The sequence below is a fragment of the Aulostomus chinensis genome, chromosome 19, assembly GCF_037954235.1.
Source record: "Aulostomus chinensis isolate RoL2024-O1b breed Wild chromosome 19, RoL_Achi_v1.0, whole genome shotgun sequence".
NCBI lineage: Eukaryota > Metazoa > Chordata > Actinopteri > Syngnathiformes > Aulostomidae > Aulostomus > Aulostomus chinensis.
Window position 1 is genome coordinate 23352719 of NC_141338.1, and position 270923 is coordinate 23623641.

Consider the following 270923-nt stretch of genomic DNA (forward strand, 5'->3'; position numbering starts at 1 on the left):
TGGAAATCTCATCTTCACATCAGTAAAATATCATCTCTGATTAACTTCAAATTCAGATTAAGATTCGGTCTGATAGATCAAGCCTCTTAATAACCTCCAAAAATGATGTCTGTGTAGGTTCTCATTCATCCAGGTCATCGTAGATCGAAGCGAAGTAAAATCTGGTCAACTGGACGTAAGTTTATCTTGAAGACGTTTCACCTCTCATCCAAGAGGCTTCTTCAGTTCTGAGGGATGTTGTCAGAACTGAAGAAGCCTCTCGGATGAGAGGTGAAACGTCTTCAAGATAAATTTACGTCCAGTTGACCAGATTTTACTTCGCTTCGATCTCCAAAAATGGTGTTGTTGTCTAATATTCTTTTTTACAATGAGACATTCTATACCGGAGAGAACCCATGCAGGCACAGGGAGAACATGCAGACTTCACATAGAAAGATCCCGTGCTCGAGCTGTGACTCGAACCCGGAGCCTTCTTGCGGTGAGATGACAGTCTGACTAATATCACCTCAAAATCATCTTAGTCAAGTAGTTCACATTTTAAGTTTGAAAATTGTGGTTTTCACATTGGTTTCAAAAATGTTTTCTCAAAGTTTGAATGCTTTACACAGCTTCTGGTGTTGTTTACAAGTCATTAGATGAAGGACATGCAGGCCATAGAAGTACACATCTTTTTAAATAAAAACAATAGACTGCAGTGTTAAGCTCAAGATGTGAAATCATACTGCTTTAAATTAGTTACCAGAAACTATTTTAGCAATATGTGCTTTATTTCGTAAAATCCTGATGTATTTTGTTTTTTAAAGGTTTTAAATTGATTAGAGGTTAGCTTAATTAACATACTTTACAAAAATCCCAGATACATGCTGGGGGGGGGGGGGGGGGGCCTCGTAGCCATACCTAATATGAGGGTTGGGGGTGCCCTTTCTTCGGGTTGAAAAGACAGCCCCCTCAAAATGTCTTTGCACGCACCTGTTCACCTTTTGTTAAACCTACGTTGTGGCTCTGTGACTATGTTACAGAAGCTGAAAAAAAAGACGTGTAGTATGTTTATAAACCTGAATTCACTCATGAGTTGTTTGAAGACTCAATTGTTCAGAGAGCACCTAGGCACTTAACCTGACTCTTCTCCTCTTTGGGGTAGAATAAGTCAGAGGGTCCAAGACCCAGCACTTAGTGATTATGTAGCACTAACTGTGTTGTGTGGTGTTGTATGTCTGTTATACATATTAAAAAAAAGGGAGGGAGGCGACACTTCTTCTGCCACTAGATGGCAGTACCTGTGACCAAATCACAACTGAAGCACTTTTGCGCTTCTTATGTACTTTTCCTTAATTAGGTCTAAATTCTTGCTTGTGTTGTACGTCGCTTTGGACAAAAGCGTCTGCTAAATGAAATTGTAGAATTGTAGAATGAGTTACTGATAAAGGAAGTTCGAATCTGTGAATTTCTGTCCAACTATACCTAACTACGAGACATCCGGTAAGCGCATGTAGCTTTCAAAATAAATGCAACGATCATTCAGTTTTTAAAGTTGGTTTGATTTAAATGGTCATCGCTACTTTAATTTGGTAGTTTTTATACACCAGATCCTTTCGAAAAGAGGCCATACAGGAAAGGATGAAATGAATACTATAAATAGTCTGACCCCCATCCCCATCTTATATATGCAGTCAATATTATTATGTTACATGACATGATGCATGTTGTCTAGTATTTAGTTGTCATATCTTTTTTATTTCACTGTTCGTAATTTTTTTTTTGGTGTTTATCCTTTTATGAAAAAAAAAACCCTACTACTATACCGGAAGTATTATTATTGTTGACGATTCAGTCTCACACTTTTCAATTGACAGTTACGTACTAGTGGTATAGCCACGTGTTCAGCTACACTGCAAGGATTTTGAACAATTTTAACAAAATTTTGTCCTGAATCGGATTAGTATATTGTCTTCTAATTATACGATTTGGCGTCTGATAGACTAACAATATGTCATGGGGATTAGAGAGACGTATGTGATTGTGCTAACGAAAAGCGGAGAGACTGTGGTGCTAAAGCGTTAGCTGGGTTTGAGAACAACATGTTCAGACCTGTTCCTAGATACACAGAGACAGCGAGAAAACTACGGCACATAACATTAGGAAACGAAATCTTCGTATTATTTTACTGTCTTTAAAAATGGATTACCAGTTCCCACGACAGCTGTTCCCTTCGTTTTACAACAGGGGACCACCTGGCCCGGTTCTGAACAACTGTGCTGCAAACTGGGGCAGCTACGACGGAGTCATACCACAGGTGCGTCAACTTCTGACTTTGGTAAATGACAAGTAAGTAACCTGGGTTATTAAAGTTGCTCTAAACTCGTCGGTAACCTTAACATACACTAGCTAAGACTGCACGTGCATAAACAGAATAAGTGTCGTTTAATTGTAACATCTGAAAACGGTTACACCGTATTTATTTCGAAAATGCATTTAAGTAGTTAACCTGTATCTTGTTGATAAACTTTCGCATCATTTCTTTTGTAGTCTAACTAGACGGAAACGCCCTCTGTGCTTTTCTTTAATTGCATCACCATCACGAATTATTTTGTTTTTAAATAATCATCGATAATTATAATTGCAGCCTTTTTGGTAAATAAAGACCCTGAAATTTGCTAAAGCAATTCATCACATCTGCTGAAAAGCTTCATTTAGGTCTTCTGAATGGAAAAAAAGCCTTTTTAACGTTTCGAATTTTAATTGCTAACAATAACACGAGAGTAAATGAATGTTGCGCATGAAAAATACCAACCCTGTCACATTCTCCAAATTAGACCAAAACTGTGCAGCTAAATAGAGGGTTTGAACTAGGCGTTCTAAAGAGAAAGTTCACCTGAAAATAAAAATAAGAATCATTCGCCTCTGACCCACATGCAAGGAAGGTGGGGCGAGCGCCCCCCTAATATAACAGTAGGGGAAACGCTCCATGTACTAAATAGTACTTGTTTTAATCAGCCATTATTCAGTTGACAGACAGCTATTTACAGAAATTCTTTTTTCGGACAAATATCACACTTTTGCTGGGTCAAAAGTAGAGGGATTTGCGTTTTGTTTTGTTTTTCATTTATGACTGAAAATGAAGAGTCTAAGTTTTAGAGTGTTTGGATGGAAAAAGAAATAATTCAAACAAGTGATTTTTTTTTTTTGGTAGGGCTGTAATTTCCCAGTCGACTGGTCGATTTATGCAATTTAGTCAATAAGTTCTGGCTCGACCAAAATTCTGATTGGTCGATTTTTGCCACGTTAATTTCATCAGGAGGAAAGTACCAAGTGCTAATGGGGGTGTTTTCAAAGCACCCCCGTTTCACAGATAACTATCTGCCTTTGAACACCCCCTTGTTTTGCTATTCTGGACTAGCCCGACCCACTAGAGACAGACAGACAGACTGAAGAGTACCAGAAGGCCAACGTCTGGTGGTTTGATGAATGTATATTTAATTTTGACGGTTTTATTTAAAGTCAGTCCTCTTCCACCACGTCAAAGACACCTGCAGTGTGGCAGCATTTCATGAAAATAGATAATGGAAAAAAGTCGAATGCAAAGTTGGCCAACAGTTTGCATATCACAGCTCCACTACCAACACGGCCTATCACCTTAACATCACCTTAAAACGATAAGCTAACTTGTCCACCGTAGGTTGCCCCGTCAGTTTAGCGTATATGAACATATCAGAATTGACATTTCAATGTTTTAGTCTAATAATTGTTTTTGTTTTAATTATAAAAATTCTTACAGTGGACTTGCCTTTTTTGTTTAAGAGTAAAGTTTTAAGTTAAAAGTCTATTTGTGTCTCAGCCGCGATGCTGAGCTCCTCTGTTCAGTCTCGCTCTGTGCGCAGGACACGTACAGAGCGAAATGATAGGGTCTGTCAATTATTATAACGTGACAAAAACAACTGTCTAAATATTCCTCAACAGGTATTGTGCTGATAGTTGACACAGTATATTTTTCTTACATAAAATTAGTCGATTTTTAGTCGAAATTTTAGGGCTTCAGTTGACCAAGAATTTCTTTGGTTGATTACAGCCCTAATTTTTGGCACTGGGAATTTTTAAAAAATGTCCTCATTTCAAGTTAGACAATTTTATTTATTGCTGGGGCAATTCATTACTGTTCACCAGTCATTTTTTTCAACTAAATGATTAATCATGAAAATTACTTAACCATAATCAAGGCTGAATGCAGTGCCATTTCAGTTACTTCACTGTGAGAAGTTCCTGTTTTCTTGGTCATATTTGTATGCTGTAGCTATGTGGTGATCTGTTTTGCTCAGTATAGCTGTGTTGTGGTCACAGGGTGACTCTGGTGCTCTCTCCAGTTGGACATTCACATCCAGACATCAGGTCAGAGCGGAGCCGTGGCATCACACAGAGCCAGTCCCAATTCCTCTCTTCTCTCCGAAAAAATGTGAGTCACTGATGACCTATTTTACCTCATTGAAGGTTACAAAGTTATGCATAGAATGGTTTAATGGTTTAATCCTTTTTACATGATAGAATACAATGTAGTTTTCTCCTATATATATATATATATATATATATAAATATATATATATATATATATATATATATATATATACATATATATATATATATATATATACATATATATATATACATATATATATACATATATATACATATATATACACATATATATATACACACATATATATATATACATATATATATATATATATATATATATATATATATATATATATATATATATATATATATATATATATATATATATATAAAATGTGTGTGTGTGTATGTATGTATGTATATATATATATATATTTGTGTGTTTGTGTGTGTTTTCATCCAACTAAGATTTGTTAGATTTGTTCTACAGGGCTCAATGTTGGGTCCTTTTTTTTTTCATGATCTCCTGCTAATGTGTTCAAATTTTCCTGTCCATTGATATGCTGATGATACAGTCATTCACACCTCAAAACTTAATCTACAGTAAAATTAGGATTGGGCCATTAATATGGTGATAAGGTATGTCATGGGTTTAAAAAATACCAATGTTGTCAGTTTCATTACCATAACCATGACATCTCACGCTCTGACAAGATGTGTGGTCAGGATTGTAAATGAGGATTACCGTCCCTCTCAGCCACCCATGCTCTCCACTTCTCTCCAAAGCTCAATCAGTTTCAGTTTAACCTCATGTTGAGAGAGAGGAGGGCGAAGACATTTCTGCGTGGGAAAAAGCTAATATAAATGCAGCATTGATTCAGTTGCTTGGAACAGATCAAATTGCTGTATAAGATGGCTGCACCACAGAAAAAAAACCTGATCGATAAGTTCACCTGAAGTTGGGTCCTTGATGGCTCTGGTCACGTATTTAATGCTTTTAAAATGTGTCTTCTGTGACCACTTACGATTGTATCTGAGGTTCCTGATGCCCATGCAAATGAACACCCACATTACTTGAATATTGACAAATAGTTGTCAATTAGCCTGCAACAGTTTGTATTTATTGAGAATGAAAAGACGGAGAAATTAGAACACAGACTGTCTGTCCCCTTGTGTGCTTGGAACAAACCAACTGCCCAAAATTCACTTGTAATATCAGAGTGCCTCCTCAGCTGATGTTGGCACTCCCAATTTAATGTTATCACATATTTTTCTTCATGTTTGAAGTGCAGTGCAGCCACTTTGTGGCAGGACACAGTATAGCAGCAGCTCCATGGAAACCTTCCCATGTCCTTTTTTAATCAGATTGTAATATGGTACACCATGATAAAATTTGGGAACATTCAAATGTATCCAAAATTTGATATGGCTCATCCCTATTCAGTCCCTCCAGGATTTCACGGCACTTTTTATGATTGTTGCAGCCTAAAATGCCTGATTTTGTGGCAGCTTCTGTGAAAAGTTGCAACAATCTATCTTTCTCTCTCTCTCTCTCTCTTTCGCTAAGCCTTTCAGCTTGCTAACTGACCGATCCACGCTTTATATCTCCACGTTGCTAACCAGCAGCTAGCCAGCCTCAGCTGTTGCTGATTGATTGATGCATTGTGTTTAATAAACACTTTTATTTATAAGAGAGAAGTCGTAGTATCTTTTGTGTACAAAAATTTGGTCACGTATCTAAGTGATAGCCAGCGCTCGGATCTCGCCCTTCTAAGATCAGAGTTATACCTATTAAGTTGATATTACCAAATGTTGACTGTTTAGTGGATAAACTCTGTTTGAGACTGATAACTTTTCCAAGTTTGGTCAACATTTTAGTTTCCCTGAACTAATCAGGGTGGTGCCCCGAATAATTAATATTTAATATAATTAGTAATTTTATTTAATAGCCAATAATTATATTCATAATTATGATTATTATCATTTTGTCCAAATCACTCCTCAACGCACAAAATCAGTACTGTATGTGACAACTCAGTAATTACTGAATAAAATAATTTCTCAGTGCTTTTAAACTTGGCAACTTTAAACTTTTAAAACTGAATAGTGTTTTATAACTTGAGCAGACAGACAACCATAAAAGCTCTGTTTCAACAGATCTTTAATACAAATACAAAATAAATGAAATTCTGTAATAATAATAGTGCACAAATGCTTAAAATTAAGTAATTGCTTAAGTTGACGGGTGGAGATAAAAGGAAAGCTGGGTTTTATGTTACGTATCTGTACAGTTCTTAAATTATGAAAAATAAATAAATAATAATGATTTGATGATGGACCAATCACCGTGACAAAATCTTTAAGTTAAACCTTCTGTCACAGTGATTTTGTTTTTTGTTTTTCATTTGATGACTTGCGTTTGTGTTCAACCACAATATTGCATGGAGAACAAAACAATTTACCACGACTTTCATGTCGAGAATGGGGAAACTGAAGAGCACGGTCCTTAGTGGTGATTTTCGTAGGCAAATGCGACATATTTCCTTATCACAAAAGTTAGCATGTTCACCTGTAGAAAGAGGAAGTGTAAATAACGACGTAAGGGGCGACATGAAAAGGAGTGTTGCGATTGGTCAAAGTTGTATTAAAGTTGCGGTGATTGGATAATATTGCTGGGCGTGCAAAATTCACGGGTATTGCCTGAATTTGCTTTAATAGTTGCAATCGCAATTCCAGGAGGGACTGCCTATTGTACAGTAGCATCTAATGTCAGTTTACTGGCTTGCTGCTGTGCCACATCCAGATGTTAGGTTAAGTCTGAATAATATGAACTATATGAACTATGGCTGTCACAAAAACATTCCATGTCCCAAAAGCCAGCTTCCATGCCTGGTGATCAGACAGCCAAGGCCTCCGCCTTGGACTGCCACCCAAGCCACACTGCACCGGACCCTTAAGGTTCCTCATGGGTGGTGGGTCCATGGGAGGACGAGTTCATGTCTCCTTTTCGTGCTTGGCCCGGCTGGCCCCATGAACCAAGGCCCAGTCACTAGGCGCTCGCCATCAAGCCCTTACGGGCCTGGCTCCAGGGCGGGGCCCCAGTGCCCCTCCGGGCTGGGTACACAAACTCTATGGTGTTACTTCCATGAGGGGTCTGTTGAACCGTTCTTTGTCTGGCCCTTCGCCTTGGACCAGTCTGCCTTGGGTTATCCGACCAGGGGCAAAAATGTCCCCACCAGCATAGCTCCTAGGGTCACTAGGGCACTCAAACCCCTCCACCACGATAAGGTGACGGTTCCAGGAGGAGGAGAAATGGAGGCTCTTGATTTACCGGTCAATCTCTGTTCCAACCTTCACCTATGGTCATGAGCTTTGGGTCATGACCGAAAGAACTAGATCGCGAATACAAGTGGCTGAAATGAGTTTCCTCCTCAGGGAGGCTGGGCTCTCCCTTAGAGACAGGGTGAGAAGCTCAGTCATTCAGGAGGGACTTGGAGTAGAGGCACTGCACCTCCATGTCGAGAAAAACACACATTGGCATTAAGTTGATGCCAAACTTCTGTCAACATGACAGTGCATGTTTTTCTATAGTGCTGTAAGAGACACTTTTACAAAGGATCCTCAGCACTGTTTAAGGAAGTAGGCCCCTGGTAGGGTCATCAGATCTTGATAATGATTACAATTACGACTTCACACTTGTGAAAAATACATTTAGTTGCAGCTATTTTTGACGGATATTGCAACTTTTGATAATACAGGAAATGTATTTTTGTAGCATTCTCGTCATTGGAAAAGAAATGCGGGGTAAAGTAATTTTGAGTAAATTGTATTAAAGGCAGGCGGCACAGTGGAGCAATGGTCAGCACTGTCGCCTCACAGCAAAAAGGTTCCATGTCTGACCCCCGGCTTGCGCACGGGACCTTTCTGTGTGGAGTTTACATGTTCTCCCTGCGCCTGCATGGGTTCTCTTCAGGTACTCCGGATGGGACTAGGCTAATTGGATACTCTAAACTGACCGTAGGTATGACTGTGAGTGTGAATGGTTGTCTGTCTATATGTGTTGGCCCTGCGATGGACTGGTGACCTGTCCAGGGTGAACCCCCCCCCTCTTGCCCGTAGCCACTGGGATAGGCTCCAGCCCCCCTCCCAACCCTTAACAGGAATAAGCAGAAAAAAATGGATGAATAGATGTATTAAAGGCAACCCTAATCAGAATACAAAGTTGAAAAATGATCTGTTTATCGCTTTTGTCAATTAAGTTGTTCCCCAGATAACCCTGCTAACAAAGAGTTAAATTTATCCCTCCTGGTCAAACATGTGCTGGCGTGGTTGTGGTGTGGTGGGGACACTCATGCACATGCCTAACCCCCCCCCCCCCCCCCTTATCTTGTCTTATATTGTTTTTATATGATTGTGAAAAAGCAATGAATTTTTTTTTTTTAAGTAAGCAATTGCTTTTGTTTTATTAATTTCCAATTAAAAACTATCAGTATTTTTTTCAACATTTATTAAATCACGGACAGGCACAGTAAAATGTCAGCCATAGTAAGTTTTTACAAATGTCTTTTTTTCTATTTTTTTTATTCTCCAGCTTTCTTTTTGTCTTCAACTCCTCCAGATCCCCTTGAGTTCACAGAACATGTGAGTACAGCAGTTGAACACACAAAAAAAAACCTTAGTTCCAGCTCATGTGTTTTCTGCATGGGTTTATATTTATGATTTATATATTGATTTTAATTAACTGTATATAAAATGGAGCCAAAGAAGTGCATGGATCTGAGATTAATATACTTTACAAAGTGCCAGTGGTTTAAAACCTCTCCAAACCCAGGCCTATTTTCCTCCTGTATGAAATTGTCAGATCATCACAGATGTCATTTATAACAAGCTGCTCATGCTTTCTGTGTTTGCAGGTCATTTCTCAGGCCTCCAAAGACAAATGGTGTGTCCCAAATTGCATACTTCTATACTACATACTTAAATTTAAAGTATACTCAACTTAAAATGGAAAAGATATGGATCTTATGCGAAAATCGAGTATGCAAAAGTACCTGGATGAATCACCTAAATTGGTCAAGATTTTGAGTTTGCAACTTTGGACACTTGACGCACTCATTTCATGGATAAAAATGGTGTCAGACAGCTGTGGTGAGAGTCAGTCGACACTGACTTGTATGGAGTTATCTTTACATTAAATAATGGGGACAAGTTTGAAATTCTGTGTAGACACGTTTGAAAAAATAAAATGACTTGTCACCGAAATGTTTTGCTAAATAGATCACACAAATAAACTATACATACCATTGCATCTTCAGCCAATAGGAGGAGGAAATCGCGTTGTCAGCACCTATTGGGGTGTAACAATGCGCGATGACCATTCATTTTGCTGTTTTACTGCTTCAAAAATTCACAAACAAGCGCAGGCAAAAGGTGGAGGTAATAAGCTGATGCTGATGCAGTGTTAGCCAGTCACAAATTGGCGTAGAAGAAGACATCGTGTCGTCATTTCCAGTGAGTGAGCCGTGCGGCAGAATGTGATTTGGGACTGCACTGCACCCTTTTAACTCGCGCACTGTGCGATTGAGTACTTAATATGCTTAGTATACACAATATGAAAATTTGGGACACACCAAAAGACCCAAAATTAACATTAGCATACTAATGCTAGCACTAGCTAGTGTGAGGTTATGCTTCAGACTTAAAATGCATATAAACCCCAAATAAGTTTAATCATGCTACGAATGGAGCTACTCTCCAACTGCAACTAACCTTATATGGTGTTGATTATGCTGATTTGCTCTTCTCTTGAACTCATATTCAAGTAGAACTGTGTTCCATACATAATGGAAGCCCTTTGTGCCCCTGTGAAGACATAAAACAGCAATTCACTAATGTCCTTCTCAAAACAAATGATGTGTCCAAAGTTACTTATCTTGTTAATTTTATACATGCTTTTTATTGCTGTAAACTCATGGCATTCTGTCATTTCTGTCAATGGCAGCATGCCAGAGTTCCTCCGGTATTTAGTTAGAGCCGATGGCTGCCTAATAACTGCTACCGTTAGTAGCAGATTGGTGGCTGGGACTTGACATGTATGTTCCGTTTTTAAATAAAGTAAGTGAATCACTTTTCATTCATTAGAGCAACATGTACACACCAGATTACGATATAAGACATACTGTATATTTACACACACCCTAGAATGAGATGACAAAAGTGTGTCTTTTCAATCAGAAAGTTTGTGGTTGATCGGTTTTATTATACACTGATTGTTTTATGTCATAATTTCATCAGTAGATAAATATTTTGGTTCTGATCATTCTATAAAAATGTTTCCTGTGGACTCTCCACAAATGCAAACATAAGAAGAAACAGGGTAGGTGGTAAAATGGCAATCCAACAGCACCATAAATAATGAAACCATAAAAACATCAACAACAAACTATTTTGGCTCTTATAGTTTGTACCTTACCACCACAGATTTAATAATGACCTGTTCTGGGTGGGAAATAGAAAACTTCTTGTGGATTCATCTGTACCTATGCTTCTTTTATTGGAATGAATTTTGGAACTTCATTTGAGGCCAATTATGGCATCCTCGACCCTCTGAGATCCTTTTTTGCAGTGTGAAGGTTATACAGACTGTGTCCATGTTTTGTTCAGATGCAGAACTTCTTCATGGATAACTGTCAGGATTCCTTTGGGTGCATGAGTGAAATTCTTGGTGAAAACTTCAATTTCAAACAAGGATTGAGAGAAGTGAGTTTTCCCTCAACATTTTTTGTTAATTTTATTCAATTTTTTTTGTGAATGCTGGTTCGATCAAATGAACCGTCTTCACTTAAACCTGAAAATTAAACTTGCCTGGCACATTTGACCCTTAAGAGGTAACTGTCTAGTTTTGCTGAGCTGCTCTGCTGTATACAGGGGCAGGGTGGAGTTTTAAGGCTTTTTGCTTGTAACCACTGGTTATTGTTCAATCGCAACCTAGTTAGTTCAGTTATTAGTTACATTTTTATGATTGAGAGAAAAGGTAAAGGAGCCCTTTTCTATCACCGCAAACATACAATTTCCACCTGAAATAAAGCTTTATTTACAGGACTGTATTTTGGTATTTCTCAAAGTAAAATGAACTCTGTCACTTTTGTGATAAAGGGCAGACTCCTGGTTCATACCTCAGCAAATCTTATGAAGGGAAGAGTGAGAATTCAAAAGGATTTTTTTGGCTCTTTTTTTTTTGTAGAGATAGGGGTAGTTATAATGACCCCAAAAACAAATTTGTCCCAAAATAAAATTTGAAAACCAGCCATTTCATTAACAGGAGACCCCGAAGATTTGAAAAAGGGTTGTGTTTTGTGTTTTATTCAAAGTCAGATAAGTGTATCTCAGAAAATAAAGACTTTATTGAGGACTTGCTGCTAGACGAATTCGAAATGTGAAACGTCCAGAAAATTTACTTCAGGGAAGTCCAGTTACCTCCAACACAGCACTTAAGAATTATATTTGTGTGTTGCAGCATTATCGGCTGGATCCAATTCACACACGGAAGATAAAAATGTTCATGGAACTGCTGAAGCTTAAAATGTGAGAGGACCTGGCTTGTGTTTGTGAAAAAAGAGAGACTTTCATTCCAATCAGTGAATGCCTGCGGTTTTCTTGCAGCCATTTTATTACATGTTTTTTGTCCCAGATGTCAGCAGACGTATTACTCCAGATCAATGGAGGCGTGCAGCGCTCTGCTGTCAGATGTCAGGCATGACATCCCACCGGAGCTGCTAGGTACACTGTTGTTTGAGGAGCTGACAGAGCAGAGAAACAGACAGCTGTTCTTTGAAGGAGCCACGGGGGGTGCTCTGTCCTTTGTTCCCTTCTCACAGAGTGGCAGAGGTTCTCAGCATGGCTGCCTCCTCTACCCTGGAAACCAAGGAATGGACCACCTCTGTATCCTGCAGCCATTTTAATACAGGTTTTAATAAGGTTTTAATACACAGCAGGTAATTTAACAAGTACAAGTCTCTTATATTATAGGAAAAAGTAAATAAAATCAAATCATCAAATAAATGAGATTGTTTTAATAGTTAACAACAGATAAGTATGAATGGGTACCATATTTTCTCAATTTGTTGGCACCAACTGAAATGGCTGATGGGACTCATTGTGTAAAATTGTTTCTAATACACCAAACTAATATGTGAGGTGTAGAACAGAGTGGTGTCCCTCCTGTTTTATTTCCCTGCTGGTTCTGGATCTTAATGCAGTACAACAGACTTCCACAGAGTGGCCCTGCAGCCTCACAAAGGACCTTCTTTGTGTGTGGACTCAAGCAGTAACAACCCTTTGAGCTTTCAGCTGAAAGGCCCCATCAGACAGATAAGCTCAGCTTCCCTGTTAAATTACTGTAAGAATGAGAATATATTTGAACATACCAGAGGTTGAATGGGTATTTTTTAATAATTTTCCAATTTTGTTCCTGTTTGTAGGTTGTGCTGCTGTGCGCTTGGATTATCTGTGTGGGGTTTGGAGCTTTAATTCAGTTTGGAATGAAAGCAACACACCTCATTTGTTGCAGGTTATCACTACCAGAGAGGTCACCACCTGTGTGAATGTCAGGTTTGTGGTAATATGGGAGTTGGTGTGGGGCAGTTGTTTAGTTGTTGTTTTATATTAAAATTAAACTGAGTTTTAATGTACTATCTTGACATCATCTTCAACCCCCCTTTAACTATAGGAAATTACACAAATTAGAATAAAATTCTCCCTCACTGCCTTGTGAGGGTTTGGGGATGGCAGTTTAAAGAATGTCTGATCTCGCAATGCTTTCAGAGGAGGCTCCCCTAAATTATTTGTGAGCGGAGAGAGATTTTTTTTTATTTGTGCTTGTTGATTTGGTGGGTTTGACATTTTATCTCTATGCTTGATTCATGTGAAACACTTGGTGCTACAGCATAAGTATATGAAATGTTCAATATAAATTAAATTGATTAATAGACTATAATCAGACAATTATACATATCAATTAATATAGAGCAAAAATTTGACTCAGAATATTGGGAATGTCAGTATTGCCTACCTTTAGCTGATGCAATATAGTTTTGGTTAATTTGTGCTCAGGTTTCAATTGTTTTGGAACATAGTTGCATGTTTGTGGTTAAAAAAAGTTACAAGCCTGTATTTAGAGTTAATCACCATTACAGAGATGGCTATGAGAATTAATTAAACCTGTCAGCAGCCTTGTTCCAATGCTAGTGGTCATACATAGGGAATCACATCATACTTGCAGATTATTTTGTTAGCTGGAATAGTATGATTTTTCTGGATGCTATGAAAAAATGGGGGTTTAATTATATGCCTATTAGACAGTAAAATTGGATCCAGGAGATCCCCTAGTACAGGATGGGGGTAAAAAAAAATTTCTGCAACCTCCAGGAATGTCAGGAAAGCCTTGCAGTTGTGTTTAACAAACACTGCTGTACGTTTTCAGTCCTCACATTTTAGGTGAAGTTCTCGTGGCGAGTGAGAGCGGGGCTATAAACTTATGGACTGTTGGCAAAGGGTGAGGCCATTATTGTTGTAATGATAATCAAACCTTCCTGCGTACAGTGTCTCTGTATATATCTGTCAAGTTTGTCATCATAACTTAAGTTGAAACTATTTTGACTCTTCTCCACCAGGATGCAGAAGGTTCGGGAAGAGGACAATAATCTGTACTTTAATGCTAAATCAGCATGGCGATGGTGCGAGTTCTCTGCCCATCCAAGGATTATGCTGTATGCAGATAGGACCGGAGCAGAGCTCTCTGACATCAGGGTGAGACGAGACATAATTGAAGATGTGCACATTTTTTTGGTTCAATGCAGAAAAGATGATGCAATCCTGTTTGCCAAAAGATGAATCTCTCTCTTCCTTACAGAATATGCCTTTTTGTTTTCAGAGACATATGATACCAATGTGTGAATTTTGTGTGAGGATTGTAAGGATTTAGATTGCATAGTGTTGGATTTGAATTTGTACATGCGAGATCTGAACTCATTGATTGTATTACTCAAAAGTTAACCCACATTGGTAGTAGATGTTGTTGCAACTATAAAAAAACATAACAATTAGCTGCTTAGAAGGTCTGGGATATTTGGCTGGGTGTAATTGATACACTGATAAAATCTACTTGACATTTGACAATACTCAATGACCAGCAGGTACAGATATTTATTACACACACACACACACACACACACACACACACACAATTATGAGATGTCACAGTCACTGACTGATAGGTAAGGTAACCAACCATATCCCTTGCTCCCATCGTTTGGCCCCTAATTATTATAATAGATCAATTACTGTACTGAATAATGAACATAATAGACGTGTACATTTTCAATGGGATCATTTCAGTTTAATTAAACAGCTCTCAATGGCTAAACTTCCAAGTTCACTGTTTAGTGTTCTTCATGCCAAGATCTTCAAGTGTTTCTAGATGAGAGTGAGCTTCACCACGAGTCATAAAGATAACTTTAAAAGTCAAGTCATATCAATAATACCCCTTTCACACTGAAATACGCGGGTCAAAGCGGGTTTTTGTGCCCGCATTCACTCGACATTAGGGCACATTCAAGCTTCCAGCAGACACGGGTCTGAGCTCCTGCTGTGAGGGCTGCGTGCCTGTGTTGTTCTCTGTCGTACATCATCGCACTGGCATCATCATTACACATAAGTGTGCCTTAACACTGAGGTAAACAGATGACAGCATGGATGTTGTCAAGATGAACGCTCCCTCCAAATGCCGATGATGTTCCCATAAATCACCATGTCCCCTACGGTTCCAGAAATCTGCCGCTGGATCTCCTCTTCACCACAGATGATGAGCAGCTCGCGAACTTCCCGATCTTGCCAGTGCGCTGCCATGATCGATTAAAAAAAAAAAAGGTGCAAGATTGCCACACAAGTTGTTCATGGACATGGTCATTCTTGCGCAGTTCATGTTAGGGTTCCCCGATTGATGGGAGTTCCCTAGCATATATGAATTCACGTAAGATTGTACACATGTAAACTGTTTGGAAAAAAAAGGAGAGAAATTGAGTCTCGGGGACATCAATAGGAAGATTGATCTTATGGCAGAGGTCAAAACTTTGAGAGATGAGTGAGCAGCTGTCACAATGCAGCTAAATTTTTTAAATTTCTTTTTCTTTTTCCGGAGCTTCCACAATGACAGCCAGACAGGCGACACAGTGACAAAATTAGAATGCGACAGGAAGGTCACAGGAAACCTGAGACAACTCGGGTTGCCTTTTTCACACTGCAGGAGAGCCAAGCAGAGCCGAGGCGAGCCGGTAAACAGCCAAGTCGCTTGGAAGGGTGGTGGACCTGGGTCGAAATGCCGAGTCGACCCTTTCAGAGTGCCCAAACACCTGTGTTCGCCCGCGTTTTTGGTGCAGTGTGAAAGGGGCTTAAGTGATCCATCGGGAGACTGATCTTTGTGATGGGCCTGTCTACACACTTTGTCTTTATTTTCCCTTATCACAAAAATCCAAGAGCCACAGTTGAAGACTGAAGACAAAATTCTGGGACATAAATTTTAGAAAAACATGTATACTCATTTTGTATGATATATTTGTGAAATCTCAATCAAAATAGATCAGTCTTGATGCTGTGTTCTAGTTTTTATTATTGGTCTGCTACTAAGTAGTTTCAACTTAACTGAGGAGCGTGTAGAGACCTTCCTCATGGAGTTTGTACTTTTGAAGAAGACGTGATGAGCTGATTCTCATCCCAGCCGCTCCACATTCGGCTGCAAACTGTCATCCGCAAACAGCAGAGACAACACCCTCTCGCCCCAAACTCTGTCTCCTCCATGGAGTACGTGTTGGTGGGATTGAGGAGTTCCTCAAAGTATTCCTTCCACCGCCCAATTATCTCCCCAGTTGATGTCAGCAGCCTCCCGCCCCCACTGTAAACAGTTGGGTTAAGTTGCTGCCTTCCCCCCCTGAGGTGACGGACGGTTTGCCAGAAACTTTTCGGAGCCGACCGATAGTCGTTCTCTATGGCCTCACTGAACTCCTCCCACGCCCGAGTTTTTGCCTTGGCGACTGTCACAGCTGCACACCGTTTGGCCTGCCAGTACCGGTCGGCTGCCTCTGGAGACCCACAGGCCAGCCATGCCCTGTAAGCCTCCTTCTTCAGCCTGACAGATTACCGCCACGACTGGCCCCAGCAGCCTTGCGGCCACAGCTCACAGCAGCCACCTCCACAATGGCAGAGCGGAACATGGCCTATTTGGACTCAATGTCCCCCACCACCCCCGGGATGTGGTCAAAGCTCTGCCGGAGGTGGGAGTTAAAGATTGTTCAGACTGGTTCTTCCGCCAGGCATTCCCAATAAATCCTCACTACTTGTTTGGGCCTTCTGGGTCTGCACGGCGTCTTCCTATGCCATCTGATCTGACTCACCATCAGATGGTGATCAGCTGACAGCTTAGCTCCTCTCTTCACCCAAGTGTCCAGAACATGCAGTCGCAGGTCAAATGATATGACTGTAAAAGCGATCATAGACCTGCGACCTAGGATATCCTGGTGCCATGTGCACCGGTGGGCATCCTTATGTTCGAACATGGTGTTCGTTATGGACAAACTGCAACTTGCACAGAAGTCCAATAACTGAACACCACTCGAGTTCAAGTCGGGCCTGCTGTTCCTCCCAATCACGCCCTTCCAGGTCACGCTGTCATTGCCCACGTGAGCGTTGAAGTCTCCCAGTAGGACAATGGAGTCCCCAGCCGGAGCACCATCCAGTACCCTTCCCAAGGATGCCAAAAAGGGTGGGTACTCTGAACTGGTGTTCGGCGCATATGCAGCAACCAGGACCTGTTCCCCAACCCGAAGGCGCAGGGAAGCAACCCTTTCGTCCACCGGGGTAAACCCCAATGTACAGGCAGAGAGCCTAGGGGCAACCAAAAAGCCCACCCACGCCCTCACCTGGAACATCTCCAGTAAAAGAGAAAGTCCAAGCCCTCCCAAGGGCTCAGGTTCCGGACCCAGAGCTATGTGTCGAGGTGAGGCCGACTATATCTAGCCGGTAACGCTCAACCTCTTCCACCAGCTCCAGCTCCTTCCCCGCCAGAGAAGTAACGTTTCATGTCCCAAAAGCCAGCTTCCATTTCTGGGGTTCAGACAGTCGAGGCCCCCGCCTTGAACTGCCACCCAAACCACATTGCACCGGACCCCTCCGGTTCCTCCTATGGGCGGTGAGTCCAAGGGAGGATATTTTTGAAGAATCTAAAAATGTAAAACATGTTTTGGGTTATTTCACATTTTTTGTTGACTAAATAATGACATATGTCTTCATTCATAATTTTGAATCCTTCAGTGAGAATCTACAATGTAAATGGTTATGAAAAACCATTAGAAGAGAAGGTGTGTCCAAACTTTGACTGATAGTGTATATGCTTTTATTGGATGCCACATAATTCAACAACAGTAGTCTTTTCTTGAACAAGCATTTATTTTTTTAATCCCATTTCAGGTTGATGACAGAATGTATCAGTCTGCAACACAGATTAAAAAAATACCCAGGGGACTTTGTCAAGTTCCTTTTGGCAGAAGCAAGAATGTTTGAAAGGCTGATGCCAATTTCATTCACTTAGGTCATTAGCCCAAGTCATGTGTACATGTGCTTTTCTGTCTGTCATACAAACCATTTGCCTCAAGAAAGTATATGCTGTTTGTTTCATTTCACACAAATGTCTGATGGCATGGAAGTGATGACATTTTATATTAAAGATACAAGGTCAACTTCAATTTGTTAATCATTACATTCTGCAGAAACCCTCTTCTGTATTCAGTGCTGTCTCAGAGGCACCCTGAAAGAATACAGGATGTTTCACCTTGTCAAAAGAAACTGGAACCTTCTTCTGATTTCTCACTAGTTTTTACTTCTTACATTCATCATGAGTTTGGAAAAACATGGATTGATGCTCCTGAGTGGGCAGGTTAGCAGAAGCGTGTACAGTAACTTAAAAGTGGCAATTCTTGGCCATCATCATTTTTCTCCCTTATTGTCACTTCAGGTGAGTCCTGCCTCCAGTCACACTCTGTTTCGTATCAGCAACACTGTAAAGTGCCGAAGTGGAGAGAGACTCATCCTGTCCAAATATCTGGGGGATATCCATTCCTTTCACCACCTCATTACCACTCAGGTAAAATGTACTCCTAATCACAGTTTCCACATTTTATTTCAGTTCCCGATGTTTAGAAATAAAATGTCATTTTAAATTTAGTTAAGTTTTGTGTAAATTTAATTTCCAAAATGATGTGATGGTTATTTTAAAGATAGAAGAGTGCAACCATAAAAAAAAGTTTTTTAGTTACATTTCATCGACCCACCCAAAAGCAATTTTTTTGCAACTGATGTGGTGAATTTTTGTGTTGGACTGAAAATAGACTCTTGTTATGTTCCATGTGCACCAGAAGGTTAATTTCTTCAAAAAAATACCTATTTTAGGCGGCACGGTGGTGCTGTGGTTAGCACTCAAGTTTCGAGTCCCAGCTCAGGCACGGGATCTTTCTGTGTGGAGTTTGCATGTTCTCCCTGTGCTTGTGTGGGTTCTCTTTGGGTACTCCGGCTTCCTCCCACCATCCAAAGACATGCAATTTGGGACTAGGCTAATTGGATACTTTAAATAGACCATAGGTATTAATGAAAGTGTGAATGGTTGTTGGCCCTGTGATGGACTGGCGACCTCTCCAGGCTGTACCCCGCCTCTTGCCCGTAGCCGCTGGGATAGGCTCCAGCCCCCCCATGACCAACATCAACAAGAATAAGCGGAACATAATGGATGGATGGATGATATTTTTATTATTTTATTAAAGAATATTTTATATTATTATACATGACCATTTAAATACGTGCCAATATAAAATAGTAAAATACAAAAGTCGGAGGCATTGGAGTGCTCTCTTCAGGGCAAACTAAATCACACCATATTTTAATAACCGTAAGTATTGTTTTCTGCCTTTTATGTTTTGTTTAAAAAAAGAGTTTTGTTTTTTTTTTAATTCGTGCGTTTTGGAAAATATATATGTCAATATGATATATCTGTGATAGGCAATAACCACTGATATATTGGTCAGGTCCTACCTGTGACCCTGATTACATAGATTTTAAGGCAGCAAGTAATTAACTGATGAACATTCCCGCATAAAGAACAGGGACAAACTGACTTAATGAAGGAATTTGTAAAGACTTGATAGTTTGACATAAGGGATGTATGTGGGGCCTCACCCTGTATTTCCAATGGCTTTTCCTTCACTTTCCTTCACGTTACTTTGAGCAGTGCCATGGCAGCTTGAGCTTTGGTTTCTACCACAAGCACCATGCAGTGTTTCAGGCATGTTCCTTAGGCCTCTTAGTGCATCGCTTCACAAGGTATACACAGCAAGTCCATTTTTGGCAAAAGGTGCTCCAAGCATTACAAAGCAGATGGAGCCAGAAAATCCCCACTGATTCTCAAACTGTGGTGAGCTCTATCAAGTAGTACGCAGAGGAATCCCAAATATTTTTGTATTTATTTATTTAATTGTTTTAAAAAAATGAAACAGGTAAAAATAATGTAAAATCAAAGAATACCATCAAATAAGAAAATGTGATGACATTGTAATATTAACTGTATTTAGCCTAAAAATGTTCATATAAATGTATGTGTGTATATTTGTTTTCACTGGTTGTATGTGACCCTGAGTGAGAGGGAGAGCTACCCATCATTGTGATAGTTTTGTGGCAGATCGGCCAGTTTGTCTTGCACCTTTGCATAGTGTGGCTGACCATCCATCCATTGTCTTCCGCTTATTCCTACATTAAGGATAGCGGGGGGGCTGGAGCCTATCCCAGCGTCAACGGCGAGAGGCAGGGTACACCCCGGACAGGTTGCCAGTCCTTGCAGGGCCAACATAGAGAGACAAACAACCATTCACACTCACATTCATACCTATGGTCAATATAGAGTATCCAATTAGCCTAGTCTCCAATTGCATGTCTTAAGATGGTGGGAAGAAGCCGGAGTACCCGGAGAGAACCCACGCAGGCACGGGGAGAACATGCAAACTCGACACAGAAAGATCCCGTGCCCGAGCCAGGACTCGAACCCGGAACCTTCTTGCTGTGAGGCGACAGTGCTAACCACTGCACCACCGTGCAGCCCGTGGCTGACAATGGTAATTGGTAAATGGCGCCTATTGGCCAACATGAGACTTAATTTGGGTAAATGATTAATTTGATGTTACATGTGGGTCAGTACACCCAATCACTTAAAATGATAAGCTTCACTATCAATACATCACCAGTACCACTACTTGGTAAAATGTCTGAAAGAACATATAGCAGCAGAGTGCAAAAATCAACAGCAGAGTAAAGAGCAGCATGAACAATCGATCGATGTAAGATGGTGGCGCACACAGTCGCAGCGGCTCAGTGCTCGTTCATTTGGTGTATGGCATGGTTCTCGGGTGGCATGTTGCTTTGTATCCTGAGTTATTCTTGTCAGACAAATAACATCTATGGCCAGCACGATCTCCTCAAACTTGGGAGTTTGCCACCAGCAGTGGACTGTTACAGCCGAGTTCATCTGCCTAAATAAAATACCGGAGGACATTGCACGGTGCCTGGGCTCCCCATGGATTACTATCCCCACTGGGTGGAGACTGAGGCGGCGTAGGGAGAGGATGCAAAAGCTGGGCTGCAGGGCCGGTGCACTGATGAGGCTACAGAGGCAGCCATTATAACCTCCGCTTCCCAGCCTGTTGCTCACAAACGCCAGATTCCTCGTTAACAAGATGGATGAGTTGAGGTTACTGATTGCGGCGAACAACACCATGAAGAACAGCTGCATTCTCTTGATCACGGAAACCTGGCTTCACCCATGGTTACTTGACACCGCCATTGAGCTAAGTGGCTACACCGCACAGCGACACAACAGGACGGAGAACTCCGGTAAGAGCAGAGGAGGGGGGCTGTGTGTGTATGTGAATAACAGCGAGTGCACTAACACAGTGACTGTAGATAGCCACTGCTCCTCGAACCTGGAGTTTGTGACGTTAAATGCCAGCCACACTACCTTCCTTGAGAGTTCACTGTTGTCATGGTAACGGCTGTTTACATACCGCCTGACGCAGATGCTAAAGCAGCTAACAGCAAACTGCACAGCAGCATTAGCAATAAACACAGCAGATATTCTGGGTAACATTAAGCTGGGTTACAGGGCTAAACAGTCACCCCACCTGGCCCAGTCTGACCACATGTCCCTGCTATTGATTCCTGCATTTGCCCCCCTCCAGAAAACTGCTCCCACAACCATAAAAACTTGACAGACTTGGCCTGACGGAGCCTCTCAGCAGGTTCAGGACTGCTTCAACAAAACCAACTGGGATCTTTTTTCACATCAAGACATTGAAGTGTTCACTGACAGTGTACTGTGTTACATCAAACACTGCACAGACACTTTGGCTGTGGACAAACAGTTCCGTGTCCACCCAAACAGGAAGCCCTGGATTACGGGTGAGGTCCGACGACTGTTAAAAGAGAGGAACTCCACATTCAAGTCTGGGAACCAGGCCCTGTACTGCGTGTTGCAGGCCAACCTCAGGAGAGGCATCTGGGAGGCCAAGACAGCATACAGGAAGAGGATTGAGTAACATCTGGAGAGTCAACAATAGCAGGCAGATGTGACATGGAGTTAAACAATTTATACACTACAGGGCCAACTTGGGAGTTGCTGAGGGTGATGCCTCGCTTGCAGAGGAGCTCAACATTTTCTTTGCCCGCTTCAAGGTGGAACCACCTGAGGTGACCACACCACAACCCACGGTCCATGGCAGCTTCTCCCTCACAGGGCATGAGGTGAGACTGCTGCACTTTCCCACCTGTAGCAGCAGGAAGCCATGCGCGCATGCTCTTTGTTGACTATAGCTCTGTCTTTTACACCATCCTCCCCCTCAAACTGCTGGTCCTGGGCATTCCACACCCCATCTGCATGTGGATTAACAGCTTCCTGACTAGTGTTGTCATGATACTGGATTTCACACTTCAGTACGATATTTTGAAAAATATTGATTTTGGATTCAATTTTCAATACTAAGCAACCACTCAGAATATAGTGCAAAAATGTTTTTTATTTAAAGAAAAGTAAAGAACTTTATTCTTGAGGTAGAGAACTTTTAAAAGTTATTCTTTACACATTAACAGTATGCAAATAAGTTTTAATATATGTAACCTACCATCAATTAGCTTTAGCTACTGGTCACTAACAAGACAACACGCCAAAGTAAACACGGATAGATGTGATAACTCTTGGCAACACATACTTCAAGATCTACTGTTGCCAACCTCTATACCTCTAAATCTATACAGTGTCTGTCTTGGAGGTGCTTTGCTATATTTGTCGTGTTCCCTCCTTTTGTCAGCACAGTTCTGTTGCATCTCTTGTATATGGGCTTGCTGCTGTCCTTTGGCTTTCCTTGTTCAGCCGACTCAAGGGGCTGCTGCACAAAGGCTCACTCCCCAGGGCAGCGCTCTGTCTGTTTGTGTGTGTGTGTTGGTGGTGGCAGCGCATGTGTAAACCAAGGAGGTAGGTAGAGTATCGATACTATTGAAAAGTCATTTAGTACCGTTTTTACTTTTCAAAATCGATATTTAATCAATAAATCAATATTTTTGACAACACTATTTCTGACTGGTCGCTCACAGAGGGTGAGAGTGGGCCATCATACATCTACAGCCATCAGCATCAACACCAGCTCAGCTGTGCTGAGTCCCCTGCTCTACACCCTCTATACACACAAGTGTACCCCTATTCACCACAGCAACATCAACGGTGCTGTGCTTGCAGTCGACACCACGGTAGTGGGGCTTATTTCCGATGATTCAGCCTACAGAGAAGAGGTGGAACATCTAGCAGTGCAGTTAGAAAAACCTGCTCCTCAACACGTCCAAGGCTAAAGAACGAGTGGTTGACAACAGGAGAAAGAAAACTGACATTCCTCCACTCATCATCAACGGGGACAGAGTGGAGCGGGTGTCACACTTCCGTTTCCTGGGGGTCCACATTGAGGAGGGGCTAACCTGGACTGTGAACAGCAAAGAGGTGTTAAAAAAGGAGCAGCAAAGACTTCACTTCCGGAGGGTACCCAGGAAGAATAACACCGGACAGAAACTGCTTGTGTCCTTTCACAGGTGCTGCATTGAATCAGTACTGACATACTGCTTGTGTGTGTGTGGTTCACCAGCTGCATAGCAGCCCAGAGAACTGCGCTCCAGAGGGTGATTGACACAGCCCGGAAAATCCTGGCTGCCCCCTCTCCTCACTGGACGAACTGCACAGTGCTCACTGTTTTAATAGAGCTCAGAAAATTGTCAAGGACACTTTTCACCCGGGCCACTCCATGTTTGAACTGCTGCCATCAGGCAGATGGTACAGGACAATCAAAACAAGAACAAACAGATTAAAAAACAGTTTTTATCCAACAGCAATAACCACCCTCAATGCCGCAAAAAACAATCATTAACAGCACTTTACACAATCACGGGATCATGCAATAGCAGAATGAATGACTTTTGTATTTTTGTTTTATATTTATTACCGCAGGGTTGCGTTGCTCTTGTTTTACTGTTGTGCTTGTGTTTTATGTTGTAGTTTTAATGTTGCACCAACTGTATGGCACTTTCTAATTTCATTGTGCATTTTGCGTGTCACAATGACAATAAATTCTATCTATCTATTTGAAGGCTTTATTAGGCCTCTCAACTTATCTCAGAAGAGTCAGAAGGAATATTGGGGTCCAATACTTTAACCACTCTACACACCACCTGTAAGCACCATAAGCAGCTGCCTCACCTTTTGTAGTGGACATTACAAAGGGATTTACAACCTACTGCAGCATGGTTCCTGTATATAGCGATGAAATTGAGGAAGACTAACTGGATTGAAATGGGAAGCATGTCAAATCAAAGAAGCTGATTTGGTCTGCATCAGCGAGACAGGATAAACACTCTTGGTATTTCTCTAAAAATGTATTTTTAAAGCAAACTGGCAAACGGAGAAACTATTTAGGAGAGGCAGTGCATGTGTGGAAAGCGATGAATCACAGACTTAAGTGTCTTAAGCCCCTTTCACACTGCTCCAAAAACGCAGGTCAATGCAGGTTTTTGAGCACTCTGAAAGGATTGACTCGGTATTTCGACCCGCGTCGACCGACTCACCAAGCAACCTGGGTGTTTAGCAGCTCGGCTCACCTGCAGTGTGAAAAAGGCAACCTGTGTTGTCTCAGGTTTCATGCGACCTTCCTGTTGCATTCTGATTTTGTCACTGTGCCGCCTGTCAGGCTGTCATTTTGGGAAAAAAAATAACAAAGAAATATAAAAAATTGCACTGTTCTGCTGGAGCTCAATAAAGTTTTGGCCTCTCTAGGCCGTAAGCACTCAGCACTGGCAAACCCGCTGAGCGTCTTCAGCTCACTGGCTGCGCCAGTGTTGCCATTAACGTCGTCCACTCTGTTGCCAAGCATCGCAGACAATGCAGAACACGAGCCAGAGAGGGAGGACCAGCCGGAGCGCACCTGCCGTTTGTTTACCTCTCAGTGTTCTGGTGCACGTTTATGTGTAATGATTACATTGTCAGCGCGATGATGTACGAGAGAGTAAAACATAGGCACACAGCCTTCACAGTGGGAGTTCAGACTTGGGTTGTCTGGAAGCTTGAATGTGCCCTAATGCTGAGCAAACGCGGGTCCAAAAACCCGTGTTGACACGTTTTTTCAGTGTGAAAAGTATATTACCAGGGTCCTCAATTAGCAGACCGCAGTCCGTACACCTCTTTGCGGACCCAGGGCAAATATCAGTTTTAAAAAGAAAAAAAAACTTTTTTTAGCATATATTATTTGTATTAATCGCCGATCTATCGCTATGTGCTACTATTCTATCGCTAAATTCTGTTTCATTTTTAGTCAAATATCTCCCATGTTCCCACTTCTGTTGTATTCAATCACTGCATTCACTCTGCGTGCTGTGTGTGTTTGCGTGAGAAAGTGTGGGCTTCGGGAGACAGTGCTGATTGGCTGAGAGAGCGTGCATGCTGCTAGCTAGACTGGACGGAACGCAGCAGTGTGAAACACCAGTCGTGTTCACATTCTCACAATGTTTGGCTCAACTTACTGCTGTGAGTCTGCCTTCTCCACAATGAACATTGTGAAGAACAAGTACCGCAGTAGACTTACCAATGAACACTTGCATCAGTGTCTCCGCATGGCCATCACACCATTTGTGCTAAAGTTCAAAGCCATGGCTTCAAACCCCAAATGCCATTTCTCTCATTGAGCAGTGTTTTACAGTGAAAGTTACTGTCAATAATTATTATGTTTGCACCTTAATGACAGAGCTTGTCATTTATGTTCTGTACATGTGAACATGTACTGTACTACTTGCACCTGTTTTCTTTTTTGTCCAGCAGTGTTTTACAGTTACAAAATGTACTGTCAATAGTTATTGTTTGCACCTTAATGACAGATCTTGTTAATTATTTAGTGTACATGTGTAAACATTGTACTTGCACGTTTTTTTTTGTACTTTTATTTTAAGTCAAGACAATGTTTTGTTAATTTATTTTTATTTAATCAGAATGTGCATTGTATTTTTGTTTGGACAAAAGAAAACGACCTTTACCACCTTTGACCTGCCTTGTACTTGACCGACATTAATAAATGGACCGATGCTTGTATGAAAAAAACAATTGTGGACCTTCAGGATTTGTATTTGAGGACCCCTGGTGTATTAGAATGTCTAGAATGGCTTCAGTTTGTTTTGGCATAGAATTTATAGGTTTCTGGAGCTCAGCTTTCAAAAGGTACTCATAAAATTATTCCTTTCTGTGTCTTTGTCAGTACTCGGCTTATATCATGGATGAGCGATTTCCCTGCATGCCCATGCTCAAATGGGATCACATGATGCAGTCCCCACCCATGTTTTGTCATGTCCCCCCTGGCCCTGCCTCCTCTGGGCAGTCAGGGGGCGTGGCTAAACCCATAAAGGTCCTGCTGGGCTCTCAGGGCCATCAGGAAATTACACTGTTGCAGTACTCAGGTCAGTCAGGAGGGGAATGACATATGGATGTGGTTTGTTTTATTTTGATTGAGGTTCAAAATTTATTTTTTTACGAGGTAAATGTAAATGTCTCAATGTGTTCATTTGTATGAAAGTATTTATTATCAGGATCAATGATCCATATGAAACTCCCACTCAGTGTGTGTCTGTTTTTAGGAGGTAGGGTAGAGACCTGTTCCAGTCATGGTCCTCCTCAGGCTCTGCTCAGACCCAGAGATAGTCTGAAATTCCTTCCTGTCCAGCTTCCTCATCGCCTGGACACTGCAACCAACAGGCTATCCTCACCTGCCTCAGGTATAGATGGGCAAAAGAGTGTGTGCATGCGTGTAACTCAGGATAAGTGTATAATGTCGCTGCATGTGAGATTATCAATTGCCAGATTTTTTTTGATGTGATTTGATTTTATTCAAACTAAATGAAGCAAATGAAAAGTGGACACCTTGTGTCAAACTATCATAAATGTAAAGTTGGAATGAGTTTCTGACTTGAGCAGTAGTTATGGTTGGATGTGGATTGAGCAATTACACAGCATTTTTTTGTGTTTGCAGTACTATAGAATTCAGTGAGACAAGTTTGTAATTATTCAAAATCAAAAATTCTTTTAAATCGATAGCTTTTATTTTTAGCAGCTTTTATTTTGTTTTTATTGAGAAAGTATTTCAGTCTGGCACCTAAAAACAATCCATAAGTATATGACCTGACAGATGTGGCTTTATGTTGTCAGGTCTGACATGTATCCAGAACACTGCAGGAAGAACAGGCAGCGATGACTGTATGTGCATTCTACAGCTGACAGAGGCAGGAGATATTTTCTACCAGATCCTCAAGCATGAGCAGCAGGACATTTCTCAACCTCCAGCAGCAGAGGATGAACCCCTGCTTCAAAACACAGAAATAACTCTGCCACAATCAACACTTAAAAAAGCCACAAAATCTGGGAGAAAAACAGCAAAACCTCACCAAGTGACACAACCTGTTCCTCAGCTTGTCCCTGTGTTATCCAGCAGTGAAAGTGTGATCGGTTCAGCTCAGCATGCAGCTGTGCAAAGATTTGTTGCTGAAACCCCAAAGAAGAGCCAACAAGACATGTACTCTGATGAATCCTCTGAAAATTCAGGGTCAGGAAGGAAACAATGCAACTTAAAGCAGTTGTGCCTGAAGTTTACCATCAACAGTGATCCAGAGCTGAATGTGGGAAGTGGAGTGGATTCAGGTGTAAAGGACATAAAGATAGGTAACAATAATGGTGTTGATCTTGAGAACCTTGGCCCAGTTAATGAAACAGTCAGTAGCTTGAATTGCATTGTTCCACCTGGTCAGCAGACTCCAATAAAGCTCACTAAAGATGCTGTTGTTAGATGGAAAGTCTGGCTCCAGAAAGTGACCCACAGGAGACCCAAAACAATGCCACACCCTCACTGCCTGGAGACTTTCAAAATCACAACTAGCGGGCTCCTCAATGTCTTGAATGACAAAGCAAGACATAATTCTGAAGAGGATCATTTGCAGAGTCTGAAGCAGGAACTGAGAGCATGCATGTCTAGCCACTTGTTTCTGGTAAGCAGTGCCATCTCCCCTAGATCATCAGATATTGTACCATTGCCAAACTTGGTGGACACAGGGGTGTGGTCAGACCAGCTCAGTCAGCGCCTGACCCTCTCATGGCAGGGGGGAGAGTCATGGCGGGCATGGTGGGATGATCAGCTGGGGTTGAACAGGGAAGAGAAGGTAAAAGCTCTGAGGAGGAGGAGAAGGAGGGAGAAGGAGGCAAAGAGAGCCACTGGTCAGTCCCTGGAGCTCTGCAGAAGCTTCACTTCATCTGTCAGCTACCAGTCAGCTCTGGATTGTGGGAGCTGGTCTTCTGTGACGAGTCAGGGTGCGTGGTCAGACACAGAATGGCTGGGGTTGCCCCAGCTTGGGAGTCCGGGAGAGTGTTGGACATCAAGTGACACGATACCCTCCACCATGCAAAGTCAAACTGCCCCTCCAAAGACAACTGTTACTCATCAACATGTTGAAGATAATCAAAATGAGCAGCTGACACCCAGCAGCTCCCATGACCGCTCCCTGACACTGAAGACCCTGAACTCTTCAGCCAGTCAGAGGAGGGGCACATGTCCTGCAGATGACTATCCAAGGTCTCACTTTACACCGCAGGTAAGAGATTAATGAAATATATGTGTGAGTATATATATACACACACACACACACACACATATATATATACGTTTGTGTATATTTACGTTTGTATATGTGTTCTACGTATGTACATGCGTACACATGTTTATATACATACCTATATACACGTGTATTGGTATATATGTATGTATATATACATGTGTATATAGGTATGTATATAAGTATGTATGTGAGTATATATGTATATTTATGTATGTATTTGTGTATATATGTGTGTTTATGTATACATACATGTTTATATATACTGTATAAACATACGCAAACACATTTATATACATATAAACAGACACGTATATAAGTGTATGTACATATATACACACAGAAACAAATACATATATATACACACATTGTACATATATGTGTACAGTATATGTATGTCTGTGTGCATATATTTATATATATATATATATATATATATATATATATATATATATATGTATAATATGCGCTTCAGGGCTGTAGCACTTATCTCGCGATACAATACGATACACGATGATTGGTTCACGATACGGTATATATCATGATATTCATCTCGGGAAACAATTTGATGCACTTAAATAATTTTCTGAAAGATGTTAAAGGAACAAAGGGATTTTATTGTTGTTACTATTAAATTAGTTTCATTTTTTAAACTGAGTGCAAATTGTAGCTTACAAACTTTTGAAAAGTAAGGGATCAAGATTGAGAGTTAAAGTGCAGCCAGTGGCCTTCTTTGGCAACTTTTTTAGCTTGATACTGAACATATAAGGTAGCTAGTCAGTCTAACCAGGTTCACTAAAAATAAACATTGGCAGCCAACAATTCAATTAGCAGGTGACAATAGCATAGCAGGGCTCTATAGCGTTCACCATGCGCCTAAAGCCGGTGTTTTCCACCACTGTATAAGGCAAATAAAGTAGGCATGGACTCCCGGATTTTCTGCGACGTCAGTGAAAAAGATGGGAACTTGTGGCAACAACCGCTGTCACTGTCCAGCGTGGTTGGTTTCAGGTCGCGCCGCAGCTTCATGGGCTCGGTCTCAGTTAGCATTACCTTCTCTGGGTGGTGACGTTTTAGGTGGGCTCACAGGTTGGTGATATTTCCAGAGTACTTAACATTTGTGTGACACAGCTTGCAAACAGCCATATTTTTGTCTAAATCGTCACTTTCCTTTTTGTTTTTGAACCCAAAATGCTCCCACACGTCTGCTTTTAAGCATTCAGCCACTGGATTTATACTCGCCACCATTCTCCTGAATCTCTCAGCTCTAACCAGATGAGAAAGGTGTCGGTTTCTGGGTAACTAGAAATACTCTACAGCGACACTAGCGGCTGGCAGACCTACCGTAAATTCCGGGCGATAGAGCGCACCGTTATATAAGCCGCAGATGCTTATTTTAGGGAAAAAATCAACTTTGTACACGTATAAGCCGCACCGGTAAATAAGCCACGGTGCACGGCGGAAACACCTCAGCCGCCCGTTCTCGCGTGTTGACCCAGTCTTCCAGAGCGTTTTCAAGTCCGGGCCATCTGCTATTATGACCTCTGAAAGCTTTTGTCGTCTTTTTGCATTGGGTCAGTTCGTCATGTTGCCGCCTCCAGCGTCTCACCATCGATTCGTTTATGCCAAACTTACGTGCTGCAGCTCTATTTCCATCTGCCACCGCCAGATTGATTCCCTTTAACTTGAAAGCTGCATCATAAGCATTCCTTCTTCTGCTCTCCGTCTTGAGGGTGAGTACAAATGACTGAAAATATAGTGTGATGCTCTTTTTACACTGCACTGCAGCATGGACTGGACGCTCCAAGTACAGTACTTAGAGAAATTACCATAACATTTGGCTAGGAATTTCCCTAAGTATGGTACTTGGAGCTACCATCAGGAACAATAGGGAATTACTGCCTGCTGCCGCTGCCCGCCACACCCCAGGGTGAAGGTAAAATCCTCGTATAAGATGCACCGGAGCATAAGCCGCAGGGCATGAAGCGTCGAAAAAAAGTCGCGACTTATAGTCCAGAATTTACGGTAATTGTTCTTCCTGCAAAGTGCGGGACACAGGGATTTGAATGGGGCTTAATCGATACTCGCACCTAAAAAAATAGATAATCTCTGGGGAAACAAACTGTTGATATATATATCGCAGAAGTGATAAAATTGCTCAGCACTAATATGGATATATGTATGTGTATATGTGTATATATAGATATGGATATAGCTATGTGTGTGTGTATATGTGTATATGTATATGGCACCAACAAATTTGCCATGTTTAAAGTCACTAATCCTATTTTTTTGCATGATGACCATGGTTACTTGTTAAAACGATTTGAGCAGTACCACATAATTGACTGATTAGATATTTGCATAAATGTGAGGTTGAACGATAAAGTGGCCAGTTTTCCAAATGTTGTCACACAATATTTGGTCACAACCTTATCATGCTAGATCATACTGTATTTAGAAACATTTTTTGAAATCAGATTATGTAGAGCTGTTTTGTTCTGTGTAGGATGAGTCTTCTGAGCGTGATGGTTACTTCCTGGAAAAGGTGGGTACCATGGATACCATGCCTCAGCCTGTGGTTTCCTCCCAGCTCCATAATTTGCTGTCTGTCCCAAATAGGAGCCCCAGAGCGGATCCCTCCCTTGTCTCAACAAGGTCAGGTTTCTCTCAGTCGCTGCCCCCCTCACAAAGTTCACAGGGTCGAGCAGGATTGTCACAGGGGTCGCAACCAAAGAAAAAGAAGTCTCGCATGGGATTCTAGTTTGTTCATTGATGAGTTTTGAGAGCTCAAGAAATGTATCATCTGTATTCCTGAATTTCAAAACATGGGATTGAACATTTTTACTGTGAAATTTTTGGACTGTATTGCATTTTTCCAGGTTTGGAAATGTTTTTTTTGTTTTTTTACATTTCCACATTGGAGGATTTATACCGTTCTGATCGATTCTGTTCTACCACCAAAATACAACCATTTCTACAACTGTGTTAACATGAGGACAACGTTTCTCTCTCGTTCACCTCCCTTTGCTTCTTAAAAAGTGGACGTGGACCCACCAGCACCCAGCTGCCCGAGAATCTGGAAAATGCCTTAATGGTTTCTTGGGTTTTATTTGGGAAATAAAAACACAAACTGGATCTAATATGGAGGATTTTGGAAAGGATCCATCACACAATGTTGGTGATCAATGAAGTAATCTGTGAGCTGAAGAAGACCGAATGCTGACTGGTTTGGTAGGACTCAGTGGAATCCATTACTTTTACTATTGTCTTGTTTGTGTTTTGTTTGCTGCATGTGAGTGTGATATAATTTGTGGAACTTTAAAATGATCACATCAGGCACTGATAGTTCTGGCCTTTTTGTCTTGCTTTTTATATGGTGTTCACACAACAAAGAAACTTTACAGTATCATTGTTTTGAGCAATTTCTGTTACACCTATTTGATACTTCATAACACATTGTCAGGTGTTTTTTTTTAGTTCACTTTGAAAAATTTAAATTTAAAAAAGAACCAGTAAACTAAATAGTTTTTCATGTACTCAAAAAGAGTTCTTTTGAGATTCATTCCTGAAAAGTTAGAGGCTGTACACCAAACTAATGTTGAGATAAATTTTAACCTGTAGTTACCACTGTCAACACACAGTGACAATGTAACAGTAGGAGAATCTAACCATTATTAATGTCCCAGAGCTGTAAGGCTGCTCTATTATGGCAAATTACAGCACAGTAGCACCAACCGCCCAAATGATGGATGGAAAATGCTCAACATCACATGGGAATGCATGCCTTTCAAAATAAATGAAGAAAGTTATGATTGAGGCATTTCAATGTGTGGATTGGAATCTTTATTTCTAAAAGCAGTCTGCCCTCATAATGCAAAACTCTGTTTCCATGTGATAATAGCTTTTGCACTTGACCACAAAGTACATAACTATTAATCTAAACATTTGCATGCACAATGACTATATAAACAGTGGACTTCTTGAGAGCAATATATGTAATACATACTGTATTTCATTTGTACTTCCTAAATGGTCAGGAATAGTATCGGGATATTTACAAAGAACTCATTGACTGATCCAAGCTATTAACTGGCTACTACTTACTTACTGGCTGTAACTGGCACAGATTGGTCCTTCCTGTCGCAGATCTCGCTTGCTGTTTCATGCAGGCAGGTCGCAAAGTAGCTTAGAATCCATAGATCTACTCCATATAGTTAGCTTCTACCTGGACAGTCATCGTTTTTACTTTGATTTTAATAGTATAGTGACATGTTACCACCATGCCTCTGATATTGTAAAATATGGAAATGGTAGAGGAATGTAACAATGAACCACCAGAAGGCAACTCCAGGGAAGTTAAGCCAAAGACATAAAAGCAAGCCGATTTCTTCCTCTAGAAGACCATGTATCTAACTTAATTTGATCAGGAAACATAGAGGGGCAGATTCATTCAGAGATAAATTAAGAGCTTGCATTTCATAGGTTATATTTATAACTCTAACTTTTGTTATGTAATTGACACAAATACAATGTAGTCTTGTGAGGCTGTCTCAGATCTTTTGCCTCCTGAAGGTGCAGGCCCCCTCTAGTATTTGTAGACAAGAAATTCATCTAATATTGCATTCAATTTGTCAAGCCAAAAATGACTGAAATAGTGAGTTATATAGTAAATTCTTTCTGTCACAAAGTATAAGAATATATTTCACTGCCTAAACTGGGTAAAAATATTTGCTGATTTAAGATGTTAAATTAGTTTGAAAAATTAAATGTGAGATTTTTGTCACGAATGGTGGAGATTTGGACAGTATTTTCACATTTGAACAGCCTCACATTGGTAAGACATGCAAGAAATAAAAAAAACTGAAGCTCCAAAACATAATACAGTTCATCATCAACTGAAATATAAAGAAATGTATAACTGTTTGCTGTTGACATGACATACAGTCAGCAGTGTGGATTGTCAACTCTGCATTGATGTACGGCTGCATGTCGTCTAGCGGCTTCCAATCTTCTCGTCTTTCATCTTGAGCATCTAACTGAACCAAGTCTGGAGTAAAATACAATACGCTTCTACACTAAGCACCACACGTTACACTTCACAAGTTATTGTTTGCTGTGCACTCCCTGTCCCCCTGTCCTTTTTCTCACTTGTCTTTCTCCTTCCAGCCTAGTCACATCCCTGTCTATCACTCTCTCCTTCCTTTCTCTCTCTTCATCTCTGTCCCTCTCTTTCCTTCTCTATATTGGTCTTTTCCCATTATCTGTCTTGTTCTCTGCCCCAGCTTCCCTGCTCTTTCCCACCAGTATGTATACTAGTGGGTGCCTGTTCAAGGCAGAAGGCCTGTTTTAAATTGACCAAACAAAGGGGGGCTGGAGTTAAGGGACATCAAATATGAGACATGAGGCACCAAAAGGAAGGGCAGTGAGACCGCAAATCAGTTTGCGGGTTTTATTCTGCCAGATTTCCCCTTAGTTCGCCATATGGTTTTTCTGCAATTTTATACCAACAAAATATATAATCAACAATTTGTTTCAAACAAGGTTCATTTTTAACATAAATACTCATTACTATAATTAAACCATACTCTGCAAGATTCATATTTCATGTTTAACAAATATGATCAAAATGGTGAAGCAAACAATAATCAAATCTATCAAATTATCTTTCAGCACAAAGGAACACTTACATTCGCCGCACTGGTAAACAAAGGTACACAGTTCTTGGCAGTTGGAGGCAAACAGAGCATGTAGCTACCAGGCTCTTTCTAGAAGGCTTGATGACAGTAATATACCCCCACCTGTTGATGATTGCATCAAGCCTGAGCGGGTGTGCGTGCTGCTGCTCTCAGAGATCAGGGGGTGTCAGGGCTGATACAGAGAATTTCAACATTGCCGCCCCCCAAAACTGGTTGCAGTTTTGGTTCCTCATGGCCATCACTGCGAGGTAATGGCTCATCAATCATTGCTAGGTCTTTGCCAAGGTCATCCATTCATCATCATCAGTAGGTCCTCATTAATCTCTAGGAACCTATCTAACTTCAGGTCATCACCATCATTGGCAACAGTGTTACCATGCTGATATTTACGCCCACATACTCTGGCTCTCTGCAGATGGAGTTTTGATTAACTCACTATAATCCCTGCTCTGCTGACTATTTTCTCATATATCAGGTCAAATAGATCTCCATTAGACAAATCCTTCACCTAAGAATTGTCTCCAATAGTTGCATTTAGCCATCTCTCTGCCCTTGACAATGGTTTGTGCCCTGGACACGAGAATAGAAAAGTTTTAAAAGTCGGCAAATTTGTACAATTCAATTGAAGTCCCCATGAGTATTAAGTACTGTAGCTTATTACTATTCATAGAAAGAATTTTGTTACTTTGAGAATTGGATGGCAGAGGTAGTGCTCCTGAATGAGGACAACAGCTCAAAATTGAGTGGAATTACTGTTGTGAAAAAATTAGGACACGCAAATTCAGTTCCTTTTTAAGAAATCATCACATATTGATGTCTAATCTGGTTTTTATCTCTGGAAAAGAAAGCGACAAAAAGAAAACCTCCTCCTGGAACTGTCACCTTATCGTGGTGGAGGAGTTTGAGTGCCCTTGACCCGAGGAGCTATGCTGTCTGGGTCATTTTGCCCCTGTTAGGGTCACACAAGGCAGACCAGACAACTGTTCAACAGACCCCTCATAGAAGTAAAATCAAAGAATTTGTGTACAGGCCCGGGGTAGGGGCCGGCCGGCCTCAGACATAGCAGCATCTGAAAAACTGAATCAATTATTCATGTTAAAAGTGATCAGGATATGATCGCTTCACAAAGGTGTAAAATTCCTGTATTGAGCCTATGGCTCAATACATAAGGAAAAGAATACAACAAGAGGTCTCAGCATGTCCTTTACATCTGCATCTGTTAAGATAAAATGACTTGAATTTAGATTTACAGATTCACATCATGACAAAAGGAAGGAAAAGAGCAAGCAGTTAATTATTAAATTCAAGGTTTTCTTGACCTTGACTATCTGACTAATATTAAAAGATAAAATTGGGTGTAGCGTCAGTTGGTAGAAATATATACTGTTGTATAGCTGACATTTGTAGCAGACCAATATTTTGTCTCTCAAGTAATTTAAGGGCTATAAGGAAATTGAATGCAAAGCCTTGTTGAATGGTCTGCTTCTGATAAGGATGAAACTTTGCATGTATAGACATCCATCCAGCCATCCATTTTCTACCGCTTATCCTGTTAAGGGTCACAGGGGCTGGAGCATATCCCAGCAGCCTTTGGGCGAGAGGCGGGGTTCACCCTGGACAAGTCGCCAGTCCATCGCAGGGCCAACACATATAGACAATCATTCATGCTAACAGCCACGTCTACGGTCAATTTAGAGTATTTAATCAACCTAGTTCTCATTTGCATGTCTTTGGAGGAAGCTGGAGTATCTGAGAGAACCCATGCAGGCACAGGGAGAACATAAAGACTCCCCACAGAAAGACCCCGTGCCCAACCGGGGCTTGAACCTGGAACCTTCTTGCTGTGAGGTGACAGTGCTAATCACTGCACCACTGTGCCGCCACATAAGGACACAGACAATCATAACAAAAAGATATCAAAAGAATTTTGATATCATCAAAATTCCAAAACTTATAACCAAACTACTTGCATCACATACATTGGGCTCAAGGCCAAACTTGCATCACATTCACTGGGCAAGTTTGGAACCTGGTCATGCATGCTTGCAACTCTTGTATCACTGTGTTTACATAGAATATTTATCTCATCTGTCTTAGTGCTGAAAACTGATCAAAGAAGGTTATTTGTTTTCAGAGGAGAAAAAAATGACAACAACAAAACAGAGCATTAAAAAATAACATTTTATGAGACATTTTCAGTGCAGCTGACAAAAAAAAGAATAAATAACTATAAACAGATTTTTCCCACATTTACAGTTTTATATTTTTGTATTAACAGTTTTTCTTACATTTTTATAATTTTTTTTGTGAGAGTCTGTGTTTCTGTTCCATAGAACTATTCGAAAACCCAAATAATGTTTTGAGCTACATCCTAACATTGGCAACTTTAAACTGAAACCAAGGTCATACATACACAATGGCATAAATACATTCAACCAATACAACACATCCATCAAATGTTGAATGGTGTGAACCACAAGATCTGCATGCTCAGCAATGCCCAACTAAAAGTAATTCGGACACATTCCCACTTCAGTCTGACAACATAACACTTGAAATACAGAAACATACTGTGCAAATTAAACTTAACGAAGCTGAGAGCAGCTGTAGAGCTCAGTTTTCAGTGAGATCTGGAGTTCACTGCAATCAATGCTCATTTCATCTCCTAGCTTGGTATCATAATGTATCTTAAATCTTTTCTTGTCAAAGTTGTTTAGCTCTCTTGCCATTTTTAACTAAAGTTAGTGACAATCACACCAAATAAGCAACAATGAATTTGTGATTAGTTGCTTCCTTTGGTATATTTGGTGTGTTTGATCAAACACTTTTTTGATGTGGTTTTGCCTCAATAATAAAATACAAGCACCATTACATTGTCATTATGTGTCAGTCAATAAGATTTTCAGGACAAATAAAAACAATTACATGCCTAAAAAAAAAAAAATCATGTCCATAACTGAGCTGCTCTCAGCTTCTGTACATCAGACTTAAACCCAATAAAAAAGGTCTACAATGAATAACAGTCACCACATCCATACATAAATGCTACATACTGGCAGTCTATCTTCTGGACAACACCTCAATTCTTTTTGCCTCAGCGGTGTGCTAAATAATGCTGTACTGAACCACTCAACTTTTATCTGCAAACGTGTATTTTGTGTGTATCTAAAACATGAATGAATACTTCTGCAAACTAAATCTACCAAGGAGTGTCTTATCAGCTGCCAGTTGTGCAATTACTCACCAGCATCTGAGCTTATTTAAAAAAATAAAGTTCCTTTCCGTTAGAAAGGGAAGGTTTGAAGATGAGGCACAGGATGGCAGAGGTGTCAGGCGCTAAGGTTTTGGCTATGCTTTTGGTGGCAGAAGTGCACATGGAAGAAATGCCCTTCAGCATAACTTCCCAGAGAGCGACTGAGTAACTCCTCACCTGAACTCATTGTGTCCTCACATGAATCCTCACTGTAGAAACACATAAGGAAAACAGTCATTATATAGCCAGGACTATGATTTCAACTTCTTATTTTGTTAAGATCAGGTAACAAATGAATGTCTAGGTTACTAGCCTTTTCTTCAGGTCAAAAGAAACATATCCATTTCCACCATTTTAATTTTTTTTTTTTTATCTTTTAGTGACACAACATTATGTCTGCTTTGTTTGACTTTAATCTTTGGCATAATAAAATAAACTTTTTTAGTTGCTGATCCTACTACGGAAGAACTCTAAAGATTTAAACTGTGACAGATTTGAGGACTAAATATGAATAAAATAATGGAGCGGCATGGCTTGGAGGTAGCGTGGCCGTCTAGTAACAGAAGGGTTGCTGATTTGGTCCTCACTTTCCCAAGTGACCATGTTGAAGTATCCTTGAGTAAGATACTCAACCCCTAATTGCTCCTGATCCCCCCCCCCCCCCGCGACCTTTAACGGATAAGCGAGTCACCTGACTGTTCATGTGGAATTAAACATCAATAAGTTTTACTGGACTGACAGTTATTCATCTGTTTACTGGAGTCAGCTTGGATCAAGCCTGTCAGGTTGGTTTCGTCTGGTTATTCTTATTCTTAACCACCATGGACTTTTACCTGAAACAAATGTTCTGAGCTGACTTAGTTTCCTGTTTGCTCATCAGTTTCAACATATTTTACTTTATGGTAATTCAACATTGCATATAAAAAGCAAGGCCTTCTTCCCTCATGTGACGTCAAAGAAAATGTCTCAATGGGATGTGACAGGTGACTTGTACACACTCCATCATGCTGTGCTTGGATATGAGAGGCACAGACTGGCCCAGTTACTAATTTGAAGGGCACGGTGAATCCTGTATGACATGTTACAACAGATGCGTGACATTGTAGATGTAGTACAGTAACACTGAGGTAAATGCATTAACATAGTACACTGTAAAAAGCAAGTTGTGGCTTAAATATGTTTGTGGCAGTATCTAACACTTGATTACTTACACTAAGCAGTGACTTTCCTTAAATATCAATTTAATTTTTACATCTGATATTTTTAATTAAACCTATGATTATTGCTTGAATTTTTTTTTCCTTTTGAGTGCATACCTCACAGTAATGAAATGCCAAAGCTAAATATCAAGGGATGTAAATACCAACCAGTTATTCACTTTATAAGATAATGTGACACAGGGTAAGCTTGTGTAACAACCCTTCAAAAAACAGATAAAAGAACCAGTCTGATGAAATTATGAGAAGGATGCATGTCACCTCTCTCAGTAATCACAGCTCTGTACAGATAGCCAGTCATTTCAGGAAAAGCATTTTTTTAACACTTAAATGCACTAAATAGGTTTTGATTATACTTCAGTATCAACAAATACAATGAAAATGTTTTCCCTATTGATTTTGTCTATAAGGAATCCAACAGCAGAGCACCCACCAGGACTTGAACCAGACAACCCAAGTAGTGCATGCATGTCAATCTTACTCACCTCTCACTCTCATTCCAACAGCACTCTGGGATGGTGGGCAGCTCAGGGACATTGCAGTAGTTTCTATGAAGGGTCTGAGCAGTCCGCCGTGACACAATCCACTGCAGCTTCTTATGGTTGGGTTTACTGCATTCCGGGGAGGCATAGTCCAACAAACACTGAGAAACATGCTGGCCCCATTGCAGCAGCTCAGCATCTGCAATCTGAAACCAAACAACAGTGAAGTCAAGCTGTTCAGCTCCTGTCGGCCAATGTCAGGCATATACAGGCACTAGCTAGCCCTTGTGGTGTGTCTCACAGATCAGAAAGAGTCCTTCAGCTGGCTCTTAAATGGAGGGTCAAATATCAATCCATACGTCTAGATAGATAGAGCTATAGATTACAGATATAGGCAGCAATTCATGGTGAGCTCCAAATCACTGGCCCACATTCAATAAGCATTTGGGGTTTCACTAACCTCTAAAGGTAACTCCTCATCTGCTAACAATGAGAATGTGATAATGCTGCAAGCTATTTGTTTCGTCTTATACGATGTAAATGTATCCCCAATGGCTGATTTATTAGGAACTTGCATCTTTGAGAATGTAATGTATGTCTTTTTCTTGCAACTTATTTAATTTGTGGAAATGTGTTTAAAACTTCTACTAACCTTTTTTTTTAAAGCGATCCAAGAAATTGTAAAATTATACTATTTTGTTTTATGAAATCACCAGAATGTTGTGGACTTTAATCCCCCCCCCCCCCAAAAAAATGTTGCTCTCTGTACTCTTGAAGGACAGCAAACCTTTTCATCACATTTTATGTTTCTCAGCTGGTGATAATCTGTTATACAGGAAAGACCAATTGTGTGTTGTTTACCTTAAGGTGTCTCTGGATGTGATAGGCTATTTCCAACATGTCCTCTGAGTGAACTGCTTTGATCTCCAGCCTCAAGAGAGACAAAGCTAGAACAGACGGCTGGACAAATAGAAAGACAGGAAGATGATGTACAGGAAAATATAAAAAGAACAGAAATGGCAGAAGACAAATGATAAAGACAGATCCATGTTACACTATGGTAAGGTTTTAATATTTGTTGTCAAGTGACAGCAAAATGACATTACTCACTTTTGAACACTTCATCAGACTGCTGAGCTGACGTAATCCAATCTGAATTTTGACTCCTGCAGTAAATTCCTACCTTAGCTTTTGAGAAGGCTATCCGACACAGACAGGCTTTTAGCTGAGCCTCCAGCTTCTCAAGACTCAGACTTTCCTTTCTGTTGATGAACCACAAGCCATAAATGACATTATTCAGAATAGTTATGGTCAAGAAATCATCTAAAGTTTCAGCAACTATGACACAGCAAAAAATTTAAACACCAGAATTTCTATGTGAGCAGACTAAAAACAATATGCACTTAGGTGTTATGGTTATGCAAGTGCTAAGTGCCTGTGCCAGTCAACAAAAAAAAAATTATCAGTGTATTTCAGAGATAGCTCACTACTGTCCCACATGCAGTAGAGCTGCTCGGATAAGCAAGCAGTGGTGTAAAAAAGGCCAACCAAATATTTATTTTTCCACCATGTTCAGAACTCTGGTATTTTATTTTGACATTCAGATGTGTGAAATCTGGTATGCACAAAGCATGTTTGTGGTCAATGTTAATGACTGATGTAATGTTGACATTGGTTGTTACATGTCAGCAAAAGAAAGAAAATAAAAGAGTTCATTTGAACCAACTGAATCCAGAAAAATGGTCATCCAGAATGTGACACTCAGTGGCTATTAATCCAATATCTTCGAAATGAAAATGCCTGTACATGTTACATGCACATGTTAATCTCACCTCTCTGTGGAGTGAGAAAGTGTGATCTGGTGGTACAGGTGCAGGAAGGTTAAGGCAGTGACGGCTTTGGACTTGAAGTTGAGCTTATCAGAGATGATTTTCTCCATGCGGCTAAGGTCGGATACAGTGAACCTGCATTGCCCTATACGGATGAGCTCGTCAGTGGGTGTGAGGTTGCATTCCTCTTCTGTTACTTTGGCTGCCATGTGGAGGCAGCTGAGGCTGATGCAGGAGAGGTGCTTTTGCTGAATCTGGAAGGGGGTATCACAGAAGTTACCATTTGAATCAATTGAAAAATAGCTTGCGCTCTAATTTAATTTTTAATATATCGAAAAAGGTGGTGTTTTCTTGATGGCCACAGCCACAGGTAACACCAGACCCTGTTAAAGATTAAAAGCAAATGGTACCCTCATCATGGCCAGGAATCTGTCCAGCAGGTTAACAGCTAGGACAAAGGTCTGCGTGGTGTAACCAAAGAAACTGGTCAGACTCCACAGGTCCTCCACTTTAGCATCTCTGCACTTGGCTGATATCCTCCTTTCATCCTGGAAAACAAAGCCCATCAATAATTAACCCATGTTATCTGCCCCAACACTGACCATCAGAAAGCCTGAAAGCCTAAAATGTAATTATATCAGCTGGTCATAACACTAAACATTTTCAGACTTGGAGTATGACTGGCATACATAGGTAAACTTGACAACTGATCACAAAGTTATATAAAGTTTGGTGGTGACTGTGAACTTTTACAAAATGTACTCTGCATTTTAAGCACATTCTGAATTGCACTGACCTGACTTGTGGATTCAATGAGGCTCAGCCCTGTCTCTTTTGGGAGATAATAAACCTCCTGCTCATAATTGACCCTCAGCTCCTTCATCAGTTTAAAGGCTTCCATGTCTGGGCCGACTTCTTCTTTTCAACACAATATATTAACTGAAAAATCAAGAAAACAACAGACGACTTAAGTTTCTTGTTTTGACATAGAGTTTCTTTGTTTTTATACATTAATGGGCACTCCCCCCCCCCCCCCCCCCCCCGTGTCACAGCTGAGCCAATCACACTTCCCTCAGCTGCACGTCGGTGTCAGATGTCCTCTGGGCCGAATATGTTCAGTGACCGAAAACAAAACAACACCTTTCAAAGGTTCGACTGGTTAGTAATCAAGCTAAAGTACATGAACACATAACTCACACGGCTAATTTTCATCGATTGACGCTGAATGAATAAGCTAACGTACACTCCAGCTAGCTAACAGCTTTTTAAATCCTCTCCAGTGAGAGCGGGGGAGGGGCTGTTTTTCTTCATACTTCAAAGCGTTAAGGGTTATCAGTCCTGATCACACAAAATCTTATTCATCTTACAAGGTATAAAGGCATTAATCGATGAAAATGTGTTCCCTTACATATCAGTGTTTGATTTCTGACAGAGACGAGACTGATAAAAGGGATCCCATATCCATAACACTCAAGATGAAAGACACGTAACGTTACAGCGGAAGATTCATGCTATTTAAAACTTATATCAACTCCCATTATTAAAACCACATGTAATATGTCTCATGCAGAGAGTGAAACCCCCGCGGAAAACGATTCGATGTCATTTCAAACATTCATGTAGGAGTTCCGTCGTATTTGTGATGGTAAAATATCGTAACCAGGAAGAATTGTTATTCACTTCGACAATTACATTTGTTATTCAAGACTGTGATATTAATAACTCGCCGTTTTCAAACGTATATATTCCCCTGCCTTTCCTTGACCCATCCCGAATTATAAACATAAAGAACAATATATAATAACACATAAAGAAACACCAGATAGATTCATAAATACGCTTATTATGGGTAATAAAATACATGTATTGTAAAGATAAAACATACCTATTAGTGTTAGTTACATCTGCACTACTGCTGTATTCGGCTGTAAAATTTCTTTCTAGTTTTCTCGTATTTCTCCTTTCTCCTTTGTTGATGTTGATAAGTTCACACCCACAGGTGACGACACACGACAGCATCCAATCAATGCTTTCGGGTCCAGGAGATAATCGCCTCGCCGGTCGAACTGGTATAAATGATGATGTCCAGCTTATGTTTCAGTATCATATTAATTTTATTGTTAACATTACTGCCACGATGTTTGTACCGGAGATCGATAATTCCAACAGATAAATGCCATAAAATTGTTAAACAAACTAGTATTGTACAAGAGACGCCCTCAGATTGATGTGCTCCTTAGCCAATTAGCGTGCCTCATATTTTCACTTTCAAATAGTCCGCTCAAAATGGGATTCTTTGATTGGTTCGTGGCTTGACACAAATTTTTTGACCGTCTCTACTTGAGGTTGTCCTATTTCTCCATAAAGGAGAATTCTTGGTTACGCTCAAACGTAGGAAATTCTGGTACTTGACTGGAATGTAGTGTGTGAACATGTATGAAGTGGCCACTTTGTGCAAGGATTTTTAAAATCAATTGAAACACACTGTTGACTACATTGTCTTGCCCATCAGCACCAGTGTGTGTGTGGCTATGAAAAATATTCCAATTAATAACATTTTTGTACACACACGCGTATATATATTTATAATATTTATGTTTTATATGTGTGTATGTGTACAAAGTGTATAAATATATAAATATATATATATATATACTTTGAACATACTTTATATATTTTAGAATATAATATAATATAATTAAACTTTAACAGGATAAGCGGCAGGAAAAAAAATAATATATGTATGTGTGTATATATATATGTATATATATATATATTTATTTATATATATACACACACACACACACATATACATTTTTTTTTCCTACTGCTTATCCTGTTAAGGTTGAATTCTATTCTATTCTATTCTATTCCATCCTGTTAAGGGTTGTAGGGGGTGGAGCCTATCCCAGCAGCCTTCAGGTGAGAGGCGGGGTTCACTCTAGGCTGGTCACCAGTCCATGGCATGGCCAACACATATAGACAGACAACAACTGCCTCTCACAGTCTTACCTACTTTCAGTTTATAGAATCTAATTAACCTCGTCCCCTCTTGATGACTTTGGACTGTTGGACGAAGAGCCCACGCAGGCACAGGGAGAACATGCAGACTCTCACAGAAAGACCCCATGCTCCAGCCGGGGCTTGAACTCTAAACCTTTTTGCGGTGACGCGACAGTGCTGACCCCTGCAACACCGTGCTGCCCCCACCTCCCGTGTGTGTCATATTGAGGACAAGAATACGTATTTAACCAACAGAGTGAGAACATTTTTGGAAAGTGAGGACATTTTTGCCGGTCCTCACATCTTCAAAGGGCCGTTTGGAGGTCAAGACTTGATTTTAGGGTTGAGGTTAGAATCAGGTTCTGGTGAGGTTTAGGGTTAAGGTTAGGGTCAGGCAGTCAGTTGAGATTGTTAGGTTTAGGGTGAGGGGCTAGGGAATGTATTACATCAATAAAAGTCCTCACAAAGTTCTAAATACAAGGATGTGTCTGTATGTGTGTGTCTATGGGTATTTTTTTTATCAGGCTGTTTGCGAATTAAACTCGTGTTAGATGGTAAACGCCATATATGGGCATTTAATTGTGACTATACTTATAAATGGCACACAATTAACTTACGCTCACATTGTGTTTGCATTAACGCTCATCAGTAATTTCTGAGCGAGAAATATTTTAGGCATACAAATTATGATTATTTTGTGTTTCTTCACGTGGGCGGGACTTATCACTCTCTCTTCCCCTAAGTCCGCACCGCGGAAGTAGACGTATACGTCTATATTTCCTGTTTTTATTTTTAGATAATGCCACTACCCCTTTCTCCGGTAACACCCATATGAAAGCAAAGATGGATGACTGAAGTTAAGAAGGGATCCCAGATTCTACCCATTATTTATCACTGAACTGAGCAGACCGGATGAAATCCAATTGCAGTTTTCTCCGCTTCGTTGTGGAGGTAAGGCTCGTAGGGCTTCGTCTACTTGCTGGACATGGCAGCCATTTAAATGTCCCTACTGTTTTTTTGTTTCATCGTCATTGTTAACACACTTGAATTCATTTTTTTATGTGACACCAGAAGATGGTGAGCGACATTTGGCATATTAATTAACCTTTTATAAAAACGTTCTCGTTTATACGTGATGTAAAACTAATGAATTGCATACAACGCGTTATCAAAACAGTTTTCCAAAATAGATCAATTCCAGGGAATACTCTTCGTCTTGATGATAATGAAGTGAAATGCTTAATAGTACACTTGCTAGCATGGAGCCGGGGGTTTCAACCGGAGCGTGCGGGGGTTAAAGGTGGTTTCCGAGAAAACTAGAAATTATCTGCAATTCTTACTCTGCCAATGTTATTACGATTACCTGATGAGGTTGAATTAAAAGCCACCCTTAACTGTACGTTAAATAAGAACTAATGCCATACACAGGTGCTTATTACATAATGAAGTGTTTGGGAACCTTTGGTATCGCTAATATTCAATTCAGTTACCATTTACAACAGAGGGTCTATATTCCGTTTTGCAGTCGAATGTTTTATTCCGACATAATTGGACTACAGAATTTGTCATTTTAGGTCTCAGTATCAGACGTGTTTTGTCACGATTTTCACAGTTGAACTTGACAGATTTTTTTTTCTACTTCCACCCATTTTGCACCCAACAGTTGTTGTGAGAAGCATTTACTTTTTTCCCCCTCAAAGGTAAGGAAGCAGGCAGGCAGAAATTAATATGTGCTTAACTGGCAATAAACATTTGCAGTCAATATAGAGATGTCAAATTAAAAGGCTTGGGACATGGTATTTGTTTTGCTACCTCCAATAAGAAAAAAACTGCCAATGAATACATTAACCACAAATGTGAAGTTACAGTACATAAGTATTCAGACCTTCTTTCAGTAAACTTCAGAACCGACATATGTCCACAGTCTCAAATATGCTCTTCTCTAGAATGGTCTTAGTCTTATTTAATGTTACAAGGGTTTTGCACGACTCACCATTATGAAATAACAATTTGAAATTATGAGAAATTTTAATTTTGAAATCAAAAACAGCTTATTTCCTGAAAGGTGTGGTGATTAGATACAGCATCCTCAAACTTTGGCCAACTATGTTTTATGACTGTTGGGGCAATGACCACTTCTAATCACGGTCAACAAGATCTGAACCAGTATACACAGAGGGGAAACTTTAGTTTTTGGAAGCTGAGTGGGTAAGATAGAGGTATGCTGACTGGCCAGTCCCCGACTATTCATTCATTGCACTTAACTTACCAGCACTGCACTCAGCTGGTTTTTGTTGGTCTCTAGCTCACTACTTAAATGTTATCTAATGTCTTCTCTGGCTCTGGGGAGGATAAAGAAGACATTGTGTTCCTTTAAAGTTAAATTACCTCCTTTTTCTGAATATTTTGTCTGTAAATGTAACTGGCAGTATTACTTGGCATTACTGTACTTGCCTGAGGTGTAACAAGAATTCAAATGCTTTTTTTTTTTTTTTTTTTTGATTGAGTCACGTGAGTGTTTGCTGTTCTGATGTGCTGTGTCACTGTTCAGGTAGCTGTATCCAGTGGGGAGGTAGGCTTAACCAGGGTGGAAAAGCATGAAGTTCACCGAACCCTGGGGCCACCAGAGGCTGTCATTTTTTCTGGAAATGACATTCTCTAGAGAAGCCAAGATGTGGAGGATCTACATTCCAAAGAAGCCCTCCTCATTGGTGAGGATTCACTTAAAAGAACGACTTAAATTCACTTAGCAGGACAGTTAATGAACATTTAAACTGCTGGACTTGTACTGTTTGACTCAGACGGCTCTGGAGCCTATCCCAGCTGACATTGGGCTAGAGGCTGGGGGTACACCCTGGACAGGTCACCAGTCAATCAATAAAATCAATCAAAAGCCTTTTTTGTCATTGTATACCATACAACAAAGTTGAAGTGCAACTCCCTTGGTGCAATTTTTCAAACGACAGTGCAGCAGTTGTTAAATATATGTACAAGTTTTTTTCTTTTAATTAAGAAGAAAGAAAACTATACATAAATGTATGTGTGTGTATATGTGTATGTATGTATATATATATATATGTTTATATGTGTGTGTGTATATATGTGTGTGTATATATATATGTATATGTATGTATGTGTATGTATATATATATATATACATACATACATACATACATACATACATACATACATATATATATACACACACATATATACACACACACAATTGCAGCAAAATATCAAAGGTGAAACAGTGGTTTGAATTTAAAATTGCACATGAAGGAGTGAAACAGTTATTGCACTTGAATTTAAGCAACAATTAATGCACATTATTTTCTTTTGATTATCAGTGATCAGTATGATCTATACCTGTGTGTGTGTGTGTGTGTGTGTATATATATATATATAGAGAGAGAGAGAGAGAGAGATGTATGTATGTATTTTTGTGAGGTAGGTCATTTTGTTTTGTGGTTGTTGACTGCAGTGATAGCTCTAGGAAAGAAGCTATCTCTGAGTGTTTGTCCTGGCTTTGTGTGACCTCTAGCACTGGCCCAAGTGTAGCAGGTCAAACAGGTGGTTGCTGGGATGAACGGAGCTTATGATGATGTTGACAGTTCTACTGAGGTAGCGAGAGCTGGCAATGTCCTCCAGGTTGGGCAGAGAGCAATCAGTGATTTCTCTGGGCTGTGCTAATGACCCTCTGCTCCTGAAGTCCAGGAAGAGCATCCTCATGTAGTTCCCAAGGTGCACCAGGTGACCCAGCACGGTGTGAAGCGCTATGGTGATAGCGTCCTCGGTGGATTTGTTTTCCCCTTAGATAAACTGATTGGGGTCCAGGTTGGGAGGCAGACAGGCCCTGATGTGCTGAGTGACCAGTATCTCAAAGCACTTCATGACTATAGGCTTGAAGCCTGGATTATGCTTTTGCGTTGCTTTGGCGCCGTACCTACACCGTACCTACGCTGTACCTACGCCGTCAACACAGACCCCTATACGGACCCTACGCCGTAGCCTGACATGCATCTCCAAAAAATCCTGACTACGCGTCGCGTGGATGCGTCGTGACTTGAACATCAAGGACTGTGATTAGTCCGCTCAGAACGTCATTTCCAGCACAACAACACCGCCGTTTTTAAAGTTTCTGTGGTGAGAGCTACACGCAAAAAAGGACCAAGCCAAAGAAAGGGTTATTGAGGAGGTCCGCAAGTGCGACCACCAAGGAATCCGACAAGAACTCCCAAAACCAAACAAAGACACAGCCACAACCCCTAGCGGCTTGGTGGTGAATTGCAGAGCAACGCTTTCTCTCGACACAGAACTTCGAATGCTCAATGACGGTGTATGGTGACTATCAAACTTTAATTAGTCACTGAGAGGGAGAAGGCAGGGATCTGTCTGACACGCTGAGTCCAAGGAAAACATGAAGCCGTTACTGCAATTTTAGGATGTTTATTTATCCTTTCAGTAAGAATAAATCTTTACATGATGTGCAGATTGATTACTGGATGTGTAGATGTAAAGTAACTTTGTGGTCAACAGAAATATGGACACCCTGCCTCACCCTCACTCTAACAAACAAAAACTGATTCCCAGGCAAGTGCAGGTTATTTCAATCAAGCTATCACTCCAGTGACACCCACTACACAGACACACCTCCATACAGACACACCCTCAGCCCAGTGACAGGTGAGAAAACACGTCCCTGCTCCTACAGATGGCGTAGGGTCTACGCCGTCGCCATGACGCAGAAGCATAAACCAGCCTTAAGTGCAACAGGCCTGTAGTCGAGGCTGTCCGTTGCTGTCTTCTTGGGGATAGGGATGATTGTGGAGGTTTTGAGGCAGGGTGGAATGATGGCCTGTGATAGGGATAGGTTAAAGATCCTGGTGAAGACTCCAGTCAGTTAAGTACGCACTCTGAGTACCTTACCAGGTACTTCGTCGGGGCCAGCTGCCTTCCTGGGGTTCACTGTCCTCAGCACGTCTCACTTCATGCTCCAGTAGCGTCAGTGTAGGGATGAAACAATTATTTGATTTCACGATTATCGGTGATTTTAAACACCACGGTTAATTATTCGTGAAGATTCCTAAACACTGTCATTTTTCAAAGATTATGCCAGACACTGAACCATAGGCAGCACAACTCGCACCGAACCAAAACAAAGTTACACAAGCAAAAGCGATGCATGGTACAGCTGAAGTGAGGAAAGTGAAAATGGATGAAGAGTTATTTCCCCCCCTCCAAGAAACAAATAAAGTCTAGTGTGTGGGCTCACTTCGGTTTTAGTAAAAATGACCAAGGGGTAATTGTTGATGTAAGCTTCCTGTTTGCATAACGTGCTGCAAACAAGTCGCAGCCAAAGGCTCAAACATGAGCAACATGACCCAACATTTGCGAGACAACCACCTAGCTTTGTATGCGCAAGTGAAGGTAAATGCACAATAACAGTTTAAATATGTCAATGTCAATTTATCAAATGTAACATTGAATTAAAAACTATATGTTTGCATGTCATTTTAATACAATTAATACAATTAATGGTGTAGTTGTATGATACGACTTTGGCTTTCTGTGAGTGCAACGTGACAAGCTCGGTCACAAAAACTTTTTTGATGTCTAGTTTTGCAGTTCGTGTGTACACAGCGTGAGGTCAAATTATTTTTTTAGTCGTCAGATTGTTTCAGTGTCAGTGTGCAAAGTGGAAGATGTAATGTATGACGGTTGCAGAATCCTTCGGAAAGTGTGTCACTTATGGTCCTAAATCAAAACAAGCCCAGGATTTGAATACAGCTGTGGCCTATTTAATGTCAAAAGACATGATGCCATTTCAGATGGTGGAAAAACCTGGATTTCTATATCTCATGAAGAAGGCAGTGCCACAATACAAAGTACCTACAAGAAACTACTTCACAGAAAACAAAATCCCAGCCAAGTACAAGGACTTGAGAGGGAATGTGGAGGAACAGCTGACAGAGGGTGTGTGGTTTGGTGCAACAGTAGACCTTTGGACCAGCACTGGTGGTGGTGGAGAACCCTTTATGAGCTTTACAGTCCACTACATCTCTGCTGACTGGAAGCTTACATCTCACTGTCTTGAGTCTCTTTATTTTCCTGAAGACCACACTGCAGAGCACATAGCAGAAATGATGGAGAACATGCTCTTGGATTTGAAAATAAAGAAATAGAGTCTGTCTGGAATCACAACAGACAATGGCAGTGACATGAAGAAGGCCTTTGAAACATTTCCCTGTGTTTGGTTTTCTTGTTTTGGTCATAATTTGAATTTGGCCATTTCCAAAGTCCTCAAGATACCAAGGGTGGAATCTGCTACCAGAGCATGCAGGCATGTGGTGCAAGGGTTTTCTTGAAGCTGGAAACGGAAATGTGAGCTTCAATAAAAGCAGGCAGAATTAAACATCCCTGAGCACTCACTGATACATGATGTGGTCACCAGTTGGGGATCTATATTGGAAATGATTTCAAGATTCTTGGAGCAACAGAAGGCCATCTGTGGAGTGCTAGCAGGAGACAGATCCACATGGCATCTTATGCCTAAAGATAATGACATCACTGTCCTTGAGGAAGTGGGACAGCTCCTTTTTCCTCTCCATGACTTCACTGACACTCTGGCTGCAGAGAAACAAGTCACACTCTCCTCCCTGAAGCCAGTCTTGGAACACATCAACCATGAGATACTTCAAGAACAAGTGGAAGACAGTCATCTCACTGAACAAACGTGAGAAGACCTGCTACAGCACCTCAGATATACAGAGGAAATGAAGAATGTGCTGAACATATGCAGTTTTGTGCACCCCAGGTTCAAAGGAAACTTTATTGAGAATCTGGATGGCACAGTTAAGGTATGCATTGATGAAGCATTGGCACTTGCGTCACAGCCACACACAGAAGAGCCTCCAGCAACAAGTGAAGAGAGCACCTCCTCTGCCACCACCATCACCACCACAGCCAAAAGGAAAGAGAGCCTGCCTGGGGTACTAAAGCACATAACCACTGCAAAGAAGAACAGGTCGGGGACAGCCACTTCAGGAAGTGAAATGCCCCCCCTTGTCCCTCACTGCTGTCAAAGCAGATGATGACCCACTTGCTTGGTGGAAGGCACATGTGCAAGAAATGCCAGTACCTCTGTATCCCTGCCACAAGTGTGCTTTCGGAAAGAGTGTGTGTCCTACTTTTCCCCTCCTAACATTAGAAATTTTGGACATACTGGCCAAAGGTGTGCTCACCTTTGCTCACCACGTGAGATGCCAGAGTAGAGGGAAATAGGCCAATGCGCTTGTGCGTCTTCACCAGCGCAGATTGCGCACACCACACACCATAATATTGCTCTCTAACGTGCATCCACTGCCCTCCTCCCCTCAAGCTGGCTCACTCTCCCTGCTCCCCACCAGAAGTCCACATTTTTTATTAGGGCCTGAGTCTGAAGATAAACTGTTTTCTTGTCCGTAACAACATCTATTGCACGTCTGTCTGTCCTGGGTGAGGGATCCCTCCTCTGTTGCTCACCCTGAGGTTTCTCAGATTTTTCCCTGTTAAAAGGGTTTTCTATGGAGTTTTTCCTCAATTGATGTGAGGGTCTAAGGGCAAAGGATGTTGTTATGATACCATTTAAAGCCCTTTGAGACAAACTGTTTGCGAAAACGGGCTATACAAAAAAAAAATTGCCTTGCCTTGACTTGACTTGCCCAACAAACTTGAGTAACTACAACTGCTGTTGGAGAAAAACAAGGACTTTTTTTTCATCTGCTGTTTTGTGCTTCACTGAGACATGGCTGTGTGGATTAATACCAGACTCTGCGCTGTAGCTGGCAGGCTTCTAACTCTACAGAGTCGACAGAGACACTGAACTTTCTGGCAAAGCAAAGGGTAGAGGAATCTGCTTCTACATGAACAGTGGTTGGTGCAACAATTTAACAGGGATCCAGCAGCACTTTTCTCCTGATCTGGAATCTTTCATCAAAAACTGCAAGACTTTTTTTTTCATCCTGGGAGTTTACCTCAGTCATTCTGGTCGGTGTTCCCATCCTGCCGCAGTCCAATGTGCAGGACACACAGTGCATGCTCGCCAACCTGATACTGGAGTGGAGCAGACCAACACGGACTCCTTTGTTATTCTCCTTGGTGACTTAAACAAAGGTAATCTCACTCACTAACTGCACAAATACATACAGTTTATTAAATGCCCGACCAGAGAGAATATTCTAGATCACTGTTAAACCACAGTCAAAGATGTTTATCACTCCATGCTGCACTGGCCCACTCTGACCATGTCGTGATCCACCTGATTCCTGCATACAGGCAGAAACTAAAGCTCCTGTAGTGAGGATTTCAAGGAAGTGGACCAAGTATGCTGTAGAGGATCTCCAGGTGTCTTTGTACTCCACCAACTGGGATGTGTTCAGGACTGCTATTCACTATCATCCCAGTTCCCAAGAAGCCAAGGACCACAGGACTTAACGACGTCAGACCTGTCACACTGACCTCTGTGGTCATGCAGTCCTTTGAGCACCTTGTTCTTTCACACCTCAAAACCATCACTGACTTGCTCCTAGACCCTCTGCAGTTAGCCTACAGAGCCAACAGGTCTGTTGACGATGCACTCAACTTGGCCCTCTACTACATCCTTCAGTACCTGGACTTTGCAGGAACTGACACCAGGATCCTGTTTGTGGATTTCAACTCTGCTTTTAATACCATCATTTCGATTCTGCCTCAGGAGAAGCACTTTCAACAGGTGGCCTGACTCCACCTGCAGGTGAATCACAGACTTTCTGTCTGACAGGAAGTAGTGTGCGAAGCTGGGGAAACACGTCTCTGACTCAAAGCACTGGATCCCCCCAGAGCTGCATTCTCTCTCCTCTGCTCTTCTCCCTATACACGAAAAGCTGCACCTTCAGTCACCAGTCCGTCAAGCTCCTTAAGTTTGCGGACAACACCACCCTCATCGGACTCATCTCTGATAGTGACAAGTCGGCCTGTAGGTGGGAAGTTGACCACCTGGTGACCCGGTGCAACCAAAACAACCTAGAGCTCAACACTCTAAAGACTGGAAATGGCCGTGGACTTCAGGATGACCTTAGCCTCACCTTCCCCCGTCACCTTCTCTGATTCCACAATTGACACTGTGGAGTCTTTCCACTTCCTGAGTACTATCATCACACAGGACCTCAAGAAAGCACAGCAGAAGATGTACTTCCTGCAGCGGCTGAAGAAATTCAATCTGCCAAAGACAATAATGGTGCAGTCATGTCAACACAAACTCAAGAAACTCACTGCTTCTGGCGTTGACCTTTGCCAGGAATAGCTAACCCAACACCAAAAGAAGTATAAACAATAGCCATCTGCTAAGGCCTTGTCCATTTTGGCGAATGCTTGAGTCATACAAGTTTTTGTGCATACATTGCATTTATTTATTAGGCCTATGGATTTCACTCACTGGACGAGTCAACTTCCGCTTTTTGTGTGTGTAGAAGAAAACACAGTGTAGCCTGGCCTAAGACAATGTATTGACCCTCTCACCCATAGATGCAAAACTGGGTAGTCAACAAAGCCCTCCCCGTTTCAAGAAGAATAAGGGTAACAAGGATCTTGCTTCTTTTAAAGACGACCACCTAATCCCAGCTGCTAACCAACGCCCCTTTGTGCGTGAAGGACACAGAGGGTAGATTTAATTCATCGCTTCATCTGCAAAAGAATGAGGGGGCAGGTTTTTGTGATTAGAGTGTGTTTTGAACTGTTTGCTTTGTTATTACATGGACCATGACATCCACTGGTGCTGTTAACAATTCTGTGAAGTTATTATTAGGGCTTGAGCCTGAAGGCACTTAAGGCGAAGACCCTATTATGTTTGCTCGGCAGAGCAACACATTAGCAGCACGAAAAACACTACAAACACACACTAAACAGTGTCCCAGCCCCCCCCAACACCCATGAGGCAGCTCGGCCAGACGGCCCGTAGCCGGTTTTCACATACATACCCATTCAAAACCTGGTACTAGACTGTTCTTGCTGTCAATGAGCACGCGCAATATGCGCATTATGCGCATAACGTGCATAATCTAATTTCACCCCCTGAACATGCATGAAATTCGCTGAAATTCGGCACACTTGTCCAGTCTGGCGACACATTCATTAATCTAAAAACAAACAAACCAAAAACTCAATAGCACCACCTAGAGAGCCACACAACTAAAAGATAATTTCAGATAATTTGGAGCGCTATAACTCCTCCCACAAATGTCCCACAAACATGGGACCAACATCGTTGAACTCCTCTCATGAAGACGCAACATTCATATGCTGTGACCCCTCACCTGCTGTATCTACAACAGAATGTCCACAATTTGGACAAAACTGTTAAAATGTTGCCTTTTTTTACACCCAGAACAAAATCTATCTCCTCCTAGGCCATTAATGCTATCGCTTCCAAACTTTCACACATTACTCTCCCAACTGTGCTGATTAAAATTTATTAAAAGTTTGTATATGAATTACTCAGTTTGGATTTTGTAAGCCCTCAAAGTGGGGAGACACGTTTCACGCTTACAATGGACGCCAATGTCCTCTCAAGGTACATACTGTCAAACAAACGCTTCTCACATCTACACCATACATCCCACAGCTTTTACAAACACACCACTGCATTCCTGACAAAAATCCCTACAAAAATATGATATTATGTGTCACTTTTGACCAATGTATGCTGAGTTATTTCACTTTTACACACTAAAATTCTGTTAATCCTCCTCTGCTCTCCACTCTAGCACCGATCAGAGACAGTGCAGCGGCGGAGGGGTTTTTAAAGGGCGAGCTCTCAGCTCTGCTCTCACTCTCTGATCAGACTCAGGCTTCTAACTCCTAAACTACAAGGCCTAGGGATTTGGCAAATACACTGTTGGATTCGGGCTGGTGTTAGTGACGCGGCCACAGGCCGCGCTGGGGCTCAGGCCCTAACAATGCTGCTTGCAGATTTAACTAGGGCCTGAGCCTGAAGGTACTTCAGGCGAAGACCCTTTTATGTTTGTTTGTTCTGCTGTTGCCACTGTTTGCACGCGTTACCATACTTGAGTGAACTGAGACATAAACCTTCTGCAAGGATCAATTTTGTGTTGCTCTGCACTCACAGATGCAGTGTGCAATCACTGTCGAGATCAGTACTTGCTATGCTAGTTAATGGTCCAGACTCATGCCGCTCATCAACTGAGCCGAGCAAGTCTCTGTTTAACAGATACTGCTCCTCGACCACAATCACCAGAACACTCCCGCTAAACATTTCTGCGTCTTTCTTTTCCACTTACGTACACTTACACTAGCATTCTCACATACTCATGTACACATCTGAGCACCAGAGAGTTTAACCCTCCTGCTCAACTGTTCTTCTTCGTGAGAGTTACTGGGGATCCGCCATTACACTCTGTAGCCCTCCTTTCGGCAGACCCAATGTGCCAAGACTCTAACAAGTCATGCCTGCCATCTTGTTCCGCCTCCCCTCAGGCATCGATACACACAAACTTGCTGCTTGTTAACTAATAATTTTAATTAATATTGTTAAGAAATTTTGTTGTATATTAGAGAGAGGTTGTCTTTGTGTTTTTGCTTGTATATTGTGATAAAAGCTGGTGGAGGGAGTCAGTGCTGACCACCAAATAGTTACGTTTCTGGATGAACACCTTTTGAGACTGCATTCACTCTGGTTATTGGTCCAGATTTTCCAGCGATGCCCAATTTACTATTAATTTCCATAAATAAGCTTTATTTATTCTTTAACAGTTTGCTCAAGGGAGTGTAGTTTTCTCCAAGAGTTGTTGTTTCTCAGCTATGACTGCCAAGAAAAAAAAAAACTCAATGGCATTAATTCTCTTTACATATTTGTTTATAAAATGGATAGAGATCTTACCTTTAAATAAAAGGTTATTAGTAGTTCTTTAAGATTATGTTAAAATATGTAAATATTTTTGATACACTGGTATCAGACCTTGGCTGCACGGTAGTGCAGTGGTAAGCACTGTGGCCTCACAGCAAGAAGGTTCCAGGTTCGAGTCCTGGCTCGGGCGCGGGATCTTTCTGTGTGGAGTCTCCATGTTTTCCCTGTGCCTGCGTGGGTTCTCTCCAGGTACTCCGGCTTCCTCCCACCGTCCAAAGACATGCAATTGGGGACGAGGCTGATTGGATTCCTTAATTGACCATAGGTATGAATGTGAGTATGAATGGTTGTTCGTCTCTATATGTTGGCCCTGCGATGGACTGGCGACCTGTCCAGGGTGTGCCCCGCCTCTCGCCCGTTGATGCTGGATAGTCTCCAACCCCCCGCGACCCTTACTAGTATGGAATAAGCGGAAGACGACGATGGATGGATGGATGGTATCAGATCTGTACTTTATCAGCAGATACTGAAGTTCAGGTATCAATATCTAGAAGGAAAAATTACATTTTTTAAGTTTAAGTGTTTCATGTTCAGTCAACCAGGGACTTTCTATTTTTTTGACAAAATAGCAAAGCAGCTTGAAATTTTGTTTAAATGTTCAATGTCAGTTATATTTAATAACCAGACTGATCATACACTAGAACCTTTATTCTTTGTTCTGACACCACATCAACAACTGTGGGTTTCCTATAGCTCTGCAAAAGTGTTGCAACTAGCTGTGCAGTATATGGCATGTAAGCAATATTTTCCCCTCCTAGTACCTCAGCAGGGAGCTCACTCTTCTACCATCCAGTCAGTGTCCCATATATTTATCTGCCATAGTGGGCACTGCACCATCAGCAACAATCTTGCATGCCATCAAGATTCATTAGCTAGACAAATGTTGTGTTTTTTTGTAGGATACAGACATCTCCCCAGCCCAGCGGGATGAAGCTGTACACTGGTTGATGGTCCTCCATAGCAGACTACAGCTGTACCCGGAGACTCTGGTGTTAGCTGTTAGCATCCTGGACCGCTTCCTTGCTTCCATCAAGGTAAGTAGTAGTGTGAAGCCCTTCCCCACTGGCTAATGTACCTGCTAACATTTTATCTGTAAATAGGGACAGGTTCAATCAGGATTCACTCCTTATAATGATCACAGAAACTCTGTCACCTTGCTGCCCTCCATGCTGCTTTTACCACTGCTACCTGAGTCAATAAAATATGTACGGAGATGAATATCTGCTGCTACCTTCATCTCTGGCCCGTGTGCTCCTGCTCATATTGGTTGCATGAGACAGTGGAAGCAAAAGCTTTGGTTGTAGAGAGGTTAGAGTTTTTCCAACCAGGAAATGAGAGGGTTTAAGTGGCTGAGGCTTTGATACATCACTGTCCAAATACAAGAGGGTCCTGGAAATCAACAAAGCCTCTACTTCAGCAAGCATTGTCATCACTCCTCAAAGGATACGTTTCCACTGGCTCACTTTCGGCTCAGGTTAGGTGGGGTCGGGTTGGTACAGCTTTGTACAGGTGCATTTCCACTAGCACTGAGTACCACGTCAGTGTGGGTGGACTCAGGCTGAGAGTTCCCCGGCGCAATTGGTGTGCAACAAAACAACAACAATGGATGACATGCAGGCAACGTTATGCCTGTTGCTTGGTCAATAGTTTTTGCTTAAAATAAAAGTAAGGGACAACAGACAGGCACGAAAAGTATTAGACTTTACCAAGCGATCGACCAGTACTCCAGCAAGGCCAAGATGATACAAAGTAGACAATGTAAGCAGGTAAGTTACCCAAACAGCGCCCCGCTATGTGTTTATATCACATTTTAGTCCCTGTTCGGCTCGCTTCGAACCCCAGTGGAGCAGGGACCAAAATGGTAACGGTGAGTACCGTGTTGGGGCCAGTGGAAACGGGGCCAAACCAACCCAACCCGACCCAAGCAAAGTGAGCCAGTGCCCTCTTTAAACAGTCCTTTACAGATTTCACAAGCCTTTCCAAGAAGCCACCCCACCATGGTGCTTGCTCTGCAATAAACTTCCATGTGATTCCTTTGTCAGTGAAGGATTCTGCTCGCTTTGACCCTCTGATAGACTTCCAGAGTTCTTTTAGATCTTTGTCTGCTCTTCTGAATGTGCTAGCATTAGCAGTGTCTGAGTAACTTAGTAATAGTCTTCTCCTTGCAATAAATCCCTAAGAAGAATGTTTTCAGTTTGATATTTAGTTGAAATTTATATTATATATATTTTCTGACTTGACCACCAACTTCAAAGGAATTGTGACTTGCTGTTTTAATTTCACCTCAAGTCTCTTTCAGATGTGGCAATGGGAAACAGTTTTCTTCACCAGCTATCATTTCCCTACAACATAGTACGTCTGTCTCATCAGCACAACAGTATCTCTGACCCCGAAATGCATCACTCTGTTACCTCAGCTCCAGCACACTGAGAAGATGTTTAAGTAATATTCTTCCAACAAATAACAGCCAGCAGGTTATCTGTGGACACCATTAGCAGTAGCGAACTCCTTGAACTTGAGGTTATGTTGGTCAGATGTTTTTCCAAATTGCTTGTGTTAAAGACCTAATTTCTGCCCCTCATATTGAAAATATAGCAGAGCATATTTGGTAGACTACTTTTTATCTTCATTTGCCTTAAAAAGATCTACAAACTGCAGACATTGTACCTTCTCAGCTGCTTCCCTGCTTAAATGAGAGGTTAAGCCTCTGCCATAAAGTGTTATCAGTTGTAGTGGTATTGGATTCATGTTGTGATCATGAGTATGAGTATGTGCATGCAGTAGACCCAATGCCAGTATCAGTGCATCCCTAATTGTGTCAGATGCTGCACTGAGGTTGATGCCAGTGTGCTTTCTTAACAGTATGATCATCTTATAAAAAAAGGACCAGGACGGTCCTTTCAGAATAAATCATAATATCAAAAGTAATATCAAAAAAGTATTAATGTAACATTGCAACAAAACCATTTCACTCTTATAACACAAATGGTGGGGGCAACACAAGTTTGCAATGAGCCCATTTTTGGAGATGCTGCCAACTGGTACCTTCAAATAAATGCAAACGTGAAGTCCATTGAATTCAAAATTTTAAAAGTTTAATCAGGTAGTCGTTTGATTACTTTAAACTTTTTTCAAATTTTAAAATAAAGAGTAGGGTGATGACTTACTAAAATAAAGAGAGTGAGACACTGCCTATTTTTATTTTGAAATATTTTTTCTGAGTTCAAGTGAACAATCAAGTTAAAGTGTTAAATAAATTTCACTAATGCAGCCAGCTACAGTTGTGTTCAACATTGACATTGTCCATCTATTTATGTGTATGTTTTTGATATGAAGAGATGCTGATTAACTGTTGATAGTAGATAATGGCCGAATTTTCTTATTTGGGTCAACTATTCCTTTCAGACGGTATGATCAAAGAGTCAGTCAACAAAGCAACAAACTGTTTGGACTTTCCATCTGTAAGACATACTAATACTTCTGTACAAAGTAATATCACAGCGGTACCATTTCTTTCGACAAACTGTCAGTTGATAAGTTTCCAGTATACTGATGTTAGCAATTTATTGATTCATGAATTGGATTGTTGGTCTTCAGGCCCGTCCAAAGTACCTGCGCTGCATTGCTATTGCCTGCTTCTTCCTGGCTGCCAAGACCTGTGAGGAGGATGAGGTATATTTAACATGGCATGGACACACACCCACACTCACACTCACACACACATACACATGATCAGACAATAGAAAACTTTGTATCCATAGAAAACTTTGAATGAAGAAAGTGGATGTTTCTCACAAGTTTTAATATTCAATGTGTATCCATGTCTCTCGAAGTGTGTGCCCTCCCTGAAGGAGCTGGCTGCCTGCAGCAGCTGTGGCTGTTCTCCATCAGAGATCCTGAGGATGGAGAGGATCATCCTAGACAAACTGAACTGGGATCTGCACACAGCCACGCCGCTGGACTTCCTGCACATTGTGCGTCTGTTTTACTCTTACTCACTCACTCACTCCATTCACCTAGTGACTCCCTATAGCAGAACAAAGTTAATGTCTGATTACAGATAGGTTACCTTTTTGCAGTTGGCAACATTAAGGTATCATTCTTCAGAAGTGCGATGCAACTGGCAGTCAGTGATACCAGATCTACCCTCCAATTAAGGGACTGAGGTCTGCTTTATGGGAGATTCTTGGTTATCCAAAAGATCGAAATTGCTTGAAGATATCAAATATGGCAAGTTAACTGAAACCAAGGTGAGGTTAAAGCACATCCATGAACATGAGTGGATTTAATGACTTGAGAACCCAAGGCAAACTCCGACTTTAGTTTACTCACATTCTCTGACTGATGTTGGTTGTTATAACTTTTTTCTGAAGTAAAACTGTTTATAGTAAAAGCATTAATACCACAAGAAAAGATCCTGCATTATCCATAAGTTTGCTTGAGCCCGCTCAATCTCTTGTGATAGGCTGCACACCCGTACTTTGGATTCGTAGACCCCATTCCCCACTGAGGTTTTTTGCCAAACTTGGCAACAGGTGACCAATTGAGGATGCCAGTTGGCATCCAATCAATACCAGATTTGGTACAGAAATTCACCAACCCACACTGAGTGTAGAAAATAAAAGTTACATGTCCCATCCACCAGCTGGTGCTAGCAATTTTTTTTTTAAATTTCCAAAACAAAGTGCATCAAAGGCAATGAAATTTGCAGGAGGTTGTAGAATGGCTCATCTATACCAGAAATCAAAATAAAGAGTGGCCATCTTACAACAGAAGGGTGGCTGTTTCCATCTTCACTTCCCCTGACCGTGTTGAAGTGTCCTTGAGCAAGATACTGCATCGTGCATGGCAGCTTCCACCATCACTGTGTGAGTTATTTTGTGAATGGTTGAATGAGATAACATTGTAAATAGGGGTTCAAACCTAGGTGAGCCTGGTGCCAAGTAGAGTTTGCATGTTCTCCCTGTGCCTGCATGGGTTCTCTCCGGGTACTTCGACTTCCTCCTACAGTCCAAACTCTTGCATTTGGGGACTAGGCTGATTGAATACTCTAAATTGACCATAAGAATGACTGTGAGTGTGAATGTTTTTTTGCCTATATATGTTGGCCCTGCGATGGACTGGCGACCTGTCCAGGGTGTACCCCGCCTCTCGCCCGTTGACGCTGGGATAGGCTCCAGCCCCCCCCGCAACCCTTAATGTGTAGGAATAAGCGGAAGATGACGATGGACGATGGGATGTTGGCCCTGGGCTGCACGGTGGTGCAGTGGTTAGCACTGTGGCCTCATAGCAGGAAGGTTCCGTGTTTGAGTCCCGGCTCGGGCATGAGATCTTTCTGTGTGGAGTTTGCATGTTCTCCCTGTGTGGGTTCTCTCCGGGTACTCCGGCTTCCTCCCATCGTCCAAAGACATGCAACTGGGGACTAGGGTAATTGGATTCCCTAAATTGACCGTAGGTATGAATGTGAATGTGAATGGTTGTTCGTCTCTGTATGTTGGCCGTGGGATGGACTGGCAACCTGTCCAGGGTGTACCCCACCTCTCGCCCATTGATGCTGGGATAGGCTCCAACCTCCCCACGACCCTTACTAGTAAGGAATAAGTGGAAGACGACGATGGATGGACAATGTTGGCCCTGCGATGGACTTGCAACCTGTCCAGGGTGTAACCCCCCTCTCGCCCATCGCCGCTAGGATAGGGTAGCCGGAAGGGTGCTGAGATAGGTTCAAGCCCCCCCCCCGACCCTTAACAGGATACGCGTTAGAAAATGGATGGATGGATTTTCTTTTTCAGATTTTACAACAAACTTATAAAGTCTGCAACACAAGGATACAGTGAAAACATGGAATTTTTTTCCCAAGGTTTTCATACCATCAAAGAGTCCCATAGGCACATCCTTTTTCATACAGGATGACACATGACACATGCTTTATCATATCACACATATCGCTACATATTAGTTATCTTGCCTCAAGAAATTAAAAAAAGGTAAAGGAATAATGTCCAACTACTAAACCTATTTGATTGTGTAATGCAGTTTTTCTGTCAGTTGAATTAAATGTTCAGTTTTGGTCATCTTCATTTTGACAGCCTGGATCAGCTGTTTTTAGTCTCAAATACTTAAGTGAGAATTTGGGTAGGGAGTTAGGGACACTTTGTGAGCATTTGAAAGGCAAACTACTCTTTTCAGGTGAAGGAAAACTTGAATGATTTTGTTCTCCCTTTAGTTCCATGCAATGGTGTTGTCGTGTCATTCTGGGTTTTTGGACTCCTTGATGAGTCTTAACCGCTCCCAGCATCTTGCCCTGCTCATGCAACAACTCTACCACTGTTTGGCGGACCACACACTCATACAGGTACACACAGTTACTCACTGTTAATCTGAGGGATATCTTTCACACCAAAGATTTGAGTTTTGAGGCTGAGTAATTTTGAATTTTATTGTTAATATTATTTGTAAACACTACCATTCAAAATTTTGGACACACCTTCTCATTCAATGATTTTTCTTTACTTTTACTACTTTCTACATTGTAGATACATACTGAAGACATTAAATATATAATGTAAGATATATGGAATTATGCAGCAAAGAAAAAAAATGTTAAAAAAAACTTTAAATATATTTTATATTTTAGATTCCTTAAAGTTGCCACCCTTAACTTTGTTGACAGCACTGCAAACCCTTGGCCTTCTCTCAATGAGCTTTGTGATGTAGTCACCTGAAATGGTCTTCACTTAACAGGTTTGCCTTGTCAGGGTTCATTTGTGGAGTTTCTAGCCTTCTTCATGGGGTTGGGACCATCAGTTGTGTTGTGGAGAAACCAGGTTGGTACACAGCTGACAGCCCTATTTGACAACTGTTAGAATTCATATTATGCCAAGAACTAATCAGCCAAGTAAAGAGAAACAACAGGCCATCAGTCTTATTACTAAGAACTGAAGGTCAGGAAAATTGCAAAAAACTGTGAGTGCATCCCCAAGTGCAGTTGCAAAAACCATCAACACAACAATGAAACTGGATCACATGAAGACCACCCCAGGAAAGGAGGACCAAGAGTCTCCTCTGCTGCCGAGGATGAGTTCATCTGAGTCACCAGCCTCAGAAATAGCAAGTTAAGAGCACCACAGATAAGATCCCAGATAAATGCCTCACAGAATTTGAGTAGCAGACAAATCTCTTCATCAACTGTTAAGGGGAGACTGCGCCAATCAGGCCTTTATGGTCGAACAGCTGCTTAGAAACCTCTACTAAGGAAAAGCAACCAACAGAAGAGATTTGTTTGGGCCAAGAAATACAAGCAATGGACATTAGAACGGTGGAAATACGTGCTTTTGCCTGATGAGTCCAAATTTTTGTTCTTTGGTTCCACTTGCCATGTCTTTGTGTGATGCAGAAAAGTTGAACAGATGGTCTCTACATGCATGGCACTGCAGCAACATGCTATCCCATTCGGTTTGCATTTAGTTGGACCATCATTTATTTTTCAACAGGATAATGAACTCGAACACACCTCCAGGTTGTGTAGGCGCTATTTCACCAAGGAGAGTGATGGAGAGCTGCGCCAGATGACCTGGCTTCCACAATCACCTGACCTAAACCCAATCCAGTTGGTTTGGGATGAGATGGACTGCAGAGTGAAGGCAAAAGGGCCAACAAGGGCTCACTATCTCTGGGAACTCCTTCAAGACTGATGGAAAACCATTTCAGGTGACTACCTCATGAAGCTCATCAAGAGACTGCAAGTGTGCAAAGCAGTAATCAAAGCGAAGGGTGGCTGTTTTGACGAAGAATATGTAACATGCATTAAGTAACATGCATTGAGTAATTTCAGACTTTTTGTTGACTACATAATTCCATATGTCTTCATTTACAATTTTGATGCCTTCAATTAGAATCTACAATGTAAATAGTCATGAAAATAAAGAAAAAACATTTAGTGAGAAGGTGTTTCCATACTTTGACTGATAGTGTGTTTATTCATTTAGATGAATTTATGCATGGGTACTGAGCAGTTTGTCCCTTTTGTGTTGCTGCAGCTGAGAGGATCCATGCTGGCTTTAGCCCTTATCACGCTGGAATTGGAGAACTGCTGTCCTGACTGGCTGGCTCTCTCTATTGAGCTGCTAAGAAAGGCCCAGGTACTCATTTCTACAGTAGGTCTCCAATTTATAATTAGGTAAAATGTGTCATCAGAGCTGTAGTTGCTCATACTGGATCATGTAACCAACAAAAAAAGCCAGCACTGTAAATGGAGATACAGAAGAAAGCTCAGTGGACCATTAATTGTCCAAGACTGATGTCTGTCCCCTGAAGACAATTTGTAAACTTAAAATTTTTCAGGAGACAGAAATGAGATTGCTTCTTAGGCTGTTGACTTTTCAGGTAGATTTGTCAGAAGGTACAAAAACACTGACCATAAGGTCTGACTGCAGCAGACTAAAGAAATGAAGGGCAGAAGTTGGATGGAAACAAAAGCAGAACAACTATTTATTATTCATATCAGAGTGCAATACATACTGAAACTTTCTATGTATATTTTTTAAGTTGATTAATTCTGATTGATTCACTACAGTTCTCTAATTTGTAATTTAATTACCAAACTTAGTAATTATGTTTAAAAAGGCTTTCTTAGATAGTAAGATTCCTTGCTGTATAGATAGGGCAGAGTAATGGACATTGATAGAAATCATTTTCTCTTCCTCTTTTCTTCCTTGTTACTCTCTGTTTAATGCTTGTGTCTTCCCATTTCTCAGGTAGACAGTGCTGAGTTGATCCGCAGTCGTGAGCTTGTGACTCGTTGTCTATCCACATTGAGAGCTTCTTTGCCTCCGAACACTGTCTACATCTACCAACCCCTTCAGAGCCAAACCATCCTGCAGCTTCCAGCGCAAGAACCCATACACCTGGGCTGCAAACTGGGTATTTCAACCCTTAATTATGATACCCTTTCCTCTAGAGCACCAACCCCCCGACATTGGTCTCAGAGGTCTCACTTTGATCAGCCTTTTTTTCCCTGAAATATCACAGATTGAACTTGAATGGGTTTTCTTTGTATTTGGAAAGAAAAAAAACACGGCAAGTAACTTGCATTCCTCATAAGTTTGAGCACAGTGAGTATTTGTGCTCCACATGCCTGTGCTAAAAGGAGGAAAGTAGGACAGGCCAGAACAAAAGGGAAAAGCACTGACAGATTAATTAAAATATAGATATATTGCTAACACAGTTTTGTTTTTTCCATACCCAGCAAGTGTGACCACATTGAAACAGACATGTTATATTTCTGCAAGTTCTTTTCAGTTCAGTTAAAGGTTGTACATGTATTTATTCCTTTGCTAATGAAAACCACAAACCATTATATGTATTTCAATAAAATATTGAAACAAGTAATTAAAAAAATACATCCACAGAACTAAGTTTTTTATTATTTATATTAAAATGTAAAAACGGGTGAGAATAACATGACATTAGTGACTATTTGGATATATCTTCCTCAAGCCTTTTCTCTTTTTGGGTCTCTGCCGGCTATTAAAGTAATGATTTTATTGAAAAAAAAAAGAGAGAGAGATATTAGCATATGTGGTGGCACAGTGGTGCAGTGGTTAGCACTGTTGCCTTACAGCAAGACGGTTCCGGGTTTGAGCCCTGGCATGGGATCTTTCTGTGTGGAGTCTCCATGTTCTCCCTGTGCCTGTGTGGGTTCTCTCTGGGTACTCTGACTTCCTCCCAAAGTCCAAAGACATGCAATCGGGGACTAGGCTGATTGATACTCTAAATTGACTGTAGGTATTAATGTGAGTGTGAATGGTTGTCTGTCTCTATATGTTGGCCCTGCAATGGACTGGCGACCTGTCCAAGGTGAACCCTGCCTCTCACTCGAAAGCTAGATGGATGGACATTAGCATATCTCTTTACTGTGTTTTATTTCCAGGGACCATCACCTCTACTATTGAGTCTTCCAGGGATCATACTGTTGTCACTGATGCCCTTGCCCAGCCACAGACATCTGCTGGTTGGGAGGAGGGGAGCCAGGACCTCTGGAGCTCCACAGACAGCAGCATCCCAGCTCTATCCTCTTCACCCAAACACCTCTGCCATCTTAACCACCTGCAGAAGGTCATAATTTGCTGCAAAGCCTCCATCAAGCGCAAGGTAGCACCCTCTCTCTTAAGATTATCAAATGGTTTAATAGAGGGTAGAGCTGAAATATTAAATATATTAATAATAATAATATATTACTACAATTTTTATGGACATCTATTATTTTTAAAGGGAAAAAAAACAACAGAAATGTTTTGATTTCAAACCTTTCAGTGGGAATATATTGTATTTGTATTTGTCACATAGGTATTATTTTCTACTTTCTAACATTCCATAAACCAGACAGCAACCACTATGCCATGGTATGGGCTTGATAGTCACATAAATGACTCTGGATCACAAAAATAAGCATTTGATGCAGCACTAGGCCAGTCACAATGTAAGTTGGTCTTTGTGCTCAGGTGGAGGAGATGGAGGTGGACGACTTTTACGATGGCATCAAACGCCTCTACAGTGAAGACATCTCCACTGCCAATGCTGTCCAGGAAGGAGCAATAACATCAACAGAAAGCAAAGGCGGTCTGGGTGTCTGCAGTGTCCTGTTGTCAAGACAAGAAGGCAGTTCCTCCCCCTGCCCACCTCTGCAGCCAGTCGGTGCCTCTTAAGACCAAACAGGAACCTACTCACTAAATCATCTAAGAACCAATATCATCACTTTCAGATAAAACAAAATCAGCAGTTAAAACCAAAATACAGTTTTGTCAAGATGGTGATGTATAGACTTTTTTTCCTGTATCTTTAATGGGCAACTTCATCAGTAATTAGCAACAGAATACGAGAGAGATTTAATTTTGTAATCATTGGCACAAAAAGCAATATTGGGATTGCTCCTTTAGAAATGTTGTCTATTACTATTGTCAGAGAAAACTGTTCTTTACATCACTGCTTATTATGAAACTTACCAAAAAAGATTCATAAAGAATACAGTGATACAAATGATTTCAGTGAGTAAGATGGTTTTCAGTGCAACCCCAGTGCAAAGCCTGATCTGTTCAGCAGCCCAGAGCTCATCTCTCATCATTCCCTGCAACTGGAAAACAGAGCCCAAATAATTTAAAGCCTATTATTAATTATACTTGTCAGTAGAAAAAAGTTAAAAAATATTAAATGTTATCTTAAAAAAAAGAATTGACTTCTCCATCCCTGTCCGTCAACTTATATTTGATGTTCACATTATTTTCTTTGTTGTCATATTTTTTATTTTTTCAGTCCTCCCTGCATGCTTTCATCTCGTATTCTTACAACATTCATGAGTCTTAACAGGTTTATTTGTATTGAAAATTAATTAACTCAGATAAAGATTTTAAGTGAAGTGCAATTTTTGATTGCTAATAAGATGCCTCCTATCAGTCCTTGTTTCCCATCAGCTTATTGTGATTGACTAAATAAAAGTTCAAGTTGCTTTATTCACCGTTACAAATTGAATAAAAAGTCTGAAGTTGCTTCTGTAAGTAAATCTCATGCAGACATCTTGGCTGTGAGAGGATTTTTAGCTGTTTGTGTTTTCATGTTTTACCTGATTTCACAAGCAGCCATTGGCTTTTATTTATGTCTAAACATTATGAATGTAAAAGTTGAGGCTTGGAATTTGCCTGAAACCACACAATTTGTCTTGCAAGTGTCATAGTAGTGCTTGATTTTATATTGTAAAAAAACTTGTGAAAACCAGTTGATACTGGAAAAGGATGCAATTGTTAAAAAAGGTGTATTTGAAAACACAAATAGTGGGTAGCGATGCACCATTTGTATTCAAGTACAGTAGTAGGATAGTCATCCACCATTTGTTGTGGATGTAACCACGATACCATGGTATGGGCTTGATAGTCACATAAATGACTCTGGATAACAGGGTGCCATAGTTTATCCCATTGCATTTAAATTTAAGTGATGATTTAAGGGTAAATACTACATTTGAGGACCCAAAAAAACAGCTTGTTACCACAAGACATTGAATAGAATAGAAACTGCCAAAGCTCTCAATGGGCATCCGAAAAACAGTTTTGCCTTAAGACAGGGACTCTACTACTTGTCTAATCACATTTTTATACTTGGTGTAAATAATCCAAGCTAATGTGTGTATTTTTTTTTAATTGCAAAGCATCCTACACTTCCAAATCTAAATATATATATATATAAACTTAATTTTGGGAACCACAGTCTCATCAAACTTACCTCTGAAGGAAGAAATGGGCTGTGACAAAAACTCTGATTGCAATGATTTTTGTGTTGAAGGAGCCAGAGGGAATTGAAATGTAAACAACCTTGTGTTATCATAGCAAGCAAGCATGTGTGAGAATCAAACTTGGACAAGATGGTTGACTGAGAATCTTCAGTAAATGCTGTTTTTAATCTGTTGAAGCTCTAAAATATTTTATTCTTGCAAAATGCTCTGTTATTCTTGTTGCTGGGGTTGCTGGTGGCTGTCCCTGAACACACCATGGCCCAAAATAAAGAGACTGAAACCTGATGTGAGCTTTTTGTCTTCTTTAAAGAGAAAACACATTCTTGAAACATGTTGTCCTGCAAATTACAATGACTATTCTTAGCAAGATAATATAGGGTTACTTGTGGTTCATAGAGTCACCAAAAGTAGAATCAGAACCAGAACCTCCAGTTATAAAGGTCCTCTCTTGTGGAAACTTCTCCCATTCTCGGTCCAGGATGCTGGGATGCTTTACATGAGCTCTAATGTCCTAATTTGTTGTGCATTGTAGATGGATTTAAAAGCTATTGTTCAATGAAATGAAAACTGGTTAAACTGAGTCAAACAAATGATGCTGCCTCATGCTCTGACAGAGTCTGGGAAACAAGGGGAGAGGAAACTCACTCAAAAGGGAAGGACGAATAAAATTGAAAACCTACAGAAAGGAACGTAAAGATGGTGTTTATAATGTGGCGAGGGTATGGTGAGTAACCACAGTAACATAAGTCTAATATGTTGTTGCACAACACCACCACTCTGGGAATTTCACCCAGAGAATTTGGTTTGTTCCTTGTATTGATACGAGGCACACAGGTTTGTTCCATTCATTTGGCCAGACACATGGTTCCAGGGATAAAAATATTCATTTTATTACAATCATTTAAAACCAGAAGGTCATCCAAACCATTCCTACAAAAAAAAAGAAAAGAAGGGAAACTAGTCAGGGGCAGCAGCTTACCCGGAAGACAAGTGGTTGTGAAGGGGGGTGAGTTGTCACCCAAAATAAAGAAATTAATTAAATAAGAAAAAAAAAAGAACATTGAAACAGCAAAGATGTAAAACGATTCAAGGATAAGTTAAACTTAGAAACAGAAACAAAATGTACAAAATAATGCGTAAGGATCAAACAAATTTACCAAAGACCTGTTTAGCCAATATCTCATTCAAAAGGAATACATATCAATGGAACCCAAAAGAAATATTAATAAACCCATATGCAAATAATCCAAAATAAATATGTACAACCAACACCTCGCACACTCCTAATTAAAACCTTAAAGAAAGAACAGAAAATCGTGCTCCAGCTTCATAACGATGCCATGCACCGATGCTGTGGAGACAGGGCTGCTTCAGGACCGATGTAGGTAACAGCTTTATCTTAAACTCTAGTGCAGGCATGTCAAACAAACGCCCCGCGGGCCGGACCCGGCCCGTTGGATGATTTAATCCGGCCTGGCATAAATTTCTGAGTATGTCAAAAAAAGAAACGAGTCTCTAGCTCATTTCTATCAAAAGTTGTGATTTTTTTTAAATAAATACAAACCAAATGCTCCCTCCAGCCGCTAGAGGGCAGTAAATGTGTAAAAGCGCTCACGTCCAGCATGCGGCACTGACACGAGTTAGTCACAAGATGTATATTCGCAACGTGATGTGTCCAAGTAAAAATAAACCGGCAATCTTGCTTCACCATTCACCACTACTAAACAAGTTATCCGTCAACACACCCTTCCCAAAATGGCACTGTCAAAAAAAAGAAAAGTGGACACGGAATGCAGAGTTTCCCAGGAAAAGTGGACTGAGAAGTATTTATTCACAGAAGTGAATGCAAAACCAGTGTGCCTGGTATGTAATCAGCAAGTTGCAGTGTTCAAAGAGTTTAATATTCGGCGCCACTATGAGACTCATCATAAAGAAAAGTATGATCACTTGAAAGGACAAATAAGGAAAGACGAGATAAACAAATTGGTCGCTGGTCTGAAGAAACAGCAGTCTACTTTTACACGCAGCCGCAATATTGCTGATGGGGCTGTAAGAGCCAGCTACATTATTGCCAACAAGCTGGTGCAGGCATCCAAGCCATTTTCTGATGGGGAGTTTGTAAAAACATGCATGCTGAAGGCTGCAGAAGTTGTGTGCCCTGAAAAGCGACCTGCTTTTGCCAATATTAGTCTAACAAGGAACACTGTCGCAGATCGGGTGACAGAACTCTCAAGTGACTTGAGCAGCCAACTGAAAGAGAAAATCAAGTCATTTATCGCATTTTCAATTGCAATAGATGAGAGCACCGATGTCACAGATATTGCTCAACTGGCCATATTCATTAGAGGTGTTGATGAAACTTTGACCATCACCGAGGAGCTGCTTGAATTGGTGCCCATGAATGACACCACAACAGCAGATGACATTTTCAGTGCTCTTGTTGGAGCGCTGGACAAGGTGGGAGCAGACTGGTCCCGTGCCGTGAGCCTGGCTACCGACGGTGCGCCATCAATGGTCGGGAGAAAGGCAGGCGTTGCCACAAAATTCCGTGACAAAGTACAGACTGCAAATGGAGGACAAGAGTTTTGGGTATTTCACTGTATTTTGCATCAGGAGGCGTTATGTTGCAAAACACTGCAAATGGACCATGTTATGAGTGTGGTTGTGAAAACTGTCAATTTCATCAGAGCGCGCAGGCTAAGTCACCGTCAGTTTGACACATTTCTCAGTGATAATGACATTCATGCTGGCCTACCATACCACACTGATGTGTGGTGGTTAAGCAGAGGTGCAGTACTCAAGCGCTTCTTTGAGCTATGAGGGGAAATTGGACAGTTCATGAAGAAGAAGGGATGCCCAGTAAAGGAACTTAAATGCAAGGAATGGGTGCAGGATCTTGCGTTTATGGTTGATATTACACAACACTTGAATACACTTAACACTACATTGCAGGGCCGTAACAGAGTTGTCACTCAATATTACGACAGCATAAGTGCGTTCAAGATGAAACTGTCACTGTGGGAGACGCAGCTATCCAACGGTGACACCGCGCATTTCTCTTGTCTCACAGCTGTGCGTCCGAAGGCATCGGAACGTCCCGATTATGATTTGGATAAACATAAAGACAACATAACAGATTTGCTGCGGGAGTTTGAGCAGAGGTTTCAGGTATTCAGTGAACTTCAGAATCAATTTGGCTTTTTTCGCTCGCCATTTACAGTGAAGCCTTCTGATATGCCAGCTGACATTCAACCGGAGCTTATTGACGTGCAGTGCGATTCCGCTATGAAGGATAAATTTGGGTCCGTGGGATTGGATACAATATCTCGTGCCAGGTTACCCCAAATTAACAGCCATGGCTGCAAAGGTTCTATCCATGTTTGGGACTACTTATCTTTGTGAACAGGTGTTCTCCGTAATGAACAATAATAAAACAAAGCAGCGCTCAAGGTTAACAAATGAACACTTGAATGACATTGTTAAATGTGCTGCTACTCAGGATTTGACACCTAATATCGATGCACTTTTGAAGGCAAAAAGATGCCAAGTTTCAGGAGCCAGCAGCAGCAAGTAGACTGCAGGAATTCAGTGAGAGAGAGAGAAAAAAGTGTGATGACACGAAATTTGTTTGCACTCATGAATACAGATCATTAAAAATAAGATTCATCTGGTTTCATATTAAAGACAATTAATATTGTGCAGTATGTTCTCAGCTTCAGTAGGCCCAGCCTAGTAGTTTGATCTGATGTAGTCTAATCTTATTGCCCATGCACTGCTATAACTTTTATGTTGTATTTTTATTTATTTATTTCAAAGCAGTATGGCAATTAAGGCGAAAATATTTTTTTCATAGCTCCCACTTGAGTTTGTTAATGTGGTGATTTGGTTCAGGTGTAAAACTGCATTCACTCAACTGTTAAAATAAACCAGTTGTTAACACATTCACCGCCAAACATAAAAATCACTTTTTTTCCATTGTTTGTAAATAAATGTGTTGTGCTTAGAAAAGATCCCTTGTCATCCATGATTATAATATGTAGGGTAGGCTACAAATATAGGCTGAATGATAAAGCATAGTACTGAAAAACAAAGCTAAATATTTGGAGTTGACATTCTTTTACTGATCCGGCCCACCTGAGAACAGAAGGGCTGGATCCGGCCCCAGAGCCAAACTGAGTTTGACATGCCTGCTCTAGTGGCTTCGAATTATCTGTTGGCAGATAGGGCCAGTCAAAATGCCACCAAAACAGGCGAAGCAGTGAATGGCAGTCAAGCAGGTGAAGTGAAAGAAGCGGGAACAGAGCCGAGACAAAGGAGCAGTACTCCGATCTGTGGTTTCACCTAACCAAAACATAATGTTCACATGGTTCAATGAAATTGAGAATGATACAGCTGCGAAAGAGAGAGAGGACACTTACCACAGCTAAACACAGGAGCACGTGGGAGCAACACGGAAAACACATACAGCAGCACACACCGTGGCTGCGTCCGAATTGCCAAGTAAGTTGGATCATAGGTCGCAGAGTAGGTCGTAGACTGTCGGAAACCACAACTGGCGCGAGTAGCAACCTACTTCGCAATCTAAATTCCAGCCTAAACACGCCCACATTGTAGGTCGGTTCAGGTGTATCCCTACGGAGCTATCTATGGCCCACAATGCACTGTAGACTTCTTTTTCGTCCCCTAAAAACTTGTGGACCCGCAAGCCAAGTTTGCGCCACTAAGTCTCCCATTCTTTTAACATTTATAGTCATTGTTGATGAATAAAGGTGTGTTCACATCAAACGCGATACGTGTGAACACATCTTTACAGGTGCTTAATAATAGAGAATGAGTGAAAGGTGCGTTCAGAGTGGAGTGCAGTACGACAGTCAGGCCAGCAGGTAGGGCTTTCATTGGTGCTGTCTACCTATTTGCGGTATCTGTGCTCTGCCAGCAGAGGTCGTGCTTCACCACCAATTTTCTAGGGTGTCCTCATGATGCCGTCGTGTTTAGGTTAGAAGTAGGCTGTAGCGGTAGGTCGTAGCAGTAGGACGTAGGTTGCCACTTGGCAATTCGGACGCAGCCGTAGTCGGCCCCTGATCCTAAGTGATGAGTAAAAGGAAGCGCAAGGGAAAGGTCGGTTTTTAATCACAGACCCTGTTGCCTGATATGCTATTGGTACATTCAAGGTGCATTGTGTACAGTGCATACAGGACCTCAAGTCTGTGCTGCTACAATAAAATAAAAGGTTTGATACCAAAAATGAAAGAGCTCATGAAACAAAAGGAAAATGTGTTTGAGGTGAAACAATGTATGGAGAATTTAAACACACTGTGTGAAAATGACACGACTGCACACAATGATCTATTGCCTCTATTCCCTGAGGATGAACTCATTAATCCTAAAGAATGGTTTTCAAGTACCATGAATTTCAGCAATACATTTCAAAAGGACACTCACAACAGGATTCATCAGAAATGCCATTACAACCTGTAGAAATAAATGAAGCAAATTCAAATTGAGGACAACATTAAACCAAGTGACAGCATTTCAAATGTTGGAAGCCACAAAACACCTCAGTCACAATGATCTACAATTTCTTCAGCATGCTTAATGCCAGAAGGTGAGCTGGCAGCCTTAAGCATGAGGAACAAATAATCAAAGGAAAAAGCTTTGGAAGAAGAGGAGCAACGCCTGTACGAAAAGAGAGAAGAGCTCAAACTGAATATTAAAATTGCAGAAAAAATGACAAATCTTGAAATTCTCAAGATACGAAGCACAACAAGTGGAAAAGGGGCATCAAAGGTTTCGAATGGAATGAAATCATATATGGAAAAGGCACAGTCTAAGCAGTTACTCAACATTGATGTAGATGAATTCATACCAAAGCAAACTGAAGTTAAAGCTGCAAGTAGCATTTAATGGGCCTTCCCACCCTCGCGTGCAATGGGGTGCAGTTGAAGGGCTTCTGTCACAGGCATGTAGATGTTTTAGACCTGGGAGGACAGCTCTGACTTAACCCTCCATCCCTGCTTTCCCTCTTTTGCCCTGTGATGATGAGGATTTTATAGTACTCTTCTTGTGAAATATCCTCATAAATCCCATGACTTTGGTCAAATCTTCCATCAGAATTCACATCTTAGTAGGGGAAAAAACAGAACCAAATTTGGTGAATTTTTAAGCATGTTTAGGGGGTCAAATTGAGATTCTAAGTGGCAGAATAATAAAGAAAGAAAGAAAGAAAGAAAGAAAGAAAGAAAGAAAGAAAGAAAGAAAGAAATGGAACAGATACAGTAGGGTCCCGCCCCCTTTGGGGCTCAGGCCCTAATAAACACATGACAATAACAAAAACCATCCATTGAAAGATCACATGTTCATCAAAGCTTTTGAGAATGAAGATGAGAGGAACACAACTTAACAGCTGTGATTGTTTATACTTTTTGGAGCAACAGCGAAAAGATCATGCTAAAGAGCTTTTGAGAAGCCGTCAGCACATAAATCCAGAACAAAGTTATGCAAAACATGGGTGCCGGAGTTTCCCAAGCACCCATGGGGATTGCCGAGCACCCACGTGTGCCAGGCAGCCTACACTTGTCATTGACTTGCTAATGACCACTCCCCCACGACCTATCGACACATTGCGTTGTGATGTCAGATAAATCGCCAAAAAGGCTGGACGGCAACTTGCTGATAAACTAGTATAGTGGTTGATTTAGCCAACAAAACGGACAAATTTGTGATAAAAATACAAAGTTAAAGAGTACGGTTCTATTTGTGTAGAGTGTTTTGGGATGGCTTTTGTTGTGATTTGGTGCTATACAAATAAAGAGTGATTGATTGATTATTGAACTATCACAAGACATTGTCAAGGAATAGGAACCTGGAAAAAATATTGGACCAGTTCATAAAACACACCACTAGCCAGGGCAACACATCCCTCATCAGGAATTAACAAGAATGATGAGTGACAAACCAACAAATTAAATATTTGTTATGATAAAGCCTACTGTGGTACTATATTTTAAAAGATGTGTCGGAATGGTTTTGAATTGTGGATTTGGTCCATGATTTGCGACCTGTCCAGGGTAAACCCCACCTCTCGCTCGTAGACGCTGGGATAGCCTCCGGCCCCCCCACGACCCTTAATATGAATAAGCGGAAGAAAATGGATGGATGGTCCATGATTTGTTTTAAAAAAAAATATTTTTATTCAATTTTCATTAAATTTTCAGAACACAGAAACATTGAAAAAAAGAACACATACAAGACAGCTAAAATATAATGAGCTCAACACAGACTAATTAAGGTAGCAGCAATAGAAAAACAGCCGCCCAGTATACAGACATACATGATGTATCACATGGGTTGTAAAGTGTCATTTACAATTAATCTCAGTTTAGTGACGTGGATGAGGGAATGCATAGCCAGGGCAGTGTCAGAATGCCCAAGGGAGGGAGCTAGGTATTCACAGGAGACCAGGAAGGACACCAGTCCACCTCACATTGCCCCCTGGAAATCAGGTCCACTGTGCCGTCTGGGAGGTGGTTTAGAAAAGGTGCCCACAACTTAATCAAAATTAAATTAATTAAATTAATCACAACATCAGGTTGTGATTAATGAATGAGTGAAGAAGCCTAGTTGATGATGAGTTGGTCGGCTATGTGGAGGCTGTGTGATTGTTTACCTACACTGACTTTCAGCACAGTGGACAGTTCCATCCATCCATTTTCTTCCACTTATCCTGTTAAGGGTCACGGGGAGGAGGGGCTGGAGCCTATCCCAGCAGCTTTCGGGCAAGAGGGGGGATACACCCTGGACAGGTTGCCAGTCCATCGCAGGGCCAACACATATAGACAGACAACCATTCACACTCAAAGCCACGCCTACGGTCAATTTAGAGTATTCAATCAGCCTAGTCCCCATTTGCATGTCTTTGGTCTGTGGGAGGAAGCCTGAGTACACGGAGAGAACCCACACAGGCACAGGGAGAACATGCAAACTCCACACAGAAAGATCCCATGCCCAAGCCGGGACTTGAACCCAGAACCTTCTTGCTGTGAGGCGTCAGTGCTAAACACTGCACCACCGTGCCGCCGCAGAAAGTTCCAGTCACACTAATTGGCCCATACGATTATGGTACGCTATTCAATCCAGTGTGTGGTGTTGGATTGTGGATTTTGTTTTTCCTTTATCTTCATTGGAGCCTTTTGCATTAGGTAACATTGACATTAACTCCTTTTATGCATCACCAGTGTGTAGACTGTGTGTTTGTGAAGGAGAATGAGTGCATGTGTGCGGGCACACATATAGGAAAGAGTGAATGTGTTCATTGCAGCTGCTGCTGTTAATTGATCTTGTGTGTGTTTTGCTGTGAGACGAATGTGCGTGCATGTCAAAATAGCAAAAAGTCATGCAAGCACAGTGAGGGCCCACCAGCAGAAACATGAGGGACAAAGCCTTCTTGTTGCCTCCAATTATGGCAGAGGATGTGAAGGCTCTAAAGGACGACGGTCTCTTCCTGAGGGACTGTTGTAATGCCATGGAGGATGTGCAGTATCTTTCAGACATGGATATGTCCTGTGACATGTTGTCTATCTTTAAAAAAAAACTGCCTTACAAACTGAGAGACAGATGGAGGAACTATACCTGTGAGCTACAGGAACAAAATCACCCCACAGCTAAGTTCACAGATATTGCTAACTTCATTGAGAGGCAAGTGAAAAATCTGACAACATACAAGACTCTCAATCAATAACCATAAATAGCGGAACAAACAAACCTAAGCCACAACTTCATCCTGGAAACAAGGGGAGTAGCTCGCTACCACCATAGGCCCTGTGGAGAATAAATATCAGTCTGCAAGGAAAGAAAACAAAATTGAACAAACGGGAAGGAAGGAATGCATCTGCTGTGGAGGAGGACATGCATTAGATGTATTCATATAGATGGGGAAAATGCTGCATCATTGGAAGATAGGCTTCTTAAAGTAAAATTGCATCTGTTTGAATGCTTGTCCGTAGGGCCCATCTGTAAAAATTGCCAGAAAAGGATTTCCTGCTCAACGCCTTAAATATCCCATTATATTTCACAAGGAACCTGTTAATGATCCAGAGCATAAGGAGAGGAGCCCAGAGCTGCACGTTGACAATACACTGGTGTCAAGTGGTCTTATAGGGGCTGAAGACCAAGACTGCAAACTGCCCACTGTGCCGTCCCGGTTTAATCTAACAAAGGAACCAAAATTGTCATCACTTACGCTTTTCTGGACTAGGGGAGTACAGCAATGTTTTACACTGTGAGCTTAATGCATGAACTCCACCTCACAGGGAGGAAGGACCAGATTCTTCTTTTTACCGTGGGCCAGGAGAAATTTGCAAGCAGCAACAATGTGTCAGGACTGGAAGGTTGCAGCACTGGAGGGGGACAATTTTATCAAGCTTCCACACAGGAGTCCATGCCTGTGCACGGAGAAATATTCCAACTGAAAGGGATATTGAACAATGGTCACATCTGAAATGAATTTGCTTACCTCAGATTGATGCAGGAATAGAGCTACTCACATGGAACCAATATTCCTAAAGCGCTGGAACACCTGGGGGTGGTGTGTAGCTTGAATGATGGACCACATGCCATCTGAACCTGGCTGGGCCAGACTGTTAATGGTCCACTTACAGGAAATGGCAGATAGACTGCTAACTGGGAGCATCCACAAGTAATTGTCAACAGAGTCACAGTTATGAATCTTGATGACCGCTGGCAGCAACAGGTGCCAGAGGAAGAATGACTTTCCTGAAAGCAGCATTGATGAGCAACCAGGAATGTCAAAAGAAGACAAGAGGTTCCTGAAGTATGTCACCAACTCAGCAAAATAGGTGGAGGGACATCACCAGATTGCATTATCTTTAAGGAACATTAACATCAGCTTGCCAAATAATGAGAGAGTTGTAGAGCAGCTCTTGTGTTATTTGAAAAGAAGGTTCCAGAAGGACTTAACTTTTCACCACAAATATAACCCCTTTATAAATGATGTTCTGGTAAAGGCTATGCTGAGAATGTGCCTGAAGAGGAGGTGGACCATGGCGGTGGAAAAATATATTACGTACCACACCACGGAGTTTACCATCCTACCAAAATAAAGATCAGAGTTATTTCTGAATGTGGAGCAAGATGTCGAGAAACATCTTTGAATGCTCAACAGGGCCCTGATCTTACCAGCTCTCTGATTGATGTGGTGACTACATTTAGGAAGGAACCAATTGGGATCCTGGCTGACTTTAGCTGTTTTCAGACTCAAAGACCTATGAATTACTGTAGTGGATAGATAATGTGAACACGAGCTTTAGTTTAATCCCCAGGAGGCCAGAGGTTGAGTCTAGTGGCACATCCTGATAACTGTCACAGTCACAGCGGTGAGGTTGTCTTGTCTGGGTTTATTGTCTTGTGTTTATTTCTTTGTGTTATTTTTGAAGAATTAATTTCCCTCTCATTTCAGTGCACCAGCCTCTCCTCCTGTTGTCATCCTGCATTCCCCGGTCCTGTCAGTCAGCGTCTGTCCCGCCCCCTCTTGTGTCTCAGGCAGCTGATTACGCGCTCCCTATTGCACCCCGCACACCTGTCCCCCATCAGTGTGATTAGCCCCTCGTGTGTATATGTCTCTGTCTTCCCCTGTCTCGTTGCACAAGTGTTGTTCATTGTCGACCACGGAAGCCTTACAGTCACAGAGAAATCCCGAATCCTTGTCAAGAGCTTGTTTATTTTTTGGGGGGTAAATTTTCATAGTCAGGTAAAACTTAGTTATTGTTAAGATCAGTCTTGAGTTAAGAAGTTTGCTTGTTTATTTCTAGACATAGAGTGGTCACGTTGTGATTTTTTGTTGTTGTTATAGGTTTTCAGCCCTCCTCTGTTCTGTTGAGTGAGCGAGCTTTTTGCTTTTGTATATAGTAGTAGAGTAGCCAGCGAGGCATAGCCAGAGTTTTATTTTAGCTGGACAGATTAGTCATTTGCGCTTTATCTTTTGTAAAGTAGATTTTCGTTAGATTCCCTTTGTAAATGTTCTTTCCCCTTGTAGACCCATAGTCTTAAGCCCGATAGTCAGAGTGCGTGTGTGTGAGTGCTGGTGAGCGTGAGACGTGAAGATAATTTTCATAGCCCGCTCCTCTGACTTTGGATCATCACTAAAGCTCGTTCCATTACTGCTATTCTGTACCTGGGTCCTTCTTTGAGTCCTGTCTTGACAATAACGCGTCAAACGTTATGCCAGCCGTGTCCAAAATATTTAGTTTGTAAATAACCTGCACCCTATTGCGAGGGAAGTCGCGTTTTGTCATCCTCCAAGCCAGACTTTCCCCTTTTCTGAAATGTTCCAGTGAATGACATCATCTGCACGGACGCTGAGGAGCTCACAGGTCTCAGTATCTACCCAGTTAGCCATCATCTTAAATGTTCTATGCATTTTGAACATCTCTCCCTTGTGCGCTAGTGTTGTCAGTATTTTTTTTTAAAGTCCCGCTAGATAGGGTACGTCATCACCACGTCCTGAATCTCTGTGTAGGAGTAGGCGGACTGTTCAGATCAAACTCGCTCGGGCAAAACGACTAGGATTGGAGGAGGGTAAATTGGCGTGCCCATCTCTACTCACCTGTCTAAATTGTGTTTTTATGATACATTTTCGGTCGATACCATGAGGCAGCAAACGTCTCTCATGTTGATTGTCTCTCCTTAGCTGCTGCAGCTGTGTTGCTTTTCTTTCTAACGATGTGGTCATACTCGCCATCTGCACACACTTGTACTTACAATTCCAGTGGGTTGAAGTATGTTGAGTGTTTTTTTTCCCCCTTGGTTGCCATAGTAACTCATTGTATCAGTGCTCCATTGACGATAGCTTTTTACTGTCATCATGCATGTGCATAATTCCAGGTCAGTTGCTTGAACTATCACAGATCAGCTGTTCTTGAAACAAAAACTCAGATTTTCCTATCTCGGGGTAAACCAATTTAGAGCTCAGGGTAAAACTTGGTGCTTTTTTTAATCTACTTTCTGGAATACATCCCTGGTTTGCACTTTTGTGCTGTTTATATTGTCCGTCCATTTTCTTCTGCTTATTCCTGTTAGGGGCTGTTTATATTGTTTTAGATGTTAAAATCATTTACTATCTATTGTTTGATTTTTGAGTTAAAACTTCTGGTGATTTCTTTTTGACGCTCTAAACTTGGAAAACATCAATTGCAAGCTCTGTCAGAAGGGTGGGACAGTGGTGCAGTGGTCAGCACTGTTGCCTCACAGCAAGAAGTTTTCAGGTTTGAACCCCGACTGGAGCACAAGATCTTTCTGTGTGGAGTCTGCATGTTCTCCCTGTGCCTGCGTGGGTTCTCTCCAGGTACTCTGGCTTCCTCCCACAGTCCAAAGACATGCAAATGGGAACGAGGCGACTTGGATACTCTAAACTGACTGTACGCATGACAGTGAGAGTGAAAGGTTGTCTGAGCCTTCGGGCTCCCTCATTCCAGATGCTGCTGGAGGCCTCCTCCAGCAGCACGGGTGGCAGCTTGAGCCTCTTCAGGTCTGCAGCCTCTGCAGACCTGAAGAGGCTCAAGCTGCCACCCGTAGCTCCACCTGCTCACCTCCCTGTCTGTCCATCAGTCTCTTCCCTTTCTCTCTCTCTTTATCTCTGTCTCAGTCTTTCCTTCTGCATATGTCTTCCTCCATTATCTGTCTTTGTCTCTGCCCCGCTCTCCTGCTCTGTTTCTCCCCAACCGGTCAAAGCAGAAGGCCGTCCCCATTGAGCCTGGATTTGCTTGACATTCCTGCCTGTTAAAAGGAAGGTTTTCGTCGCCGCTGTTGCAGGATGTGCTTGCTCATGGAGAATTGTTGGGTGTAAATTCTTTGAAGGAGTGTGGTACTAGACCTGCTCTACCTGTAAAGTGCCATGAGATAACTTTTGTTGTGATTTGGCGCTATATAAATAAAATTGACTTGACTTGTCTATGCATTGGCTCTGTGATGGACTGGTGACCTGTCCAGGGTGAACCCCGCCTCTCACCCGAAGGCTGCTGGGATAGGCTCCAGCCCCCCGTGACTCTTAACAGGATAAGCAGAAGAAAATGGAGAAAAAAAATGGATGGAAATCATCTTTCTGCCTCTGTTTAGTGCCATTAAGAATGACTAATAAACCACACAAAACTAGTGCCATTTGCTAATTATTTATTATGTTGTGGGTATTACGTTCATTTATTCAATACCAATCCAATTATGATTCTTTGCAAGCTGATACGTAAGGACAAAAAAAATATCAAAAATTGGATAAGCTGGCAAAAAAGTGAGGTATTTATTTTGAAAAAAAGATCTAAATCTGCATTGTCAGCCACAGTCTCCAGTGTGTGAATCACACCAGACTGAAGCTGGAGCTTACAATGCCATGTGGGTCATCAACTCCCACTTCCTGCTGTTATTTTCAAATGACTTTGGACTAATCAGCTGAACAAACCTATAAGTGCCTCTAATCTTAGCCATCATACAACTGAAATCCTGTAATCTTAGTCAAATAACCTATTTTGAACTGTACCTTGTCATCTTCTAAAACTCAAACCCAAATTCCATTCACAAACTTGCATTCTTTTGAACTGATGAAATACAACCCTGATAGTTTTGTATGTTTCACAATTCCTTTGAAGTTCACAAAACTTTTTTTTTTGCATCCACAATGAAATAAATGTAGCTTTCAGATACGAGATTAGACATGTCTTGTTAATTAATCCTGTTCCTGTGTTACTTCTCGGTGAAAGTGATACTGACTGAAATGATTCATGATCACATGCATGCATTCTTAATGCTGTACTGCTGTATCCAGTATGCTGCTTGACAGTCTGATGGGTTCCCCATTTGAAGAGGTTTATTTGATGAGCCACCATAGCTGATGTGAACCACCAAAATTATAGGGTCCACTGTCTTTGTGACTTGGCCTGGGGGTAGAGGGAAGTGTCATTAAAAGAGAAAGGCAAAACTCGGGACCTTTGTGTGGATTTTGAGCAATTTTATCATTTATTCATCAACAAACAGCATAAACTGTACCCTGGGGTGTTGCTCTAGCAAATATATTTCAGATTGTAACAGCAATGTACACTGCAGTCAAGTTTTAGAAATTTTTGTGTCAATGAAGAGAGATTTGCACAATTAATCAGAATGTATAAATACTGCTGCCAGTCAGCACTACATGCTGTTATGCTCCATCCATACACATCTTGGCTGTAAATATGCTAATTACACACAGAGATATTCCTGAAAATGAGTTTTTTTAATTGTATAACATATTCTAAAAAAATCCTAAAATACAATTTTTAGATATCCCGGCTGATAAGGTCTGTTGCTGGGCTGAGTGTAGAACAAGGATGTACGCAAAGGACATGATTATAGCACATGATTATTTTGAGTTATCTGCTGCGTCTAATATACCATGAAGAGACACTGACATAAAAGCACATTTCTGAAAAGCTTAGAAATATTCAACTGAAAGTACTTAGATGGGCTGAAATAAAGGCTGAGGGCTCCAAAAAGACACTGGCTACAGTATCAGTGTGCTATAGAGAAAGACATGTGTCAATGTGTTACCATTCTTTTTTATCTCAACCATGCTGGAGTTGACCAAACTTTAATTTAAACCTTGTTTATCTTTACCTTGTTTAAAAATCTGATCACCAGCAAACAACTATTGTTCAGTCAAGCAATTGGTACACAATCAAGTGACAGGACAAAAAACATCCTATGTAGTCAGCTAGTAACATAATACAAGGAGTTAAACAGATGAGTCAGACTGATGTCCGTGAATCCGACCCCGCGATTTGTGCTTAAGAAACGCAGCGATTGATGATGACCTTCTGACTTTTTTCAAGCTTGAAATGGTCAACTGCCCCTCTCCTGAGGATGCAGAGGACAGGTGATAATGTAGATGGCGGTGGTGATGCTTCTTCTTGTCAAACATTGGGTCTGCTCTTTTGGCCCCTTCCTCTCCTCTCTTGACAATCTGCAATGGCGCTCCAAGCATCTGGAAAATGTCCTGTGGTGCGGTTTTACTTAGGTACTGCCAGGGCTTCTTCCCTGCAGTGTCCCTAAGCTTCACGTCAGCATTGAACTTCTTCACAAGTAAACACATGATGTTTTTGTTGTTGTGAATGGCTGCAACATGAAGAGGTGTGTGGCCACATGTTGACCTGGCGTTTATGTCGAAGGTCAAACCAGCCTTTTGAACACCATACCTGAAACCATAGCCAGAGGTAGAAGATCACTGTTTGATCTAAACTCACTCATACCCTTTCCCCACCGCAGACAACCATGAACATACAGCTTTGCGTGCCACAACTTACCATGTTCATGTTGGTTTTGTACCTCCTCTATGATAATCAAGAGATGGAGTCAATAGATTTTTACTGTAGGGTCATTTGATCAAAGTGAACGCCAATTTAACCTGCACCTGTTGGAGGCAAATTCCAGATGTAGGTTTTTTTGGCCAGAGTTAGCTCTGATGAGTGTTAAGTGAGAGGGTAATTAACTTTATTTTTGGACTTTTTTTCGTCAGGCAAAACTCCCTGAAAATGAAACTCTCAAGATGGCATCACCCTGACCCCGAGTACAACTACAAGGAACCTTGGAGTCATTTTTGACCAGGACCTTTCCTTCAGCTCCCACATAAAACATGTGACTAGGACCGCCTTCTTCCACCAGAGTGATGCTGAGAAACTGGTGCATGCGTCTATCACTTTTGGACTACTGCAACTCTCTCCTGTCAGCATGTCCCAAAAACTCTCTAAAGATTCTCCAGCTAGTCCAGAATGCTGAAGTGAGGGGTTTGACAGGAGTTGAGAAGAGAAAACACATCTCTCCCACTTTAGCTTCTCTCCTGTAGGATTTAGAATAGACTTCAAAATCCTTCTGCTGACTTATAAGGCTCTTAATGATAAAGCTCCATCCTATCTGAAATAACTCATTATTCCTTACTGTCCTACCAGAGCACTCCGCTCCCAGAATGCAGGTCTGTTAGTGACTCTCAGCATCTCTAAAAACAGACTGGGAGGTAGAGCCTTCAGGTACCGGTTCCTCTACTGTGGAACCAGCATCTCTCCATGGCTCAGAGAGGCAGACACTCTAACTACATTTAAGTCTAGGCTTAAGACTTTCCTTTATGACAGAGCTTTTAGTTAGGGCTGGCTCAGGTAGCTCTGAATCATTTTATAGCTATGCTGTTATAGGCTTAGACTGCTGGGGGACACACCTGATTACACAGAGCCCTCTCCCCTCCTCTCCTCACATTTTGAACTGTCATTATCATTATCTGTTGCACTTTGTAGTTTGGCCTTGGTGTCTCTCAGTCTCTCTGTGTTTCCACAGATCCATCAGAGCTCCATCTCTACACCAACCGCCACCTGCATCGCCTCCTACCCCCCTTTTCCCCTGCTTTTAAACCAGCCTGCGCTCCCCTAGCATGAACCAGTCTGCCATCCAGTCCTCCCATTAAGCTGGTCTGTTCTCCCTGCCTCCCTTGCCTACCAGAATCTTCCTTCTTCAGCTGTTGTTAACAATTCCATGTTTCCCACATTCTGTGTTATAAACTGTTTTCTTGTCTGTAACAACATCTATTGTACGTCTGTCCGTCCCAGGTGAGGGATCCCTCCTCTGTTGCTCACCCTGAGGTTTCTCAGATTAAACCCTGTTAAAAGGGTTTTCTATGGAGTTTTTCCTCAGTCGATGTGAGGGTCTAAGGGCAGAGGATGTTGTTATGATGCCATGAAGCCCTTTGAGACAAACTGTTTGTGAAAACTGGCTATACAAATAAAATTGCATTGCATTGCATTGCTCAAGGGCACCACAGTGGTGATAATGAAGGTGGGGCCTCTCCACTTACCCCACCCAAATTAATCCTGCTGGTCCTGGGTATTGCACAGGTGACCGATCACAAGTTTGCTTCTCTAATTTTTAGGCCACCAAAATTAATTGTTAGTTGCATGCAGTAGAAGGTTCAGAACATGGGCTTGTCCAGTAGAGCAGGCCAAGATTCAGAAAAACTTTAATGGCACAAATTTTTTAGAAAAAGGGGATGAGAATTGTTGCCTTTGATGGCTGAGTGTAAACCTAAGAAAGCTAATTGATAACCACATACCAAAGGGTGTTGAGGACACGATGATCGCCATGTTTGGCAATCCAGTGCAGCACAGTGAAACCAGAGATAAAGTCTCTTCTGTTGAGCAAGGACGAGTCCTCTCTGAACAAGGAGTAGATGTCTGGCCAAGCTCCTGCAGCTCCCTTCACCAGCCAGGCATGTTCCTTAGGTTCCAGAGGAACCAGCGACTGAAGATGGGAACAAACAAAAACAGCTTGTTAGCAAAAAAAAAAAGTTACACATGGGTCAAGATTCAACCATCCCTGAACATGCCATACAGGCAGAACATACTGTTTTGATAATAATTAATTTACAGGAAAACTCTGCTATCCACACAAGAAACAAGGACTCATTTGTGCTGCTTTGTGCCGATATAACATCATAAAATATGATAGATGATATATCTTCCCCAATGCCTTTAATTTATTATCACAATGTAGAAACAGATGACTATGACAGACTTTAATTTAGCCAAATGTCTAGTATCTGTAGCCATATTTGTGATCATCTGGCTATATTAGATGATTAAGATGGGTTTGAACCACAATATTTCCAGTGCCACAATACTGACTCTGATTTTGGGACATAAATGTCTAGGGCTACATATAGGGTGCCAATCCAATTCCAAAGAGCTCTTTCAATGAGCTCTTTACAATGTGTGTTGTGTGTACCAGCTGTACTGTCAGGATTTAGATGGAGAAACAACAAAAAATGAATAACACCAGTAAGTATTACAGGTAGGTTTTAAAGGTAGGCATCACAGACTCTCAACATTCAGCATTTCCCCACGTGTATCTTAAGCTAACTAGTTAGTAATACGTACAAGACCTCCATTGCTGCTTTGCGCGTACATAACACCTTAAAATATGATGGACAACACATTTTGATATTTTCCCCAACACCTTTCATTTATTATCAAGGTATAGAAACAGATGACCATGGCAGACTTTAATTTAGCCAAATGTCCAGTATCTGTAGCTCTCTAATACTAAAGGAATTACCATCTAATTTTGGATTATATCTGGTGTTAGAGCAGAGAGGGGGATCAACTGATGGTAAAGAGACATTAGCTCTTTAATAATAGAGCAAGCCGTGCAGCACGCAATATTTTCCCCATGATCATCATTTGGAGATTAAAAGTCAAGTCAATTCAATTTTATTTGTATAGCACCAAATCACAACAAAAGTTATCTTAGGACACTTTACAAGTAGAGCAGGTCTATCACCATTAGTGCTGTCAAAAAATATTGATTTATCGATTAAATATTGATTTTGAAAAATAAAAACTGCACAAAAATGACTTTTTCATAGTATCAATGTATTGATACTGAGAGACAGAGCGCTGCCCTGGGGAGTGAGCCATCGTGCAGCAGCCCCTCCCCTCCTGCCTAGCTCACACAAACAGCGCTGGCTGTATTTTTTTTTTTTTTTTTTTAGTGTTGTCGCTCTACATGTGTAAGCTGCCATGAGATGGCATCTGCAGGACCTTCGCAACCAGTTTTAATAAATAAAACAGTAGAAGTGCTGTTTGGAGGTTCTTTGTGTTAGTCCAGTAACCACAACGGTTGTGCGTTTTCAAAGCTTTACTTCAACTCATCTCCACATGTATCCACAGCAACAACTGGAACTCAAATCCACTGCATCATCCACACCAAAACACAGCACCCCTCTCAGCACAGTGGTAAACATGGGATACAACAAACTCCCCTTTTTCTCTTAAAAGAAAAACAGCGCAAAGAACCATTTCCTTTTTCTTCGAATATGGCTATAACAGATAACCAGGTTTAAAGTTCTAGCTTTAATAACTTGATAACAGTGAAAGAATCTCTGACATGTATTCCATTTAGCCTTTAAGCTGCCATACACCCTCGCTGAGAGCACTCAGCAGAATAAGTGCAGATGTCCCCTTTTTTGTCGAGCAGTCAGCAAGCTGCTCCTTTGTGGTTGACCATATGATCTGCTGAATAGTCCCAGAGTTGATGAGCTCCTTGATACTACTTATTTCAAGCCGCAGTCTCTTTTCTGTAACTGATTTGGTAGATTTGACAGCATCAAAAAGAGAGTGGCTATCTGTCACACAAACAATGGGCATACTGTTACATGTGCAGTCACCTGTGGTGAGCTCTGAGTAGAGTGTAGCTAAGAAAACTGCACTGTCGATACCATCCCCAAGCGCCAAAGTCTCTCCTGCCAAAGTGCTTCGAACAACTCTCCTGATCCTCTTTGACTGCCAGCATAGAGGTGAGAATTTGCCACCCTGTCCCATAAGCATTATTAGGTGTCCACCTTGCGTACCTCTGTCTGGAAGATTTCCCATGGACGAATCACTGAACACCACCAGTTTTAGGGAGCTGTCTTTTCCCAAGTATTGAAACCTCTAAGTCACTTCTTCTGATTTCAGTTTTCTGACCAGTTTGTCTGCACAGTGCAGGGTCTGAACAGTAGCATGCTTTGAACTGGACGCCAGGATGGATATGTCACACATAATGTCGGGTCTGCTCTGACGTGCAACCCACAGTAGTTGTCCGATCTTTGATTTTAATATATCAGTTTCAGTGTCTGTTGGGGGGGGCCTCTTGCTGTGTGGCTCTGGTTGGGTCCATGGGAATGGGTTGGAGATTTTTTTTAAGTACATGCATTGCTGCACCTGTATTTCATCCTCCACAGAGTGAATCTCCATTCCAATGTAGCTGAAGCTGTTGTGTTGTTCACATCCAACTTGAAAGGCAGCTTTTAAGTGAGGTATGACTATTGTAGAGAACATTTTTGAACCTTCCCAGATAAAGTCATCCACATGACAGCCAAGGACTCCCATCACATTGCATGAATCATCCAACCAGTACAACACTGCTGCGTCGACTTTTGACACAGTACCTCCCGTCTGCTGCATGGTGTCTCTGACCCTGTTGTACCGGTACAGAGAGGCGTCTACCAGGCCGTAAACACACTTCAACTTCCACAGAGTTCCTTTGGTCTGAGCTTCTTGTGGAGGCCTGATGTAGACATTTCGGGTTAACTCTTTACCTTGTAAAAAGGCTGCTTTAATGTCCATGGAGTTCAGCTGTCATTTCTTTTGACATATAAGAGCCATTATCATTTTTAGGGACTCAGATGCACATGTAGGTGTGTCTTTTGAGAGCTCCTCAGTGTTTCTTTCCTTAAACCCTCTTGCAACTAGTCTTGCTTTGGGTACCACACCATCAGATGTGTCCTTGAGTGTGCACACCCACCTTGTAGAGATGCATTTTTGACCTTCATCATTCACCTCTTCAAACACCTTGTTCTGTTTCCAGTTGTTGAGTTCAGCATGTTTGGCTGACATGAAGGCATCATCATTCACAATCAGTATATCTTCTGTACGGTAGTCTGCACATAGCTCAACATGCTCAGATGGGACTACTTGAAGATTGTCTACTTGTCCTAGATCCACTGATGCAGTGGTGCCAGCAATTTCCTCAGGCTCTGTGTACTGTAGATTGTACCAGTTTTTGTATGTTCCGGTGGCCTTTCCTGCCCGGCTGAGGATTTTTCCAGTATGTGCTTGGCCACTTATGTTGTCTACATATGTTACTACTTATCCAGTTTGTAGCTTAAGTTCTACACAAGTAGTGTTGGAGTGTGTTTGTGGTGCATTAGATTGTCCATGATGACCATTTCCATCATGTGTTGAACTGTGAGGGGCCTCATTGTCAGTCTGAGCATCATAATCATTTGGGGGTGCCTCTTCCTCACTGTCATTTTCCTTGGGTTCAGTTTCTGGTATTGTATTTGCAGTTCCCATCGACTGATCATCCATTTCTCTTAGTATGGCTTGAGAGTTATTAACCTTTCGAAGTCGAGATTGATTGTACACAGACATAAATGCACCCATGGCGAACAAATATCACCACACCATCTTGACCAATGACCACACCTGGACCTTTCCACTCTGTAGAATCCACCCATTTGTAGTACACCTTATCCCCTGTCTCATATCGGTGATTAGTGGGTCGCAGTTGTTTACGAAGGGCTCTTCGGATCCTCTCAGAGCACTCTGCTTCAGTAAATGCTCTCCTTGTAGCATGTAATATTGAGATGTGTTGTGCTATCCAAGTAGCCATACTAGTTCCTTCCAGGGCTGGCGGCTTCTCAGTAAGGACTGACGGAAGGTTTGGGTTCTGTCCAAACACTAGCTGGTAGGGACTTACCATCGGGGCCCAATCCAGGGCAGTCCTCCAGTCACATCCGTTGTTTCTTTTTACTTTCAGTGAGGGTTTGATTATGCCTTTCCAAAAGGCCATTGCTCCATGGACTATAAGCTGCAGTAGTTTTCATTTCAATGTTAAAGTTTTCAGCCATGTCCCTAATTTCTTCATTGTTGAATTCACCCTCATTGTCAGTGAACAGTCTGCGTGGAGGACCGTGAACACTAATCCAGCAGTGAATAAAGTGCTTCACGATCTCTCTGGGGTTTTTTTTGGTGGTAAAAACGCTCCCCGCACTGAAGCGTGTGAAGTGGTCAATAACATGCAGATACCACACTCCTGGCTCTAGCTCATGTAAATCCAAAGCTACAGTTTCATTGTAGGTTGAAGCCATGGGTAGCCCTACTGCTGGCCTTGGCTTTGGTTTACTGTATCTGATGCATGTCTCACAGTTCTTTACAATGTCTTTCAGGATTGTGGTGCACTCTTCATCATCATTACCTGAGCAGGTCAGTAGTTTTTGCAGTCTGTCCACTGAAGCATGTCCAATTTGCTAGTGCAGTTTCAATAGGGTTTTTTGTTTTTTCTGTGTTGTCATGTTTTCTGTCACAATTAGGATGTCATTTTCATTTTGAATGTCCATTCGATCTGGGTTACTCTCATCTCTTAGGTTCACACAGTAATGTCCTGATGATGTCAGTTCAAGTTTCACAGGTTGCTTGAACATTTTGGATTTGTCATTCTCAATGTCCAGAACTGTACTTGCTCTTTTCGGTGAAGCTTTGCTTTTGCTGCTTAAGAGCAATGGGATATCTGACACCTAGTCTGTGCTATCACAGCTGGGATTTTCACTTTCTTTGTGCAATGGACAGTTCTCCCATCACCAAACTTGAATGGTCTTGCACTTTTTATGCCCTTAATTTTTTGTAACTCATCCTGTGTCAGCTGACTGACATAATGATAAAGCCATTTTTCTCCACACACTGTTCTGGTGCAGGCTGTGTCAATTACAGCAGATCCAAGAACCTCCACCATGAAAATCTCTGTATCAGACAATCCATCTTTTGACAACATCCAAAGTAATGTTGCATTCATCAACCCCTGATAATCTTTCCTCTTCTGTCAGTTTCACATGTTCATTTTTATGGGGACAGTCCTTTATCCAGTGATAAGTGCTTTGGCAGATTGCACACCTGGATCTCCTTCCATATCTATCCAGTGGATTGATCCTTGAACAGCTGATTGACTTTGTGGAATTGACCTACTTTCTCTCCTGCCGGCAAACCTAGTGTCGTATGCAGCATCAGCTGCGTCTCCGCTCACCTGCAGTCCACTGTCACCCTCTTGCGGCATAGTATCACCAAAGATCCTCTTTAGGGCTGACTTCATGTTATCAAACGCGAGGCTTGCACAGGCAGTGAGCGCCAACTGTTTGTCTTTAACATTTAGTCCTGCGGTGTCTAGCAGCTTGAATGCTAAAACTGCATCCGGTAGCTCCATTCTGACCTGGCGAATTCTGTTGTACCTGCGTTCAAACTTGATGATGTAATCCACCATCGAGGTGCATTTTCCCTCGTGATCCGGTCAAATTCCGTGTACGCCTCGTATTGCTGGTCCGTTTCCTCCTTCAAGAACACAGAGTCCAGTTTTCTCAGAAGTGTAATCATTCCATCGTCTTTGTTTAAATTCACTGCGGCTATTTCCAGCGCGCTGTCCCTCCCTCTTCCCATTAGCGACAAGGCCACAGCAAGGGCCTGTTTCTTTTTATCCAAGTCAGTAACTAGCATCCAGATATCGACCTCATTTTTCCAGCTTTCGTATGATTTCTTCTCATCAAACGCCGGCGGAACTTTGTAATTACCGGCGGCCATCCTCTGCTACCAATGTTAGTCCAATAACCACAACGGTTGTGCGTTTTCAAAGCTTTACTTCAACTCATGTCCACATGTGTCCACAGCAACAACTGGAACTCACATCCACTGCATCATCCAAACCAAAACACAGTGCCCCTCCCAGCACAGTGGTAAACATGGGATACAACACTTTGGATTTGAGTCGGATGAACAAGGAAAGCCAAAAGACAGCAGCAAGCTGATATGCAAGAGATGCAACAGAACTGTGCCGACAAAAGGAGGGAACACGACGAATATAGCAAAGCACGTCCAAGACAGACACCCGGACCTGTATAAGGAATTCAAAGAGGTTGGTAACTGTATAACTTGAAGTATGTGTTGCCTAGAGTTACATCTATCAGTGTTTACTTTAATGTGCTGTCTTTTTAGTCAATGCTAGCTAGCTGAAAAAGTTCTCTACCTCAAGAATAATGTTCTTTGTTTTTCTTTAAATAAAAAAAAAACTTTTTGCACTGTATTCTGCGTGGTTGCGTAGTTTCGAAAATCGAATCGAATATCAATATATTTCAAAATAACGTATCATAGTGTGAAATCCAGTATCGTGACAACACTAGTCACCACTCTCCTTCAATGAATTTACCCCCAACAATTCTCCATCAGCAAGCACATCCTACAACAGTGGTGAAGAAAACCTTCCTTTTAACAGGCAGCAATGTCAAGCAGACACAGGTTAAATGGGAAAGGATATTGGCTTTGACCAGTTGGGGGGGAAAGAGAACACGCAGAGACAGAACTCGCAACAACGCTTGTTGTTAACAAAACAAACTGTCAAAGATGTGTCATAGTATTACCTCATCTGGGCTTTTCATATAATCAAATATGATAAACAAAGGACATCAGCTGATGAAGCAGCCCTTCAATTGTGACCCAGAACACATTTTCCTTCACATTGTGGAAAGAATATAGCCACATGGTGCCCAAAACACCTCTGAACTTGGTTTGGGTCATTGGTTCTCAAGACACATTCAGGATGCAGTGTTTTAAGTGTGTGCACACCTGGAAGAGGCTGACCACTTGTGATTGGATCACTCTGGATGGATTTTAATACTGGGTGTGGTTCACACATTTATCTAATAAAAATAATCACCCTGAAATGTTGACATAATACAGCTGAAAAAATAACAGAGCTACAAAAGTTTGCTATTTCGATTTCTGACAGTGGAGCCTGCATTGGTAACAGCTCCATGGACGATAACAGCAGGCACATTTGCTTGGCAGCATCCTCCATACAATCTGTGCAACAGAAAACAGAACCTGTTCTGCAGGTTTTGGTAGAACAACCTTTACTGTCACACATTAGGGTTGGGTTTCCTGTTTTTTTTTTTTCCTTTTTGCCTGGAGTTCAAAATTGCTACACAGCGGATTTAATAAGACAGCAATAAAGCACAGTTCTCTCACCTGCCTACTGGGGCCTTCATGATGAGTGTTGGGAAGGGAGGCTGACAGTCTCCTTCTCCCTTCCTTCCCTTCAGCCAAATCAATGAGGCTGTGGCAACTAGGTGGTGTGGAACATGATGACAGTGAGGAGGATGACAGGTTGTAGCGAAGGCTCAGTGAGGACGAGATCCGATGGATGCGGTCAAGCCGAGCTGCGTCACTTCCTCCTGCTGCTCCTCTAGTCACATCTTCCTGCATGAGTTGGTTGAGGTTATTACCCAGGCTGCGGCACATTCTGTTCTTCAGCTTGCTACTGAGGCGCCTGGTGACTGCTTGATGCTGAGACAGTGGTGGTGAAGAAGTGGAGCCGTCACTTGACTCAAGTTCATCATAGAGATAACCTGTCAGGTGAGAAAGGGATTTTAAATAGTGTTGAAAGGCTTTATTATCCTGAATTTGGTTGTCACCACAAAAGGACATGTAAAGACGGGAGACCAAGGCATAAAATCAAACAGTACCAAAGTTTGGTACCTGAAGCATCATAGTGCCTGTGGGGAAAACACAACACACCTTGACAGCATAATTATGACACATCAGCTTTGTCAACAGAGAGAATTCCTGTTAAAGAGTTGCCACTTTAGAAAATAAAGAGATATGTACAGGTGTGATACAGCACCTGGTGAAACATCTGGTATAATTAAAAGCTGATGACTAGACTGTTCACAAACTCTTGCTTTGATGATAATTCACTAGGGTTGACTGTCCTACTGTCTACCTGACCAAGAGCCAAAATAGTCACTACCTTCAGCCTGGCTTGGGAGGCCGCCTTACCCAAGTGTGAGTGTTGATGCATGGCACAAGGGGTCCTCATAATTATGGAAAATATTACGCCTACAGTTTCCCCCAAATTGCCCTAGGTCACTGGATATTTTATACTTTAACAACTCTAAATTAAATCAATAAATAGACAAATTAAAACAAGTGTTCTCCAACTGAAAGAGGAACAAATAAAATTCTACTGAAATGAGTTATCCAACTGTCTGTCTGAACATAAGCAGATGAATGCAGCAGCCAATGAAGGATGGGAGAGACTGCCAGCTAGTTATTGACTCTGAACTTGGCCTACCATCCTTTATATCTGACATCCATCCATTTTCTACTGCTTATCCTGTTAAGGGTCGTGGGGGGCTGGATCCTTCGGGCGAGAGGCGGGGTTCACCCTGGACGGGTCACCAGTCCATCGCTGTGCCAACACATATAGACAGACAACCATTCACACTCACAGTCGCGCCTACGGTCAATTTAGAGTATCCAAGTAGCCTCGTCCCCATTTGCATCTCTTTGGACTGTGGGAGTAAGCCGGAGTACCCAAAGAGAACACAAACAGGCACAGGGAGAACATGCAGACTCCACACAGAAAGATCCCGTGCTCCAGCTGGAGCTCGAACCTGAGAACTTCTTGCTGTGAGGCGACAGCGCTGACCACTGCACCACAATGCCACACTTCTGATAGAGCTCATTGTTCCCTTTTATCCAGCTGGAACCCTTCTCTTCCATTATACAATGTCACTTCCTACAGTCTCTAAAAGTAAAGTAAAATTAGTGCCAGAGCCTTCAGCTATCAGGGTCCTCTCCTGTGGAACCGTATCCCAGTTTTAGTCCGGGATGCAAACACCCTCTCACATTTAAGAGTAGACTAAAGACCTTCCTTTTGGATAAAGCTTATAGTTAGGGCTGCTTAGACTTTCCATTAGATATGCTGCTATAAGCTTGAACTGCCAGGGGGATCTCCCTTCATACACTGGGCTCTTCTCTACTCCTCTCAGTCCTCCTGTACTCATACGTGTAATTAACTCAACCTCTTCTTCAGAGGCTTTGTACTTTCCCACTTCTCAGATGCTTGACTGATGCTGCTGTTGGAGAAGGCTACAGACCTGAAGAGGCTCAAGCTGATACCCTTAGCATCAGTATTAGTATTAGTACTAGTAGCGTTCATATCAGTATTCTCAATACCATACAAGTATTAGTATCAGCATTCTGTTTCCATCCATCTATCCATCCATCCATCCATTTTCCATACTGCTTATCTGTTATGGGTTGCGCAGGGCCATCAGGAGCAATTGAGGGTTCAGTGTCTTGGTCAAGGGTACTTCGACATGGTCATCGGGGGAAGTGAGGATCAAACCAGCAACCCTTCGGTTGCTAGACAGCAACGCTGCCTTTAAGCCATGCCTCCACAGCAATCTGTTTTTGAGCACATAATTGCTCATACTATGCTGACATTGATTGCTTGAGTAACCTGTAGATGTGATTATTGATAGCTAGTTGTTGCTATTGGTTATCCTCTTTTTCCTTCCAGCCTGTTCATGTCCCTGTCTGTCTACCATTCTCTTCTCCTTTCTGTCTCACTTTATCTCTGTCCCTCTCTTTCTTTCTGTTTATCGGTCTTTCTCCATTATCTGTCTTTGTCTCTGCCCCACTCTCCTGCTCTCTTACCCCCCAACTAGTCAAAGCAGATGGCTGTTCCCATCGAGCCTGAATGGAAGTTCCTGCCTGTTAAAAAGAAAGGTTTTTGTTGCTGCTGTTGCAGGATGTGCTTGCTAATGGAGAATTTTTGGGTGTAAATTCATTGAACGAATGTGGTATTAGACCTGCTCCACTTGTAAAGTGTCATGAGATAACTTTTGCTGGGATTTGGCACGATACAAACAAAACTGACTTGTCCACATTCCCTTTGATGGCTTCCTCAGACTGGATAGGAAAAGCTGTAGATTTCCAGCTGTGACGCCAGTTACGCTGAGCTTCCACACAGCTGCAATTTCCAGCTGCCAGTCAGCTTAGTTAGCTTTCTCAGTTTCTGCTCATTTGGTCTTAGACTCTTGATTTATGTGTTTCCATCATAAGCATATATGGTACATGTTTGTACTGTACAGTCTCTCAATTCGTTCAGTGTCTAGTTACAAAAAGCTTCTAGACGCAAGCAATCAGGCAGCTGCATGAGAGCATCAAACACTGCCACCCTCCCATCACTTTCACTCTGCCATACACTTTTCATTGTATTGCAAGACACAAATGGTACTTTTCCTATTTGATTATTTTTATTTTTATAATTGAACTTTCTAATGTTAGTAGCTTTTTATTATTATTATCATTATTGAATAAGGGAGACAGTATGGAAAGCATTTAATAGTGTATTGTAATTGTTACATTTTTACTATGCACATGAAAATAAACTTCTTGATCACTAAGTAGTAATGTAGTATGTGTCTGGATAATATACACTTATAAACACTACACTGTCTAGTTGATGACTCAGCTGTTGTTGGGTGTATAAGATAAGAGTTGGGTGTATAAGAGAGGAGGGGGAGTACAGGATGCTGACAGACAACTTTGTGGAGTGGACTGAATGGAATCACCTGAGGCTGAATGTCAGCAAGACCATAGACTTGGTGATGGACTTCAGGAAGAAGTGGACACCTTCACACAGGAGATGGAGGACTACAAATACCTCGTTGTGATGATCAACAACAGACTGAACTGGAAATCCAACACTGATGCTGTGTGCAAGAGGGGGATGAGTAAACTCCTGAGGAAGCTCAGATCCTTCTAAGTTTGCAGCAAGATGTTGGAGATATTCTACCAGTCGGTTGTTTCCAGTGTCATCTTCTTTGCTACTGTTTGCAGCATCAGCGCAAGCGAAACCAACAGACTCAATAAAATTATCAAGAAGGCTGGCTCTGTGACTACTGTCAGGCTTGAAACTTTTGAGACCATGGTGAAGAGGAGGACATTGAAGAAGCTGTCATCCATCCTGGACAATGCTGAGCAACCCCCCAACCACACACTAGACAGACAGCGGAGCACCTTCTCCAAAAGACTAATTGAGCTCTGCTGTTGAAGGGATACAGGAAGTCTTTCCTGCTAAATGTCATCTCCCTTTACAACAGTTCACTCCTCACCTGAAAGTTTTTACCGCTTGCACCTTTCAACCTTTTCTGCACATAAATTTTATTGTTATTGCAGTTTATTTATTTTATTTACTCCTATTTTCCCTTTTCCTATTTTATTATATATTGTTTTATTGTATACAGTGGGCTCTGCATTTTATGCCCTGTGTTCTTGACTGTTTATGTCACGCTGCTGCACGCTGCTGCTACATTTGAATTTCGCAGTTTTAGGATCAATAAAGTAAATCTATCTATCTATAATTACTGTCAAAGGAATGGCGAGAGTGGAAAATCCCTTTGATATATTTGTAATCAGGGCAATAGCAATACATGTACCCAGTGAATCATGATGTGAATTAAATCATTTCATGAGAAAAAATATCACAGACAGTAGGTGGTTTACACAGTAGACACAATTTTGAAGACATCCCATTCTCACAAAACCAACCAGTCACTGACTGAAAGAGACACTGAAGATGTCTCGTCTAGCTGTATTTGCATAAAACATTCAAGTTTTTAAGGTTGCAGACCACATTATCTTACAAGATGTTTAAAGTTAAATGTCATCTCTCAGGAATATTTGATGTGATCCAGCCTTGAAAATACCACTGAAACTTGATACTTTGGTCTCTGGGGCTTCCTGACATTCGCCCTCCCCACAATTGTACCTGTTCACGGAATAGAGCTAAAAGATCCCTTCTACACAAATTGTATGAAAATTATTTGGATGTAATGTTTGAAGCAATAGATCATGACTAATAATGGACATAATTTATTTAGTGCTTTTCTACTTTTAAAGCAAACAAAGTGCTTTAAAATTGTGTAGGCTGGCATGCAAGAAAACCAGTTCACCAGAAGTGTTCAAGAAGACTTGTCGCAGTCTGTGGGTGAAGGGGGGATAAAACCAGCAACCAGACAGATGGACAAAGGTAAAAATATAGAGTAAATAGAGTATAAAAAAGGTATTCTTTAGTCTTGACAAAGAATATGTTGTCTTACCTGCCCTGATCTGTAGACTGTCATAGCTGTTCCTCCACATTGATCCTCTGAGGGTGCCAGATGGTGGCCAGTCACTGCTGAAGAAACCTGTATCAGATGAGGGTATGTGGCAAGATGACAGCCATGATCTTTGACCAACTCTCTGTTTGGGCTCCAGCAGCCTAGCTTCAGACTGAGGGTAGTGCAGGTTCTGGTGGATATTGTGGTGCAACATCTCTTCCTCATCTTGGTCCAGATGCAGATTACGCTGTGTAGACATCGACTCTCCTGGGACATGCTCAGGTGCAAGCCCTGTCTTCTCTGCCTGTCCTCTTAACCCTGCCCCTGGACCACAGAGTGGCAGTTCCCCCGCCATGTCCTGGATGTAAATATGTGGGAGTTTCCTCTCGGATGAAGAGTAGGAGGAAACAACAGAAGCAGACTGGTCGATGATGCTTGGTAAGGAGGCAGAGGTGGCCCTACTGGAGCGTCCAAGGGGGGTGCCCAGGGGCCACATTCCTCTTGCTGAACCCTCTTCTTCATCTTCCTCTTCATCATATGAGACTGCAGTTTTATAGCTCTGCCTATGTCTAATGCATCGGGTAGTGGTCTGAGTGGCATGAGGACGACTGACCTCAGTTTGCAGGCTTGCCTCCCTCCAGTTGTGTGTTACTGGGATTAACACCTGCTGGGTGTTTTCTACAGACACAACAGGTGAGATTCCAGGAGATGGGCCAAATCCCACCTTCTGGTGCACCACTTCCATGCACTGATTTTGGGCAAGAGGCTCTACCTGGCTGTGGAACCTTGGTTGTGTTTTCTCTGTAATCTGGTGCACCACTTGAATTGCACCTGGTCTAGATTTGAGTGAGCTGATAACCTGTTCTTCCTTCTTCACGATAAAATTGACCTCCACTCTGCTGATGTTGTCCTGCATAAGCCCAGCCGAAGGTAAGGCTGATGATAGGACGGGTGTAGTCTCCCGATGCTGCAGTTTCAACGGTTTCTCTCGCCTCTCAGTCTGGCCCAGACTGGCACTCTCCGATGCGAGCTCAGCGGCTCTCCACCCGAAGGAGCCTACTCCACAACTTCCAGAGACATGGACTCTGAATTTCTTTCTCAGAACGACGTGAGAGGCACCCTGTTCTTGTTTGACTGTGGCCACGGAGTTGACAAATTTCTTAAAGAGTTCGCGATTCCGGTCCCGTTCCGCATGGTCCTGTAGGAAGCCTCTGAAGTGCAAAAGAAGATCCGAATTTTTCACCGAGCCTCCGTTCCTCTGGAGGAAATGCAACACCGAGTCCCGAGTAAAATCTGTGGCCATTATTGTCTCTACTGTGGCTGGTTCTTGTGTTTCGGTTACTCCTTACTGGTTTCAAAGGTCGGAAGTTAGTTCTGTGTCACACAGGAATAAAGCTCCGCCCACCTCAGGTATTTTAACCCCAGCTCACATTCATGATCCTCACCTAGTGCATTCCAGCAGGTAAATTGGGCGCGTCCAGGGAACGGAACTGGTAATAGCCCTAATTTTGATTTTGCAATGTTTACAGTACATGTTTGTTTGTTTTTTTTGTTTTTCGTATCTTTTTTATTTCTGTGCCATAGAGTACTTCAGTCCTCGGAATGTAATACATGTATGCCAAACTTTGATAATGATGACTGTTGTTTTACAGCTCAAGTTTCAGTAATTACAAAATATTTTATGAATAAATCTATCCATGAACCAACAGACTTTCTGTCAGTCAGTTTTTGCATATTCTATGAACAATAACAATACTAAAAGGCATAAAAAACTGTTCTCATTCTAATAAAAAAATGGAGTATTTGTACTGCATCGGGACGTTAGTGTCATTTCTTCAGATGCGCTGATTTTCTTATTAATTCATTTCCTTTATAAAAAAAACAAGAAAATGATGCACCTCTACTCAAGATTGTCAGTCTATATTTAATATGCTATATCCAAAGCCATAACAAATGTTTTTTCTCTTATTTGTTTTTACCAGGACTGAAATGAGCGAGAGGCCTAAGTTATCATATATCATACAAAGATAATATGAACAGCTGATAAATTAAATAAAAACATGATAATATAAAGCAATTGCTGCTATAATAAAGGAATTATATTGTTATTTTTTTCACAACTGAATAATAAATTAATTTGTTATCTTTCAAGAGAATTTGGGGAATTCAAAGTAGTTAAAAGTGGGAAAAGCTGCACAAAAGCAACATTGCAAATATGCCCACAAGAAAGGCAAATGTTTTCTTTAAGAGTACATGTGTGGGTGTGTTTGTGTGTGTGTGGGGGGGATACCTTGAAGAGAACCAAGTCTATCAGCATTTACAAAACAGCCTTTATTTAGCCAAAAAACAAAACAAAAACAAACATTCCTTTGTAAAGCATCTGAGATATTCTGTTTTTGTAACAAGAAGAAAACAAGTGTGACAGAGTGACATAAGGGGCTGTGCTATATAGTAAATAGGATGTACTTTTCAAATGTGATCTAAAACAAAAACAGGAAGTAAAACTTGCAGTAAAATATTGTCCTTAATCTAATGAGCACTTCACCTTGAGATCATCTATATCTTAGTATCAATATATGGACTTTAAAATGAGTGATAAATCCCTGTCCAGATTGGGGGTCCTTTGTCATTTAACTAAGCCTTAGATGTCTATATTTTAGATTGTCGCCATGATAAATTTGAACTCTGTAAACCATCTTAAAAAGGACACTTAGAAAAATACACACTGCGGGTGACAAGGTGACCATCCATTACTAGATGAAATAAATTCTCAAAATTGGATTGTTCTAGCATAGGTGTGTTCTCTATGAGTGCTTGCTGATAAAGTTGCTGTTCACAATGAGGGCACTTAGAGTACTATTACCGTTTACTATTACTTATTAATAGTTGTAATGGTAAAAAGTAATAAGCATGAACTATCATAATTATTACAACAATAAGAATTTAGCAGATTTTAAAATGGTCTTCTGTTTACATTTATTGACTTTACATATTAAAGCTAATTAGCATCTAAATGTTTAATTAATTTTATATATGAATATAAGGGTATCCTACACCATAGATTGTTGTGTATATTGTATAAACATTACCTACTTTATTGGTCATTCATTAATGTTCTGTGCAGCCTGAGGCACATTATTCCTCAAGAAACCAATCATAAATGCATGAATGTAGAATAAATATTACAGCGTCTGAGATGCTGGACCTCCCTTTGTTAAACTCTGAAGTAAGGCACTTCAATACCCCTCCCAGATTAGTTACAGTTTTATAGTTAGTATCATTGTTAAACTTACAGAACAACATACAAAATTCAGGTTAGAGCTGGAAAGGACAGAAGAGAATATTATTAACTAAATAAGTACAGCGCTACCTGTTAGCAATTTCCTTCTAAAATGTTCTCAACTGTTACAGGTTTGTGGATGACTCCAGTAGATGACGTAACAGGAGAACCAAAAGTGTTTTCACCCACCAGTCATTCCACCAAAATCAGTTGTTTTACCTTAAATCATGTTACAACAACAACACCAATTCTTATTAATAGATTTGACTGGACCACTGGTATCACTAAAGACTGCAACAGCAAAACTATATTGATTTATATACTATATCATTAACCACATATTAAGGCTCTTTGTAACATTAATTACTGTTCAAACACTTAGTACTAGTTAACAGGGATATTAGTGGGCAATTTTTTTAAGGCTTGCATTGTGCTAATATATTGCATAGTAATGTACCCTGATTGTAAATTGGACTGTTCTCTTACTTCGACCACATAATCAAGAATACTTGGCATGAAGTTCAGTTTACTCTTCATGAGGAGCCATTCTCTGAGTCTCTCAGTCTGAGGTTCGATGATGTCACAGAAATGTTTATATACCAGGGGTGGGGCTTGAAATATAAATCTGCGAAAAAATTATTTACATTTTACAATTTGGATAAAAAAGCACAGACATGAAGCAGGTATCATGAATACACATCTCTCAGAAGATACAGTGTAACTTCTCTCTTTTCTCTAATCATGAAATTAAAAGTCATGAAATTGAGTAATTGAAACCCAGATAAATGGAAATTTTTTTTTGAAATGTTAATACATACCGTACTTTTCCAAATTAGATATCAATAAACTTAGCTTGCTGGTTCCAGCTTCTCAAACCCAACCACTGGCAGTCTTAAACAACTTTCTTCTTTTTATGGTGGTAATATTCAGGACGTAGCTGCGTGAAAGCTGATATCTTGTGAAAAGTTACACAAAACATTAAAATCATAGCCAAATCTTGATACATAGGTTTATGGATGCACAGTCTGTTCTTCTAAAATCCACATCTAATGTGGCACTAATCTTATTCTACTAAGTATGGCTCCTGTCTCTTCTGACAAAGTCTATATAAACTTCAATTTTGCTTAGCTTCACACTGGTTATAATGTATCTGGCTATTTGGCCAACTGGCAGGACACTTAAGCAGTGTTTACATTAACAAAGTCATCTTGACTGAGAGAAATGCTGGAAATATCTATTGAATGATGAAGATCCATGAAAGAAACCTTTATCCTAGAATAACCCTTTAATGAATTTGATAGCAAACTTTCTCAGATAGATTGAACCTGAAAACATCTAGAGGACCTTGTTGGACCTAAAAAATTATACTGAACTAATTATACGAGAAAGTTTGGCAGCAGTAGGCTTGAGTGTGTGCAACTCTTTTAACTGATGTTGATATGAGTGGAGGTTTTGATTATTTCTCGGGTAAAACGTTAAGTCAGATGTCAACAGAGGGACCACATTAAAGGTTTCTTTAACCTCATGTGTGAAATCTGCATAGATTTTGTGCTTCAGCCCCACAGTTCATTCCTGTTATGTTCTCTCAGTTCAGAGCATCACTCAAGCTCCCACAGCTGGCTATCCTATGACATCACAGCGATGTAACTGTAGTGGGCCTGACCAAATGAGGAGGGCCTAGAAAAAGAGTTGAGGGACGCAGAGGGGGAGAGGCAGAGGAGCAGGGGCTTGAAAATGACAACAGAGAGCCTCTTGACCAACCAAGAGCTGCAACAACCTCTGGCGACAGGCTTTCTATCAGCCACACCAGCTGCTCCTCTCCCTGCCGTATGAGGTCATCAAGATTCCGCTGGCGAATCAGAAGGGAGGGTTTGGTTCTTACAAAGTGATAGTAGTTCTGGAGTTGTGGTTCTGTGAGGTAGCCAGACAAGATAACATGGACCACATGCTGCCGCCGGTCCAGATTCTCTTTCAGTTCCCAGGCATCCTCAGTTTGAGAGAGGAGTTGAGAGCGTTTGTGATGAAGGGACTCCTGAGGAGAAGACAAAATACATTCTAGTTTTCATTACAAATAATGTTTGCAAGACATTTTGCAAAAGAGCTGGACCGAATTAATTATTGAAGAATTCATAATTAGTTTTTTTTAAATAGCATGAGTAGTATTTATGGTCACAGTATTTATGACTGATCTGCTAAAAAACCCCACCTCAACTGCCCTTCAACAAACTCAACTCATTAACTGTCAACTTCCAGCAGTTTCATGACAAAGAACTGATCCTTAAAAAAGCTTAGACAATTTACAAGATATAGTATGTAAACATGGGAGAACATGCAAACTCCACACAGAAAGATCCTGTGTCTGAGCAGGGGCTTGACCCCAGAACCTTCTTGCTTTGAGGCAACAGTGCTGATCACTGTCCCACCCTGCCACCAAGTATGTACTAACAAATAAGCAGTGTTGGGACTAACTCGTTACTGCGTTATTAGTTACTGCCAAAAAAGTAACTTTGGCAGTAACTAATAATCAAACGCATTATTTTTAAAATTCAATCACTCAGTTATAGTTACTAAACGATCCGTTCATTAGTTTATTTCACGTTATTTTACTATCTCGGCTGAGCCACTGTGTTTACTTCCTGTGTCGGGGGCTTGGGGGAAGTGCAAGAGACAGGAGGAGACTGAGGTGCGCTGTGGGGGCGTGTTTACTTATAAGAGCAAGAACGTGCAAGACATCAAGGTGGAACCTAGGGCGAGTTTCTTCACGTGGAAATACGCTCACTACGTCTACTTCGTTGAGCAGAAGGAGAAAAATGTTTATGTTAAATGCAACTTATGTCTCGGAACTAAGACCCTCTCTGCGGCCGCAAACAGCAACTCTAATCTATTAAAGCATCTAGGCACGCTGCATGCGGCGGTGACGAAACTTGTTGCTAAAGCTAGCGGGTCAGGGACTGGCACAGATACCGACACAGATGTCACCTCACCCCGTGCACCTAAGCAACAGTGCCTGAGTTGTTCTTTTCAACGAGGGAGTGCTACTGCTAGCCAGGCTAAAGTTAATCAATCAATCAATCACTTTGAAACATCTTAGTGTTTGTATAAATATAGACCATATTGCGTAGCAGAGTTCAATTTAGTGATGAAAATGCATGTCAAGTAGTACAGAGCTTACAATGTTGACAGTTCTGAACTTTCTTTGTAGCTAAATAGTTACTTTTCATAGTAATGCTTTACTTTTTGGTTTTAATAACTGAGTTAGTAACTGAGTTGCTTTTGAATTGCAGTAACTAATAACTATAACTAATTACTGTTTTTCAGTAGGTGTTGGTTAATGCTTCAGGTGTCAAATACAGCTTAAGTCAAAATTAGCATTGGCCTGCGATAAATATTAGTTAAGTATTTTTAAGGGGTGCTTTGACGGCTTTACTGCTCAACTGCATACCAAACCTATGCAATATGTAATACTTCCCAACCATTATGTCTGTACAGAGTTTCATGATGATATGACAATGTGGAGTGAAGTTTTAAGAGCTTCCTGTGTCATGGCAACGCATCAACCTTCACTTCTCCTCCATATGTGACCGCGTAGGAAGGACATATGAGACTTTAGACTGTCATGGCAAATCATCAAAACTTGCTGTCATGCTGTGATGTTACCCTTACTCTTCCACAGTCTTCAAGGGTGCATCACGTAAGTGTCTAATATCTCATCAGCTATGATGTGTGTAAGGACTTTCATGAATGCCAGACCATCTAGAGCAAAGATATAGCAGCTTTCTCAGAGCCTCAGCATGTAACAAAGACTGAAAGTGATTCACTGTGATTCATTCCAAAGGTGTTTGGAGGTTTCCAAACAGACCAGAGTTTGATCTGATCAATGGACTAAATGCATGATCTCTCAGTGTAAATATGTCACTTCCTCTCACTACTAGATTGACAGTCAATATTTTAACCCCCACATGTGTTCAGGGCAGGATGTTTTTTTTAAATCCTAGATGTTTGAACTAGATCCAAGGATGTAGGTGGGATTCATAAGTGTTTAAATTGGCAAATCATCAAAATTCACAGTCCTGTCACGCCCACATACTGTGGTGAAAACTCAAAAGCTTTGCAATTTAAGATTGATCCTGCATGTAGTAAAGACGGGTAAAATTTGAAGGGGATCGGACAAACCCCCGAGGAGGAGTTTGTCAACGCTGAAAAAGAAGTGGCCAAAACTGAAGGTGAAAATCAAAATGGTGGACTTCCTGTTGGTTTAAAGGCATGGTCATTATGGAGCTTTTTGTGTGTCTTGTCATGCTCACTGAATTTCATGCATGTCGATGAAACACGTATGAAATTCAGTGGGGCACTGTTGAGGCATTTCTTGAGAACACTTCTGGAGACCATCCATCCATTCATCCATTCTCTATCGCTTATCCTCTTAAGGATTGCAGGGGGGCTGGAGCCATAAAACTACAAAACTTTTCACTGGATTGCAGGCAACCACAAAAATGGTGAATTTTTGAGTATGTTAAAGCCTCCAAGAGGACAATTCTAGGGGGATAAATAAAGAAAACAAGAGGGCTCTTGCATTGTCGAGTACTTGGGCCCTGAAAAACAGAAAAGGCTATAGGGAGACTAAAAACACAAGTTCCCCTGCAGTGATGATCTGGCAGCTGAACAATCAAAAGGAAACATGAAATAAGTACTGGAATATATTCATTATTCTCCAAAATGCATAGGAAAATACGTTCACTGCCTCCTAAATTAGCTCCTTTAGCATAGGATTCATTGGAGTATCTTATCTGACAGATAGGAGACAAATGTCATGTCATGTCAAATGTCATGGTAGCAACTTTGAAAGTACCCCTCAGCTGTTTACTAAAACAATCAGCATAAAGCAGCAGCAGTGTCGTGGATCCTCATATATATTTAATCCTCCATCTAAAACTGTGATACTCAACCTGCAGCTCATGAAACACATGGAAAAGAAATTAATCAAAACCAGAAAACAACATATTTTTACGCAAACATATTTCAGAACCTTAAGGGTTGAACAGAGTTTCCTCTGGCGAGATTACAACTAGGGTGACACGGTGGTGCAGTGGTTAGCACTGCTACCTCACAGCAAGAAGTTTCCAGGTTCGAGTCCCAGCTCAGGCACGGGATCTTTCTGTGTGGAGTTTGCATGTTCTCCCCGTGTCTGCGTGGGTTCTCTCCGGGTACTCCGGCTTCTTCCCACAGTCCAAAAACATGCAATTGGGGACTAGGCTGATTGGATTCTCTAAATTGACCGTAGGTATGAATGTGGGTCGTCACTGTATGTTGGCCCTGCGATGGACTGGCGACCTGTCCAGGGTGTACCCCGCCTCTCGCCCATTGACGCTGGGATAGGCTCCAGCCCCCCCACGACCCTTAATGTGTAGGAATAAGCAGAAGGTGACGATGGATGGATGGTACAATACTGCACACATGCATGGACACATTTCTAAGGACTTTAGCGGCCTGTATGACCTTTACACAACATCAACAGAATACATCACTGCGGTGTTTCGGATCTTTGAATTGTCAATACAGCCTCATGCATAAATGCATACATAGGACTGAGGAGATGCTCTTATTTTTTTTTGCCACAGGGGTCAAACTTGCCAGATTTTAAAGTCAAAGAGAGACTTTTAAAGTAACAGACAGGTAAAGCCTGTTTCCTCCCACCCAGTGGTGTGCACAGGTAGGCATGGTGCGATAGCACCTGCCCTTTGCCCTCTCTTGCCCAAGTGCCCTTTTGAAAGTTCTTTTTTTTTTAAACAGCATATGTGGCCCATGCTGACATAATCATCTAAAAATGCTCAACGATGAAAAGCATGTGACAGTAATGCCTCAAATAATATGCCTCCCTTATGCTTTGCTTTATGATTACAACTAGGGTGACACGGTGGTGCAGTGGTTAGCACTGCTACCTCACAGCAAGAAGTTTCCAGGTTCGAGTCCCAGCTCAGGCACGGGATCTTTCTGTGTGGAGTTTGCATGTTCTCCCCGTGTCTGCGTGGGTTCTCTCCGGGTACTCCGGCTTCTTCCCACAGTCCAAAAACATGCAATTGGGGACTAGGCTGATTGGATTCTCTAAATTGACCGTAGGTATGAATGTGGGTCGTCACTGTATGTTGGCCCTGCGATGGACTGGCGACCTGTCCAGGGTGTACCCCGCCTCTCGCCCATTGACGCTGGGATAGGCTCCAGCCCCCCCACGACCCTTAATGTGTAGGAATAAGCAGAAGGTGACGATGGATGGATGGTACAATACTGCACACATGCATGGACACATTTCTAAGGACTTTAGCGGCCTGTATGACCTTTACACAACATCAACAGAATACATCACTGCGGTGTTTCGGATCTTTGAATTGTCAATACAGCCTCATGCATAAATGCATACATAGGACTGAGGAGATGCTCTTATTTTTTTTTTGCCACAGGGGTCAAACTTGCCAGATTTTAAAGTCAAAGAGAGACTTTTAAAGTAACAGACAGGTAAAGCCTGTTTCCTCCCACCCAGTGGTGTGCACAGGTAGGCATGGTGCGATAGCACCTGCCCTTTGCCCTCTCTTGCCCAAGTGCCCTTTTGAAAGTTCTTTTTTTTTTAAACAGCATATGTGGCCCATGCTGACATAATCATCTAAAAATGCTCAACGATGAAAAGCATGTGACAGTAATGCCTCAAATAATATGCCTCCCTTATGCTTTGTCAATGTGAACGCAGAGTGGGCACAAACGGAGGCACATTGCAGCAGCAGCAGCAGTTCATGCACAACTGCAGCTCTCACACACCTCTTCCCCTGTCCCACCAACACACAAGTGAATCGAGTTGAGTGTGTTGATTGCCCCTAAACCTCAGTTGCCAAAAGAAAGGGAGCTACAACAGGTACCCCAGGGGAGCAGCTATCTGCTCTCCTGGATAAAAGCATTCACCGGCAGCAGGGAGGGAGAGGAAGAAGTAGATGAAAATGAAAAGTCAGCGTCAAGACCATAGTCATGTTCATTGTTTAGCGCCTTTTAAAGCTCAGATTTTAAAGTTAAACTGGTCTTTGAATTTAATTGTAAAAGCTGTCCACATTTTATTTTAACTACACAAAGTGGTTTGGCGGTACTAAATCAGGCATGAAGCTATATTAGCTAATTATACTATTTTGTACCGACCTTAAGTTATTTCTATGTTAAGAGATTTGCAGTAATCTTGTATTTACCTTAATAGGCTATTATTAAAATTTAAAAAATAAGCTATTATTAAAACTATCACATTCAACATGTGCCACTTTTTATGTTTTTTTTTTTTTAATCTCACTGCTAAAAAGAAGGCGGCCGGCAATTCCACATGCCACACAAAGTGCCCTTATTTTTCCCTGAGCCCCTGTCCCCCAAAAACGTTTGTGCGTGCCACTGCTCTCACCCTCTCCTTTGCTATGTCCTCCTGTGTGAGTTCCTCTCTCTGCAGTGCAAGCAAAGATCTGTCGATTCTCAACAGCCGGCTGCACAAAGACAACAGTAGGTTCACAATCTTCTCCAGATCTCCTGCAAACACAGCCAGGTCAACATTTATCGTCAGTCTCTGACACTTTGCAAGTCGACTTCTACCAAAGCCTCAAAGGATCTGTATTGTAAAATCTTCTAAAATAGTATTTGTCAGACATCCTACCGATTAACATGCTGTATTTTTCCTTCTCATTAGACTTGCATAGTTCCTGCACCTGCAGGTCAATACTCGCCCCCAGTGCCTGGTGCTGCCTCTGCTCCTCGCATAGTTTCTCTTTCTCCTGGCGCAGAGCCACAACACAGCATCTCAGAGCCTCACATAGCTCTACCTGGTGGACACACACAAGAACACAATTTCATCCGGTACTCGGGGGACCAGATCCCAACAAACTAGATGTTACAAAAATTATGTCTGTGTAAGACAATGTGGGACAAGTTATTATTGCTGAGAGGAAACGGTACTCAATATTGACATGCCATAATTCCACAAATTTCAGAAAACTCTCTGTCCAGCACTGATTTTCTTTTTGGAAACTGGAGTCAGTTCGTATTTGGGGTGTGGGATTACATGCTGTCAGGTCCCTCAAAAAGTGGAACATGTAAAACTGCTATGATGTTTTGATGAGACAAGACACTGAATTAGAATGAGAAATCTTGATGCATTATAAAAGTTTCATCAATGATACAGAGTTACATTAAATGGAAACTTTATCTACCTTCCTGCAGTCGAGGTCTTTTTCATCCCCATCCAAATCAATCTCCGTCCCTTGTTCCATTGATGTTGCCTGAGCAGGATCACAGACACCATCTTGGATCCTGGGCAGGGTGCAACACTATTAAAAGTACTATTTTATAATGTTTTCATGTTGGCATTTTAACAATATATCATTTTATTAATTTCAGTACTACTTTGCTGTTGTTCAGGTTCTATCCATCCATCCATTTTCTACCACTTATCCTGTTAAGGGTTAAAACAAGTGTTCTCCAACTGAAAGAGGAACAAATAAAATTCTACTGAAATGGGTTGCTGTATATCCAACTGTCTGACATATCTTTCTTATCAAACATAAGCAGATGAATGCAGCAGCCAATGAAGGATGGGAGATACTGCCAGCTAGTTCTTGACTCTGAACTTTGCCTACCATCCTTTATATCTGACATCCATCCATTTTCTACCGCTAGTCCTGTTAAGGGGGGCTGGAGCCTCTCCCAGAAGCCTTCGGGCATGAGGCAGGGTACACCCTGGACAGATCACCAATCTATCCCAGGGCCAACATATATAGATAGACAACCATTCACACCCAAAGCCACGCCTACAGTCAATTTAGAGTATCCAATTAGCCTAGTCCCCATTTGCATGTCTTTGGACTTTGGGAGGAAGCTGTAGCACCCAGAGAGAACCCACGCAGGCACAGGGAGTACATGCAAACTCCACACAGAAAGATCCCATGCCTGAGCTGGGGCTCGAACCCAGAACCTTCTTGTTTTGAGGCGACAGTGCTAACCACTGCACCACCGTGCCACCCTTGTTGAGGTTCGTGTAACAATATTTCAAAAAAGGATCAGTAAATAAAAACAAGCAACATGAAGAGAAAATGGTAAAAACAACAACCAATATAGAATATAGGCCAAAGTAGCGCAAGAACATGTGTGTAACTTACAGCTCTTTTATCCAGTGACATAATGCCAATTTTTGAGAAAAATTCAAAAATGCTGTTTACTATTATTAATAAAGTCATGACTGAGTATAAAATGTATTCTGTTTTATGACCCGAAGCCACAAGGTGTCAGTGTTGTTCTTCTCCTCAAGCTGCGGGAAGCAGGAGCTGGTGCTCCCATCTCAGCATGTCATTAAACCTCGAGCTAGACTCTTCTCCTCTGTTGTTCCCAAATAGAGAAATGAACTACCCAGCTCCGTACAATCTGCAGAGTCCCTTTCTACTTTTAAGAGACATTTGAAGACTCAACAGTTTTGGGAACACCTAGGCAATTCAATCTGATCCTTCTCCTCTTTGTCCTCAGGAGTAGATTGAGTCAGAAGTTTCAAGACCCAGCTCTTAGTGAATACTTAGCACTGACAATGTTGAATATTGAATGTTTTGAATTGTGAAAGATATTGTTGATGTTGAATTATTAGTTGTGGTCGGTTGTGGTTAAATTATATGAAGAAAGGCAAAAACAAATACAAAAAAAAAAATGGCACTTTTTCTGCCACTCAATGACAGCACCTACACCCAATCAAACTTCACACACTTTGTTGTACTTACTAAGACTCTTTACTCAAGATTAAATTCTTGTGTTGTACATCACTCTGGACAAAAGCTTCTGCCAAATGAAATTATAGAATTGCAGAATTGTAAAGCAATCACTGTCTGCTGTACTGATTCAAGATTCAAGATGAAACTCACCTGCAAATGCAACTGGTAAGAATAGTGTCAGCGTGAAGAATGACTATTTTGTAAACCACTGAAACCATTATCCACTGGGTATAACAGCAGAAATGTAGATTGTTTCTATACACAACTCCAACCTAATCCATTTGTGGAGTTAAGTTTGCTGAGACAGTCTCTATGTCTTTCTACTCTAATCAGGTTTGTCTTGTTTCTCCTGTGCTGACTGACAACCTTTAACACTAAAAAAAACAAAAAAACAAAAAAAAACCCACATTTTCTCCATGTTATATCATCTTCTAACCTGGTTCCGGATCTCATTTTATTAAAAAAGTATCTGAAGTCAGTTTCATAAGATTACTTATTACTAAAATTTTATTACTAAAATGTGTGTTGGCACAGAGAGAAATATGCGTGCACATTCTTTTTATTTTAAGACTTATACCATGTGCTTGTAATGCTGTTTTTTTTTTAGGTCCAAATCACTTGGTTTCCTAAGATCAACCAGGAATTGGGAACAATGGATCGGCCCAGTTGGACCCAACATATTCTGTCCCATTATCCTTAAGTCTAGAATTAATAGTAGTTTATGTAAAATGTAATTGAAGCACTCCTCCTGGAACCATCACCTTATCGTAGTGGAGGAGTTTGAGGGCCCTAAGAACCCTAGGAGCTGTGCTGTCAGGGGCATTTTCATTGTTGAATGGTATCAGTCAGGTGAGGGGTACAAAAGAATTTCCAAAGCATTAGATATACCATGGAACACAGTAAAGACAGTCATCATCAAGTGAAGAAAATATGGCACAACAGTGACATTACCAAGAACTGGACATCCCTCCAAAATTGATGAAAAGACAAGAAGAAAACTGATCAGGGAGGCTGCCAAGAGGCCTACAGCGACAATATAGGAGCTGCAAGAATTTCTGGCAAGCACTGGCTGTGTACTACATGTGACAACAATCTCCTGTATTCTTCATATGGCTGGGCTAAGGGGTAGGGTGGGGTTTGGTGGTCTGATCCCCAGGCATGGAAGCTGGCTTTTGGGACATTGAATGTCACCTCTCTTGTTGGGAAGGAGCTGGAGCTGGTGGAAGAGGTTGAGCATTACAGGCTAGATACAGTCGGCCTCACCTCGACACAAAGCTCCGGGTACAGAACCCAATTCCTTGAGAGGGGTTGGACTCTCTCCTTTGCTGGAGTTCCGCCAGGTGAGAGGTGGAGGGCCACAGTGGTAATCTTCGAACCCACGTCTCATCTCTGGCTGACCGGACTGGTGGATGAGATCCTCCCTGGGTATCTCAAGGCTCTGGATGTAGTAGAGATGTCTTGGTTGACACATCTCTGCAACGTGGCATGGACATCAGGGGCAGTGCCTTTGGAGTGGCAGACTGGGGTTGTGGTCCCCATCTTTAAGAAAGGGGACCAGTGGGTGTGTTCCAACTATCAGGGATCACACTCCTCAGCCTCCCCGAAAAGATCTACACCAGGGTACTGGAGTGGAGGGTCAGGGTGATAGTTGAACCTCAGATTGAGGAGGAGCAATGTGGATTTCATCCCGGCAGTGGAACCGTGGATCAGCTCTTTACTCTCGTTAAGCAGCTGGAGGGGGCATGGGAGTTTGCCCAACCAGTCAACAAGTGTTTTGCGGATTTGGAGAAGGCCTACGACCATGTTCCCAGGAGCACCCTGTAGGGGGTACTCCAGAAGTACAGGGTAGATGGGGCCTTAGTCCCCTTAGTCTGAGGCCATGGTCCTCAGCCAGAAAAGGGTGGCCTGCCCACTCCAGGTTGGGGGGGAGGTCTTGTCTCAGGTGGAAGAGTTTAAGTCTTGATCTTGTTCATGAGTAAGGGTAAGATGGAGCATGAGATTGACATGCAAATTGGGGGGACGCCTGCAGTGATGCGGGCGTTTAACCGGTCTGTTGTGGTAAAGAGGGAGCTTAGCCAAAAGGTGAAGCTCTTGATTTACCAGTCAATCTACATTCCAGCCCTCAACTATGGTCATGAGCTCTGGGTAATGACCGAAAGAACGAGATCACGAATACAAGCAGCCAAAATGAGTTTTCTCCCTTAGAGATAGGATGAGAAGCTCCATCATTCGGGAGGGTCTCAGAGTAGAGCTGCTGCTCCTTCACGTCGAGAGGAGTCAGTTGTGGTGGTTCGAGCATCTGGAGAGGATGCCTCCTGAATGCCTCCCTCAGGAGGTTTTTCAGGCATGTCCAACCCCGAGGAGGCATCCGGGCTGACCCAGGACATGCTGGAGGGATTATATCTCTTAGCTGGCCTGGGAACACCTTGGGAATCCCCCGTAAGAGCTGGTGGAAGTGGCTGGGGAGAGGACAGTTCTGGGCTTCCTTGCTGAGGCTGCTGCCCCCGTGCCCTGGACGGGGGCAGCAGCACATAAGTGGAGGTTGACGACGACAACGATGATGACGTATTTGAAGCAGCTTTATTGTATTCAAAGGAGAGACTCATGATGTCAAAAATACCTGTCATCCAATCTTGTGCTGCTCCTGTGCTGCCATTGCATTTTACCACCCAGTCCTCTATTTGAAAAGATCTCCTCCAAAAGCTTTATAGTGGATTTACCACCCCATGTATCAAGGAGAGGAGCCAGAGAGGGGTCCCGCAACACCTATATGCAGCAAAACAGGAAAAAATTACAACTATGTACAACAACAGAGGTAGAGTCCAAACTGAGCACTGAAAAAGAAGGACATAACACTACCTGAAATAGGTACAATAGAAAGAGGTAGTGTCCGTGCTCTGTAGGTGCAACAACTGATCTTGAGTTGGAATTATTTATGAGATCAGGTCAGGTAGGTAAATGGCAAAATAGTGAGAAATGATACAATTAACTTATTAGTTAGGGAAGACTCAGAAACTTGTACTGTCAAGTCAGACTTAGACCACAAAAAACTGAGTCAGAACTAGGTCAAAGACATAGGCAGAGTGAGAACTGGTAAAGGTAAAGATTGTAGACTACTGACTTCCTGTACCTACCAGCTGCTGGACCAGTGCCTCCACTCTTAGCTCCTCAGCTGTCCTTTCCCTCTTGGGTGGGGGTTGGTACATGAGCCCCAGGGTGTCCTCAAGCTCTCGGGTGCCTGGACTAGAAAAATGACATTTGGGGATGGAGGGGATGGTGGGTTGTGGTAACAGGCATGGAAGGTTGGTCATAGGCAGTAGAAAGCCAGAGGAAGAGAGCAAATTTAGTAGAGAGTGGAATGACTTTCTGGTAGGAAGGCTGGAGTAGTCTATGTACTCTGAATTGGGACTAAAGACAGAAAATTTGAAATAGAGAAAACCAGTATAAAACCAAAAATAATTTCTCATGATAATTTTTAGGTCTGAATACGTAAATAATGGAAAACAAACCTTGCCATAGTCTGCTGTTCCACATCCAGGTCCAACTCAAGCAAAGAAAGAGGAGGAAGTGGGGGGAAGTCCTCCATTGTGTTGGTCTCTTTAAGTGGTGGAGCAGGTGACTGAGGAACAGGGTTTTGGAGAATGACCTCATCAAAGTCAACCTGCAATTGTCCTGTGGAGGTTTCTGGTGGTTGTTTCAGGTTAATGGAGGCTAAAAGGCTGGACTCAGTGACTGTCAGTGAAGACAGGTGCTGTTGGATGGACTGATTGGAGAATGGTGGAGGAGATGCTGTGTCATTCTTGTCTGGTGATGGACATTTTTTAAGATTTTCTTTAAAATGCTCTCCCCTCATCTCTAAAGTGAATGCTCTCACTTTGTGTATGTCCTTTGTAGGGTCTTCTGGTACACAGGCATCACTCAGACTGTACTTCATTTGTCTGTCTGTCCCCCAATTGTCAACAGCTGTTGTGTTGTCCACATAACTCATGGCGGTGTTTTTTGGGAAGATGATTTCCTCCAGGTTGGCCTGACTCAGTCTCTCTCTAGTGTACCACTTGGCTCCGCTTCTGCCCTGAGTTGCAGGTGGAGAGAGGGGGCAGGGCAGGCCAACAGAGGCAGCTAGTGTGGAGGTGCTGTGGACTCTCTGCCGCTCTGTGTTTCTGTGTCGTAGTCTGTCTCTATGGGTGACAGCAGTGTGGGGGGAGGCTGGATCTAGGAGGTGGATACAATTGGGGTCAAATAGATGTCACAGTACAATGAAGTTGGAATACATGTTGAATGTAGTTCATCAGTCACCTTCAGTGCAGTAGCTTTCTTAAAATTGCTACAATAATGCAAGAACATGTTGCAAAGAATAATCAAAATCCCTCATTTGGGATTATTTTGGCTTTCAATCAGATGGAAAAAGAGAATCCCAGGACTCCACTGAAATGATTTGGGTTAGCGAAAATTCCTCAGTCTGCAAAGTCTTCCTCATTCCTTGAGTTTCAGGTGGCATGTTTTTCATGTGTCTGTGCCCCCCATCTGTCATTTCTGTGTGTCATTACAGGCGTGGTATTACCCTCCTCGCTTGGCACCCCTGCAGAGTTGCTGCTGATCAAAAGTACCTGTTTAAGGGGTTTTAAAATGCCATATTGGATTTCAAACAATAGGCAGCCTTGCATGAGCAGTTGTGGAATGAGCATAAGGGTTGTGGTGGGTCACTGACATAGCCCTTCTACCAGTTCCTATTCATGGACACTTTGAATTGTATTAGTTTGATGTCTGGGGGAGACTAAATTGTCTGTCTCCCCCAGACATCAATAAACCAGGTAAAATGAAAAAACAACCATTAAAAGATCCCCAGCCACCCGATATGGCTTTCTTTTAGGTAAATTGGGGTCTGCACAACAAGCTGAGGAGAGACCACATGTTTAATAACTGCATTGAGGAGCTTTTTTTTTTTATTGCACTGACCTGGTGAGGGTCCTGCGGGCTGAGTGGTGTCTGGACTGCGCTGTGATTGTTGAGGATAGACAAGGCCCTCTGACAGCTGGATGTCTACAGTGCTGGCAGACAGATGGAGAGAGAATGAAAGAAAGGAAAGAGCATGTCAACAGATACCTTCAATATCCTGTCTAGTGCTACATTCATGTTTTAAATTATCATTCGGCCGTGATAGGTTTCACAGGTTATGTCTCTGTATATTTATTGACCCCTATAACTCCATTGTCTTGTCCTACATTAATGTTAATTTAAGCTGCCTTTAGATCCTACACACATAACAATCCAATTCTAGTCAATCCAGTCTACTATGGTGCACCACAAGGTCATGCTGAAAGAGAATGAAACTTGCATACATAATCGGAGATTTGAGATGAGATTTAATCGTTGTCTGTGGTCAGAACATAGATTTGTGAGGGAATTATCAAATGCCAGTTTCCCATTAAAATGCCAGTACACCAGTAAAATTCACCTTTGAATTTTTGGATTTGGTGGGTAACTTAAAGGTTTTAAGTCCTTTGAATTTGCACTTTGCATTCCAGCACTGGAAGCACTAGAGGGAGGAATCTGTGCTGATCTGTAGTCTTCCTGTAGATTAGAACAATACCCATAGGTATACCCTATAACATGAACATCCTCTCTGTTCAGTTGAACAGGGAAAAGAGGCACTGCTGCGACAAACTGATCCTCTTGTGTCTGTGCTGTTAAGCCCCCAAATGGGGGTGGTGGGCAATGACTTACAGTGCCTGATGCTGCCTTTTGAACCATCTCCTGAACACACCATGTCATGGTAGACTGTACTTGCTGTACATTGTACAAATTTAAGGGCTGGGGCTGTTGTTAAGAGGGTGTTGTCCACTCAATCTGGTGGGCACAGGAGGAGTAGGTGCACTTACACTACCTGCACCAATCTCAGTCAGAAAAGCCAAAAACATAGATCTCATCTCATAAAGTTCTGCCATAAGCTGTCCACCCTCGGTGTTATTGTAGGGCGTGTTTCCACTGGCTCACTTCGGCTCGGGTTGGGTCGGTTTGGCCCCATTTCCACTGGCCCCAACACCGTACTAACGGTTACCATTTTGGTCCCTGTTCCTCTGGGGTTCCAAGTGAGCTGAGCGGGTACTAAAATGTGACATAAACACACAGTGGGGTGCTGATTGGATAATTCACCTGCTTACATCATCTACTTCGTATCACCTTAGCCTCGGCAGAATACTGGTCAATCACTTGGTGAAGACTTTTAAACTTCCATCCATCCACATTGTCTTCCACTTATTCCTGTTAAGGGTCGCGGGGGGGGGGGGGGGGGGGCTGGAGCCTATCCCAGCGACTACCGGCGAGAGGCAGGGTACACCCTGGACAGGTCACCAGTCCATCGCCATTTAAAGTATCCAATTAGCCTAGTCTCCAATTGCATGTCTTTGGACGGTGGGAAGAAGCCGGAATACCCGGAGAGAACCCACACAGGCACGGGGAGAACATACAAACTCCACACAGAAAGACCCCGTGCCCGAGCCGGGACTCAAACCCAGAACCTTCTTGCTGTGAGGCGAAAGTGCTAACCACTGCACACCGTACCGCCTCTTTTATACTTTTCTTGGGTATTCTGTTTCACTGCTTGAAGCCTTGCCTGTCTGTCCTTTCTCACTTTTAGTTTAAGCAAAAACTACTGACTGAGCAACAGGCATTGTTCCGTTTTCTCCAAGGAATTAAGAGAGCTCACCAAGTGGCTGCATACCGGGTTGGAAGTAAGTACAAGTAAAACAAATCTCGCGCTTCCTTTTCGCGGGTAAGCACTGGTCACGTGGACTTACAGCACACCCCTCTCTTAAAGGAGGACTACACTCTTAGACTGCTGAACCTCAAACGGTTCTCAATAAGTTTTACTTGTTGCATTTTTAGCTCTGGCTTAACGTACACATTTGTACACATTTGATTGAAACATGTAAATAAGAAATAATAAACTACATAAATGACATAACACCACAGAAAACACAAGAGGCATAATGCTGCATCCATGTCGTCCATGTTGTTGTGTCACACACAAATTACGCCAGGGAACTCTCGGCCGGTGAGTCCACCCACGCTGATGTAGTACCCAGTGCTCGCGGAAACACACCCGTACAGAGCTGTCCCCACCTGACCTGAGCTGAAGTGAGCCAGTGGAAACGTGCCCTTATAAGCCAGAACAAACCACTTCATATCAGTGATATAAATGAAATGTCTCAAAAATAAACATGAAACCCCCTGTAATAAAAATGCATATCCAAATAAAGAAAGCTCTATCTACTAATCTCCCCTAAAAAAAAATCTACCTAGGTATGATCAAGTCATAGCATTTTAATAACTCAAGTCTAGCACCACTGCAAACTGAAAACACAAGATAATAAAACACACCTGGCAGACGGAGTGAAAACACTGCCTCACCTATAGATTATTGTATCCCCAGGTCAGTGTAACAACATCACAAAAATAGGTACAATGACAATCCGTCAACAAATAAAGTGTTAGGAATAATCAGGGGGTCTCTGGGGACTTTGTTGGTATACCAATTTAACCTGTACAAATGTGAGATGGAGACATCCAGTGCTTAATGCACCGCCACTGGTGGTCAATTTGATCTTTTAATGTATCAAGCCCTCAACTATAAGCCACCTTTATACCTGAGAAAGTTCATTGGGCCCTATTATCCAGCTAAAACCCTTCGCTCCCAAGCAGGGTTCCCACTCTTTCCCTGAAAATATATTTTCAGGACTTTTTCAGTGGCTACAGAGACAAGTTATTACGTCATACACAAATACATTTCTCTGTCCCCCTTTGGAAGTGTTCTTTTCTACAGTTGTAACTTGCATTTACCCCAGATCAATTCCATGTTTATTACTCATATATTTTATGTGCAGTCTATTGATATAATTTATCCATGAACAATAATTATGAAAAATGTATCATAGAATAATGCAAACACTCACAGATTACAGTGCACTTAATTAGCATGGCAAACAAGAGTAACAATGTTGAACTGGGAAATTCCCAGTCCAACTTTCTCACTTTTTCTCCTGCACTTGCTCTAAAAATATTTCCATATTTTGAATGAATGACTGAAAAACAGTTTCCTTTTTTAAATCTCATTTTACAGCACAACTCAGTTTACTTACACATCTGACAGCTGCATTTTTCAAACACAATAAAAATTAAAATCTCTGCCAAAATGGCCAAGCAAAATATAAATTGTCATAAATACAACTAAATATCAATATCACTCTGCTTACAACCACTTTCAAGTGTTAATCTCTCTAATTTCTTCTCCCCATCTAACTGTGCACAAACACAGTAGGGTGGATAGTGTAATGTGGAACACTTTTTGCTATTCTGACTTTTGTATTATATTTATTGGTATCGATACTCTACCTGCCTTCTTGGTTTACACATGCGCCGCCACCACCAACACATACACACATATACAAACAGACAGAGCGCTACCCTGGGGAGCGAGCCATCGTGCAGCAGCCCCTCCCCTCCTGCCTCGCTCATACAAACAGCGCTGGCTGTATTTTTATTTTTTTTTAAGTGTCGTCGCTCTACATGTGTAAGCTGCCATGAGATGTCATCTGCAGGACCTTCGCAACCAGTTTTAATAAATAAGCAAATCAGTAGAAGTGCTGTTTGGAGGTTCTTTGGATTTGAGTCAGATGAACAAGGAAAGCCAAAGGACAGCAGCAAGCCCAAATGCAAGAGATGCAATAGAACTATGCCAACAAAAGGAGGAAACACGACAAATATAGCAAAGCACCTCCAAGACAGACACCCGAACCTGTGTAGATTTAGAGGTAAAGAGGTTGGTAACAGTAGAACTTGAAGTATGTGTTGCCTAGAGTTATCACATCTATTGGTGTTTACTTTGACGTGTTGTCTTGTTAGTGAGCGGTAGCTAAAGCTAATTGACGGTAGGTTACATATATTAAAACTTATTTGCATACTGTTAATGTGTAAAGAATAACTTTAAAAAGTTCTCTGCGTTAAGAAAAAAGCTTTTTTTTTTCTTTACATCAAAAACATTTTTGCACTATATTCTGAGCGGTTGCTTATGTGACAGTGTGACAGGCTGTCATCCTCCTTACCACAGCATGGGACTGTGCCAACCTCTGCCGTACCACGATCTTGACGTCTGCCATGGCACCCCTATAAATAGGAGTGGCCACATTCTCCTTCCCTTTTCTCCACTTCCACTTGTTTCCTTCACCACTGTGGCGCTTCTGGCGTGGCGTGCACCCTCTTCCTCATTTAGTTGTTTAACCGCTTAGACGGCTTGGTGCGGCCACCCGCCTAGCATGGCGTGGTGGGCTTCACAAACTCCCTTGGCGATCAACAGTGTTCCGTCCCTTTTACTCTACCTGGATGACATTGTGGTATTCTTCTTCTGTCAAGCAACACCTCCAGCGGCTGGAACTGGTGCTTGGCCGGTTGCAGAAAGAGGGCCTGATGGCGAAACTTGAAGTGTGCATTCTTCCAAACAGAAGTCAGCTATTGGGGACACGACATTTCAAGCAAAGGAGTCACCACGGATCCCAAGAAAATCAAGGCTGTGGCTGGCTGGCGGCGCCCTAGCCACATTTCTGAGCTGCGCTCGTTCCTTGGCTTCGCCACCTACTACAGACGGTTTGTAGAGGGCTTTGCGAAGTTGGCAGCTCCACTGCACCGGTTGGTAGCTGAGTTGGCAGGCACAAAGTCCCAGAAGGGGTCAGGGCAGGCCCTGGACACTGCATGGACGTCTCAGTGCGAAGAAAGCTTTGACACCTTGAAGTCAAAACTGGTCTCCGCTCCTTTTTTGACGTATGCAGCCTCCTCAAAACCTTTCATCTTAGAAGTTGACGCCAGCTATCGTGGCCTTGGTGCCGTTCTTTCCCAGGCAACAGACAACGGGGTGCGGCCAGTGGCCTATGCAAGCAGAAGCATCCTGGCCCCTGAGTGAAATCCATCCAATTATAGTTCAAAGAAGCTCGAATTTCTTGCCCTTCAGTGGGCTATAACAGAGAAGTTTCACGAATATCTGCTGGGTCACAAGTGCACAGTTTATACAGATAACAATCCATTGAGCCACCTCCAATCTGCCAAGCTAGGTGCTATGGAGCATCGGTGGGCAGCACAACTCGCAGCCTTCGATTTTGATATCAAGTACCGTATGGGCCGCAGCAATAAAAACACTGACGCACTCTTGAGACAGTATGTCTCCGGGTCTGTCCAGCTGTCAGAGTCCTTGCCTGGTACCACAATCCCCAGCGCTCTCCAGGAGGTTCCGCCCTTAGCCTCTACATTGGCAACACAGTCGCTCATTTCAACACTTCCTGGCCACTCTGTAGCCATTCTTAGATCTAAAGGCAGACCCCCTGCTGGGTGACGTATTGGTGTTTTGGCAGAGGAAGACGCCACTTACCCCAGCAGAGAGGCAGAAGCTTTCCAAGTCCGCCCTGCCACTTCTGTGTCAGTGGAATCGGCTTGTGGAGAGAGACGGGGTTCTGTTCCATAAGGTTTTCTGCCCTGATGGCGGTGAGGAGCTGCTCCAGCTCCTCTTGCCTGCCTCACTTAAGCAGGACATATTAAACCAGCTCCATCAGGAACATGGACATCAGGACATAGAGGGGACCACCGACTTGGTCCGACAGTGCTGCTACTGGCCAGGAATGTCATCGGACATCCAGCAGTGGGTTTCTTCCTGCCAGCGCTGTCAGCTCGCGAAGGATTCTGGGCGTGTGCCTGCCAATTTTATGGGCCTTGCCTCCCGACCAAAGGAGGCCTTGGCCATTGATTTTACTCTGCTGGAACCTTCCCAAGATGGGTACAAGAATGTCTTGGTCCTTACAGACCTATTCATCCATCGTCGTCTTCCGCTTATTCCTTACTAGTAAGGGTCGCGGGGGGGGGGGGGCTGGAGCATATCCCAGCATCAACGGGCGAGAGGTGGGGTACACCCTTGACAGGTCGCCAGTCCATCGCAGGGCCAACATACAGAGACGAACAACCAGTCACACTTACATTCATACCTACGGTCAATTTAGAGACTCCAATCAGCCTAGTCCCCTAATTGCATGTCGTTGGACAGTGGGAGGAAGCCAGAGTACCCGGAGAGAACCCATGCAGGCACGGGGAGAACATGCAAACTCCACACAGAAAGATCCCGCGCCCGAGCCGGGACTTGAACCTTCTTGCTGTGAGGCCACAGTGCTAACCACTCTACCACCGTACAGCCCTAATCGAATATCAATATTTTTCAAAATCATATCGAAGTGTGAAATCCAGTATCGTGACAACACTCATATGAAGTCAATACAATATGTCAACACTAGATATATTTTTGAAATCCCCAAGATGTTCATTCATCAAATCAGCAAATAATTTTCAGATAAAGGGAAAATTGTACATTATTGTTCCTTACATCATCTTGTTTCAGAATTAATGATTTTTGTAATCTTGGACACCTTGTGTTGAAATCTGGGACACTACTTAAAATGTATTACAAATGTCACATTTTAGACAGAAAAAATTATAATTCCATGTTACACTGGATTTAAAAAGAGATTATAGCTATTTATTCAATATAGACTGAAAAAAATGTAATCAATGAAGAGATGGGTAAAAAAAATATGTTCAATGCACAGAATTTTTTGGTAAATAAAGAAATATGGCACTGTAACGTAACATTTGATGCCAAAGAGCTATTTCTTTGACTTAGCTATTTAGGTAGCTAGTTAGCTAATCGGTACACCAACAGCTAGTTAAGGGGCAAATTGCAACAGTGTTTTAAATCCTGATCTTAAAACGAATACAATTGCAACATTTCAACCCCAAATGCTGAATAAATATACTCAAAGACATTTAACTTTCCTAAAAATATGAATCAAATAACATAGTATATGACTGTCCCATATTAGCCAAATCATTCTGTCCCACTTTTCAAACAACTGTTTCTTAAGTGTCCCACATAAGTCACTGTCCTACATTACACTAATCCACCATAGTTGTTTTTATTCACTTATTTTCCGTTTCTGTTGTCAGACAATAAAACAAGCGTGAAATACTGATTGAAATGTGGCCCATTAAGATGCTAACCTGTTAACCGTAATTACCTTGAACCTCTCGCTCTGAACATGTTCTCAGTCTCTAAAATCTGAGTCACACTGCACCTCACACCGCACGGTCAACTCATTAAACTACACGCCCACTAACTCTTTTCTACTCCTCTGCATGTCAAACCTCACACTTGCGGACGGATACTCGTGACACTTTTCAATTTAGAGTCGCTAGTTTTGTCTCTAGGCACTAAATCCTTAACGGTGTCTGAAAAGTCGCTAAATCTAGCGACAGAATATACACTGGGTTGCAGAACCGCTCCCAGCAGAAATGCAAATTTGATTGGCTGGTAGTGTCACATGGGGGGCTGTGCCTGCTGGAAGCAGAAAAGCGCTGTGCCTTGAAAAAGGTGCAAACAGACATGCACACATATAACTTTTAACCCATTTCCATTCGCACACAAGGCAAATAATCATCATCAAATAATTTTCCATTAAATATTAATTGTTTCCAAGACATTTGTCCTTTTTTTCCCTCATTTTCAATATGTTTTCCATGACTGGAAAACTGATCAATCATTTTCCATTTTTTCCAGGACCCATGGGAACCCTGTCAGGATGCAGGGTTACTTGTGGTACCTAGAGTCTCTGAAAATAGAGCCAGAGCCTTCAGCTATCAGGCTTCTCTCCAGTGGAACCATCTCCCAGTTTCAGTCCGGGATGCAGACCCCCTCTCTACATTTAAGACAGACTTATGACCTCCCTTTTTGATAAAGCCTCTCTCTCCTCCTCCCTGGCCTCTCTGTCCTCCTGTACTCATACTTGTTACTAACTTGAGCTCTTCTCCAGAACTTTTATGTTTCCCCACTTCCCAGATCCCTGACTTTTTTTTTAACTTACTAGCACATAATTGCTCATATTTTACTGAAATTGATTGCTTAAGTGACTTGTAGATATTATATATTATTATTGGTAGATAGTTGTTTTCTCTCTTTCTCTTTGCTTGTCTTTCTCTTTCCAGCCTGTTCACGTCCCCGTCTTTCTGTCATTCTCTTACTCTTTTCTCTCTCTCGCTTCATCCAGTTCCTCTCTTTTCTTATCTATATCTGTCTTTTTCCATTATCTGTCTTTGTCCCTGCCCGATGGTCATTCCCATTGAGCCTGGATCTGCTTGATGTTCCTGCCTACCACTGGACTATAACTCCCACCACGGTGTCCACAGGTGTGATAATTGCTGAGGATTGTCCTGATTTGCCTGAGCACATTTGAGTTGGTTGCTGCACATTGTTTGTAAGCCCTGAGGATGGTTGTTTGACTGAAAAATGAGCAATAAATTCTTGCTTAAGGATTTGTGTGCTGACAGTTTCCTTTAACATTTTTGGTGATTTGGTGCTATACAAATAAAATCGACTTGACTTGACTACATCTCCCCTTTTTTGTCTCTGTCTCTTGGATTTAAACTCTTCTGTCAATACTTCCTTTTTTAAAAGAATGGCTAACTTCCTTTTATGGAAAAGAGGTAAAATACTAATAATGTGATTTCCCATTATTCCTGAGTTCTGAAGTCTGACAATTTTTTCAAATGGATTAGAATTAGACAAAAATTCATCATTTACAAACATTACTGATGAGTAGACAAACTGCCCCAGGACCATAAGGTAACAACTCTAAACTATGTGTATCTTTATATATGCATAACATTACTAATAATACAACTATTAAGATGGAAAGCATATAAAGACAGCCAAGGAAGTTTGACGATCACATGGTAAGTGTAGAGCTGTGAAATACCTGTCTTCAGCCACAGAGCGCTGTCCAGTTTCAGAGATAAAAACACTGAACATCTGAACATCACCTGGAGGGAAGTCCTGAAACAAACAAGTAGTTCATTCTTTCATGGTGGATGATAGTTCCATTACTATTATTTATTCTCCTTCAGAATAGCAGGAGGTTCCTATTACATGAATCATAATCACTGTAATTTGTTACCATAATTCCTCATAATGTGTTTCTTTAAAAAAAAAAAGGCTGTTTGTGAATTGTGATTGTGTTAAATACAGCAATCACTAATTGAATCAAAGAGTATTCCATTTTACCGAACCAATTTCATAAATAAATGTAGACTGTGATGTCAACTACTACATGTGTAACTACAACACACATGTTTCCCTGTGGTTTGTTGGACGACCACTGACCACGATTCAAGCGACTAATAGATTCAGTACTTTAACATGAGAGCTCGATCTCACTTACTATTTTAATTTGAAAAAGCGATACCTTCTCATTGTGACAGTATATCCTCAATTACAAAGTGTCAATCAAGCACACTAAAAAAGCAACAAATAGATTAGTATGATCGTAGCAGTACTAATGACTGCTGCATACTCGTGTAATTAATGTAGCAATGAATAATATACAAAAAGCAATCATGGGGTACTGAATAATGTGTATTTATGTGATAATGTTGTAAGGACTGCATTATACTTGTGTAATAGAGTAATAATTATTACTGAGTACCAATGTAATATTGCTGAAAGGACTACTGAGTAGTCACAGTTCAGATTTTATTTGTCTGGAAGAAAACAAAAATAAATAGGCACTACAAGACTAACATGGATAGTCTTTGCAGCAATTTTCAAATGACTAGGTTAAGTATGGTGCTTTATGCAATCTTAACTGATGTGATACAAGCTGCTCTGAAAGCCGAAGGAGATCAAAACAAATTAATCTTGATGCATTTCTTTGATGACTCGGATGATGTGTGTGTGTGTCACTTGTATATGTGTAAGAGTTATCTTTCCTATCATCAGCAGCCAGCCATTATCATTGGCACCTCACCGGAAATCTCTGGAATTTTAGGTATTTCCTGTATGAATCAGAGCCAAATGGCCCTTAAACCTGTAAGACCCAGTGCATTGTATTTGAGAAATGAGTTTCTTCGAGCTCTAAATCACCAGTGGGATCATTTTTTTTGGTGAAGCTGTGATGTTTTTGTTTGTTTGAAAACAGCATACTGTGAGCAATGAATTGGACCAAAAAGCCAATATACAATAAACACTCCAGTTTCAAAAAAACCTGAATTTTCTGTCAATTTCTTGATTGTTTGGGTCTACAAGGTCAACTCTAAATGTTGTCAAATAAATGGAAATGTCAGTACTATTTGTTGAAACATTTCACCACTGTGGACACTCAACACGCTTAAGATTCCCAGTTTGTGACATCTCTAAGTTGAGAAAGGTTCAACTTTATGCAACAATCCTCAACCTCAGGAGTGAAAACCTGAACATAAAACTAATAATGCTCACTCTCATTCCTGAGCCAAATTATTGTTTTGTTCTACACCTTCATTACAACCAAAGAAGAAAACAAGAATAGTCGACTGTCTCAGTGAATGGCTCTCTCATTCCCCATGACAAAATAGGAGAAGTTACTGAGGTTTGAGGAAAATGGTGTAAAATACGTGTTCAGAACTGTGGTCTCATCCACAGGTACATGTTTAATCACAACAAAATCTTGGACCAAAAGCAATATTTGCCTTGAATAAAGGGCATGAACATCCCTGAGATGGATTAAACCTGCTGGTCAGCAAGTAACATTTTTATTTGTAACATTTGTAACATCTGCTCTTTTTGTATGTCCAACTATTATTTCTGCAATCTGGTGTCATTTACAATAAAAAAATGAGAACTTACATTTGAACATTACAAGATATTAAAAAGTAACTCAGGTATTATTTTTTTGACCCATCACAGCTCCTGTTTGCTTCCAATGTTACCTGGTTCAGGGTCTCGATAGTGGGGGTGGAGCGAGAGCGGTTGTGTTGTGGAGATGAAGGGCTTTCCTCTGATCGTTCCAAAAGATCCTCAGCTGAGGCTGATTTCACAGCACTCAGTGTTGACCCTGCACTCCACAGGGCCCCATTAAGTTGCTTGGATGCTCTTGGACTGAGCTGGGGCCCTGCTGCCCCTTTTTGGTAGCCTAGGTTTGAATCTCTGCTTGAAAATGGGCTCTGTCTGCTGAGACCTGCTTCACATGTTAAATCCTGGAGGGAATGGGTGCCCGAGACGGGGTCCTGGAAAAGCTCTGAAAGTTTGGTACTGATAGCCAGAGAAATTAGGAAGATTAGTTCTCAACTGCAAATGAAATGAAATAATAATATAATCATTCAAATGTGATTTTTCTTCCTCTCAGAATTGCTAAGATCAACTTATATTAGTGCTAAAACTAGATCTTAAGTTCTAGTTACATGGTAGTGTTGTCCATGGTTAACAGTATCATGTGACTGGCTGCATTCAAGTTTTATTCTTCCCTTCTTCTGAAGAAGAACTTGCAAGTACTTCTTTGCTCAATGTGATCCACTAGCTCAAATGACTTGAAAATAGGAACATATTGAAGAACTGTCACCAAATTCAGTTCAGTGAGCAATTGTCAGGTTTTATGAGTTGAAATAATTTGAACAAAGCTTATATTTTACTAATATACATCATTATTGGTTATTCATACCCTCAGGGTGTGCTAAAAAATTTCTAATTGCAAATGTAGCGTAGATGTTGTTACCTTGGTGATGGGTTTGCCGGTGGCCTTGGACTGGTCACCCTGCCAGGTTTGAAAGGATTGGACTGAGTGTTCTGCTGGTTGGCTCCAGCAAGGAGAGTGGTAGAGTGATGCCTCTCACCTACAGAGAGGCTACGATCAGGGCCAGAGTCCTGGAAGGAAAGTAGGCTAGAGGTGGAGGAAGGGCTGAGTGTGTCTGAGTGATAGGGAACAGACGTAAAAAGCAATAAGAGAAAAAAACAGGGAAGGAAAGACATAATTCATTTTTGTGTTAGTTGTGTGAGATTTTTCTGTCACCTTTTCCACAAGGAACCATAATTACTTGAGTTTTCTTCTGCTTTTCCTAAAAAATTACCCCTCTCTCCAACCCACCTGTATGGTCAGTGTTTTCAGACTGTAGATAAGCACTGTGGGGCCTTGGTCCACTCCTCTGTCCTCCCTCATCCCTCTTTACACTTTTCTTCCTCTCCATATACTCAGCCAGAGCATGCTGCTGAAGTTGGCGTAGGTCAGGCCTTGATATGGCATTCTGTGTAGCCCCAAGTTCAAACATTTTCCGCCGGAATGCCACACTGGTCTCTATAGACAAGAGAATCAAGGTCACAGCACAGGATGAATAGACCATATGCCAAAGTATGTAAATAATACACAAGTTAAAAATTCTTACCCAGCGAACAGTTTGTTTTTTTACTACCTGATAGTGTGTAGTAATTTTGAACACACAACCACTCTTAAGATAGCTTATTAACCCAGTGATTGATTCACCGCAGGGCATGTGGAGCAAACTCTTTTTTTCGAAGTATATTCTAGGCACAATTTTAATTCTTAACTGTCATCAATGGATTTATTTCTCACTGGCAAAATGTTGTTATGCTAAATCATTTCTAAATGCAATAAGATTTTAGACAGAAAGCTAGCTGACACTGGCAAGTGTGCCTTTCGAAGAAAAAAATACTTTGATTGACAGAATGCGTTTTGATACAACTCTATATAAGATGTGAAACTTGTCATTTGTGGTATGATTTTAAACAATGATACTAACAGGACACCATGCACACAAAATATTCTGCCAAAGAGGCTAACAATACAATAAATGGTTTGATCCTCACTTCCCCAGGTGACCATGTCCAAGTGTCCTTGACCAAGATACTGAACCCCTAATTGCTCCTGATAGCCCTGCAATGGACTGGTGACCCATCCAGGGTGAACCCCGCCTCTCACCCAATGTCAGCTAGGATAGGCACTAGCCCACCCGCCCAACCCTTAATGGATATGCGGTACAGAAAATGGATAGATGGATGGATGAATCTCTATGGCTGTTTGTTATGAAGTTGTAATCAACTTTAATATTATAACTACACTACTTTAAGTGGGCCAATTATTTCTTATTACCTATTACCTTTCATATTGACTGCATAGTGGCATTCTTTTTTGTCTTAGACTGTCTGTCTGTTTTGTCTTAGACTATGTCAATTACAGTATTTCTCATGTAAACTACAGACAATTGACAATACTGACTTAATTATTTAAACATCTTATGGCAGGTTTTGTGGTTCTAACCAGGAGGATTAATTCTATCACAAATTGCTTTAAGTAAAATATTTTCAATTACCGCCTCCAAGCTTGAAGAGAGCAGTAGTCTCCGCATCCAAAACCCCAACCTCATTGATGTTCTCTGGCTCAGAATATGAGCGTTTCTTCTGGTCCGCTGTCAAACGCTTGCGGCCACAGATCCGCATCAGCACAGGGGGTCCAACCGGTGGGATGCTGGGAAGGGCAGGGCCTCGGAATTCTGGACCCACTACATGCCACTCCTTGAGAGTGTGAGGTGATGTGACTTGTGGTAGAGACTGTTGTGTGATAATAATGCCTTGTGGTTTGGGCATGGTTTTTGGACCTTTCTTCTCCATGGAGTGGTGCTTGACAGGGACAGGTGGAGGCTGATGGCCACAGGGGGAGGCGGAATTGATGGGAGAGGAAGTTGAAGGAAGCTGAGGGGTAATGGAGAGGGGGGTGTCTCTTTGTCTGAAAGAGGTGGATTGCAAGGCCTTAGACTGGGTATCTTTCATGGAATCCTTGTGAGATCTGAGATGAGAGAAGTTTTCCATGTTAGGATGGCAAGATTTTGACCAGTTGAAAGCCTGACCAATGGAAGTACAATGATTTAATAAAGGACCCAAACCTAATAAAGTATCAAGACTTGCTGAGCAACTCTGACCTGTTGAGGGACAATGAAGGACTCTGATCTGTAGGGGGTGCTGACTCTGACTTGTTGAAAGACTACCCTGTTGAAGGACATTGACTTCAAGGTCCTGTGCTTGGACCAATCCTCTTCACCTTATATCTGCCTCCTTTAGGTAATATATATTATTTACATATGTTATAAATGGCATACATTATCATTCTTAAGTGGATGATATACAGCTATACTTATCAATGCAAAAAGATAAAACCGATCAGCTAACTAAAATTCAGGCATGACTTAAGAACATGAAAATTTGGATAGCCTGCAGTTTTCTGCTCCCAAACTCAGGTTTTCCTGAAGTCAGTTTCTTTTTATTTATCACAGGAAAGTAGGAAAAATGGCCATAAACTGGTTGTATAATCATTCACAAGCAAATCTCAACATTTATCAATATGCATGTGAGCAGAGGCTAAACTCAAATCTAATGTCAGGTCTCAAATTGTGTACACACAATTTTGACTCAGCTTGACCTGTCAGAGTTGGAGGATTGTTATGAGATGATCCTGTAAAAACATGCAGGCACATTTTTATTTGGGAATAGCTAATAAATTAATAAATATTTTACGGCAATCTCAGGGACATAGTTATAGGGGGGTGGCGCCATCTCCTCACTCAGCAATTACACTGCTTTACATTAATATAACATATTGTACTTAATACATGACTGCACCCAAACAGGAGCTCAGGTTCAACAGAGCTCTGGTACACACACAGATGATGGTGGACTACTGTGTCAGATGGACTCAGGACAGATGACCAGAGAAAGTTTGTGACACATGTTTTCAAATAAGACAAGATAATATGCATTTTGCACTGTACATCACCAGACTAATCTGACAGATTACCTTCATCTATGATAATGACATTAGGAAGTGGCTTCTCAAATTTAAGTAGATTGCCTTATTTTCTGTCGTATTTTTGTCCGCTTAAGTCTTTTTATTGTCTTTTGTAGTTGTGTTAACTCCCAAGGGACTACTTATGTGCATGAAAAATGCTGCTAAATCTGGCATATTATGTATTTGCATGATGTATTTATTACGTATTTATACTGATCTGTAGCAGATGCGCTTACTCATTGGGAATTGTTGGGTCTGTATAAATTAAATTAATTTAAAGTTTAAAGAGTATGACCCGATGATCAATTTTATTTGTGAATTGGTGCTACATAAATAAATGGACTTATTGAGGGATTCTGCCTTGTTGTGGGACTCTGACTTGCTAAGGGACTCTGACCTGTTGAATGATGTGTCCTGCAAGGGTCCCAGTATCTCCTGTATATCTTGTCTCCATGGGTAGGACTTGGTATTGTCTCCTTCCTTTGATTTACCCAGATGGAAGCTGCTACGGCTCCTCTGGAGAGCCAAACTGGGATCTGCCGTGTTCCTGGTCATGATATAGAAATCTTACTTCAACAGTTCCTGACTAACAATTTAGTAGCCAAAAAAATAAACATGGACATAAATTAAATATAACAATTGGTTTATACACTCAATATGGCCCCTTTTTCTTTGCATGATATTGGCTCCACTGGGTTCTGCACAGGGTTTTCCATTATCTATTGTACCTGGGAACAGGGTTTTTTGTCATCATCTGTGTTGAGGTTCCATGTATCCTGAGTTCAAACCAAGGTTTGTGAGAACATCCACTGATGCGTTAGAGAATAATTAACAACACTCAATGGCAACATTTTTCCATCATTTAATTATTTTGACAAGTCAGATGGAGAGAAGATGGAGTGGGGCAGCAGGTTCCATCTGCAGCTGCAGTTACAGGGCAGAACAATCTACTAGAGAGCCAAGTCATACTCCTGTGCCTGCTGAACAGAGGGGAGTCCCAGAGCCAGAGCTGAATGGGAAAAGTCAGACACTACTAAATGATTTTTTTTTTTTTTTTAAAAGAGTTCGGAGAAAACAGGAACCCTTATATTTGGGACTTGTTTGAGACAGACTGACTGAGGGTTAAGTGATATTTAAATAAAACACCCTATAATCAGTTATTTTTTCTCTATTTATTTTCCTCCACATACTGTAATAATTCATCAGAAACAAAAAATTAACCTCATATAGATTATACTGATTGAAAGAACTGAAAACATGGTTAATTTCACATTTCCCACACATGAAGGAGGTCCTGTGCAGGAGGTACTGTAAAATTGTTTTGAGGGTGGGGGGCATGGCAGTGTTAGATCAGTGCAACACTAATTAAGAAGGAGTAGGCTATGACAACAAGATGACTTGCTTTAAACAACAGAAAATATAAAAATAAACTTGATTCAGCATCACCCCCCACACACATGCATATATATATATATATATATATATATATATATATATATATATATATATATATATATATATATATATATATATATATGTGTGTGTGTGTGTGTGTGTGTGTGTGTGTGTGTGTGTGTGTATGCGTTGTGTATTTTATACCTGAATTTCATGTCACTGCTGCCTCCTCTACAGCTCAGAGTTCTGCAGGCTTTGTTCCCACTGGAACTCCTCTCCAGCGTGTGTCTGAGGTCTTCCGATCCACAGGTGGTACTGCAGACTTTTTCAGTCATCTGATTCAAAATTATTCAAAAACAAAAAGCAGTGAAACAGACAACAAGGTGCTAGGTTAGAATAAAATCATGTCTGGTTTCTCAAAAGTTATTTACTGTACAGAGAAGTGAGAACTGAGTTACCCGCTGATGTGTGGCCTTGGTGTGCTTAAAGCTGGTGCTGTGAGTGCGCTGTTTTCCTGCACATTCCTGGCGCTCAAACTTACTGACTTTCTCCAAAACAGAGAGTCTTGGTCCCTCGCTGCCCTCGCTAAAACTATTGTTGCCACTGTGGGGGCTGGTGCCTCCTTGAACCTCAGCAAGGGCAATCTCCAGACGAGTCAGCGGGTGTTCTCTGTCTCTGTCCTGCTCTCTCAGGTCCCAGTGATGGTGCTGCAGAGCTGCCAAGTCATTGTTGTGATGGCGCAATTGCTGGTGGGTAGAACTGAGCTGAAGCTGAGGCTGAAGGTGAACTGGTGAATGGGGAGCTGGCACCTGTCCCTGGGCAACTTTGGAAGATGTCATTGGCTCAGGATGACTGTTGGATAGAGGAGAAAATGTTGACAAGAAACTTCTTATTTTTGCTGTACATCCCAAAAATGAATAAACTAATGAACTGTTCACTGTGGAAATCTGCCTTGAGCCTGATGCCCTCTACTGTAGCAACAGATTTTGTGTCATTCCAAGTCATATATGTGTTTTTTTTAACTCAACCATAGCTGATACAACACTATGATATAATCTAAAGCCAATGTTTTCACATCCAAGAAAGTATCTGACATCTCAAAACACAGTTGAGGCCTAATCTAAAATGATGTCATTTTCCCATGCTGTCATACCTGCACCTATGACCTCTGGATTGCATAGGTGTGTAGAAGTCCCTCCAGTCCTGAGAAGACTAAGGCCTGGATGGTATTAGGGTGCTGTGACAATCTTGGTTTTGTTCCTGGAACATTTGGTTGTGAGGTCCTTGTTTTTTATGTATATGAATCTTTCATTCGGGTCGGCAGAAAGAGAGTTTTACGAATCCTTATAGAATAACACTGAGATCTGTGACAGATCAGGTGGCCTTCTTGACAGGCATGATTTATCATCAATAAAATTTCTTGCCTGTCTACTTTATTATAACAATTTGGACACCTCAAGACACCCTAATAGAGACATTTGCATAAAGTGGCCAGAACCTGAAAATTCCACAGAAATGATATACTGTATGTATATCCTGAAATACTGTAACAAAGTTTTAAATGTTACAGAAGGAACAAGAAGGAATTGAGTGTGTCTGCATACATGATGTCAGCAGGGCAGGATTTCTAAGTTGCTATACTGGCTCCGTTTGCTCTGCTTGCAGAGCTGGTTCTGTGGAATTTCTGTCATTTGAAAGTTCACACGCAATAAGGACAGAAAAATAGACCTGCCATGAAAAACATTTCATGTGGCAAACTTGATCAGTGTAGGATGTCTGTGTAGGTTCTCATTCATCCAGGTCATCGTAGATCGAAGCGAAGTAAAATCTGGTCAACTGGACATAAGTTTATCTTGAAGACGTTTCACCTCTCATCCGAGAGGCTTCTTCAGTTCTAGTGAAGAGTGTGGAAAATCCAGCTTAAAAATATACTATTTCCTTTCACCTATTTACAACCAAGTCCTTTCAAAGCTTCCCCAAAGAGTTCAGCTGAAAGACCCATGTGGAACGGCTGATGCCAGCACAGCCCATTAGCATCTGAGTGGTCGGTGAAACCCCCTAACGACCACCCCTGAAACTCCCTGACACCGCACAACGACCGTCGTTTGGAGAGGCCAGGTGAGTCTCGGGAGGGTCGTTTCCACCACAATAGCACTGACCACTCCCACATAGGTTTATAAGCTGGATTTTCCACACTCTTCACTAGAACTGAAGAAGCCTCTCGGATGAGAGGTGAAACGTCTTCAAGATAAACTTATGTCCAGTTGACCAGATTTTACTTCGCTTCGATCTTGATCAGTGTAGCTATTTCCATTGATAAAAATCAATGGCAGATTCACCTGCAACTTGCTATAATTATCTGCAGCTGTCTACATTACTCTCTGTATGCACCAGTATACCAGCTTATCCACTTCTGGAAACTTAGTTTGCGGCAATAAAGAAGCATTGGGCAGTAATTCCAGACAAGCATGTGCTGACACAAGGACTTTATGCACACGCGTAATCTATCTGAAGCAGCAACCACAGGAATATACCTCATGAAATTAATGTAGGTGCAAGACTGACAGTGCTTTGACACACACGTGTGTGTGTGTGTGTGTGTGTGTGTGTGTGTGTGTGTGTGTGTGTGTGTGTGTGTGTGTGTGTGTGTGTGTGTCTGTGTCTGGGGAGATTTCACCAATACTGTTAACATTCAGTCTATTTTTGTCTTAAGCTCTTTTGAATTTCATTAGGGTAAATGTTATTTTAGAATTAAAGACAATAAAAACATCAGACTACTCTTGGAACTGTCACCTTATCGTGGTGGAGGAGTTTGAGTGCCCTAGTGACCCTAGGAGCTATGCTGTCGGGGGCATTTTGCCCCTGGTAGGATCACCCAAGGCAGACTGGTCCTAGGTGAAGGGCCAGACAAAAAAAAGGTTCAACAGACCCCTCATGGAAGTAAAACTTAGGTGTTTGTGTACCCAACCCGGAGGGGCACTGGGGCCCTGCCCTGGAGCCAGGCACGAGGTAGGGGCTCAATGGCGAGTGCCTGGTGGCCGGGCCTTAGTTCATGGGGCCTGGCTGGGCCTATCCTGAAAAGGATACATGGACACGTCCTCCCGTGGACCCACCACCCGTAGGAGGAACCGGAAGGTCCAGTACAATGTGGTTTGGGCAGCAGTCCAAGGCGGGGGCCTTGGCTGTCTGATCCCCAGGCATGGAAGCTGGGTTTTGGGACATGGAATATTATCTTTCTGGCGGGGAAAGAGCGGGTGGAAGAGGTTGAGTGTTACCGGCTAGATATAGTCGGCCTCACCTTGAGACATAGCTCCGGGTCCAGAACCCAAGTCCTTGAGAGGGGTTGGACTCTTTTCCGCTGGAGTTTTTCTGGGTGAGAGGTGGAGGGCTGGGGTGGGCTTCTTGATAGCCCCCAGACTGTCTGCCTGTACATTGGGGTTTACCCCGGTGGACGAAAGGGTTGCTTCCCTGCACCTTTGGGTCGGTGAACGGGTCCTGACTGTTGTCTGCGCTTATGCACTGAACAGCAGTTCAGAATACCCACCCTTTTTGAAATCCTTGGGAAGGGTGGTGGATGGTGCCCCGACTGGGGACTCCATTGTCCTACTGGGGGACTTCAACGCGCACGTGGGCAATGATAGTGTGACCTGGAAGGACGTGATTGGGAGGAAAGGCAGGCCCAACCTGAACCCTAGTGGTGTGCAGTTATTGGACTTATGTGCAAATCGTAGTTTGTCCATAACTAACACCGTGTTTGAACAGAAGGATGCCCACTGGTGCACGTGGCACCAGATCATCCTAGGTTGTAGGTCTATGATTGATTTTATAGTCGTATCATCTAATCTGCGACCGCATGTTCTGGACACTCGGGTGAAGAGAGGAGCTGAGTTGTCAACTGATCACCACCTGGTGGTGAGAACTTACCCACTCTGTTTACAGTGGGGACGGGAGGCTGCTGACATCAACTAGGGAGATAATTGGGCGGTGAAAGGTAAACTTTGAGGAACTCCTCAATCCCACCAACACGTACTCCATGGAGGAGACAGAGCCTGAGCAGTGCTGGGGGGGGGGTGGGTCGTCCAATCTCTGGGGCAGAAGTCGCAGACGCAGTTAAGCAACTCAGTGCTGGCAGAGCTCCGGGGGTGGATGAGATCCACCCTGGGTACCTCAAGGCTCTGGATGTTGGGCTGTGAAGACCCTGCAACATTGCGTGGGCGTCGGGGGTGGTGGTCCCCATCTTTAAGAAAGGGGACCAGAGGGTGTGTTCCAACTATCGGGGATCACACTCCTCAGCCTCCCTAGAAAGGTCTATGCCAGGGTACTGGAGAGGAGGGTCAGGGTGATAGTCGAACCTCAGATTGAGGAGGAGCAGTGTGGTTTTTGTCCCGGCCATGGAACCGTGGATCAGCTCTTCACCCTCACTAGGGTGCTGGAGGGATCATGGGAGTTTGCCCAACCACATGTGTTTTGCGGATCTGGAGAAGGCTTATGACCATGTTCCAAGGGGCACCCTGTGGGGGGTACCCTGGGAGTATGGGATGGATGGCCCCTTACAAAGGGCCATTCGGTCTTTCTACTGGAGGAGTGAGAGTCTGGTCCGCGTTGCCGGCAGTAAGTCTGACTTGTTCCCGGTGAGGGTTGGACTCCGCCAAGGCTCCCCTTTGACACCGGTTCTGTTCATAACATTTATGGACAGAATTTCTAGGCACAGCCAGGTGGTGGAGGGGGTCGAGTTTGGTGGCTGGAGTATGTCGTCCATGCTTTATGCAGATGATGTGGTCCTAATAGCTCCATCAGGCCACAACCTCCAGCTCTTGCTGGGACAGTTCGCAGCCTAATGTGAAGCGGCTGGGATGAGAATCAGCACCTCCAAGTCTGAGGCCATGGTCCTCAGCTGGAAAAGGATGGTTTGCCCACTTCAGGTCGGGGGGGGTGGGGGTCCTGCCTCAGGTGCAGGAGTTCAAGTATCTGGGTCTTGTTCACGAGTGAGGGTAGGATGGAGTGGAAGATTGACAGGCAGATTGGAGCGGCATCTGCAGTGATGCGGGTACTAAACCACTGTGGTAAAGAGGGAGCTTAGCCAAAAGGCGAGGCTCTCAATTTACCGGTCAACTTACATTCCAACCCTCACCTATGGTCATAAGTTTTGGATAATGACTGAAAGAACGAGATCGCGAATACAAGCAGGCGAAATGAGTTTCCTCTGCCTCCCTTAGAGATAGGGTGAGAAGCTCAGTCATTCAGGAGGTGCTCAGAGTAGAGCCGCTGCTCCTCCAGAGGAGTCAGTTGAGGTTATTCGGGCATCTAGTGAGGATACCTCGTGGACACCTCCCTCAGGAGGGTATTCCAGGCATGCCCAACCAGGAGGAGGCCTCGGGCCAACCCAGATTGGGCATGCCTGGAGGGATTATATCCCTATATATATCTCTCAGCTGCCCTGGGAACACCTTGGGATTCCCTCAGAAGAGCCGGTAGCTGGGGAGAGGACAGTCTGGGCTTCCTTGCTGAGGCTGATGCCCCTGCGACCCGGACCAATGGGATAACCAGAGGATGACGACAATGACTTCAACAACGACGAAAAAAGCTGAATGGTGACATACAGGAATACAAGTTATGCTGCTCCCCGAAAATGTGGAGACACTGGCTGCCACCTCCTCCCAGACCTACTTCACCTATGATGGCTTCGGTGGCTGACTTCTGGTGCTACCCCTTATATGAACATAAGAGGTGCCTGGACGCACACCGTCACCTGGTGGTGGTCTGTTTCTTCAGAGGAGAAGTGCTTGCTTCTTGCAAGTTGAAATGTGTCTGACAGCAAAATAGCAACACGTCAAGTCTTGATGCACCATGGGCTTTAAAGGGAATCACAAGAGGCATCCTGATTGGTTTGAGTTATGTCGCAACCAAAACACACCAATGAATAATGCCTGCCTCTTTACACTGTGGGCCATGCTTTGCACTCTGCCCTCTAAATCAGTGCCAGCTGCTGTTCTTTCAAGTAGGGGAAGCTCATTTTTCTGGCCTACATTATGACAGACAGAACAGTCGCCAAACACAATGCTAGTCGTTTTTAACAAAGACAAAGTCGCTGGGGATCGGTAAAGTCTTCAGATCAGTTCAGAACAACGGAACGAAAAACTTGGAAAATGCTCCGGTGGATGTTTATTCTTCTAGATCGCTGATTTGCTCATTTAGCTGTCAATAAAAAAAAAAGGATTCCGCCTAAGACAGCTCATCCAATCATCATGCAGAAGCTGAGTGTCTCGGCCAGCCCACTGCCCCATAGACCCCCAGAGATGCTGAGCATCCGATGGGCGGGACAAAGCCCAGCATTTATCCAATGACCATCTAGTTTCGCTGCAGTGGAACAACTGGCTCTACGCTTCCCCATTGAAGTCAGTAGAAGCTGAGCGTCCGACTGTGTGAAGCACTGTGGCGCAGGGGGGATGAATGAGAAGGAAGTTGCAGTTACTTGTGATAACTAGCTGATTCTGAACAAAAGATGAAGGCTTTCTAGCGCCTATGTGGTCAATGAAATATACACACAGCAGTACAAATTTCACCACTTTTTTTTGGGGGGGGGGGGGACATTTTGTGGGAAGTTGAGCTTCCCTTGCAGTCTAAATACCAAAATGAAGCTGCACACACCCTGAACAAATGACGCACCCATAGTCCCACCCACCAAATACCTGGTACCATAGATCTGAAACTGTGGTCTTATTGATGTATGTTGTCGTGCATCAAAAGGACCACATTGCAGTGCTGCACATTAGGTTGCCTAATTGACTCACCCTTTAATTAGCATTTAACATGGCATTGGTCATAGACCAGCTTCTTTTTGGTCAATGATGCAAACACTTTCTGGCACTCCAAAATAGCAATGCATCATGGTTGCACCAGACCAAGCCTTTTAAACATTCCTCAGCACATCAGTGCAGGTAATGTGCGATGCATTTGCTAGTTAAAAGTTGAGGGCACTTGGGGTGTCAATGTCATATGTGGCTGCATGAAACTAGCAATAATACTTGCACTTACCAAGCACTGGGTTGCACAATGCTTAAGAGTTTATTATGCTACAAGAAGTAATTGGGTTACTCCCAAATCAGTGCACATGAAGGCTTAGAAGGATAACAGCCAAAACAATCAGTAAGCCAGAGCTATGTACAAAGTACTAATATAAAAGCCTATCGATATAGACAATGGGATGAAAAATCTGAGCCCTTTGCCCTTCAAAAAAAAAATCAAGTATGATAATAGTCATATCAATCAATATCAGGATGGTGACAATAATTTTTGCCCCTGAAAATAATATAGACCCCAAAGATTTACAAATAAAGCCAAGGTTTCAAAATAACAATATCATCAATCAAAAGTGTACAAATGAAGATGATTAAAAATCTGTTTCACAATTGGTCAATAGTTGCCTTCAGGTACAGCTATATCTTTGACCAAGCGACTTGGTGTAATGTATTTCAAATGGATGGTGGCAGCAAGGCACAGCTTTACTGGCATTGTAGATACAAGTTTTAGTTGAAATATTAGAGAAAGAAAAGATTAAAATGTTTAAAAAAATTGCATAATTACCTGCTTGCCTCATGAGTTTGCATCCTGAGTTGTGTGGAAGGAAGTGTTGAAGAAGAGATATAGGGGTATGGTGATGAAGAAGTGCACATTTGGTATCCATTTTCTGTGCCTGACATTCTCCTATCCCTCCACCCATCTGACGATTCCTCATCCTGCTGTCTGACACCCTGCAGCTCACACTGCTGTTGCCCACTATCCTTGGGTTGTGAAGGGTAAACTCCAGAGGACGATGGCACAGGGCTAGAGCTGGGCATCTGTGTATAGTGTGGCTCAGGCTTGGGCATTGAGTACACTCCTGTGGGCAGAATGAGGTGGGCAGATTGGAGTAAGGGGCATGTAGGTCCAGAGGAGGGTCCAAGAGGTGAATTGGGAGGGGGAAAGCCTCCACCCTGTCGAGGCTTTATTGTGGGGCTGCTCTCCGGACTCTTCTCTATTACTGTGTGAAGCTGACCCTCAGTGGAAAACAAGCCTTTAGCTGGAATTGCAACAAGAGACAGTAATGCATATGATAACAGAGCTTGTAAACTACTGCACTCATCAAGTTTACATGCAATAAAAAATGGGTGGACACCCCCAAAGTATAATTTGCCATAGTGGAATGGTATTTATGTTTTTTACTTTTTATGAGCTTAAAATTCAAACTCAAGTATACTTGGCTCACTTAGCAGTGTATGACTAATAATTGGCTAAATATTTAAGTTTTTTTCAAGATATAGAATAAAACTACAATACCTCACATTGAAACTCATATTATAAAATTATTGTATGGCAAAAAAAAACTCTTCTTAACAGAATTTCGACTGTGACAGCAAGGCTTACATTGAACCAATTTAAATGAAAATGTTTTATGATTGATTATTTGGCAACACATTGACTTCATAAAGAAAGGGTCAAGCCTGAATGTTACTTGTTACAATAAAAGTGTGATTTCATACATTAAAAAGTGGGGTAGATATATATGACTTGTGAATTACTGGTATATTTTTACAGTGGTTTAGTTACAGATCACTATATTAGTATATGAACTGTATAAAATTAGGTACTCAAAGATAACTTGGATAGTACAAGGTTATTGATATAAGTATACTTGCTACATAAAGTAGACTTGGTAAATGGTGTGTTATGAGTTTCCCATCTTTCATCTATGTTAAAGCTACAGTGGGGCAAAAAAGTATTTAGTCAGCCACCAATTGTTCAGGTTCTCCCACTTAAAAAGATGAGAGGCCTGTAATTTTCATCATAGGTACACTTCAACTATGAGAGACAGAATTGGGGGAAAGAATTCAGGAAATCATATTGTAGGATTTTTAATGAATTAATTGTTAAATTCCTCGGTAAAATAAGTATTTGGTCAGCTACAAACAAGCAAGATTTCTGTAACTTCTTCTTTAAGAGGCTCCTCTGTCCTCCACTTGTTACCTGTATTAATGGCACCTGTTTGAACTCGTTATCAGTATAAAAGACACCTGTCCACAACCTCAAACAGTCACACTCCAAACTCCACTGTGGCCAAGAGCTGTCAAAGGACACAGAAACAAACTTGTAGACCTGCACCAGGCTGGGAAGACTGAATCTGCAATAGGTAAGCAGCTTGGTGTGAAGAAATCAACTGTGGGAGCAATTATTGGAACATGGAAGACATACAAGACCACTGATAATCTCCCTTGATCTGGGGCTCCACGCAAGACCTCTGGGGTCAAAATGATCACACGAACAGCGGGCAAAAAATTCCAGGACCACACTGGGGGACCTAGTGATTGACCTGCAAAGAGCTGGGACCAAAGTAACAAAGGCTGCCGTCCGTGACCCACAACGCCGCCAGGGACTCAAATCCTGCAGTGCCAGAAGTGTTCCCCTGCTTAAGCCAGTACATGTCCAGGACTGTCTGACATTCGCTAGAGAGCATTTGGATGATCCAGAAGAGGATTGGGAGACTGTCATATGGTCAGATGAAACCAAAATAGAACTTTTTGGTAAAAACTCAACTTGTTGTGTTTGGAGGAGAGAGAATACTGAGTTTCATCCAAAGAATGCCATATCTACTGTGAAGCATGGGGGTGGAAATATCATGCTTTGGGGCTGTTCGGCAAAGGGACCAGAACAACTGATCCGTGTAAAGGAAAGAATGAATGGTGCCATATTTCGTGAGATTTGGAGTGAAAATTTCCTTCCATCAGCAAGGGCAGTGAAGATGTAACGTGGCTGGGTCTTTCAGCATGACACTGATCCCAAACACACTGCCCTGGCAATGAAGGATTGGCTTCGTAAGAAGCATTTCAAGTTCCTGGAGTGGCCTAGCCAGTCTCTAGATCTCAACCCCATAGAAAATCTTTGGAGGGAGTTGAAAGTCCGTGCTGCCCAGCGACAGCCCCAAAACATCACTGCTGTAGAGGAGAGCTGCATGGAGGAATGGGCCAAAATACCAGCAATAGTGTATGAAAACCTTGTGAAGACTTACAGAAAACGGTTGACCTCTGTCATGCCAACAAAAGGTATATAAAAAAAGTACTGAGATGAACTTTTTTTTCATTTTTTCTCATTTTGTCTCTTCTAGTTGAGGTATACTGTACCTATAATGAAAGCTACAGGCCTCTCTTTTTAAGTGGGAGAACTTGCACAATTGGTGGCTGTATAAGTACTTTTTGTCCCACTGTACTGTAACTAAATCATAAGTAAATAAGGTGGACATAACATACCTGTTCCTGAGGTCACAGGGCCGCTTAAGTGATGCCAAGAACCTTTCTGCAAAGACCTGGGCCCAATACATTAGATTATTAAAAAAGGGCATTTCACTCAGGTAGATCATATTTCACACTGAAAGCTAAAGTGTTCCCTTGTTCTATGGTATGACACACAGCAATGTTACTCCTAACTGGTATCAAACTGAATGGTATTTTATTAAATCACTTCTCAGCAGTCTGCTGTTATATCATGCATTTTACAACAGATTTTAAATTTAACACCTTTTTACTGCTAAAATGCAACAACTAAAATTATATCACCAATCATCCAGTTGCAGTTTACACCATCCAGACACAGTGTACACACACACACACACATATATAATAATATTTATCTTACATTCACAAGAGTTGGACGGACACCACAAATATAATGCCTCAAGTGTGACACTTCAGTATTGTGTCCATTTGCCTTAAAATTATTTTTTGGGAGGGAAGGGTTTGTCAATCACAATATAAATTGAAACTGAGCCTGATAATGGTCTCGAGTGTTTCATGTCATTATTATTATTATTATTATTGCATCGAGGCATTTTTTTTATTTTTTATTTTTTTTTACAGATGACTGATCACTGTTCACATTTATTTGGCAAACCCTGCTCACCGTAGTGACCGGAAATGCTCCAGAGTAGACCAGGAGTTAGGTCTCTCATGGTTCTTGATGGCTGCATAGCTGTCACTGCGCCTTGGAGGAGCTGGTGCCCCCTTGAGGCTTTCATTAGAGCTGTTGCTGGATGAAGGAGCCCATATTGGGCCCACACTGTGTCTGTTTGAAGCCAATATACCATTACTGCTGCTGGTGCCGCCACGATAACAAACTGTACCCACTGAACCTGGAGTAAAAGTACAAAATAACAATGATGTCACCATATCAAAATGCATGGGCATACTTCTGAAACTGAAATTTACCTTGGAGATCATGGTGTTTATCTCCCCTTACACCTCCTCTGCCCATGGAATTGCTGTTACGTGGCAGTGAAACTGAGGTGGAGCTTAGCTCCTGCTGTAGAGAGAGGTCCTGCTGGGCATTGTGAAACATATGGATGTAAGGCATGTCATCCTGCTGCATCTCCCCACTTCCTCCCCCTCTCTGAGGGACAGTCTCCAGTGAATACGAGCGCTCCGGGCTAAAAGAGGGGGTGGAAGCAAGATACTCTGGGATACTGGAGCTGGTGGAGAACGACGAGTAGGCAGAGTCTCGTTTGCTGTGGAGGTGGTCAATACTATTGGAGGACCTGGAATATGACAAAAACTTTTGTTCAAATTTGTGACCTTTCAGTAGTCATTGGTTTAATTCAGTTTAATGAAGCTAAACCCTGGGGTTACTTAGAATTAAGAAGTTGGAGGGGGTATGATGAATTACTTCTTTAGCTCAGCTCAGTCACTTTCTATCATACCACATTTAATTGTATTTTGTTTTCTCAATAACAATTACATGGAGATTTCAGCCACACTACCGAAGATTAAGTGACAATTTTGCAATGACTGAAGTCATCCCGTATGAGAAAGAATGTAGATTGGCTTCACTTTTCAGACACAGAAGCTGTGCCCATTATTTATCCACGGTTTCAATTCACTTTCTAGTGTGTTTGTTGGTGTGAACCTGGCAGAGGACAGCTGCTGGCAGGAGGAATACACAGTGTAGGGTCCACTCTGGGTGTGGTGACTAAATGGATGATGCTCAGCACCAGGGTGAAGCTGGGAGGACTGAGGATGATCCAAGCTTTCCATGCTGCCCCTAGAGCTGTATTGGTCTAGGCTCTTTCTAAGGTAGCTGCCTCCAGACTCAAACTCGCCAGACAGGTCAGTGGTGGAGGCACTGAGAGACAGAAACAAATGTAATTTTCATCAGAGCTATATCATTAAAGCTTTGGGAGGGATTTCCCAGAGAATTGTATCAAAATTTCAAGCTGATAAATTATGACAGCATGTTTAGATTCTGACAGACAAGATTCCGGTGTTTAGTAGGTATAACTAGGGACACTCTATACCATGATATGCATTACAAGCTCTTCAAATGTTATAAAATGATGTAAACGTCCCTTTTCCAAAGTAGTTGTGGCTGCCAGTCCCCAGCCTTATTTGGAAATGTTGTGAAATCAGGTATTAGTTCAGCAGTTAGGTGGTAGTTGGTTTAAATTTTTCTTCTTAATTCAAGACATATGTCTTTTTTGGCTTCATTTATCTCTGATTGGTCTCTCTAATTCTAAGACATCTGTACAATAGTATACATAGCAAGGATTGAGGTTAAAAATATTTAGAGCCATGGTGTTTATATACAGTAGGTATGCCACCAGCACGTGGTGTGCGTGCGGGTGTGCATGTGTTCGGGAAAAATGCTGTTGCGAATGTATGTGTTCATTTGTTGATCTGTTAGCTCAGACTGCTGAATAAACAATGAGCTGACTGTTAACGTTAATTTGGTCGACCAACTCTTTCACCTAAGCACAGTGCAATTGCTGCCCCTGAGGAAGGGGTCTATTGTCACGCTCTTCATTTCAATGTCACTTACTCAGCCTCTCTAATCGTTTGTTTCGATGTCCATCTTTCTGTCAACAATACTGTCTGCTTTTACCCCATCTTTTCTATTTCCACTAAAACAGTAAACTTTTCACTCTGTTCGCCTTTATATACCATAGTATTATATTTAATCGTAACGACAAAAAGTCCTCTTCTGTAATGTGAGGCAGAGGGACTTCAGAAAGTTGTTTTCACATTCAGTGGTGAAAATGTACATTTTCTCTGTGTGAATTAAAAATCTGATTTTATGAGGTGGTCCTGTCATTAAGATTACTCTCATTTTTGGAACTGGTCCAAAATGCAGCATACACTTTTGTAATAAAGAAAATTAATGCCTCTACTGCATCAGCTATGCAAATGTATAGTAAATTTAGAGATTCTGTCCCCAGAAGATAAAAATTTAAAATAAATTTTAAAAAACAAGTACATTTATTTGTTCTGGAACATTAAATCAGGGGACCAATCTGTGATTTAAAGATTTTAATTGTGGTAATCATTAATATCTTTTCTGCACAACTAATGTCAGACCTACATATTTTGTATTTTTAAAGAGTATTTTTGTACAAGCCTATTCAACCGGCTCTTACTGTGTCAGTTATTGTTTCCTCTTTCCGCTTTCTTTCGTACTTGAAATTGAACTTCTGGCCTCCTCTGCTCACTAGGTGTATGAGGGATGTGGATGTGATGAAGTAAAAATAAGTACATTTATAATTATAACAACTCTAAAATGAAATAAAAATAAAACTCTCAGTCAAGCAAAAGCATTAATGAAAGTTTCATGCAATATATTTTTAAGCCAAGTACCCTCAGCCTTTAAACAGCGAATGAACTTGCGCTCCACCTCCTGTGACAGGTGTTGTATGTTGTAGCAAGTATGTTAATGTCTGGCGTGCTTAAACAGGGCCTCAAGTATGTACAAAAACCTTCATCTAAATAATTCATTTAAGGTAAGATGGGAGGTAAGAATTAAGGGTAAAGAAAATAAATTGGTCCACTGGGCAGTCACATCTCATGGACAATTTTGTCACCGTCCCTAGAAGATCTCTTTGATCTTTGTACACAGAGTCTGTAAGAAATTCCAGGGTTGTTAGTGACTGGAAAAAACCTTTGGTCTTTAGTGCCGAGCGGCCTTTTCAGGTCAGGTCCATAAAACACATCCCTTTGTTGGATGAAGAATCATGATGATTATTTTTTGTTTGCACATGATTGCTCTCGTTCGAAATTACATACATAGCTGATATGGAGAAAACTAATCCAAGGAATGCAAATGAGGGAAGAGATAGAGAGTTCCTGAACGGATTGGATAATCACTGACTGTGAGCACTGCTTGACCACTGACCTGGTGTGATAGCTGTGATGCCAGGCACTACTCATGACATTAGTTCCTCCCTGGTGTGACTCCTGCTGACCTGCAACAAGCTTTGTTGAATGCCACGAGTGTGGACGGGATGCCGGATCACCGCGTCTGTGTGGGTTACCATGTAAAGAGTTAAAGTTAATGTATGAATTCAGAAATGCAGTGCAATGTTCAAGTAAAGGGACAATTCACCACTAACAACTGTGCAATCAGCACCATCATGTCACAACAATGTCTTTGATGAAGCACTGACACAATGTGTGATTATGCAACTGCCATACTGTGACAATTAGCTTTGTTCCTTGGCCTTGGGATCACTGTGGTCTTGGGAGACAGGTATGAACAAAGAAATTACACATTAAAAACAGTTCTGAAAAGCTGGGTTTCAATGATTGATGATGATTTTAATATTGTGAGATAGTCTCTGATTTGAAGGGGACAGAGAATTGCAGAGGAAAGAGACTCTCTGCTTGATCCTTTCTGATGATATGTTTTCACTGTGCTCACTGGGGGGCTGAAGCTGTTATTTGTGACATCATAAGTTCATAAGTATTTAGCTGTGATTGCCTGGCGACCCGCCCAGGGTGTAACCCACCTCTCACCCGATATCAGCTGGGATAGGCTCCACTCCCCCCCTATGACCCTTAATGGATAAGTGGTATAGAAAATGGATGAATGGATAAGTATTTAGGTGTACAACCCTTTTTTTCTCTGTTTTCAAAAGAATATTCCTCCAGTCAAGGTGGTCATATGACAACCTGAAGAAATAATTAAAAACCTCTCATTTTTTATTTAAGAATCTTCTTCTAAACTGAGCATTTTAAGCAAAGGCACCAGGCAACAAAGAAATATCTTGAACTTTAAAGCTTGAATAGAATCAGTAGTTGAAGGTACAGTATCAGAATTATGAGTACTGCTACTACTAGTATTTGTATGAATAAAGGTTGGAGACTGTTAGACACCTGAAAAGAGAAATTCCATGGCAGAGGTGTTTATTCTATGCCAGGTCCACCATATGGAGAAAGGTTTGAAATAGGGTTGGCTCAGTGTCTGATTTTGCCAGTGTCATCTAGTGTACAAGTTTAAATCAGTCAGATTTTTTGCAAAGGACTCAAACTGGCATTTGTCATTCTAACATGAACTTGTAAATCAGGACAGCCTTTAATTTCTTGCGCAGACGGTGCCATGCAGGAACAGTTTGAATGTGAAGCTAAAGATGATTTGACATTGCAAAGTACAATAAAGCAGTTGTCACTTAACATGTATCTGGGTCTGTTGTGAGGCAACAGGGATATGAAATTTGGGCTAAAAACCTGCCCACTAATTCTATTCATGCTGCTAAAATGTAATAAAAAAACACTACTTGCAATTCTTTATGACAAATATATTGTAAGGACAATGGCTGTGTTGTCATTTTGGCAGAATTTACATGTAAAATGATCAATATGATAAGGTTAGAAGACAACTTTATTGTAAGTATGCCCATGTCCAGAAGGAGTCTTTGATGAGGATATATCCCTCAACTCCAACATGGAAGAAATTTCTTTCATCTACATAACTTTATGAAAATCAGGCACCTCCTGTCTCAAAAAGATGCAACCCCCCCCCCCCCCAAAAAAACAAAAAAACAATAACTAGTCAATGGATTTGTTTGTTCCAGGTTGGATTACATTATTCCCTACTAACAGGTTGTCCCAGTAAGTTTCTAAAGATGGATGGCTGGTTCAAAATGCTGCTGTGCATATACTGACAAGAACAAGTGAAAGAAACTTTGTAAGGACCCTCGCTGACATGATGCATTCTCCTAGGTTCTTACCCTGACCCGAAACTTAATTCTAACCCGACCCAAAAAAACCCAGTACTGATCTTCAAACAGCCCTTTGAAGTTTTGAGGACAGGCAAAAATGCCATCAAATGTCCTTACACAAACATATCACTATGTAGAAAGTACAAGAACACACACACACACACACACTCACACACACACACAATGCAAGTGTTTTTCAAATCCAGTCAGTCTACGATGTCCTCCCTCACCCATCCATCCTCTTCTGTTGAGGACTGCCAGAAACAACTGCCTGCCCTCTGTGCCAGAGTCACTGGAGCACAACCTTAGCTGTTGCCCTAAAGCCCTGGGGGAGGGGCGCTACCGGTGGCACCTTGACCAGGTGCTGAGGGTAATAGCAGACGCAATCTGCTCAGGGATCTCTTTCAGCAAGCAACAACAGCCAGCCAGGCATTCCATCAGCTTTGTTAAAGCTGGAGAGAAGCCACAACAATGCTCAAGCCAAGCAGGGGGGCTCCTGGCCACAGCTAGGGACTGGCAGCTGAAGGTGGACCTGGGTAAACAGCTCAATTTCCCAGAAACCATAACAGTTACCACACTCAGACTGGACTTGGTTCTCATGTCTTAGTCAACAAGGCAGGTGATACTGCTGGAGCTGACTGTGCCCTGGGAAGAGGAGGCATTTGAGAGGAAGAGGGCCAAGTATGAAGAGCTGGCAGGTGAATGCTGACGCAACGGATGGAAGACCTGGGGCCTCATGTATCAATACTTGCGTGGATCTCATACTAAAAAACAGCGGAAGAAGAATTGCGAAAGTTGCGTACGCACAAAAAATCCGGATGTATCAATATGTGGAGCGCCGGAATCCTCGCACGTTTCCTTGATACTTTCCAATCAGCGTGGAATTGAGCGCAGATGTCGGAGGACCGGGCCCTCCTATAAATACGCAAATTTATTTAAATAGGGTCTCCGCTGTCTGCGCTCTTAAAACAATGTCAAAGAAAAAGAGGTTCACTGCGTGCGAGCTGGTCGGGAATGTGGAGGAGAGACAGCAGATTCTGTTTGGCAGCCTGTCCAGTGGTGTCAGTACAAACAATGAATGTTGTGAGTGGGATAAGAAGTGCGAGAGGGTGAACGTGGTGGGTCCAGCCGAACGCACCCCCGCGGAGATTTAAAAAAAAAGTGGTGGGACCTGTTATTGGCTAAGGTTCCCTTCTAATCACCGGTGTTGTTTATTATCATGTTCATACATCTTAACCACTTCTAAGGATGGAAAGAACGAGTCGCTACGCATTTGAAGTTTTATGACGACGGTAGAAAAGTGTTGGCTCCTCCTTTACTGAACATCAAAGTGATACAAAGCACAGTTTTCTTCTCTAAACCTGCGCCAGCATCACTACGCCATCAGCTTGCACCTCTGCTAGCGCTCTGAAAGATTCCCTCTCTATTGCTAATGCATGTCTGCAATTCTAACTTCCTAAACAATGCAAGCTAAACGTAGGACTAAATTCAACACTACACAATCACTAAATGCAATAATGACATTAATCAATTGGCTTAAATCTAAAAACAATATGGAAAATGGCAGTAACAGGACCTCAAGGTGGAGGTCAAGCGGCGTATAGCTGCCCTCCGGAGGAGTGCCGGCCCGACAGGTGGGGGTCAGGTAGAGGGGCACCTGACAGAATTTGAGCAGCGGGTGGCGGCAGTCATGGGCAGCAACTCTGTGGGCGGATTGACGCCGCCACCCACGCTGACTCCAAGGGCCTGGAGGGTAAGTGGCAACTCTATTTCTTACGCTACATTTCCACATGCTTTGCCACAGATGTAAAGGCAAAAATACACAGAATCAGCCATTTAAATAAACCAATATGTTTAATAGAAATTGATCCATCAGCCATGCCGCCGACGTGCAGCACCCCTGCCGGCTCCCGCGCCAGCCCGTCCACTGGCTCAGAGTCATCCGCCAGGACCAGCGGCATTCGGGCCAGCCCGTCCCCGGCCCCAGCACAAGCACCAGGCAGACAAGCGGCAGACAGTCCTCCAGTCCACCCGGACCCAGCAGCGCATCCTCGGGCCCACCAGAGGGAGGGTCCTACATACTGGCGGTCCTGAAGGAGGACATTATTAGGGGAATAACGGGGATCGATGAGCGGCTCGAACACCTGATAAATGTTCTGGAACGTTTCGTGGACAAAATAAATTAATCTGACTTCATGAATCGTGTAATCGCTTCTTACCCATTCACACTACGGAAATGAAATTCATGCGTGCGAGGACGGCTGCCCGGCCAGGATCGGCGTCCATCCCTCCAGCCTCTGCGCATCAATGATCGGCACATTGATGGAGTGGAAACCCTTACGATGAACGTAAGCGTATTCCTAATGGAGCGGCACTTTTATGGCGTCGTGAGTGCAGTCATTAGAGAATTAGACATTAGAGAATCCGGCTATTGCTGCTAATTGCGCTTTAATCTTGGCCTATTCAACTGCACTGTAAGGGAATTTAATGTACCTGCGGGTGAGGCGGATGATCAGGTCCACCACCCAGGGCGTGGCCCGGCTGAGGGTCGACTGACTCACCCCGGAACGGTCCGCCATCTCCTGCTGGAAGGCTTTTTTGTGCCTGATGTATGTGCGGTTATCAAATAATGTCAGTCACCAACCCCCGCCACAGGGTGTCGCCACTGGACCAAAGTGCAGTTAACGCAAGAATCGGCTTTCCGCCAACTTCTGCGGCACCTCCAGAGTTGGCGTGAAACAGCGCAAGAATCAACAAACTTTTCGCGTTGATACATGAGGCCCCTGGTGTAACCCCATCGAGGTTGGATGCTGTGGGTTTGCAGTCCAGTCACTCTGCAGGGCTCTCAAGATGTTGGTAATAAGGGGGATGCACAGCAAGAAAGCCATCAGGAACATCCCTGATGCTGCTGAGAAGGCATCAAGATGGCTGAGGATCAAGAGGGGTGATTCGTTGGCCACACAAGCTACCTAGACACAAGCCAGGGACTGATCACCCTTAGCTGGGTCGCCTGGGCGAAGGTTTCTGATGTTGAAAGTCCCAAAACACCTGATGACCTCAGGTTACATCACTGATGATGTGTCTTGGTTGCACCAGGGGGTGTATAATTATCCAAAAATGTCTGATTCACCCTCTGAATATCTTTGCCTTTCCAATCCCGCAAAACTTGGAAAACTGTCAAATTCAAGCTTTCAAAAACTGATAACTGCAATTAAAAACCTGGGTAAACAGCTCAAGTTCCTGGAAACAATCACAGTTGGCTTTTTTGGCACAACACATGAGACAAAACCACAGGCCAGGACTTAGCAGTCCACCTCCACTTCAAGGAGAAGGGGCACTCCTTTGAAGCTCACAAAGTGGGCGGCTTCCCCTATCATGGCGGCACCCTATGGGATTGGGGGTTGGGGGTCCTTGGGCTGGGTCGGGGCCTCCACCCGGCATGGGGGGGTCGGGGGCCCTGTGCTCTGCTGCCGGGGATTCACGCCGGTCCCCCAGTGGGGTCCTGCGGTGGGGGGCTGTGGTCGCCCAGTGCCCGGGCCCCGGCAGGGCGTGCTGGGGCCTGCCGTGGCGGCTGGGGCATATTTGCCCCCGGACGATGGGAGGAGGGTGGGGAAGGAAGGTTAGGTGGGGTTAGAGAGGGAGGGGGGTCAGGGGGAGGGGGGTCGGGAGGGAGGGAGGGAGGTAGGGGCTGGAGAGTGAGGTAAGGGTGGACTGCTTGGCGCCTGGGACTTGCTGACCTGGGGCCCTGCCTCTCCCCCGGGGGGGTCGCACCCACATTTGGGAGGGGTTTGCTAGCCTCGGCCCACCCTCGGGAGGGCTGGGCCCTGGCGCGGTGTCCTGGACTGCCACCACTCTGGACAAAGGGAGAATGCTAGGGGACGTCTGAGGATGGGGGCTGACCTCCTTGATGCTGATCGAACTGGGGGCCCTGACCACGGGCTGCTGGCTGGGGGTTCCGCTGTGCACTGGGTGCCTGGGCCCTCCCTGCCCTCTGACTGCACGGTGGTGGGCCCTCTGCCCGGATCTCCGGACAGTGCCCCTTGGTGCTCCAATCTGACCTCTGGACCAGGGAGGCTAGACTCCTGTCGGCTGGTTGCAGTGGTGACGGGGTGGTCAGCGGGGCCAGTCTGGAAGCTGACCCCCTGCAGGTCTGGCCTATTCCTCAGCCCCTCTCATTGCCTCTCTGTCCCATCACATCCCATCTTATGTATCACAAGGCCTTGAGGGGCTGGACCCCCCAATTTTAATCACATCGTAGACATTTAGGGCTTGGGGGAGTGCATGAGGATGTACTGGGAGACTCTGCCGTCTGCAACCGGCGGGGCTCCCATGCCCTGGGTGCCTCCGCCAATTTTAACCACATTCTAGTCATCCACATCATCACATCTACATTCCCATGCACAACACGCACCCTGCACCATGTTGGGATGGGGGGGGGGCAGGTGGGGCAGGGAGTGGGTCCAGTGCTGCCTCCTTTGCTAACTGCACCATTGCGGGCCTGGGGGCCTGGCCGGGGCTCTTCGGGGGGGGGGGGGTGGTCCTCTTCCTGGCATGGTGGTTGGGCTGGGGTTGGTCACGGGCCCTGCTGCTGTACAGTGGATCGCTCGCTGGCGGTTTCACTAAGTCTGAGGTGCCCTGGACCGTATCAGCATCTATGGTGTTATCAGCCCCTATATGGAGGAAGATGAGAGTATGATTGTTTTGTCCGGGGGTGGCGGTCCTGGGCGTGCGTGCCTTCGGCTCACCCCGGCAGGTGGGCTGGACCTTTCCGGGGAGTGGGGGGGTCCCGGCTGGCTGGCTGGTGGTGCCCTATAGCCTGAAACCCTCCTGCTCTGGGGGGAGGGGGAGAACAGGGGATGAGTAGAGGGGATGGGGATCGAGGGTTCGGGGGGGATAGCTCTGTTCGGGGGCGGTGGGCCTGGTCGTTATGGTGGGCTGTGGCTGTCCCGCCTGGGTGTGGGGTGTGGGTGGGTGTCGGCCTTGCTGCTGGCGGACCCCTTGGGGGGCTCTGGTCGGGTCTCGGGCTGGGGGGCCCTGTGCCCCTGGGCTCTGCTCATGCTGTGGGGGGGGAGTGCCCGGCGGGACCGGGGTCATCTCTGCCCCGTCTCTCTGTGGGTTGCTTCCGGGTGGGGGTTGCTGCTCCTATGCTTTCCTATGGGTCCTGGCATGGGTTGGGCCTGTGGCTGTTTCCTGGGGGAGGGGTGGCCTGGGGCTCCCCGTGTCCTTGGGATTTCGGGGTGCTCTGGTGACCTGGTCCTGACCTACCTGCCATCCTGGACTGGGGGTGCGATGTCCTGGCCCCCCACATCAGCTACAGCCAGCTACGCACAGCATCCAAGATAAACCGTAGCACATACACATACACGTACACAGGCGTATACACACATACACGCATGGAGCGCACAGCTGACCCATAAACACACACTCAGACATTTATCTTAAAATTATATTAAACCAAATGGTAAGCCTGCACCAGGAATTCTGCAACCATTGTTTTTTTTTGTTTTTCTTTCTTTTTCTTTTGTTGTTGTTACTTTTTCTTTGTTTGTTTATTTGTTTTTTGTTTGTTTTTTGTCTTTGTTTGTTTTAGTGTTTTTGTTGTTGTTGTTTTCTGCTATTGCTGTTGTTTTTTTTGTCTCCCCACTCCCCCTTGTCTTCCCTATCCTGTCCCTGTTCTCTCTTCCTGTCCACTCCTGAGCCTCAGTCCGGTAACTTCATCAATGAACCAACACCATTCCTAATAAAGTTAAACATAAATGGCAATAGGAGGAGTTTATCAGACTCCTCCTATGCAGAATAAAACTGCTTCAGTACAACAAGGCACCATGAACACTGATGCTGCTTGCCTCAGCTACTGAACAGGACAGGTAATAAAAAAAAAAAAGATCACAAAGTGCGCGGTCTAGCCAGAGAGGACAGATGGTTAGAAAGAGGGGTGAAAGAAGCCATTCATGTCAAACTAGAACGTCCATCTTTAAACAGAGGAGGGGGCCTCAGACACCACCCATCATCCACCTACAATGCCGTCCTTGGATCCCTCCCCAGGAAGTGCAGCCAGCTTTCACGCCTTCATTCAGGTGACCTGAACGACCCTCCTAAGTGGGCTGAGAGGGATAACGACCCGAAACTGAGGCCAACGACTCAGATGTCCACCTAATGAGCCTATTGTTCTGGCCTTACGAACACTTGTTTTTACCACCGCCCCCCTGGTTGGTTATATACCTGATATTTCCCACCAGAATGTTAGAACTGAAGACGCTTCTTGGATGAGACACGAAACGTCTTCACTTACAAGAGGTGAGTCCAGTTGCCTAAACTGATCATTTTTGAGAATTGCAATTGAAAACTCAAAAGGTCACAGAGTAAAAGGCCTTCGACAAAAACTACTACTTTTAGACTTTTATATTGAAAATGTTTCTTTCACTTGGCAATATTTTTTCAGGCTAGCCAACTATTCTAACAACATAAATATGCTTAATAAATCAGTGTTTTAAGTATTAAATCTTTTTACAGTTTTTTAAAACATGTATCCATTCAAACCACAGTGCGTGATCAAGAAAAAAGCCCAGAAATGCTTATATGTCATCTTAAAGGAATCACTGTGGGGTTGAAGCTTTTAGTAGGTATCTTCATTATAATGAATAATTGGCTTTTTACATTTTATTTCAGTCGTACAAATATATGCTCATGATTCCATCCATCCAACTTGCTACTTCATCTGACGCCCCCCTACTTAATTTACTTTCAACTTAACAAATTCAGAATGTGTTCATTCTGCAATGATCCAATAATCATTCATTCACCTCTTTCAATTTTTAGGGCCTGAGCCTGAAGGCACTTCAGGCGAAGACCCTATTATGGTTGCTCGGCAGAGCAACACATTAGCAGCACTAAAAACACTACAAAGACAGTCAACAGTGTCCCAGCCCCCCCCCCCCCCCCCCCCCACACACACACACACCCACCCACACCCATGAGCAGCTTGGCCAGACGGCCCGGAGCCAGTTTTCACATACACACCCATTCAAAACCTGGTACTAGACTGTTCTTGCTGTCAATGAGCGCGTGCAATATGAGCATTATGAGCATAACGCACATAATCTAATTTCACCCCCTAAACATGCATGAAATTCGCTGAAATTCGGCACAATTGTCCGGTCTGGCTAAACATTCACTAATCAACAACAAAACCCCCACAAAAGTCTATAGCGCCACCTAGGGAGCCACACAACAAAAAGATATTTTTTTATCATTTAGAGCGCTATAACTCCTCCCACGAAAGTCCCACAAACATGGGACCAACACCGTTGGACTCGTCTCATCAAGACGCAAAATTCCTACACTCTAACCCCTCACCTAGCTACAACAGAATGTCCACAAATTGGACAAAACTGTCAAAATGAGGACTATTTTACTCCCTGAACAAAATCTATCTCCTCCTAGAGCATTAATGGTATCGCTTCCAAACTTTCACACACAACTGTGCTGATTAAAAGTTGCTAAAGGTTTTTATATGAATTGCTCAGTTTCCATTTTATAAGCCGTCAAAGTGGGGGAGTCACGTTTCACACTTACAATGGAAGTCTATGGGGAGACCGTGTCCTCTCAGGGTACATACTGTCAAACAAACGCTTCTCACGTCTACACCATACATCCCACAGCTTTAAAAAACACACCACTGCATTCCTCACAAAAATCCCTACAAAAATATGATATTATGTGTCACTTTTGACCAACATATGCCGACTTATTCAGCTTTTCCACACTACAATTCTGTTAATCCTCCTCTCTCTCCACTCTAGCACAGATCAAAGACACAGCAGTGGGGGAGGGGTTCTTAAAGGGCCAGCTCCCAGCTCTGCTCTCACTCTAGCACAGATCAAAGACAGAGCAGTGGGGGAGGGGTTCTTAAAGGGCCAGCTCTCAGCTCTGCACTCACTCTCTGATCAGAGTCAGGCTTTTATCTCCTAAACTACAAGGCCTACAGATTTGCCAAATACACCATTGGATTCAGGTTGGTGTCAAGGACGCGGCCTGTGGCTCAGGCCCTAACAACGCTGCTTGTTCCATTTGTTTCCAGTTTTCAATCACAGCCAACATTCCAACAGACATTTCAAATCAGCCATTGCCTCTGACAACATAATCCCTCCTTCTCATCTTTTAATATGAAATGTCTATAAAACAAGTAAAATTTCACTGACAGCCATCTAAAAACTTTTTTAAAAATCAGTAATAGTTGTAGTAGTGATATATTTGATGCAATATACAAACAAAATCAGGAAAGTAATAGTTTAAAAAAACTTCATGGTAGTTAATGAAGGTATGAATTAAGTAGGTTTTTTATTATTTTCTATTATTATTTTCTTTATAATTATCCATCTGGTGGCACAGTGGTGCAGTGGTTAGTACTGTTGCCTCACACCAAGAGGGCTCCGGGTTTGACTTCCGGCTTGAAGACGTGATCTTTCTGTGTGGAGTCTGCATGTTCTCCCTGTTCCTGCGTGGGTTCTCTCTGGTACTCCAGCTTCCTCCACAGTCCAAAGACATCAAGAGGGGATGAGGTTAATCCAGATTCTAAATTGATCGTAGGCGTGGCTGTGAGTGTGAATGGTTGTCTGTCTATATGTGTTTGCCCTGAAATGGACTGGCAACCCATCCAGGGTTTATTTGTTTTTTGTTTATTTATTAGGATCCCCGTTAGCTATCACTCTGTTGTGGGAGTAATGGCTGTTCTATGAGGTGTACCTTACCTCTCACCCAAAGGCAGCTGAGGTCGGCTCCAGCTCCCCCGCGACTCTTAAAAGGGTAAGCAGTTGAAAATGGATGGATGGATGAAATTATCCGTCATTATTACAAAAATGTCGCCTATTATGGTGGTTACAATAATCTCCTTGCACCCTCGTCACATCTGACATGCTTGACTGCCATCAATTTATCCACTCAGATAAACAGGAAAAGATTTTATCTAACTAAGTAGAAGACAGAGACATGAAATTCTGTTAGTCTCCGAACCAAAGGAACCTGGGTAATGACAGGATGTGACTGGAATATCTCAACACGATATCATCAGTGGGCGGCATGGTGGTACAGTGGTTAGAACTGTCGCCTTGCAGCAAAAAGGTTTCAGTCCAGTTTGAATCTTTCTGTGTGGAGTATACATGTTCTCCCTGTGCCTGTGTGGGTTCTCTCCAGTACTCCAGCTTCCTCCCACAGTCCAAAGACATGCAAATGGTGAATAGGCTGATTGATACTCTAAATTGACAGTAGGTATGAATGTGAGTGTGAATGGTTGTCTGTCTCTGTTTGTTGGCCCTGTGATGGAGTGGCGACCTGTCCAGGGTGAACCCCACCTCTCGCCTGAAAGCCGCGGTGATGGGCTCCAGCCCCCAACTCCCCCGCCCCCGTAACCCTTAACAGGTGAAGCGGAAGAAAATGGATGGATGGATGGATGGATGGATGGATGGATGGATGGATGGATATCATCAGTGTTGCATTTACAAAGATATCTCTTCTCTCTGCTGGGGGGACTGACCTGAGAATGGCTGCATTAGTATTTGGCAAGTCTTACTCTGAAACCTGCAACACATAAATGCTGCTAAATGAAAGATGTCTTTTGGCATCTTTTTGGCCTTAGCTTCACTGTTAGATGCTATTGCCACTGAAAACCATGCACAACACTAGCAAGTCACAAATACATTGCACATGTCTGAGTCATAAGTATTTTAAGCACAAGCACAAATGTTGCATTTGAATCACTGTCATCTTGAAGTCACCTAAGACACGTCCAGACAATAACTGTCAAAAACATAAAAGGTAATTTCAATATCGCTTAAAGTTATGTTATACCTTATCAGTTGAAGAAATGCCTAATTAACCAGAAAAAAGGTGAGAACTCTAAGACTTTGCTTCTTAAAGCAAAGGTATTAGCAAAGTTTCTCCAAACCATAAAACAAATTACATTGCAATGGATTTATTCATTGTCAAGTAAATATGACCAGCAGTGAACCAGATGAAGCCTAACACGGACAGTAGGTCCATAAATTTTATGTCGTTTTTTTTTTACTCTATTTCAATATCTTAAAAGCACCATCATCAAGGAGTTTATTACTTTCTTTTGATTTTTTTTAAGGCAAAAAAATTAACGTGAGCATACATACTGTACCTGACTGTCACAAACAAAACCAAAAAAAGGCCATTCAGTGACAAAGAACAGTAGACTCCCTAAAGAAGTTTAATCTTATATTTTTCACCTACTGTTTTTTTTTAAACAGGATTGACAATAATCTCAGGAAAACTTGAAAATTAATCTAGGTTCTTTTTTCCGTAATCATGGATATAAGCAGACACCAGAACCGAGTGCGACCTTCGCCCAAGCCATTTAAATAAAAAAGTAAATAGTTCTTCAACTATGTTAAAATGATCAGCCCCAAACATTAACTGATTTTTCCTTGGCCCATGCTTCTCCTCTCCACCAAGTTTGTTAAAAATTGGCCATGTAGTTTTTGCATAATACTGCTACACAACAGAAAAACAAACATATAACCAAAACAAGCATGAAGTCCTTGGCAGAAATATAAATATTGGACTTATTTTACCTGGTGAACCTGAGCACTTTGGAGATGAGCCCGGTCGCCAGACTGTTAACACTGGCTTCTGATGGAGCCCGACATAGTGCTCCATCTGACAGGCCCAGTTCTGCTTTCTTCTGCTTCTTGCGGAGCTTCCTACGGTAGAACACTTCCAACAACTCCATGGCCTCGACACAAAATCCTATTGGTTTTTATTGCACTGCTTTTTGCTCTGCTCTACTTCTACCTCTTTTTTTTCCACTTCTCTCAAAAAGCCCCTGAAAGTTAGATTTCCAAAACCAGTCCACCTTCTCACAATGTTATTCACCCTTATTCCTCAGATGATATTAGCTAGAAATCATCTAGAAAATCACTTTCTTATGTTTATCAATCCTCAATAGCACTCTGAATTTGGTACCTTTGACTCCTTCAGTCTTTTAAAATGTTTACATCCAAAACACTTATGTCTCTACAGATTTAGTTTCTACTTCCCTCTAATGTGTTTCTTCAGTTCCAGTCTTGTGCTGCCAGGTCCAATTGAGCTACAATGCGCTGGCCTTGAGCTTGTTAAGCAAATGCAGAATTGAGCATCATTAGGCTGTTGTATGATAAAATCTTGAGATAAACATCCTTGACCCGGTTGGACGGTGGCTTACGTGGTTTGCAAGTGAGAGACTCAGAGTCTGAGAAGAGAGAAGAATGGAGAGAGAGGGAGGAGGGAGGAAGGGTGAGATAGGGACAGAAAATAAAGGAGGATGTAGAAAGTGAGATAAGAGTCAATGGGGAGAAGATACTAAAGAATGAAACAACTAAAAGTCTTATACAAAGACGGTATAAAGAGGGGAAATGTGAGCTAAAGGTAAGGTAGCATGAAGGACAAGGAAGGGCAAAATGTTCCTAAAGTTATGGAATGAAAGTACCCCAACTTTAGAGAAGAAAGATACAAACAAAGACAACGTAACAACTATAAAGGGGAGGGGAGGAAGGAGAAATTAGGAAGAGGACGAAGAGAAAGGGTGGATAAACATGAAGAGAGAACTGATGAAAACACTTCACAACAATTTGATTACTGAGTTCATACCAGCAAAAATGTTTTTTAGCTGCAGGCAGAAAGACATCTCATGATGCAGCATGTGGCTCAACAGTGAACAGAATGCCACTGTGGATGGGAGATAAAAAGCTGTGTGAGGCTTATTGATAGAGATTAATATATCTTGTCTAACACTGTGTTTGGCAAGTTACCAGGATGATGTTGAACAATCTGTTGGCCAGTCCACCATTTTCATCCAGACTTAAGATTTGTGTTATAAGACACAAGCTGAAATTTATCAGCAAACAGAAAGCAATCCTGCCCCTTGTCAGGGTAAATTAATACAGTATCAGCTGGTTCTGTTCCAACTGATGGCCTATAAAAAGCTGTCTCATTTTCAAGGTGTCACACAGAAACACCTCATGATGGGTAAAGCAAAAAGCTCTCTCAAGACCTTTGCAAACTTATTGTTACAAAACATATTGATGGCACTGGTTACAGTATGATTTCTAAACTTCTGCATGTTCCAGTGAGCACTGCTGGGGCCATCATCTGGAAGTGGAAACAACATCATTTCACCATAAACCAGCCATGACCAGGAGCTCCTCACAAGATTTCTGACAGAGGAATTAAAAGAATGATCAGAATCATTGTCCAAGATCCAAGGGCCACTTTTGGAGAGCTTCATAAAGACCTAGAATTAGCAGAATAAAAATGACCCCCTTTTCCTTGGCCCCACTGGAAAATGCAATGGGGGTTGAATGGTGCAGGGAATTCATAAATAGTTAGGAAGAGACAACAGTGAAATGAGGAAATCGGACTTCATGTTCACTAAGTGATGTCATGGGACAATAGGCATCTGCCTCATGAAACTACAATGTTCTGTTGATGGAATGCACAATACATTTTTTAAACACTTCATCTTGTTTGCAGTAAATAAAGGACTTTGCTGCATGCTTGAGCAATCACCTCAGAAATGATAAGATTGTTTCCTGTCACCGTGAACACAGCAAATTCTGGCTTTGAGTTATATTTATATATATCTGAGTGTACATGTGAAACCATCGAATACACTCTAGGGAAAAGTTAAAGTAACTCTTTGCTGGGAGTTGATCTTTTAAGTCTTCTCAGGAGTTAAAGCTGAACTATTGTTAGTGTTAAAATACTAATCCCATGTAAAGTAAAATAAAACTCTCACCTTTTAATGTGAACTCTTTCAAAGGGTGGACATTTCCAAATAAATTATTTTACGTGAAAATTACAACAAAAAAACTGATCACCACACATTTTTATGTATAAAACATTTTTTGTGTTGATGATACATTTTGAATGACTCTGGGAACAATTTAGAGCAAACATTATATTTTGATAAATTGTATAGCCCTCAGTCACATGTAAAACAAACCGCTATAAGGGCAGTTTAACAATTGGAAAACTGTGGTCAAATGGAGATGACACAAAAATATAAAAAGGAAAAAATAAAGAAATTTAAAATTTAAAAAGTACATAACATATCTATGCTAAAAGAGCAAACGTATTAACATCAAAGAAATCTGACAAGATTACAAATTATCTGTGGTGCAGGCTTGTATTAACATGAGGCAGACTTTAAAACTGTAAAAACAGTAAACAGTTAATAAAACAGTACAAAAAATGTAAATAGAAGCAAGGATCAATTCCATATCAATTTATTAAGCCAACAATGCTGATAAATCATATAATACAACATAGAAATGTGAATCACACCCATATGATATCTGGTCATCAAAAGATTTGAAATATCTTAATCCATCCCTTTCCAGAACCAGTATCTTCCTGGGGCTGTTTCCAGTTACTTGGAAAGCACGACGCGATCATGGAAATAAGTGTCATGCTTAACCAAAACAAAAACTACTTTACCATCATGCAAAATGATGGAGGTTATTTTGCTGAACACCGGCATGTTTTCATCAGTGCCTGTGAAAACGAAAAGGCCAACGCGATATTAACTCCACACATAGCTTGATTTTCTAAAGGTCTAGTTGGCCTTAATCACAACTTCCCCATCAGACCAGATAACTATTTTGTATTTCACAGTGAACATTTAATCCTGCTTACCACAAGTTGTGAGTGTCACAAATTCAGTCAGGTCTGAGCAATCAGAAGTGCTGTTTGATGATTCTGCAAGTGACATGTCTTAAATGCACATGACACAAGAGAGTTAAAATACATTTCTTGATTACTTAGAATATCAGACAAACAATGACACTGGTACTTTCAGAGTCAAGATACAGATCTGTATAAGCATCTCTCTGCCCCCCAGAAATTTGCAATCACCTCACCATCACCATCAGTGGAGATGACAAAATACACGTTTTCTCTTGCAAGTTCTGTAAAGACATCCTAATCCACCTCTTTGCCCTGCTCATCTGTAACTTTTAGCATTGCATCTTCAGGTAAGAGACATTTTTTTTGCACTACAAAACATTTACCGTTTCATTAAAAAAATATATTATTACTTTTCCTTTAATTACTTCATACAAAACATGGGTACATCATTTACCTGCACTGATAAAATGAGAGAAGCATTCCAGTTTCACTTATTTCTTTATCCTTTCGTGACTCACCTTTAATATCATCTTGACTTAAGGGAAAAAGATAACATAAATAAAAGCAATATATGGACACTGTCATACATCATTCCATTAAGTGCAATATCCCTCAACTGTGTACATGTACACACTGTTTTTATTTATATATTTAAATTCATATGTATATACCCCTCCATTGTGCAATATCTCCCACCCTCAACAGCACTGTTTACATTACACAGTTTATTTTTGATTTTATACTTATTTATATAGATATATTTAAATACCTATTCTGTTACTTTACTCTCTTATTATTCTATCTCTTATCTTATTATCCTATCTCTGAGTCCAAATTTCATACCACTAACATGAAAATGTGAAATGGTATGACAATAAAGACCCTTGAATCCTTCTAAAATTGTCTCAACATAAATTGCCTACAGCATTAAAATGTTCTTACATGTATTTGTTACAGCTACAAACAGACAATATAACAGTCTGCATGACAAGTCATTTTACTTTTGATATTTTATGTATTGAGCAGCACAGTGGTCCAGTCGTTACCCGTCCCATAGCAAGAAGGTTCCGGGTTTGACCCCTGGCTCGAGGACGGGGTCTTTCTGTGTGGAGTCTGCTCATTCTCCCTGTGCCTGCGTGGGTTCTGTCTGGGTACTCTGGTTTCCTCCCACAGTCCAAAGACATGCAAGAGGGGACTAAGTTAGTCAGATACTTTGAATTGGCCATAGGCGTGGCTGTGAGAGCAAATAGTTGTCTGTCTATATGTGTTGGCCCTGCGATGGACTGGTGACCTGTCTGGGGTGAACCCTCACGCCTGAACGCAGCTGGGATAGGCTCCATAGCCCACCATCCTTAACAGGATTAGCGGTAGAAAATGGATGGATGAACGGATATTTTTTGTAACGTTACCTTTTGTTGATCACACTTACATGTTCTTTTACTGATTTTACTGAATCAGACATCCTTTATTAATCCCTTGCAGTGCTCCATTTCACAGTAAAAACAATATATAATAAAGAAACAAAATAGAAATAAAAAATATAAGGCGATATCTTTTGTAACATATTTACATTTTTACTCTTAACAGGATGTTTGTATTGCACATTTAGCTGCAAAAAACAACTCTATGAGATGGGCTGCATCTTAGAGGGAGGAATTAAACAGTTTGATAGCCACCAGTAGGAATGATTTCCTGTGGCACTTAGTGGTGCAACATGGGTGTTTGAGTCTCTGGCTACCTTTACTGCTGGCCAGCATGTGATAGAGAGGATATGACGTGTTGTTCAAAATGGTCCTAATCTTGGACAACAAGCTCCTCTCTGAACAAAGCTGTCACAGAGTCCAGTTCCCCTCCTACAACATGGCTGGCTTTGCAGATACGTTTATTAAGTCTGTCGACATCCCTCGCCTTTAGTCTGCTGCCCCAGCACACAACCGCATAAAGGATGGCGCTGAACACCACAGACTCATAAAACATCCGCAGCATTGTCCGACAGATGTTGAAGGACCTCAGCTGCCTCAGAAAATACAGGCGACTTTGGCTCTTCTTATAGAGGGCATTTGTGTTTTTAGTCCAGTCCAGTTTATTGTCCAAGTACACCCCTAAGTAGTTTAGTCCTCCACCATCTCATGGATGGAAACAGGGGACACTGGAGCCCTAGCTCTCCTCATGTCCACCAGCAGCTCCTTGGTCTTTGCCACATTGAGCTGCAGATGGTTCTGCTCACACCAAGTGACAAAGTTGTCCACCATAGCCCTGTACTCAGTCTCTTCACCTTTTTTGATACACCCAACTACTGCAGAGTCATCAGAAAATTTGTGAATGTGACAGTAGCTCGTAGCTTACTTGTAGCTAGTGGAGTATTTTTGCTCTAACACTCCATCATTGATGATTTTAACACTAAAACAGTTGACAAAACATCATTGTGTTAGTCTGCCTCCAGCTAAACTGCTTGCTTGTTAGCTCGGGTTTGGCAACCAAGGTTACGATATCTCTGCCATGTACTTGAAAAATAGTCCCTCCAACATGGGAGACGAGTCATGTTGCAAACCGATGTTTTCTGAACCAAAATTGTAGGAAAATATATGAAGCATTAACTTATCTTGTCAACACCCCCTCAGTAGCGTTACAGGTACACCATCACATCTGTTAATGTACTTGCGATGCTGATGAGTCTACAAAGAAAGCAACGCATGTTCAGTAAAGATAAATACATTGGAGATACAAGAAACTCTGTTTGCTAATGTTGACTTCCAAGACAAAGAAACATAACTTATGAGGAGTATAATATTAATTTCATGCGCAAAGAGAAGCTGTGTGGTTGGACAAGTCCGGACAAGTTAAGCACAAGCATTAACATTAGCTTCAGCAGCTAGCTAGCAAGTTTGGCCAAGAAAAAAAACATAGTCTAAGATATAATATACAAATGCATAATTATTACTCAGACAAAAAGTCCCTCACAGCCTGGCATTACATTAGTTTGAGAAGTAAAATGGTAGTATTACCTGCCTCACGAGTCATGAAGAAGTCCAAATGAAGACTGAGAGAGTGCGGCAACAAAGCCGCCAACACCGGTGTATTGTTAAATCACATCCCTCATCACTCCACAAGTGAACATCAAAATATCACTCCACCAAAGAGTTACCCTGAAAACAAGCTGTAGTCTTACCTAGAGCATACGCTACACAAATATAACCCTTTGTTGAGCCGCATTTTGTAATAACGGTGCATTTTGTAATAAATGTCCAAAATGTAATAACTTTTTCATTTCATTTCGTAATAAAGCCGCATTTTGTAATAAACTGCCCCAACGCATTTTGTAATAAATTTTGCCGCATTATGTAATAAGTTATTACATTTGCATTATGTAATAAGTTATTACATTTGTAATACATTTTGACATTTTTTTGGTCAGAATGAGGATGGTGCCCATCGAGTCTCCAAAAAGTATCACGTAAGGCGTGGTACAATTGTGAAAAAAAATCGAAAGCTCTCAAAATACAAAGTGAGTTTTAGGGACCCAAAGACCCTCCGACAAACACAAAAATGGTTCTTCGTGTCGGATATAACTAGTGCTACCCGGCTGCGAAAAAAGACACACTCTAAAAAAAACCAAGACAGCACCATCAAAGAGAGGCCTAAACCCACTTTTGTTTCAGTACACACACACAGACAGACTAGAGGAATTTATGTCCATGGAGTTAAGCATTCGCTATGACCCTGACCCAGATGGAAATTGTCAGTTTGCAGCCATGGCTGACCTGCTATCCACCCTTGGAATATTTAGATCACCAGAAAGCTTAAGAGATGAAATTGTCCAAGACCTCAGGAATTATCCATACAATGGAAATGGAACACTCTTGTTCAACTTTGTCGAGGGCAATGACTGGGATGGATACTTGGAAAGAATGGCCCGAACTGGAACCTATGGTGACCACATTACATTGCAAAGAGCATCTGAAATTTTCCAGGTCCAATTTCTTGTAATTTCCTCTCTGGGAATCAATGCCTCAACTATTGTATCAGAGTCAAACATATATTGTCACAACAATCCAGTGCTAGTACTTGGTCATGTGGCAGATGGGCATGGAGAACATTATCTGAGTTTGGAGGGACCAGTCACACCATTTATAGAGCATGTTTTGGATGCTCAAGCAGGACAGTTATAAGACAACAACACACTTTCACCACTGCAGCCTGCCTCACCAGATGAGTCTGACCCACCTATCCAGCCTGATGAGCCTGAGGACCCTGTTCTGACTACATCCCCTGTTCAGCCTGTCCTACCAACTGAAATGTTTCAGTCTATTATCAAAATTACCCTTGAGGATGTCATGTCAATGCTTGGGACGTTTAACAGAGTGTCTCAACATTTTAAAGACATTGCAGATCTCTTCCATCCATCAATCTATCTAAGGGAAACATTAAGCCAAAGCCTTGGGTTGTACGTCGTTGGAAAGTACACAATTAGTATACAAAGCAGCAGGGCGCTTTGGTGGTGTGGCATTAAAACTCAAGGAGCTGTTTGGGAAACATTCCAAGTGGTTTATGGCTTGGCTGATAATTAGACATATTAGACATGGACAATTTGAAATTACGGATATATTTTGGAAATAGAAATTTTGTTGTTTGTTTAGCCTTTTGAGGCAATTTCATATTTGTTTAAAATTAATCTTAGTGGAGAAACTTGCTGGTCATAGCAGCTCTCTAAACAAGCAGAAGACACTTATGTTGTTTAAGGTAGAACTTATATTCATTGGTTCATTATTATCTTAAATTGGCCGCAAGCCTGCATGTGTTGGTTGCATTTATTGTTGTTGAAAGGTTCTATAAATGCATAAATTAAGCTGTTCTTTACCTAGTCATCAGCGTTTCTATTTTGTATGTGCATATGTTAATGTTTACGAATGGATTAAATTTTGATACCCAGAGTTTTGTTCTGTATTATAAGAAGCATAATAAGGTTTGTTGGATGTTTATAACTATTCTTGATGTGGTTTTGGTATCCAATAAAAAAAATCTGGAATTTACAGATTATTCTCTGTTAATGCAACCTTTGAATAGTGTACTGATAGTAATTGCTAAGTACTGCTACTAGGCTAATACAGTGATACTAATAATAGGCCTAACATTTACAAATACTTTAAAGTAAAATAAAATACAATTAACAAACAAATAAACAATGCTTTAGAATCGTTATTACGTAATGCACCATGTTATTACATTTCCTAGAGAATAAAAAATTTGCAAGTGCATTTTGTAATAATCTTCTCCAAATGTAATAACTTATTACATAATGCGGCAAAATTTATTACAAAATGCGTTGGGGCAGTTTATTACAAAATGCGGCAGTTTATTACAAAATGCGGCTTTATTACAAAATGAAATGAAAAAGTTATTTCATTTTGGACGTTTATTACAAAATGCACCATTATTACAAAATGCGGCTCAACACCCTTTCACACTTTTTTACGTAACTCAATTATTCTACTGTAGAATTTTGCTGTACAAGTTTGCACAAGGCTTCATTGATGATTTAAACCTCCAATATAATGAAGTAAAGCCCCCATCCTTTTTTTACTGCTTATTTATTTATTGTGTGCTCTATTGATGTTTTTAAACTTAAATTGTGTTTTTATTTAAAGTTGGGAGAGGCTGCTAATGCATTGTGTTTTTGCGTATGCTGTGAGTTACCTTGTGTTGGCTTTCAGCAAAATGTGATGACCTCATTCAAAAAACTAAATATCTGAGGAAGGAAGGGATAGAAATAGGAAGAGGTATCCTGTCCTGTCCAAAAAGTGTTTACTTTTATTTATGGACAATCAGTTATGGATTTCTTTAGTTTTGTATCACTGGCTGTTTAGTTGTGTAATTCTTATCTTAATGGTGCTTCTTTGTTTCCCTTAGTATGTTTGTAGTTTATGTTTCTTGTGTTCTTGACTGTGGTTTGTCCAATCAGCTCTTTTCCTGCCCTTGTGTTCTCCCACCTGTTTCTTGTGGTATAATGATCAAGCTTTCTGTTACAGTCATTGTCTGATCATCTGTTAAGTTCCTCTTTTTGCCCCCCAGTGTGTCCTCTATTGCTTTGGTCTGTTTAGGTTTACCAGTTTAGTTTGGTTCCAGTTTTGTTAAACTTAGTTATAGATTTCATCTCACCTCCTTGCCTCTGTACTTAGGGCACCCTCCTTCTTGCATACCTGACAAAATGTCAGGAATAAGACTTGGCAAAACAGAAGAACAGAAGAAAACGGATGGTGATGTAAGGAAAAGAAAGGAGTATGAGTTTAAGGAATAGAGGTTAAGAAAAAACTGTGAAGGACAGGCAATACTGGAAATGAAGAAGGGGTAAAAAAAGGGAAGGATGACAAGAGGGGAGATAGAGAAAAAGAAAGAGGTGGTATGCTGTTTATTCATCAATCTGTACGTCTTTAGCAGATTAACACCCAGCCTCATGGGACCATGGCAAACTTCCTGTTTTGGGACCAATCAGACAAAAGAATTCCCCTGCCCAAAGCCCCCCACACCCCTTATTATCTGATAACCACACAGACCCAGGGAACTGAGGGAGAATAGAGTCATTCTGCCTCTTTATCTGATGCCATGAGTAGAGTACATTTTAATGACTTTGTTGTTAAATGTATTGAAAACATATAGTTGCTGAAAGAAATTTTGTTGAGACTAACTTAAAACATACAGCTTGCTGTATCTGCTCAGTTGCACTTACATTACAGAAGCATTGAACATATCCTGTGGCTTACCAACAGACAACAAAATAACTCTTCAGAAACATCAGAATAGTTTAAAAAAACAAAATTTAGGTTTCATCCTAGAATGTTGCAGACTTTCAAGGTAACTGGGTGGATATCATCAACACAATACAAACAAAAATTACAACGAGTGTATGTCTGTTGTCACATTAGCACCCTCGTGAGGTTATGATTGTCACAACACACACCTACACAAAAACCTGACCCCCCTTTTAGGATCAAACTGACTGTTGCAATGTCAGTATGTCAGGTTGGAGAGGAAAAGTGGAGGGAAGATGTTGAATGTTAACGTACAGCAAAACATTTTCATAGAAGGTTGTTGCGAGTGTGAGGTAGCCCTGACTGTCCTCAACTTAACTGACACCAACAAGCGCATGCATACCAGCACCGGCAATTGCTCACCCACGCTCTGCTGTGAGCGAGCCTCGCAGGTGTATCCGATTGGCGCAATTAAATCACTGTTGGAGCGAAGCTAGGACTGGTTTGCGTCTGAGCTTCTGTGAGGAGTGAATGGAGAGCACAAACATTGTGTAAACTACAAAGGAAGGAAGCAGCGTGCAAGGAAAAGGACTCTAACTGACCTCTGATGACTGTTGGTTATATGTTGGGTCACTTGTTTAAATTAATGTGACTTAATTTAGTGTTGTTCCTACAGTTTGTCTGACCCGTTAACGCTAATCTGTGGCCCAAGAGTCATTATTTGTGTTTACATGATTTGTGTGCTGGTAAAATATAAGTTACAATTGCTTGTTGCTTATAAGAATAAGTTATTAATTTAATTGTAGTTCAGTAAAACTCAGGTATGTGTGTATCTGTATGTAAATATATACACACATATACAGAGTCAAGCCCAAAATTATTCATAGCCCTGGCAAATTTTGACTTAGGGACTTATATTACGTACGTTTTTTCTTGATTGGAAATTACACAGGTGTCTCCCAGAAGATAAGATATACAAGAGGCATCATTGTGGGAAAAAAATTCTCAGCTTTTATTTCCATTTGAACAAAAAGTAGCATGTCACATTATTCATAGCCTTCTCAATAATCAATAGAAATGCCTTTATCGGCTAAATGCTTCCTATAATTGCTGACCAGCTTTTTGCATGTCTCCACTGGTATTTTTGCCCATTCATCTTTAGCGATGAGCTCCAACTCTTTCAGGTTGGAGGGTCTCCTTGCCATCACCCTGATCTTTTGCCCCTTCCATAGATTCTCTGCTGAATTCAAGTCAGGACCATGGCTGGACCTCTGCAAAACATTCATGTTTTATTCCACTAACCATTTCTTCCTCTTTTGCTGTGGGTTTTGGGTCATTGTCATGCTGAAATGTCCACTGGAGCCCAAGGCCAAGTGCTCTGCAGACTGCTTGCTGCTGTTAAGCATCTTGATGTATTGCTCTTTTTTCATGGTGTTGTTTTCTGTGTTGAGGTTCCCTGGTTCATTGGCTGAAAAATACCCCCAAAGCATTAGGTTGCCATCTCCATGTTTGACAGTGTGGATGGTGTTGTTAGGGTTGAAGGCTTCTCCTGTCTTACACCAAATGAAGGATACATCATTGTGGCCAAACCCCACCTCTTGCCCAAAGTCTGCTGGGATAGGCTCCCAACCCCCCACGACCTTTAACAGAATAAGTGGCAGTTGGATGGATATATAAACACTGCCTGGCCAAAAAAAAGTCACCACCTGGATTTAACTAAGTAAATAGTATGAGCCTCCCATTGGATAATTACTGCATCGGCTATTATCTTTCAGCTGGCAACAAGTTATTCAACCCCAACTGGTGCAATGAGTTGCTTCTGATTCCTTAAACAACCACGTCGCAAGACACATCCCATAGCCGTGGAAAAGATGTTAGTCTGTTTGAGAAGGGTCAAATCATTGGCACGCATTAAGGAGATTGCAGAAATTACTAAAATTGGGTTAAGAACTGTCCAACGCATTATTAAAAACTGGAAGTATAGTGGGAACCCATCGTGTTCGAGGAAGAAATGTGGCTGGAAAAAAAAATCCTGATTGATCGTAATCGGCAATCACTTAAACTTTTGGTGAAATCAAATCAAAGAAAAAAAGTAGAACTCAGGGCTATGTTTAATAGTGAAATGAACAGAATTTTCACATGCACAGTGTGAAGGGAACTCAAGGAATTGGGACTGAACAGCTCTGTAGCCTTAAGAAAACCACTAATCAGTGAGGCTAACTGGGAAAAAAAGGCTTCAATTTGCTAGGGAGAATAAAGATTGGAGTCTGGAGCAATGGAAGGTCATGTGGTCTGATGAGTCCAGATTTACCTTGTTCCAGAGAGATGGGCACATCAGGGTAAGAGAGGCAGATGAAGGGATGCACCCATCATGCTAGTGCCGACTGTACAAGCCGGTTGGGTCAGTGCTATGATCTGGGATTGCTGCAGTTGGTCAGGTCTAGGTTCAGCAGTAGTATGTGCTCAAAGAATGAGGTCAGCTGACTACGTAAATATACTGAATGACCAGGGGCCGCATGTATCAATATTTGCGTGGATCTCATACTAAAAAACTGTGGTCTCAAGAATCGCAAAAGTTGCGTATGCACAAAAACATCCAGCTGTATCAATATGTGCGAGCGCCGGAATCCATGCACGTTTCCTTGATACATCCCAATCAGTGTGGAATTGAGCACAGATGTTGGAGCAACCGGGCCCGCCTCCGTTATGCCCACCTATAAATACGCAAATTCATTTAAATAGGGTCTCTGCTGTCCGCACTCGTAAAACAATGTCAAAGAAAAAGAAATTCACGGTGTGCGAGCTGGAGGTGCTGGTCAGGGAGGTGGAGGAGAGACAGCAGATTTTGTTTGGCAGCCTGTCCAGTGGTGTCAGTACAAAAAAAACCAAAACGTGAGTGGGATAAGGTGTGTGAGAGGGTGAACGCACTGGGTTCGGAGCAACGCACCCTCACGGAGATTAAAAAAAAAGTGGTCAGACCTATTATTGGCTGAAGTTCCCTTCTAATGAGCAGTGTTGTTTATCATCATGTTCATACAGCTTAACCACCTCTTATGGCAGAACGAGTCGCTACACGTGTTTGAAGTTTTATGACGACGGTAGAAACCATGTTTGCTCTGTCCTTTACTGAACGATGTGTCAGCATGTCGGCGGCATGGCTGACTGATCAATTTCTGTTAAACATCAAACATACTGGGTTATTTAAATGGCTGATTCAGTGTATTTGTTGTGTTTACATCTGTGGCAAAGCATGTGGAAATGTTGCGTAAGAAATGGAGTTGCCACTGTCATGACCTGGCTCAACGGTCACAACAAAAAGGGAGACCACACCATGGTGACATGACAAATAAAGGTATTTATCATACCAAATTTAACCAAGCCAGACCGAATTACAATTACAAAGGAACTATTTACAACATGAGATGTGGATAAGCAGTAGGATCAGTAGTTTAGTGTGTGCAGTGTTGGGACGAACGCGTTACTGCGTTATGAGTTACTGCGTTATGAGTTACTGCGTTATGAGTTACTGCCAAAAAAGTAACTTTGGCAGTAACTAATAATCAAACGCATTATTTTTAAAATTCAATCACTCAGTTATAGTTACTAAACGATCCGTTTATTAGTTTATTTTACGTTATTTTACTATCTCGGCTGAGCCACTGTGTTTACTTCCTGTGTCGGGGGGGCTTGGGGGAAGTGCAAGAGACAGAAGAAGAGTGAGCAGCACTGTGGGGGCGTGTTTGCTTATAACAACAAGAACGTGCAAGACATCAAGGTGGAACCTAGGGCGAGTTTCTTCACGTGGAAGTACGCTCACTACTTCTACTTCGTTGAACAGAAGGAGAAAAATGTTTATGTTAAATGCAACTTATGTCTCGGAACTAAGACCCTCTCTGCGGCCGCAAACAGCAACTCTAATATATTAAAGTATCTAGGCATGCAGCATGCGGCGACGACGAAACTTGTTGCTAAAGCTAGCGGGTCAGGGACCGGCATAGATACCGACACAGATGTCACCTCACCCGTGCACCTAAGCAACAGTGCCTGAGTTGTTCTTTTCAATGAGGGAGTGCTCCTGCTGTCCAGGCTAAAGTTAATCAATCACTTTGAAACATCTTAGTGTTTGTATAAATATAGACCATATTGCTTAGCAGGGTTCAGTTCAGTGATGAAAATGCATGTCAAGTAGTACAGAGCTTACAATGTTAACAGTTCTGAGCTTTTTTTTGTAACTAAATAGTTACTTTTCATAGTAATGCTTTACTTTTTGGTTTTAATAACTGAGTTAGTAACTGAGTTGCTTTTGAATTGCAGTAACTAATAACTATAACTAATTACTGTTTTTCAGTAACTAGCACAACACTGAGTGTGTGTGGATGCATGTGCAGAGTGCATGTGTGCTGGTGTTGTCTGTGTGAACAAAACAAAGGGGAAATCAAACCAACATGACCAAACCAACCAACAGAACCCACACGGTGTGCCTGGAGGAGGAGAGAGAGAAACTGAGTAAATGCAGGGGCTTAAATCAACTCAGCCACACAGGGCCCAAGTGTGCTGAGGAAATCACCGCACCTGCAGGAGAGAGAGAGAGAGAGAGAGAGAGAGAGAGAGAGAGAGAGAGCGAGCACGTGACACAAGGACACGCCCACCACCCAACACACAGACACAGATGACACAGACAAGGGACCTGGGGCATCACCCCCCCCCCCCCCAAGACAGGGGCCCCATTGGGATCCCCGAACATGCAACAGACACACCACAAACAAAAATCAACAACAACAAAATCAACGATGTGCTTAAGTAGCACACACACACAGAACAACAACAAAAACAAACAACGATGAAAAAAAAAACTGTGCTGAAGCAACACACTCTCCTGACTGATGACCCTAACCTGGGAACGTGAAAGGGCATCAGTCACAACATTATCCCGACCCTTGATGTGCCTGATGAAGCAAAGTCCACCTCATCAATCGACGATTTGGATAACTCAAGGAGCAAAGAAAAGTAAGTGGATTATGGTTGGCGTAAACCACAACAGGGCTGACCCCAGAACCCACATACACCTCAAAATGCTTGAGAGCCCAGACCAAAGCTCATGCTTCCTTCTCGATTGTTGAGTAGTTAAGCTGCTTCTTCAGCAGTTTGCTACTTCTTTGAGAAGTAGCAAACTGGTCTATCAACCCCATCCAATTCCTTTAACAACACAGCCCCAGCCCCAACTAGACTAGCGTCGACTTCCAGTTTAAAAGGCTCATCCAATTGTGGAGCAGCGAGAACTGGAGCAGCACACAACAAAGATTTCACATTTCGAATGCCAATTGGCATGGGGCATACCAGACAAACTTAGCCTTAGCTTTCAACAAATCCGTCAGGGGCGCAACTACCATGGAGAAGTTTTTACAAAAGGCACGGTAGTAATCGACCAGACCCAAGAACCGCATAAGCTCTTTCTTAGTGGCAGGAACTGGATAATGCATGACCGCTTGAACCTTTGCACCCACTGGACGAACCTGGCCCTGTCTGACCACCTGGCCCAAATAGGTCACCGACTACTTGCCGAACTCACACTTGGCCAGGTTGACAGTGAGCAATACGGCGGATGTGATCAACCCAGGTGTCACTAAATACAACGTCATCAAGATATACTGCACAGCTCTCAAGACCTGCCGCCACCATATTCATGAGCCGTTGAAACGTGGCTGGCGCATTACGAAGGCCAAAACTCATGATAGTACACTCATACAGTCCAAACAGTGTCACAAAGGCTAAAATTTCCTGTGCCCGAGCAGACAACAGAACCTGCCAATACCCTTTTAAAAAATCAAACTTACTCACGAATGCAGCAGAGCCCACTAAATCAATACAATCTTCAATTCGTGACAAGGGGTAACAATTTGCCTTTGTGACCTTGTTGAGCTTTTGGTAGTCTGTACAGAAACAGGGCGACCCATCTGACTTACAAACCAGCAAGCTAGGTTAGGGATGCACGATATATCGGCCGTGACATCGGTATCGGCTGATGTTAGCCATTTTTTAACATATCGGTATGATGAGTAAAACTGCACTGATGTTAACAACCGATATGTACTTCCGTGTCTCTCTCTGTGTGGCTGCAGGGCTATGTGTGTGTGTGTGTGTGTGTGTGTGTACCTGCATTGATCAAGTGACGGTGTCAGTGACGGTGTCAGTGACGCAGCACGCGCAGCACAGGAGTGTCGTGTTAACTGAGGAGAAGCTATGTCGGCAGTCTGGACATATTTCACGGTGTCAAGAGAAGATACGAGGATTGCAGTATGCAATACTTGCAAAGCCGAAGTAATGCAGGGAGGATGTCATGTCAAATCATTCAACACCACCAATTTAATAACTGCCATCCAGAAGTTCACAAACAGTATCGGGAAGCTAACGCTAGCAAGCAGCCCAAAACAACAACAGCAGCTGCAGCCACCGTTGCGACTCCAATACAGCAAGCTCTTGACAAAACAAGTTCGCTAAGGACAGCGCAAAGGCCAAGTCTATCAGGGCCGAGGTAATGGAAATGATTGCTCTTGACGACCAGCCATTTTCCATCGTGGAGGACTGGGGCTTTCGCCAGTTGCTGGAGCACGTTGAACCTCACTACAGCCTTCCGAGTAGGCGCTACTTCTCCGACGTTTCCCTGCCTGCTTTGTATGAAGTGGTGGCCACGCATATCCACAAGATGTTGGACAGCAATGTGAATGACATTAGCTTCATGACGGATATATGGAGTAGCGATGTCAGTCAGATCAGTATGTTAAGCCTTACTGCTCAGTGGATTGATGATAACTTTGAGATGAGAAGATCTGTGTTGCATGCACAAGAATTTGCTGGATTGCATACTGGGAAAACCATAGCCAGTGCGTTTGACTGCATGTTTGCTCTGTGGAAAATACCAAAAGAAAATGTGCACGTTGTGCTTCGTGACAATGCACGAAATATGCAGAAGGCAATGGATGAGTGTGGTGTTAAAAGCCTTGGCTGCATGGTGCATACACTGCAGCTTGCAGTGCATGATGGACTATCAAGCCAGCGCAGCATCTCTGATTGTGTGGCTATTGGGAGGAAAATAGTCGGACATTTTAAGCACTCGCAACTTGCCACCTCTCGGGTGAGACACATACAGCAGGAGTTGAGCATGAAAACAAAGATGCTACAACAAGATGTCACAACGAGATGGAGCAGTACTTTTTATATGATGCAAAGTTTACTGGACCAGAAGAGGGCACTTGGTGTGTATGGAGCAGATCATGAGCTTCCCGCCTCTCTCAGTGCATACCAGTGGAGCCTCGTTGAAAATATGACCTCACTTCTCACTCCATTCGAAAAGTTAACGGGAGAGATAAGCTCACATTTGGCTACTACAGCTGACGTGATTCCATCTGTTGTGGCACTGAAACGTTTGCTGAGCAAAACAGCTGAAACGGATAGTGGGGTCCGCACAGCAAAGAGCACTCTATTAGAAGCTGTGAATAACCGCTTTGGAAACACTTTCTCTGAGCCACTTTACTACTTGTCAACGATCCTGGATCCGAAGTACAAAGACCGCTATTTTGACACAGTCACCAAGCTAGCGGCAATAAATATGCTTCAGGAGCAACTGGATAAAATGACGCACAGTGCCACGGAGACACCAGCCACAGAAGAACCGCATGAAAAGAGGCTGCGCACAGAAAAAGACGGGGCTGGACAGTCGCTACTGGACATGCATGATGAAATTATGGAGGAAAACTCAACAACGCAGCAGCTGGCGGGCCTGACAAGCAAAACAAGTGTGCAGGTATTATATATATATATATATATATATATATATATATATATATATATATATATATATAACATTTTTATGTTACAGTATTTTGTTCACAACACATTCCACTATGCAATACAGATTTTAAACTGGAATATTTAATTCATTGGGATCTAGGATGTGTTGTTTAGGTGTTTGTGTTCCTTTCATTTTTTGAGCAGTATACTAATTTTTCATTAAAGTAACTGTAAATTATCTAGATCTACTAAAGTAATAGATTTACTTAAATGAAAAAGTTGAAGTATCTCCATTAGTAATACTACACTGCCCCCTTGAGGTTGACCCGCAGCCCTGGTCATCTGCTGAGAATAGAGTTTAACAGGAGAGTTTATGGAGAGGATCATGTTATAATATCCTGTTTCCTGATGATTTTCCAGACATGTATAGTTATACACTTGTCTATATTATTCCAATAGGTGTATGGCTATCTGAGTGAGCCCCCCATCCCCAGACATGAGAGCCCACTGCAGTATTGGAAAAGCAACATGTCCCGCTTCCCGACCCTGGCCAAAGCAGCACGCAAGTACCTTTCGGCTCCATGTACAGGTGTTGACAGCGAACGCCTCTTCTCTGCGCTGACTACAGTGTTAAATATTCTCAAGTTTGATTAGCAAGAATGGAGTCAGGACATGTTTTTATATTGGAATATTTTGCAGTTATAAAAGTAGCCTTAAAATAACACTGTTAGTTGTGTGTGTTATGGAGGCCCTGCAACTTGAAACAACAATGTATTTGCTAGTTTTGGAAATAAAGAAAATACATTACTTTCCTATTCACAGTGTTTACATGTTCTTCAGTACAAAATGTCGGTATCTGTAAATATCGGCCATGACAGCAATATTAATATCTGTATCGGCCAAAATTTACACATCGGTGCATCCCTAAGCGAGGTGATGCCAAACTAGAGGAGGATGGGACCACGATCCCATTATCTAGCATGTACTGGACTTCAGCCTCAAGCACCTTCCGCTTCTCTGCAGGACAATGATAAAATCGCTGCCTGATGGGAGGACTTTCTCCCACATCAGTATCATGCTCAATGAGGTTCGTCTGTGTGGGCGTATCTCCAAAGAGTGCGGGAAACCTCCTGATCAAGTCAACCAACTCAGCACGCTGCAGCGCAGGTAAGTGACCCAACAGCACCTCAAGCTGGCACAGTGATTCCGAATTTTTCAACCTGCCACACATAATGGGATCAGAAGGCATCTCAGTGTCCGTTTCACTGTCCAAACTCCCATTGACCTCTAACAACACTGAATCCACCATCAAAACAGGGTGGACCCCACCCCCATCTAAATCACTGGAACCAGGAACACTACGAGCATAATATGGCCTCAACAAATTCACGTGGCACAACTGAGCTGATTTGTTACAGTTTGGGGTTGAAATCAGGTAATGCAGCTCTGAAGCCTTCTTCTCAACTGTGTACGGGCCCATGAATTTAGCCTGAAATGGGGAGGCCTGGACCGGCAGGAGAGCTAACACCTGGTCCCCAGGGCTAAACTGGCGGTGCTCGGGCAGCCAGTCATACTGCTCTTTCTGAACAGCTTGAGCCCCCTTCAGGTTCTTTCTTTCAACCTCCCCTGCGATGTACAGCCGGCGGCGAAAGCCACTGACATTTATCAAGCAAATTCGTTGGTGGCTCACTCTCAACCAACCCATCCTTCATCAGAGCCAGTGGACCACACACATAATGGCTAAAAACCGGATCATTAGAGCTAAAACCAGAACTGGCCTGAATAACCTCCCTCGCAGCCAACATAAGCCACGGCAACCCCTCCTCCCAGTCCCGTCCTATTTCCATACTATAAGCCCGCAACATAGACTTCAGGGTCAGATGAAATCACTCTAGAGCTCCCTGACTCTGTGGATGATATGCTGACACATGGTTATGCCTCATACCCAGCTGCTGTAAAACCTGCCTGAACATGTAGGATGTGAAATTGGATCCCTGATCACTCTGGATCACATGGGGGATACCAAAAGTAGAAATGAACTGAGTCAGGGCCTTAACTTTGGACTTCACTGAGATGGAGCGCAGGGAAAAGGCAGCAGGATACCGGGTCGTTTGACACATCACTGTTAGCATGTACGCACAACCAGACCGGGAAGGAGGAAGCGGCCCCACACAATCTATAATCAGATGCTCAAATGGTCTACTTACGGCTGGATTGGGGTTAAGGGGAGCAGGCTTCATACCCTGGGTGGACTTACCAGCAAGTTGGCAAATGTGGCATGACCTGACATACTTGGACACATCACACTTCAACCGTGACCAAAAAAAAGTAACATAAGACACTGTCATATGTTTTTTTCACGCCCAAGTGTCCACAACCGTCATGAGCAGTCTTCAATACCACATCACGAAAACAACTTGGCACAACAACCTAAAAAACCACATTGCCCACAAAATTACCATCACAGGGAACCCACTTGTGTACCAACAGCCCTTCCTGCAAAAAGTACCCCTTGGCCAAGACCCTGATCTGTCCAGCTGACTGTGCCTCAACCCACAATGGTGAAAGGGAGGAATCTACCTTTTGACCCGTCACCCAGTCCTCCCTAAACACCCCTTCAGGGAGATGAGGCAGTGGAACATGACCCAGCCATGCATTCCCCTCACCAGCCCCAGAACCAGACTGGCCAGGAGCAGACTCCTTTTTCGTCTGAGCACGAGTCCCTACGCAAGCTGGAAAGACTGCTGACATGGCCATATTCCCCCCTCCAACCTATCTGAAACCACTGGCTTAGACACAACCACAGGTGGTGGTGGAACACCCGCCCACACATGACTGCCAGCCAGATCATTCCCCAGTACCATAGAGACACCCTTAAGGGGTAGCTCCGGCCGAACCCCAACGGGAATGACACCCCGCACCTGGTCACAGTCAATCCTCACCTCATGACGTGGCACCCCCAACTCGATCCCCTTCATCAGAATGAAGTCACCTGTGGTAGACTCCACCAAGAAGAGTAACACAGCCTCCAGCATCAAAGAGTGTTGTGCACCGATATCCCGCAACAACTTAATTGGGACACAAGTATCACTGCCAACCAGTAACACCACCGCCTCAGTAATGAACGGGTCAAAACCAAGGTTCACATTTGAAGCCGCACAGACTGATACCACCTCAGACCCCTCAGTCAAGTCTGCACTGAAACTCACACAAGCAACTTTATCAGGAACAGCGCAAAGCATAGCTGGGGCAGGCCCCGCTGCCTTATGCTTTGACCCTGACTGTAACAGGGGACACTGACCTTTCCAGTGCCCCTCACCATGACAATAGTGACACACGATGACTCACACCCAGCTGCTGCAAAACCTGCCTGAACATGTGTGTGAAATGACTCTACACCTGAGCCATGCTGCCTATGGCTCAGGGGTAGAGTGGCCGTCTAGCAACCGAAGGGTCGCTGGTTCGATTCTCGACCCTGGTGACCATGTTGGTGTCCTTGAGCAAGATACTGAACCCATAAATGCTCCTGATGAGTAGGTTGGCGCCTTGCATGGCAGCCTCCACCATCAGAGTGTGAGTGTGTGTGAATGGGTGAATGAGATGACACTGTAAAGCGCTTTGAGTGCCGCTAAGGTAGAAAAGCGCCATATAAAATTGAGTCCATTTGCCATTCAACCAAATCAGACCGAATTACAATTACAAAGGAACTATTCACAAAATGAGATGTGGAAAACCAGTAGGATCAGTAGTGTAGTGTGTGTGGATGCGTGTGTAGAGTGCATGTGTGCTGGTGTTGTCTGTGTGAACAAAACAAAGGGGAAATCAAACCAACATGACCCACACAGTGTGCCTGGAGGAGGAGAGACAGAAACTGAATAAATGCAGGGGTTTAAATCAACTCAGCCACACAGGGCCGAGGTGTGCTGAGGAAATCACCACACCTGCAGGAGAGAGACACAAGACACAAGGACACGCCCACCACCCAACACACAGGCAGACACAGATGACACAGACAAGGGACTTGGGGCATCACACCACTTACCCTCCAGGCTCTCGGAGACAATTCCCCCCCCCCCCCCCCCCCACAAAGGTCCTGCCCGTGATTGCCGGCACCCGCTGCTCAAATTCCGTCAGGTGCCCCTCTCCCTGACCCCCACCTGGGGGTGGGGCAGCTGTATGCCACTTGACCTCTATCTTGAGGTCCTGTTAGTGCCATTTGCCCCTGCCTGGCCAGGATCGGTGTCCATCCCTCCAGCCTCTGCGCATCGATGATCTGCACATTGATGGAGTGGAAACCTTTTACGATCAACGTAAGCGTATAGATCACTGATGCGCAGAGGCTGGAGGGACGGACGCCGATCCTGGCCAGGCGGCCGTCCTCGCATGCATGATTTTCATTTCCACAATGTGAATGAGTAAGAAGCAATTACCCAAAATTGTGAAGCCAGATTAATTTATTTTGTCCACGAAACGTTCCACAACATTTATCAGGCGGTCGAGCCACTCATTGATCCCCATTGTATGGGCTGGAGGACTGTCCGCCGTCTGTCGGCCTGGTGCTTGTGCTGGGGCCGGGGGACGGGCTGGCCCGAATGCCGCTGGTCCTGGCTGATGACTCAGAGCTGGCGGACAGGCTTGCGCGGTAGCCAGCAGGGGTGCAGCACATTGGCGGCATGGCTGACGGATCAGTTTCTATTAAACATATTGGTTTATTTAAATGGCTGATTCTGTGTATTTGTTGCCTTTACATCTGTGGCAAAGCAGGTGGAAATGTAGCGTAAGAAATGGAGTTGCCACTTACCCTCCAGGCTCTCGGAGTCAGCGTGGCTGATGGCGACAATCCCCCCCCCACAGAGGTGCTGCCCATGACTGCTGCCACCCGCTGCTCAAATTCCGTCAGGTGCCCCTCTCCCTGACCCCCACCTGTCTGGCTGGCACTGCTCCAGAGGGCAGCTGTACGCCGCTTGACTTCCACCTCGAGGTCCTGTTACTGCCATTTTCAATGTTGTTATTTAAATTTAGAGTGAAGCCAATTGATTATTGTCATTATTGCATTTAGTGATTGGGCAGTGTTGAATTTAGTCATATATTTAGCTTGCATTGTTTAGGAAGTTAGAATTACAGACATGCATTAGAAATAGAGAGGAAAACTTTTACAGCGCAAGCAGTGGTGCAAGGTTATGACGTAGTTATGCTCATGCAGGTTTAGTGAGAAAAACTGCTTTGTATCACTTTGATCGTTCAGTAAAGGAGGCGCGAACACTTTTCTACCGTTGTCATAAAACTTCAAACAGGCTTAGCGACTTGTTCTTTGCGTCATTATAAGTGGTTAAGATGTATGAACATGATAAACAACACTGGTGATTAGAAGAGAACATCAGCCAATGATAGGTCTGACCACTTTTTTTTTCATCTCCGCGGGGGTGCGTTGCTCCGAACCCACCACGTTCCACCTCACGCACTTCTTATCCCACTCACGTTTATTTTTTATACTGACACCACTGGACAGGCAGCCAAACAAAATCTGCTTTCTCTCCTCCACCTCTCCTACTAGCACCTCCAGCTCGCACGCCGTGAGCCTCTTTTTTCTTCGACGCTGTTTTGCGAGCGCAGATAGCAGAGACCCTATTTAAATTTATAGGTGGGCGTAACGCGGGAGGACCCGGTCTCTCCGACATCTGCACTCAATTCCATGCTGCTTGGGATGTATCAAGGAAACGTGTGTGGATTCCGGCGCTCGCACATATTGATACAGCCAGATTTTTTTGTGTGTATGCAAGTTTCGCGATTCTTGCGACCGCAGTTTTTTAGAATGAGATCCACGTTAGTATTGATACATGAGGCCCCAGGTCCACCACCCAGGGCATGGCCCGGCTGAGGGAAGACTCACCCTGGAACGGTCCGCCATCTCCCACTGGAAGGCTTTTTTGTGGCCGATGTATGTGCAGTTATCAAATAATGTCAGTTACCAAATACTGCCACAGGGTGTCGCCAACGGACCAATGTGCAGTTAACGCAATTGACGAACTTATCGCGTTGATACATCTGAAAGTGAGCGTCAATCCTGTCGTATGCAAGTTTTTCTTGTGTAAACCGCGTTGATACATGAGGCCCCTGAACCCCATTGAGAATCTGTGGGATGTGCTGGAGAAGGCTTTGCTCAGCAGTCAGACTCTACCATCATCAATACAAGATCTTGGTGAAAAATTAATGAAAGACTGGATGGAAATAAATCTTGTGACATTGCAGAAGCTTATCAAAAGAATGCCACAGCGAATGCATGCCGTAATCAAAGCTAAAGGTGGTCCAACAAAATGTTAGAGTATGACCTTTTTCTGTGGCAACTTTTTTTTGGCCAGGCAGTGTATAATGTGTGTTTATATATGCATGTCTCAGTAAAATTGTGTACTGTAAAAAAAAAAAAACCCTGTTAAAATATATAAGTTGGAACATATTATGTCGTTCGTCACGTTACGAGGGCGAGCAATGACACCCAAATGGAGATGGCAGCAAGGAGTGTCAACAAGTAAGGGGTTTTCAATAATCAAAGACAAAGTACAACAAAAGATTCAAAGTAACAACTGAGAAGCAAATACAAAGTAGCAAAATAAACCAAAATATGGCATGACATAGAATGAACGACAAAGATCCAGGAAAGAGTGTCCATGAGAATCCGACTGACAACAACATGAACGACAAACAATGGTGACGCAGGCAAAGGGAAACACGAGATTAAATACACTGGGAAAAGAGACACAGGTGGTCCAATCAATGCAGGTGGTCTCACCTGAGGTAATCACAAGAAGGAGCACAGGAAGACAGAACACTAACTACAAAATAAGACAGGAAGACAAGACATGGAACATGAGGCAGGGATCGTGACAGTTCTACCGATAAGATGTATTTGCTTTCATTTGTGTTGGTTAAAGTGATGAGTCCATCCGTTTTTTACTTCAGGTTCTGATATATAGCTTTGTTAGCCTTTGTTTGTTAGAACATGACATTAGCCTTAATTGTTTGTTGAACTGTGATAACTGTTATTGCCAATTGGTTCAATTTATCAAAGGTTTTTCACCGTGCTAAAAGCAATAAAAGGAGCTTCAAGAACTGAGTTAAGTCCAGCATCTGATTTGTGGGGAGAGTCCCTTCCCTTTCAAGTATGGGAAAGCTTGCACTGACATGACACTTGACACAGAATGTTGTTTCAGACTCTTATCATGTTGAACCTGATCAAAGCTTACTGTGTCTATGGGTTTGTTACTGTAGCCAAATAAGACATGGCAAACATATTCAAGAATACTAGATGCATTTGGGGATATGTGTTGATGAATAACATACACAAATATTTGTGTATCATACACAGTGGTGTGCTAGTTACTGCAAAACAGTAATTAGTTATAGTTCCTAGTTACTGCAATTCAAAAGCAACTCAGTTACTAACTCAGTTATTAAATCCAAAAAATAAAGCATTACTATGAAAAGTAACTATTTAGTTACAAAAAAAAGTTCAGAACTGTCAACATTGTAAGCTCTGTACTACTTGACATGCATTTTCATCACTGAACTGAACTCTGCTAAGCAATATGGTCTATATTTATACAAACACTAAGATGTTTCAAAGTGATTGATTGATTGATTGATTAACTTTAGCCTGGCTAGCAGTAGCACTCCCTCGTTGAAAAGAACAACTCAGGCACTGTTGCTTAGGTGCACGGGGTGAGGTGACATCTGTGTCGGTATCTGTGCCAGTCCCTGATCCGCTAGCTTTAGGAACAAGTTTCGTCGCCGCCGCATGCAGCGTGCCTAGATGCTTTAATAGATTAGAGTTGCTGTTTGCGGCCGCAGAGAGGGTCTTAGTTCCGAGACATAAGTTGCATTTAACATAAACATTTTTCTCCTTCTGCTCAACGAAGGAGAAGTACTTCCACGTGAAGAAACTTGCCCTAGGTTCTGCCATGATGTCTTGCACGTTCTTGCTGTTTTAAACAAACACGCCCCCACAGCGCAGCTCACTCTTCTTCTTCTTCTTCTTCTTCTTCTTCTTCTTCTTCTTCTTCTTCTTCTTCGGTTCTTACGGCGGTTGGCAACCAACAAGATGGAGCATTACCGCCCTCTTCTGTCCCATTGCGGAACACCATCTACCCCTACAACTAAATCCTACCACTAAATCCTAAACATAATCCCTATACCTAAATCCTACCATAGAGTCCTGTTTCCCTCAAATAATCTAAAAGAACCCTAACACTCTCCCTATCCTCCATCCTCAGAACTCCCTCCAGACTGATCTCACCCCTCCCCATGTTCCTCCACCTGTCCCTCATCACCCTCCTCTCCACCTCATACCTGCCACACCTCAGGAGTACGTGCTCTACTGACTCTTCCTCACCACAGCCCTCACACAGCCCAGTGTCGTGCTTCCCTAACACCTTCAAAGTCCCGTTCAGCCCACAGTTTCCCAGCCTCAGCCTCACCTTCACTACTTCCTCCCTTCTCTGCCCACCTCCACCCCTACACCCTCTAGTCCGCACACTCCTCTGAACCCTATAAAAGTGCCTACCCTTCTTCTCTTTGTCCCACCTTCCCTGCCACATGTCCATCACCCTCTCCCTCACTATCACCTTCACCTCAGCCCTACTCACCCTCACATTCATCTCCACTGTCCTCTTCACCAACGCCCCCTTTGCCAACTCATCCGCCTTCTCGTTCCCCTCCACACCCACATGTGCTGGTACCCATAAAAACCTAACCTGACCCCCCCGCTGAACTATCCTCGTGACTGCCTGAAGAACCTGGTACAAAGCCTCCTGACGACTACCCGAGTGAAATGACCTGACGCTAGTTAGGACTGCTGCTGAATCTGAGCAGACCACCACCCTCCCCACCTGTGTACACTCCACCCACCTCAGTGCCACCAGCACCGCTACCATCTCCACTGTGTAAACCCCCAGCCCATCTGTCGTGCGCCTACTAATCCCTATCCCTTTCCCCAGTACAGCCAAGATAGTAAAATAACGTAAAATGAACTAATAAATGGATCGTTTAGTAACTATAACTGAGTTATTGAATTTTAAAAATAATGCGTTTGATTATTAGTTACTGCCAAAGTTACTTTTTTGGCAGTAACTAATAACACAATAACGCGTTAGTCCCAACACTGATCATACAGTGTCTAATACAGCAGTACTGTTTGAATTGATGATTTGATTCACTCTGTCAAAGCCCATCACATAAGGTGGTGATAACCATTTAATTCATATCAAACACAGTGTTGAACCAACACAGCCTTAAGTATAAAAAAAATCCATATATTCAGGAATAATTTTCAGTGGGTGGATGAATTTATTCAATTTCTTATCCTACTATATCATGTACTGTACAACTACTGAGGTCACTGAGAAACTGAACTGACAAGTTGAAACGTGCCTATACAGCATCTGGAGTGGAGTATTTTCATAATGATACAGCACACTAGGTGTCAGTTATTAAGTTATACAACAACAAATACTTTTCCAATACATCTAACATGTTGGTCATTTGTGTTTCCCTTTTGATAGCGATAGCTATTTATACAGAAAGAATATCCAATACCTATGCATTTAAACTTTTGCAGGTAATTTGAATTAGTCAATTAATGATCTCTCTAGTGTGATGGCAAAAAGAAAAAAACCTGTGACAACAAGCACGCTGTAAGTCAGGTTGTGTGTTATTTCCTGCCCTTTCAGTGGAGGGGATCTGTGAGCGGAGCCTTCAAAAGAGGTGACACCACTGATGAGGTCTACAGCAAGACCTCTATTCTCTCTTTTGAGGATTACATTCACAGTTACACATTCACACCAGGTTGCTGCCCAATACAACCACAGTCAGATCTGATGACTTCTGAGCAGCTCTACTGGAGCAGTTGGAGTTAAGGGCCTTGCTCAAGGGCACCTCAGTGGTGGTAATTGGGGCAGAGCCACTGCTGTTTCATCCTTTTCCTCATACAGATTTATCTTGCCAATCTGAATAAAAAAAATACATTTGATGAGAAAAGACTTTGAATAATGGATGCTTGTTGGAGGATTTTTGAGCAAGGACACACAGGTGTATCACTGTACTTCTTTCAGTGACAGTGAGCAACCGAGAGGCTTGGCAGACAACTGGAATACACAATAGTGTGCAGCTCTAAAGCATTCCAAACCCAAACTAGGCATGACAAGGCCAATGCTGACTCGGAAGTGTTATACTCAGAAAAAAGGACAAAAGTCAATTGAACTATTCCAACAGTAAACATAAGTCTGACAGTCTGTGATTGTTATTTAAACCATTATTCACCCAAACAATGGGATTACTGGTGTGGAAGTGCAGGGGTCTCAGAGGGATTGGGGTCTGATAGACTGATACTCAGAATGACTGAGATGGAAGAGTAAGGTAACAGCATAATAACTGTATAAACCTTGTTTACCTAATTATCAGATCAATTGCATATCAATTCAGTCATGTTGTTTCGGTAAAATTAGCTTATTCCAGCTATTTACAGCCATCAACATTATATTATATATTATATTTATGATCAATGGTCAGCCTGAATGAGCCATAACAATTCAATTGATAGAACAAGGGAAAGCACTGGAAGGTAGTCCCCATGGAAACATACACTCATACACAGATATAGCACAGACAGGACAGTCTACCACCTGACTGCACAAATCTTTGTCATGGTCCTGTTGAGTTAAGGACTTGAAGTGTTTGACTCTTTTGTTTGCATTAATGAGCATTTAGTTTTGCAGTTCTTAAGTATTTCCTGCTTTTTAGTGTTTCTACCTGTGTTTGGATCATTCTGGTAAGTTTTATTTTTAAAGAAAAAGTTTTTAATTCTTGTGCTTCATCTCTGTTCTCTGCATTTGGTTCCTCCCATCACCACCTACACTTGACAAAGAAAGGAAGTCTAAAACCATCAAATGATCATTGCAAGCATAACACTCTCTTTGGTATGATCCTATAATTTTCTTTTTATTTAGTCTCATTGCCAATCCTGCAGGTGACTTGTAATCCTAGATGGATTTCCGCATGGGCTAAGTAGGCGTGTGCCCAGGGCCCTAGAGCCAATAGGGGCCCTTGGCCTTCACAGTTGTTGTTTGCTTTTTGGAACAATTTTTAATAAATAAATAAATAGAGAGAGTGTATATATATATATATATATATATATATATATATATATATATATATATATATATATATATATATATGTATATAGAGAGACTATATATGTATGTATGTATGTGTATATATATATATATATACATACATACATACATACATACATACATTGGACTTAATGTGGTTGTTAAAAAATGTAGTATGATGATAAAATCATTTCAATGATTTTAGAGTTTATAAGAATAAATAAGTAGTCATGTGTGATGGCACAATGAGGTACTACTGTACGTGCGCTGGGGGTCAAACAGACAACGCATTTTAAAATTGAGAGGTGGGCGCTCAGTGGATCCGTGAAACAAAAAAAAAAGAAAAAGGAGCCAAAAATGCTGCTTTGGTGCAGCAAATTACAATAATTTAAACATTTTTCACCAGAAAAGTGAGGCAAGGTGATGGGAGTCATAGCAGCGGTGCCGGAACTACAACTCATAACAATTGTATTCACTAACACTCGTATTCACTGGTGAGCATATGGACCTATTTAAGTGGAATACGATGAAAACAACCAGCCAGTGTGGACTGCACTTTCTCGTACACATCTTCCATGACACAAGTCAGATGACTACAAAACTTCTCTATTTTTTTCCCTCTCGATTCCAAGGTATGGCAGCTGCAATAACTCGCCATACCTAAATGTTGCCCCTGAAGACCTTAAATAAAATGACAGTAATTTTGTGTGGTTGTGTGTTGCCCGGTGTTATGTATGTAATGTGAAGAGCACCTTTGTATGAGCACTGTTTGTGTGTGTAGGCAGGTAGTCATGATAATCCATTTATGCCTGTAATTGCACATCAGTGACATACCTGTTTTTGATACGTAGTTTGACCTCTGTTGAACATGATTTGCTGTGGTGGGACAACACGGGTGTTTCATTTTGTTGTTGTGATGGTGGTGGCAATGAAGTCAAAAGTGCAGGAGGAGAAGGAGGAGGAAGGAAAGGAAGTGAAGAATCAAACTCCTCAATGTATCCTGGATCATACATCCTGGGGACAAACAAAGTAAAACAAAAATTCTGAAAAACTTAACACGGTGGCATGATCCAGAGGTAAAGTGGCTGTCTTTTGTGGCTTTAATTGCTCCTGATGGCCCTGTGATGGACCGGTGACCCATCCAGGGTGAACTCCGCCTCTTACTCAATGTCAGCTGGGAGAGGCTCAAGCCCCCCCCCCCCCCCCGCCCCCCCAAACCTGCCATTAGGAACTGAAAATAAAGGAGGAAGATAATAGTGGTGTCTTAAGAGACTAGTTACAAAGTAAAGAAGAGAAGAAAAATATCTCATGGGGATGTGTCAGACAGGATTTTCAGTTTCAGATGTGGCTGGAGAGTTTCTCACTGCTAAATTTAGTGACATTAGCGAGATTAAGATCACAAGAAGTGGGATTATAATAACTAATTGTGTTTAAGAACATCTGAGGAAAACGCCTTGAACATAAACTTGCTTGGAAATCATGATTATTGTGCTGCAAGGTGCAGAGGAAATTTGAAAAGATTAAAATGATACCAAGAGGTTTTTGAATTTTACAGACATATTTGGAGAGTTAAAGTTTGATACTACACTGAGGGAAGTATTTGCACCAATTTGGACAACTGCATTGAGATTATATTAATCTTTGTAAATCTGTACACTCAAATGAGCACAGTTAACAGATCTCACAGTAAACTGACTTTTATCCAGTGGGTGTTGGTAAGGAAACATCTGTGGATCGCCATAAAACCCAATAGAAGAAGAGGGAAAAAACAATAAGTTCACATTTATCTATTTAGGGATAGATTTAATGAAGCAATCCCACTGGCATTAAATTCAGTGTCAAGTCCCTTGATAACAGATGACCCTGTTGTCAAATTTAGTTCCTCTCAGGCAAGGTGCAAGATGAAATGATAACAGAGTACAAATCAAAACCACTCTTGTGAGGGAAAAGCCTAAACTACCAAAACTCAAAATCATTCTACAGAGGAAATCCTGACCAGACAAAGAATCAACAAAAATCCAAACTTGGACAAGGCATGGAACAAAAATACAAACTGACAAAGCATGAAGCGGCGTAGCATGGTTGCACATGAAGGACAAGACGAACTAGACAAAGGGAAAAGCAGACTACATATGCACATGAGGTGATGGTAAACAGGCGGAGCGGTGTTGCAGTGGTAGCACTGTTGCCTCACAGCAAGAAGGTTCTGGGTTCCAGTCCCAGTTCGGGCATGGGATCTTTCTGTGTGGAGTTTGCATGTTCTCCCTGGGTGCTCCAGCTTCTTCCCACAGTCCAAAGACATGCAAATTGGACACTCTAAATTGGCCGTAGGCGTGGCTGTGTGTGAATGGTTGTCTGTCTATATGTGTTGGCCCTGCGATGTACTGGCGACCTGTCCAGGGTGAACCCCACCTCATACCCGAAAGCCACTAGGATAGGCTCCAGCCCCCCGGTGATGCTTAACAGGATAAGTGGAAGAAAATGGATGGATGCAAGAGTTAAATTTTAAAATAAAACAGGAAGCCACGAGGGAACATAGACACAAGGCAAACAAAGAACACTTCTACATGCATGAACATGGAAAAACAAGCACCATGGTACAATTCTGACATCCAAGAGCTTAAACAACACAAAAGGACGTGGCTTGCCTCCAGACTAGAAGAGTAAAGTGTAATCTGGCAAGATGGCCTTAAAATTTATAGAAAGGCCTTTGAAAAACTAGAGCAGCCTATTACTCAGCATCAATCACAGGGGCAGGTAATCAGGTGACGCATGGAGGTGGAGGGTAATGCGATTTTTACCGCTCACTCAACTCACCTCACCTCACTCCTTTGTTTTCCCGCAGCATCACTTTATTAGTTTCCTTTTCCATCAGTTAAGTACCTTTTTTGTTAATAAAATGGGAATGTCACCCAAACGTGGACCAGCGTATGGACAGTTGTTTTGTTGAGCATGTCAAAAACAGTCTCTCACTTCCATGCAGTGACTACAGGAGGGCAGGATAGTCACTATACAAGTAAAAACCACTCTCACCTGGAGATTTGGAGCTTCTTGGATAACATCTTGGGACTCAGCAATTCCATCATCGTCATCCCAACAGGAAGGAAAAGTTTGTGGGCACGGACTAACACACTAAGGTCCGGTTAGTACACTCAACTGTACAGATGCTAGTATCGCTTGTTTGGAACAGCATCGCGGTGATACGGATGTCGGATGCTTTGATGTTGATGTTTCTCATACAAGACTGTATTCATTGTGAAGATTTGTGCATTCATAAAAAGTGGAGGAAAGAGATAATCGTTTGTGATGTGTTTGTTGAAGAAATATCAACATGGTTGAAAGAGAATAGAGTTTCACATGATGGTGATGAAAATGATGATGCTGATCAAGATGATAAGGATGATGATGATAAAACTGTAAAGTCTGTGAGTCAAGATGATATTAATCCTGAGGACAGTGTGTCTAATGTGCCAAGTAAAAGGTAAAGCAGGAGAAGCCATTCTAGATCAGCCATGTCTAGTACTTCATCTGCATGCTTAAAGGCAAAGGCTGAGAAAGCAGCTTTAATAGAGAAAGATGCTGCTCTGCAAAGGAGACATGATCTTGAGGCACAAGAGGAAAACTCAGACAGGAAAGGGGCAAACTGAGGAAAATTAAAGAGCAACTGGAGATTGATGCACAAATAGCTGCTACTGCTGCTGCAAGACTCTCTGTGCTGGAAAGAAGTGATGTTGGAGGAAAGTCCAGTTCAAATGGAATGAACTCTTATGTGATCAAAGGACTTAAAGACCAAAAACTGGAATTCAACGCAAATGCAAATGAGTTTGTGCCAAAAGGAAAAATTCTGCCTTTGGATCATAGCCTAACAGTGCCACTTGTCTTATCTAAGCAAGATGTGCGACCAAAGGTGAAAGTGCAAACACAACCACAGGATCAAATCCAACATGGCACCTCAATAAGAATGGATGACACACTCAGATCACAGTTGCAACCAAACACTGAAATGTCCCACACAACCACATCGAAGCACCAACCTCAAAATATTCTCACAACCTCTATTGCTGCATCCCTCAGGTCAGTAGCTGCACAGGAACAACATCTGCGTAGTATTCTAAATGGACACTCATCAGTGCAAAATACAGCTGAGCACGATGTTATTTGTGGAATCATACAAAAGCAAAATGAAATCACCACAATGCTTGTACAGCAAAAAATGTCTGCTACTTTGCCACAAAGAGAAATAACAATTTTTGATGGTGATCCATTGCAATTTTCTTCACTTATTATGACTTTTGAGCATTGTGTTGAAGAGAGGACCAGCAGTTGTCAAGATTGTTTGTATTTTCTAGAGCAATACACCAGGGGGCAGCCCAGAGACCTGATGAGAAGTTGTCTTCATATGAACCCACAACAAGGTTATCAAAGGGCAAAAGGCCCTTTGAAAGAACACTTTGGCAACGAATACCAGATAGCAACAGCCTACATGGACAAAACATTTGCATGGCCTGTTCTTCAGGCAGAGGATGTTCGGGCGTTGAATGAATTTGCTTTGTTCCTCAGAGGATGCTGCATTGCTATGACTGAGATACAGCACATGAAGGAGTTGAATTTTCCAAGTAACATGAGGAATGTCATCATAAGTGGCCATATAAACTAAGGGAAAGATGGAGGTCTGCAGCCTGTGACATTCAAGAACGACGAGGTTACAGAGCCACATTTCCCAATATGGTGAGCTTTCTGGAGAATCAAGTCAAGATCTTGTCTCATCCACTCTTTGGTGATATTTCAGATCCACGTCCAAGCACTTTAACAAAGCCTGTTAATATAGGAGCAAGCTACAAACTAGGAGCAACATCAAAGGAAGCAGCTTTGCAACTACCATTGTAGCTAACAACCACAATGCAACTCCGAAGCCCACAGCGTACAAGATGCATTCACCTTGTTGCCACATATGATGTTGCAGGAAATGTGCCAGAAAGGCATGTTTTGGGATGATCCTGTACCCCCCACATTCTCACAGCAATGGGCAGAATGGCAGGTGGACCTGGAGAAAGTGGTGGTGTTTAAGGTGGATCACTGTATCAAACCAAAAGACTTTGGAGAACCCATTCATGCACAGTTACATCACTTTGGAGATGCTAGCGACCATGGTTACGGCACAGTGTCCTATTTTAGGTTGGAGAACCAGGAGAAAGGGATTCATCTTGCATTCATGTTGGGTAAATCTAGATTTGAGCCGTTTAAACAAACAGCAATCCTTCACCTTGAACTTACTGCTGCTGTGCTTGCAGTTAAAGTTGACAACATGCTCAGGAAAGAACTGTAATTGCAGTTGGAGGAGTCCTGCTTCTGGACTGACAGTCAGACTGTGCTGAAGTACATCAATAGTGACACCAAAAGATTTCGCACCTTCATGGCAAATAGAGTGGCCTCTATAAGGGAAGCAACAAAAGTGGTTCAGTGGAGGTACATCAGCTCAAAGAGCAATCCTGCTGGTGAGGCATCTTGGGGTTTGTCTATGGATAATTTCCTGACATGTAAAAGGTGGAATGAAGGTCCAGATTTTCTTCAAAAGCCAGAAGTGGATTGGCCTCAACCTTTTGCTCCATATGCTGTTTCGACAGAGGATCCAGAGGTCAAAAGGGACTTAAAGGGCAAATGTCATCATCTCTGGCTCGGAGGATGCCACCACAAAACTTATTCATCACTTTTCTGTGTGGACTAAGCTCAAGACCTCAGTTGCCTGGCTCCTCAGGCTCAAGGCTATTCTCCTGGAGCTAAAGAGAACAAGAAAGGAGATAGTTACATCTTTTGCTAGGCTCATCCACAAAATCTGTTGAAGAGGAGATGAAAAAGGCCTGAGATGCTATTGAAGGTCAATCACTCTATGTGAATGACCTCTCCAGAGCAGAATCTACCATTATAGGGTTCAGTCAGCAGGCAACATTCATGGAAGAAATCACTTCATTGGGGAGTGCAGGAGCAGGTGTGAAGAAAACCAGTGACATCTACTGGCTGGATTCTGTATTGCAGGATGGTTTATTGAGAGTGGGTTGAAGACTCAGTAGGTCAGCTTTACCCGAGGAGCTGAAACATCCTGTAATACTGTTCAAAGGTCATCATGTATCCAATCTTATTCTGTGATATGTTCATCAACAACTTGGCCATGCTGGAAGAAACCATATGCTTTCAACTTTGCGACGAAGGTACTGGATTACAAACGCTAATTCTGCCTGTCGAAAAATAATATCTGAATGTGTGGTTTGTCGACAGTGTCGAGGGCAGCCAAGTGAGCAGAAAATGCCAAAGGAGAGAATCCTTCCAGACCTGCCTCCTTTCACCAATGTAGGAGTGGACTTCTTCGGGCCCACTGAGGTCAAGAGAGGACATGCTATGGTCAAAAGGTATGGAGTAATATTCACCTGCATGGCAAGCAGAGCCGTACATTTGGAGGCTGCAGATTGTCTAGACACAAGACTCCTGTATTAATGCCATACAAAGATTTGTGTGTCGCAGAGGTCAAGTGTCCAGTTTGAAGTCAGACAATGGCACAAATTTCGTTGGAGCAGCCAGAGAATTAAGAGAATCCTTGGCTGCCATAGACCACAGCAAGATTAAAGGTGATCTCCTGCAGAAGGGAATTGATTGGATTTTAAACACCCCTGCTGCCTCCCACCATGGTGGTGTGTGTCAATCCTTGAATGATGAAAGCCTGCATACAATCCTGTGTGAAGTGGGGGCTTTTCTCAATGACCGCCCCCTAACCAAGGTCTCTGATGATGTCAATCACTTGGAAGCTCTCACTCCAAATCATATTCTTTTGCTCAAGGGTAAACCCACTCTTGCTCCTGGCCTCTTTCAAGAAGATGATGTTTACATCAAGAGAAGATGAAGACAGGTTCAATACTTTTCAGATCTGTTTTGGAAGAGGTGGATAAGGGAATACTTGTCACTACTGCAGGAACGGCAAAAGTGGACGAAGCCTTGGAGAAGTTTAATGATTGGAGACATTGTTGTCATGGATCAAACAGCTCCTCATGGTTCATGGATTATGGGCAGAGTTACAAAGACTTACCCAGACAAGAAAGGACTTGTACATGCAGTACAGTTGAAGACAAAGACAGGGCATTTGGATTGGCCCACATACAAGCTCTTTTTGCTTCAAGAGGCAGTGTAAAGGTCATGACCCAACATTGAGTCACATGTTTAGGAGGATCTTGACTCAGAAGAAAGGAGACAGAAGATTGGATTGTTTTGTGACTCCTTTATTGCTTGATATAATTGTTCTATCATCATAATTAGGGGGGCTGCGCAGTGGTGCAGTGGTGAGCACTGTGGCCTCACAGCAAGAAGGTTCCGGGTTCGAGTCCCGGCTCGGGCGCGGGATCTTTCTGTGTCGAGTTTGCATGTTCTCCCCGTGCCTGCGTGGGTTCTCTCTGGTACTCTGGCTTCCTCCCACAGTCCAAAGACATGCAATTGGGGACTAGGCTGATTGATTCTCTAAATTGACCGTAGGTATGAATGTGAGTGTGAATGGTTGTTTCTGTATGAGGGCCCTGCGATGGACTGGCGACCTGTCCAGGGTGTACCCCGCCTCTCGCCCGTAGATGCTGGGATAGGCTCCAGCCCCCCCGCGACCCTTACTAGTAAGGAATAAGCGGAAGATGACGATGGACGGATCACAATTAGGGGCCAGTGTATAGGAGCCACATCTGTTTATTTGTCTGTCACTTGGGTTTTTTTCAGGTCTCCACGGGTGGCAATATAACCTTTTCTTTATAATCACGTGGGCAGGTAATCACGTGACGCATGGAGGTGAGGGGCATGCGGTTTTTACCACTTTTCCCGCAGCATCACTTTATTAGTTTCCTTTTCCATCAATTAAGTTATGTTTTGTTGTAACCATTTTTGTTAATAAAATGGGAACATCACCCGAACGTGGACCAGCGCAAGGACAGTTGTTTTATTGAGCGTGTCAAAAACAGTCTCTCACTTCCATGCAGTGACTACAGGAGGGCAGGATAGTCACTATAGTGTTAAATATATTTATCTGTCGCTGTCATCTGGCTTCGTTCAACAGTCATTCAAAGTAGTGGAAATTAAAAGTTTCCTCAAGTAAACGGCTCTAGATCCAGAAGTTTCAGCCGACTATCGACCTATATAAAATCTTCCTTTTCTTTTCAAGATTTTGGAGAAAGCAATTGCTATACAGCTTCGGGACTGACCTGAAGAGGCTCAACCTACCACACTTAGCATCAGTATTGGTATTAGTACTAGTGGTATTCATATTAGCATTCTCAATATTGTACTAACATTGACATAAGCATTTTGTTTCTATTGTATTTGTGAGCACTGAAATACTCATACTATACTGAAGTTGATCACTTAAGTAACAAGTAGATGTCATTTCCTTTACCATTATTTGTTGTAATTGTTGCCCCCAGTCTCTCTGTGTCTCTCCCTGCTCATCTTTCTCCTTTTGTGGTATTCACACACCTATCTGTCTGTAATTCTCTCCACCTCCTTTCCCTTTCTCTTTGTTGCAGTCCCTCTTTTTTCTTTTATGTCTTTCTCTTTCACTTATCTGTATTTTTCTCTGCCCCTGTTTTCCTGCTCTCTGTTCCCCCAACTGACCAAAGTAGATGGTCGTTCCCATTGATTCCTGGTCTCCTCAACATTCTTGCTTGTTTGAAGGTTTTCGTCACTGCTGTCGAATGATATGCTTGATCATGGAGAACTGTTGGGTGTAAATTAATTTAAGGAGCATAGTTCTAGACCTGCTCTACTCTAAAGTGTCACGAGATAAACTTTGTTGGGATTTGGTGCTGTACAAATATTGACAAAAACTGACTTGACTCGGGGTGGCATGGTGGTGCAGTGGGTAAGCACTGTCGCCTCACAGAAAGAAGGTTCTGGGCTCAAGGACAAGGTCTTTCTATGTGGAGTTTTCATGTTCTCCCTGTGCCCACAGGGTTCTCTCTGGGTACTCAGGTTTCCTCCCATAGTTCAAAGACATACGTAGGGGACTAAGCCAATCAGATACTCTAAATTGACAGTAGGTGTGGCTGTGAGTGTGAATGGTTGTCTGTCTATATGTGTTGGCCCTGTGACGGACTGGCGACCTGTCCAGGGTGAACCCCGCCTCTCACCCGAAGGCTGCTGGGATAGGCTCCAGCCCCCATGCAAGCCTTAACAGGATAAGTGTTAGAAAATGGATGGGTAGATGGACTTGACTTGACACTGACAAGTGAAAAGACCATTTCGGTGGAGAAAGTCTTCAGTTTTATTGTTTGCTCTTTTTTCAAAGAATAAAGCTCTTCATTTCTGACAGAACTCTTCATGTGAAATAGTGTTGGCAAAGACGTAGTACTTGTATTCTGCACTGCCACTTTATTTTACTGTATTTCATACTGACCATGCAAAGCCAGGTCTCCACTGCGCTATATTCAGTCATACATGAGCAGTTCAACAGAGACAGTCTCACCTGCACCAACTCATTAATGAAGAAGTATTCTATGTCAGTCAGAGTAGCAAATAGCTTGTGACTGGACAGTGTGTAGTATTATGAGCAGTATTGTGTGCACAGTTTAAAGCATCAAACAAAACAGAGGAGGTGGTGCTTCCTTGTGGCTTTATTTGGCATTGCAATTATATGCACACTTTATTAGTTATGTCAACAGGGATGACCTTCTTTTAGCTGCAGCTGGGTTTTGATTAATGAATGTGCCAGATGAGATGAAACGTACAGTATCAAACACACAGTCTGTGGGACTATGACTGATTTCCATCCCACTAAACACATATGTTTCGATTAACTGGCAAATAAAAAAAATCCCTCTGCAGGAAAATCAGTATAATTTCCCCAGGAAAAATTTAAGGGCTTTGTCGATAAGACTCTTGCAAAACCTTCCCATCATCTGCACACAAATGTCACATTATCAATGGGATGAATGCTGATGTCATTGTCTATGATCAAATTGGTCAGTAGGTGGTTCTTGTATGGTTTACCTTGTTTCTTACCTCAACCTGCTCCAGAGCAGGTTAAGTCTGCAGGCTATGCTACCACAGTGATATTCTCAGCTCTTACTTCAACTACATTTGAAGTATAGAAAATCCTGGGTTAATCCTGAAGTTATATGAGGCTGAGAAGAAGGCTGGCATGATGAGAGCTGATATAAACACAAGAATAATCATCCACAATAATGTTGTTGTACATCATGCGAAGAAAACAGTGTAATTTCATGTAAATCAAATGAGGCCTACTTCCTGTAACCAGAAGATAGCATTACAATGACTTAATTCAGCTTGTAGCTGTGTTTGGGCCAGCACTCTAATCAAACGTGGAACGTTTGGAAGAGATCTGACCATACAGGGTAGAGTTACAAAAGCTTCCTGTTCTATGGCCAAACACTAAAATCGGCCATCTCGCAAAGGCACCACTGCTATATGAAAACTTAGGTTTCACAGTAACAATGGATCTGGTTGACAACAGGGACAACAGAAAATTAAGAAAACCTTGTTATTTCCTCCTGCCACCAGGTTGCCCGATGACTTCTCTGCCCCATAAGGTTTACTACGTCCTTCCGTGGCCCATACTACACCTCTTTTCAAGGCCACTGAAAACATTACCCCTTTGGTGGAGGTAAAAATTAAATGAGGATATTTTCCAGTCCAATAAATTAGGATGTTTTCAAAAATGTGACTGCTTCTATTAGCTGCAAACTAAAGACAAATCTACTATAGACGTGGTGAACATAAAAAATTATGCTGTCAACAAATGACAAAAAACACTGATTGAAGTCAGCATTTTTGTCTCCCTCCACCCTTCAGAGCCATTTAAATCAATAATACAAAAACACAGGAACAGACACACAAACGCAGATGGACAATGAAAGGCCCACTAACCTGAAACCTGTTGAACCTGATGAGAAGAATGTCAGACAGGCACAACACTTTGAATCTACCTGAAAAGGAGGTGGGACCATGGGACCATAAACAAGCTTAACTGTCAGTGTTAGTGTTATTCCATGAAAGTGACACAATTTGAGTCCCTCTCATCTCTTTAGGTTTATTTCATCTATTGGGTCACCAAAATAGGGAAAAAGAAAGCAATTTAAGACCTGAGTGAAAAACAACAGCAACAGAAAAGTCAAGTCAAGTCAAGTTAGTTTTATTTATATAGCACCAAATCACAACAAAGGTTATCTCACTACTTTACAAGTAGAGCAGGTACCACACTCTTTCAATGAATTTACAGCCAACAACTCCTCATGAGCAAGCACATCCTGCTACAGTGGCGATGAAAACCTCCCTTTTAACAGGCAGGAACGTCGAGCAGACCCAGGCTCAATGGGGACGGCCTTCTGCTTTGACTGGTTGGGGGGAAAGTGAGCAGGAGAGCAGGAAAGAGACACAGACAGATAATGGAGGAATACAGATATACAGAAGGGAAGAGTGGGACAGAGTTAAAGAGAGAGAGAAAGGGAAGAGACTGATGGACAGACGGGGAGGTGAGCAGCTTACAAAAGGAGCATGGAGAGGAGAGAAGCGCTTAAGAACCTGAGCACTCCTCCACAGAGTCCTGATGAGGGAGATCACCTAGAGCACTGGTTCTCAAATGGGGAGGTACGTGAAGCTTTAAAAAATATATATATATTCAAAAATATATATATTTAAAAGGAGCATCCATCCATCCATCCATCCATCCATCGTCTTCTACTTATTCCTGTCGTGGGTCGCGGGGGGGCTGGAGCCTATCCCAGTGGCTATGGGCAAGAGGCTGGGTACACCCTGGACAGGTCGCCAGTTCATCGCAGGGCCATCATATAGAGACAAACTAAAAAAAGCAGTAACCCTAATAATAATTAAGTCTTGAGAAATAATTCTATTATAAAAAGTTCAATAAAATACAAATGTATGTTCATACACTGAATTTTATATTCAGTATTCAATTTTAATATCCTTAAAAAAATGGACTCTCCACAAACCAAGTTGGTTTGACCCATTGATCTAGCATCACTCATCTATAACCTGCCGTTGCCATGACAATGCACTGTAACAATGGAGATGTGGCTAAAGCGCAGCTGCGCTACTGCTGAAAATACAGAGAAACAAGTGAAAAAGAAGGCAAAACCAGAGCCAATGATGTACCGAAAGTAGGCACCCAAGGCACTGAGTGTTTTTGTTGTCGTTTTTTTTTGTGGGAAGAAATTAGCCAACGATAGCAAATCATTGATATAAGCTGTTTAACTTTAATAAATCAGACACTGATGGCACAGCACTGTACCTCTTTATTTTCTACCAAAAATGTTTTGAGCGTGTCAGGGGGTACTTGACGAAAATTTTTTTTAAAGGGGGTACATCACTGAAAAAAGTTTGAGAACCACTGAGCAGCCCAGCAGTCGAGATCTTCGTGGTTAGGGAAATGAGTAGTTAACAGTGTGGTCAGGAAAATGATTCACAATATTATTTATAAACAGTGAAAAGAGGAAGGGAAAAAGGCCCAACTTTCCACATCCAAATTAATTTTTATTGTTTTGTTTTGTAGGCAACTTCTTGCAGCTCAGAGGAAGGACAGAAGAGAAAAGAATAAGCTCAAGAGGCAAATACCAGAACCACAAGAAAAACCTGAAAAAGAAGGAAAAATACTAGAAAGGTGCCAACGTTCAAGAAATATCGGGATTCACCATGGTCAAAAATAAACAGACTAACTCCAAATTTCCCTGTCAACCTCCCCATAAAAAACATTACTCTACCATCAATCACTTATTCAGGATATTAGTAATTATATTTGAGCAAGTCACTTTCCAATGTTTGACATATATTATGTTGTTGTAGTTGTTTTTACTTTGGTCAGTAAAACTCAATTTGTATCTGTTGTCCTTCTTATTGTTACATAATGAAATACAATGCTAATAGAAAGTCCTATAAAGTGAATTTGAGAGTTACAAAAAACTATTCATGTAAAGCTATATTTGTCCTTCAACCCTGTTATCCTTGTCTCAACCCCGTCACTCCTACATTTTCCATCCATCCATCCATCCATCCTTTTTTGACCTCTTGTCCTGTTAAAGGTGGTGGAGGGTGGAGCCTATCCCAGCAGCCTTCCCCCTGGACAGGTCACCATTCCATGACAGGGCCAACACATAGAGACAGGCAACCATTGGCTCTCCCAGTCACGCCTACGGTCAATTTAGAGTCTGGATTAACCTGGTCCCCTCTTGATGTCTTTGGACTGTGGGAGGAAGCCTGAGTACCCAGAGAAAACCAACCCAGGCACAGGGAGAACATGCAAACTCCACACAGAAGAATCCCATCCTCAAGCTGGGACTTGAACCCAGACCCTTCTTGCTATGGGACGGGTAACCACTGGACCACTGTGCTGCCCATTACATAAAAAATGGAAAATGTTGAAGTCCAAATCCAACCATTCTCATAGAATGACTCATTAATGAAGTACTTTCCTTATTTGTTAAAACATAAATGCAATCATTTAGAGTACAAAACTAATGTACTATAAAAAAATGATACCATAAATTCATGACTTCAACATCCCTGGTCACTAAATTCATGCTTCTTCTGATTTTGGTGTGATGTTTAATGTCTGTGACATCCACTGTAATCTCATTAAACCAGTTGCTAGCAGCCACGATTTTTGTGACACATAATTGCTTCAAAATTCACAAGTGTGGAGTTTACTGATGTTTTATGCATTGGAGCAAAATTTTTAAATATATCAATCTAGTGTGAACCACAAAGCTTATCTCAGGCATTAAACCTATTAAAAAAAACCTGACTTTGAAACAAGGGAATGGGTGTTCAACAGTGCTAACTTCAAGGGTTTAGGAGTCATTGCTACACCACTCTATGGATACAGGAAGTATTGTCTCTGCCAGTTGAAGTCACTGACAATTATCACAGATATAAACAGAATTTTGCCTGTGCCATAGCTTTGGCTTGGGTATAACTGCCATCTGCAAGCCTCTCACAACCAGTCTGTGGACATTATCTAGGCTTCCAAATAGAAACACCAGCAATTTACACTTTTATCCAAACCTGTGCAAATGGTCCTTTTAAATATTTGAAAGTTTTGTCTCTTTAAGCCTGTAATCAAACATAAATCTGACCTACAGTATATAATTCTGATTTCCCTACTATCCTCAACAAAAACAACAAAAGCATTTGGTGTTTTAGTGTTAACATTTGAAGAGTCATTTGTTTTTGCAGTTTGACTGTGGAAGCTTAAACATTGTTTACAAATTTTGAAATAAGATGAAGCACAGGATTTTGGCTTTGCCACTGTTCAGTATAATGATTAAGTGAGACAATCTAGTCTAACCTGTTTGGTTAGACTCCAACATCATGAGCAGTCGTGATGGAGAAGCATCAATGAGATTCTGTAGGTTCAGATAAGCTGACAAAAAAGCCACAGCAACAAACTCATCAAACCATTCAGTGACCCCTTATGTCCTATGATTTATTTTTTGTCACCCATCTCTGTTATCCCATGATCTTTCATGAAAGTATATCACTTATCTTCACATTCAACAGATGATTTAATCCATTTAATAGCAATTAAGGCTTTAAATGCCAGCTAAAATAGTGGTCATACCTCATCTTAAAATGGTCTGAATGGTAAACAAGGAAACTCCATGTATTTCAACAAATTGGTGAATGTCTCACCCAACTCATAACGACTGCAGACATTCCAGAAAGACATAATTAGATGCAGAATATTTTATTTTCACTGTGTGAACAGTGTGGCTTCACAGTCTCATTAAAGTAACCACACAGAAGCAAAGGCATATGCACATACTTAAAGACTGGTCAGCCAGTAAATGGTTTTGTGGCAGTTTGTCCCTGGGATGAGCTCTTTCCCTTCTTTTGAGCAGAGAAAAACGAACATGATCTAATTTGATTGCATCAGCAAACAACAAAAGAGCACAAACACAGTGCGTCATTGGAGATGAAGAGAGGTGTCAAGTAACTAAGTACAAATATGACAATTAACTGGAGTATTAATTTTTCAGCTGAATTTTTACTTCTTCTCCTTTCATATTTCTTTACTTTATACTCCTTACATTTCAAAAATAGCCTAATTACTCCTATTTCACTCCTGCTTGTCATCAAAAACATATCTAAATCACACCATCCAGATAGAGTGAATTTGATTTGGGTTGAATGAGAAGTATAAATATATACCATTCCGACACCTTATTGGTTTGTATGCGGTAAATCGCACCTACATGTGACATGATACAAATCAAGCGTGACATATCACATCACACTCCAGCAAGGACATAGCAGATGTAGCTTAGTACGAAGATGTTCGTGGCAGAAACCAAATACAACTTGAGAAAAATTTTGCAACTAAGTACCAGCGAATCACTTACAGAACTGAAGAGGAACCTGGGGTTGTTCTTGTGTTCCTCTATTGGTGTCGAGTAGTAGGTTGCTCTCGCTATACGAATGGCTTTCTTATAACTTTTAGGGCTGTCTTGCCAGATGATGTGAGACTCCTCCAGTTTGGAGGAGTGCCATATTCTCTCTAACTACTGTTTTTTTTTTTAAGCTGTCTGATTTCTGAATTGTACCAAGGTTCTTGTTTCCTTGGATTTATAGTTTTCTTTTAATGGGACAATTGAGTCCAAAGTTGATCCTAAGGTGCCTGTTGCTCTTTCGATAAAATTATCAATTTGAGAGGGACTAAGGTTGACAACATTTTCCTCTGTAACAATGGGACATGACACTGAATCAAGCGCCACTGGAATCGCTTCCTTAAATCTAGCTACAGCCTGATCAGACAAACATCTGGAAACCACTGTTTTCCTGAGTGGAGTGTAGTTGATTAGAATAAATTCAAAAGTGATTAATTGATGGATTAATTGATGGTCTGATAAAAGCGCGCTCTGTGGAAATACAACTAGATGTTCAACTTCAATTCTATATGTTAGGAGGAGGTGGAGGTGTGGTTGTGATAGTGACTCAGTTCATGAACAGACTGATGGAAACCAATTGTGTCTAGAAAAGAGAAAAAATGCAGTACCAGACTGTGGTTGTCAACAACACCATGAATATTGAAGTCACCTACAATAATGACTTTATCTGATTTGAGAACTAAACTGATATAAACTCTGAGAATTCAGATAAGAATTCACAGTAAGGACCAGGAGGGCAGTACTCAATAATAAATAAGAGTGGTTGTATTGTTTTCCAGGTTGGATGAGACAAACTAAGAATCAGGCTTTCAAATGAATTGAAACTTATTTTGGGTTTGGGATTTATTACTAAACTTTTGTCAAAAATGGCACCAACTCCACCTCCTTGGCCAGAGCCTTGGGGAATGTGAGTGTTAATGTGACTGGAGGAGTGGGTTCATTCAGACTAGCATCCTCATCATCACACAGCCAGGTTTCAGTGAGACTCAGCAGGTCAACACAACTGTCAGATATCAATTCATTCACCAATTCAGTTTTTGGTGTCAGAGATCTGATATTTAAAAGTCCACATCTAATTTTTAGATTTTTTTGAGTTAATTTAGTGGTCGTGTTAATTTTGATTAGGTTTTTCTGACGGACTCCCCTACTAGTAGAATTGGAATGAATAAACTGACGTGGTCGGGGGACAGACACAGTCTCTATGTAGTATTGGGTGGGTAACTGTCGTAATGGACACGCTGAGAAGTGTGTAAGATGGCAGCTCTGCTTCCTGGTCTGAACTCTGGGTTGTCAGGGTTTTGGTTCTATTATAAACTGGGCCATATTTCTAGAAATGAGAGCAGCTCCGTCCAACGTGGGATGTGTGCCGTCTCTCCTAATCAGACCAGGTCTCCCCCAGAACGTTTTTCAATTATCAATGAAGCCCACTTGGTTTGCTGGACACCACCTCGACAGCCAGCGGTTGAACGACGACATGCGGCTAAACGTCGTCGCTGGTCCGATTAGGCAGGGGTCCAGAGACATTACGGAGTCTGACATTGTCTTCGCAAATATACACACCGACTCAATATTAATTTTTGTGACCTCCGACTGGCGTAGTCGGATGTCATTACCGCCGAGGTGGATAATGATTTAAGCGTATTTCCGTTTACTTTTAGACAGCAGTTTTAAATTTGACTCAACGTCGCCTGCTCTGGCCCCTGGAATGCACTTGACTATAGTTGCCGGTGTCGCTAATTTCAGGTTTCTGAGAATGGAACTTCCAATTACCAGAGTAGATTTCTCGGTGGGTGTGTCGCCGAGTGGGGAGAACCTATTATAGACGTGAAGCGGTGGTTTGTCGCTGACAGCAGGCTTCTGCTTCGGACTATGCTTCCTTCGGACGGTCACCCTGCCGCCCAAGTTTTCCGGCTGCTCGAGAGCGGCCGGGGGAACGCTAGTTGGGGCTAAGCGAAGACGGTCCGCACCAGCTAACGGGGAGTGGCTAGCTCTAGCGGGTAATTGATTGGAGCCATAGGTGCGGAGCCGCCGCAGGTCCAATTCAACCTCACTAAGCCTTGCCTCCAACGCTACAGACAAACTACATTTAACGCACTTATCCGTACCATTAAAGGAGGCAGAGGAGTAGCTAAACATGTGGCATACTGAGCAGGAGAGAGGAGAGCGAGAGGGGGAAGCCATTGCTAGCTTGGAGTGGAGACTACAGAAATAAAGGCTGTCGCTATAACACAGTCTTTAAGCTTAGGCCAAATAAATCAAATAGATAGGTAGTTTGGTAAGGTAATTTGTCAACAAATAAGGAATTAGCGGGGATGATCACACTTTAGCTAGCACAGCAAGCAAAGCACAACGTTCAGCAATGCCCAAACAGGAAGTGAGGTCACACGCTTCCCACAACGCAGGTAGAGGAATGCTGAGTCCCCTAAAAACTTGTGGACCTCCAAGCCAAGTTTGTGCCACCAACAGTCTCCCGTTCTTATGCAACACAAACATTTATAGTCATTGTTGATGACTAAAGGTGTGTTCACACCAAACGCGACGCGTGTGAATAAACTTTTACAGGTGCGTTAATGTGCTTAATAATGGAGAGTGAGTGAAAGGTGCGCACAGAGTGGAGTGCAGTACGACAGTCAGGCCAGCAGGTAGGGCTTTAGTTGGTGCTGTCTACCTATTTGCGGTATCTGTGCTCTGCCAGCAGAGGTCGTGCTTCACCACTAATCTTCTAGGATATCTGAATGGTGCCGCCGTGTTTAGGTTGTAGAAGTAGGCTGTAGCGGTAAGTTGTAGCAGTAGGACGTAGGTTGCCACTTGGCAATTCGGACGCAGCCTTTATCATACCGCTCTGTTCGTGGCAGCCGGTCCGCGGTCCAACGCTAGGAGTCCAATAGTGCAGCCGCACTCACGCACGCTCGTCCGCTACTGCAACGGTAACAGCGAACGACAAAGTTACGCTCAAACACTGGCGAACTTTTCCACTCCCATAATTCTTTGCGACAACGCCGCAGCGGCAGGCACTGCATAAATTAATCAAATTATGCTAAACAAAATCATAGTTTAATAGTTGTATAAAATATCACATTAGATATGAAACTCAAAGACGTGTGGGCGTGGTCACATGTGCAAAATCACGTACGGACGAAGTCACGTGACCACGCGCACATGGCGTCATTTCGCGCACTGCGTCACGTGACAGCACGCACACGCTTCACACGCACACGCAAGAGTGCCTGTAAATTACTACTCTCATGGTTTTCCTTGTGCTCAAGATAAGATTCTTGCCACTCCCCTGTGTGTGTGTGTGTGTGTGTGTGTGTGTGTGTGTGTGTGTGTGTGTGTGTGTGTGTATACTGACGCTGGGATGGATTTTCTGGGAGGTCTACTTCAACAATTTCCCATGTCATGACATCACAGAGAAACTGCTGGAAAGGCTGTGTTGTGAATGAACGTACAAAGATTATATGGAACAGACGTCCACTGGACCTCATGCTCCACCTCTTACAGTATTACCATCTCATGTGTGAACAATCACAAACCAGGACTGTCCTGGAATGTAGTTTAATTGGGCCACCGAAATGTGTTTCCGTCATATGTTCCCTTATAGCAGGTTGCGTTCAGACTCTCTTCCAGGTCATTATATTTTGTCACATACTAAAACATGTTATCCAGCATTTTGCCTTTTCAACTTCAATTCAAAACTATTTATTATTACACTCGTAAAGCTGACACTTTGGAAACTGAGACAACATAACGTGTGTCTTTGAAAATATGATTTCACCATAGTTTTACCACTTTATGCAACCCTTGACTGTTCACTGTTTGACTTCCAGGTTAAACACCATAGTCAGGTTCCCACAAAGCATTTGCAGAACACCAGGCCAATTAGGGGGGTGATTGACCTGCACACATGTAAGTGTAGTTTGATTTCCAACCACATTATCTCGGTATTTAGCCTTCATGAGCTGACAATACAAATACCGTACAATAATTTCCTCCTCTAAACCATCCACCTGTCTTCTAGACCCCATCCAAACTAAGCTGCTCAAAGACACTCTATCCCTCGTTAGCACCTCTCTCTTGGACATGATCAACGTGTCGCTGTTATCTGGTTACGTCCCACAGTCCTTTAAAGTGGCAGTAATTAGACCCCTTCTCAAAAAAACAACCCTGGATCCAGAAGTTTTGGCCAACTACAGACCAATATCAAATCTTCCTTTTCTCTCCAAAATCGTGGAGAAAGCAGTTGCTAAACAACTCTGTGACTTTCTCCACAGCAACAGCTTATTAGAGGATTTCCAGTCTAGTTTCAGGTTCAACCTAGCAAAGAAATAGCACTAATCGATTTTACCAATGACCTCCCACCAGCATCAGATGAGGGACTCGTCCCTGTGCTGCAGCTTTTGATACCATTGACCACCATATCCTTCTACAGATACTGGAACATGTCATTGGCATGAAAGGAACTGCACTAAACTGGTTCAGGTCATATTTACTAGGTCGATCTCAGTTCATACTAACCAATGATAAACCCTCGGAAACCACTGCAGTCACTTATGGTGTTCCACAAGGCTCTCAACTACAGACCAATATCAAATCTTCCATTTCTCTCCAAAATTCTGGAGAAAGCAGTTGCTAAACAGCTGTGTGACTTTCTCCATAGCAACAGCCTATTAGAGGATGTCCATGTCTTATAGTTGGGCTGCTTAGGCTGGCCCTTAAATATGCTGCTATAGGCTTAGGCTGCTGGGGGATCTCCCATGGTGCACCGGGCTTCTCTCTACTCCTCTCTGTCCTCCTATATTTCTCATACATAAATCATACTCATACGTATTACTAACTTGTCTTCTTCTCTGGAGCCTTCAGGCTCCCCTCTTCCCAGATCCCGGGTGCTGCTGGAGGAGGCTGCAGACCTGAAGAGGCTCAAGCTGCCACCCATAGCTCCACCTGCTCACGTCCCTGTTTTTCCATCAGTCTCTTCCCTTCTCTCTCTCTTTATCTCTGTCCCACCTTCTGCATATCTATCTTCCTCCATTATCTGTCTTTGTCTCTGCCCCGCTCTCCTGCTCTCTTTCCCCCCAACCGGTCAAAGCTGCAGTCCCCATTGAGCCTGGATCTGCTCGACATTCCTGCCTGTTAAAAGGAAGGTTTTCTTCACCGCTGTTGCAGGATGTGCTTGCTCATGGAGAATTGTTGGGTGTAAATTCATTGAAGGAGTGTGGTACTAGACCTGCTCTACCTGTTAAGTGTCCTGAGATAACTTTTGTTGTGATTTCCATCCATCCACTGTCTGCCGTTTATTCCTACACATTAAGAGTCGTGGGGGGGGGGGGGGGGGGCTGGAGCCTATTCCAGCGTCAACGGGCGAGAGGCAGGGTTCACCCTGGACAGGTTGCCAGTCCATTGCAGGGCCAACATAGAGAGAAAAACAACCAGTCACACTCACATTCATACCTACGGTCAATTTAGAGTATTCAGTCAGCCTAGTCCCCAATTGCATTTTTTTGGATGGCGGGAAGAAACCGGAGTACCCGGAGAGAACCCACACAGACATGGGGACAACATGGAAGCTCCACACAGAAAGATCCCGTGCCCAAGCCGGGACTCGAACTCGAAACCTTTTTGCTGTGAGGCGACAGTGCTGACCACTGCCTTAGGAGGATGCACCTGATCCGTAAGATGCACCTGAACCGACCTACAATGTGGGCGTGTTTAGGCTGGAATTTAGGTTGCGAAGTAGGTCGCTACTCACGCCAGTTGTGGTTTCGGACAGCCCACGACCTACGATCCGACCTACGATCCGACCTACTTGGTAATTTGGACGCAGCGAAAATCTATTTTAAAACGCAGACGGTCTCTGAAGCATGGCTTCGCTGCCTGCAGACGCTTTCTCATTACGGGTGTTGTATTTTGAGCAACTCATCATGACAGAAAAACGTATGTACAGAGTGAAAGCACTGATTTAGACATCAAAATTATTAAACATATATGAACCTCCAATGTTTCAAACAAATGGTTTTAATTGACCTTGCTGTGACAAAATGAGAGTTTCTATGATGCTTTTATTCTTTACTTTATGTGGTGACCATGTCATTAAACAAATAAATATCTGCTTTAGTAAAACTTTTAGCCCGATGACCTGCAGAAAAATGGTATATTCATACATGCTCAGACATGTCCTCTCTCAAGCATCAAACAGACCATGTGGTCTGTTTGGTGTTACAAGTCACATGTCTGGCCTTTTGTTTAAGGAGAGAAAGGAGTGGGGAACCCAACCCCCTTTATTTCCGTGTAGATATATCACAGCCGACTTGGCACACAAGCTGATTGCACGCTGATTGCAACAGTAAGCAATTTCTTTGATTATGTATTGTTGTCTTTAACTGATACAGTGATAAATTACTAGTATGCTTTTAAATATTTTTTGTTAAGGAAAAGTCATGACTGTAGTTGCGAATGTTGAAATCGTACCTCCCAAGCCATAACCCCTTCTCGAGCGAGGCATGTAAAACTATTTAACCAACATTCCCATATGGTTTTGAAGGTTTATATTAATTAATAAAGTAATTGCTGACAGACACTGCAGAAGCAGCACAGCGCAAAAACAGGCTCAGTTTAAAGAGAAGACAAACGCCCGGAGCACAAGGGTGAGAATCAGACCGAAACCACCTATCATGTATGAAAATTCACCTGGAAAATTCAACCTGCTATGCAACATATTTAATTTTAAAAATAAAGACCCATGGAGAAGAAGAATTGCACGACTATGAGAAATGCCCTGGGAAAAGGCTATGCTGGTAGGTAACGTGCATGTGTGTGTGTGTGTGTGTGTGTGTGTGTGTGTGTGTGTGTGTGTGTGTGTGTGTTCTTCTAAAATTATTTTATATGCAGCCAATATGGTGCATGCTTCCTTAACGAAACAATTTTTTTTTTCTCTTTGTAGATCCAACACCAGGATCGTCTCATCTGCAGCTGGAGGATGATATGCTTGAAGGACACCCTGCTCCCACATCCAACATCAATTCGAGGATAGAGGGCAAAGGATTACAGAATCTACTGCTACGCTAATGGGTTTGACAGCGCTGGAGACTGTACTTCAACCTCGGCCCACAGATGAGGATTTGAAAAATCTTGAAGAGATTTTCACTCAGGATTTTGAACCATCACAAGCTACGAGAGATCAAGAACTTTTAAATGGTAGGTATCACAACAACCACAACATACTGAACAGGCTGTCATTACACAGGGGTCTGAACTCATCGCTAGTAGCAGTATTAACACCCCAAACATTCCCTCTACAAGCGTTGCCAGACAAAGTGGCAAAGGTCAAGCGGATGTGAGGGAAGTCAGGCCTTTTAATGCTGTAGAACTGCGTCAAAAAGTTGATTTCAGGAATGTAGTTGACAACAGCCGCAACCATGTGCCATCCATTGTTAGAGATAAACGATCCAGGGTGATTGGCCAGGCGTTAGAAATGTCACAACCTGGCAGTGTTTTAAATGTTGTTTTGAGAGGGCCGTCCCTGGCTAGCGACGTGCAAGCTGTGTTACGATCCGACAACAAATACAGCCAAGATATATTTATAGAAGCGGTCGCTCAGGCTATACAGAGTAATGACACATCCATGACTGACGATGAATTGGAGCTTATTGTTACAGTTGCACAAAACCACTCCGGGGCTGTGCGTCTGAAATTGGAGAACGTGTTCTATGACGAGATTCTTTCTAAAAAGGCAAATTCCCTCTTTAACCCCAACAACCGTATAGAGGATAACAGCCTTTGCTTTTCTCAATGCATTGCCCATGCCATCAATGCCTCAAAATCTGATCCAGACAAACTGGCGCAGGCTGAGTGTCTGCATGCGTCAGTAGGTCTCAACCCCTCACAACCGGTTTTATTCACACGTGTCCAGATTTGAACCTGTAGTAAATGCTAAAATAGTGATTTACCACCATGCAGAGGATCGTAAACACCTACAATGTTTCCAAACTAACACCACCCCAAAATCAAACACAATCTGGTTTTATTTACACGATAATCATTACTACTTAATCACCTACGTAAAAGCCTTTTTCGGAGCTGCTTATGTCTGTAATTACTGCTACAGCACTTATGATGCTCCTCTAACGCACAACTGCAAATGTGTGCTTTACATATTGCAAAGAACGAGCGTCAACCATTTTAAAAATGCAAGGACTGTTGCCGCATCTGTAAATCAGAGTTTTGTTACAAAGCACAGAAAGAGCCTGAAAAAACACACAACCTGATTCCCTGCCACAACCTAAAATTTTGCAGTAGGTGCGGTAAATTTTACAAAGTTGGTAAAAAACAAAAATGTCTACAACCCATCAAAATATGAACACTGTCATGAATGTGTTATCAACGGTAGCTTTGAGCATGTGTGCTATATCCAGCCTATTGTAATAAAAGACCCCAAGAGAAAATACATCCTGTATGACTTTGAGACTCGTTACCATGAGGGGAAGCATGAGGCATGTTTTGTATGTGCAATGGACATAGACAGAAACAAATTCTGGTTCAACACTTTGCGGTGCGTCTCGGCATTTGTTAATCATTACAGAAAGCCCAAGTTTCGCAGATTTATGTTTATAGCCCACAATGCTTCAGGTTTTGACAACTACATCCTATTAGAGCATATCGTCAAGCGGGGAATTGCACCAGCCATCACAATGCACGACAGTAGGGTGATCCACATGTATGATAAAGCATATGATCAGAGATGGATCGACTCTTTCTCTTTTCTTCCTATGTGATTGGCAAAACGCCCTGATGCTCTAGGATTTAAAGACTTAGAAAAGGGGTACTTCCCACACCAGTTTAACACCGGGGCCACAGAATACTACAAGGGTAAATACCCTTTGAAAAAAACAAGTGTCCGCGACCAGAAAAAGTTTATGGAGTGGTACAACACTGTGCACCACGAAACATTTGACCTTCAAACTGAAATGCGCAAATACTGCATTAATGATGTGGAAGTATTGAGAAAGGCCTGCACAATCTACCGCGAAGCGTTTTTAGACTGTACGCAAATAGACCCCTACAGTTTCACTAGCAGGCAGTTGCATAGGTGTCTATAAAAACACTTTTTTTTAACCCCACGACACACTGGCGCTTACATACGATGGAGCATACGTGCAACAAAATAAGACTTGCTCTAACGTATCCATTCAGTGGTTGGAGTATGTGTCCCGCACTGAGAACATACACATTCAACACGCTCTTAATGGCGGCGAGCGGATGATTGGTCCATACTTTGTGGATGGCTTCTGTGAGTCTACAAAGACGTGTTATAAATTTGCTGGGTGTTTTTACCACGGATGTGTAAAATGCTCTCCGGAGAGTGAGGTGAACCCCGCATCCAAAATTTCTTATGGGGAACTCTTCCATCAGTTTTCTGAACACGTTTACCATAAGGTTGCAGCGTGGCATGAGGGTGGTTGTGATGTGGGAGTGTGAGTGGGCTGCTCTTTGTAGATCTGACCAGACCGTTATGGGCTTTCTATCCACGTACAAAAACCAGAACGTCTAAACCCTAGAGATGCACTTTTTGGTGGCTGCACAAATGCGATGAAATTGTACCATCAATGCACGACTTCACCAGCCTCTACCCTACATTGCAGTCTAAAAAACAGTACCCTACAGGCCATCCTCAAATAAATTACAACAACTTCAACAACATCGAAAAATATTTTGGTTTCATTAAATGTGTTGTGCTGCCACCGCGAGGGCTTTTCCATCCCGTCCTCCCATACAGGGCCCATGGCAAGCTTATTTTGCCGCTTTGCCACACCTGTGCTGAGGAGCTAAATCAGTCGAGTGAGTGCAGGCATAGTGACACTAAGCGACAGTAGTCTGGGACCTGTGTCTCTTTTGAGCTTCAAAAAGCTCTTGAAAAAGGGTATCGCCTTATGCGCATTGAAGAGGTCTGGCACTTTCCAAAGAAGACAGACACATTGTTTAAAGAATATGTCAAGACCTTCTTAAAATGCAAACAGGAGGCCTCAAGCTACCTGGAGCATGTCCCAACCCCCCAGGAGCGCGAGAACTACATAGTCGACTATTATGAAAAGGAGGGTATCAGACTTGATCCGGGCAAAATCTGCGTCAACAAAGCAGTCAAAAGTTGCAACAAACTCCTCCTCAACTCGCTCTGGGGCCGATTCAGCATGAGGTGCAACATGCCCACTTGTGAGCTGATGACAGAGCCTGAGAGGTTTACCCAGCTCATGTTTAGTGATCACTATAATGTGAGCCAGTTTTGTTTTGAGCTAGAGGAGGGCCTACGTGTTACGCGTACTGAACACTATGTGACAAGACAGTGGTTAAATGCAAGGGTGTAACATTAAACTCTGTTATCTCCAAAACTGTCACCCAAGAATCTCTGAAGGGATTGGTTCAATCATTCACAGCCAATAAAAACACAGACACCTACTTGACAGCTGTGTCACATACAATCAAGCATGATAAAAGGCGATTCCACCTTAAAAATGACATGGTTGTTAAAAAAGTGAAGGTGGTTTATAACAAGCGTCGACTTTTTCCCAATTACACCACTCTGCCTTGCGGTTTTAAAAAAACGGATCCGAGTTTTGATCCTCGGTTAAAACATCCCTTTAGCATGGTGGTGAGCAGCCCTTCCAATTGCGGAAAAACTTTTTTTGTTAAAGATATTATAGAAAAGGCACAGCAGATTATTTCACATCCTATAGACAACATTATTTACATTTATTCTTGTTGGCAACCAATATATGACCATCTTTAAAACTCAGAGAGATAAACTTTGTGGAGGGTTTACTGGATTCGTTGCGTGACGATTCTCTGCTACCACCTGAGAAAAATAATCAATTAATTACTGACGACTTGATGAATGATGCATGCAATAATATAGAAGTTCAAAATGTTTTTACAAAATTTGTTCATCATCGAAATCTTAGCTGCATAAATCTGGTACAAAATTTGTTTATTCAGGGTAAGGCCAGCAGGACCATAAGCCTAAACAGCAATTATTTAATTCTTTTCAAGAACCCCAGGGACCGATATCAAATCTCATTATTGGGAAGACAGATGTTTCCAGGAAACAGCAAATATTTTTTGGAGTTGTTTCATGACGCAACCTACGGGTACCTGTTCATATATTATAAAGCTAAGACACCAGATCATTTTAGGCTCAGAAGCGATCTTTTGGCGGAGAAATCAATCGTCTACATGCCTAAAAAGATTAGAAAAAAGTCATGATGTTTTCACGTGTTCAAAGAAACCTCCCTCTGCTCGAGCTGCTATATAAGTTATCACCAAGAATGAGAAAGGTCATTATTGCAAATTTGTGTCCTGATCTCGTCATTGCTTTGTGCGAAATAGCGCTTAACGGGCTAAATGGGAACATACCGCTAAACACCAGCCAGTACAAACAGCTTAAAAAGAAAAAAAAATCCGATTAGACTCATTGCTGACAAAAAGGTTTAACTTGTTAAAAAAAGAAAATCTGTAAACCAGTCTGGGGGTTTTCTACTGACGCTGTTAGGTGCTGCAATCCCCTTCATCATTGATCTCATTCAGACAAAGTAAAGTCAACCATGGAATATACAGATAAAAAGTATTTGGTTCCCCAACGCCAGCTGGATTTGTTAAAGCAATAGAACACCGGATCGATCAATGGCCGAGGTTTTTGGATCAGTCAGGTGTGAAGTTGTATGAAAAAGCTAAAAAAATATGCATCCATCCTTCAAAGGTATCTGACACTTGTGAGGCAAGGTGAGCAAGAAAAGGCAGTATTGACCCTGTCGCTCCCTCCTTCTGAAAAGTCTGCTTATGCTGAGCCTCCTGACGACAGCGCTGTTGCTGATGCTACAACTGACGATGCTGCCCCCATCGTCCCACAGACACCTGTTGTTAGAGACAGGGTAGTCTCAGATTTATTAAAACACATGCCTAGAAGGAGTCGGGAAAATGCAGAGCACATTTTGGCCTTGTTGACTAGTGCTCCTGACACGGTGTCGTGGTCAGACCAAGGGGAGATCATCTTCAACAATAAAATAATTAAAGGGTCACACGTGTATGATTTGATCAAGAGTGTTACTAATGTGTGTTACTAAACACAACGTAAATGACTCTACAAGACCGAAGAGGTGGACAACTTTTCTAAAAACTCTGGCTGATTTGAATGTACCACTTTTGACAAGACCAAACACACAAGTCCTTTTACCTATTCAACAGCTATTGATAGAAGAAAAAGAAGAGGTAGAAAGAAAAAATTTTTGGGTGACGAGTTGTGGGTGAGCTACTGAATTTAATGCCTGTCCTTGTTATTCTTTTTGATTGTTGTTACTACATGTGTCGGTGCACGTTTTTAAACTCTTTGATGAATGTAAATCCATGCCTTTTTCCTATTATTGCGTAAGTTGTTGCCTTGTATGATGTTTTTGTTTTAAGTTTGAAACTAACCCTAACCCACACAGTAATCAAAATAATACATACAACGCTGTAGCTACACCTAATTAGAATACCAAGTGTTTGAGATCATGCGTTGTTCAGCATAAATGTTCCAGTAGTGGTCACCTACCAGTATACTTTCAAAATAGTCATCAATCGCTTTTGTTGCCACACCAGGTTGCGCCAGTGTCGCCAACAGTGTCTCAGCAGCGCCTGCGATTTTAGCAGGACTGATGAGCATGTGTTTCAGAAACAGGTCATTTCTAATTGTGCGGATGAAGTTTCTATTCCAAAGCTTGCATAGTGTGTTTTCATAATTTCTTTAAAAAGAATCATCAGGTATTTCTTCCCCACATGTGGTTGCTCTCACATAAATGCTTCATCTGGCAGCCCAGACAATCATCAATCCACTGTGTGTTTATTAAAGCATTGAGCGGCAGTAAGACAACAGATCTTGGATGCTCTATGACTTTGGCTGAAATTTCACAATTCATGAACCCATGTTCATGATCCAGGTATCGTCCCGCACACCCCGAAGCATCCTCTGGGGCAGATTCCAGCTGCCTAGTCTCCACTGCTGAATACACTCGCTCGCCCTCAGCTTGTTTTGTTCGATATAGTAAAAAAGAAACAGAAATAACAACATCATTAAACATACAGTTAAAATAGCCATAGCACTTCAAAGGCAGGGTTTTAGTTTTTACTAAATCAGATATTTAGTTGATTAATGATATGATCATACAGAGTCTCACCGGTGTCAACAGGGCCAGTCTTCGATGCTTGGATTATGTCCCCAGTAGGTGCAGTATGTCATTGGACAGGTGAACCATGAACATGAACATGGCAGGCTAGCACCGTTGGCTGTATACTCACACGAGTCTTCTGCCTTGCTGTGCTCAGAAATCATTTCAGATAGGTCACAGGTCTCGGGCAGAGAGTCTTGAGAGTCAGCAGGTCCTACACTGTGCGGGTCAGGAATGATGACTTTTCCTTAAAAAAAATTTTTTAAAAGCATACCAGTAATTTATCACTGTATCAGTGAAAGACAACAATGCATAATCAAAGAAATTGCTTACCGTTGCAATCAGCCATTTTCCAAAAAATGAAGATTTTTCTCCAGGTGAAAAGAAATTAAGAGTCGTACGGTCCTCTCAGGTCTTGTTGTGTCTTTCGGTCAGAAAAAAAAAACAAAGTGTGTGCCAAGTCGGCTGTGATATATCTACACGGAAATAAAGGGGGTTGGGTTTCCCACACCTTTCTCTCCTAAAACAAAAGGCCAGACATGTGACACCAAACAGACCACATGGTCTGTTTGATGCTTGAGAGAGGACATGTCTGAGCATGTATGAATATATCATTTTTCTGCAGGTCATCAGGCTAAAAGTTTTACTAAAGCAGATATTTATTTGTTTAATGACATGGTCACCATATAAAGTAAAGAATGAAAGCATCATAGAAACTCTCATTTTGTTACAGCAAGGTCAATTAAAACCATCCGTTTGAAACATTGGAGGATCATATACAGTATATTAAATAATTTAGTTGTCTAAATCGGTGCTTTCACTCTGTACATACGTTTTTCTGCCAAGATGAGTTGCTCAAAATACAACACACTCACACACACGCACGCACGCTCGTTCGCTACTGCCACGGTAACAACGAATGACAAAGTTACGCTCAAATCCTGTCAAACTTTTCCACTCCCATAATCCTTTACGACAACGCCGCAGCGGCAGGCTCTGCATAAATTGATCAAATTATGCTGAATAAAATCATAGTTTAATAGTTGTATAAAATATCACGTATTAGATATGAAACTCAATGACGTGGAGGCGTGGTCACACGCGCAAAATCACGTGATCGCACACTACACCACGGCACACGCACGCGCAAAAGTGCCCGTATATTACGACTCATGAGTGACAGAGCAAACTCCTCCAGATTTGATCTAAATGGCTGTCTACACTGATACATCGGCTGACTTTTTCAGGAGGCTTAAAATGACTACTGTTCCTCTGTATTTTTCTGTTGTTTTTTTTTTTTGGAGGAAGTGTGTGTGGCTGTGTGTGTGTGTTTTTTTGTTTTGTTTTTTTACTATTGTCAGCCAATCCAGTATTTCAGGAATGCATCAATCAACGAAAGCACAGCAGGTATGGAGGAAAGAGAATGACTCAGATGGACAGAGAGGTGTGGTGAGTGTGGTGAATGATATTTGACCTGTTGTGTCTAGTGTGTGCCTGGTATCGCCACACCTTTGATCTTACAAGGGACAGGATGGAGGACACTAATACTAACAAACAATGCCTGCTTTAATTAAACATTCTTAGAACACCTGCTGCTGTTATCTGTAGGTAACTCTCTACAGAGTCTTGGTGGACCAGAGTACGATGCTGCTCCTGGGATGTGCCATGGAACCTCTGGTGGAAACCGGATTTTTGATTAGGACAGCCTCAGCAACTGCAACAGAGCTAACTTTTTTAGAAACTGATTTTTTTTTAACTTTTATTTTTTTAAGTGGGACTTAAAATTTAACAATATGCTTTAAAAGAGCCATGTACGCTCATGAGCGTCAGGTTTCAGTAACTTTAGTTTTGTGCTGATAATAAAGACATAACAAGAAAAGATGTATTAAAAAAGTTATTTCATTAATGGCTTGTATGCAAGATATTGGAATGAGTAACGTTACAAAATAATAATTAAATATGCCTCGGTTTATCAAAATTCATTAGCTTCTACTGCCCATCTGTGCTAAAACTCTACTACTATAGCAAACAATACCACTGCACAACTGTGACATGATTTTTGCTGCATTAACAACTAAAATGATTCATCAGGGAGAGAGATAGAACTACGCAAGATGTTTCTGAGGTGCTACTCATATCAGTGCAGTGCGGGCAGCTTCAACGTCATGAGGGAACAGTTGTGAGCTACATTGGCTTGAATAAGAGTAATGAATGTTTAATTATAGCACATTATTGTGACACTGTTTGTCAAGGAGCTTATCAGTACTTCAATACTGACTAATCAACTATTAGAAATGATAAAAACTGGGCTTCTGTATCGATCATTAATCATCCCAGAACCTCCTGAAATGGCACTTCAGTCTGATCATCAAGGTCCAGACACTGAGGTGGGAGAGTACTCTCACAGTCATGCAGGTTGCATTCTGCATGTCACTCTGAAAGTGTGAGGATTTTGAGCACTTCAGGGACCTCTTTTTTGAAAGAGTGCAGAGGATCCTTACTATAAATGTACTTAAGCAAAAAGTCAAAATCCATATGTGCCAAAAAATACTCGACCTGATCATTAACAATTATGCCTCACTACAAGCACATATTGGTCAATTAACATTTGATATGAAAAGAAATTAAATGTTTGAGAGTCATGATAGAATCTGGCTTCAATTTACCACCTCATCATCTGTGTTGCTGGTTTCCCTTGTCTCCAAAATGTTTGTACTTATGGCTCAGACTTTGCTCATCAGTACACAAATTCTCCCATCAAGTTTGATTTTATATCCTAGAAGTACATTTGACAAGGCTCAACTGGCCGTTTTGCTGAAGAAATGTACTGTGTGATCAAATGAATCACTTAATTTGAATCAGACTCAATCTTCATTTCCTCCCCATGTTTATTTATATTTGTTCTTATGAGGATTGTCATTTTTCAGCACTATGACAGCAGATTTCCTGATGCAGAAGTTGTTGACTGTTTTTCTGTTATTGTGTGAACCCTGTCAACTTGGAAGTGGGACATTCCCAAAACAAACTTTCCAAATTCCCAGATGCTTGAAAGCATGGTAAAATTCTGCACTTCTAAAGTCTAGTGAGAGCACAGTCTGAATAAACTGAATTCACAGTCTGAACACACAGTCTGGAATCTGAGATTTAAGTAAAAATTCTGTAGACAAGGAATATGTTGTCAAATTTGGCACAATTGCATGTCGTAAAAAGCCCCTTGATCAAAAGATCCTGCTTTCGGCACACAGTGTGTGCCGCTGGAAGAAGACTGGGTAACTGGCAGTATTTTTTAAGTTTAATGGAATTTGAGGGGCCACGGGCTGTGTGACATCGCAAAACCTCTGACTACTGTCTGACATTGGTCTCAGGTCTCACTGTGATAAAAGTTAGACCTATTTGATTTTTAACAACCAGACGATGTCACAAAGCATTAAAGCTATCCAGGCCGAATCATGTCATTTGTCATTCTGTCATCTCAAAAACCAGTCCATCAGACACCAGACCCCCTGAAGATCACAGACTTCAAACTCAACATACATACTTCAAGCTTCAAAACTTGTAATTGCAATGCATTGTGCTCTTTAACGTGATCATAAAAATTGCAGTATTTTCTAAGCTCATATGCTGTGCTGAATTAAGAATTAGGAACTCTGAGCTGCCAGAAAATATCTGATTCTTAAATCCCAAGCATATTACTGGAGCATGGTTAACACAGCTCCATTTGAATCAGGCATTAATTCAAACCTCTGCTTGGCTTTAAAAGAGAAACAGCAACAGAGGCTATTGGGCAAAGTAGTTATGTGAGCATTTAATAAACCATTCTGATAATGGCACAATACAGCCTTTTTTCAGAGGACAAACAAAAAGAAGACCAACGTCGAGGGCTTTTGAAATGCCAGCAACACTACCAAACCACTAGTTTGACATTGAAGTCCATAGGTTAAAAATCTCTCAGGTATTAAAGTTAGAGAGAGTTTGATCTGTGTCACAGTTACCGTAAACAGCCACAAAATTCAAATCAAGTTCAACAGATTAAACCTATTCGTCTTCCTCACACACAAAAACACACAGCTGCTTTCTTATCATTTGGAGGAAGAATTCTCACACCTTAACTTCTTGCCATGCTTACCCACAATGCCATGTGTCCTTTTATACTTGTCCTACTGTGTATATGTGTGTGTGTGTGTGTGTGTGTGTGTGTGTGAGTGTGTGTGAGAGAGAGCGAGAGAGAGATTGTTTTTAAAGTCCAAAGTCCTGTATTGTGTCACGCCTGTCATGCGACTTCCAGTATATAAAAGCTGCAGCAGCAACAGCAGCTTCAGTAGCAGTCACACCTCAAACCCAAACACATGACAAGCTTTGTACCCAGCAAGGAAACAATCTGAAAATGAAGAGACGCTTATGCTACATGACACAGAACACCCTCTGGCAGCCTTAAGGGTTTTCCTCAGTTCCATTCAATTCAGAGCCTTTTTCAATATTCAAGTTCAGCCTTGCCAATTTCTACTCAGGAACAACACCAGTGAATGAAAAGGCCCAGTACAGTTATTATGCAATTGGAACAAGAGCATAATTGACTATGTTCCTATTTCAGCCTGTATTGGCAATACCTGTCAGTTCTGGCCAACTTTGAACACATTCACACAGCAAGGTACTACGTACAAAGGTCCAATATGAAGTTGTGCTTAAACATGAGGGGGGAAGGGGGATTCTAAACAGGATGTGAGGCAGAAGAATGACTCACTAGTCATTATCATTACACAATTTACACATTCAGCCCCACTCAAGAAATGCATTGGGGTGAAATTGGACTTAAAGCAGGAGCTGGATTAAAACAGTTGTGTACACCTCACAACAGAGATTTTGAAGGGGCAGTAGATTTTGTGGACTGACACAACATCACAACAGTACCCATAGAAGTTACTCAATGAATTTTATGGGTTTGTAGGCAGTTGCAAACTTGTCCTGCTGAACCTGGAGAGGATGAACTGTAAAGTAAGCAAGACAGGACTGGCCAGGCAAGTGACAGAGGAGCACACAGTGATAAATGGGACTTGTGTCCACAGCTATATGAGTCTGTGTGACAGTGGCAACCAGACTATGAGGTTTTTCAACTTAACCGACAAACAAATGTGGCCTTGGAAGAGAAAAAAAATGGGTGATTGTCTTTTTCGAAATTCTCCTTATTTTTTTTATTTTTATTAAATACCAGACAACAACAGGAAACAGCTATTTCCATTCGTAGCCCACAGATAGAACTGTTAATAACCCTATCATTGACAAAACAGCTTCTTTGAACTTAGGCAGAAACATAGTAATAAAGTATACCAGGGTACTTTCAAATAGCAGTGGTGTCAGTTTCATTACCTAACATGGTGTCATTAATGTGATGACTATTTTGTCTCTGTTTTGTGATGTGAATGTGGAGCAGCATGCCTCTTAACCAGCAGTGCACTCCACTTCTGCTCCAGTGTCAGTGCTGGCTGTGTTGAGACATGACTCGTTTCTGTCTGAAGAATATGAAAGAAATGCAGCCTTTCTCTTGGCCTCCAACCAAGCCTTAAAGTTTTTTTTATTTGTCATCCTAGTTGTTGGGTATCGAAGCTCATGCCCTCTGCATGGAACCCCTCTCGCTGAGGTTACTTGTGTAGTAGAATTTCATCAAGTCATAATTCTCTCTAGTCCATCTATGTCTTGTTCCAGTCGCCCATTTCTTATCAGATTGCCCTGGTTTCCAGACAGACCTTGGTGACCCAGTCAACATCCAAGCCAGTATGAATCTAATATCTTCACCTTCTTAAAATAATTACCTAAGTCATGTTTTGACAATCCCCCCCCGCCCATCAACTCCTTACGATGTTTTGTGTTCCAGTTTTTTGTGCTTTCTGAAAAACTTGGAAAAAATGATTTAGGCAATTATTTTAAGAAGGTGACTTTATGTGTTTTACTCAGGCTAGCAATATTAAAAATCTTAACAAAGGGCCCAACCGGAAGTATATTCCCTGATAATTAATCTAACTCCTCGCATCCGACCGCAGTCTGTCGTGCTGACCACTGAGCTATAAAGCCGCTAGCTAAGGAAACTAAATGCACTGCATGAACACCTGCAAGCACAAATGAACCAGTTACCAATGTAATGACTCTGCACAATATGGAAGCTCCAGTCTCTTCGTCTCTGTCCCTCTCTTCTCTGCCTTTGCCCCTTTGTTTTTCTGCTCTTTCCCCATAACTGGTGAAAGCAGATGGCCATTCCCTTTAGCTTGGATCTGCTCTATGTTCCTGCCTGTCAGGCAGGGTTTGTAATTGCTTTCATAAGATGTGCTTGCTCATAGAGATTTGTTGGGTGTAAATAATTGAAGGAATATGTTGCTAGACCTGCTCTACTTGTAAAGTCTCATGAGACAACTTTTGTAGTGATTTGGTGCTATAAAATGGCCTTGATTTGACCTTAGTTATGCGTAAAAAAAATTAACCTTCCAACTATTGATAACCACAATTATAGTATGCCAATGAAATAAATTTATATTAACAGGTGAAATAAGCATGAAGGAGCAGGAAGGCTCAAGTGGACACCAGTGGAAGTAACCTGCCTATACAAACAAAAGCACACACACACACACACACACACACAAAGTACAAGCACTGAAATATCTATCATATAGAACTGATTGATAACTAAAAAACATGCAAAGTCAAGTCAATTTTATTTGTACAGCACCAAATCACAACAAAAGTTATCTCATGACACTTTACAGGTAGAGCAGGTCTAGTACCACACTCCTTCAATGAATTTACACCCAACAGTTCTCCATGAGCAAGCACATCCTGCAACAGCGGTGACAAAAACCTTCCTTTTAACAGGCAGGAACGTCGAGCAGATCCAAGCTCAATGGGGACGGCCTTCTGCTTGACCGGTTGGGGGAAAGAGAGCAGGAGGAAGACAGATATATAGAAGGAAAGAGAGGGACAGAGATAGACAGGGAGAGAAAGGGGAAAAGACTGATGGAGAGACAGGGACGTGAGCAGGTGGTGCTACAGGTGGGAGCTTGAGCCTCTTCCGGTCTGTAGTCCCCTCCAGTAGCATCTGGGATCTGGGATGTGGGGAGCCTGAAGGCTCCTGAGAAGAAGATGAGTTGGTGACACTTATGAGTATGATTTATGTATGACAAATATAGGAGGACAGAGAGGAGTAGAGAGAAGCCCAATGCACCATGGGAGATCCCCCAGCAGCCTAAGCCTATAGCAGCATATTGCTAACCTAAGCAGCCCAACTATAAGCCTGATCAAAAAGGAAGGTCTTAAGACTGCTCTTAAAGTTAGAGAGGGTGCCTGCATCCTCGACCAAAACTGGAGACGGTTCCACAGGAGGGGAGGCTGATAGCTGAAGGCTCTTCCTCCCATTCAACTTTTAGAAACCAGCAGTAACCCCACATCCTGGGAGTGAAGGGTTCTAGCTGGATAATAAGGGACTATGAGCTCTGTCAAATATGAAGGTGCCTGATTGTTAGGACTTTGTAGGAGAATTTTAAATTTTATTCTAAATTTGACAAGGAGCCAATGCAGAGAAGCCAGTCCAGGAGAGATCTGGTCTCTTCTACTAGTTCTAGTCAACATGTGAGCAGCAGCATTTTGGTCCAGCTGGAGAGTCTTTAGGGACCTACTGGTGCTGCCTGATAGGAGGGAATTGCAGTAATCCAGCCTGGAAGTGACAAAGGCATGGACTAGTTTTTCTGTATCTTTATGAGACAGGATGTGTCTGATCTTAGCAATGTTACGTAAATGAAAGAAAGCAGTCCTAAAGATTTGCTTAGGAGAGGAATCCACTTCGACAATGAACTGGAAGGAGGAACCTTTCACACAATTGCCAGGTACTGCCTGGACCATAAAGGGCAGTGCACATCAGCACAGGCTTATCAAATAAAAGGAACACAGACATCAGCAAGTGCAGATCTGTTCCCTCAACCTTTGCATCCTACAGTGAGCTGCACAGAGCTAAGGAGCATCAAAACACCTTTGTTTAACAAAGGGACTTTTTTACGGAGGTTCATTGTTATATTTCAGAGAGGTTAAATGTTTGTGCTAATGCCAGCTTAGCCACAGGGTCAGATGCCCAGTAACACTTGGTACTGTAAGTAATTAATGTCTGTGTGCGGATTGCTTGTTAATTTCCTGACTTTGAAATGTATCTAAAAACCTGTAATTGAAGTTGAGAAGTAATTAATTTTAAAATACATTTAATGGTAAAATACAGTTGAAACTGAGACAATTTCAGTTAAAAACACATGAAAAATATAAGTTCAAACAATAAATATTTGAAAAGTAGTGAAATTCATGTATATTTGCGAACTTGACACCTGTAATACTCGCAATCGACTCGCATTGAATGTTTTTTACTGAATTAAATTATTCACCTATTAAATGCGTCTATTAATCCCCCAAATGATGCATTCTCATGTAGAAGTCTTGCACTGTGATTTCTGACAATGTATATGCAAAACAAATCCCCTTTAGTTGCAACAAAGGTTTTCACTCATTCATTAGTTTAATTACACAAACATGCACACGTCTGTACCTGCGCACAGTGATCTGCAGAGTCTTGTATGATCCTTTGACAAGACCGATGGCCTCCTGCCGGTACCCAGTCAATTTTATGTTGTTAATGATGATGATCTCATCCCCCACCAGCAGGGGGTGCTCGAAACTGTCTGCTTTGCCACTTTCCTCTACCTGCACAAAAAAACCAACATACCAACAGTTAAGTTAGGTGAACTACAACAATGCCATGCAAATATGTGTATGAGTATATCAATGAATTTGCAGCCAGAATGTGCATGCACGTATTTGTCTATTTTGAAAAAACAAAATAAAAAAGTCAACCAGTGGTACGTGAGCTTCCTTAAGTTGTACACAGAGGAATCTAATAAAAAAAATTAAATTAAATGATTAATACACATTTAAGAAAAAGCATACTATCAAAACAATTAATGAAAAACATTAACTTCACAGTAAGCTGTGTCATCATGTAATATTTTTTGGTCGACCACTACTTGGTCACATTCATTCCTGCTAATGTTAGCACAGAACACGCAAGATGTTAAGGCGCTATGACTCAAGTTATCCCCAATATGGATGCAGTTGGACTGAGGAAACGCTGAGGCTCCAGGTATGTGTTGAAGAGCTCAGCAGTGAATCCATGAATAAAATATATATATTTAATGTATGTGTGTGTATGTACATCAATTGGCAAAATAGGATCTTTTCCTTGTAACCACAAAGTTTACAAGATTGACATACACAAGTTTAAATTCATGACCATAATACAGCATGAAAATGTTACCAACCTCTGCTGTAGCTGAATAGAGCTGAATACACTACTGTATTTATTACTATTTATGCTGTATTTTGAACTTTGGTCACAATGGTGGTACTTAGAGTACTTAATTTTTCCGAGGTACCTACCCGAGTTGGTAAGTTTAAGAACCCCTCAACCGCTATTGATCTCAATTCTACATCAATGTTTTCATTAAGCCATGAAGTCATGTGTCTTTTTAAGGTGTAATCACACTATGTAATATGCAAATTCAAGCACATTTGTCACTGTGTCACAGTCTGGTTCCTTTGACTTGTGTAAACAATGGATTTCAGCAGGTAATAGCTGTGGAAGCAGCTACAGAACATAGAGAGCAACTAGGTGTGTTTCAGGCAGATTGGATAAAAATTATCCATATTAATGCTATTAATATATGGTGTCTCCATCTCGCTGTCCACAGAGGTCCACAACCTTGGTGTCATCCTGGACTCAACCCTTTCATTAATTCACAGATTAAATCTGTCATCAAATCTGCCTTCTTCCACCTCAGAAACATCTCCAGACTCAAGCCATCACGCTCTGATTCTGTTGCTGAAACCCTCATACATGCCTCCATCACCTCACGTCTGGACTATTGTAATGCCATCCTCCATGGGATCACCAATAAAACTCTGGACAGGCTTCAACGTGTGTAAAACTCGGCTGACAGGGTTCTCACCCACACCAAACCCTGGCAGCACATCACCCCCATCCTCAAATGGCTTCACTGGCTCCCCATCAAAAACCGGATTACTTTCAAACTCCTCATCCTCACCTTCAAATCTCTGAATGGACTGGCCCCTCAGTATTTAACAGACCTCCTTCATGTTCACCATCCTTCATGGAACCTGCGGTCTGCCAACCTAAGTCTCCTGGATTCAAAGTCCATCCATCCAGTTTTTCCGCTTATCCTGTTATGGGTCACACGGGGGCTGGAGCCTATTCCAGCAGTTTTCGGGCATGAGGCAGGTCTGGATGGAATGCCAGTCCATGGCAGAGCCAACACATATAGACAGACAACCATTCACACTCACAGCCAGGCCAATGGGCAATTTAGAGTCTGGATTAATCTCGTCCCCACTTACATGTCTTTGGACTGTGGGAGTAAGCCGGAGTACCAGAGAGAACCCACGCAGGCACAAGGAGAATATGCAAACTCCACATAGCAAGATTCCGTGCCCCAACGAGGGCTCAAACCCAGAACCTTCCTGCTGTGAGGCGACATGGCTAACAACTGACATTTGAAGGAAATTATTTGAAAAGATGAGGATTAATAGATGTCCCAGAGGGAAAATTCTTCCTCTGCTGTTAGCAGTCAACACAAGGCCAAAAGCCCTTTTTAGACAGAATGCACCAAATTTCTAGCCGGTAGAGGCGATGATTGTGGGTCACCTCCGTGCCACCCTACTTTTTTCTCATAGTTCATAATTTTAAAAAAATCCAGACTCATCCATTTTGTCATCCCTTGCCCCAATACACTACAGTAAGTATTATAGCTATCCATATAAGTTTTTTTTAATTTATTGTATTATTTACTTTTTACTATTATCAAATGAAGACTAAATTTTGACTCCAACTACAGTAGAACGCACTGACCTGCCCTGGGTGGTAGTTATAGACCATATTTGTCAATATGTCAGCAATTTGTCATTGTTGTCAATGACCAACTTCACTGAAGAAGCAACCCATTTCAATACATTTAGGGCTAAAATGGTGCAGAATCACCAGAGTAAACATAAGTGTATGAGCAGCAGTTTTCAGCTTTACAATGAACCCACTCCACAACTTATTAAATTTAGAAAACAAATATAACATCTTGGGAAAGGAGGGCCTGAATGTGGGAGCAAGTGAGATGTCTTCACAACAAATGATTTCTGTTTAGCTAGCCTGTAACACAATTCCATCATAAAGCAACTAAATAAGCGCAGAACACAAACAAGTCAACAGTGGAAAGATACCTGTGTTGGAGGCACATTACAGACCTAATTCCACAGCCGTTGGTATGTTGTTTGTGTGACTTGCTGCAGTCCTAGCTGGCCAAGGACATCTCATCAACCTCTGAGTTTGTCACAGTCACAGCAGTGAGGTTGTCTTGTCTGGGTTTATTGTCTTGTGTTTATTTCTCTGTTGTTTTTGAAGAATTAATTTCCCTCTCGTTTCAGTGCACCAGCCTCTCCTCCTGTTGTCATCCTGCATTCCCCAATCCTGTCAGTCAGCGTCTGTCCCGCCCCCTCTTGTTTCTCAGGCAGCTGATTCCGCTCTCCCCTATTGCACCCCCGCACACCTGTCCCCCATCAGTGTGATTAGCTCCTCGTGTGTATATGTGTCTCTGTCTTCTTAATGAAGTGTTGTTTGTTGTCGACCACGGAAGCCCCACAGTCACAGTGTCATTTTGGAATCCAAGTCAAGTGCATTGTTTGTTTTGTAAATTTTCATAGTCAGGTAAGAAGTAGTTATGGATAAGATTAGTTTGAGTTTGGAAGTTTATTTGTTAATTTCTAGTCATAGTGTGGTCATGTTGTGATTCATTTTTTGTTAGTTTTCTCTGCCCTCCTCCGTTGAGTGAGCGAGTTTTTTTTGTGTTCAGTAATAGAGTAGCCAGCGAGGCATAGCTAGAGTTTTATTTCACTCAGAGACAGAGTAGTCAGCTGCGCTTTACCTTATGCAGAGTAGATTTTTGTTAGATCCTCTTTGTAAATATCCCCTCCCCGCCCCTGTTCATGAATTTTGTTTTTTCCCCTATTAGATCCATAGCCATTAGCCCGGTAGTAAGAGTGTGTGAGTGCTTGAGAGGTTCAGGTAATTTTCATATTCCTATAATTTTCATTATTGGTGAACCACTAATAAAGCTTGTTCCTTTACTGCTATCCTGAATCTGGGTCCTCCTTTGAGTCCTGTCCTGACAGTTTGTTTTGGAACTTTGAAATATACTTGGCTTGGGAATTTTTCATGGGAGTTTTTCATTTTGACCTACACTTCACATTTCTTTTCTGGCAATATTACAAATGTGAATATTGATTCTGAAAAACAGTTACATGCAATTGATAAAAATGTGGATTCTGGTTCTGAATGAATAGAATTTCACTTCAGATATTCACTGGAAATATATATACTATTCACTGGACAATTACGACGGGATTTACCCAGCGCAGCTATTATCAATTAGTTAGTGATATTATAAACCTGTAGGGGGCAGGCCCCTAGACACTCACAACAGTCAGGAGGAGTAAGAATGGGTTACTCTGAACTGCTGTGGTTGCTAAGTGACTGACTGGACAAATTGATATGTGCCTGTATACTATACAGGCACATATCCATATGTAGAAGAATCCACTGTAGATGCTATACACTGTATAGCATCTAGAGTGGATTCTTCTACATCCACACACACAAGCAACATGGCAAATGACAAAAAGAAATAATGATTTGCTCCAAATATGGCTGTTCATGATGAATGAAATATTTCATTAACCTGGACTTCTTATCTGTAGGAATTTGCTTGCACACTGTACTGTATGTGTGGCTGGATGAGTGCAGCTACAGTTTTTGCATAGAATTGTACATGTGCAAGTGTGTCATGCTAAAGTCCAATTCTTCCAATCGTACAGAGGCTTGAGAAGTGCATGGGCACAGTACGGAGCTCAAATTTGTCAAACAAACCAGTTTGTGGAGGAAAATGTGATTTGGAATGGTACAAACTTTTAAAATCTGTGAGTAGGTCCGAATGTAGCTACAACCTTGTGTACTCTACATGTTCATACACCTTTGTATTCATGAGTTGTTTGGAAAACTAAAATTGTCAGAGGATGGACTACAGATCATGCAGTGTATCCTAGACGGCTACAATGTACAATGGGGCAAAAAAGTATTTACTCAGCCACCAATTGTGTCTGTGACTAAATACTTTTTAGCATGAGAACCCTGTTCTTTCACATATAAGAGAATTTGAACAGCTCTTATCATGGGTGCCCTCTTATCATGGCTGTTATTGGGAGTCAAAAGGTCATCTCAATCAGTTTGGATCCATCCATCCATTATCGATGAAGCTGGAGCCTATCCCAGCTGTCATTGGACAAGAGAAAGGGTACGTACGACGGGTTGTCAGGTCATCATAGGGCCAACATATAGGGTGGGGAAACCATTCACACTAATGGGTAATTTAGAGTCTTCAACCAATCGAACGTCCTTGTTTTTGGAGAAGAAAATTGGAGCCAAGAGAGAGACGCATACACATTGGATTCTAACCTGAACCTTCCTGCTAGGATCCTTTCGATCTTTAAGTGAAACAAGCTATTCCAACACACCCTCAATATCTCCAGCTGTGGGGATGATTTGGTTTCCCTTCCTCTCTTGATGCAGACCTGCAGATGTTCGTGCCATTTCTACATCAGTCTGCTTTTAAAAGCCCAGCTCTCCTAGCAACACAAAAGACTGTCCAGCTACCCATCTGGTTTTGACACTATGCCCAAAACTATGCCGATGTTTCTTGTCCAGAGATCATCAACTGTTCATTGCTGCTTCACACTCACTGTCAGCCCATGGACACTGTGTGCCGGTCAGCCTGCAAACAACTATAAAACAAACCAAACCACTCAGAGACATTATTTATCTCTGTCACAATAAAGCTTCTCATAGCTGATTCCTTTTATCTGTGTTTTTGCCCGTTCTTTGACTCCAAACTTGCAAATGCCTAAACAGATTCTGAAAGTGTTCTAGGTGCAGCAGCGTTGGTCTCCATGTTGCAAATGCACATACAGAAAAAAATGGTATCTATGGTTATAGACAGGGGTGCACATAAGTGTTCCCCCACCCCCTTCACAAATAATTTATTTGTGAAGGGGGTGGGGGAACACGAAAATAATTACTTAGCGGGGCCTGTCTCTTTGACATTTTGAGAAGTGCTTTTCCCCGCGGTCGGTAGCAGTCGGTACGCAAAAGCGTATAAAAGCCTTTGAAGCCGAGCGCATTTGTCCAGGTTCCTTACGCATGCGCGCACGCGGACCACTTATGTGCACCCCTGGTTATAGACAACCCCTCTGTAGGTTTCCTCTGACACTATTTTTATGTTTACATGCACAGTTAAGTCAAGCTTACTATTGGACTTAATTTGCAATCATTTAATATTTTCTGCCAAGGGAAATCTCAGCTTTGATGCCAGTGGTTATAGATATACTCTGGGTTTAAATTTCCTTCATTTGCAGCAGCTGCAGCTATCATATAATGTGATTATGTGTGGGAATCCTCATTTTTTTCTTGGTGTTCATGCTGCCATTAGTACATCAAATGAGGCCTTTCAATTGAAAAAAAATACAGGTTTAAAGCGTGCTTTGGTTCCATAAACAAACCATAAACAAAGCGAAAGGTGAGGGGGGAAATAATGTTTGGACGTCGGGTGACACGCGCCCCCCCCCCCCCCCCCCTTAGAGGCAGCTGGAGGACCAGACATACACTTGGATAGTTTTTCTCCCATCAGCCTTCATGAGCTGAGTACAATCATTTCCTCCTCTAAACCTCCACCTGTCTCCTAGACCCCATCCCAAATAAGCTGCTCAAAGACTCTCTGCCCCTCGTTAGCACCTCTCTCTTGAACATGATCAATGTGTTGCTGGTATCTGGTTCCGTCCCTCAGTCCTTTAAAGTAGCAGAAATTAAACCCTCCCCAAAAAAACAACCCTTGATCCAGAAGTTCTACCAACTACAGACCAACATCACATCTTCCATTTCTCTCCAAGGTTCTGGAGAAAGCAGCTGCTGAACAGCTCTGTGACTTCTCCGCAGAAACAGCTGATTGGAGGATTCAGTCAGGTTCCAGGTTCATCCTAGCACAGAAACAGAACTAGTCAAAGGTACCAGTGACCTCCTACTGGTACCAGATGAGGGACTGGTCTCTGTGCTGGTCTGATTAGATCTCAGTGCAGCTTTGATACCATTGACCACCATATCCTTCTACAGAGACTGGAACCTGTCAGTGGTATTAAAGGAACCACACTAAACTGGTTTAGTTCATATTTACTGGGTCGACTCCCCTCTGAAACCACTACACTCAGTTATGGTGTTCCATATGGATCTGTGCTTGGACCAGTCCTCTTCACACTATACCTGCTTCCTCTAGGCCACATTATTAGGAAATACTTCGATTAATTTGCACTGCTATGCAGACGACACACAGCTGTACTTATCAATGCATTCACATGGAACAAACCAGCTGACTAAACTGGAGGCCACATCTTAAGGACATAAAAACATGGATGACACATAATTTTCTTTTATTAAACTCTGACAAAACTGAAGTTATTGTGCTGGGCCCAAAACACCTTAGAGACACCCAATCTAATTAGATAGGTACCCTGGATGGCATTAACTTGGCCCCCAGCACGACCGTAAGGAATCAAGTAGTTCTCTTTGATCAGGATCTTTCCTTTAACTCCCACATTAAGCAAATTTCTAGGACTGCTTTCTTTCATTTACATAACATTGCTAAAATCAGACACATCAAAAAGATGCAGAGAACTAGTCCATGCTTTTGTCACTTCCAGGCTGTATTACTGCAATTCCCTCCTATCAGGCTGCACCAGTAGGTCCCTAAAAACTCCCCACCTGGTCCAAAATGCTGCTGCCCGCCTATTGACAAGAGCTGGTAGAAGGGACCATGTCTCTCCTGTACTGGCTTCTCTGCATTGGCTCCCTGTCAAAATCAGAATAGAATTCAAAATTCTCCTTCTAACATACAAAGTCCTCAACAATCAGGCACCTTCATATTTGACAGAGCTCATAGTCCCTTATTACCCTTTGCATTAATTGGTACCCAAGGAGTAGCTCTCGGTTTCAAAAAGGTTGGTGGTGGTGGCCCCTGGTAAATATCATATCTGGACTGGATTAAAGATAGTGTTCTGACCAGAGACAACTGGATTCAATTCACAATTTCCAGTTTCCAAATAATACAGTGTCGTCTGTAAATAGACTTGAAGTCATCAATATATTTCAATTGATTCCAACAACTTCTGAGTCAAATAATGAGGAAAACATAAGTAAAACTAATCCCTGAGGGGAAAAAAGTCAAGGCCTCAGACTGCTCCATGCACACCACAATACTGATTTTGCCCCTTATCTGCCATTATTTGGGCCAAATTATGTTTCTGAAGTTCTCGCGTTAAAAATGTTTCAATCATGAGAAAAGATAATCCTTTCCTTAGATATGCTGCTATAGGCTTAGACTGACAGGGGATCTCCCACGGTGCACTGGGCCTCTCTCTCCTCCTCTCTTTCCCCTCTGTCCTCCTATATGTGTCATACATAAAATCATACTCATATGTATTACAAACTCATCTCCTTCTCCAGAGCCTTCAGGCTCCCCACATCCCAGATCCCAGGTGCTGCTGGAGGAGACTACAGACCTGAAGAGGCTCAAGCTGCCGCCGGTAGCACCACCTGCTCACGTCCCCATCTGTCCACCTGTCTCTTCCCTTTCTCTCTTCTTGATCTCTGCCCCTCTCTTTCCCTCTGTATATCTGTCTTCCTCCATTATCTGTCGTTGTCTCTGCCTTGCTCTCCTGCACTCTTTCCCCCAAACCGGTCAAAGCAGAAGGCCGTCCCCATTGAGCCTGGATCTGCTTGGCATCTCTGCCTGTTAAAAGGAAGGGTTTCGTCGTTGCTGTTGCAGGATGTGCTTGCTGATGGAGAATTGTTGGGTTTAAAAATCCACTGAAGGAGTGTGGTACTAGACCTTCTCTACTTGTAAAGTGTCATGAGATAACTTTTGTTGCGATTTCTGTTGTCAAAAATATTGATTTATCGATTAAATATCGATTTTGAAAAGTAAAAACGGTACGAAATGACTTTTCAATAGTATTGATACTCTACCTGCCTCCTTGGTTTACACATGCGCCGCCGCTGCCAACACACACACACACACACACACACACACACACACACACACACACACACACACACACAAATACAAACACACAGCGCTGTCCTGGGGAGTGAGCCATTGTGCAGCAGCCCCTCCCCTCCAGCTGCACTCACACACTGGCTGTATTTTTTTTTTTTTTTTAGTTTCGTCGCTCTACATGTGTAAGCTGCTATGAGATGGCATCTGCAGGACCTTCACAACCAGTTTTACTGAATAACCAAAACAGTAGAAGTGCTGTTTGGAGATTCTTTGGATTTGAGTCAGATGAACAAGGAAAGCCAAAGGACAGCAGCAAGCCCATATGCAAGAGATGCAACAGAACTGTGCTGACAAAAGGAGGGAACATGACAAATATAGCAAAGCACCTCCAAGACAGACACTGTATAGATTTAGAGGTATAGAGGTTGGCAACAGTAGATCTTGAAGTATGTGTTGCCTAGAGTTATCACATCTATTGGTGTTTACTTTGACGTGTTGTCTTGTTAGTGAGTGGTTGCTAAAGCTAATTGATGGTAGGTTACATATATTAAAACTTATTTGCATACAGTTAATGTGTAAAGAATAACTTTTAAAAGTTCTCTACCTCAAGAAAAAAGCTCTTTATTTTTCTTTAAATAAAAAACATTTTTGCACTAAATTCTGAGTGGTTGCTTAGTATCGAAAATCAAATCGAATATCAATATTTTTCAAAATATCATATCGAAGTGTGAAATCCAGTATCGTGGCGCTATATAAATAAAACTGACTTGTCTTGACTTTACAACTCAACACAGTTCAATCATACATTGATAAACAGTGGACTGTACTACATAATTCTCTTGAAATATAATTTGAAAGCTTCCCTTTTTTCTGTCAGTGTGGAATAAATGTTATCTTTGCTTGACAAAGAAATTAACAATAACAGGTGAATAATCAATCTTTAAAATCTGTCAACAACTGTCCCTGTACACTGGAGATGCAACAGCAGATTATGTCAATCACATTTAAAAACTGTTCACATTTCTTTTTGAACAACTTAAATACAAGGTTCAGTAGCTGACACAATGAACTAAATACAGTAATATGGCAAATTGGCTATGTGATCCATGGAAAAAAGGCGGTGTTGGGGTGGCATGGCTCTGAGGTAGAGTGGCCATCTAGCAACCAAAGGGTTGTTGATTTGATCCTCACTTCACCTCGTGACCATGTCAAAGTATTCTCAAGCAAGATCCTGACCCCCTAAATGCTCCTTGTGGCCCTGCAATGGACTGGCGACCCATCCAGGGTGTACACAGCCTCTTGCCCAATGTTAACTGGGCTAGGCTCCAGCCCCCTTCGCGACCCTTAAGTACAGAAAAAGGATGGCAAAGGTGGAAAAGGCACCTGTCCCTGAGCGCCCCTGTGTTTTACCTTGGAGATGATGAGAGGCTCTCCATGCTCCAAGCCACCCTGCAGGGTGAAGCCCCAAGGTGCTCCTCCCTGCAAACGGGCCTCCACTAGTACCCAGTTGCCAACTCCTCTTCCTACGTCTGCCGACTGAGAGAGCTCCGCCCGGCCGCCGCCACCCCCGTCCTCCATGTCCGCACAAGGAGTGCCCAAATCGGGCTCTTCAGACCTCAGTCCGGTTGCGGCCGGGCGGACTGAGGAAATTACCCAAAACCAGAATGAAATAAACTCTTTCAAGAACGCATGTCCATCTTTGACTTTCTCCTCGTTAAGAAGACGGAAAGCAGTAGGTGTCCGAGCACCGAGCTGTAAAGTGCACAGTGCATTCCCGAAGCATAGAAAGCGGCTGAACCTCCGACACACAGACTCCAATAAAATCCCGAAAGTAGTTGCTGAAACCTTGCGAAGATATTATAAGTTAACCGAGGAAAAAGATCACACTTAAGGAAGAACGGAGGTCAGCTAAGAGAAATCCAAACATTCTCTCTCTTTCTCTCTCTCTCTCTCTCTCTCTCTGTCTCTTCCGACAACTAGTTTAGCATCACAAAAGGATCTACTGCGGCTCAGTGAACACAGAGAAAGGGGGGAGAGAGAAAGGAGAGGTGGAGTGAGGTAAAGGGAGACAAAAGTGGGACAGTGTAGGACTGACAGTGAAGAAGTGATTTTTCATGAGTTTTACATGTGTAACTATTTCGTGTAATAACTATGTTATCTGCATATATGGCTATTTTATTTTGGCAGAGCATATTCTTCGCTTGTTCAAACAAATAATCCTTATATTTGTTACTGGCTTTACATGTACATAATTAACCACAAAAAATTATATCAAAACTCTTCGTCTGGCATGGAATTTTTGTTTTTTGAGAAATCAAATCAAAATTGAATCAGTGTTTATGTTTTTGCTTAAAGTACTGTGCTCCATTTTACAGGGATAGTGTGCAGTTTGGCTGCCTACTTGATTTACTCGGACATCTAGAAAGCTAGCAGCCCTAATAAATGAAGGAAATGGTACAGCAAGTACCCATAGGCTTCATTATGTAAACAAACTAAATGTAGTAAATTGCATTTGGCTAAATATTTTAACCTTAATTGAGTTTACTCTTCAAGTGACACACAGATGTGTGATTACACAGGCCACATTTTGCAAATTTATGGTGAACATGGTGAACACAAAACTATCTTAAAGACAAATTTCCTCTTGATTGTGTAATTATATACATGTAACAGGAACTTTTAGACACACATACATCCACACACATCTCACTAAGGAATACAAATCAGAAGGCAAGGCAAGGCAATTTTATTTGTATAGCCCGTTTTCACAAATAGTTTGTCTCAAAGGGCTTCACATGGAATGAATCCGGTAGAAAGATAAGATCAACTGAATAATTTTGACCTTAAATACCCTCGTAATATTAAGAGTAGTTTTTTGTGTAATTTCAGCTAATACTGATTGTTTTTGTCGATATAGGTCATAGAGGCATTAGTATTAAAGATGAGGGACTAAGCTCCCTCTGAAACCACGACAGTCAGTTATGGTGTTCCACAAGGGTCTGTACTTGGACCAGTCCTCTTCACTCAAGACCTGCTTCCACTGTCACATATTAAGGAAGAACTCGATTAATTTGCACTGCTATGCAGACGATATGCAGTTGTACTTATCCTTATCAATGCATCCACATGAAACAAATCAGCTGACTAAACTGAAGGCCTGTCTAAAAGACATGAAAAACATGGATGACCCATAATTTTCTTTAATTAAATGCTGATAAAACTGAAGTTATTGTGCTGGGCCCAAACACCTTAGAAATACCTCATTTAATGAGATCGGTACCCTGGATGGCATCACCCTGGCCCCCAGCACTACTGTAAGGAACCTAGGTGTTCTCTTTGACCAGGATCTATCCTTTAACTCCCACATTAAACAAATCTCTAGGGGCCTCATGTATCAATACTTGCGTGGATCTCATACTAAAAACTTGCGGTCGCAAGAATAGAGAGAGTTGCGTATGCAAAAAAAAAAATCCGGATGTATCAATATGTGCAAACGCCAGAATCCACACACATTTCCTTGATACATCTCAATCAGTGTGGAATTGAGCGCAGATGTCGGAGCGACCGGGCCCGCACCCGTTACGCCCACCTATAAATACGCAAATTCATTCAAATATGGTCTCCGCTGTCCTCACTCTCAAAACAATGTCGAAGAAAAAGAGGTTCACGGCGTGCGAGCTGGAGGTGCTGTAAGGAGAGGTGGAGGAGAGAAAGCAGATTCTGTTTGGCAGCCTGTCCAGTGGTGTCAGGATAAACAGTAAACGTTGTGAGTGGATAAGAAGTGAGAGGGTGAACGCGGTGGGTTCGGAGCAACGCACCCCGCGAGATGAAAACAAAGTGGTGGGACCTGTTATTGGCTAAAGTTCCCTTCTAATCATCAGAGTTGTTTATCATCATGTTCATACATCTGAACCTCTTCTATTGACGGAAAGAACGAGTTGCTACGTGTTTGAGTATGAGATCCACGCAAGTATTAATACATGAGGCTCCATGTCTCTCCTGTTCTGACTTCTCTGTTTTGGCTTCCTGTCAAATTCAGAGTAGAATTTAAAATTCTTCTTCTAACATACAACGTCCTCAACAATCAGGCACCTTCATATTTGACAGAACTCATATTCACTTGTAGGGCTGCAGTGGTTAGCACTGTCGCCTCACAGCAAGAAGGTTCGGGGTTTGAGTCCCGGCTCGGGCACAGAATCTTTCTGTGTGAGTGCATGTTCTCCCCGTGCCTGCGTGGGTTCTCTCAGGGTACTCCGGCTTCTTCCCACCGTCCACAGACATGCAATTGGTGACTAGGCTGATTGATACTCTAAATTGACTGTAGGTATTAATGTGAGTGTTAATGGTTGTTTGTTTCTCTATGTTGGCCCTGCAATGGACTGGCTACCTGTCCAGGGTGTACCCCGCCTCTTGCCCGTAGATGCTGGGATAGGCTCCAGCCCCCCCCCCCCCCCCCCCCGCGACCCCTAACAGGAATAAGCAGAAGATAAGATTGCTCCCATAATTCAGGGTTACTTGTGGTCCCTAGAGTTTCTAAAAGTAGAATTGGAGCTAGAGACTTCAGTTTTGAGACTCCTCTCCTGTGGAACCATCTCCCAGTTTCGTTGCAGGATGCAGACACACTCTCAACATTTAAGAGCAGACTTGAGACCTTCCTTTTTGATGGAGCTTATAGTAAAGTCTGGTTTAGACTGGCCCTTAGATATGCTGCTATATGCTTAGACTGTGGGGGGATCTCCCATGATATACGAGGCTTCTCTCTCCTCTCTTTCCTCTATGTCCTCCTGTATGTATTAAGGTTTTTGTTGCCGCCATTGCAGGATGTGCTTGCTCATGGAGAATTTTTTGGTGTAGATTCAATGAGGGAGTATACTAGATGTGCTCTAATTGTAAAGAGTCATGAGATAACATTTGTTGTGATTTATAAAAATAAAACTGACTTGTTGTGACTTAAAGGAATAGCATGCATTGTCAGCCCCTCAGAGCAAACCTGTGTTCAAGGGAGACCCTTTAGAATATATGGTTCAAAAGAGCATTTGAACACAGAGTTAAGAACAAAACAGAGAGCAACGGAGGCCATCTCTTTTTTATGGAGTGGTATACTGCAGGACAACCAAGGGAGCTGGTAAGGAGCTCTCCATATGGAACCGAGTGTGTCTACTGTGAAGCGAGAGACTTCTGGAAGAACACTTTGGTATATATTAAAAAGATTTGAACAAGCCTACTATCAAGTCTGATGACAGAGAAGCTCTGAGTCTTTCTGTATCTATCTCACAGCATGTTTAAATGTTATGACCGATGTTGAGTATATGGAAGTTTGATAATGCAGTTAACATGCATGTTATAATCACCAAGCTCCCATAAGTGCTGAGGGAGAGATGGATAGCATTTGGGACTATGATTATCACAGAGCTATGTTCAACGATCTTGTGGATACCTTTAATAAGCGAGCGAAGAAGCGATGCACCCACTATTCGGTGACATAAAAGATTCCTCAAAGAGCTCAGCTAAAAGTCAAATGGATGAGAGGTCACATAGGAGAAGTGACAGCAAGAGAGATTTCATCAAAGTGGCAACCATCACAGGCAATGACTGTCATGTTTAAGCCAGGAAGTAACCAGAAGCCAGGAAGCTTCTTTGCTGTGCCAACTCAAAACAGATCAAGAGATGAATTCAGAGATGTGACAATTAGTCCAGCTGAAGAGAGGCTTTCGGCCTGTGAGGCCTAACACCCCTTTTCAAAGCCTGAATTTGAGTGACCACATGTTCTTGAACAAAGGGTCATAAAGGATTGTAAAAAGGGGATGACTCTGGCCACTGACCCCATCCAAGAACCTGTGCCTCAGCTTGACTGTCAAAATGCTATTGGCTGAGAGCCAGTACCATCCCACGGGAAGTGACATCATCTGTCTCACACATAAAAACTTCAGCGTGGAGAAGATTCTTTCTCTTCGGTGAGGTCCAGCCTTTGGTTCTCTTCAAGCCCTTTCGTTCGCTTCAACCTCCCCGGTTCTCTTCGCACCTCGAGCTGGCAGTGCAGCGACGGCAAAGACTCCGCAAAGGACAACTCTCTCCTATCCACTCGTCCAGAGAAGCCACCGGTGAGCCACGCAATCCGCGTGAACTGGTCCCTGATGAAAGGAAGCTCATCCCAGCTTCTTCACCCTTTCAACCAGTAACTCCAGCAGACCCTGCAGGCTGCCCCGCCACTGCTCTGCTGCCCGCCAAGTGGAGCCGAACCGCGCTCTGGATCATGGAGATCGAATCTCTTACTGCTCCACCGGACCAAGTAAAGATTCCTTTAACTAGGCATTTTCTGGGCAGAGGAGTAGCTTAGTGTGTTGTATAATGTCTATGAATGTTCTGTTTATTTGACGGAAGTCCTGTAATTAGCAGATTTTACATAGCATTATACGTTATTTATTGACGTTAGTTATTAATAACCATAACATCTCAAGAAGGTGTTAACTGTTATTAATATTGCACAAGTGTGTTAACACACACATTTTTGGGTTTACCTTTGTCCTTTTCTCTCTCTCTCTCTCTCTCTCTCTCTCTCTCTCTCTCTCTCTTCCGCTAAGCGCTCTGCTTAGTTATAAACATTCCACAAGTTCTACCTCCACGGTGCTAACTAGCGGCTAGCTAGCCTCAGCTAACTAGCCTAGCTGCTAGCCCTGCTGTGATGCTAACTGCAACCAGACTCCCCCCCTCCCCTTCCTTACTCCCTCACTCACACGCTTACACACACACACACACACACACACACACACACATATTATCACTTGTGTCTTTTGGTTAGATAATACCAACGTGTTGCTGATTGATTGATGCACTGTGTTAATAAATATATTTTTATTATAAGAGAGAAGTCGTAGTGTCTTTTGTGTACAAAACTTGTGGTCACGTGTCTAAGCAATAGCCAGTGTTCAGATCTCATCCTTCAAACATCAGAGCTGTCCTTAGGTAGTTAATGTTACAGAGTCTTGACTGTTTAGTAGATAAACTTTGTTAGAGACTGATAACTTTTACAAGTTTGGTCGTATTTTAGTTTCCCTGAACTCATCAGGGTGGTGCCCCGAATAATTAATATTTAATATTAATTAGTAATTTATTTAATAATCGATAATTATATCCATAATTATCAACGATTATCATTATTTTTGACCAATTCGCTCTTCAGCGCACAACAACTGTTTGCTAAAAGCATGCACTTGCCAAACCCTGTATTTTCTGTCATAGTGCTAAAGATTGTACAGAACAGTACAAGGAAATCAAGAAATCTCTACATAAGGAAAAGACTGACTTCTTGCGAGCCAAGGGTTTGTGCTTCAGCTGTCTAAAAAAGGGTCACATGAGTACCTCAGGTAAAGAGAAGATGATTTCTCAAGTCTGCATGCAGTCACAACCTACAATGTTGCATATGAAGGCCAGAAGTAGCGTTTCAAATAAAGACACAAAAAGACACAGGTTTGTGGGCACTAGCCCTACAACCAATGCAGCTACAAATGCTGAGAACAGAGACAGCATCTTAGCTATAGTTCCAGTTCCAGTTCAAGTAAAGAGCAACAATGGCCAAATGGTAATACTTTTGCTTCTCTCGTCCCTGGCAGTACTGCATGATTCTGACATATCTTGTTGAAGACCATGGGAGAGGAAAGGTTTGTGAGCAGTGACGTGGTGTCTTGCTTAGGAGTGAGCAGATTGGACTGCAATGATTTTCCGGAGCCTCCAGCTGCCTTTTCCCAGAAAACCATTCCTGCAAAAACAGATAATATTCCTTTACAAGAGGATGTTGACAAGTGGCCACATCTACAGGAGGTGGGGCTTCCAAAAACAGAGGCAGAGATAGGTAGCACACCCAAGGCTATTGAGCCCTGGTAAATCATTGCTAGCATAGAGGATGGTCCATATGCTATAAGAACACGGCTAGGCTGGACCATCAGTGGTCCTCTGTGAGAATGCCTGTCATAGCACAGTGTATAGATTGATGCAGGTTCAAGCAAACCAAACAGCAGCAATCAGACAGGAGGAACTCTGGAATCAGCAGTTTCAGTGTGACTTTCCTGAGTGCAACCAGTATGAGAGGGTGGAGATGTCTTGGAAAGATTGTCAGTTTCTCAACATAGTCACACAGTCAGCTAAACTTGTGGATGGACATTACACCATTGCCTTACCATTGAAAAATAAAGAACTGAAGATGTCGAACAATCAAAAGATAGCTGGGCAATGCACTCTGAACTTCAGGTGAAAGTTAGTGAAGAATTCAGCATTCCTTTCAGAGTGCTCACCATTCACTGAAGGCATTATCAAAAAGGGTTATGCTGTAATGGTAACCATCAAGGATATCAGCCGGGGCGATGGTAGAGTTTGGTACCTGCCACATCACGGGGTATATCACCTGAAGGAAAAAAAATGCTCAGAGTAGTTTTAAAATGCAGAATGTCATACCAGGGCACCACTCTGAATGAACCGCTGCTACAGGGACCAAATCTCATCAGCACTTTCGTTGGTGAGATTACCAGGTTTAGACAAGAGGAAGTGGCAGTCATGGCCAATGAGGAAGGGATGTTCCATCAAGTGCAAGTACCTGATGAGGACTCTGACTTTCTACGGTTCCTCTTGTGGACATCATGTGACTTAAGTCAGGAGATGGTAGAGTATAAGCTCGTGGTGCACTTGTTTGGCTGGGGAGTGGATGACTGCCTTGCCTGCACCAACTTTGCCCTGCAGAAGTGTGCTGAACACAGCAGAACACAGACAAATGCCTCAACAGTCGACACAGTGCCCCACAACTTCTACATGGACACCTGTCTCAAGCATGAGCATGTTTGTGCAAAAGATGGATTCAGGCTTGCCAAGTGCATAAGGAACCGCAGGGTCATGCTGTCTGCTATTCCAGAAGAAAACAAGCCAACTGAGGTTTAAGACCTTGACCTGGATTGGGATTCGTTTCCCATAGAGTCTGTATTCTGGACAGACAGTACAACTGTACAGAAGTACATCAGAACAAGCAGATTCTGCACTTGTGTCGCTAACTGTGTGGAGACCATTTGGAAGATCTCTACATCTCATCAGTGAAGGTATGCCAACAACTTCATTGAACCATGCGGATTATGCGTCGAGGGATCTGAAGGCGAAGAAATTCAAGAGCCACGCTAGGTTACAGGGGCCAGGATTTCTCACCAAAGACACTGAAGAGGGGCCCGAGAAACCGGAACACCCTGGGGATCTAATCACGACATCCAGAGGCAATGAATGCTGTGGTTTGTGTTACTGTAGCTGTGGAACAAAGGGATGCAGTACTGGAGTTAATGCAGTACTTCTCCTCATTAAGTTGTCTTGAGAAGGCAGTCACTTGGATGGTGAAGGGCACTGTGCTGAGCCTCTGTCGAAAGAGGAAGGGGTTGCTCCAACTGAAGTTGACGAAGAGATGAGGAACTTCAAGGCAGGTCTTTCAAGGTCTTTCTATTCAAGTGCTTGTAAGTTCACAGCAGAGAACCTTAAGGAAGCAGAGCAAGAGATCATCTGCTATTGCCAAGGAAAGACTTTCACCAACGAAATCCTGGTGCTTCAAAGGGGTAAAAATGTGAAGCGAAGAAGTAGTCTTTTCAAGCTTAATCCAGTTTTCGAAAGCATTGTATGAGGAAGACTCAGCAGAGCCGCTATGCCTGGGAGTCAAAGCAGCCAGTGATTTTGCACAAAGATCTTCACATTGCCATGCTGATCCCTGAGATCTAGGTCACAGCGGTTGCAATAACATGCGATTCAAGTATTGGATCTCTGGTGCAAACTCAGCTATAAGGAGAATCTTATACAGTCTGTCAGCACTTTCATGGAGCAGCAGGTCAACCACAGATGACCAACCTACCTTGAGACATAGTCCTGCCAGATGAGCCTCAGTTCACAAACACTGGAGTGGACTACTTCGGCCCACTCAAGGTAAAATGCGGAAGAAGTTTGGTGAAAAGTTATGGCGTGAGTTTTACATGCCTGGTGTGGCAAAGGATTGCTGTAAGGTGCCCCATCAATGCCACCAGGGGAATTTCACCCCCAGAAATGATTAAATTCGGACCTAACTATTGATCAATACACAAGGCACAGGTTCAATAATAAATTACACATTTTCCAGAGGACAAAGGCAGAGGACGTGTTTGAGTAAAAATAATTTATGAAACAAAATATGAGAAAAGAAACCAAAAGTTTGAAAGCAAAAGTTAATTAGCTAAAAAAGGTCAACCAAAAACCAAACCAAAGCATAAACCAAGAATTAATACCACAAGAAGGGGAACCCATGGAAAAAAAAGGTTAAAGACACAGCTGGGGCTTACCAAGGCAGCAGGGATCAAACCAAGGCACGAAGGATTAACGGGAGAAGAAAGCCACCTGTGACACAGCAAATCAGCAAAACAACAAAATCTGGAGTGTGAGGGAAACCCACCACTGAGGGGAGTGGATGACTGCCTGGGTCCCCAGCACCTGCATCAGTATTACATCAGCCGGAGTCACACGCACAGCTTGTTAAAAATAGGGCGATTGAACGGCGACTTACCAGAGGAAAAAAGAAGTGACCATGCCAGGCTTCAAGTGGGCCAAGCAGTCCCTCCACACCACCAGTCAGCTGCACACATGCAGAAACACCAGTGTTACCAGTGCGCACCGACTGCGCACTTGAATGGAAGAGGGGTACACGGACAGAGCGCATTACCTTTGAGTAATGGTGATTCACGCCACATCCACACTACTCCACTCCACTATGCCAGGCTGCAACCATCACACACACACACACACACACACCCAGATCATCCAATGGAGGAGAGAGAGGAAGAGGCGTAGGCGCACACCTGCCTTTATGGGTGCGCAGGGTGCCGCCCAGTAACAGTGCACTCGGCACTGACACAGTACCAAACAGTGGCATGGAGGGCCACTACATCTTATGGCCACATCAGTAATCTGTACAATACACTTGGAGTTCGCATCTTCTCTGGATACGGATTCCATCATAGCTGCTCTTCGTCACTTTATCGCTAGAAGAGGCCAGGTGAAGATACTCCATTCAGACAATGGAACAAATTTCATTGGAGCTGAATATAAGCTAAATAGAGCCATACAGTGGATATTCAATCCTCCCACTGGCTCCCACCATGGAGGGGTCTGGGAGCGGATGATCAAATCCGTAAGAAAGATCCTGAATGTCACCCTCAGACTACAGAAACTTGATGAGGAGAGCCTACATACCCTGCCATGTGAGGCAAAATCCGTCATCAACAGTCAGCCTATAACTAAGGTGTCTAGTGATCCTAATGATCTAGAAGAGCTTATGTCGAATCATCTCTTGATCCTCAAGACCAAGTCATGTCTTGCCCCAGGCCTGTTTGACAACCAGGATCTCTACTCACAAAGGAGATGGAAACAGCTCCAGGACATGGCAGACATATTCTGGAAGCGATGGACAAGCGAATACCTACCTCTGCTTCAAGAGAGTCACAAGTGGTCCTGCCCATCTTGCAACTTTGCCATAGGCGACATTGTGTTAGTAACAAAAAAACAAAAACTCAACAGCCGCTTTTATTTGCTTTTGTGTACCATCCTCCTGGTCCTTTCTCTGAATTCTAATTCTCAGAGTTTATATCCAGTTTAGTTCTTAAAACAGACAAAGTCATGATTGTAGGTGACTTCAGATCTTGATAGTGACACTACTGTTTATCTCTCTTCTAGACTCAATTGGTTTCCATCAGTCTGTTCATGAAGCCACCTACTGTCAAAACCCCACCCTTGACCTCGTACTGACATGTCAAATCAAAGCCTAACATCTAGTTGTATTTCCACAGAACTCTCTTTTATCTACCATCAATTAATCACTTTTGAATTTGTATTCATCGACTACACACCATTAACGAAAACTGTAGTTTCCAGATGCTTGTCTGATCACGCCGCAGCTAGATTTAAGAAGGCAGTTCCATTGGCGCTAAATTCAGTGTCATGTCCCATTATAACAGAGGACGCTGTTGCCAACCTTAGTCCCTCCCAAATTGATCATTTTATCAACAGTGTAAAAGGCATCTTATGATCAACTTTGGACTCGACTTTGGAAAACGATGAATCAAAGGAAAAAAAGAACCTTGGTAAAATTCTGAAAACCGACAGCTTAAATAAAAAAACTCCAAAGACTGGAGAGGATATGGGGCTCATGCAAACTGAAAGAGTCACATGTAATCTGGCAAGATAGGCTTTAAATTTATACGAAAGCCCTTCATAAAACTAGAGCTGCCTACTACTCAGCATTAATAGAAGAATACAAGAAAAACCTCAGGTTTTTCTTCAGCACTGTAGCCAGACTAACAGAGTCACAGCTCTATTGAACCAAGTATTCCTGTTTCCCTAAATAGCAATGACTTCATGGACTTTTTAATCACAAAATTCTACTTATTAGAGAGAAATTTTGCTCCTGCCATCAGCTGGCGACATGTCATCTGTAACCTCAGAAGCCTGAGAGGCAGCTGAAGGCCCAGACGTATACCTGGATCGCTATTCTGCCATTGACCTCCATGAATTTAGTACAATAATCCTCCTCTAAACCATCCCCCTGTCTCCTAGACCCCATCCCCTGTCACTGTTATATAACCAAATAACAGTGACATATTGATCATATCTAAGAGAGCTGCTAACTTGGGATAGAGAGGCTTTTAGTTAGGATGGAGTCTATGAGACAGGTGGGTTGTTTAGAGGATGCTTATTGGACATTCCACAGTCCTTTCAAGTAGCAGTAATTAAACACCTTCTCAAATATTGGTCATCTACAGACCAATATCAAACATTCCTTTACCCTTCAAAAATTCTGGAGAAAGCAGTCGCTAAACAGCTTTGTGACTTTCCTCACAGCAACAGCTTATTTGAGGATTTCCAGTCAGGTTTCAGGGTTCATCATAGCACAGAAGTGCTGGTATGATTAGATTTTAGTGCAGCTTTTGATACCATTGACCATAATATCCTGTTACAGAGACTGGAACCTGTCATTGGCATTAGAAGAACCACGCCAAACTGGTTTAGGTCATATTGACTAGGTTGATCTCAGTTTGTCCTTGCTAATGATTGTAATGATTGATTTATGAGTTTTACCTTGTATTTATTTGTTATATTCCCACTAGATCTTTCGGATGTGATTGTTTTGCGTACTTGCAGTTCTTGTTGTCAGGGCCGAGCACTTCCTCTGATTGGTTGGATCAGATGCTGCTTTTGCCTCTACCTGCGTTGCGGGAAGCGAGTGACGTCACTTCCTGTTTGTACATTGCTGAACGCAGTGCTTTGCTTGCTGTGCTTGCTAAAGTGTGATAATCCCCGCTAATTCCTTATTCGTTGACAAATTACCTTACCAAACTACATATCTATTTGATTTATTTGGCCTAAGTTTAAATTCTATCTGTCTTATAACGACAGCCTTTATTTCTGTAAACTCTCCATTCTAAGCTAGCAATGGCTTCCCCCTCTCGCTCTCCTCTCTCCTGCTCAGTGTGCCACATGTTTAGTTACTCCTCAGCTTCCTGTAGAGATTCGGATAAATGCGTTAAATGTAGTTTGTAGCGTTGGAGGCAAGGCTTAGCGAGGTTTAATTGGACCTGCGGCGGCTCCGCACCTATGGCTCCAATCAATGAGTCGCTAGAGCTAGCCACTCCCCGTTAGCTGGTGCGGACCGTCTTAGCTTAGCCCCAACTAGCGTTTCCCCGGCCGCTCTCGAGCAGCCGGAAAACCTGGGCGGCAGGCTGACTGTCGGAAGGAAGCATAGACCGAAGCAGAAGCCTGCTGTCAGCGACAAACCACCGCTTCACGTCTCTAATAGGTTCTCCCCACTCGGCGACACACCCGTCGAGAGATCTACTCTGGTAATTGGAAGTTCCATTCTCAGAAACCTGAAATTAGCGACACCGGCAACTATAGTCAAATGCATTCCAGGGGCCAGAGCAGGCGACGTTGAGTCAAATTTAAAACTGCTGTCTAAAAGTAAATGCAAATACGCTAAAATCATTATCCACCTCGGCGGTAATGACATCCGACTACGCCAGTCGGAGGTCACAAAAATTAATATTGAGTCGGTGTGTGCATTTGCGAAGACCTTGTTAGACTCCGTAATGTCTCTGGACCCCTGCCTAATCGGACCAGCGACGACATGTTTAGCTGCATGTCGTCGTTCAACCGCTGGCTGTGGAGGTGGTGTCCAGCAAACCAAGTGGGCTTCATTGATAATTAGAAAATTTTCTGGGGGAGACCTGGTCTGATTAGGAGGGACGGCATTCATCCCACGTTGGACGGAGCTGCTCTCGTTTCTAGAAATATGGCCCAGTTTATAATAGAACCAAAACCCTGACAACCCAGAGTTCAGACCAGGAAGCAGAGCTGCCGTCTTACAGCAGCCTTAGAGGCTGCTGGAGGACCAGACGCACACTTTGACAGTTTTTAGCCTTCATGAGCTCAGTTCAGTCATTTCTTCCTCTAAACCATCCACCTGTCTTCTAGACCCCATCCCAACCAAGCTACTTCAGGACTCTCTACCCCTCGTTAGCACCTCTCTCTTGGACATGATCAACGTGTCGCTGTTATCTGGTTACGTCCCACAGTCCTTTAAAGTGGCAGTAATTAGACCCCTTCTCAAAAAAGCAACCCTGGATCCAGAAGTTTTAGCCAACTACAGACCAATATCAAATCTTCCATTTCTCTCCAAAATTCTGGAGAAAGCAGTTGCTAAACAGCTGTGTGACTTTCTCCATAGCAACAGCCTATTAGAGGATTTCCAGTCAGGTTTCAGGATTCATCATAGCACAGAAACAGCACTCGTCAGAGTTACCAATGACCTCTTACTAGCATCAGATGAGGGACTGGTCTCTGTGCTGGTCTTATTAGATCTTAGTGCAGCTTTTGATACCATTGATCACCATATCCTTCTATGTAGACTTTTAAAATGTCATTGGCATTGAAGGAACCACACTTAACTGGTTCAGGTCGTATTTACTAGGTTGATCTCAGTTTGTACTAACAAATGATAACCCCTCTGAAACCACTGCAGTCACTGATGGTGTTCCACAAGGCTCTGTGCTTGGACCAATCCTCTTCATCCTTTATCTGCTTCCCCTCGGTCACTTTATGAGGAAATACTCAATCAATTTTCACTGTTATGCAGACGACAGACAGCTGTACTTATCAATGCATCCACATGAAATAAATCAGCTGACTAAACTGGAGGCCTGTCTAAAGGAGATAAAAACTTGGATGACCCTTAATTTCCTTTTATTAAACTCTGATAAACCAAAGTCATTGTCCTGGGTGCAAAACATCTCAGAGACACCCTATCTAATGAGATAGGTACCCTGGAAGGCCTTGGCCCCCAGCACGACCGCCAGGAACCTAGGAGTTCTCTTGGATCAGGATCTGTTCTTTAATGCCCACATTAAGCAAATTTCTAGGACTGCTTTCTTTCTTTTACGAAACATCGCTAAGATCAGACACATCCTGTCTCAAAAGGATGCAGAAAAACTAGTCCATGCCTTTGTCACTTCCAGGCTGGTTTACTGCAATTCCCTCCTATCAGGCAGCACCAGTAGGTCCCTAAAGACTCTCCAGCTGGTCCAAAATGCTGCTGCCCACGTGTTGACGAGAACTAGTAGAAGAGACCATGTCTCTCCTGTACTGGCCTCTCTGCATTGGCTCCTTGTCAAATTTAGAATAGAATTCAAAATTCTCCTTCTAACATACAAAGTCCTCAACAATCAGGCACCTTCATATTTGACAGAGCTCTGAGTCCCTTATTATCCAGCTAGAACCCTTCGCTCCCAGGATGTGGGGTTACTGGTGGTTCCTAGAGTTTCGAAAAGTAGACTGGGAGCCAGAGCCTTCAGCTATCAGGCTCTGCTCCTGTGGAACCGTCTCCCAGTTTCGGTCCGGGATGCAGACACCGTCTTGACCTTTAAGAGCAGACTTAAGACCTTCCTTTTTGATCAGGCTTATAGTTGGGCTGCTTAGGCTGGCCCTTAAATATGCTGCTATAGGCTTAGACTGCCAGGGGATCTCTCATGGTGCACTGGGCTTCTCTCTACTCCTCTCTGTCCTCCTATATTTGTCATACATAAATCATACTCATACATATTACTACCTCGTCTTCTTCTCCGGAGCCTTCGGGCTCCCCTCTTCCCAGATCCCGGGTGCTGGTGGAGGAGGCATCAGACCTGAAGAGGCTCAAGCTGCCACCCGTAGCTCCACCTGCTCACGTCCCCGTCTGTCCGTCAGTCTCTTCCCTTTCTCTCTCTCTTTATCTCTGTCCCACCTTCTGCATATCTGTCTTCCTCCATTATCTGTCTTTGTCTCTGCCCCGCTCTCCTGCTCTCTTTCCCCCCAACCGGTCAAAGCAGAAGGCCATCCCCATTGAGCCTGGATCTGCTCGACGTTCCTGCCTGTTAAAAGGAAGGTTTTCTTCACCGCTGTTGCAGGATGTGCTTGCTCATGGAGAATTGTTGGGTATAAATTCATTGAAGGAGTGTGGTACTAGACCTGCTCTACCTGTGAAGTGTCCTGAGATAACTTTTGTTGTGATTTGGTGCTATATAAATAAAATTGACTTGACTTGACTTTGCCTTGTTGATACAAACAACAGCAAAACAATAAAAATGATTGATCACAAGAAAACACATTTACTGTTCATCTGATAGGGCACTTATGGCAGTATAATTTAATTACGTGTCAATAATAGCCGATGGTACAAATGACTAGTTATTGCTTAAAAACGTACGATATATGTTAAAAAAAGATTTAAACTTGATTTATACATCCATAAAATATAAAATAAAAATTTTAAGGCTGATGCAAGATGTAACATGTTTTTATTTTCCATGAACTTGAAATACAATATAATATGAACCACATAACCAATTTGACCATATTTTGACTCATTTATAAATGCATATTTCTGAAACAGCAAACATGATTTTAAGCTTTACATGGCAGTAAATCATACATTAAGAACTCTTAAATTAAAAATGAAAAACAAATAAAATTACAGTTATCAGAGAAATGAATATTGTGGACATTATTGTATATATCTGTCCTACCAAAATCTATTCATAATCTTGTGGTTTTAAATTGGTGGGAAGGTAAATTTAAAATTAATTTATCTCAGGTATTAAAACAACACAGTAAAAAAATTAATCCTGTACGCTCATGGAAAACCAAGAATTGATTATTTTCTCTTAGTCTCCTTGTTATGCTTTTGAAGTTGTTTTTTTTCCAGGTAAAAGTTCTCTCAATAAACAATAGATAAATTTGAGATATGTTTGTGACCAGATATGTTTTCATATAATCTGCCCCAAGGTTCCAAGTGAGTTGTCCAAGGAATCATTACTGCAATTATAGTTCATAAGACTACTTTATTGTCTGCAGTTTTACAGTGGCCAGTGCACTACAGGCAAACAGATCAGGCTGATAACCTGTAGTTTCAACTCTGACAGGAGGAGGAAGGCGCTGCTGCATGGACCAGTGGGACAGTATTGTCTATGTGCTGCACCTGTGTAGCGTCTGTATTCATGCTGGTGTCACCGTGATATGTCCATCCACTCCACCTACCCTCACTTGTGAACAAGAGCCCAAGACAGAATACTTCAAGTCCTTTGATCCATAGCTAATGGAAGTAGTGACAGTGTCATTATCTCTGAGTTGGCATTCCCATGTTTGTGTACGCTGCTCCTGTTTTGTTTGGATTGTCAAGTACGAGGCGGAATCAAGTTAGCAAACTAATATACAGCACCTTTAAATCGTTGCAGGGGAGGTTTGAGGACTTTAGATATCCATTGTCATTATTCTTTAAGACCTATTCAAAAGCCTGTGCTGTCTTTTCTTTTAAATGGAGAGGTGGTGACTTATCCGGTGACGATAGCTGTCAAAAGTGATGATCAAAGATGAGAAAACAAGACTCTCACTAATTCCCGAAAGGGAAACGCTAAACCTCCTCTGACACACTGTGAATAGTCTCAATTATCTTTTTCTTTAGTTTCTTCACTTTGTGAGGTGGTGTCTCATTAAGACACTCCTCCACATACTTCAGGAAACCAGCATGCTGTGACACCACATGGCTTTGACAGAACGATCTCATGAAGTCCAGCACCTCACTGGTGGTGGACGTCAGTCGATGGCGTGCTCTCTTGCGTCTTGACAGTCTAGAGTCAGCATGAGAGGAGGATGTGGAGGAGGAAGAGAGCTGGGAGTCTGGGGGAGTAGGTGAGGGCAGGGCTTCAAGGCTTTGTGATGTACTCTTCTTTTCATTGCTAATTTGGCAGGTCGTGGCAAACGAAGCTCGATAGTGTAGGGAGGAGGGAGAGTCTTGGCCGTCCAGAGGATCAGACTGTTGTGGCCGGTGGAAGTGAAGGTCTTCACTCTGATCATCCTCATCACAAGAGTCACAGAGGAACATGAGCTCACGGTAGTGTTTCCACTTTGGAAAGTAAAAGTCCTCAGAACCACATGTTTTGTTCGAGCTCACAGCCTTGTGTTCTCGTTGGAAGATGGTTCGCAGGTTCCTGAACTTTGTCTTTATTTCTTCCACTATAAATTAAGAAAAGCAGAATCTGTTGGTCTCAATGGTTAAAAAAATTGCATAATTGTCTCTCAGCGTTGGCAGACACGTTTTTCTACCAGTTAATCTCTGAATTACTCATAAGAACACTGTACTATGAAATGACACTTGCAGTGTAAAAAATGTCTTGGTTCAAAGGTGCAATGAAAAGTTGGTTATCAAACAATTCAGTCCCAATTTAAGTGAAGTGTAGGATTAAATTACTGAATGGACTTCCTAAATTTAAGAAAGTTCTCAGAAAATGCCACATTGAATTATTAAATTCTTAAAACAAGTTAACAGTTAGGGCTGCATGGTGGTGCAGTGGTTAGCACTGTGGCCTCACAGCAAGAAGGTTCTGGGTTCGAGTCCCGGTTGGGCACGGGATCTTTCTGTGTGGAGTTTGCATGTTCTCCCCGTGTCTGCGTGGATTCTCTCCGGGTACTCCTGCTTCCTCCACAGTCCAAAGACATCAATTTGGGGACTAGGCTGATTGATTCTCTAAATTGACCGTAGGTGTGAGTGTGAATGGTTGTTCGTCTCTCTATGTTGGCCCTGCGATGGACTGGCGACCTGTCCAGGGTGAACCCCGCCTCTCGCCCGTTGACGCTGGGATAGGTTCCAGCCCCCCCGCGACCCTTAATGTGTAGGAATAAGTGGAAGATGACGATGGAAGTTGACAGTTATACATTTGATAATAAATAGTTCTCAATAAAATACACTATGATATACAAAATGGAAATAAGTATGAAAAGTTTTCTAACACCTGAAAAGAATCTCCATTCTATAATCTCATAAACATCATGGAATCCAAAGGAAAACCAACTGGGAGGGAAGAAGCACTACCATATGCTGCAATAATCAAATAAGGGAAGGTGATAAAAGACAAGTTCAGCCAAAGACATTTAAATGCTTAACAGATCTCATGAACTCAGTCACTAGCTGACTGAAACAAATAATAAAAATAAATAGCTCAGGTATCCTTTCTGTCTTTTCAATGACGCCCGTGTGTGTCAGGGGTAGACCCAAGGCCATTTGGGTATCAGCTAAAAAGTTGTCTATATCAGACACAATGTGTGTACTGAGAATGCAGATCTTTGTCATCCCCACCTTTAATTCAGCTGATAATTAAAGATGATTCCTACCCTGATCCAAACAATACTCTCTGAACTGGAGATGACAAATAAAACACAGTAAACCTTGTTTGCACACTTATCTGTCTCCTCAGTAGCACCCCAGGTCCCTGCTGGCAACTCCACCAAATGAGAGTCCTCCAGAGGGGTCTTAAATAAGTATGGGAGTAAGAGTGAAACTTAAATTTAAGACATTTTGAACCTTACTTTTGTACTTAGGTTTGACAGTGGGGGTAAATTGCATGAATTTTCAAGACATAAGACTAAAATGGCTCTTTGAGAAGCTTGATAAATGGGTGAAGAATCCTGAAAAATTGGCATCCCAGTCATCCTAACTTTTATCTCAAAATTTTGACCCAATCACCAGACCATCCTATCACCATGTGGCATTACAGAAAAACAACTTTTGGAAGTCTGAAATGAGAACTACTCATCCGATCGACTTAAAACTCAGCGTTGCACATTCATGAGGCATCAGCAACGAACTGATAACATCTGAGGACATAATCGACTGTCAGCTGCACAAACAGATATTTTATTTGTAGTTATCTAGTCTATATGGTCACTTTTCTTGGTTCATTGAATTTGAGCGTTTTAGAGGAAATCAATAATGATTAATCCAGTTTGACTGAATATATATATATATATATATATATATGTTTGTATAGCACATTTTCAGTGTTGATGTCATGAATTACTTTGTAAAATATTGGCTGACCTATCATCAGTGTCAGTTTACCTCCTTACACAATCGTTACCTGTGAATGGGACTGTCTCACTGTCGGACAGCAGGCTGCTCAATGTCTCCAACAGACTCTGTCTCAAAAGCTTGTTTCTGTAGCTCTCCGACTTGTGGTTCCACAAACAACTATTCTCTGGAAGAAATTGAAAAACTTAAATAACAAGTGTGTCAGCACAACTGAAGCACAGAGTAACTGATTTTAGTTTGTCTATGTCTGAGTTACAGAGCACGCATTTGACCCCTAATGTTTCACAAACAGGAGATCAAAGCCCTATTTGGATCAGCAGGTTGGAAAAATCAACAAAGTTTTTCAAATAACTTGTTAATATAGCTGTATGTGTAGACTGACATTATCAGAGGGTGAGGACGCACACATTTTCCTTCTGTGCACACTGAGCTTGATATACAGCATATACTGACATGCATACATATGCGTGTGTATATATGTATGTATGTCAGTATATATATATATATATATATATATATATATATATATATATATACATACATACATATATATACACGTGTGTATGTTAACGAACTTTTATTTGCTTAAACTACTGCTCAGAGTCACTAAATTCACCAACTGCATGGCTGTCCTCTGATTTTGGCTGCATTCACAAATAAATTGATGTCTTAGAGAGTATCAACACATATTCCTAATTCAGAGTATTATCTCATGAAGAAAAAAAACTTGGATACATAGAGTTTTTAAAAAGAAACACACTACTCTTAAGCATTAAGTCTTAATTAATATTCTTCAGTAGTAATACCTTTTTGCAATTCTGATAAAATCCCAAACCCCAATTCATTGCTTGATGCAATGGCAAAAGAGAATAGCTTCAGGGTTAGTGTAGAAAGGAGTACTTTTACACAAACCAAGACGTATCACCGTGTTGATGTAGCACACCAGTAATGAGTTAGATAGGTTTGATGAAGCAGGATCTATCCTGTAAGACTCTATTCCTTGTCTATGTGACATAGACATAGTTGTGTAATATATTTGTTTTTAACAAAGAGTTTAAATGTAGCTTGAGAGAAATTTGATTTTTACAGTAGAAGTATTTACAGTACAGTTGTGAGCTCTCAAATACATTTTTCTACAGCAGAAATGTATCAGATTAAAAAAAACAAAACTGTAGAGATTTTCAATGTTGTCAAGACCACATACTAAGCTCCACTGACCAGAAACATCAAAGACCAACAACTTAAAACCTGTAAAAAACCCAATCAAAATAAAACTGCTTGGGGAGACACCCAAGAAGAAACAATGGTGAATACAGATTATTGTTTGCTAATAATGAATCTGAACTTCACAATAATACCACCTACCAGAGTAAAATGATATGAGCTGCTGAACTTTGGCCTCAGTCCAGTGGCAGCGGGAGTCATTTGGCAGTCTACTGTCTGACTGAACTGCATCAGGTGCAGAGAAATACTGAGAAGATGTGTCGGTTGAGTGTTTGGTTTGTAGTGGTGAACTTGATAGTGAAGCAGAGATTGTGGAAGGACTTCTTTGACTTGCTAGTTTGAGATTATCTGAAGAGGCAGAGAGGAAAATTTGGTATGCAGCACTGGTGTTGGTTTTAGTGACACTTTGGCTTGAGTTGGAGGGAGTGGAGGTGTTGCTGAACTTCATGCTATTGATTTCAGTTGAACTTGAGGAGAGGGTGGTCAAGGTGGAGGAGGATGTTTGGCTTCCATGCTCTAGATCTTTTTTTCCCTGTGGTATCAGTGTCTGCAGGTCGTCTGGGCTGTCGTCATCGTCACAACACTCACAGAGGAAGAGCAGCTGCTGGTAGTGTTTCCATTTAGACTGGTAGACCTTGTCAGACGTCCTGCTAGCCTGGACTGCCTTGTATTCACGATTAAAAACTGTCCGAAGGTTCTTGAACTTGCACTTTATATCCTCAACTGCAAAACAGTAACAAAGGAGTCACTTCCTATGAGCTCATTAATTAACAGTCAGTTACGTTTGCATTGATCTTCCTGTCATTTCTTTCCTCTGTTAGATTTCTATCAGAGGACATATTTTTCCTCATAAATCATTATCAGCCTAAATCTAGTCATAACTTCTATATCATCAGTGATTCAAGAATCCCATTGTATAGCTCATAATTGTGCCTGGATGGTTTAGTCATACCAGCCTCATCACATGCTGCTGACGGATGTTTTCAGCAATCTTTGATATATTAGCAGCACAATTTGCATCCTCACTTAAAATAACTAATGCAGTGCCTTTTAAAAACATGAATGAAAATAGTTGATGTGAGATGAGAATGAGTGGAGGATATCCTAAATTTAACCGTTTAGCTACTCAAATACAAAACTGATATATTATTATATATATTATTATCATATTTTCAAAACTCTGCACAGTCAGCAAAACAGAAGTCTATGTGGACCAAACTGTGGACTTCTCATTGAGATTTCTCATTGTTTTCACACAAAATGAATTCCATGACCACAGCTTACTTATGACACATTCATGCAAATGATTAGACATCCACAGCCTTTTTTCTACTTTATCAATTGCTTATGTCATTTTGATCAAAATATATAACACATTTTCTCTGTTGAATAGACTTACCCTAAAAATATCTGGGAGTAAGATCATGCATCCGAAGTGGCTGAATCAGCTGTCATAAAGTTGTTAATCATGACATTTTTTGGTAAATGTATTCAGGATTGATGAATTGAAGTCAGGATTCAGGATTCACTGACTTTCACTAATGAAAGGGAACCAATGGTCATGTATTTTTCCCTCTTCCATTTATGTTATGTTGTACTGTAAAGTCCAAAAGGGAAGTACAGTCATGTGTAACTTTGTACTTTTGAACTTGATATATGTCATATTAAGTGCAGCCATGTATATTCAACAATTCATGATTTTTTTTCACAATTACAATACTGTCTATCATTCATATATATGAAATAATATACTGAAGAAAAGTTCTGAATCTTCATTCTTGTGACATATAATATATTCAATAGAAGCAAAAGATTTTCTTATTCTCTTATGAAATATTTCTCGAACAGAAAAAATCCTACCAACTTCAGAGATAACAGTTTGTCATTTATTTAACAAATACATTGTCAGGTCAGTGTGTGATGAGTAACAGTATATGCTGCGTGAGTAAGAAGTGCTGCCAGAGTTAAGGACAGTTAGATTAACTGTTTTGCCAAAATGAATGTTTGTAATGCAAACTATATGAAGAGTTTCAAAAAAGTAGCTCAAGTTTTCCCCAATACACATTAGCGACTAAAAAAAACCCTTCAAGTGAAACAAGGGCTGTATTTGTTCATATTTCTGGGCCTTCGGTTGAATCATGTTTGCTCCAAAAATGTGTCATTTTTCTAAAGTAGTTTTTCAAGACTGACACTATCTCAGAAATAGTCTCTGAGCACATTGACCAAGTGTACACTATCTACTGTCATTGTGTGTTGGGCTCTGTGTGCTTCCAAAATGCAGGTGATCTACAATATGGTACCTATACACCCCTGTGTAATCACTTGCTGTGGTTGACATGCTGGTTTGTCTGTCTGCTTTGTCCTTTTACGAACACACTTCACTGACTACGAGAATATAAGAACTAAACATATCAAGCATTCACATTGCAATAAATTAAATAGAACCTAATAGGTGGAATGTAATATTGTATCTTTAACTACATCAAATCCTGTAAGTATCAATCAAAAAAATCAAAAGTTTGTCAAAATACTGAATTAAGCCTGAAGAGAGCAAATCTAAACGAGAGTTCTTAAAAGTTAACCATCCTGTTCCCTTTGTACTCTATTTCCTTCTTAACTTTTTTCCGTGTGTACACACAAGCTTTTCAGGCCACTTAATACTTGCGAGGAAAAGCATTTTTGCTTCAGTTCCCATTGCATTGGCCTTGCCTTGTCTTCCTGTTTTTTATTAGTGTGTTGTGTGTGACGTCACAAACAGTCATCACTGTGGAGGGAACTGATCATCATTGTGATAGTGTGTGGGGAAAATAAACATGACACACCACTTTCTGCTAAAAGCTGCAAACAATTTTCCCTGTGATTTTGTGGGCCAAGAAGGAGAGCAGATAGTTGCAAATATAGCAAGAATGGTTCAAATAGTGATATAAGCATGAAATTTGGTACATATTGTCAAATACCTGCTGGACTACAGTTACTGTACTCAATAACTGTTTTATTTATCAACTGTGTTTACGTCAGGATGAATTACGAGCACGGCTCTTCCGACTGCTCTCACACGTTATATTATTTCCTGGTGCATGTTCAACTGGCACTCTGATTGGTTACAAGGTAAGAATGATGTCACTCTTGAATTAACCCTTGTGATACCTTGACATCTCCCCTTCAAATGACTCCCTCTATACACAGGGTTAACAAACAAAATTTAACCTTACTGGAAACTTCCAATATAGAACAATACTGTTACCTTTGTGCTCACATCTTAAGGCATCATAACATTTGTCATAACAGCATTTCCATAACTCACTCCATCCTTTTTTTTTTTGAGTTTCTTTACTTGTCTTACATATCTGTTCTTATCACAGGCTTACTCACTCTACCAGATCTTTTCACTATTAGACATTCTGCTGTGGTTCTCATGAGCCTGTAACTCCCAAACAGTCTCTGGCAAGAGCTCTGGGGCTCTGCATCTGTTGTTAATGCACTTGCTTTCATAGTCTCTGTATTAGGCTCTTTTGGTCTCATCTCTTCTCCTGATGGCACTTGTTGCAAGTGTTGCCTGTTCCTTCTCACCTCTCCTCCCCCTGGTGAGCTCACATGGAAAGAGCGTGGGGTGCAGCTCTCACGAATGACTGACACTGGACCTGTCCATGTTTTGTCCTGGTCCAACTTTGTCAGAACGTGATCTCCTGGCTGTAACAGTGGTAAGTCCTTTACACCGTGTCTCCTGTTGAAGTAAAATCCCTGTAGTCTCTTAGCTTCCTCATCCCTGCATCTGATGAGGTCTTTATCTGGCCAGTTTGGGTCCATATTCTTTTTGACAGAGGGGAGTGTGGTTCTTATTTTCCGTCCCATGAGTAGTTCTGCTGGGCTTACTCCAGTAGAGGTCGCTGGTGTTGCTCTGGAGCACATTAATGCTAACAGCAGGTCTTCCTGTTTAAGTATACGTTTTGCTATCTGGACAGCGCGTTCATCGTGCCCATTACCTTGAGGATTATGGGGACTTGATGTGACCTGTTCAATATCGTACTGTTTGCAAAAGTCTTTCCATGTCTCACTTATATATTGTGGACCATTATCACTCACTATCTGCTCAGGAATACCGAATCTTGCAAATGTGACTTTCATCCTCTTAACAACCTGGTCTGTAGTGGTCGTCGGCAGGTGCAAGATTTCTAAGTAGCATGAGCAATGGTGTGATATCACAATGTAGTGCTTGCCATTATACTCACATAAGTCTGTAGCTATCCTTTGCCATGGTCGATCTGGCAGCGGTGTGGACTGTAGTGGCTCTTTGCACTGCGTCCGCTTGTTTTCCTGACAGAACTGGCATTTTTCAACATAACATTTGATATCAGCAGATATGTTAGGCCACCATACTGTTTCTTTTGCGCATTCTCTACATTTAGACAGGCTCTGGTGTCCATCATGTAAGCGCTCCAGTATTTCCTGTCTCATTGTCTGTGGGGTTACGATGCAACAACCCAGTGTGATGAGGCCCTCACATGTTGACAATGCGTCCTTGAACGTGTAAAAGTCTTTTGCACTGTTTGGAACACTACTTGATCATGTAGGCCATCCATCTTTGATCAACTTGAGTATGCTCTGCAGCTGCTCATCCTCTCGTGTAGCAGACCTTATCATGTCCAGCTTGTGTTCTGATACAGGCCAGCTATGGATGACAGCATCAACCTGACTAGCGATGATCTTCTCTGTGTTATCAGTGTCCCTGCTCTCCCCTTCAGTAGCCACGTGACAGGGCATCAGCAACAACCTATGTCTTTTCAGGTGCATATTCTGCCTTTGCATTGAACCGCATCAGCCTCATTAGCAGCCTCTGACATCGCACTGGTACTGCATCCAGATCCTTACTGTTTATCAGAGGCCCCAGTGGCTTGTGGTCTGTGATAAGTCAGAATCTCTCCATGCCTACCAGGTACTTTTGGAACTTCTCGCAGGCCCATACTCCAGCCAAGCATTCCTTCTCAATTTGCGCGTACCTGGTTTCCGCATCTGACAGTTTCCTAGAACAATATGCAACTGGCTTCAAGCTTTCATTGTGTAGCTGAAGAAGAACACCCCAAATGCCATAACTACTTGCATCAGCTGAGACTGCGGTCTGTAGTTGTGGGTCATAGTGAGCCAACACGGGGATGTGCTGAGGGCTTCTTTCAGTCTCTGGAACGAATCCCATGTCCATGCTGTATCTCCCTTCAGCAGATCATACAGGGGAGCTGCTGCTGTTGCTAAATCTGGTATGTATTTGCTCATGTAAGTAATCATACCTAATACTCTCTTTAGCTCATGCACATTTGTGGGCTCTTGTAGATCATTGATAGCACACACTTTACCTGGGACTGCTCTCACTCCATTGGCATCCACAATGTGTCCCAGGAAGCGCAGCTCTGACTGCCTGTACACACACTTCTCTTGGTTGAGCTTGAGGCCAGCCTGCTCCATTCTCTCTAATGTGCGCTGCAGGTGTGTGTCATGTTCTTTCAGGCCCTTCCCATGGACAATGATATCATCCATGTACACAGCTACTCCCTCCAGCCCCTCTAACAGTTCATTCATTTTGCGCTGGAATATCTCTGGGGCAATGTTAATCCCGAAGGGCAGCTGCTTGAAACAGAACCTCCCAAAAGGTGTGATGAATGTAGTTAGGAGGCTGCTGTCTTCATGTAACGGGACCTGCCAAAGGCCTGAAGCTGCATCTAAGGAGGTGAAGACTGTGGACCCGGACAGTTTAGCCAGTGTCTCCTCCATTGTCGGTAGTTGGTACCGCTCCCTATTTATGTTGTCGTTCAACTTTTGCAGTCCCACACAGATCCTTACTGCTCCTGTCGGCTTCATGACTGGCACCATGGGTGCGCACCAGTCTGTAGGCTGCGTGACTCTCTCGATCACGCCTTGCTCCTCCATACGCTGCAGTTCAGCTTTTACTTTAGGAAGAAGAGGTAGAGGAACTCTTCTGGCTGTATATACAGCATAGGGTACAGCATCCTCTTTCAGGTGGATCTGGACTGGCTCTGTTTTAAATGTCCCTCCCTTTCCTGCTGCTGTTTTGACATTCTCTACTCTTATTACGAACCCCATCTCTACCGCTGTGTCTCTTCCTAGTAGATTGCTGACTGTGGGCCCTCTTGCAACCTGCACTGTAAATATGTACCTCTTCTGCTTATGGAGTGTACTAGTAGTGAACTGTCCCACAATGTTCAGCGCTCCACCTGGGCTATCCAGGGGAATATTTGATTCGACTAGTTTTCTCTCTGGCTTAAGTGCTTTAAATGTTTTGAGGTTCATTACTGTAACATCAGCACCTGTATAGATTCCAAATTTACCAGGAGTGTGTCCTACAGTTAGCTCTTCTGTCCAATATTCAGCGCTGCTCTGGTTTGCTTTACCCACTGCGCCAAAGTAAAAGCCTTCCTCCTCAGTATCTGCATTATGTGTGACTTCTCTTACTGACCTAGAGAAACATTTCCTCTCCCAATGGCCTTTTTTCCCACACTTTCTACATACTGAATCATGTGCTGGGCATTTTGCAGTGTCTTTGTGCTTCTCTTTACCGCACCAGTTGCACGTGGAGTCTTGCTGGCATGTTTTTTTCCTCTCTGCCACTTCTCTCCCCTGCAGACTGCCTCCATGGCAGTCTACCACCTCACCGATCACTCACCGATGTGTCACCTCTTGCACGGTTGCAGCCTGTCTCTCCTGCTGGTTCATCTGCTGTTCCACATCTTCAGCTTGCCTTATCATCTGCACTGCCGTTTCCAAGGTCAGCGCTGGCTTAAGCTGCAGCCGCTTGGAGAGTTCCTTGTCACGGATCCCAATAACCAGCCTGTCCCTGATCTCATTTTTCTTGTCCCCAGAGTCACAGTTTTCGCTCAGTTCATATAGGGCTCTTATAAATGACTCTGCCATTTCTCCCGGCTTCTGTGCTCATTGGTGGAAGCACGCTCTCTCGTGTATTGCGTTTTTCTTTGGCATGAAATATGCATCATATTTACCCAGCACGGTAAAATAGTTGTTATTATCCTCTTCCACTTCGAAGGTAAACGACTTAAAAATGTTCTCTCACATGTTATATTATTATTATTGACGATTATTATTTCCTGGTGCACGTTCAACTGGCACTCTGAGTGGTTACAAGGTAAGAATGATGTCACTTTTGAGTTCACCCTTTAAGGTGATACCTTGACACATATACTCTTCAAATCCCACTCTTTCTAAAAATACCGCAGGCTACGCAAAATTCCAAGATGGCGGCCCCTAAACCCAATAAGTCCATCCAAAATGTGGGTTTTCCTTTAAAACTCAAAACGCATTGATTTTAAGCCCCATAAATGTTAAGATGAATATAAAGTTGGGTATTGCGGATATTTTGGTATCAAGTGCATTTCTGTATCTATTACGGTTCTTGACATACATCATATAGGTACTTTTACAGGCTTGGGAGAGCAAAAAATTTGTCCTATTAAGAGTTGTTAAGTGAATTTTGTAATATGAAAATGTTATTGTCATAACCTGTTCAATTCTGGAGTTTTAACAGGCGCTGGGAAAAAAATCTGTCCTTCTTCTATGGGCCAAGCAAGAAAAACAAAGCTGACTTCTTCAGATAGGACTCTTCTTCTGCTGAACCAAAAAGCTTCTCAATCAGTACGGTCAGTTGCTCTCAAAGCTTTTCATCTCCTGTCAGAGCTCAGAGTGTGACCTGCAGGAGTTCTTTCAGCAGGAGAACCAGTCCTTCCCAACTGCACTAAGCAAAGGTGGAAGACTGTACTCTTGCCAGAAGTCTCAGCTGACCTCTATTCTAGAAACTTAAGTCCCACCATCAGACAAAGAACCCAGGCAGATTTTCTCATTGTCCATGGGTCAGCTTTGGTCCATACCCTACCACCAAAAAGATCCAAGACATCTGAGGACTATGCAACTCTCAACTTCCTACCAGTGATACACACGTACACCAGCAAGTACATGATGACACATCTTGTTTTTGATGTGTACAACCCATCAAGTCTTAAAGCTAAAACCATGTTCAAAAGTGGCCAGGGAGGAAGACACAAGGTGACAAACAAGAACACCATGCCATCTAACTGGTATAATTTCCTGAGGCATAGGCCTGTCACTATAACAAAATTTACTGGACGATAATTGTGCAACAAATTATTGCCGATAAACGATGTTGTATATTATTGACACCGTTTTTTAAAATTATATGTAATAAAAAAAAATATGGCATAACAATGTGAGTACACCATGTCAAAAGCGATAAACTTTAATTTCTTAAGATTAAGAACTTTGAAATAAGATGAACAAATATAATAAACAAACAAGACAACAAAAAAAACAATGAAAATAAAAGCAGCAGCACCTCCAGCTGTACTTTTATTTCTCAGTTGGGAAAACAGGAGGGGATGATTGTGCTTGAGGTGCGCATGCATGTTCGTTGTATTCCCCTTCTTCGCCACCACCACTTTCGAACAAATCCGACATATTGGATCATCCGTGTTCATGGGCTCACCTCTATCATTTTGTTTGAAACCGAAATGTTCCCACACTGGGGCTGTTGCGTTGGGCTTAGACACCAACGCGGTCGTTTCTTCATTCATTGCGTTTGCTTGCTTTTCACTCACGATGCTCACTTGCAGCACTGTGTCCATATGTCTGCCTGCGTGTGTGTGCGCCAGCGCCCCCCCACTGTGACAAAGAGACTAAATGATTGACAGGAGTGTTCACTCATTCCGTTCATTCAGTTATAGAGCTCACGCACCCTGGTGTCGAGATAAATGCAGAGTGAGACCTCTTCTCTCATCCAGCGTGTTTGGTAGCGAGAGAGGAGGAAAACAAACGCACGTCAATTATCGAGGCTGGCAAAATTACTGACCTTGTTTTTATTTACCGAGCGGTTAGGCAATTTATTGATTTTCGCGACAGGCCTACTGAGGCACAATGACAACAACACAAAGTTGTCCCACTTTCTTGCTAACAGGTTTGCCCAAATGTTCGCTTCTAATATGGTAATTGTCACAAAGGGACCTGCTGTGCTCAGCACTCATGAAACTGGTCTTGATGGACTGGATAAATGCTCTCACGAGGAAGCTGACAGCCGCATCAAACATGCTGCAGAACATGGTAGCCAATCCCTCATGATCAAGACAAATGACACAGATGTCCTTGTGTTTGCACAGAAGTGTCTCTGCTGCTCTTCAAGAGTCTGGACTAAAGCAGATGAGGGTTGCATTTGGGCAAGGTCAGAGCCTGCACTGGATCAGTGTCCACGACCTATTTCACGATGTTGGCCAGGAGAAGGTCAAAGGCATGCTATTCTTTAATGCCTTTACTGAGCGTGACACCGTGTCAGCCTTCCACAACAAAAGGCAAGAAAACTGCTTGGCAGACATAAGACATATGTCCACAGGCCTCGCCTGTACCCTCCAAACTGGGTATTTACCCTCCCACAGTGGAGGACTGTGACCTAGACCTAGAGATTTTGGAGAAGTTTGTCATCCTAATGTATGACAGATACAGCACAACTGCGACTGTGGATGAGGCTGGGCTTGACATGTTTGCTAGGAAGAAGAGGCCTTGTGAGTCAATTCCACCAACCGGAGCAGCTCTGCTTCAACACACCGGGTGCGCTGCCTACAAGGCTGGTAGTGTGTGGGCTCAGGCAACCAAATGTCAGCTAGAAGCAGAGGACCCTGCAAACAGGGAATGGCAGAATAATGGTGAGGAATGGCAAGTCTTCTGGACAGCAAACTCTCCAATAGCCAAGAACAGCTCACCAATTATGGCTGGAAATCTGGCTGTTGTGGCAGGTGCAAGTGCAATAAACTGGGTACGTGTACAGCTCTAAGCAGTAGCAAATGTGAGGTGTAACTCTAACCCTTTTTTTCTCTCCCGAGTCTGTTTAAGTGCCTATATGCTGTAGGTCAAGAACTGCTACAGATACAGACATGCACATGGTACCAAAATATCTGCTTTTATCAACGTCTAAATTCTGTACTGGAATGGCCCCATTGGATTCATAGACCAAAAAGATGTGCACATCAAAATTCATGTTCCATAGTTGCTAAGATATGATTACTTCAAGTTAATGGCAGCCATCTTGGATGCACTAGCAACCCATCCAGGGTATACCCGCCTCTTGCCTGAAGACAGCTGGGATAGGCTCCAGCTCCCAGCGACCCTTAACAAGGTAAATAGTACAAAACGGAAGGATCTTGGTTTTTAAATTTTGTGTTATAACCCTACTGAGATTATGAAAATAACATTTTCATATTACCAAATTCACATAACAACAATCAATGGTACAAATATTTTTTTCTCCTGAGTCTGTAAAAGTACCTGTATGCTATATGTCAAGAACTGTAATAGATACAGACATGCACTTGGTGCCAAAATATCCACAATACCCGACCTTATGTTAATCTTTCATACATTTATGGGGCTTAAAATCAGTGTATTCCGAGTTATAAAGGAAAAAACACATTTTTGGATGGACATTTTGGATTTTGAGGTGACCATCTTGGAATTTTGCATGGCCAGTGGTATTTTTGAGTAAAGAGTGGGATTTGAAGAGTACATGTACCAAATTTCATGCTTGTATCATTATTTGAACAATTCTTTCACTTATCTGCTCCACTAAGGCCATTGGCTGGACAATGACAAGTCAACCTTCTGCTTGTCAGGAATCTGGGCAGTCTATCAAACTGCACGCCGAAACCTTCATGTATGCTGCTGATTAATTGTCAGCCCTGTTATGATAGCCCTCCCTTCTTTCTTGCTACAAAAAGACAGAGTTTAGCATGGAAGAAAGAACAAAGAAATATATACCTTCACCCTTTTTATCTCAAAGGTAACGTGTAATCCTGCCACAAGTGGATAAGTGAATTTAAACCCGTTAAATGTGTTACTGGATGGATTTCAGAACAGCACATTCCCCGCTGAGAACCCTGAGCTCCTCACCATTTTCAACAACAAGGTTACATGCGTACCAAATCACGGATGTGATCTGTATGGATTCACAGATATACTGAGATCTTTTGTACCACTACCTGAAAAGTTTGTATTGTAATAAGCAACACATATGTTTGTACACAAAATTGTATGTAAAGATGACTGGTTGTTTCAGATACACATTGACACAAAGTCTGAACAGAGTCTATTGTTTCTATAGTGATTGTTAGGTATGGTTGGTATGGTTATAATCTAAAGGCAGACAGGATGGTAACAAAAGTGGCATCCTCACTGTAAGTTAGAAAGAGTAGGAGGACTTCCACTTCCTTGACTTTGATGATTATCGTCAAAAATGTCATTCAAATCATTGGCTCACACTGAGTGAGAAGTGATGCAGCATGGCATAACTTTGACATAACACACTGCGACATGGCAAGGAGGTAGAGAGAGGAGGGCCAGGTCAGATTATTTCCAACTCATGCTATAACAAGTACATAAAAAATGCCAGAAAAAAGCTATGCTGTAGTTTAACAGTTAAAATGACAGATCCCACGAATCATGGCAGAATGTGTATCAATTTCTAGTATTTTGCTGTTGTAAACTGACTAAAAATGTATTGTTCTCACATTTATACAGTGCTTTATATGTCATTTTATTGTTATTCTACATAAAAGGCAACATTCTGACAGCATGTTCTTCACTAATTTATTGATGTGTACAAGTGACATAGTATGTCTTTTAAGATGTGTTACCCTGCATGTTAATTCTGAAGCTATGATAAACACTACCTTGATGGTGAATAAGTGTTGTGCTGTAGAGACTAACAATATTTACCTGAAAAAGACACAGAGTGGTCAGACAGCTGACTTCTCAGAGTTTCCAGCAGCCTCAATCTGAGCTGACGGTTGTTGTGGTTTTCAGACTTCTTGTTCCATAGACAGCTGTGGTCTGCACAACACACAACAACAAACACTTGTCCTTTAAACATCCACACAAAGATCAGGTACTTCTTTGATTGACAATCCCTCTTCGTTTACCATAGTAGAAATCTATCAGCGCACGCTCCTTCTCTTCAGTCCAGAAACATTTAACCAGCATGTTGGGGGGGGTGCAGGAGGAAGAGGAGATACTGGTTAGAGGCTGAAGGAAGGAGACAACTAGTCCTGGGGAGGTGAGAGCAGGCTGGCTCTCCTTTTGTTGAACAGTTAGTGGTGACTGTGGCTGGATGTCGACGCTGTCATCTAGATCGTTGCAGGCCTGCAAGAACACCAGCTGCTGGTAGTGCTTCCACTGTGGCACAAATACGTCATTTGAACCACACTCCTTGCTTGCCCTCACCATTTTGTACTGACGCTGAAAGGTGGTACGAAGGTTCTTGAACTTGTTCTTAATGTCTTCAACTGGGGAGAAGAAGAGATTAGTACAAGCTTTGATTTTCTGTTTTGCAAAAACACTTGATCCCAACCTCACCTGTGAATGGAGCAGGTGGAGGGTGAGCAGACAGAATCATTCTCAAGTGTTCCAGGGTTTTCCATCGCAGCTGTCTGTTTTTATAACCCTCAGACTTGTGGTTCCAAAGACAGCTGTGTTCTATGAAATGAGTACAAAAATAAATATAACATAATACATCCATAGAAACATTATTAGATCATATATTAGATCATTAGATAACAGGGTTGTGTGTAGACACTCGTTTCATCTTGGCTTATTTTTGAATATTTAACCATTGTTGTTGCGACACCACAAAAATCTCTAAAACTTTGATGGATAAAGAATGACTGGGGAATTATTTCAGTTTTTTTTTTTTTTTTTTTAAGAGTGCTCTGTTGAATATTTAAACAGCATAAACAGGCAGTTTTGAGAGGAAGCCAGGCCATAAATTACCCTGTCAGTGCCAGTCAGGTTTGACTGCAGGCAAAAATTATTTTATAACAATAAAATGATTTTGATTAAAAAAAAAAAATAGTAATTTTTTGGAAAAATATTATTATCATTATTAAACAATATGTGAAGACTAAACATATGATTCATTTAACTGAATGTTCAGGTGCAAATGGTGTGTAAGTGTGTGTGTGTGTTTGTGTGTGGGGGGTGTTAAGACCCCTTTGGAAAAACTGTAAATACAGTCATTTCCAAAGTTCACACAATTTTTCAATGTTTTGCTTAAGTTCATAATTTGCTTGTGTTTGGCCTTTGAAAATAAATTTTCACTGTGGTTACATAAAAAAGCTTCTGTGGACTTTCCACAAATGCAAATGGGCACACACCTGGCAGACACTTAAAAAGCAATCCAACAGCTCTATAAATAATGGAACCATAATAATAAAAATAATAATAAAGAACTATTTTGACCCGTTTTTCTTAACCACCACAGATGGCATGAGCCACTATAAACTTTGGACACCCAATTTCCTTCAAGTCTTGTTCAGTTCCCAGTCACAATGCGCTAAATTTCAAGAACTGAACACAAAGAATATTTCTGAACAAATAATATGGTAATCTAATAATAACATGCTCTTGAGTGTGAATCACTCTCCCTCATCAAATCTGCATACATAAGAACTGCTGAATCCTAACACAGTAAACTGATTCAGCTACCATTCACTGCTCCTCCTAATGGATTGATAAGGTCCTGCAAATGTTCACACACTGAGCTTAAGGGCGTAACAGATCCGCCCTGCATTCACTATGTTTTGCCGGGGATGTCATTACAAGCAAGCACCCAGAATGACTATGTCTTGATCCCAGCAAGGCTTAGCCAAGGTGCTGTCATGATTTGACGTAGTTGTCAGAGTTGTTAGTAGCTGAAACTGTTCTGTGAGTTTCTGCTCACTGACAGTTAACATTGCTATGTCCTTGACAGACTTCTTCAGACCTTTGTCCAGCCAGGAAGCGAAAATGGCAGGCTGCTGTTCTCTATATCTTTCAAAAATGTCAAATATTATATTCCACTGAGTTGGGATATAATGGATTAACTTGTGTTAAGGCAATTTTAACATCTCTTGCTCCACAGGCCGTGGTGCTTTTGTGAAAGAAAAGTCACTACCTTTCTGACCTTCCTCTGGAAGGCAGGACACTGAGTTGATTGGCACTGCCTTGTTTCAGCAAAGTTTAGAACATGTGTTAAGTGTCTGTGGCCTCAGCCTGTTAGTGTCATGAAACGTATTCACTCAACGCAACTTCATTTCATTACCTGCGGTTACTGGGATTGTCATGTTCGGCCTCTCCAACTTCCAATCAGTCACTACTTTCATCAATTCTTCTGCCGAGTGGTTGTATGACTTTTATATGGGGATGAATTTGGAGTATTGCCCTCTTCCTCTTCCAGTCTGACATATAGTGGACCATCACAGATCGTTATATCGGTTGCCTGAAAGGTTTAACTATCCACGGATAGCGGAGTTCTCTTCGCTTGGGCCAATTCATTCAAAATGTCAAGGGTGTTTTTACACTGAAATCAGGAATTACCTCAGTGCTGAAAATATGTGAAGAGACAGAAGCCTATATCTCAAAGATATCCCATAAAGGGATGCAAATCTTTTGCAATGAATCATGCCACTGCACTGAAAAAAATAAAATTCTGAGCCAGAAGGGTATGCTCTTTGGAAGGCATCAGTGAGAAACTACATTTTTTATACTGAGGATGTTACCTGCAGGGCAGTCCTGCCTCCTGATGGCCTCCTACTGCTGGCTAGTGGGGCCACAGATGTGCACTCATAAACAATTCTTTTTCCATTTATATAGGCAACACATGTGAGGCAATGCTTGCAGACAGTTATTAATCCTTTTTGCTGCCTCATAAATAAATTAATCTCAAAACCAAATTGTCCCCACACCACACACTTGTAAGAAGGTGGTGTTTCTTTCCTCAAACTTCTGCCTCTTGACAACACTCACCATGTTGAACTGCTGTGTGAAATCTGACTCTAGCATTGAGTTACCCCTTATTTTGCTCATAGCGATTGGATATCAACTGAAGTGGGGTCCTTCTCCCAATGCATCAACATGTGTTGTGTTCATGTGCTCCTCAAAAGCTCAGACAAAGTCAATTCAAAAAAATCCCAATGGATGAAAATTACAGTGTTGTTTATACTAAGATAAACACCAAAAAAAATGCTGCAACAAGTGCACATTGGCCCATGAATATAGAATTGTCCAAATCAATATTGTATTTAGGACCATGACATACCTTGTAAATATGAAAAAGCATTTTTCTTCATTTCTAAAGCAACTGGAAAGGCTGATAAATTCTAAATGTGTTACATACATTAATGATGTGCAAAGAAGAACAGACAAACAAAATAAGGGAGATACACTATTTCAAATGATGCTCAAGCACAATTTTCCGTCAACGTAATGAATCAACCAAACTCCTGACTCAGGCAAATCAAGACTATATAAAAACATGGAGAGAGCAAAGGGCAGAAGTCCCATTGGCCAGATTCATTATGTCCAAATTTGGGTTTTGTGTTTGGGTTTGTATTAGGGTTGGGCTGGTACCAAGTTCTTGATACCTCTAATTCTTCCCCAACTGTTACTGTGGTAAATTTAATTACTGTCTGATTAATGTGTGTGTATACACACTTCCCAATGGCAACATAAAACTCACCCTGCCATTGTGACGCGTTATAATTTGGTACAATGCAATTCAGTTTTCTTCCCCAAACTCCCCGAGTCCTTCAACCCAGTTTTAGCACTCAGCACTCGCTTCTAAAATGCACCTTATTATAGCAAGCACTTTACATTTACCTGAACTCTGATGGTCGGTACCCCAGCTCACAGTCTTTATTTTTTAGTTAGGTTGTTTTTGTTTTTGTTGTTTTCTTGTTTCTATGTTTTTCTATTTGTATATGCATATGTGTTACTTGCTATGGAACATAAACCTGCTAAGGGACAAGTGATGGAAATTAGCCTTAAGGCTTCAATCTGGCATATTTACATTTAAATGCTCATTAA

General features: G+C 42.2%; 6 protein-coding genes, 1 long non-coding RNA gene and 1 pseudogene across 15 annotated transcripts in view; 2 read left to right on the plus strand and 6 right to left on the minus strand.

Moving 5' to 3' along the window:
- The first annotated feature begins 1851 nt into the window (after nt 1–1851).
- Nucleotides 1852–41175, plus strand: taf1c (TATA-box binding protein associated factor, RNA polymerase I subunit C). Its single transcript, XM_086188265.1, has 15 exons — nt 1852–2293; nt 4336–4447; nt 8999–9048; nt 11071–11166; nt 11924–11991; nt 12098–12348; nt 12674–12805; nt 12888–13017; nt 13889–13960; nt 14079–14214; nt 18470–18598; nt 26328–26526; nt 26704–26841; nt 27272–28704; nt 31235–41175. Exons 1-15 carry the CDS (start codon nt 2177–2179, stop codon nt 31487–31489), a joined length of 3318 nt encoding a protein of 1105 aa, XP_086044391.1. The 5' UTR covers nt 1852–2176; the 3' UTR covers nt 31490–41175.
- ccng2 (cyclin G2) lies at nt 36597–43217 on the minus strand. The gene is made up of 8 exons (XM_086188266.1): nt 43091–43217; nt 42002–42144; nt 41616–41753; nt 41209–41459; nt 40560–40638; nt 40238–40336; nt 39380–39582; nt 36597–37886 (listed from the first exon to the last, which is right to left on the minus strand). The coding sequence occupies exons 2-8, from the start codon at nt 42104–42106 to the stop codon at nt 37754–37756; spliced, it is 1008 nt and encodes a 335-aa protein (XP_086044392.1). The 5' UTR covers nt 42107–42144; nt 43091–43217; the 3' UTR covers nt 36597–37753.
- Nucleotides 43218–44961: 1744 nt separating this feature from the next.
- On the plus strand, nt 44962–68717 carry ccni (cyclin I). Of its 2 annotated transcripts, XM_086186871.1 has the most exons (10): nt 44962–45159; nt 46760–46919; nt 57049–57183; nt 59747–59821; nt 59983–60123; nt 62376–62504; nt 64189–64290; nt 64906–65071; nt 66081–66301; nt 66652–68717. In XM_086186871.1, exons 2-10 carry the CDS (start codon nt 46806–46808, stop codon nt 66853–66855), a joined length of 1287 nt encoding a protein of 428 aa, XP_086042997.1. In that variant the 5' UTR covers nt 44962–45159; nt 46760–46805; the 3' UTR covers nt 66856–68717. The 2 variants fall into 2 exon arrangements, with proteins under 2 accessions (XP_086042997.1, XP_086042998.1); XM_086186872.1 differs by lacking the exons at nt 44962–45159; nt 46760–46919 and adding an exon at nt 58449–58501 and having other exon boundaries at nt 57074–57183.
- Nucleotides 68718–82320: 13603 nt separating this feature from the next.
- sowahb (sosondowah ankyrin repeat domain family member B) lies at nt 82321–99432 on the minus strand. Its single transcript, XM_086187060.1, has 4 exons — nt 97981–99432; nt 93056–93435; nt 85561–85748; nt 82321–83662 (listed from the first exon to the last, which is right to left on the minus strand). The coding sequence occupies exons 1-4, from the start codon at nt 99281–99283 to the stop codon at nt 83203–83205; spliced, it is 2331 nt and encodes a 776-aa protein (XP_086043186.1). The 5' UTR covers nt 99284–99432; the 3' UTR covers nt 82321–83202.
- Nucleotides 99433–100297: 865 nt separating this feature from the next.
- On the minus strand, nt 100298–235336 carry shroom3 (shroom family member 3). 4 transcript variants are annotated; one of them, XM_086187432.1, is made up of 25 exons: nt 234767–235336; nt 224689–224843; nt 188330–188509; nt 146289–146414; nt 144033–144248; nt 143339–143664; nt 143034–143262; nt 142385–142440; nt 139689–140163; nt 132563–132956; nt 132309–132439; nt 131107–131256; nt 129241–129713; nt 128001–128207; nt 127632–127824; nt 126850–127171; nt 124866–124942; nt 115984–116075; nt 114537–115239; nt 114162–114270; nt 113648–113793; nt 109486–109585; nt 108933–109098; nt 108687–108808; nt 100298–103292 (listed from the first exon to the last, which is right to left on the minus strand). In XM_086187432.1, exons 1-25 carry the CDS (start codon nt 234932–234934, stop codon nt 102894–102896), a joined length of 5715 nt encoding a protein of 1904 aa, XP_086043558.1. In that variant the 5' UTR covers nt 234935–235336; the 3' UTR covers nt 100298–102893. The 4 variants fall into 4 exon arrangements, 3 of the variants coding, with proteins under 3 accessions (XP_086043558.1, XP_086043560.1, XP_086043559.1); XR_015110404.1 differs by having other exon boundaries at nt 103145–103292; nt 109003–109098; XM_086187434.1 differs by lacking the exons at nt 188330–188509; nt 224689–224843; nt 234767–235336 and adding an exon at nt 158709–159412.
- On the minus strand, nt 203545–205364 carry LOC147244426 (uncharacterized; annotated as a pseudogene).
- On the minus strand, nt 215799–220310 carry LOC147244427 (uncharacterized). The gene is made up of 4 exons (XR_015110405.1): nt 220246–220310; nt 216453–216543; nt 216129–216366; nt 215799–215977 (listed from the first exon to the last, which is right to left on the minus strand). It is a non-coding gene; the product is annotated as an uncharacterized LOC147244427 (long non-coding RNA).
- Nucleotides 235337–250201: 14865 nt separating the features above from the next.
- The window catches only part of LOC147244428 (uncharacterized), a 25557-nt gene continuing 4835 nt past the window's right edge, over nt 250202–270923 (minus strand). For 2 of the 5 annotated variants that reach the window (XM_086187257.1, XM_086187256.1), the window contains 6 exons: nt 267438–267557; nt 267005–267367; nt 266802–266915; nt 255150–255731; nt 253834–253950; nt 250202–251932 (listed from right to left, as the gene is read on the minus strand). In XM_086187257.1, coding sequence (XP_086043383.1) covers nt 251331–251932; nt 253834–253950; nt 255150–255731; nt 266802–266915; nt 267005–267367; nt 267438–267557 — 1898 coding nt within the window. In that variant the 3' untranslated portion in view covers nt 250202–251330. The remainder of the gene's footprint in view (nt 251933–253833; nt 253951–255149; nt 255732–266801; nt 266916–267004; nt 267368–267437; nt 267558–270923) is intronic. The other 3 variants (XM_086187258.1, XM_086187259.1, XM_086187261.1) reach the window with 3 other exon arrangements.

What these genes read in the sequence shown, in the direction of transcription:
- taf1c (XM_086188265.1), top strand. Translation starts at nt 2,177, where the DNA reads ATGGATTACCAGTTCCCACGACAGCTGTTCCCTTCGTTTTACAACAGG. An exon ending in ACCACCTGTGTGAATGTCAG is followed by an intron (nt 13,018 to 13,888) that starts GTTTGTGGTAAT and finishes GTACGTTTTCAG; the next exon opens with TCCTCACATTTTAGGTGAAG. An exon ending in ACCACCTCATTACCACTCAG is followed by an intron (nt 18,599 to 26,327) that starts GTAAAATGTACT and finishes TGTCTTTGTCAG; the next exon opens with TACTCGGCTTATATCATGGA.
- ccng2 (XM_086188266.1), bottom strand. Translation starts at nt 42,106, where the DNA reads ATGGAAGCCTTTAAACTGATGAAGGAGCTGAGGGTCAATTATGAGCAG. An exon ending in TAGCCTTCTCAAAAGCTAAG is followed by an intron (nt 40,337 to 40,559) that starts GTAGGAATTTAC and finishes CTATTTGTCCAG; the next exon opens with CCGTCTGTTCTAGCTTTGTC. An exon ending in ACATCCAGAGACACCTTAAG is followed by an intron (nt 39,583 to 40,237) that starts GTAAACAACACA and finishes GTTTGGTTTCAG; the next exon opens with ATTGCAGATGCTGAGCTGCT.
- ccni (XM_086186871.1), top strand. Translation starts at nt 46,806, where the DNA reads ATGAAGTTCACCGAACCCTGGGGCCACCAGAGGCTGTCATTTTTTCTG. An exon ending in GCTTCCTTGCTTCCATCAAG is followed by an intron (nt 57,184 to 59,746) that starts GTAAGTAGTAGT and finishes GTTGGTCTTCAG; the next exon opens with GCCCGTCCAAAGTACCTGCG. An exon ending in AAGCCTCCATCAAGCGCAAG is followed by an intron (nt 66,302 to 66,651) that starts GTAGCACCCTCT and finishes CTTTGTGCTCAG; the next exon opens with GTGGAGGAGATGGAGGTGGA.
- sowahb (XM_086187060.1), bottom strand. Translation starts at nt 99,283, where the DNA reads ATGGCCACAGATTTTACTCGGGACTCGGTGTTGCATTTCCTCCAGAGG. An exon ending in CAGTCTACAGATCAGGGCAG is followed by an intron (nt 93,436 to 97,980) that starts GTAAGACAACAT and finishes CTCACCTGACAG; the next exon opens with GTTATCTCTATGATGAACTT. An exon ending in ATGAAGGCCCCAGTAGGCAG is followed by an intron (nt 85,749 to 93,055) that starts GTGAGAGAACTG and finishes TCCCATCTTCAG; the next exon opens with TCGCTGGTTCCTCTGGAACC.
- shroom3 (XM_086187432.1), bottom strand. Translation starts at nt 234,934, where the DNA reads ATGGAGGACGGGGGTGGCGGCGGCCGGGCGGAGCTCTCTCAGTCGGCA. An exon ending in CGCTCTGTGGCTGAAGACAG is followed by an intron (nt 116,076 to 124,865) that starts GTATTTCACAGC and finishes TCTGTCTGCCAG; the next exon opens with CACTGTAGACATCCAGCTGT. An exon ending in GAACAGCAGACTATGGCAAG is followed by an intron (nt 114,271 to 114,536) that starts GTTTGTTTTCCA and finishes TCATTTTTCTAG; the next exon opens with TCCAGGCACCCGAGAGCTTG.